This window comes from Bombus vancouverensis, chromosome 4 (genome assembly GCF_051014615.1).
Source record: "Bombus vancouverensis nearcticus chromosome 4, iyBomVanc1_principal, whole genome shotgun sequence".
NCBI lineage: Eukaryota > Metazoa > Arthropoda > Insecta > Hymenoptera > Apidae > Bombus > Bombus vancouverensis.
The window spans coordinates 15,651,934-15,940,291 of record NC_134914.1 but is presented as its reverse complement, the minus strand read 5'-3'; the positions used below and the strand labels follow the sequence as shown (position 1 = coordinate 15,940,291).

Genomic DNA, 288,358 nt, shown 5'->3' with positions numbered 1-288,358 from the left:
GCCGCTCTACCGTCTTTTTCGATTCTCTACATATAAAACTATAAACCTATGTCATATAAATGTCACGAAAGTGCATAACTGTCAACCATTTTTCTTTACCACAATGGACAATTATAACCAATCGAATCTATTTTTCCGATATTAATTTTCTTCCGATATTACGCCCTCGGTTAAAATTCCATTTAATTAAATTTTCAGGCCACCCTTCATTAGATTCACTTTTTCACAAATATATCAAAATCCTTCGCGATAAAAATAATTATCCTATCTTCGATTAGGTTTTCACTTTCCAATTTTTCCCTTAAAATGCCCCATGAAAACTGTACTACAATAAACCAATAAATTAGCGAGTGTCGCACGTTCTGTGCCGCATATTAATGCGCAAGAAACGCGTGCTCATACGCGAAAGCGCAATTAACGCGAATGAAAATAATGATTATAAAAGTCGACGCCATCAGCATTTAATTCATCGCCGATCTCATTCGACGCGGACTACTAACAAACGGCGTTTTAACCCGAAATCGCGAAACGCTTTCCAGCCGATACAACAGAAACGAATTAAAATGTTGCTTGGAGCACATTTTCAAACCGCGCGCGTCGAGTGCGAAACAATTACGTCCGGCTAAATTTATTTCGCGAAATGTCTGACGGTTACGGAACATCCCAAAACGATATCAAAAAGTAGGCGATTAAAAGGTAATGCGGCGTGTATGAAAAAGACGACGCGCGTTTAAATGATTAATTTTAATTGAGTAATCAGCCTCGACAACATGTCGCGCCCATCTTCCTCGTAACGACTCTCATTAGAGAAACGAACGCTACTAAACGCGAATATCGCTTGAGCTTCTAATCGACAAAGGGAATCGAAAGCAATTATATCGATTCATTATATTGGTTACTTCTATTCGATTTCCAAAATTTTCATGAAACGATTGTTATTACTTCGGTGGTTTTATGTTTGCAACATTGGTGTTGTATTATCGCTTTATTTTTCTGAGACTATTAATAACATTTCCTGAATAATTCCTTAGTAATTACTAGAACGTTAGTTTTTAACGGATTAACTGTGTTTAGAAACGAATTTGGATCATTGATTTATAGGAGTATAATTTATAATGTGAATTTATAAAATTCATAATCTGTTTGATTACAGCGAAATGCTTTCATTTTCAGACGTTTCGATTATAACATTGTACAAAATCGAATAGTGAATTTTGATAATTAGCGCTATGAATGAAAAGACTTTATATGCACGTGAATTCTCTCTTTTCTCACTACGGGTAATAAAAAGAAATTCGTTCTGCTGGCTATGGAACGATGAAGAAGGCGTGTACCTGCGCGGGAAAGGCTGCCTCTAAATGGCTAATTTCATATAACGAAGCAATCTCTAGGTCCCGACGCCTGTTCCACGGTTGTAACGACGCTCATTAAAGAAACGCAGATACGGAGAACAATCCGGAGAAAGAAAGAAATCGTAATGCTCGTAGGCTAAGAACGTAACATGCTAATATCTAGAATTAATCGATCTCTTTACCATTCACGATCGACTTCATCCAGGTGAATGATCGGCATACGCTATTAGTAATATGTTAATACGTCAAAATATATTCTATATTTATGATATGAGTCTTATATGAGCTTATTCATACAGCAGGAAACGTTCCACTTCTGTCAAATTAAATCTTCACTTGTGAAATCTGAAAACTACTCGAGCTACCTCTAATTTCAATTGATAACAATGGGTTGCTAATAGCCTATCACAATAGTTGGTACAATGAATAATTAATTAAGAGAAGGAATTGTAGAAAAATGACCATATAAAACAAAAACTTCCTTCTGAATTACTGAGATCGAACCAAATCATATACAGCTTTATTACATTAAATTTTCGAAATTTTGCACGACGTACCTATTCCATTTCCTTATGAGAATAATCTTCGTGATTTTCACGAGCAATACCAAAAGCCATCCAACTGGATCAGCAGATGACGCGGGGAAAAAAGCAGAATATCGCGAAAGCAAAGGATACTAGGAGATTTTTGGAAGGAAATCCTTACCAACACAGGCGCAAAGAAACGATGAAGAAGGAGGTCCAAGAATATGGGGCGGAACGAAGGGCGTCTCTGACCCCGTTAATTTCGCATAGAAGAAGCTCGTTTTTGGTTTCCTTGCGAAAGAACACCGTTGCTTCGAGTATCGTGTGCCTCTTCTTAAGGAAAAAGGGAGAAAGACGTGAAAGTAGTCGTCGGTCTACGCTTTTATCCCGCCGTACGTCCTCCCTGATGCTGATGGCGCATTTCACATTCTGGCTTATGCTCCGCCACACCATGCGCATCCACTCCGTCCTCGTTATACTCCCCCATCCCGTTGTTCATTCCCTTCTTCGTGGTTATATATCCTTACGATCCTAAAGAATAATACAGATACACCTTCGTGGCCGCGAACCAAGCCTGGCTACCCTTACGCGCAAGTCCTTCCAAGGAATCTAGAGATTTTTTCGCCAAAGATTCGCCACGAAGATCGCCCAGCTGATTTTAGACTTCGGGTATTAGGCTGACATCAGGGAAATGAGGAAACGAAAATAGAAAGTTTCAGCATAGATCGTATACTTACTTGTATTTCTTCTTTTTTGATATATTTTGTTTTTGTTTATTTTTTATTCCTATTTTTCTTTCTTTACATCTGCCAATTCAGAATTCGACATAATCGATATGTTTCCACTTAATTAGTTAGATAAATTAATGTTTTACCTGAACGCGTAGACGACACGGGACATGAAAACAATTTCATTAACAATTCATATATGATAATCAAAATTGTGTTTTGTCATCCAATTAAATCATTTCAGAAGAAGGAATAATACGCTTTTACTATTTAATCGAGTATCATTTCAATGTGAATAAAGTAAAGTTTTTGGTTGAAAGTATACAATTCAACGTCTATATCGTGTTCTTGTACCATAGAAAATTAACTTCGTTTTTGTAACTGCACATTTTACGGAACAATGTTACTGCTTTCATTGATGGAGAACTGCAAATTGCGCGGCACCACATTTTTTTGCAATTAGTGGCCTCTGAATAATTCATGCTGACACATTTACTAGCGGCAACACCATTTTAATACTATGCAATTAATTTCTTACAAACTTTTTCCATGATCACGTCCATCGTCCGTTACATGTCCACCTTTTCAAATAAAAATCTATAACTTTTCAGGGAACCGAATAACAAACATCGATAAAAATTGTTTCAAAGTAAATAAGGGCTGAAAATGTAATAGCGTAGTAAATTTTTATATTTCAATTAAAACGGAAATCGTTAAACGATATTTACTGGATTGTAACAATTCATATTAATATTTTTCGGAGTTAATATCTCAAACCTGCATTTTATCGTTAAACTAAAATCATAAACCTTTTTCACTGCAACGTAACAACGCATATCTAAAGCTTTAAATATTCACGTAAATAAATACCATTTTTTAATATCTGTTTTTCCAAATCTAAAGCTGCTGCAACTTTCGAATCTCTACATTATTAGTTTAATTTGATGAATCCCTTATAAATCATTTCAAACCAGAAGTAACCTATCGATCTTATAAAATGACGTTCATCTAATATTTATTCCAAGCTCAATATCTATATGTATATTACTAGAAAATATACAAACACTTATTTTTAGTAAAATGCTTTTGATAAAATTACAGATAAAAAGGTCAGAATAATAATTTTTTTTTTTATTATTATTACTGTCATATATATTCTGAAATAGAACGAAAATGTATGTAGAACAGTCGAAATCGAATCGCTTGATTTTGATTTTTATACGTAGATTATCTACGACCGAATAATATCAACTGAAAGTCAAACGCAATGTGACAGGGACTAATTTTGCAATACCCTGCGCTTATGAACAATGATGTGTATAATTTAAAGAAAATATGGCAATACAATATGCAGTTCGCCAGATAGTTATTTACACGTACATTCGAAACAACGACGTAATACCTCGCGAAGTATCAGGCTATGAGTTATTTTACATTTACCGCTTAAAAGAGTGGCATTAATAAGTAATGCAAAATACGGATTAGATTGTACGCATCCGGGAAGGCTGAATGCTACATTATCTTTGAAACACGATGAAACTTACACGAAGGTATTATAATGCCGCTGTAAACGTAACCGCACCGATGTAAAATGCGAGCAAAAGCGGTGTACCAGCCACGTTTTTACGTAACTTACGACCCTTTTATGTAGATTCGATCGTAAATTAAAGACCGTTGCAGCTTTCGCCGCGAAATAATTACACGCGATGCGTCCGCGGTCTCTTCTTTACGCTCGCTGATTTTTCCGGAAGCTTGATCCTGCAAGTCGCTGTCCAAATATAACACGGGATTCTATAAAGCGTTTTACATGCATATACACATTCAACGTTTACCAGGTCTTGAAAATAATCTGGATGGTTTTATAATTGAAAGTTTATTAATGCGGCGAATAAAGAGCATCGAACTGAAAGAGATTCTGATCCTAATCTAATTTTGTTGAATTATTTGGCAACTTTGAGAGATTTCTAATTTCGATACCTTCTCCCACTTTTGCTTGTAATAGGTGGATAGAAGTTGCTGGGACGTCGAAAATTCCGTAGAACTTGTTAGTGCTTCATAGTGCGAGTATGTAGCTAAGTACCATCAAAGAATAATACTTTTCTAGTTCGTAATAAAGTTCATTCGATACGTAAAACGAATGGAATTTTCTACTATATTTTTATAAATATTATACTATATTATACTATATAGATATTATCGTAAAATTTTTATTTTGCATTATCATATTTCTTCTGTCGATACTGAGACCCAAAATGGAACTATACATATATATATGCCTCTTAAAAAAATTACCTATTTATTCTCACTTTATCCTCTTGCCTAAATTTGAGTAAGTTTAAACAAAGTGCATCTCGGAATGATTAAAGCGTGCAGTGAAGCCACGGAACGTCACTGCAGAATTAGAAATATGTAGGCGAAGACGTGAGACATACCTAATTTCTTGAAAAGCAAAACGCTACACTCTTCTTTTGAGAACGTACAAATAAGAAGGAAGAAACTGGCATTCAAACTGAAGCAAAAGCGAAGAGTACTGGAGATCGATCGAATTCTGGAAAAAGGGAAATAGAAACGATAGGTATAATACGCTTACGAGGTTTCTGGGTTGGAGATGTATGAACAGTTAACAAACCCTTGGAACACTGTTTCTTGTATTTTTAGGTCAAAAAATAAGCGGCATGATATCGGAACGGCGCTACACGCGCTGAAAGCAAATTTAATTTTCTGGCAGAACGATTCGATCAAACGGTACATTAATTGATCGTGGGTTGCTTTGACCTCAAAGAACTACGTGACTCGAAATTGGGACGCAAAACAAAACTATTGTTTAAGGAGTTTCGGAAGGTTTGGAAAAGATTTTTTCCAGATGAAAGCAACAAAGTATAATTATTCCAGGTAATTTATTGTAAACTCTGTGGCAAAGTTATGAGGTCACTTTCTTCTTGAAAAGATTCAAGATAAGTCCATTCCCCTTCGAGAAACTTGCAATTTTCGACGCGAATATTAACTTTGTCGATAAATAGCTTTCAGAAAATGCAAAACCTATCCTCGATCTTCCAATAAAGTTCTACAAACTGTGAATTCACAATTGTTAATATTTTATATCAAAATTTTTATACATTTACAATTTATGTATATAACCTCACCTATACTTATACATATTTGTATATACTTACAATTTATATTTTCAGTTTATATTTCCAATATTGTTGAAACTTCGTTAATTCCAAGCAGATCATTCTCCTCGTCTTCTCCTTACTACATCTCCGAAACTAGAAGCGTTGAAAAGCTTTATAAAGTAGCTTCCGAACCGAATGGTTCACTTGACTTTGATTGATCGAGTTAAAACAAGCCAGCTGCATCCGATTCGTAGCCGAATCATTCCGATGAATTCATACTAGCTCCGGCAAACTTACTTCGTTTGAGACAACGAGAAGAGAAAGAAGATAGCAAAATATAAAAGAATTCAAGAGGCATTACTTCGGAAGAAAAGTAATCGCGCGAGACAGAAAGGCGAGAGAACGAGCACAGCTCGACGACACACGTAGATAAACGACGAATTGTTCACGGGTCAGATCTTCCACCTCGATTCACCTTCTTTTGTTGCGTCGAACTTTCCGCGTTCGATTTTTAAATCGTCCCACACCGTTCTTGTATCCCGACATGCGTTATTCGATAACGTATATCGTGTGTCTGAAGAAAGGATTATGTATATTCCTATCGAAAATCGAGAGATTCGACGAATGCCCCGTTTCTGTCACGCGACAGAGCATCGTCTTTCTTTATCGTTGCAAAGTTGAAAAATTACAGCTTTACCGAACAGACTATAAATGGACATTCTGTTCTTTTTAAACAGTTTCTTAGCACATTTGTGATCTGTCGACTGCTTTTCAACGAAATATCAGGTCATGCTGAAAGTTTCTGCGATTTTTAGAGTATTTCAGTTTAATTCCGTACACGCGTATGTAGAACTCGGACAAAATGAAATAGTCGTTGAAAGATACGAAGGAACATCATTCAACTCGATACTGTATACGACAAAGAAAGTTTCTAGGGGTATATTGTGCTAATGTATATACTATAGAATGCGTACGATTTTACGCTGATAACCTACGTTGGTAGACCAGTACTGACGCTTTATCAGAAACAAACCATATACCAAGATTTTTGACTGAGAATGTATATCTTCGAAGTATCATACAAATAAAAATAGAAACTAATTGCTTTTGTTGTATTCGTTTGTCAGCATACTTCAGAAACCAAACATGAGCGATGTAGTTCACAATTCTAGAATACGACTACTTTTCTCGCTGTTTTGTGATAAATTCTGGAAATAATAAATCTCACATCATACTTGTGTGTATCGTAAATATTACCGTAATTAACCGAAATATATTTCTTCGTAAATTGAATTCATATTAATTTCGAGATTTTCGGGAATTCGAGGGATCCCGATATCTTTATCAATCTTCGTCGTAATATTCACTTGGACAGAGATTTCATTAAACGTTGAAGGAAAACATTTCATGGAACTGGCTTAAGTCAAGCTACCGAACTCCGAGCCTAGTTCGATCATTTATTTCGGCAAACAAATTGAGAAAGCGTGGTTCGAAACTGCTGCGAGCGAATTCTGTACTATAAATAATTCCCAGTCAATTCATAATCAAACCAGAGTTTATGAAATTCTAATGTCGAAAGCATAGATTTACCCTGGTTCGTTGAAGTCTTTGCCCTGAGACACAGCGAAAGCCAAGCAATTTAACAGCATTTTCCACCCTTCGTCTCGATCTATTAAATTCGTCTCGATAAATCCACCGAACCTCGTATAAACGTTTTATCAACTAATAACCGAGTTTCCCTCATAAATTTTCGATATTCTCACATCGATGATAGGTATCTGCTTTTGAAAGTGCCGCCTTGTGAAGCATCCAGGCAATTTGCGAGGGATTAGCTTCGAGCGGACGAAACGTGAAAAAGAATACAATACGATACCTTACGGTAGAGGCAGAATGAAGAAGGAATTCAGAAAGAGAAAACTTCTTCAGGTATCGTTATTCTAGAAGAGTATGAGAAGGCCAGGTATAGGAAGCATGGTGAAAGGGGACTGTCAGATGGAAATAGCAGTGAACACTCGATAAGAACGTCCCTCAGGAACCACGCCATCCAACGAATGGAATCATTCGACGAGACGTAGATGTACGTGCATGTGGTTTTCTATGGAAAAAGCTTTTTGGAAAAAACGATTGCTTTTCGATAAATATGCCTATAGACCTATTGACCAATAAAATCACGACAGTCGATTCCCTTTACAATGGTAAGGAAATTTTATAATATTCATAATAGATTTTTACACGTGTCCTAACTTTTGTAATTCATTCTGTGAGTTATCATACGTATATGCCAGACTAAAGTGCCATTAACGCGAATTATTGCATTCTCAATGAGTTTCCGACAATGAAATAGGAACTTCATGAGATATTGAATTATTTTATAAGTCTCTAAAGAGTAATTAAACTTTTGGTGCTTTTGTCTATTCTATGAAAACGAAAATATCTTACTTTCTATGTCAAAACTGATATTAGATAAATTAGTGATCATATACATGTAATCATCATATAATTATAAATCAATGCGATATAATCATATGATCATACAATGCAATGTAAACTTCTGCGTGTAACGTCATGTAACTCTTTCTCATGAACGAGCTTAAATGACTCCGATCAACAGAAGAAGAAAATACGAAAGTAAAAATTTAATCGGTCACACCGAAGAATATGAAATGTCCTCAAACTCCAATTTTCTCCAATTGAACGATATAATTCCATTAATAAAAGATATTCCCGATTGCTCGGAAACGCTGTTCGGCTTTCTATGAAGTGGAATTCCATTTTTCTGTTCTCACCCTTTGAAACAATGCGGAATCAGCGGCTTGGAAAATAAATTGTCAATCAAATTCTGTCTAACTCAAGCAGGTCAGAATTCCGCATAAACCACAGCTATTGAATTAAATAGCCGATTTAATCGGTCCAAACGAGTGTCTTCGTTTTTTTTTTTTTTTTTCTGAATAAAGACTATTCACGCAAGCTGCGTGCTCGCAAAATAGAAACATTCGACGATTCAAAATTAATTTCGATTCGACGTTTTTCAATATTTGAAACGGGTGTATGATCGACGATGCGAAATAACATTTCGATTGCTAGAACATGTATCTGCAAATAACGAGAGGTCCTTTTTAACTGATCAAATATCGATAAAACAAATAATTCTGTCTTTTATTAGTTTTATTGGTATTTACTAATCAACAAGACAGATTTTATTTCTTGTTAATTGAAACAAGTGGAGCCAATGTGAAAACAAATTTTCATTTCGTTTATTGGTAAAATCATTAAATCATAAATCTGAGACGTTATTAAGATTGTAATAATATGTATATATGTATATGTACGTAATATGTATAAATATGTATGTATTTTAGATAGAAAATAAGCGAAGAATATGCTATATTTAAAGCTTACTGGGATTTCATAAATTCATATCATAAAATTGTTTTGAACCTAGCTTATCTCTGACTATTTTTCCGTAACTTTTTTTTGAAAGCAATTTATACGACTGCGCAAAAACAGTAATAAGTTATATTATGAAATTTTTAATATCTTCAAGAATCTGTAGTATGAAATTTTCAATAAACTTGAACTAATAAACAAGCCAGTTATTTGAAACATAATATTCGTCCGTCTAAACAGAAGCTTAATCACCTATAATTTACTTTTTTAGTTTTTAATATCTTCAAAAATCTGTAGTATGAAATTTTTAATAAGCTTGAACTAATAAGCAAGCCAGTTATTTAAAACATAATATTCGTCCGTCTAAACAGTAGCTATAATTTACTTTATCACCTATAATTTACTTTAAAAATAAAACAAATTTGTTTATATCCGACGCTTTATAAATAGAATCAAAATTATACCTACGTCTTCGTAATGCTGGCAGTGATTAAAAAGCAGTTCGAAAAAGCATGGAATGTAGAAGCACGGCGCGTTAAAAAAAACGTAAAAAACCAGGCAAGCAGATCGCGTTAATATTCGTTCGATAGCAATTACTATTCTTCCAGTTTAGCTGTCGCGTTGACCCGATTCCCTCGACAGTTTTATTTATTTATCGTCGCGCGACGAACCTCAGCTAGCGTCCATTCCGATTTCATTTAGATATTTAATGACGATTTTAACGGTGTCTCGTGCGCGCAACGTTTCTCTAAACACGAAACTCTATAACGATTTTTATTGGTCAAATATATATCATCCCACCATTAATCTTATTCGAGGTTTAGATATTTATCTAAAAACGACAACGTTCTATAATAATTTCATAACTTTTCGGATGAAATTGTAATTAAAGTCAATTTTCAATATTACGAACCACCATAGTAGCATGAACTATTCATTGAACATGACTAAATTTGAATATTTGATCAATACCATATTTGGAAACATAGTGAAATATGTAAAAACGTAAAATATATAAAGTGTTCATTCTTTCACTTGGATAATCAAATAATCTTTAATATTTTATCGATCAGTTTAGAAGAGACTGAAATATTTTATTCCATCAACCGGCTAAACTTAATCAAAGTGTATTCGATTTCACTAATTCAATCTGAGCTATTGCTGATCTACGTGGGTCGTTCAGAAAGTACAGAAGCCATATAAAACGATGGAATCTACTTACAAAAGGTCATCTAGCTTTATTCGTGTATTGGCGTAAGTTATGCAAAACTTTGTGTTTAAATATTTCAAATATTGTCTGTAAAAATTCTTCCAAAAGAAATTCACCACCGATTTACAGCAGTTAACGGTAATAGAGTTACGGATGAATTATTAGTAAGTCTGTGAATGCGGGATTTAATAAGAACAAAGAAACTGTACGTTATCGTAAGCATTCAGGCTGCTCGTCTCTCATTACAAAGGGGCTCAAGGACGTATTTGCGATTTCATTGCAAATGATATTCATTACCTTTTTTTTTTTTTTAAAAACTTAAAAAGTTTTTCAGTCGATAATGGTTCACAAGAAACGACGATTTAAAGAATTGAGTAAGACGATGGTTATGTGAACTGACGGCGGAAGCATATGACAAAGACGTACAAAAAGCTCGTATAACGTTACGATAAGTGTTCAAATAGGGCTGGTAGTTGTATTGAAATATAACTTAGTATATGTACTAAAATTACCAATAAAGAAAACTTTTCAAGATGCATTTGTATCGTTGTTATTTCAAAACGGATATTACTTTCTGAACGATTCTCGTATGTATAATACATTTTCAACAAAAACCGCTACTTCTAGCTTCGAAAATACCATGCTAGACAGCTGTTTGCTTTACGTATTGTGTAAAATTGACAGCATCGTAACAATGGAAATGTTATAGGTCTAATTAGTGAAGTCTCACGTCTAAAAACAAATTTTAAACAAAGCAAGCAGTCTCTATTTGAAATATACCATAGTTAGTTCAATAGATTTCGATTTTCTTATTACGATACCTATGTTACTTCTATTTATTTACTATTTATTATTTATTACAATTATATTTATTTCATTAATATCTACTCGTCGAAAACAGGATTAAAAACGATATAACAAGCAGATTTCACAAAGGTCGATAATTCCTTTTGTTCACTTTGTCCAGATTAATGCCGAAATACTGTTGACAACAGAAGAGCGCAACGATAATTGCGAGCAAATCGTGAGAAATATTTATCTGATACGAGAATATCGTTATTAACGATATTTTGGAATATTCACCGGTGATCTCGCTTTTGTTTCGCATTATTCTTTTCCCATCTCATTATTTCACTTTATACGCCGCATTTTTTCTCCCTTTACCACCGTAATAATTTTTATAGCCAGTTAATGGTATTTTCATCATACTTCACGGTGAAATGTCCAGAGTATTTTTATTCTTGCAATGAGAATACCGTAGATTAATCGCTTTTGGCTGATACTCGACCGTTCTACATACAGAGTGCTTCATAATTGAGGAAACCTGGATCAAAGCTAAATCGCCAATACCGAAAGACAATGAGAAAAAAATTTCTATAAATAAAACATCAATACGATGCGTCCGTAGTTTAGAATTATAATCGGTGTTCTCTGAAATCTTTTCTGAAATTTAATCTAATGCATTCTGTTTCACATTTTATACAACTTCATAAATTGTTACATTAAAAGGTATTCTTTCATTCGGCAATTTCAACTTTAAGTACGAAACAACGTATGATTCTATATATGTATGCATTTGAAAATGATAGTAGCTATTTGTGAATATTTATGCAAGTTTATTAATGTATTATTAATATGAATCACATATATATATACATACGTTTGTTCCGTCGTATATTTCCAGTTGAATCTCTTCGAAATAAAAATTATACAAAGATACTAGAAATGTTGATAAAAATGATTTAACACGAGAGAAACACCGTCGGTATAATATTTCATATTCAGCAGAATTGAAATTCGAAAAATAAAAAGAAAAATTATGAAAAATAGAAAAACGAACGGTAGTAATTTTGCCGATAAATCGGAGCGTATTAATCGTAACGGTATAATTTCCCTTCGCCGAGTAGTGCGTTGCTATATAATTATAACGAAATGTTGCAACGCGCCAGATTGCAACAATTATCGTCAGTGGCTAATTAACAAAGAACCAAAGTAAATCATTGTCTCTGCACGCTATCGTTATGGGGCGCGTACACGGCATACGGAAAATCGGAGTGCATCGGTATGGAAGCTAATTATCGTTAAGCGACGACTTGAAATGGCAACCAGAAAATCGATGTACCGAACGGTACGGTCTTAAAATTACAAATAACTATATCCGATTGCCAAGCGAAATTGTAATAAATGTGCTTAAGTTATTGTTCGTGGCGATAATCGCTGAATACTTCTATTGCGTGAAATTTTACCAGAGTAACTATAGTGATTATTCCACGCACTTAACATTTAATCGAGTCGTGTGATTATAATTTATTCTACGATTATCAGGAATAGTACAATCCGCTGAATTTCGAAAAGCTTACGGAAAGATTTTGCAACGTTCTATAATTTTCAAAGAGTTTTACGAAAAGTACCTTTAGTTAAGTAGTTTAAAGAACCAAGTCAATTCTAATATACCATGAAAGCTCTTTGAAAAAATAACGACTGTGGCGAATCCTTTAAAGAGATAGTATACAGGATTTCGATACTGCGTTTTCCAATTTCCACCTTTCCCTAAGTCTTTTTCTTTTCCACGACACGACATTATTTCAATAAGATTGTTTCCCTTTTTCTACTTCGTCGAACTTTTTGTTCGACTAACTTGATATTAAATTTTTACTCCGAAATATGACCCTAACTATGTACATAACTATATATCGAGAGATTTTCTACTCACGGTTCTGTGACCATTTCGTTTCGAGGTTAATCCGTAATCGTTGGCAACTCTGTTTGACTCGACGAGACCCGAGAGACAAGTTTTAATACTTACTTAAGAACGGAACGACTCTGAACGCTTCAACCGATCATTTTCGTCTTTTCACAAACTAAAAGGGGAAGCTACATGCTTCTTTGAACACGTTTCCTTTAATAAAGTTGCTATTTTCAGGAAATACCTCTCAAACGAACTATTTCGTAGTGAGACGTGATACGCAGGATAGTTGAAAAAGCAAAGTTGAATCTGTTTTCTCGATCGTAACGTTTCAATTTTAAGAAGATTGCTCGTGCATAACGATAAATAAATAAAAATAATCGACACGCTGATATTTATGAAATTTGTGTTTTAAAATTAATGTCTCTGAATCAAGGTATCACAGATTAATTTACAATTGAAAATTTTCTAAAAATATCCTACGATATTTTAATTTTGAAATTGTTATTTTTGAATATCGTTATGTAGGTTGTTAATGACATATGTCACTTTTTTACAATAGATATCACAATGAATCTCGAACTTGTTTAGTTTCTAGGAAAGTAAAATTTATAGTCGGTTTAATCGATGCCGGTCCAATTTACTCGATTCGGTCATAAACCAGTAACCAGAAATTACAGTTTCGTTATCGAAAATCAAAACAGATCCAACCTAGTTCAGCGCCGTTCCAATGACTACATCAATTTCAACAGCAATACTAGATGATAAAATCCTTTATGTACTTACATCGTATTTTTCCTGAATATGAGGCCCAGCTTGAGCGATATACAACGTGCTGGCTGTGTCGAACATCAACTCCAGAGGAATCCTCGTTACTCGTTGCTTGGCCATTTCGTGACAGTTTAGATATAAGGTGACATCAGTCGTCGATACTCTGATTACAATCTTCGACCATTTCTTTGTCAACTTCGGCACCGTGAATTTCGCCACCTCTTCCGAATGCGAATGCAAATCAGAATTGGTGTAGACCAGTGAGACATTCTGGTTTGTTCCTGGACCATCCTATAAAAGAGAGAATTTTATATTTAATATTAAAGATAATAAAATTTCCTTTAGATCGGTTTGAATCGGGAGAAAATGCCAAGAGATTCGAAAGTCGAAGCGTTTTCGCGCGGTCTCAACCCGTCGCTATCGATTCTCATGGGGATCGTACTCTCTTTCGAAACGTCGAAAGCAACGGAGAGCTGCTTTCGCTGCGGAACACGTAGAAGCGGTATTACCCGTGGAAACGGTGCCGCAGGAAACGTGAAAGATCTCAAAGAAACTTGAAGACCCGGCAAGCTACAACAACGGCCTCAAAGATATTGAGAAACATGAGGAAATGCCCTCCATACACCGACAAGGAGCGTCGACTTAAAAGTCTATCGCGCCACCGCAGTCGGTTCCTTCTAAATCGACCGATTGTACTTGGAAATTTTTGCCTATTTTCCGATTTCTTTCATATTCAGACCCGAATCGTTTGTGTTTCATTTTACAGTTTTATGAAACGTAATGCGATGAAAACAGACGAGTGAGACTGCGAACCCTGTCTTATCAGAAATCTTTTAAGTTTTGCGCTCGCCATCCACTGTTTGAAATATATTATTATTGTTATAGGAATGAAGATACGACAGTGTGATCGTTCATTAACATTTTTAACTAAAATAGAAAAATTTTTAATGGAAATATTTTTGAATTTGTGTATTATTTGGTTACAAAAACATTTTATGTTGGTTGTATGGTAAGAATGGAAGAAAACGTAAAGCGTCTAATGAAATAGAATAAAATCGCTTCGATACTATATTTCTATTGTTCCTTACAGGTTCCTTACACATCCCTTGTATGTATAAATTGATGTACTTACGGATATCCGGATGCCTAATTGCACAACAGTTTCGAAAGGATTTAGGACGGCGAAGAGATAACTGGTTCTAAATGACGTCGGCTTAAAAGTTGCCACCAAAGTGAACTCTGCTGGCAATTTTTCCGGCAAATATAATCGATACGGCTGTTTAACTTCGGAGCCAGGTCGGAAGCCAAAACTTGGAAATCCGTCGAGACCATCGTCGATGTACAAATTATTGTCGTCTGTTAATGCCACGGAAGCTTGAAGTAAATCATATTCCAGCTCTGAAACAAAAGGGTATGAAGAAAAACAGTTAGAAGGCTTTTTTCTTCAGAAAATATGGATTACAACTCTATGACAAAAATTGTATATAATATTTCATGGCCGCAAAGAGAAGTTTTAATCTCAATGAGACATAAACATTTAGATTTCGTACATATCAAACTAAAAACGTAAAGTTAAATTACATCCTTTAAAATAAATAAATTGATTTTCAATCATTTATAAGCCTCTATCTGTTAGCTAATATTTGATGAACATTTATTATGTAAAATCCGGACTTGAATTTAATATTATAAGTCCCGTTAATATTAAAAGTCATATTAAAGAGTAATAAATAGAATTATTCAGGAATTGTGATTATTAATACGTATACCTATAGCGTAACAAAATGCGAGAACAGAACCAGATATATGACTAGCACAGGTTGATCGATCAAGGACTCTACGGTTCTTTCATTTTTATTTAATCCAAGTCAGAGGCAAATAAGCTAACTCTCATACAAGCGTACCTGCGCATCTCGTTTTCCCTTATTTCTATTTGCCAACCTGTTCCACAAAATTGCAAACTCCCTTAAGTAAAAGAGAGCAAAAGATTCAGGACTTGGAGCTTCAAAGTGTATAAAACTCCTCCCGTTAAGACGATTTTAGATCAACATCATGAAAGTGGACAAGTACTTGAGAAGGGGAAAAAAGAACGACGAGGATCTCAAACATAATTAGAAATCCTTTCCTCGGAACTTTTTTAAGAATAATTCACAATCCATTATATCATTCTAGCAAATTTATGATTTTCGCTACTTTTTCAAATATCAGCGATCAACTAACATCGAACAATTCTCGATAAAAAGAAAATATCAAATATCATGAGATAAGGATAGATACTACCGTTGTATAAATATACAATCACTGAAATAAAAACTTTAACGATTCATGCGATTTCTGGTGCGAAAATCGACAGAAACGAAGTGTAATTATCGTGAAAATTGGAATTTTTACATAATTTCATTACGCTGATCCTTTCAGTGATCAAAATTTCACTGCAAATTCCTTTCGAATCCCTCGATGCTTCCAATAAAGCCCCAGAACTCTGGCAAAATTCACGAGCTCTATTTTCGGGGAATAACAGGGAAAATAAACGAAAATCCATTCAACATTCCTACGTCGAAAAAATAGCCGAATTTCCCGCCTCGAGATTAAATGATAATCCAGAGGGATTGTTATTTACACAGGGAAATACTTGACCGGCGTTGTTATAATGCATCCCCGGTATTATGTGGCAGGCGTCTAATTTGCACCTCTCGTTTCATGCAAATTGTTTAAACGCAGTTCGAACAACATATCGGGTTCTTGTAATATCACGGTGAACCACGGATATTATTTAAACGCGACTGTTACGCGAACTGCTCGATTCCCTACGAGACTATGGTTAATTAACGACACGCTGTTGAAAACGAGGCGAGTCGCGGCAGAGGGGGGCGAAAAATGCGAATCGACGAAAAGTAGTTCAAACTCGAAGCGAGAGAACTTTAATTAATTCGGTGCGTGGAGACTTGGGGCAGCCGCCTTCACGGGATTAGTGAACGAAATCTTGATAAAGCCACCAGGCGGATACGATTCGGGCTACGAGAAAGTCCTGAAAGGTTAACGCCCTTGAACATCTTGTTTGGTCGAACTGATTGGAATTATTAAGCAGTTTAAATTGGACAGGTCTCCAGACGTAGTTAAAGTTCGCGGCAGCGAGTTACCTTTTTTGAAATTGGAATTGGTTGTGAAGTTCCTCGATCCGTGGAAGAACGAGAAAAGTAAAAAAGCCCTTGAGGGTATTTGTTATGAATATCGTAATTCCTTTACATGGATATTATTTTAATTTACTTGATAAGTATTTTTTACATTGATAGGTAATGGTAAAAATGTGAAATCCATCAATAATAGTTTCAACCAATCAATTCTAGAAATAACTAAATATACAAATTTTACGAACAATTTGTTTTACAGTTTAACGGGCAGTTGTTTCAGCCATTCGTAGTTTTCGCTGATAATCCATTCCTATTTCTAGAATTGGCTAGTCGATACTACCGTTAACAATACAATTTCAATGAAACTAGTATCGACTTGAAAAATAAAACCGAAAATAAAACTGGAAATTTTGCCAAACATTAAATAAAAGATGAGTCGATCTTCGAACAAAATAAAAAGAGGGGAATATTTTTAATGTTATCAAGAACTCACGAGAAGCAGGAATCGATAAATTTGATTATACAGAATTTATGGTAATATTTAAATTACTACGTTACACGAATAAGTTTTAATGTATAAATGCAACTTGCGAATTCAAATGGTTTTATACTAAATTCAAATGGTATTACACATATCTATGCTTTCCAAACTCAATAAAATTATGCATATGAATGATATTGGCTAAATTCATATTATATTGGTTTTATACGCTTTAAACTAGACTTCCAAGTGATTATGATCATACTTTTTTAATACATTACAGCCCCATTTCGCGCGCCATGCGTCATATAGATTCGCCAGACTCGATATACTGCGGTTACCCCAGCTGAAAGCTTGCTTCGATAATCGATATTTATTGCCGAAATATAAGTCCGTAAATCGCATTAAAAATTGTATGCCTAGCATTGTTCCGCTTGGAAAACTAACACGACTTTTCTTCCCACGCGTGAACCTTTTTAAACATTATACGTTTAATGTAGATGTAGATATATATTTATATACCTGCTATTGTATCTTACGCTAAATAAATATAGCTATATTTCATGATTATTTTAAATTACATATCATCAAAGAATAAGTCAATAAATAGCTGTAGCACATTTTCTATTTTTTAATAAAATTCCTCTCAAAAATATTCCAAGACAGTTTTAAAACAAACCTCGTAACACAATATCGTATGAAAGAGGAATCGTTATGAAATCTTAAATAAATGCTCAATTTCTTGCCAGCTATTCTTACGCTGGTCTGTTAGCCTGATACAAGCGGAGCAATCTTTAGATGTGTTTTCCGATGCATCTTTCGCTTTATCTTCCCCAAACAGGAGGTCTAGAAGCTATTGAGAGGCAGCTAGCTGTACAATACTTCGAATTCTAAATGTTCGATTCTGCTTTCTTAAAGCTTTCCCGCCGATAGGAGCACGTTGCAAGATTCGAGGAAGTTCGAGGGCGAAGATTTCAATGCTTGACGGATTCGATCACAGAATATACGTCTATGGAGACTTCAATGAACGCATAAGACATGATCGGTGGAAACCTTCCAAACGCGTATATTCTCCTAATACGCAACTACGTTTTGCGCAGACATTACAACAAAATACACGTCGCGAAGAGAATTAATGACATCAATCACGTGATAAAATATTTAACACAAGCTCGTATGGATTAATAAAACACACTGTAGCGTTATTTTTAAATGATAATCTTGTAAGAATCTAACAGACTAAGGAATCTCTAAGTATGTATTCTTTACTTCAAGATCTTCCATGAATAATTATTTCTGTGAGAATAAAAAATACATGTAACAAAGAAATATTTCACTACGTGATTTCATATTAAATTTGTACGACGAGCAAAATAATTTGATATCTATGCAATTTTGTCATGATCTGTTTTCTTACGAAATTTTCCTCTTGCATCATCTGTAGAAACTAAGCGGTACAATAGATATGTATAAGAACATTGTCGGGGCGGTGCTGAGAGAATGTAAAGCAAGAAGTATTTCCTCGTTTAATGAAGATTGCAATCAACTTAATGTAATGGCAAGAACGAAGGCTACAAAAGTAACAATTCTCCAATTATAATTTTCTTATGCTGTAACTCTTAATTACGCATAAAAATTCTTATTCTTAAAATTCTGTAACTAATAACGATACGATCTAACAAGTTAAACAACTTTTATATTGTACCTTCCATAAAAGCTAACATCGTAGAAAAATACTAAATCAATGTCTATCATATGACATAAAAGTAGGACCAACTATAAAGTTGAGAATGAAACATGGAAACCGTTTTCATCGTGAAAAATGAAATGAAATAAGATTCCAGATACAGCTCACACGCGAGTAAATAACTCGATTGATGTGATTCCATCAAACTGTCAAAAGGCACCTCGAAAATACATTTTATGAAAGAATTACGTAAGGCGGCAGGAATGTATGAAAAACGTCATTGTTCCTATTCGAGTAAAAGAGAAGGATATTTCGCTCAAAACCAATCTTTCGCTTAAGATCTCTCCCGCGAGATGATACAGCCCTGAATTCATCGAAAACCTCTTCTGTATTTATAGGAATCCGCGAAGCGAATTCCATCGATCGTTACGAAGAAATTCGTTTGTTACGATCAGCAAATTGAACTGTCTTTCGGTCTTCATAGTTTCATAAATGCAAAATCAAGAGTAGATGATGCTGGCTGAACATATAGAATGTTCCTTCGGATAGAGTTCCGAGAAGAATAACAAAAATTGTGAATCTCAGATTAGAAATTGTGTATGTTAAAAAGATAATGTATATTTTTAATTGAATTACGATATTTGCAAGTTTTAGTATATAAGAAAAAGTAGAAAATAAAATTATAAACTTCTGGTTTAAAAATTTCTTTTATAGTGAAATTTTCCTTAATAAAGGAAGATAAACAAAGTAGTTTGACACTGTGCGATTTGATGGAAATGTGAGAAACTGTACAATCGTAAAGCCATAGCAATTACTAAAGTTGTAACAGTAGATGATAATAATATCGCAAGCTATTTCGAAATTTTATGGAACCATAAAAATAAAGTTTGTTTTAAAATTTTTAAAAGTTCGAAGATTACAACGAGTGGAATTAACGTAGATCACGTTAATTTGATTCACGAGCTAACACTATTTTATTTCAAAAATTCCAACATTGACAACAAGAATCTACTTAATCTAATCTAAACCTACTTCTTAAACAAATCTATTGCGCCAAACACTATTATTTAAACTAAACACATACGCTAAACATTTAGATAATTAACGTAACTTGTACAAGAAATTTTCACTAACCTCCTCTCGCCATTACACCTTTTAATTCATTAAAGGACTTACGGTAAGCTCTCACGATCTCCTAAAACACGAAGCACAAAAAAAACGCCAAAAGAAAACTACCAACAACTTCCCTAGACAAGAGTTTCCAACTAATAAAACAAGGAATAGAGGGGAAAAAAGAAGGAAGATGGTGTAATACAATAACGATCAGTGTCAGATAAGGTGATCTCGAGATGGACCGAAAGTTCAGCGTTATCCTGTCGCGAGAAGTTCTCAAAGCTTGCCCTCTCGCGGGACCAAGTTTCCTCGAGGAAAGTCGAGGCCACTTCGGAATTTTCACGAGGACCGATCTTCTACAAGCGTCTTCTTACGTATCCGTTTCACGCCCGTTTTAATTCGATTCTTGCTGCACCAGCGATCGACAGAGAAGTAAAACGACCACTTCGGTTAGAACCCAAGGCAAACGTTTACCTCCACTTTCGCGGCTATAGATTCGCATAGTTTCCATCGTCATTTTCGTTCTCTGCTCGTGCTACGTTCGATTAAAAACTGCCGGCCAATTCCATGGAGATGATCGGGGTCGAGTTCGATGCGTTCACGCGCGCGCCCCAATGGATTGACACGGATGATTCGCGAGAGGAATTCGCGTCCGAACGATCAATTTCTCCCGTGAGCAAACTGCCAATACGAATCGATAGTCGGGGAACAATGCATACGAAATCACCGATTGATCCTAAACCGTGCTTCGCGGCTAATGAAGATAAATGGAGCATCCGGTTTTAACGCGATCTCACCCTTCGCACGGTTTTGCAAATTTACATTCGACCAACTGGTAAATAGGAAAGACTGGATTGTTTTTAAAGAGGTGTCTCTCGCGTGTTTGAATATCATCATATTGAATACGATATTGTGAGAATTAATTACAAGCCGGAAGATAATAATAATGTTGAAATAAAATTTTGTTAGGACGTTGTTAGGTATTAAATATCGCGAGATAATATTTTGATGCGTTTATGTGAAGAGTGATTTTGGGGCTCTGGTGAATGTTACATGGCAACAATGGGTTCATTAAACCACCGGATATAGCTGTTCATATTCTGGAAAGCAGAATTTTTATTCAGAGTCGTGCGCCGTAAAGGCAGCCAAATTAGCAAGTTTTCCGTTCCTTTGTTTTTGGAATATGTACAAAGCCTTTGTGAAAAATACACAAAACTTCTGTGTGAATTAGTTGACGAATTACTTTCATACAGAGAGTAAATTCTACCACATACACTTTGAAGCCAATGATAGCCCTAAGTTAAATATTTCTAAAAAGATGTATTATTTCTATATTTTGCCTATGCTTATGAAACTCAAGCTTGCTTAATGTCAAATAGTATTCGCAGTAATTAAATACTTCAGTATAAAATATTATCAAACTAAAACCGGTAACAAAATCCCACAGAAATAATTTTTCAAAAAAACAAAAAAACATTACGTTCCAAATATAACGAAAAATGTATCGCGTGTGTAGTATTCAAATATGAAAGTCGTAAAAGTTTATAACTGAGGCGAAAAAACAAAAACAGGGAAAGGTAAAAAATTCAAGCCTGCCGTCGAACGTCAAGTGCTGGCTTGCGATTTTTTAATGCGCACACAAATATTGCGCTGTAAAGCATTATCGATCTGATAAACGTATCACGTCAATTGAAAGGACAATTTCTGCGCAAAACTAGTTACATAGTAAATCATAAAAAAGAGGAGAAAACAGAAAATGTAGATAAAATTTTATCGAACGAGCAACAGTATGACCGGAATCGAAAGTGTGACATAAAATCAAACATCAGCAACAAGGGTAAAAGAAACAGAGGAACTATGTTCCATAAATGATACCCGAGAAATTTTGCAATTATCTTTGACAAAGGATATCAGGTTCTCCTATCGGAAAAGCTATCACAGCGTGTAGAAATGCAATAAAATATCGATCTTCTGTTCCCACTTTTAACATGCTCTACCAGATAACCGTAAGATTCCTCGAGCTGTAGAAAATTTAGAAATCCTATCGTCGATGCTTTCAACATACGTAAAAGTATCCGGACATCTTTGCGAGCAGTTTCAACCAATTCGCTGTGGATACTTATGGTTAACGTAAGCGCTATACGTGGCTGAAAATATGGCTAGTGAAACTCGTGAACCGAAGCTGTATACTTCAAACTACAAGTTTCAAGATATCCGTTAATACTTAATGGAAATATGTCTTTCGTTGTTTTTAATACCTACTTGTAGTTTCTAATAATTATTAGCCAGTTTTATGAATTAGAATAAACACGTAAGATTAAAATAATATACACTTTATGTGTATGTAATGTACACTTTATGCCAATACTCCTCAAGAGGTTAATAATGAAAAATTGAAAAAAAATATCCTGTAAGGATTTCAAGGAACTTTTATAACTATATATGGTGAAAATATTTTCAAAAAAGGAAATAATGAAATTATCTGATAATTTTTAAAAAGACGTTTAAAGAAACAAATTTAATTATATATATTTATATATTATATATAATATAATATAATTATATATATATATATAATTTGATAAGATATTTTCTTAATTTTTCTTAAATTTTGCTATGAACACTTTGATCGAAGGAAAAACATTTTCCATTAAGATCTTGATATATTCCCACGCCATATCGTTGCAACTTGGTGTTCTATTAACTCAACAAGGAACGGTACAGTTAATTATTTTCACCGATAAAAAGCGTCGCCAACATATGCGACATCTTTTTGGTTTTGCACTCATTTCCGAGAGGATCGGTGCAACAGACGTGGCAACACGTGTACCGTCACGTTTTTACTCAGACCTCGCGACAACGTGTGTTTCAGAATGTCCCTAGCATTCGATAATTACGAGGTAAACTTCTTGTTACTCATTTAGCTGCGGCTTTACATGCGTTCCGTTCCATCGTGTTAACACGTCGACTAACGAGCGAAGAACTGCTTGTATTCCGCTCATGAAATCGCGATAAAACCAGCCATTGTCGAATAAGTGTTACATGTGCACTTTAATCCTCCATAGGGTGCTAAAATTTGTTAAACAGTGATTTTATGTAAACTTTGTCTCCTAAAAAAGTTTTTTTGAATATTTTTTTTAAATACTTACTGGATAATGATATATTTATTTGTCACATTTTGCTCATGACAATATCATACGAATGGAAAAATTTATTAAAACGGCAGCTGAAGAAATACTGAAACAAATATTTCAAAAACTAACTGAGAAAAATGTTACTTAAAGCAAAGAAATCTTAAATAAGGTAAGTAATTTATATTTTCTAAAAATAATTTAATAGATAACCTGATAATTCTGTTCCATAAAACAATAAATATACTGCATATACATATATGTGTATATACTTATATCTAATTTCTACATTACTTACTGATTGTGTATCATATTATGAAGAAAAGTTTTACATTACTTAAGAAATTTAAAACGTTTTAAGTAAAAATGAACCCTATAGCTGCAACAACTTAATTTCTCTTCGTATAATTAAACTAAAAATTATAAGAATAATTAACCTCAATAACAAAAACGCTAATGAAAGCACATTCTAAAAAGAAATGCCATAAGAACATTAACCTACTAAAATGGTAACGAAATTACCATTTAGAACGATTTTCCACTTCTTTTTCACATTTATCTCTTCCAAAATTAAGAAAATAAAAAAATTACGCAGTGATGCTTGAATAGAGTGCGACACAGTCTTGACAAGCATGCAAAAGACAACAATGAAATTAAATTGTAGGTTTATCCCATAAATTCGTTAGAGAACTACTTACTATTAAGTGACGCGAAACTTCGATGAGTCGAGATCGTAGAATGCTTTGATCTGCCGAAATTCTGTTGAAAATTCCTTTACTTTTCCTTGAAATTTCGCTTGTAAATAACGCGCGCGCTTTTATTCGACATCTTTTTTTACAAACTCTCGTGGTTCAACCTTTTCCCGTTAGATGGCGCCAGTCTGATCAACGATCAGTTGACTGACTCGTTACAGTCACTGCCTACTTTATTCCCTAGCACATAATTCTAAATTAACATTTCATTAAACTATTTTCTTTTTTCATTCAACTGTTTGAACAAACTTTTTAAATTAAAATTTAAATTAAATTAAAAAGCGTGATCAATCGTTTTAAAGACAAAAAATTACGTTGTTTATAAATTTACTTAATTTACATAGAACTTTGTGTAAAATTTTGGAACGTTCAAACGTACATTGGAAAAATGATTTTTTAACCAATTTTCTTCTTTGCTTACCGAGTTCTCTCTTATTTTTCCGTTGTATTCTTGTTAACAACTTGCGATCAATCAAACATTCTTTATGGTTCAGCGGTTTCCGATCTCCAACTGATTTGTAGAAATAAAAGAGGAAAGACAAGAGCATTCCGAATAGACAAAGAAAAGTTACGAAATGGATTTCCGAGGCAAGGTAATACGAATGACTGATGATCCTCATTCGCCTTCCTCGAGAGTTAAATCGTGGGGCATTTCGCTTTTCCAAATTCTCATCAGCAATATTGTGGAGAAGAAAATTTGATAAGACTGTTTGTAACGCCTCCTTATGTTCCAAATATTGAGAGTGGGATGAGAAAAAAATATTTGTAGCGAATATTTGAATATATCCTGAGAATATTTACATACAATTTGTCTGAAGTATTTAAAAAACATTGAAAAGTAGAATACTATCTTACAGAACATAATAATATATTATTTTGTTATTCAAACTTATCAGCAGAAAAAATGTCTAAACAAGATTAAGTGTAATTTTTGTCATTTTTTACTTTATAATCCTGAAGAACTCGCAGAAAGCTTTCTCGTAGAGGTAACTCAGGAAACTCTCTTTTCACAATTTTTCTCATCGTAATTGAAACCAAATGGTGAAATTTGAATAATTTTGAATTGTAATATTCGAACAATATCAAACATTTATTGTATGAATTTATTATTTGTATGAATTTATTATTTGTATGAATGATTCAATTAACTAGATTAGAATTAAAATAAAGTTGTTTACCTGCAACTCGATGAACTTTCGTCGCTTTGCAACGCGCGATAGCGACAAGACAAATCGAAGGAAACGACCCAGCAACTCTCTTGCTCTCTGTCTGTCTTGTGGAAACCAGCGCATCCAGACGTCGAACAAGTTTTATTTGTCGAGCAAGTTAGGCTAATTGTTCGCCAAGGCTGCGCGAAACGATGAGCCCGCGTTAATTGGCGAGTCAGCGGCGATTTAACGCGCCCTGAAATCAAAGCTCATGCGGGCTTACGGTGGATTCTACAAAGCGCTTTGTTTCACAACGAACATCGGCGACACCGGACCAAGTTAATGGTTCAAGTAAATTGGGAAGCGAAATTGCAGTCCGCAATGCTGGGCCATCCTTACTAACTTGATTATAAAGGAATGGAGATGTTTGTGCAAATCCAATAGCAATCGACAGCGATCACTTATCATAGACGATTTTTAAGAGTATATTGTAACTATTATACAAAACTTTTCGTGATTTGTCTCATCAATTACGAGAGCTTATTGATATAATGAATAATCGACTGTCTAAATATAACAATTTTGTATTCTTATGCGAAATGTATCTCTGCAATGAATATTTTGTATCTATTTGTACCAGTTCTATGTGCATTTTTGCATCAAGTTTTGAATATTAATTTATATTAATTTTGAAATAAAATAAGTTAAGAAAAACATGATGTAAGTGTGGCAGTAATTTACAGTTTTAAATCTATTGTAAAATAAATTGTATTTTTACGGAGGCTTTGCGGCAGTACAGTAATATTTTTAAATGTATCGTATTGCACGAGTTCATGTGAAATAGACCAAACTATTAAACACAAAGAGAATACAGAAAAAAAAGATGGAACGTGCTCGGAGGTAAATTTGTAGAACTTATTTTTGTAACGTGTCTTGCCTAGAATTTCGAGATATTGCCTGAAAATATATCGCAGAAATAAAAACAATGAACTGGCAATCGTTTTGGGATACTAAAAACGCAATCAGAGCTCCAGGAAAATCGGCTTCGAAGGAGAATTTATTGCACCCTTTAAATCATCGCTTCCCTTGGAAATGCATTTTTCAATATTCTCCTCGCGTAATGCATCAGGAGTACGTGTGTATTTTGAAATTATATTCGAAATAGGTCGGGATTATTAATACTTTATCTACCATATTTGTATTGAAAGATAACAATATCTTGTAAACACTTCATCATTGACTTTTCTCTCTCCCACGCGCATTTTTTTTTTTTATTGATTATTATTAGAAGAAATTATCATAAGTTAGAAATCATTTCTTTAAATTAGAAGTAACAAATTCAACTTTACCTTCGTAATAGACTAGACATTTTCATTTTGCTAAATTAGAGACAAATTTTTCAAATTCGTTCGCAGTTGCAATGTGACATTTTGCGTAATAGATTCATTTCGAGTAAAAAATTTCACGTTTTTAAAACAGCACTGCACATTTTTCCCGTAATGTTGGCATTTTAAGTAAAATGATTTCATATTTCATAAGGATTACACTGTTTCATCCCTGACATTCCCTCGTTGCATTTTTACCCTGTCAGTTGTCCTGCATCAATATCTGTCATAAATATTTGTTTTCTGATGTGTGTGCATTGTCACGATATATCGAGTCCATCTACGGAAAGCAGCTGCTCATGAATCATACGCCGAAAAAATGTGGAAAAATGTTACGTATATCGTATCGTACTTCGACTGCTTTAAATCACACAGATGTCTATTTAATACATGAAGATTATTAACGAAGGTGTCAAAATAACTAAAGAAGTATAAAAGCCTAATAACATTTCTCTCCTGTAAACATCCTGTCACATTTTAACTCACGATATTTATAATCTCTAAGCAGTAATCATTCCACTCTTAATTATTTTATTCCTCGATCATTCACCATGAGGGTGACCTTTATGCTTGCTTCGTCAGCGATATTCCTTACGGCGAATCGAATCTAATTCCCAGTAAAAAATTGTTTTTTGACATTAGGTATCGTCGAGGTGAAAGAAAGAATTTCGGAAATCTGATTAAATAGAGCGTGGCAAAATGTTATATGAAAGGGATCGACAGATTCTCGCAATTATTTGCCGCGAGATGTTCAGCCATTGTTCGAGGCCGGCTTCGACAACGAGCGATACAGGCCGTCTTTGGCTGGTGCGCGATGATAAATGGCTCTAGAGAAAAGAATGGTGTTCGTGGCAAGAGGAGATCTCCAAGCCACGAATCGGGTTCTCAGGGACTATCGAAAGACTAGGGGAAACCACGATAAAAGAAAAACGTCATCGAGTGTTGATATAATTCATTAATCAAATCCTGATTAATTTTCAATTTCGTGAAGGAAGCATTTCCTTTATGGACGTGGCAAAAATTACTCGACTTGAAACTATGATTGATTTCTGATCGAGCTTCGATTAAGTAATAAGATTAATGGATTAGATGAAACTGAAAATTGAATTCGCAATTTGTAGTTTCTAGAAATTCAAATTCTATGTATGAGTAAAATGGTATTCATCTAGCATCGTGTAATCTCGATCACTCCTCAACTATAGAAACTATGTGAGAATAGAAGTGGTTTCTTCTCCCCTTTAAGTACAAGGTATCGGAGAGTAAAACTACTTGCAGAGGATTTAAGCAAATAGTATCTTATTCTGCTTTATTTAAGAAAGAACAGAAACTTTATCCACACAAAATATTTCTTTGCGAAAAACTCAAGGTACGTATCTACATTTTGCGACATGTCTACCGATTACATTATACCTATTTTAATTTTAATAGTTACACTAATCTATACAAATATTTCACTTATAAGAAAGACCAACATCCCACTAATTTTAATAACTCTACAATTCGTTTTAATTATTCTACGGGTCGTTTACTAATTTTTATTTCATCACTTGTTAACCCTATCGAGTACCATTAATTCGACATACCAATTTTCCGGCCAACCTTTCAATAAAAGTATCCGCAAAAATTGAAGAACTTTCCTGGAACGTTAAGTGGAATTTCTCCTTGATCATCGAAGTGAGGACAGTTAGCGAGCGTAAAAGAGTCACAGTTTCCTCTTTCCGAGCTCTTTTTCCCACCTGGTGCTTCCGATGGCCCGATTCCGGGTCTAAACGAGAAGAAAACGTAGTTGATTCCATCCCTTTCTCTCCTTGCCTCTTGTTCGCCCTCCAACTTAGAAACCAAAGAACAGATTTAATCAGAAAACTTGAAACGAGAGGACAGTTTCTTCTCTGTTCGATCCACTGGTCGCTGCCCTTCCTTCTCTTTGTCCTCTACGCCTTTCCATTCTTAACTTTCCATTGTTTAACTTCCGTCAAAATGACTTGTCACGTTTTTCGTTCCTCGAAATTGTTCGAAATCGAAGAAAATTCGCGGCGAGATTACGTTATCGCGTTTGAAACGATTGTTCGGTTCTTATTCGTTCTACGCGTCGTTTCAACCTGAATACAATCGAGAAACTGTCGTGGACACGAAACGAATCGTTTATTGTTTCACTGACGTTTGTCCGTCTCTTCGATGCTCTATTCTGTCGCTCAGATTTTTATTTTTAGAATTAACAAAAAAATACGATAGGACTAGAATATTCCTGAATTTTTAGAAACTTTATAAGGAAATTAATTTCGCTACGTTCTTGGAATTTTGAAATCCTAATTTCGTTGCCGCGTCAACAAAGAGCCTTAAAACCTTAAAAAACCTTAAATCCTTTAATAAATATATTAGCATGAAGTTGCAAGAAGAAATTATGCATACCAGCATTCTTCTAAATTTCTTGAATCTAAGAAACTTTGCCAACGATTGAAGGACACGGTTAACTTCGAACGATCTAACAAATTTATTAGGACGATATAACGAATTTTTATTTCACAATAATTCAATAAAGAAAAATGAAATTAATAATTCCAAATGTAATTTATTTTCTAAATTTCGTAACATCCTGTAAGAATTTGGTCCAATCTGTTACAACACCGAATTCGTAGTTAAGAAACCGATACGTATTCTTCAATTAAATGGAAATGTCTTTAAATAAGCAACTATCAAAGAATAGCCACATAGAAATTAGTAGAAATCATAGCTATATCTCGAACATGGAATAACTTATACAAACGCGAAAGGAAGAGGAAGATTGGCAGACTTTCATCGGCCCATAAAATCCGTCGTCCTCGCGATTCGAATGAATACATCTCGTATCGTCTGAAAATTTGTTACACCCTCGAGAAACGTTATCTCGGTTATGCCTCCTCCCTACCATTCGTACTGCAATACGTTTCAGAAGCAAACCAAATATGACAGTCTGGCTCATCTCCAAGCTCCCTCGTAAATCAACCGTTCTCAAAGGAACGAGAGAGCATACAAGTTCTCTGAGGTAGAGGGAAGAACAGAAGGAAAGGAAGAGAAGCGAAAAGAAAGATACCCCAACGAGTCAAAGGTGAGATATCCCTCGTATATTTTTCGTTTCGAAACATTATTTACTCCGATGGAATATGAACGTATCGCGTGCCATATGTTGCGCATTGTTGAAATGCTTTCTGGAAGGTCACTTCATGAACGAGATGAAAAGCCGAGCCGCGGTGATCAAAAAAATGTTGGCACTGGAATTTTGTTTTATGCTTCTTCATTACCTTCGCGCAATTTTGTAAATAAAATTGAAAACATTTTTGTGTTGGTCACAGTCTCACGACATTCCTTCAAACTTCTAACAGAACCATTGAAGTTTATTCAACTCGTAGCATTAACTTTCACATACCTTCATACAGAAAATGTCGTATAACGTTTTTCAACAGAAAAATGCAATTTCGTGGAATTGAAAAAAATTATATTGTATATCAACGTGCAAGTATGAAACATAAAAGTTAAGTACTTCGATTCTTTCTTTTTTAAATACTCGTCTCTATGACACTTTCAAGAGACAAACGAGAAATATTTGACTCGTGCATATGTATCAAAAAAAAAAAAAAGAATGAACTTTTATAAAAGTAACTTTTAAATTATCTCGCCGAAACAATCCACATATTGTAGCACTATACGATACATTCAAATTCTTCCAAAATATAAAAATACCATATGAATGAAAATGAAAATGGTAATAACGAAATCTGACCCAAAATATACGAAGACAATAAATTAAAACTAAGACAACTACCCCTTTCCTCAAAAAAATAAATAGAATAAAATAACCAATGTATTTGTTTGGAACGTGAAACATTTTGGTTCTTTGTGATGTTGACGGTAATGATTCGTCGTCGTTAAAGAAAATGAAGCACTTAAGAGGTACATAAGAAGCGGTAAGGGTGCGAGTGCATGAAGGGCGTTAATTGGATTCAACTCCGCTCTCCTAATTTACCCTCTACCGGGGGCGAGTATTTTGAAACAAGAAGCAAACACTTGGAAACCACGGCGTGTTCGGACAATTCTGTTGGAATTGTTGAAAATTATAAGGAGTGTTCGCCTCGTGCGTCCGGGCGAAACTGTGAAACCAGAAAATTCTTCCCAGTCTTTTTCCTTCACCGACAATCTTGATTTAAGGAAAGAACATCTAATGTGAACTGTCTGTCCCGAGAACTGCAAACTTTTTGCGAGAAAACGAAATCACAGTAATTTCCAGCTGCAACCCCGATTACGCCGCTCGAATTCTCGCGTTCTATTAACAACTTTCTTAAGTCACTATTATGTGAAAATTGTTGCATTTGGAAGATTAATAGAGAATGATTATAAGAATTTAATAATAATGAATTATATAAATCCAAGACAAAAATGTGGCTGCAGAAATACTCATAAATGCAGCGTTATTAAACAGAAAAGAATTCTTTTAGCGTGACTTTCAGGACTACGAATAAATTGCAAAATGAAACAGTTAATGTTAGTTCTTAACTTCTTTTCCCAGCTAATGGCTAAATGCATTTATGGACAATTTAAATACGTAGAAATATACAGGTTAAAGGTAAAATATCTCTTATACCATTTAGATTTATTTAATAATAGCAGATATCATTATTTAGCTTTCGCTTTTCTAATTCCACACTTGTTTAACTCATGGCGAGGTTGTATGTTTATCAAATTCTAATAAAAGTTCTAATAAAAAAAAGAGTGTTTCATGAATGAAAAAATCACGAGTAATTTATACGAGATAATTATAGATGACAGTGAATTTTCAATACTTGTTAAGGAACGCTTTATCCCTCTTTTTTATTTTTTGGTTTTTATAAAATAGCAAGTGACAAGATGTGGTCAGTACTCCTTCTCTTTGTTTGCGAGGCTAATCGACTTGAGTGCACCAAGAGCTGTTTGAAGTTAGTTTAACGCAATTATTTGGTGACTTGGTGTACGCAGATTCTCGTGGAAGGTTGCGTTAATTCGGTAAAAGAAGTGATAAATTTTCAAGTTATGGTTCACTTTGGGAAATTAAATAAACTAGCAAGTTCATAATTTTATATGAAGATAAAACTTGGCGAGAAAAATTCGAATTAACGAGCAAGCAATGCAGCTCTATTTTCATGTTGCAGTCGCGAAAAGGAAATTAATAAATCGTACAAACATTTTTCTTGTTTTCACGTGAAATTAAATTCTTTAAATTGTGAAACATAGATCATACATCGCTTAAGACAATGTCTACATAAAACCTTGCATAAGCGTAATTGACGCGATTTACATAGAAATACATTATGTATACGTATGAGAGAAGTTATTTATTTATTTTCCAAAGAGTAAAAATGTTGCGATAAAAGGAAACTTTAATTAGGTCTAAAAACTTATATAAATACCATTTTAAGATATCGTTTGAATCGATTAACAGCTCGTTCATTAATGTATCAACGTTTACGGATAAGTAAAACGTGTATTTCTTCAGCGTTTGAAAACAACGAGGAAATTAGCTACAAGCCTATTAGGTAACGCTTGCCATCTCACTTTGTGAGAGAAGGAAAGAGAAAACAGAGTCCTCGTTAATTAACATCTTTCGTGAAGCTTGTTTGTTCATAATATTTTATGAACGCGTAAAAGCTTTCATAAGAAAATCAAAAGTACACAATGCTGTATTTAGCTTTATAGTGTGTCTTTACTTGTCTACAAACGCTATTAATGTACAACATTATTAATAGTATCTTCAAAGCGGTACGAGTCTGTATTACAAATATTATTTAATTTATAAATATTACTGTAAATATTACTTGACGTTACTTCGTTATCATTACTACGTTCATTATTACGTTAGATATTACAGCATAAAGATATACATAATTCATAAACTATCGGATTAACAAGCTGCAAATGGGCCTTAAAAACCAGTTAATAGAAAATGTCGAAGGCAACTCGAATCGCGAGACTCAGTTTCAGAGACGTCGCCCCTTGAAATCTCCCAACAAAGACGTGACTTTCGAGGCACACGACCATTTAAGTGTTAACATGAATTAAACAAAGTTCCACTCGTATATGAGAGAAAAGAAAACTCTCTCGAATCGTGTCGAGTCTAACTGAAGCAAAACTCTGATCAAACAGAACCGATTCTTAATTCATGCAAAAAGACAGGATGACCGTTCTGTAGAATTAAATTCCTGTCGGACTGTGTTTGCAGTGTGCGTGCCAGGGCAGGGCCGTAGGGCATCCTGCATGAACCCTCGGCCCTCTAGGACAGGAAGTACCGAGTGGCATACAAAAGGTGCAGGTAAGAGTCATATTGTTTATTACAGGTTGCCTGCAGGCAAGTCTGAGTGGTAGTCTCGACGTGTACTCCTCGTATTGTCTTGCAGGGCAGCCTCGAGACATCCGGGGTGCCCTCATATTTCAGACTCGTCATTCTCGAGCATCTCTCCCGAGAAAACGTACGCCTTCGTGATCATTTCTTTCCTTCCGTCTTTTTACCTTCTTCTTCTTCGTGTCGCATTTACTTTACGTTTCAAAGGGTATCGAAAATGTACATGGCGAACATAAAAGTCATACGTATCAAAAAATATTTGTCTCTCGACCTTTTCGTAAAATTTCGAACTTTCGGGATCATAATTGTTATTCGCGAAAAAAAGATTAGAAGCTTTATGCTACGAAATAGATGACAAATATCACAGTCTTTCGTCTGTCCTTTCGTAAAATTTCAATTTTCAATGGTTAGAAGTGAAATTATTACCCTTGAAATTAAGTTTCTCATTAAATGAACTTAAATAGGACTTGTAGATGCTTATCAAATTGGGTAATGACATCGATTAAAGGCTTAGATCGGTATGCTAAATGTCGAAACGATATCTTAATAGCTTTTTATTACAGTGTCTCTTTACAGAGATAATGGAACATGAAAATGCAGGAAAGAAATTTTCATGTAGAATTAATTAAGCGCGAAGATTTCCTATGCACATTGTTAGAAAATAATTTGACGCTGCGCATAGAAGAGAATACGCTTGTTATCGAATAAGTAAATCCATTGGAATAGATACTTAAACTCCTGTCACAGGACTCGATAATTACTCCGGCTAAACTGCGACGAACAGGTCAGGTCAGTGTGAGGTGATACGAAGTAATTTGTGAAACTTTAGTCGAGTTAGTAAGAGGTGAGGAAATAGGAAGGTAATGGAGAACATAGTACAGCCTTGCTCTAACTTCTCCGTGTAATTTCAAAGGCTTAACACCGAGTCGATGTCGTCGACTTCTATTCCGCTCGCTACCCACCCTCTATTGTGCTTCCTGTTCGAATTTTCGCCAATGTAACATGGCAAAATGATCCTGTCACTCGAGCTCAGAGTTTTTCGAAAATGTCACCCCACTTTTCTTAAATAATTTTTATCTTCTTGTCTTTCGACGTTCAACGTCGTCGAATTATCGACAGACAGAAGCGTCTTTGCTTTCTCGCCTCTTAGCATAATAAAAATGTATGTAACGACACGTGAAAAATTTTCATTGTCGATACTTCACGATAGTAGAGTTCAGCATTTGAAATTTAAAGCGAATTGAATAGCGTGAAAGTTAGGATAATATTGGATTTTAGAAATTTGTAATTTAAACAAAAAAGATTGGTGTTTAGGCTGTAAAATTTTATGCAGATTTATATTTTTATGGACGTAATTAAGGAAATAAGGAAACGCTTATGACGAGTATTCTACTATATATTTTAGATATTTTTGTGTACTATGTGGGTGTTTTATATATTACATGCATTCTCTGTATTTTTACATGTTTAAATTTCGCATAAATGTATAAGAATCCGCTGTCTTGTTATGTTAAACGATTAGTTAAATCTCGAATAATATATTACTTACGAAATTGATAAATGTTTTTTATTTTAAACATAACGACTTCCATATTAACAAATGTAATATCAAATTAATTGAATTATCATTCGAACGTGCGATTAACGTAATGTAGTGCATTACCATAATCAGTATGCCATTATTAAATTATTGTAATATCACTCTGATCATGCACATCATTAAAATTCATATTTTAACCTCATGTAAAACATTGATTTTCATATTGTTGTTTCATAAATATAGTATTAAAATTTGAACTAATGATATTTTCAGTTTATTAACTTCGAATGTATCATGCGAACAAAAATTTATTAAAATTTTCTTGCACATGTACGAACTTTGATGCTCTGCGATGTTGAAACTTGCATTTTAAACTCTGTTACTAGATTCCAATTTCATCAGGGGCCAAAAATATCATACGGCATATTTCTCTCGTTTATTAAATTTCTAAAAGTTTGATTTCTCTTTCACATAAACTCAACCGCGTTTTCTTGTATTCAATGATATCAATTCTAACAAATAATAATGATTATACTAAGGATTTTTGAGGGAAAATTATGGGAAGAATTATGGAAAATTTGGAGGCATAAAAATGCACAGAATCTACGTAATATCCACAAATATATAAAATATCCGACTTGTCACAATACTTAATAAGCAAACCAGTTCTTTATCCAGATGCAATGTTTTTAATTCACAATCTAGCAATGATGATAGTCTTGGACAAACTTTGGTTGAAACAAAGATAAAACATAAGAATGAAATAATTCTAAGGAAAATCATTTGCCTACTTAAATAATCTAACGCGACATTATCTCAAGACAACATCTGCATATACCATATAAATATTTATAAAATAAATTAAGTTATTAAATGAATCAAAATAAATTCAAATAAAAACAGACCATAGTTTTAGACACAATCGAAACCTTTTATTAAATTCATGAAAAAAGCGATGCAATTGCTTTCTAATCAAATTATAATGTATACCATGACAACGAGGAAATCATCCTCTTTAAAATATTTTTTGTTTCATATCGACTCGATTTTTCGTTCCGAAGATAGTGTTGTTTGAAGTACAACGTAATTTTCAACATTTTGCTACGACTTTCTCTCTCTAGAAATAGGATCTCTCACTCGTGCCGTTACACTGACCTGCCCCACGCTAGACACGCGTGTGTGGTCAGCGACGAACGCAGGAGTCATAGCCTTTTGTTTTTTACTGTTACTATTATTCGCGACGTGCATATTTTCCTGGAAAAAATTGTAGGTCACGGCGTTTCCTACAATTTTAGCCGTCATTCAGTATCCGTACCCTATGTTTCAATTGCGTATCCTTTCAATGATTTATCGTTGACGAATTATCGTATCGACATGAGACAGAGTGCGTTTTAAAGAGCACATTTCGCTCTATATACTGAGTGGTATTTTGTTTAAAATTTGACAATCCTTTCTTCTGCATTTCGTATTTAAAGTTGAAATTACTTGTACATACTACACATTTTGTGAATGACCCTTGACTGCAGGTCATCACTTTTGCCAAATTTTATATTTTGTATATATAAATTGTATATTTTATATTGTATATTTTATATTTTACAAGTTTATGAATATCGTAGCATGTTGATTAATTTATAATAGTTTAATGTGAAATTAAACAGTGTGAAACATAGTAATACAGAGACGAGTAGATAACACAAATTTTGTCATAAAATTCTCCGAACAAGTATTTGGAAATATATACGAACGGAAAATATTTTCACAAGTAAAAACACTTCAAGTCCTCCAATTCCTTCTTCGTCGTGTATTTAATTTTGTATCACGAACAGGATGGTTCGTGACGAAGGAGATATGAGAATTCGGTGTAACGACCATCCTGGAATGGGAACCGAAGTGACGAGAATTCTATTCGACGATAGTCGAGAAAGGGTTTGAAGGATTACGTCTTCTTCGAGGGGTCGCAACAATGCCGACTCCTCGATGCCAAATATTAACCGAGAACGGAGGGAGCGACACCAAAGGATTCACAGATCCGTAAAAATGATCCTTCTTCCTCTCTGTTGCGTGTCGGAAGAATTTTAATTTGACCCTTTTGAGACGTGTCAAGCTGGATCGAATAAAGGGAAAAGTATTTTCAAATAAATAAACAACGCTGTGATAGGAATTTTCTCCATCATTTTGTTATTATATGAAAATGATTTAATAACGATATATACAAGGAACATACTTACATATATATAAAAAAAAGACGAAACAAAGATGGTAAACAAATAAAGAAAGATTAAAATAAGTAACGATATTTAGATATATTGAAAATGAGAAAACGTAAATTTCGTTCCTTTCGACCAATAAACTGAGCTAGAATCCTACAGTTCCAGTAGACGAAAGACCATCCAGTGGTCCGTCAGAAAGTTGGTGGAGATTAAAATAGTTTTACCTTCATTCATCGAGATCGAAACCGTCATATGGTTCGGCAAATCGTATTTCCTGTGCGAGCTTCGCATAATTTACAAACCACCGATCGTCGGACGCCATCCAATATCGGAATTGGATTTAACTGCTTCTGAGTTTCAGGCAACCGCTCAGTGGAAGACTATTATGCACCCACATCGGCCATTGAATATCGACACGTTACATTTCACAATTTTCTAATAAATGCGACCCGAAAGATCTCTTAGTAAAACCACCAACAAATCATTGATATACATTCGATTTTCTAAAGAAATATTTCTATTAAAAAAAAAGTTTTTTCCTTTTTATCAAATGATATGTAAAAACATTCAAAGAATATAGCGCAATCGTATTTGGAAAACTTATAACTTATAAAAATTGTATTAAATTTATATACAAGAAACAAAACCTATACTGTAATCTGAATAATTAGTAATTTTAACAATCGATAAAAGTATATCAATCGAATGCGTCAAACTTTCTAGACTAAAATCAAACTTAGAATTTCGGAGATCGAAATAAAATTTGTTAAGTTTGTTTTCTTATAAATAGGCAAAAGCTTGTAATATTCAAAGTTGTTTGGATTTTTGTCTTCAGAATATTTCCAATATATCTTCAAGTGCAAGACATGTAATACTCGTCCTTTTCAACAAAATGAACATTTATAATAAAATTACAAGTATTACATGCACGATACGGAAGAAACATAATAATAGAATTAGTCAATAATCGATCAATTTCCAACTAGCATTTAGCAATACCGAAATTCAGTTAACAGGTGTTCATACGACAAGGTATTCGAATAATTGGATTTCTACTATACGCAGTGTGCAATGCAATAGAAATGGCGCAAAGTCCTCTACACCGTTATAAGGTAATAACGCCGATAAATTTTCAGCAACATGGTAATTCTGACTTTAATCAAACTGCACTTTACTCGGTAATCCTGATTAAACTCAATATTGCCGATATCTACCGTTACAGAAACAATAAATACACGTATAATATTGGACCCATCGAATTTGTGTTCACGCGATTTCCAGCCACGATTTTCAACAGTGATTTCGTCTCGATTGGTTGAATTAACCATGTTCCTCGCTATATTGTTTTCAATAAATATCCACCATTCAAGTTATTTCAATACATACGACGATTACATGATATCATCGAATTTTAAGTTTAATCGAGATAGAAAAAAAAATGTTTCAGATGGAAGAATTTACAAATATGTGAAAAAATTATTTGTCTAAATTACACTTACCGTATAATAAATTATTATTATTCCATGCTTAAGTTTAGAAATATCGATATTCAAATTCTAAAATTATCTATGTAAATTAGCCTATACGAATAAAAAATTTATACTTTAAATGTGCTAAATCGTCGACGCTGAGGATTTTACGTAATCAAAATAGAATTATTGTTATTAATTACGTAAATATTAATATAACAGTGGATTACTATATTAGCATTTACTGCACTACTTATATTCATTATATCTCTGCATTAATATATTGAGATTATTATATAAATGTAACAATAAAATTCCATAATATGTAGAATTAGTATAACTCAGGTAACAACAGTACAACGTCGAATATTGAAAAATTCAATTTACGATAAAACATAAGTAGAACAGATACCTACATACCCAAATCTAACTTCGTTAAACAAACAATCATCGACGAATCACAATGATTTATCCTTCGTTTTGCATAAGCCACTATTGAAGGAACAAAATGAATGACAACGAAAATATGATTTAACTTCTACCAGCAGTAAAATTAACTGTAAAAGTCCAGGAACCAGGACACAAGCGGACGCGATAGGAAAAGCGCAGGTGATAGTACGTGAGAAAATTTCACGAGCGTGCCAAGAGAATTGGACGATGTAAAGTAGCTAAATCTGGACAGCGTTAAAAAGCCGGGTACTAGCCACTGGGAACATTCGTCGACGATTTATTATGTTGCCGTGGCTGTGAGCTCACGGTCGTCGAGACTCGAGTAACGAGTTTATTAAATATTTCATTCGAGCACGAAACGAGGGGATTGAAGTGACGCGACTCGCTTAGAAAGGGCCGCACCAGAGAAAAGGAAAGGGTGCCAGCCGAGAGAAGGCGAATTGTGAGAGATACTCTTGGAAACCAGAACAAGAAACGAGCTTAGAATTCATTGGACGGAGATTAAACAAATATAAGGAGAACAAATAAAAACCAAGTAAACAATAAAATGAAACTTTTATAAAAGAGTGACTGACTGAAAGTAGAGTACTGTAGCCACTGAAAGCAGAAAAAAATGGAATTTTAGTTTGAAAAATATCTATACCATACTAGAACTTCGCAATACGTGTACATATATGTACCATTCTTTTGACAGATGTTTAATTTCAGGTTTCAAACTCTGTATTTACATCCTTTGATCCCCCTCCTTGCTATTTGTTATTCATTTCTGTTTATACATATTCATTGCCCTTTTTTTTACTTATAATAAAAATTCCAAACGATATAAAAATTTCATCTGAATAAAAATATACGTTACATAAGAAGAGTTACATATATGTGACATATATAATACTACATATGCAGGTAAATATTTCAGAAGGATTAATATAGGAAAAACTAAAAGAAAAAGGAAAGTAAATAAAACGCTATGAAATTATAACTAAACAATTGAATAAAATATGAAGAAAAAGCGTACGAGAATGAACAATCAAAAATAGAGAAATAAATTATTGCGATAAATTCAAGGAAAAGAATATAAATGAATAAATAGTATCTGAAGAGTAGGTTGCCGAAACGATAAGACAAATGGGGATCTTTAACGTGCGAAACGACACGTGACAGGCAAAATTGACTCGAAAAAGCTGGAAAAAGCTCGAAATAGAAAGGGGCGCGAAAAGAAGCAACCCTTTTATAATTTGATTCCCTGTGACAACCCTTGCTTGTTTTCTGCCTGCGTTTCGCTGTTGCTCTCTGGCTGTTTCAGCCACCGCAACACGATGTACGGCACACGTGCGACACGTCAGGCCTGTGATTGCTATTTCGTGCTCTTCCATGAGTTTATTAAATGGTTCGGTCGCTCGTGAATAATTCTGTGTAAAAGGAGGACCAGGAGTTGGTAATCCAGGGTCCACATGATCAATATCTCACTGGATACTGATACAAGATATTTTTTATTGACTTTCCTTTTCCCAATCTCTGTTTGTTTTCAATTGTCCAATGTTTGTAAGGGTAAGTTATTGTTGATAAAATATATTAAATAAATTCTTATAGCTTTCTTCTTTAATTGGCGATAAAATCACTTGTTTAACGAATTATTCAACGTTTGCAGAGAAAATTTAAGGTGTTATTATAATATTATAAGGAAAATACCTTATTAGTATTCAGGATACTTTGTTACGGAATTATGCTGTTTTTCTTTTAATTGAAAATTAGGCCGCTAGTCTTGACTAAGTAACAAAATTGTTCGAGAAGTCTCGTCTTACACTGTAGGAGGTTTTCGAGTATTAAACTTGGATAAATAATGAGATGTCATTGAAATGAAACCATGTTAAGAGTATCCCATTTATTTGATTATCTCAAGATCGTGTCATCATCCAGTACAAATACAGGTATGCGTATACTTCGTTAAGAAATTGTAAGCGATATATGAAATATTCGAATGATGGAGATTCTCTTCGTTATGTGAATTTTAATCGCTAGGAATAAATCTGTTAATTTAATAATGGTATTTCAATATTAATTTAGCTAATTAGCTTAATAACATTATTAAGACAAAAGGCAGCATTCAGTAACGCAAATTGACTGAAAAGGAATCGCAAATAAAACGTTACGTTAAAACAACTTGAAGCAAAGTTGAATCACCTCGACTCCATCCCATATCCATATCCAAACGGAAAATAAATACGAACGAAGAAATACAGAAGCAACGTTCGTCGAAATGAACAATGTCTGTCGAAAGAACGATTTCTACGGCGAAGCAGAGGAGCGACGAATTCGAGCATCGCGCTCGAATAATCTCGTAAATTTAGAAGTGGAGCGCGGACGAAAATTCAGCCTGGTTTTCTAGCAGCCTGCGTCCGCGTGGCGACGTGCATCCACCAATTAAATTCCAGACAGCGGTGTAGCAAGCGGCGAGCGGAAAAGAAGACAACGCCGCGTGCAGTTTATGTGTTGCAGAATCGTGCGATAAACGCGAAAGGGAGCGAGCGTTCGACTGCGCGCGCGGAACCGCTTCTAGCGTTTTCAGCATTTCCAGCATACACTTCCGTTCTGTTCGACCAGCAACGTTAATTCGCGTTAAACTTTTCAGTCATAAGTTTTTACCTCGAAAGAAGAAAGTTGAGATATAAGAGAAGTATTGTATAATACGATTAATTAATCGTTTAATGAGGGAAGAAAATTTTCTAAAAATCGAGTAGAATCATTCTATAACATTTACTTCGACATTGACTTATTTACTATGATTATTGCGGTTGAAACACTGGGAAATTATTGTACGATACGATTAATTAATCATTGAATGGGAAGAATATTTCATGAAAAGTGTATCAATTATTGAATTCGATGAAAATGTGTAACAAAATTACTTAAACGTTGATTTTGTTAATCTACGCGATATTATCATTTTTCATAGATACATTATAATTCATCACCTTCAACTTATTTTCTGAAACAAAATATTCGATAGAGAATTAATGAAGATCAATAGACGTGCATGAAGTAAATTACTTAACTAATCGCCTTGTTATTTCCAATATTATCGAAATGAAACTTTCTCGATTATCTTGTAGTTTATGAAGGACGCGTTGTGTTTGACAGTATGATAGATTGATGCATGTATCTATTAAGTCTAGTTACAACAAAGGAGAGTAATTATTGACGTATAACAAGATCCGTCACGGTATTGAACCTCAGCCGTTAATTATCGCTCCAGTTAATAACATAATCGTCGATGCGATTTGCTAATCCGGATATTATTAGAACATTAATTACTCGAATGTAAACTAATAGAAAAATAGATCAATCTAACTGTTAATAATATATAGTTCGTTTGACGTAACGACTCTGTGCATTGCTGCCTATTAACCGTGTAACGAAGTTATACTAAAATCGTGGAAATACTACTAGGTATTAGGTATCGCACAAATAAAATGAACGCAGAAACGTCGGAAATACAGTTTTGTCGTTTGTGTAGTTTAAGAAAAGATTAATGCGGTCTTTACAGTCTTTACAATAGCCTTCTACAATCTTTTGAAATAAAAATGGCGAAAAGAAATAATAAAGTCATTTGCTTTTAATTTCATATAATTTCTTATTGATACAATCACAGCATCGATTGAATATTTGTGAAAGGAGTGTAATACGAATTCACAAAGTATATTTCTACCCAACTTTCATTACAAAATTGCTTTTGCTTTGCTTATAAATGAATTTAAAATGAAAAGCACCTGAACGACACTTGGAAGAAGTAATTTAATACAGTCACCAAGAGAAAATTTTCTATTCCACAAATTTAATTTATGAAATGAGTCGTTTCAGTGTTGTGTCTTGCAAATCAAACATTCACATCAATCATGTCCGAACTTCATCAAGATATATACCAACTGCTAAATGAAACCCATCAAAACCTCGTCAAAACTACACCATCCCTATCCCAAACATCATCTCGCACACCTAACCAAATAAAACACTCAAATAAAACAATTAAGCAACCCTATATCATCGTCCATCCGTCCACGAAAACACAGGACAAACAATATCACAGGATAGATTGAAACTCTCGTTACCTAAATTATAAGAACGCGTGTTGTTACGATCGCCTATTATTCCTGCATATTACAGATATTCTCATTAATTTAAAGGAATATCCGAACGTAAAACGTCTCGATCGTATCATAAATATAATCTAACAGCAAAGTCTAACACGCGTCATCGAAACCCTGTCAACGTAGAATTGAGTTTTTCTCGCGGTGTACTTTCTGCCGCTGGCGTAATATAACGGGGGAGAAGAGCAAATTTTCATGGTGTTATCAATGCTCCCGCAGGGACGATCCGAGTGTCGGTTCGCACGAGTGCGTGTAATTTCGAGGGTTGTGTTTTTCTTACGATCCAACGGGAGCTGTCGGGAGATAACGTTTGTGTAAATATGAACGTCGCTTAGACAGAGGGATACGAAAAGAGAGAGAATTTACGAAAAGAGGGGGGAGGTACGAATGACCATGGCAAAGCGAAATCGAGCTGAGAAAACTGGCGAAAAAGCCTTCGCGCACGGAATAATACCGCTCAGTTTTCTAAGTACGCTTACAGCGTTCCATTATACCCCAGCCTGTGGCTCTACAAAACGCGCCATTAAATAGCTACAGCTGCGTATCCTCGAAAAACGGGCCGCATTTTCTCTCAACGTTCCCGGTCCGATCGAGTTTCGCGAAACGACGTCGATTTGGACATTTTACGGACCCGTTACAGTGGATTTTAAAACGAAATAAGAGAATAAAGTGTAAGTATAACCAGTTCAGTGGTGCGATAAAATTGGGGATATAACGATAGAATTGAGGATAGTGACATATAAATGAATACGTTACGTAGAAATCGTTGATGCGCGACAGGGAAAGAAAACGACGAAGAATGATTTTCAATTTAAATTTGACTTTTTTCAATTTGATTTGAATGCAGTTGCGTTATTACGTACTAGAATTATCGACTGAGGTATATAATCTCTTATCTAATGTAAGGATATAGTATGGAAAGAAGATAATTTTATCTACCTATCCATATATTTTATAAAAAGTTGTTCAAATTCTAAAAAGTCACAGGAATTAAAGAAAGCTATCGAATTAACTGTTTTCGTTCTTCAGGATTGTACTTGTATCGCACTGGTTATACTGGCGATAACTTAGCAGAATTTAACGTACCGTGAAAATTCAATGTTACGACACTGTAAGAATGTTACAGTTTTCCGTGATCATTAAGGGGACGAGACGCGGTTCCGTGGCTTCGCCATTTTGACGTTCAGAGTCTCGAAGGATGCCTGGTCGTGGAAAAATAAAGGGATGACGAATGGGAGAGCGATAACAAGAATCGTGGGATCTCATTTCGTCGCCTGCCGCCACAACGAATAGAGAAAAAATTTTTCGACGTCGCGAAAGCATAAATTCACCGAGACGAACGCATTTCTCCTGTTTGCCCTAGCATATATCGCAATTTTTCATTCCAAGCGAAATATTTTCAACGTCAAAATGGTAGGAGCGCAAGGTTCGCGTAATTTCACTGATTAATTAATTTCGTTTTATAGATTTTCGTCCTTTGAATTTTCATTAAAATTGAACTTAAAATTGATCGATGGTTGTATGTATAAATGAGATGATTCAGAACATTGTGCTTAATAATATATATTAAAAATCATTAAAATTGGTGAAGTGTGCTCTTCCATATATAATCATAAAAGAATTTTATCGATGTAAGATATTCAACTAAAATAAAATCATGATTAAACTATGGCCACTGCATATAAATGGCGTCTACAACTGTACAAGTACTTTTGTAAGCCTGTACATCTTGGGCATATTACACAAAGTATATTACACGAATACCAGAATCGCGAACAAGTGTTCGAGTCGTCGTTCCATGGTATTACGATTTCCATCCGGAAATATCGGATGCAGCATATGTTTTTACAACGGTACACAGTCGTCGCCGTGGGAATTTACGACGAAATTTGTAAAATAGAGGAACAAATTGATTCGCCGCGGAAAAGGAATCTTGTACAATTGAATATTCTCCCAGGAGCATCGAAGGTCCTGGAAATCTGTGCCGTAGCAGCCAGCCCACGTGTTCCTAGAATACTAAACCGGCTCGTCTGTTTCACGATTCCTTTGTCGGTGTGGAAATCGGTGGGCGCGTGGAAAAATCGCTGGTCCCAAGGAAAATCGAGGAACGAGCCACGTCGCCACCAGGTCATCGGGCTTCTATCCACGACGTGACTCGAGGACGCTTCCCATCGCGACGCTTGAAAAGGGGAAACGATCGCCCCGAGGGATATTTGCGTATCGGAGGAAAGAAAATTAAACTGGAAGCCCCGTGGACTAGGGAGACGCGTCGCGTGCCTCCCATGTCCACTGTACCGTGGAAAAATATCAACCAATATCTTTTGTTATTTCAATCTAGAGGCACTGTCGCGCGGAAAACTACGCGTTTTGAAAAAGCTTAGAAATTTCAATTGATATCTTTTTGGTTTCAAAGGTAGAGAGCTTCGGATGCAGATGAGAATATTAACAAATGGTCAGTTTTGGAAAAAAAATGCTTTAAAAGATGAAAAAATGGCCACACGATGGCCAGATGAAAATGGCAACGTGAGTTCGTGCTCGCCATCCATATGCAGATGCGTTAGTTATGAGAAATAGTAATTAAAAGATAATCCTAGTTACAATCAATAGATTAAGCTTAAGATGCTTTTTTGTTTTTATCCCTAGTTTTTGTAAGCACGTGCGATAAAGGTTTTTTTGGCTCACAACGGTGTGATAGATTTATCAATTCAGTAAGATAATAACTATTGTGATCCTACCTCTGAGTATAGAAATAACAACATAATTCTTCAGACATTCTGCAGCTAAATCACTCAAAGTTCAAAATCGAGCAAATCTACAGTATCACCAGATTGTTGCTACGTGAGCCAATAACGATCTCGTGGTATTTCGGATATGCTCGATTCCAAACTTCAATTGATTTACCAGCAGAATTTCTAAAGAATTATTTCATAGATGAGTCAGAATAAACACTAATAACGTTCTTTGTTCCTTGAGAGATGCTGTTAAACGCCCTGCAAGATTTTTTCGTTCGCAAGGAGGTCCAAAAGTGGTCATTTTTTAACATCCTCCTATGAAGTCGTTCGATATGAATTTTTATACGAGGCGATTGAGCCGAGAGCTTAGATTGTAAGAAATTAGATTAGAAAAGAAGAATTTATGGTGAGTGAATCTGACTAAATGTATTATGCAAATGGTATCGCACTGGTTAAAAATATTAGACTACGTCTAATATCTTTGTCATATTTTGTCATTTGTAATAATTTGTCATATGTAGAATGTCGATACGAATTTGTAAATTGTATGAAAGTTTCAAAAAATTGTTAATTAAATGATTGTTAGTATATCAGCATTTACTTTCATCATTTAAAGGCCAGAACTTTAATATTAGCAATCTGTTCCAGAACGTGCACGATTATTTAATTCAGAGAGCACAGTTGTACGTGCGGCACCACGTGCAGCATTTTGAACAATTTCAGCGTTATTAAAATGTATCTTAAAAATTACGTATCGTATTTTCATTTGTGAATCCTATTTTAAATTGATAGAGGTAGATATCAGTATATAAACGTATGAATTGATTACGTATGATACTAACTCTTTTTGAAACAATACGTTCTGTGTTAAAATTACAAACTTTTAGTTCTTTACAACCGACGGCGAGAAATAATTTTGTCGATTTTGCCTGAAAAATGAAAACGATGAAGTATGAAATCAGTGCCAATGATCGAACGCGATATAGCAGAATCACGAAGCCAACAAACGCTATTTAAACTCGATGAGTCAATCGTAGCTTGAAATCGTTCGGATTCTGTCTTGAAACGTCTCGAAATTCCCAGTATATATCCTGTGGGATGAGTTTTAAATTATTCAAAAGCGCGGCCGGTCACGATATCTACGATCTAAACGCGAGATGAGTGGCTCGATTATTCCTTCTGTCTCCTTTATTAAGAAGTTCTCTCGGTCGTTGCGTTCGCGCGATTATCATCTCACCGAGAATTCGGGCATTATTGCTTCCTAAGAGAAGTCGAATCCCGTTAATTTCGAGCCGCTTTTCATACGACCGACTCGAGCCGTTTTCCATTTCAACTCTGTGTACACGGCCGAAGCCGAACGTTGAATTCATTTTCGAACTTTCGATGGTGCTCGCGAGTTGATCGAGAATCGCGACGACAGTGCAAAGAGACGAAGAATTGAGGAATCTCTTGTCTCACGGTGCTACCAATCTTGCTTATTTTATGTTTGAAGATGAAGAAAAAATTAATCGAAGATGTTAAACCGGATCTTTGACATTTGATTTATTTAAAGGACTAGTTTGTCAATTGAAAAATCTAGAAAAATTTGAAATTTTTACGTTACTTGATAACAGTAACAGAATATTTGAATTGAATAGAATATTCTCAATATTCAGAGTTTCTTTTTAATTTGACATTTAACAGAAGGTAAACAACTAAAATAAAATGTTCGAAATATGTTACATAAAACATATAAGAAGCATATTCGATGTGCGAAGCGACTACGTTAATGAAGATGAACAGTATAGAAATAATGAATACGGTGTCCTTTCGAGTTTAAAAACAGACCGTCGTGGTCACGTCGAATAGAACACAGTAGAGAAGATACGAATAATCAGACGCGGTGGAATCAGAGATAATGGACAGACAGTGGAAACGGCGTGTATGGGTCAGCCGCGTTAAAAAGGGAAGATCGGCTGGTTAGTGGAGAAGCACAAAGTCGTACAGTCTGGCATAGAATGCTTTTCACAGAGGTTACGGCTGATATAATCGCTTTGTTTCCCCATTCTTGTTTCGTGGCTTTATTAAACGAATTTAATACAAAGTTTCGAATTATCTTTCGCTACAGATCTGCTGTATTTTGAATTTATACAAGGGTATTGTAATAAACCGTGGAATATGTAGATCTCTCTATGAACCATATCGTACAGAAGTTTCGAGAAGTGAGAATTATCTTCAGTTTGATTTGCATAACTATAAATATAATAACACTGCTTTCAATTAGTATGAGAAAGCGAATGACTTTAATTGTATACGTCATCAGTTGTATTACTTTGGTTGCAAATGAAATATCTTTTTTAATCCTGAATTATAAATACACATTAACCTTTTAGATGTTAGGAATCATTAATATCATAAGTTTATCGCAAAGAATTTCTTCTTGTAGCAAAATTTCTTAGAAATATTTACTTCGAGAATGTAGCAAACGAAACTTGTCCTATTTTCGAAGCTGCTTACTCAACAATTAATAGATTCTAAATGTACTTTAGACTTTTTCCTTATAACTATCTTAAGTGTAATCTTCTAAGTGAAATTTTTAGTATTTACGCTTTCAACTTGCACTGTTTTTATAAATTTTGCTTGTTTCTGCTTTAGCCTGTCGAATATAGTAAAAGACGATAATTCACAGCGACGATCTTCAGTGTAACAACTGTTAGTTCAAAGGAAAAATCAGTCATAATTAATTACTGGAACGATATTGAAGTTGGAAGGTTAATATTCCCATTAAGGATGCGATCTCTATCATAATTCCAAGAAGTTCGATAACTTTCTCTTATCGCGATCCCAACTACGGTGGTTCTTGCAAGACTGTCCTTTGACTTTCCGACATGATTTTGCAAGCAAAATCAGTTTTATCTACGGGAGAATAATTTTCCAACAGAAAGTTCCCGACCGAACATCGTTGTCCTAATAAAAATTTTCTCGCTAGGAAAGAAAACTTCGCCGTTTACCTTTGGCAATACATTAAAATTCTTCGTATTAAAAGAGATTCAGATAAGTGTTACGAAAGTTTTCATTTAACTTTTTTTAAGCAAAAAAAAAATCGTTTTGAACAACGCGATCATATGCCGAATTAATAAAATATTGTTTTTTAAAATCAGCCTAAGAAAACGACGGTAAGAGGAAGCACCAACTGAGATTTACAATGCACGTAAGCTTTGCATCAAAAATTTCTCGCAGTTTTTCAAATCAAGAATCCGTACACTGTCTAAAGTACATATTTCAACTTTTCCTTCTTCGTGCATTAAAGAAATTCACCTTGTGTGTAACCGGCTGTGCGGCGAATGATAAACGAACCCGCTAAAAGTTGTAGGAAAAGTAGATGCCGCGGGGAAAACTGTGTAACGGAAACGAAAGCTGGACGTGGATAGGGTCAACTGGTATATTTACATAGTAGGTATATACCTACAGGATACGCGGTAGAATGTTGGATACGAAGGCAAGTTCTATGATTAAATATTACCGAGGATACGCTGTCGTCTCCGGTGAGGCCTTCTGTATCTAGAAAAGAGCTTCAAAAATCTCTTGGCCGCGTCTCAGTACGCCGCTTCTAATCTGCACGCCAGCCATTCTTCCATCTCACTACCTGTGCCTATCTTCTTAATTCATCGGTTACATATTACAAATTCCGCTCTATATGCTTCTTTGTATCCTTGTTGTTACTATTATTTTTCAAAATAATATACCGTGTAAAAAATATACTATATGAAAATTCTTGCATCCTACATATTAATATACATAAAAAAAATTCTATCTTAATAACGATAAAACTAAAGCGCAATCGTTTCTCTAAACCATTTAAGAATCTTTCATATCAAATATTTCTCAATGCAAAATTCATTCGATCTTGAGTTTATGCTACCATTGAACTCCGAAAGACCCAGAATCCACAGGTTAAAGTTAATACCAACCAAGAAATCTCCGTGATACTAGATAAAAAATTCCATTCGAGCGTTGCATCCTACACATCATTCTCGAACGTCGTCCACATAAGACATTCATATAAAAACTCCAACCTCCTAGCGGTAAAAATTTCAACGGAAGGTCTTGGGAAAAGATGGAAGCGGAGGGCGCGAAAAAAGGAAGGTGAAGAAGGAACGAGCTCGTAATATCTCACGAATATTCTCAAACGGGCTGTAACCACGGGTAAAATCGCATTCAAACTTCTCGATTATCTTCCCCGGGAGTCGAAGAGCGTTACTACTACCCTCTGTGTTCCCTTCCCTCTATTTTTTTTTCCTTCTTCCCATTCTTCGTCGTTCAGCAGAGCCAGCCTTGACAAATGTGACCCGATAAACGGCCGTTCGCTTCCTGTGGTCGGTTTTGAACTCGAATAATCGATCGTTTCCCATCGATCGTGCTTTCGAACAATCGCCTCGTTTTAATGCGACTCGAGGAATGCAAACGGTTAGGGTAGATAAAAAGATTTGCTTGTTGTGAAGGATGATTGTTTCCGGGATTCTGATTGGGAATAATGATGAATAGATCGTGCGTTTATGCATTTACAGGATCTTCAAAAATCTTTTTGCAAAAGTACATACATCTCAACACATTAGAGAGAAGATAAAAACTCCATTTCAGCTTTAATTTAAAGAAATAAAATTGTAATAGAACACTTAAAAATTAAGGCGCTATTAAAGAAAAAGAAGAATAAATACAATACTATTTAAAATTAGTCATTTGATTTCATTGAGAAATCAAAGAGGAGAATAAGATCCCATTTCAACTACCCGTTATGTCATCAGTTCACAACAAGAGCCAAATCACGTAAATACAGGATACCCATTCAATTTAAAACAGAAAGAGATTCGAGGTAGCCTACTTATTCAGCGATCCCGAAGAAATCGGTGGTCCTGTCATTCAGCCTAAAATCAGGCCACCTATATCGCAATTTTAACGAAGTCGCGCATCTTCTGTTCCTTCTGATTCTACTGAAATTGATTTTATTATCTCCCAAAGGCTTATGTATACATCACGCGTTCCCATCAAGAGCACTATTCGGAAAGAACGGCTCGCCAAAATCGTCGCCCATTTTAATTTCACGAGTTCATAGTTATCCTTTGCACTATCTCTCGTATCTGGGGTAAAACCTCGGATTCGGAATTCGATTCTAGTCCCTTAGACGCTTCCATTACGGAACGGCACAAATTATACGCTACTTCTGTTCTTATAGTACTGGAAAAGGAAAAACTCGTGTAACGTTTGCGAGAAAAGACTTGTCGCAATGGGAAAAGGATTCGAATGGAAATACATAAGCGAAAAACGAATCGTATTTGGAACATTCGAAAAGAAGAAAATGCACGGTGAGAAGCATCGTTTTAAACTATTAGGTATAAAGCTCGCAATAGAATAATCGTATAGTAAAATAAAATTTTACAACAGCTTTATATATCAATTCTAAATAATAATTACATTACTGTTATATTACTGTCATATCGCTATTATATTACTTGTAATTAAGTTATAATTGGAAAATATTTCTTAAAGAATACCCTACTCTTATTATTAAATTATTTTTTTATTATTAATTTCTTCTTCCTTAAATCATTCTATTCTATTCTTAAAATATTTCCCTCTGCCCAAACTTTAAATTCCATCCTGCCGAATTAAAGGAAGAAATAACGAAACGAATGAACACACGTAACCATAAAGAACCTCTATTTCTCAAATAATTTTGCACCCCTCAAAACTGGTAAACTAGATTACCTTTTATCTTCATCGTCAAAAACTGAATTACTTCCTACATTCCTCGAAATAAAAAACTAGAGGATGGGATGAAACATTTTTACACGTTGCGCAAGCATGTCGAACATTGAATCAAAGGTGTCGCGTGCAACACGTTTTCCCTATCGCGACACGTGTATAAAGCACAGCTTTTGTCCGGCTCGTAATTTTTCGGTTTCATTTGGCCAGCCTCCAAACGGCTGCATATTGTGTCAGCTGAATTCTCTTCTCAGACACGCGGGAAATTGCTTGGCCGGAAACGACCACAGGGTAACACTCATTGTCCCCGCGGCATAGCAACCCGGAAAATCGTTTTAATTGGTTGCATGGACCAGCCAGAAAATTAGCCAGGGTAAGCACGCGAGGTAAACTCTTCACGGTTAATCCATGTCGCGATAACGATCATCGAATTTCTCCAACGGATAGGAGAAATAAAATATTTCCACGGTTCTGGTGAATGGGATCTAAAACAGTTCGAGTCTCTTCGAATTTATGTTGCGGTTCGCGAAAGTATTTATGGGAGATTATGTATTTATGGGAGGTTTGAAGATGCAAAAATACACAGAATATATAATATAAGAAAATATACAAAATATCCAACATATAATATTCTGTACAATATTTGATACATAAAACAATTTTCTACCTAAGTTCCGTTTTTCAAATTCTATTCATAAAAATATGAATTTCCACAAATATCCTCTTGAGCAAGATCTTCAAGAATTCTATGTTTCGCATTTATGTTCGACATGATTTGATTCTTCGTAGTGTTGAGGAATTTCGAATTTTCAAAGATTTAAAGATCGAGAATCTAACGACCATTATGAAATATGTAGTTCGTTGGAATCTGGCGAATTTATTAAAATCAAAAAACGATAGTCGATTTCGAGGATGTGGCGACGATTCCATTTCAGAACGATGCCACCCTGCAATTACTTAATTAGTTCCCGGGAAGCGATATTTAGGGAGAGCGTACTAATTCGCAAACTGGCGGCTGCGTGGGGAATTTGTGGAGTTTCATCGCGCAACCGTAAATCCCTTGTGTCGTAGAGATTCTAGAAATGCGCGAGTTAATTTTGGTCGCTGTCGTTGGGAGCGTTGAACGCGCTATGTGATAGAGGTAATGTTATTTCTCTAGGAATATTAGAATACTAAAGTAGTAGATATTGCCTTAATTAGTATGCATTGTATCTCGGTGGTAAGATTAGGTAGGTTTGAAAGATTTTCGCGCTTGTATTTTAACTAATTATCGCTTCATGAGATTATATCAAATTAAAGGACGTGTACTGTCATCTGATCAGGAGAATAGTTCAATTTAATTTGTGAGATTTTCGCATCTGGGACCTCTTGTGCGATAATTTACTTTGTCATAATATCGGTAAAGCGACAGTAGGTCATTTTACAATTCTATAATTTCGAATAGACATTTTGTATTAAATGAAAAATTAATTTCGTTTGAATTTTGTAAGAAGAAGGTACACTGATAAACGAACTAGATGTGAAAAACACCTTCGAACAAAACCTACATTAAAAATTAAAGTTCCGAATCTTTTTGATAAATCCAGGCGAATAAAGATTATCAATTTAACAAATTGCACGTATAAATATATGATAAATCTTCAAGATAGTAGTATTTTATAAACATTTTCCTGATCGTTATAACGTATTTTACACATTTCCATATCTAATATCCTTGAGTTCTTCGCACGAAATTATATTTCGCCTTCATTCGACATTAACTCGCGTTTCCATCGTACTCGATTCCATTTGACTGCGCGTATAGGATTTCGATCAAACGATTACCCTTTTTATTGCAGACAAGCGGACTATCGTTTCGTATTTCACCTTCCTTTCCCACGTTTATCCCCAATATACTCGCGTAAGTATCAACGCGGAATGTTCTAATATACGACGTTAGGATCGCGAGTATTCGCATTTACGAGGGTGAGTATGCGCACGCGGGACAATATTACATCGTACAGGTGCAACTGTGACATAAAGTCCCGGAGGATAAGTAGTTGCCGGAAGCCAAGCAGAAGGAAGCTGTCGGCGAAATGCAAAAAGGAAAGAGAACGACGATGGAATACATTTGCAAAAAGAGAACACCGTGGAAGAACGTAATTCGTACAGCGGAGGGGGGAAACGCCTTGGTACCAACAAGAGGTATTTTCAGAGGAAAAGCCTGGCTTTAACGTGCCGGAATTCTCCTTCAACATTTTACAAGGAGAATGGTATAACGTTGATGGATAAGAGGGTGAAAATGAGAAGGTCATGACGATCCTGTAGATACCGAAAAGCAAAGAATATCTTTTGTGAATTTTCTGAATAGGGCTAATCAACTTACGATAGAAGCGAAAAGAAATATGTTAAGCCGAAATTATAAATCGCAACTTTCTCTGACCATTTAGAATTTAAAACGAGCACAATTCAAATATAAAAATCTAATTTCTTTGAGCATAATTCCATTAAGTTGTGATATTCTACGTGAAAATAAAATATAATACTCATTGTGAGATGTCTATCAACCCGTAAACTAATTATATTGCTACTCAGACATCCAATAAAGTTAACGTTAATTTCCTTTCGTTCGACCATTTCAAATCGTTTAATTCGGAGAAAATGTACGACCACCGATGCTCAAAATTAACGACCAGTGGAGCGTATTCACACGAATGGAGAAGTGAGAAATGGACACGTTTTGAGTGTCACGTTATCCCTTTTAAACCAACGGTATCAAAGCACGAACGAAGATCCCCTTAACACCTAAAACTCCACGGTCAAAGCAGACAAGGTACATCTGTGCAACGCAAGTATCCTTCCGCCTGTGTTCTGATCTGCATACAACGAAGCGTTATTGCGCGGCCCGGCTGGAAAATCCGCCGTTAAATCTCAAAGGGTAGATGGCTCCTCGAAACTTGAAACCAAAAGGAAAGGTAAGAGCAAGAAGAACACGAAGCAGCAGCAGAAATTGGAAAGATGATGGGCAAAAAGCGAGAGCGGGGGCGAAACGCGGATAACAGAGCGCGCAAAAGTTGATCGAACGATCAACTGAGCTTGATAGAGCTCCAGAGAAATGGATGACGCGTGGATAAACAAAAATGGGATGTTGCGTGAAAGATTATCTCTCCCGAAGCAACTGCATTCGTGTACAAACGAAATAGAGTTGAAGAATTTACAGAAGATTATTAAATATGCGTGACGTATAAATCCAATTTGTGAATCAATAGCTGATTATCTGATAGATTAGCTGATAGACAGATCAGTAGCTGATGGCAGTGGTTGTAAATATTGGAGTTTTCAAAGCTATTTCTGTAATTTTAAGAACCTTAAAGGATTACTTTTACCTCTGTGAAACGTCTTACTTTCCATTTTATATTATATCAGAGTGAATATTAGACTATAAGTTATCAAAAAAAGACGATTAGAACGTGAAATTTGAAGATGGTCGCTTGTAAGAGAGAAGATTGTTACATGTTTGTTCGAAAGATTTTTTGCTCGTGTTTGAGATAACAAATGATTTGCACTTAAATCATCTGAACTTTGTATCCTACTTTAAGTTCTTTTTAAAACTAGTCATTCTTTCCTAGAGTGATTAAACTATCGTTTCAAAGAATTGAAACCTTTAACGTAGTAACTTATCCAATTTAGTAGGACTCGTTTCGAGTAACAAGTTCGAGAACATTGATAGAAATACGAAATCAATATTTCTTATTCGCTATTGTATACAAGCAAGCAGGTAGCCAATAGTCAGGCACAAAATAACAAAGGAACAATTTTATATCTCAACGCTCTATCAACCTAGAAATCTTCCGATCAGAGATATTTATCTACATCCATTTTTAACATTTCCCCATCGACTTACCCAAGGGAGACGTTTCCCGAAATAGAAGACGATAAGGTGGTTCGAAAACGTTCCTAAAGCGAATGAAATCCCTGTTCTAAAAACAAACAACCGTCTCCGATACATTTATAGAACATATTCGTTCGTCTGTAAGAATCGAAATCGGGAACAGGTTGAAGCGGTGAAACCGTTTTTCCGGCAAGGAAGCCTCAGGAAATCCACTTTTCGTGCTGCTAGCCAAGCAAACATCCTGCTCTTCTATCCTCGGAAGACGAAGATCACTTTGGATGTAGTGTCTGCCTCCACGACCAGCGGGATGGTGCCTATTTGCTTTGGGAATCGCACTATAGTGCTTGTGCACCTTCACCATAGAACCAGCGTTTTCCTTTTGCAACCCTTTCATCATGATTCGTACAGTGTCTTCTCCGAGTTTTTCGGTTTGTACGTATGTAAAGTTTTGTATGCTAATATTACGATATCGGTTGATAATAAAATTAATTTTAGCTTCTCCTGTTAATTTTGTTAACGATCGTTGTATATTGTAGAAATGAAGACAAAAAAATATCTTTCGATTAAGACGTGGCATCCTTTTTAATTATCCAATGAATTCCATTTTCTTTTATTCGAGAAATACGATGGTTTATGCTTTGCTTTCCCGTATTTGTAATAGTAAATTTTAAGAAATATCGTATCGTAATCTTTTTATTTGTAATCTTCAAAATTTGTTCAAGATTTATAACGAAATAACATTGATATCATCTGCAGAAAATCACGCTTACAATAATTTAACAGCAATAATCTAAATATTTCCTACAGAGTAATTAAATCTTACATTTATAGATGTATAAATATTAAAAAATTGTATAATCTCGACACACGAGCTAATTAAACAGGAAACATTTATGAGGGAACTATCATTGAAACATTCTCATATAGGAAGTAGCTCAAGTATAGACAAAGTGAAACGTACACGTAGGATAAGAAAAGCGAGGATGTAGGAAGATGAAGAGAAGCGAAAACTCAAACAGAACATTGGCTTTGCTTCCTTAGGGGACACGACTAATGGAATAAGCAGAATAGTAGAGGAAAGAACCATCAAGAGTGTTTTAGCAACACAGACGAAAATTGGACAGGTACTTTTCCTCCCAAGAGTACACATGGTACTGCGCAACCACATTTGTAAGAGAAAGTATACAGTGTATTTCATAAAATGTGCTCCTAAAATGTGTACATTCACAGTAGTAATCTGACGATTAAGAATAAAAAGAAAATTCATATTATATATTTTAAATCTCGTATAAGTTTGTTCAATTTTGATTCAAATAATTAAGTTTATTCATACATTTCCATTGAGTAAATGAACTCGACTTAATATTTTAATAAAATCATTAATATATTTATTAACATAGAAAATATTAGAATTTACAACGATCGAATTCGCAAAGCTCGTAGCAACTATTTTCTTACTGTCTTAATGGAATTTCGGGTATTAAATTATATTCTCACGTTATGAGTAAACCTGTATATCCACAGAGAGCACCAATAGATGAATTACATAATTCAACGCAAACAAGAAATGTCTAAAATTGAATGACTGAACAAATTCAGGAATATAACTATTAATTGCTTGGACATATTTTGCAAAACACATCAACACGTATTCCTAACAAAGAAATCAAATATCGTTTCGTAATTCCGTATTCCTTGTTCGTAATAAGGATCTATTATAATGGAATTTTTTTCAATAGAAAGGCAAACATTTCATCATGACGTATATGTAAATATATTTTCATTGATGAGGAGAAAATGTTGCAAACACGTTTCCAAACTTTATCCGAAAATATATGTGACACGGTACAAGATAGGTACATAAGGTCTCTCATAATGAAGACAACTCTTTACGACTCTGGAGACAAATAAGAAGTAATCAAAAGGAATGTTGCCGCGTTCCTCGTTTATCTCTATGTTTCCGTCGTGGCGAGCTAAGTGAAAACCCACTCAAATATCTAACAAACTTTAAGAAAATTAGCTCTGCTTTTCATTTAAAAAAAGAAAGTACTATTTCAAATAAAATAATTCGCCAAAATTATAAATGAACTTATCGTATGAATCTTAAATCAGTTATTACACTAAAATAAAACCATAGGTTTGTCCAATACAAATTTTCACTAAAGCTATTTTCTTGTATAAAAACTTGAAATTGGTAAAAAATAAAATAAACAACAGCGATGAAATTGTTACAGATTTATATGAAAATTAAAAATCTTGTAATTCATTATCGAACTCGAAAGTAATAACGTTTACAGAACTTCTATTCAACATATAATTTCATTTGATTGAAACGTTCTCCTTTTTCATCGTTCCCCTTTTCACGCTCTTTACCTGTATTCCTCGATTCGCGTTCGAGAAACCTGTTTCTGTGGCAGCCAACAAGAAACAAAAGATTGGAGAAATGTTCATCACGAGCGAAGAAAGACGTTTACATATTTTTGAGATAGGAACGACAAGCGTGCAATATGCAACAGCTAAAATAGAGTGGAAAGAACGAAAGCTGCTTTGGATGGCGCAGCGAAAAATAATAAATAACTATTCCACGTAACGTTACTAAATAAAACACTAATGAAATTGATAATAAATTATGGTATCTAATTTCATAGTCTTAAAGTAGCCTTCCCTTTTGAATATTTCTTCTGAAATTAAGTAATTACGCGCTATAAAGTTTGTAACTAAATGTTAATTTCATACTCGCTCCTTTCAAATTCCACGAGCCGATGTAGAAGGTAGGTGAAATTTATTATCTATTAATATAGGGAGTAAGAAATTGATACGTTATTTATCTCCAACAATTCCTATAAATATTTACGAAATATTTCGTACGACATATTTTACGCATCATGAATATAAAGGTAGATCTAAAGTTTATTAACCTTGTAATTAATTTCAATCTAGCTACACATTAATTCATATCAATATTAACATTTTCATGTCAAATTCCACTATTAATAATGCTTCCATCGCTACGTTTTAGAACAATCAATATGTCGATAAACTCGCGTTCGATCAGTTTAAATACGCATACGTAAAATTTCCCACAATAAAGGTACATATTTATCTCGTAAAAATGGAAGTTGGAAGATAAAAAAAATTTGTTGGAGAAGAAATCTTGTGTTACACCGTAGATACCCATCGATTTCTCCAAGACGGTTGTCGATCATCGTTATGTTCCGATCAAAATGTGGAGACATTCCGCGGAAAGAAGTGTCCATCTCGACATCTGTGGTCCGACCAATGAAACGAACGTCGAATAAAAGCGGACAGGTGGCCACCCTAGAGGCTCCAGATAAGCTGCGGATCAGGTTTATGGTGCTGACCAAGCAGATACATTTCAAGCAAAATGAACTTCTCGAAACTCGTCCCTTCCACGGCTGTCTGCCCCATGAACGGACCACACGTGTTCGGTTTCTGGACGCTATAGGGCAACGCGTGCCCTCCAATAATCGTATAACATGCGTCCACCTTGTTAAAAGTCGAAGTAGGGAGTAGACAATCGACGTTTGACCTTACTCAAACAATTCTCATTTTCTCGTATCTTTTAAAACGAATTCCTAAATATATAGATAACTCGTTATTTGTTTTATCTACGTGTTCTTAGTTACGGTTAAAACATCACCTTTCACGCATAACACACAGTTTTCTCTTTAAATACATACTTTCCTTAAGGTACATTCACGCGACTTATACTATACGTGAAAAAGTATTTGCACACCGTTGTATTTATTGTAGAATTTTGATATTGAATAATTAAGTTTAGGTATATTACATATTATATCATTTTTAGTAGTAATTATTTAGTAGTATTATAGATATTTGAGTAAGTTGATTAATTCGAACAAAGTTTAAAGGTGAACTTTCGTTTCTTACCTATTTTTCATTTATTTATTTCGGATAAAGAGTTGTAGTGTATGAAACTTAATCTTCGATAAATGTATTTAATAAATTGCGGTATTATTAGTAAACAATTTTTAAGCTTTAGATTTACTGGTAATAAATCATTTCAATTAAAAGTAATTCCCTGAATCCTTTATGAGCACTGAAATGAAAAAGTGCGAAGGTATCCAGGCGGAAGATAAAATTATACACCGGAAATTCGAATTAAAAGTAATCACTACGTAGCAATCCCCGTAAAAATAATCGAATTACTCGGATCGTGAAAGGTTTTATAATCTCAGACTTAAATCGGTATTATTTTCAACTCGCTAAATCCAAAGAACCATTGCGAATTAATCAGTGTTTAAATAAAAAAAGAACGTATTGCGTGGAAATCCGAAAAATTACATTTCCTCTAACTACGGCACCTTAATATACAATAAAGAAATTCACATGTTTCTCTACTTCTAGTTACAGAGAACAATAAAAAAAGTTATGGAATAATCAACGTGAAGCATAAAAGACGGAAAAAAGAATTTCACAAGAATCAGAAGAGGTTGCGTAAAGTATCTACATGAATAAATAACATTGTGGAGAGTTCCTTTGCAAACAATAAATCCAGAAAGAAATACTAGGCGTGATTCGAGACGTTCCTTTGTATCGTCTCTGCTGGCTGACAACAATTTGCATCAATAATATCGCTGGGAACGAGGGTTCAAAGTTTGTCCCGTGGGAGGCGTGGAGAGCTTAAAAGGTATTTCACCGCGAATATAAGCAATTACTAAAATGAATCGGGGGATAAAGGTGTACTTTTACGGCGATGGAAAAAACATTTTCGAATTTACTTTTTGTGAAATAAATGGAACGACACTGTGCGGTACAAGCCTTTCATATAGTTGCTCATATCGATATGAATTTTGATATGAATACTGATCGTGCATCTGTAATGAGAAATGATGTACATTTAAAGAGAAAAAAAATATTAAGAGAATAGAATATATTGTATAATAAATAAAAAAAAATACTAAAAGAAGATTTGTATCGTTAACTAAATTAGTTATAGTTTAACTCTGAATGTTTGCTTTACGAAACAAAACTAAACCTGTAAAATAAGATTAGACTAAACTACATTTTTATTGCGGGAACATGTTTGATAAATTCATATCGCTCTCCTGAGGAGAACGGTGCGACATTAAAATAAACGAACCAGTTTCGCTTGATTTTGAGAACAAAATCGAACAGAAGGAAAAAAGGATGAAATGGACGAACGAAGGAGGAAAGGCAAGAACGTATCAAAGCTACGGGCCTACCTTTGATTTCAACGAAAATTAATAAATAACGATGGTATCAGTTTCGTTTCTTTTACATGACAGAACAGGAAATACAAGCAATAAAGATGCGAATTTATGGTCTCACTTCTGGCCTGCATTCCAAAGTTACGATTGCATACGACTTGCACGGTGCCTCACACTTGACGAAATCTAAATATATCGAGTTTCAATGGAAACAAAAGTTCTTAAAGCGATCCTCAAAAAGTAAGCGGCCTACTAAATTCACGACTGTCACGGTGAAAAATAAATTATCAATTTCACTCGAGCAACCTGTATCTTCAATATCTTTGCTTTCAACTATTTTATCTTTCATTCGTCTTTACTTTTTCATACTGCGTACTTCAGTATTTCCTACAAATAAAACGGTATATATTTTATCTTATTTATTTTGTTATTTGATCAATAAAATGCATTACACCAACGAAACAGCACTTTTTTTAGTAAACATAAAATGCGTTTAACGGATTGTTCATTAGGTTAATTGTAATTACGTGACGGAACGAAGCAAGGTGTACAAAATTAAGAAGGACTACACAGAGAATGAAGGATGGAATGTTGAGAAGAGAAAGAAGCAGATGAAAGGTGAAAAAGAAAGGTAGAAAAGGATCCGGTGAGGCGAGAAGAAGGTCAGGCATGCAAATGCCGTGTTTTCCGGGACACCTGATGCAGAGTACGTGTACTCCCACGTAAAAACATCGACACTGCATCCTCGATTCTCCGACAAATCTCGTGAGAAACGCGCGTACAGCCTCTGCAAGAATTATCCTAATAGTTTCCACGACACTCTAATTCCTTGACTAAAGACGAGCGAGCTCGTACTACTAGCTACAATTACAGGGCTAAATTGTTCAACGTATAATCCTCGTTATTTAAGTTCTCTATGCATGTATTACAGAAATGCAACAGCTTGAAAAAGAAAACCTAAAAGTCAACAATGTAACTACAAAATCCTTCGAATAAAAAGTAACCCTCCTAAAATTACCATTATCCAAATTCCACTTCGAAGAAGGTGCCTCAAAAGATGAAACCACGAAATTGTCTGTAACGTAAAACATTCGGAGTTTATGAAACCCAGTGTACGTTGATCGAACGAAGAGCGTCGGTGGTTTCGAATGTGGAGCACGAGGGCGAGGGAAGGGCGAAAGTGTAGAGGAGACGCGTGGAACTAGCAAAGGTGCAGCCACGAGGTATGTAGTAGACCGGCGGTAGTGTTTTGTTTACGAGGCTTTTGTTCCGGCATGAGAGTAACGACCATTCGTTACCAGCCACTCGCCACTTCCGTTCCGCAGGTGAGAGAAAGCTCTCCTCTCGTCCCAGCCTTCGCGAATTTCCGCCTTCCTCTATTCGTTCGCTTCTTCTCATCCGCATCCGTTACTTCCGGGTGTGCCGACAAATTCTAATAAAGTCGACTTATTCCACGGCTACGCGCCTTTCGTCGCTTATTTCACGCATTCGACAGCTCAAAGAGCTTTTATGATCACTCCATGTCGTGATATTGTGCGTTTAGGGGATACGAGGCTGAGGGGCGCATAATATATGTGATACACGATTTATGACGCATGCTGCTCGTCATATCGAAGAAAAGAATGGGATTCTGAAAGATTAACTGCTTCTTTGTCGACTGAGTGTTACGTTGAATCGTTGATAGTGAGTTTGGGAAGTTTGTTTTTGAACTGAATTAAACATTGGAGTTTGGAGGTGACAGTAAGTTGAATTAGTTTGCTAAGTAGTTATAGTTTTCAATGTGTCATGTGATTAAGTTATTCGTTAAATCTTTTACATTTGTAGCGTATTTTAAATAGACACTCTAATGAGCTGTTAAGAGAAATATTATACATAGATAAATCTATATTGTCCATGAAATGAAATTAATTGTATTGATAAACTAATAAGGATCAGTAGGAAATAAGTTTCGATTTTCATTCAAGGGACTTGGTTATGCGACTCTGTCCTTTTATTAACCTTTTATATGTATATACCGCTCTTTGTACGAAACACATTATCGAACATAAACTTGAATTGAAGCTTACATCAAAATTAAATAAGTACACAGAAACTTGGAATGTTATGATTGCACACAACAAGTATATACATTGTGCTTTCAGACTTCATATTCACTTATAGTTGCAATATACACACAAATGTATTAAATTGCATATTTCAGTAACATCAATTTACCCAACTGGAAGTGTGGATGGAAATAAAGGAAACTTATATCACAGTTATAACTACATATATACTATCTAAATCTAATATCTGTTCAGAAATTAAGTTCTTAATCGAATGTACAAAATTAATAAAAATTTAATTAATGCCCACTATTATGATTTCATTAGTATTATAATTTATCATCGTTAATTTTTTCTAATTGTTACTTATCGTTAATTTATTATCATTCATTCATTATAATTTATTTTTAATAAAGATAATTAATTTTGAACAGACGGTTTTGTCATTCTCTTTCCCTCACTTTTCCCCTTGGCTTCCTTCCACCTTTTTCTTATGTATAAAATATATAAAAAATATATAAATATATATTATATATAATATATAAATAGTAATAATAATATATAAATATATTATGTATATAATATATAAAATAAATGTAAAAAATATGTTATTATCAGTCGAATAACGTTCCAAATTAAGAATAATAATAGCAGCCGAACAAAGTCCACCTGAATCTATGATTTTTCAATTTCCATCCTCTCTTATCGATCTCCTATAATACGACTCTTTTTCTCTGTTCATGGCACGCAAGAAACTCCCATAAAGTTAGCTCAGGCGGCAGCTTTTCAACGCGGAATGCTTTTAAATGCCGAAGCTCAAGCATAAAGTTGCTTTCCCCTGTTTCGCACACTTCTCTCTCTTCTTAATATCGCTTTGCTGCTTTGTTGCTTTCACACGACTTGGTCGAATTTTCGTTCTCGAGCCTTAATCCGATTTCACCGGCTGAGATTCCACTATTTATTAATTTTTCCTCGCGAGAAGCCAAGGCCAGTATATGTGGCCACAGGGGTTCGTGTGATATTACTTAAATGCGAATAATAACGAAGATTAAAGCGCACTTTATACGTGGGATATATTTACATGGCTATTTTCACGCCCGGTATTTTTTAAATCCTAAATTTAAAATATTGAATTATGCTCTGTGAAATTTCCAATTAGTTTGTTTGTTCTATTCTTTATTTGCAGTCGCATCGACTGTGAAGTCACTGGCGACTACTTTGCAGGTTCAACGACACATGTATTATCAATGTTTTACTCGCGTACAAGGATTCTAGTACTCTAATTCTAGTGCATATGGACCACTGTTTTCGGCACTAGTACATTAGTACTCTAACGCCTTAGTGCGTACTAGCGAAGTGAGCAACAATGATTTTGGGGGACATGTGGAGAACTTAGTTGGGTGGATCCCGAAACACCACGGACCGAGCTCAAATAACTACAATACAACTACGAATAAATCAAGTTGTAGAGATGCTCCAGTTGGTATTTTATTGAAAATCAATTAACTTAATTTATGGAAGAAGGAAAGTAAAAAGAAAGTTTAACTAATATTACTACAAAATTAATGTATCACTTCAAATTCCTTCCTCTTTATTTTGTAAAATTTTTCTTGCAAAATTGTTTGTAAAATATAAATTTTATCGGGATTTGTTTAATCAACGGTAGCAATTAAAGGCTGAAAATTTATCTATAAAAAATTTATTACAAATCTATATTTTTAAAATAAATTATAATAAATCCTTCGATTTCTTTCTTAAAGAACTTCGTATAGACAAAAAACAAACTCGAAGCTGAATTGTCTTGGACAAACCAACGCTCCTGTATCACGTACTTTTATCAAGCTGCTTTCGCCGACCACAAACTTTTAAATGCCAAATAAAACGAGAAATGGCCACGAAAATTCTTGAAACGGTAGAAAAGAAGAACTTGCGAGGGAAAATAACGGTTGGTCCGTGCTCGATTGACGGACATCGACGAAAATGGTTGTGGCAACGACAAAACGGGCCAGGAAATGGATATACGCGTGAAGAAAATGATAGGAGAAAAAAGAACGAACAATATATATTTACGTGTGTGTGTGTGTGTGTGTGTGTGTGTGTGTGTTTCATTTTGTGCAAGAAATATCGCGAGTATCCACGACTGTTTTACGAGCACGCTCACCTAAAAACGAAATCGCTTTTCTCCCGACAATCATCCCTTTCCACGCTATTTTTTCTTATTTGCAGCGATGGAATCCCTTGAACCGAGGTCCATAAAAATACGATCGAATAGAACTCGATTATTAGACAGCAGATATTTATGAAAATTTGTATCTTTATGGATAAAACTAAAGAGATGGAATCCGAGTACAGATTTGTTTCGTCCTTTGACCGGTACCTGTTCTCTATGATTTTATTCACATTGGAATTTATCTGAAATATGAGGAGATCACTGTTCGTAAAAAAACAATATATATAATTTGATTAGAAAATTATCGCTCTTGAATTTTTACCTGGTATTGTTTAATTTTCATTATCATCTAAAGATACTTTCGTTATACTTTATTTTCCTATTATTTATTTCAGTCTATTTCTAGTCTAATTCGAACTCCTTAAAATGCCTACATTTCCTGGACATCAAATTAACGAAATCAATGTTATTCTTATCATCGCACGAAATTTACTCGGAGCGCATCTGTTGCATAGATTGCAATAATCTGCATGTCATATGACAGATTAATCTTGTCTGACTAGTGTAGAAGATATGCAATTGGGCAGGGTTAATTACATTAAGGTGTTACACAGTGTAATTACTATCTGTCCAACTTGTTATAGTGGCTGCTGCGCGCTAATTGATTGACATTTTCGAACTGGTTCTGATACGATTGGCGTATACATATACATATGCATATATCTTCAAAGTGCAGAAGCAAAGGAATAATTACGTTCACAAATTCATATTACTCGCGATCAGTTACGAAAATTAACTTTTTAGTTGATCATTATTCTATCTGCTAAAATTTCTATAAGAATATATTGTTGCGTAGGATGATTAATTTGTTTTTTTTTTTCACAGATAAGAAAAGAATGTGAAAAATTATATAAAATCGTTTAAATGCTTGACTAGTTCTCTGCTTCAGCGGTGTATTTAAATTTTAATAAAAAGTCCCATCAACTTCTTATTTAAAAAAAAACTCAGAATAGTCAAAAATAATTTTTCTTACAAAATTACGAATATTGTAAAAATCGCACGAGGATATATCTTAGAAATTATTAATGGATTACGATGTCTAAAAAATGTAAACTATCATATAGTTTATACACGCGCAAGAAAATCTCTGTTTAGAAACAGAAGGAAATTATATGTAGAGAAATCATAGAAAATGATTACGGAAACGTGTTACAGACATGTCTGTGACCGAGGCGAGATATATTGGGCACGAAACGTGCCGGGAAAGTATAAAATGTCTGGAAGCTTGTTCTCACCCTTTCTCCTCTTCCCGACAATCCCCGCAACTTTCACTACGTATGGTTAACCCAGCTTGTAATATATCGCCTACTTGTTCCACGTACAACATCAACCCCCTTGTCTCTAACATGTGTATAATCCTGCGGTTTATCAGTCTGCTGCTCCCCGATTCATATCCCCGAGGCTATCTTGCGAACAAACTATGATATTTCACACAGCTTCTATCACTTGCTGACTACCTGTGATAGATTAGCTGTTGTCCTTTTTTGACATATTCTTTTTCTTCCTCAAATTTTGCATTTTTCTTGATTTTTCGAGTTCTCGTGATCGAAATATTTGGAATAACTCCACGAGAATTTTTATTTCCTTGTAAATGATGGAGTAGTTTATATTCGATAGGAAAAAGTATTTTCATACTTACACGCGGTTTTTATAATTTGTATAATTTTTATCTTTGTATATCGATCAGATATTATTGCGATAATAGTATGTCGTTAGAAATGTAAACTGTACTTAATGAAATAAGCCGATATATAATTATTCAAGTGATTCCATAAAACAGAATTAATCGGGTTATTGATTATGTCTTACGATTAGTAAATTCTGTAATTGCTGTTCAGAATATTAAATATATTTCATTTAATATTTCATTTTGAATGGAGTTGTGTCTATATGCATATCGTCCTTGTACTCATAATGATGGAGTCATCTAGATTAATTTATCCATTCTGCTGTCAATATACTTTTACACTTCAGATATAAGCTATTACAAGTAACAAATGGATATGGTAATCGTAACTGGAAAGAAGTTGTCATAATTCCATTTTATTCTCCCCAGTGACGAATTGCATTTACCTTGATTGAAGTATTTATGCCATGACTATGTTTTACGGATGACACGCGTGCTTCGTCATCATGATTCAGAATCGTAAAAATAATTCTATCAGGGGATGACAGAGATCGTCCGAGTTGTTCCAGTTACTTTAAAATCACGCCCAAATATGAAGTCATGCTTACAATCTGAACAATAAACCGAGAGTTATAATTAGAAATAGACCTTCGATACAAACATTGTAAGTCAATCATTTTCGTTGAATATAAAACATAAATTCTGTTCAACTTTATCAAAACACATTCATTTTTCAACACAAATCTGTTGTCCAAACTTGCTGAATAATTTAAATGAACTGCAAAGCCAAGTGCCAAGAAATACTTAATATTTATATATTTATGTACATTCGTATTCGACTTCGGCACTAAAATATTAAAAACTAATTTATTTAATCTACTACTAATTTATTTAAAGGAAGAAACGATTTCCATTAACATCAACATATTTTATTTATCTGGCCACAATAATTTTTATCAGAAAAGAATCATCATGACACTTCCGATACTCTGAAATGTTCACTTCTAAAAACTAAACGTTCCTTAAACTATCCTCTCTAACGTACGTCAAAACATGTTTGTCAAAAAACATCAATTTTTATAAATCACCCACTCAAACTTACCTATTCGATCGACCGAAAAAGTCGATGGAAACAATCACACTTACATTTCCAATTTCCGGGAATCGATTATCCAGCAAAAAGCAGGTCAATTCGACACGAAATTCTTAGTACGTCACCGCTCTCACGGCCATTAAAATGCAACAGGAATCCACGAGTGGAATCGATTAGCCGACACACGCCGCATGTAAATTCAGCTTAAGCCGTGACTGATCGATGAGTCATGCCGAATTATTGGACCCCATTGCGATTACGAAGTATGCGAGATTCGATCGACGCCCACATCCGGCACACACCAAAGAAAAAACAACGAAATTCGAGGCACATCGTGTCGTAAAACGTTTCATCGGGCCAATCCTTTGCGCAACCTCTTCCTTTCTGTTCCAGCCGACCCCTTTCATTTCGCGCTTCGCTCGCTAAAATTTGTTAGCGAACAGGCTTCAAATTAATGAACGCTCTACTTTTCAGTGACAGATACGAAAATACCAAAGTGATCGTGTAACGTGAACCTCGGAACGTTCTTATTTGTTAAAGTAGATTCATCATCTGTCGTGAATCCGGAAATAACGTGCTACGAGATTAAGTATTACTCAACGCGAAGGTAGCTGACCTGAAAAAGTCGCGCCGAATAAACTTCCGTAAGTTGTGGGACAGCTTTTAAAAAGATGCTTCAGTGGTCGCTCAAAGTAACGTAGGGTAATGGATATTTATAGTGATGCAATTTTCCAGAGGAATTTGGTTCGGAAAGCACTTTCGGATATTAATGTGCGTGAGACGTTACTGAACGTGAATCTACAATATTTCATAATAAAAGATAATAATGTTAAATGTAGTCACTGCGTGTGGTCTTAATATGCATATTGATCATATCGTCAGACGAAAATTATTAGAAGATTCGTTAAATGTAACCTTCTATGAGCATAACTGGAAAGAATATTAGTTGTAAGAACATTATTTTAGCGCATTCCCGCGTAATTTCCCCTCATCACTGGAAAGAAACTGTCACTGTTAGTTCGTCTCCGATTTTTAACTGACCTTGCTTCTGCTCATAAATTTTAATCCAACCGACCGCGACGTCTCATTTATTTCTAAAGAATTACGCTATCAATCGTAACCGCTACGGCATCTGGCGTGTTCCGCTATTCCCCATAATGTTCAGCTCGATATTTTTTCCCTATTTGCCTGTTGAATATCTAAGTTCTGTTTTACAAATTTGAAAACTTTTTAATTGAAGAGTCCTAGAGTTCAAATAACTTTTTTGATAAAAGTATAGCGATGTAAGATGGAATTCTTAAGCTCATCATTACTCTTATGTGATTACACTTCTATGAATTTGATATCCTAATAATTTATAATATTCAGAAATTCTTCTATAAAAAGATATGTAATATAACAAATTTACACGTTATTTCTGAAGGGAATTATAAACATTTCGTAATATTGATACTGAGCCTGAACATACATATAGTTTATTCGTCTCAAAAATACTAATAAATATTATCAGCTCTACTTTTTTAACAATACAATTGAAATGAGATATTTATGAACGATATTCGTCATTATCAAATCTTGTGGCAAAAAGAATGTTTTACATCCGAGACCAATTTAATAATTTAATGAAATGGCAGATATATCCTTTTCGATTAAGAGATATTTATACTTCGAGTCATCATTGTCTTTTTAATGCATTATTTCTCTTGAGTATGAAAATGTAATCGAGAAATCGAATCGAAAATGTAATGTGGAGAGCGTGCCGGAGAAGAAGAAGTAAGGATTTTCTTTACGATCGGAACAACTGTCGAGCTGGTCGTGTAAACTAAAACATTTTCGATGCAAATTTGTAATATTTCAGTTCCTTATTCGCGACATTCTCAGCAAGCAATTCTCCTCGCTGTTTCCTAAGGTAAACAGACCGACAATAAAACAGTTTTGAACGCTTTGTCTGCCAGACAACGGAGAACCATGTTTCATATTTTTTTACTACCGTGTCACTAAATTTCACACCATTTTTCGATAACAATTCGGTAAAATTTAAAATTTGAACATGTGTAAGAAAAAATATTATGTACAATTGCACCAAATAAAGTAGCATATATGTATTTTGTTTTATTCTTAGAAAAGATTAGACGTAATGGATAGAACAAATATTTTCAACGATTAACTTTAGTCTAACTTGTTGTCTATCATCAAAAGGAATATTGACTATCTTTGAGGATATAGAATGCCATTGAATTTAATTTCAATCGGTCAAACTCTCACAGCGATAAATCAACGTGGACGATGCTCCTCCAGTAATTTATCTATTTCGTGTCCATATTCTACTGTTTCGCTGAAATGTACGCTGGAAAGATAATTAAACCAATAGCAGTAAATTTCTATTTGCACGGTTCCTGAAACGCATCCAAGTATATTCATTATCTTGTTGCAAGAACAATTTCATGGAAAGATGAATGAACCACAATGAATTCTCGGATCGTTTCTTTCTTTTTGTTGCGACGACCAATGCAATTGCACGTGGAATTAGTTTCCAGCTTATCGAATAAATGTATTGAAAATAAAAACTAAACAATTATCTGTGTCCTCTCTAAAAGAAAAAAAAGAAAAGGGAATTATTCACGATCCTATTATGTACTATTAGTGAAACTATCTTTTATTATAAAAGAATATCTACATTTACGTTAATCAATATTTTAAAATATCAGCGCTATCATTAAAAAAAAGAATTTTTCAATATAATTGGCGTAATCTTTTAGGCTATTATCCCTTACGTTTCAATTTAGCTTAAAAGATAAACTAATATCATTCATTCTAATAATAGTATTTCTATTCTATTACTGTAATTTATGATATTTTTAATTAAGTCTATACTTCTTTGATAAATCCCTAAATTTTACCAGAAGTTCTGCAATAATTGTAAAAAATTAGTCGTTATAATTAAATATTCTCAATTATCGTTTTAAAACAGTAGGGAAGAAAAATGAAACTGAGTGGCAATTGGGTCTGACCAATGACGCGTCGTTAAATATTGACGAGACAGTGATGCAAAAAGCAACCGTTCACCATGGAAGGTGGAAGAAGAGAGGCGGATACAAATGAGGCTATGGGGATGAGAGTTATCTCGCATCCTGCGGGAGCTATTCGTCCCTTTTCACCCCGCTTCCTATACTATAACACCACCGACACAGCCGACCTACCCTCTTTGCATCCGCCCCTGATAAGAGAACCGGAAACTCACCGAGCGGCTGAGTCTTTCGAGCTTCCGGATAACGCGATGCTTCTTGCGTTCGTGGATTATCGACTTCGGATTGTCTTCGAGACAGCTCCTTAGAATCGTGTCTATGCATCGCCGCAAAATCGCTTGGGAAATTAAAGTATGAATGCGAATCGTTCATAATCTTAAATTATCGTTGAAATGATTTTGAGCACTGCGATTGTTTTCTTGATACAGACAACGTGTTACGTATTCAAATTTTATAATTAACTACTTGGAAATTTAATAAATGTTAACGACAAGTTAAAAAACTAAATCTATTTTGGTTAAGAAAAAATATGGTATTTCAATCATAAACTATTTTCAGAATATTTCATCAAACATTAATATAACATGTAGGTTTCTTTAATTATTTAAAAAACTTGTTAAAAATCTACTAAAAGTTCATATATATATATACATATATATATTATACTATACATATTTTTATTTATTTATTTATTGTTGAAGAAATACTCGTATAATAATCCGATACTTTCACTTTTAGTGAAAAGATATTTAAAACATGGAGTGATATCGATTTAAGTGGAAACATCACCGTGATACGTCCTTTTTTACAAACTTCCTTCAATATCTTGAAGAAAGGAATATTTGTTTCATTTTTAATATATTCGTCGATACAGTGACAGTATACGAAAAATGAAAGAATCGACAAATTATTTCTTAACGATTCAACTGTGATTCCTCGATTTTATAACGACTGATCAGAATAATATGGAATGCCGGAAACGAAATGAAGATCTGTATAAAAACGATTCGCCGGAATGAAATATCTGCTGAATCTGAGAAGCGACTCTTCGGGTTATGAAATTCTTAAAGGAGGAAATAAAGATATGCTGATGATCATAAAACCATTTCAAGATATTAGGGCTTTGTAATCACGATCCAAGCAAGATTTTTATTAAATCCTTCTTTGGGAATCTCCATTCTTCTTCGAAACTTGCTTCGCATTACTGCTAATATTTTACCTCACTTCATGAAAAATGGAAAATTGCTCGGAAATATGAAATAGTTTCGTGAAAATTTACAACACCATAAAATTGTTACAATCCTGTATTTATCATACTTTCCCTTAATAGAATTGCTATTGCAAATTGTTCTTAATTCACATTATACTGCTACGTTAAAAAGTGAGAATTATTTAAAGAAAACTCATGTACGATATAGGATAGAAGAATATTATTTTGTTATTATCATCTTATAGACGAAGAAATAATTTGAAATAATCGAATTTGTCGTTGTTACTCATGCAATAACAGGGTAACTTAAAAATCCAAAAATAAAGATCCTAACTTCATGTTACATCAACTTCAACGAGATGGTCCATTGAGAATGGCTGGACGATTCGTTTTTACGAGTGACCAACCTCACTTAAGTAAGAAAGAAGTCCGCGGGTTCGGAAAGAATCACTGCACTTTCCACATTCGACGGAAGAAATTCGAGCTATAACTGAATTCAAAGGAGCTATCAGTACGACAAACAAACTGTTCATACTTTACATACATTTGAAAAAGTTTTGGTATCAACATGAAATACATATAAATGTAATAAATAAAGTGTAAATAAAACGAACTACTTCAAGTTGATAGAACAATCCTTTTTAACTTTGCCCTTTCCATTAAAATTCCTCTTACTTCTCTATATTTATATTAACTGTCCCTTAAATATTTATTTCAAGAAACAACTTGACCCTAAAATTAAAGCGGCAATCGCTAACAATTCCTAATAAATATAATCTCCTAATAAGTATTAATAATCGATAAAAACAAGATGCTACTGCAGTAAAAATAAAGGATATGAATATTAAAACAACACAGACGAAAAGTGACTTACTGAAAAATGTAAAGCGATTGAAAGAGAAACCGACGAAATTTTGTTCAGCTTGTTGCGGACAGTTCGCAAATAGCTTTGTAACGAAGCATTGCTCACGTAAAACGAATAACGTTGGAAGTTCGCGAGAAAGATTGGTAAAAAACCGGCTGAATATTCTTGAGAAGTCCTCGACGAGTGAAGAGCCCTCCTGAGAATTTTGTACCACGGATCGTCATAGTAGACGACGTCTGGAAGGGCAGAGAGGGACAAATGGTCCTCGAATCTCTGAATCACCAACCCCCGAGTCGGCCCATTATCGTTGAATGAACTGACACTTACCTTTTTTCTCGTTGAAAAAGTCCGCGTTGACGCGCGTCACACAGAACAGGACGAATATCAACCACTGCAATCTGAAATTAAATGTTTCGATGTTACTTTATTTCGCATTTGAAATGATTAATTAAAAATGTAATCGATATCGATATAGTGTGATAATCAAATTTTCTTCCGATTTATATGTTTATTCTTTTCTTTCTTTAAATGCATGATACGAATGTTATAATAAAATCTGTATGTTTGATAATTTTTGTAAAACGCAGTAATGTTGATTCCAGGATAAAATAAAATTCCAGTGACATTTACGTGGGAAATGTACTAATGGGAACAATACTGATAAATGGAAAATAGGTAAACCTAATTGTTTTTTAGGCTGAAAAGTAACTAATGCGAAGTCCGTTTTAAACTCTTCTGATTACAATTAAAATTAAAGACGAGGATGTTAACGAAGGAATACTGATAGCAACTTGACCAATTCCATTTACTTACAGAGAAACTTAAATTAATATGCACGACATATACTAAGATTCGAAGAAATAAAGTTATACTTTCTTTCAATATAGAAACACAAACTAATTAAAAAGATCCAACTTTCCTAATAACCCTTTTCAACTACTCCTTCTTGTTAAAGTTCTTCTACGTTCTACGTATACATAACTCTCTTTGACATAAGAATAATATATTACTTTATTCCTAAGCTACTCTATATCTATACTATCTTTAAAAAATGGCAAACACAAAATTCCCTTTTCCTCTGAAATACCATTTCTAGATACGCGAAAAACTTCTTGATAGTCCTGTTACGATACTCTTCGTATCATTCCAATATTCCGAGTATCGATCATTACTCGGTTTTACTGTATTTAGATACAACAATTGCCGATATAGAGCTAAATGCACGGGTAAAAACAGATGCAGAGATATCGTGAAATGAAAAACCGAAACGATAGCGATTAAAACGGGGCTAAATGGGGGCTGTAACGATTGCATAGGAAGAGATACGCGATCTAGTGAAAGAAAGGCGCGAGATTAGCGCAAAAACGATTCGAAACGTTAGCGTTGTTCCAGAGTAAAACAATAAAGTCCGTCTCTTGAGACTGAAAGCGGGGGCGGATGATACGGACGCCGGAAAATTGGGTTCGCTGAAACGTGTTTCGTTAATGCGATCTCTTACGGAAAAAGCAAGTCTTCAAAAGGTGTTGAAAATCTGCTCCGTGAAAATGGCTACTGTATACAACGAACTTATTCAGCGTAAGTACCCCTTGTAAAAAGGAAATCCACCTTTTATGAAATGTTCTACATATCTTGACGGCTCTTTTAAGATAAATAAGTGTTGCGTTAAAATTGTGTACACGAGGGTTGTTCTTTCTTGCTACATATGTTACAACAGCGTTAAGGGCGTGGCGATATTTTACTGACACGTGGAAGTATAAAAGGTATAACTGTGAGTTAAAACGAGACAAAGATTATGCCAATCGCGTTAAGCTAAATAATGTAACAACAATTTACAAAATATAGTTCCGAATCTTCGATGCCAAAAGAGAAGAAAATCTCAGAGATAAGAAAGCAGAGTTTCAAAGGACATGAAAAAGGTCTCCGAAGCTTAGATCGAAAAATCAGCATCTCCCGAGATAGAAGATTCCACAGATAAAAGACTAGCAAAAGTAGAACAAAATCAAAGATGAAGGACACGAAACTGCTTAAAACCTTAGGTCTAATAATGACTGAGAAATAAAAATATTGAAATTTTTTATTATTAATTACTTGTTATTAAAATCTAACTATTGTTCTATTTTATACTGTAATAAACTTAGTACGAATCTAAGCTCTCCATGGAATGTATAACTCTTTTTTTAGCAAATCCCCCAGCAATCATTTCCTGAACCAAATGGACGTTGAAATTTATTACGAACTCTTTTATGGTACGAGAAAGCGAAGAGATTTTTCTTGTCGGCAGAAAAATCTACGCATATCCATAGAAATGCATAAAAGTGGCGGATAAAACGATCGTAACATCGAATGACGCGACGTCTATGTATGCTACTGTAGGTACAACTGTATGCGCGTCAACCTATAGACGATTTCTCACGTGTCGAGGTTAGTGTAACACGAGGAATTCGTTGCAAGAGTGTGGACACGCATTTGCATCAGTCGGCGAAAGGCGATTGCGGGCGTTTGGCAGCAACCGTCGATCATGAATCACGATCGAGAACTATGGCCTTGCGTAACGCTTGCAACCGTCCCACGTATACGGCCGTGCCCGCGGATTTCGATTTCCGTTTGTCAAGGTCGTTGCACTTTGATGCTATAACGGAATTCGATTGAGATAAACGTGTTTGAAAAAGCTTCGGTAAGTTATCAAACTCATTGGTTTATAACGACATTTAAACGGTCAACGAGGAACGATGAAAAATATAAAATATTCAAAGTTGTCGCATTCCGTTGTTATAGCTTTAAAATAGTATTCGGGTAAAATACAGTATAAAATATGAATAATATCTTACAGAAATAATTAAAAGAAATAAAGATGTTAAGTTTGTAACACGAATCTATGGAAAATTATTTTCAATATTGAAAATTATATTATGCTTCAACAGTTGTTTCAGATACTTTTTCTTTCCTTTCTAAACGATGTAGAAAATGTGTTTCGGAACATTTACCGAAATGCAGACGCATACACTTTAATAGGATAATGGGATAGCTCTTTTAAATTCACGCAATGGCCATTCGCAATGGGCGGAATGAAAATGAAAAAAGAATATTGCTAACATCGAGCAAATTCTTCGCGAAGGATAAGGGAAAACAGTTACACACTTCAAGGTAGAAAAAGGTAACATTCTAATTTAATAACGCAATAGAGTAATCTAAAAGTGATTGCAAATATTTCAAAAACTAATAATTAACATAGGAAGATCTCTAAGAGGTGTACTTTTATGTCGAATTGATAAGATATTTCGTACTTCTAAAATCTGTATGAAAAATTTGAACGAATAAGGAAAGTCTTATTCATATAATAAAATTTATTCAACGTATAATAGAATGTATGACTCGTAACGTTGCCATTCGATCGACAGTACCTACTTTGATAAAAGCGTATTGAGCACGAATGAAAGAATGAGCTTTTTATATCCAACATCTACTTTACATTGACCGTACAAATCAGGATTTCATTGGTAGAAATGATAGAATATGATATTTTGTAAACATATACGTGATTAATGATAAATGTGACTTGCTCGATAAGTGGAAAAAGTGTCTTGTTTCGCGTGTACAAAGTGAAAGAATAAATCAGAAAACAACATTTCTTCTTCAAAATGACTATAACGAATTGAAGCAGACGTTACAACAAGATGAAGAAAATTTCATTTTCGTTAAATCATAATTTACGTCCCGATATAATTAATAAAGAAATATTTAATTTCGATTTAATAAACAATATTATTCAAATAATGGAATAATGAACAGTGACTCAAAGTTGCTTATTAAAGTAATAAAAAGAAATCAAGACAATTTCGTCGCTGATGATGCAACATAAAACTCGTAATTAAGATAAAAGAAGAAAATTAATGAAACCAGTTAGAGAGAGATGAAGAATTTTTATCTTTAAAAGCTCATAAATTATCCGTATTAAAAGATAGTTGGTCGTCGTCGATTGAGATCTTCATTTTTATTTTTATTACAACAGACCGGCTGCTTTGAGAGATTCATCTTTTTAAACGGATGACATCATCAAGCAAGAAATTTCTTAGGGAAAAGGCAAATAAATCTCAATCCAACGGAAACGCACCATAAAGAAAGAAAAGGAAAAATGCCGCAACGATAACAGTTGTAATTTGTAATAACGAATAAGAAATAACGAAATCACAAAGCAGAAATATGTAAGTATATGTCTACGTAACTTCTGCAAGGAAAAAAGTTCAGTCCGTATTTTATTACTCAACTCTTATTTCAATTTGATGTCCTTTGGCGGTCTTTTTTAAATCGTAATAAATAACACTTGAAAATAAATGAACAAAACATTTTGTCTTTAATTAATGCAATGAAAAAAAGATAATTATCAGTTTCCCCATCGCAGTAGTATCCACCGTTTAATTAAACATATTTGATCCAACAAAAGGTTATAAAAATAGGAGACAATTCAATTATCTTTGAATCACCCTAAAGAAACACTCATTTAATAGCAACTTCACGAGCACATTAAATCAAGCAATTACTCAACATCTCGCAGAATGTTAGCAGAAAGATTGCAAAAATTCCATGAAGCGATTTAAATTTCTCAATTTGGTCGCGAGACGGTAAAGCTGTCTCACGGGGGCGAGGTTAACATCGAGAAATGAAAATATGGACGCTACCATCGTTCGCTGTAATGTCGAGGAATGACGACACTCCATTAACCTAGTGGCCCAAGGAACGATATAAAACGGAATTAAAAGAACGGGGAAAGCCTCAATGAGATCCGGAGACACGTGTAGCGGGTGGAATAATTAAGCGTGGAACTCGAGTGGCGACGTCGTCGACGACAACGACGACGCCCAAGTGGTGCTCGTTAATGAACCGATGCACCAGAGACGGTTGAAGAGCCGACAAAATTCTGGGGAAACTTCGGCAAACAAAGGATCCGTACCTTCCATTCTTTGGAGTGATGACGCCGGATAACCAATTTCACATTTACAATCTGATCTCACAGGAAGGAAACGTCGTTTGGCTTTAATTCAGATGTTTCAGGAAATTATGCGGTTAATTACTGCCTTCTCTCAAGGTCTTCTTTATCGCGCTAGTATAAATACTTTAATATCTTTAATGGGTTAAGATCAAATTTTTTATGCCTCTCTATACGACTTTCCTTATTTTTTGAAATTTAAAAGTAATATTCTTCGCAAATTAGTCATTTCTGCGAAATGTATATATACCAGTATTAAATACGTATCTCGTAGGTATTCTATGTATATCTGCAATTTTGTTGTAAAAGTTATCAATATCATTAACGATCGTCGCTGTAGTGCCAATAAAATTTCTCAAGACGATTCGTACAATACAAATAATATATTCATAGAAAGCTTTTATAAGTATTCGAATACTTTCGTGAGCTACTGCAATGTCTAAAACGACCTTCCATTGATAAGAACAATCTTATCTTATTTCTTATCACCTATGTAAAGCAAGAAATCAAGCACCCTTGAGAGATGAAATCCATCCTCTCGCATAGTCATTATAAAGTTATACCGCGAAAATTTATCCGTATCATAACATTCTAGAGATACTGTGCTATCTACAGAATGCTCGTATATTTTTTTCGACGTTCTCCCCATTAACTCCGCCTTGTACTCTGTCGAATTTCCCCCGACGCTTTAATTAACAGCGTCGTATATCATTGCGCGTACGCGGAAGGGAACGATGCTAGTTTGTATTTCATCGAGCTTTTGCGATCGATGACACATGGTCCGGCGAATCTCGAGGAGCCATGACTAGATGACGAATGGCGAAAAATAAAGAAGTTAATTTATTCCTGTCCCGAAAACCGAAAGTAAGATCGCAAATCTCTCGTGGTTATAGTGCCAAAGGGAAACCGAAGAAGAGATTTGTACACTTAATGAAAACATTTTTATTTTTGGCTTCCAACACGATCCAAGAATTCGCGCAGACTTTCGATATGTTTACGAGCCTTCCTGGAATGTTTGGCATATGCGTGAGAAACATATGAAGTAGTAAGGCGACAAAAGAAGAGCTTCTTGGATGTATGTACTACAGAGATTGTGAAATTGATTTTTTTTTCTCTTTGTAACAGTCAGATTAAGAAGAGGATTTAATCTGTTAACGTACGATTTCATTTGCAATTTTTTCTCACTCAATTTATCGAAATCCGGTTTTTAACAGTGTGGTTGTAAAATATAATTCCAAGTATTTGTTTAATAATCTTCTTGTCGCTATTTCTTCCTCCATCTAGATTTTACAATGTCATGAAGCTTCAAAAAATATTTATAGTAAACAAGTATTTCTTTAGAAGAGCAAAGGATTACGAAAATTTAGATTATTATTACAATGTAAATACGAAAGTGAAAAATTTAGGAGAAAGGACTCTCACAAGACACCTTCTAATGTATCAAAGAGACGAAGCAACAAAATTGAATAGCTTATAGCTCATAAATTCAAAATTATTAGCAGTATCTTGTCTCTTCCCTTTTATTGCATTCTTACGACTTAATCTTCCACTTCATGTAGTACATAGAAATGTAATCGATGTACCTACAACCTGTCTACCGCTGTAATATCGTACAAGCAATACCGACGTTATAGAGTCAACAAGCCGATAACGCTGCTTTATGGTGATGATATTACTATCGGATAGACCAACTGTCTATACAGAACGAATTTATTATAATTAGAGTCGACAGAGCTGCAGGTGTCCGATAAAACCATTCGGCGCTTCGCGAAACTGCGATTCTCCATTTGAATTGCGAATCATCTACAAAACTGTCAGCTACAGATTCGAACTGAGAGTTAGTAAAAATGAAAATGACAATATTTTCTATTTTGATTGTAAAATACAAGAAAAACATAAACACAAGTGGGAAATACAAAAGACACATTCACTAATATTTTACTTAAAAGACATTTTCCCAATGACATGAAACTTTTGTATAAAAATGAATGTGTGTGTTTTTCTGTATTAATACAGGAGCTTAAGCTCGTTATCATAGAAATTATATTTTACTTTCGATTACGACAAAAACCAACCTCTATCCAAGAAGGTATCGCAACAAAACTATACAAAACAAATTCTCAGTTGATATTTAATCTTGACCAAAATGTAAGAATTCTCATTCAATGGCAATTCCTGAGCAAAACCTAAAGGGTCTAATTCAATCTCAAACGTTAATCGAGCCTTAAAAATTCTCATTAAGACCCTGTTGCCGCCCAAACGTTAAAAATTTAACATAAAACGAAATGTGTTCAAAGCATTACGTGGACAAAGGGAAATCGCAATTTCGTTGAATTCAGCGCGTTAGGAAGCGGAACTTTAATCTCGGTCTCGTAAGAGGCGATAATTCAACCATGGTCGTGGCTGAACAACGTCCTCCAGTCCCTTAAGCCATCTCTGGCACGTCGCTATCTATAAACCGACGTTTAGGACCACGTGCCTCTGGCGATACGCGGTCAAGATGATCCTGACGCTTGCCTGAACGTCGCTCGTAAAGATTCACGACAGAAATGGTTCGTGTCCGTATTGACGAACGAACGAAGCGATGAGCAACGTGCAGATCCGCTCGTAAAGAACGTTCAACCGTGTCGACTAACGCGATATAAATCATAAAATCGCGTTAGGCGAAAATACATCGCGATAATGCTTCAAAAGGAATATGCGATGCGCCGTTTATAGTCGCTAAATAAACGGGAATTTATTTGACTTAAAATCTCAGCCCTCTTCACTCCGTGCGCAATAGCTTTATGCTACGGACAAAATGCTTTATGTCTGTTTAATTCCAAAGCTATTACGAACAAAGGGGACTGAGCTTAGGAACGGATAGTTTGATGAGGAGTAATTACAAATGGTTGTATAACTCGATTTTGTAGGTCTGTTCCAAATTTTGTGTATGTAACTGTTAGGTGAAATTGTACGAGTCATCTATGATTTTATTCGAAAGAGAATTATATCGAAATTAGAGGAACAAATTGTAGACAATAGGTGAACAGGGGTTCTTTATATATTTTATAATAATAATACATAGGTATACGATAAAAAAAATACGTGCTACAGTTAATTTACTTATAAAAGGTGATATAGAGAATATGGTACTTATGATGAAGAACGATATAAAGAATATTATATTTTTAAAAAATAATACGAAGAAGAGATTGTTTATAATCTCCAACATAAGAGGTGTTTTTCAATTCTTGTTTTCAGAACTTCGATACTCTGTATAATTAAATTTTTCATTAAGTTTTGCGTAAATATATTGGAAAAATGGATACAAAGTTTCTTCCATATCGATGTTAAATTGTAAAAGGAATACTTTATGCATCTTCTACGCTTTGACAATCTTATCTTTAAAGCACAAAATTTTATATGTTCCAAGGAAATGGTAATATATAGCAGAATATATAAAAGAGATGTAGCTTTAGCTAGAGATAGAGCCTTTAGCTAATTTCTTTCAAAATAAATCTGCTGGAAGTTCCATAGTATAGAAAATGCAATTATAGCAAGACGTGCAGTAACTTACGGTAACTTAATCTTCCGTGACTGATAGGAAATATGCATACCTGGTCAAACTTCAGCTGACAACGTTAAGTTGCTCAATTCAAATAGTGCAACTATCATCTATTTAACTTGTTAAAGTAACTTTCCTAAACTAACTTTCAGTCAGTGATAAGCGTTTATACAAGATTCTATAGAGAACACGTTATGTTTTTATAAGCAAAGAGACCCGATTCATAAAAACGTAAAAATTTATACTATTTTACACTCCGTTATAGAATCTTTCACCTCTAATTTTATAATTAAACCTCATTTCTTTGAAGGTAAACAGATATTCGAATATTTTCGTACACCTTCTAATATTTTCCTCTTTGCACGATGTTACAAAAGGTAAATTATCTCTGTTCTATTAAGTTCTTAAGTCCACACGAAACAAAGATTAAAATAACTCGGTATTTAAATGTAGGCTGAACCTTTCAGTATAAGTCTTCGCGAGACACGCGGCACAGACGCTTTTAATCGCCGTTGGTTTACACGCGCGTGTCTTTTCATGCATCTCCACTCATTAACCCTGTCCAGGAGCACATGGTATAATTCACACATAAGAAGGAAAAGGAACATCGACAGAGTTCATCGATCGGAGCTTGTTGCTCCGGCTTTAAACCCCAAACGACAACGTCCTACAACGTTCAAGGGAAAACTGCCAACTATTCCGCCCGAGAATTTTCATCTCGTTTTTCTTTCTTTAGATCGGACCGTGTCAGACAACCTGCCCGGTTACGCCAGTATTACATCCTAAGATTAGCCACGGTGCACACTTGGGAAATGCCATTCAGGATTTACGAGGAATTATGCAATGGCAATCCCTTTTCTTGTTTTTTGGAAGAATGGAATGAACAAATAGAAAAATAGATATCAAGGCATATCATCAGACTGCGGAAGCACTTGTGAGAAATTTAAAGATCCAAATATGCATAGAATGCATATATGTATATAAAAATATGTAAAATATTCAAAGTACGATACTCGTAATATTTTGCGGATGGAACATATTTCCGCTTGGATTCTACTTTTAGTGTAATTATTATTTTCGTGAACACAAAGACGTCTATCTTCTCTCTTTCTTTCTCTGTCTCTCTCTCTTTCTTTTTTAGTTTTAACTGAAATGAGTTTGGGAGGGTTTTATAAATATCGAAGGATTTTTTTTATAGAATCGGTAGAACGTTTAAGGGGTGAAATAGTTTTTGAATTGGAATAGTTCTCGCGTAATTACTATAGAAGCATTTGATATAAAATTATTCATTCACGTTCTTTGAATGAAAATTACACATCGAACGTGAAATTTTAGTAAAATGAAAGTTTCATTTCACATGGTTCTTCGTTAAGTCCTTTGCTTTACGTCAGGTCCTTTACATCGATAGGAAAGTAAAGGAAGTTCATATTTAATTGGAGAATTTTTAATCTGAATTTTTAAAGAATCCTCTTATATTTGATTCTCTTATATTGTTCATATCTACTTGTATAAAAAGGACTTTATCTTTGCGTACGATTTATCCACAAACTTAATGAAGTTGTAAAGGCAAAATTGAAATTTTTTCTTTATGTGAAATTTCCTTATTTTATTATATCTGTTTCTCATTTTAAGCAACCTAGATATTCGTAAAGATTTTCAAGAAACAGCAAGAACTAAACCACACCATTAGATTCGATTGCTTTAATTTATTACACTTCGTAAAATCCGTGTCCTAATATTATTATATCAGTTACAGTTCAGAAGCAGGTTCTATACTTTTAAAATAAAAACAGAGAAGTATTATTTTGTAATTTTTAAGCAACCAAGCGTGTCCACTACTGAAGACAAACTAAATTCATCTCATAAAGTTTCAAGAATCGTATCATTTTATGACTATGCGTAGCAAGAATGCAATTTATATTCGTGTCTTACGGCTTCTACTGTCTCATTTTAACAAATAATGCAAATTGCCCAAGATGCCAGTAACTTCTTACTGCAATCGACTTCTTTATTACTTTCCGGATACATATTCCTTTGATGTTTGTCTTTTTCAGTAAGCTGAATCTATCTCTAGAAATCGATGAACAAATTCAACTTAATATATTTTTTAATCGTTGTTTCAATGTAATAAAAGATGTATGACAATATGAAATATCTACTTAAAGACCAGAAGTTGCTGTAACGCCGGCTGAACTGTAACTAGAATGTCGTGAAACGATATTTTCTTATTAGATGGGTATACAGTCTTATTATAATGCTATAAAAGAAAATGGAACTCAGCAAGGTAACAAGAAAATGGAAGGAAAATCCTAATATGCCAAAGTACTTGAATCTCACGGTAATTACTTTCTTTAACCACTTAAAAATTTTATGAGATCCATGAAATCAGCTAGAAGAAGATTTTTCTATGTGGAAATAAAGGATCTAAAAATATGTTAGTTGTCATTTAAATTTAATAAAATAGCGATAAACTATAGAGAAAATAGTACAAAATAGGTATAGTATAATAAACTACACAAAGATCTGAAGATGAGACTCACTAAAATTATTGCATTTCTAATTAGTAAGAGCAGACACATTGATTTATAAAAGTATATTTTTCTTTGCATTTACTATTAGATTGATACTCATGACTATATTCATTAAATTAAAAATGGCATACCGGAGAAAGCATTTCTATTTGTTCAACGCCACAACTAATATTACATATTAAACGAAACAGCCGTTCCTTCTCACAGTCATTTCCATTTTAACGGAGTTTTAATTAAATTCCATATTAATTGAGCCGTTACAATGCATTATCGTTTTACCCACCAGAGAAACACCATGCGGAATGCCGTGATAAAAATTGCGAGAATATTTATTTACGAAATATAAAAGCATTGATACATGCAATCTAAACAAAATTCAACGCGACTTTTATTCTTAAAAAATGAATATCCTTCGATCCGAAAAATTTGTACTGCATGGTAAAACAGATGACAATTCCATGAGATAAAAAGAAACTTGATGTTAATCACCGGTTCACCTCGCCCGTACAATTCGAAATAAATGCCGCGTTAGCAGTTTCATTTGTGGCCACACCGGCATGCTTGTGCATTATTGCGACGCGAACTACATCGTATTCCACGATTGCATGCTTTGAACTTAATTTATCATGGCATGCGAGGCAGTTGCACGTTTCTCCGAGCTGACGACTAAGAGTTACTTTTATTTTGTTCGTTTGTACCATTGACATTTATAAGATAAGATAAAATCACACCTATCGATGGATTAACGACAATAGCGATTCAATTTTATGAAAGGCACAATTATTCTGGTTGGACGAAAAAGGGGACATTTTGTTTTATTCTTGAAATTTCATTAGAAAGTAGTAAATGGAAAGACGATTGATTATACGTATGTATACACTTCGAAGTAGATGTTCACAAAAAGGTAATTACAGAATCGAATAATTAAAAGTAGTATCATAAATATATTAGAATATTGTTTATCAAGAATTTTGGTTACTATTATTAACATATTTTTGTTTTAATTACGTTAGTCGTCAATTCTTTTTTTTAGAAACGAAATACGATAAAAGTGTAAAAAAGATGATGATCAGAGCAATCGACTAAATTTATGGCGTCGAAGGAAATGACGAAAAACTTATAGCCATTAAATGGCGGATCATAAATATGAAACGATGAAGATAGTATTCTTGACAGAAAGTTGTCCACTAGAAACTAGGTTAAAACTTTCGTGCACCATATTTGTGGACACTGAATTCTCCTTTTATATGGCAGTAAAACTTCTAAACATGAGATCTAGCACGCTTTTAACTTCCTGGTACCTTGAACCTCTGGTGAAATTGAAACTATAACGTGGAATTATGTATGGTATTATCACGATATGTTTCGCAACGAAGGAAATATGATAAATAAAAGGAACAAAACGGAAAGTCATTGAATTCGTGCGATGAGTTGAAATAGGTTGCTTTCTAAACATGTAAATAATTTATTTTATTTTATTTTTTCTTATTAGTATTTATTTAATCGTTATATTCAATCATTTAGAAATTAATTCATACTGTTGTTTTAATGAAAAGCGTATGTAAATGATTGTCTTCATTGAAACACAATTGAACAACACAACATTTTCCTAAATGATAGTAAAATTATGGGTTTAATTCTGAAGCTATTTCTATCTTTGATCATTGAAAATCCCATAGATTAGAGGTTTCATCAGTACGTCGGTTCAAACTTTCCTTTAATACTCATCGTTAGCATAAGCTCTTGTTTGATTCAATTACCTAAGCATTACGGCTTGAACGCAATTTAGTATAATTAGATATTAAATATATCGATCAAAATAAAATTAATTTCCCGATAACGTTCAGAAGAAATTTTACAAATATTTTTACTGTGTTTCTTATTACTCAATTTTTTTTATAATTTACTATTTTAATAGTATACAAATATACGTTGACATTATCATAGAATATTAATAAATCAGTGATTCATTTTGATCTATTGTAATTCGATATCTAAGGTAAAAGGGTAATGTCCGGAATTTAATTGGAATAAAAGTTTTAATTTCGACAGGAGGATGCTAGATAGGTTCAATTTTAACATGAAGACTGAGGAATTTGCAGGGCAGAGTAATTGGAAATTCGCGTAGGCAGATCTGAAAGTGCGTCCTACCGATGAATATTGGAAAGGCGGCGTCTATCCTCCTTAATTGATCGCGTAGATATAAAGACTTCGTAAAGAGAAAAATCAAAATTGTAAATTTTAGAAATTAGAGAAAAACCATTTAATGATTAAATAACGCGTGTAATCTTTCCCAAGCTAAAAATATATGTAATTCTAAAGTTTCTACATTTCCAAATATGAAACATTAACGATATTCGATATTATCGATTGCCAAAAATAAAAGACAATACACTAACATCAAAGAGTACAGCATACATTTGTAAACGAAACGTAAATATGTCGTGAAAAATAAATGTACCTACAAAAAAGACAATTTTTAACATATATTACTTACCTACATTATATTATACTATTTCATTTGAATAATTTCTCCATAAATCAATACCAATTATTTTACGATTGCTCTTTAACCATTAGCATTTAAAGTAACATTGAATCATTAGAAATTCATCGAGAGCAGGAAGCGTATCACGAATAAGGATTACACGTCGTCTGTGATAAATCCGACTCATTTGGAGCCGCGGTTAAAATCTGCACTATTTCCAGCTATCCCCTGAAAGGCCGTAAATTGGAGAGTTAACTTTCGTACGCCTTCGAAATGTATTCGCGAGAAAAATGTTGTTAGAGTGGCATAGAAGCGATTGGACGCTAGAAAAAGGCAATTCAACGTGGAACGCAGATATACACGCCCGTCTATTTTCCACAATTTACAGCGCCAGTGTCAACTTATATTTCCTCCGGCGAAACTCAAGAAATTACTTAATACAAGCACGAACAATCACGTATTTTTGCTGTAGTCTCAATTTCGTCGTCGATCAATTAGCCTCGTGAAGAAAAATTGTGTTTTTACATACGACTAATTAGACCGAGTAATTTCTATCCAAATAGTTTCTAAGCATTCAACGACGAATTACAAAACAATATCGAGGAATACTAAATTCGAAGATAGATTTAAAAAGACGTTTTAACACTTTTCAATTTATCGAGTTGCTCGATATATCTTATGAACGTCTCATATATCCTATCATAGAAGTCTCTAATTACGGAACGACTTGATTAACAAGTTAACTCTTCGAAAATATAACACAATAACGAAGAATTTAGAATACAGTTAATTCTTAAGAATTTTGCATTTCTCGTATCAAATACAAAAAATATATATCTAACTTTCCATAAACGATAAATATTAATAATTGTGTTACATATGATTCACCATGGTACGTCATTGTCAAGCGTTTAAATCAGCTATTAATGTCCCAAACCTTCAAATAACCAATCCGTCATCGCGTCTTACGAATTTCTCGATCCAAGTTCTATCCGCCTATTATGCATTCACGTTCTTTAATTTCTCCATTAATTTCATTCATAGTTGCCACGCCCCCGCGCCCGTAGCATTCATTATTCATGAAATTCTTCCGAATCCAATCGTAAAATTCTACTAACGGGTCTGTGCTCGCGTTGAAATTTCGTTTGTCAAAGCGAAGGAGACGTCCTTGCTCGTTCGTGTCCCACCTCCGCGTCACATTTATTCGCCGTTTTTGAATCTGACGTTTATTCGCCGCCCTTTCGTTCTTCTTTCCGCCAGTGAAACGCGTTACGAGTAATTCCCTCTCCTCTTCACGCGAATCGAATCGAACAAACGAACGTTCGCGGACGAGGAAAGGATTTCGCCGCGCAATCTTCCAGCGAGAATGAACGAACGTTTGAAATACGCGATGGTCGTGAAACGACCAACGACGAGGTAAAGAGCGAATGGTAAGTTTGAATACGACGATCGAACGTTTTCTCTAACAGAAGCGGACAGGCTCGATGATATTTCTGCGTGTTGCAATTTCAGTTGCGTCAGGGTGCGTTTAATTGCATGCTGAGTACCGCAGTGTATCTCTCATGTTAACGAGTTATTGTGAAAATACGAGGTGGATGCTATTCGATCGAAGATTAGAATAGAACGGTCGATTGTTGTAACACAGAATTTCACGGCGAGTTTCTTCTTGATGATAGATTTCAGTATGAATGAATGTAATTTACCTAATGATATAGTAGTTTGCTTGAGAACATGCAGTTAGTCAGAGAAACGTTCGTATTATCTCAATTATCGAATTCGATGATTTCTTTAAATCTCCATTTACGTTATAACGAATTGCTCTTTTTCAACAAACGAGATATCAATCGACAGCTTAGTTATTGCGCTATATATTGGTAAATGTTTCCGACTGTATACCGTTAAAGGATATTAATCATTTGAGTTCAACAATTGCAAGGATTTATGTTTCACTCCGCGAATCTCCCAGTGAGATTTCGCGTACACGCGGAGAGATAAAACATTTAAACGCACCGTGAATAAAGTCGCGTAAAAATCGGAGCAGTTAAAGTGAAACATCATTTTAAGGCTCAACACACGTAACTGTTTGGAATAGCGTTAACTGACGAACAAAGCCATTATCGCGTTCACCCGCTAGATCTAATATTAGTCCATCCATCGGCGGATCTCGATGAATCCAGAATTTGTCTGTTTTCATTTTCGAATTTAATACCGATATGCACAGACGCACGTGTATCGGGAATGGCAACGTTCACCGAATCGTTTTCAAAACTCTCTCCGCCCTTAACCCGTTGCGCAAAATAGACAGAGCCATGAATAAGTCGGTATTTTCAATTTTCTAGAAACCTTGGCCGGTATATTATGGGAGCAGACGACACCGGTTGAACTTTCGAATAGTTTTCGCTCGAGAAAACGCTACAAAAGTTCCTCGCGACTCGTCGTATGGAAATAAATTATTCTTTCCCTTTCAGAAACCTTTGCCAGCAGCAGCGCGAATACGCCGTTCTCTTTATCAATTTTACAGTGAATTACACCGACAGAATCGTTCTTTCGAACTGTAATTGCTGCCGCGAATACGAGGGAAACGAACGCTTTTTCGAATTCGCATTTCCAATGACTAACTTAACAACTCTGACTTTTTCCCCTGTATCATTCGATCTTTCGTGCGAGGAATTGTAACATCGGTGAAGTGGTTCTTTGGCAAATTAGATCGAAGTTACGTGATAATTTTATTGATACGTATTAAGAACTGGGATAATGACTTGCTTTCAGAAAAAGAAAATAAGCTGAATAAATTTCGCATAGCAGGAAATCAAATATGAACGTTGGTACGTGTATACGAACTTGTTACCGATAAATTTGTCATCGTGATTGACTATAACAGAAGATATGTCTCCTCTCGGACAAAAGTATTCAATGTTCGGTAATCACAAATTCATAAAATTGTTAGTAATGAGTTACGCGATATCGAGTCTGTTTAAACGAAACTGTCAAAGTTCCTCAAACTCTTCCACGCGTCAAATTCGTATTTTCGTTTGATGGCAAGAAAAGTATTAAAAACGTAGGAAAAGAATTACCCCACAATTACCGTGCCTTAGAAGAGTCTAACCCGCAAGCGCGAAATCAAAAAAAATTCAGGATTTATAGGAAAAAGATAAAAGTTTAAAACGCTACCCTCAAACTCTCCCCTAAACTCCTTCCAACAAGGATCGTTACAATCGCGATCCTGCAGCTGATCCGTTACAATTGGAACACAAATTCGCGATAATCTGCGCGCAAAAAAAGCATTAAAAAATAGTCGTTTCTATCCTGGGAAAGCGAGGGCACACCGGGTCCGGGACAAACGATGGGAACGATCCTACGAATTCACGACGAGAGAGGAATCCTCCGCGGGGGCTGAAAATGAATCAGCCATTTGCTGGCGCGCAAGAAAGAACAGTGGTCGCGACACGTTCGTAGATTTTATCTACGACTGGATGTAGAACAACGCGCAACACGGTAGTCCGCGTCGCGCTTACGAGCTCCCAGTTAAAGCTGCCGCGGCACACGTGCGCCGAATGCGAACGCACTCGTAAATACACTCCGCGTGGATTAACACGCGGCCATCACGTGCCACGTGTGTTTCACCCCTCTCTCATCCCCTCGCAATTTCATCTCTCTCTTCGTTATATTCACCCTTTTTCCATCTCACTTTTCCCACTTGCCTCTGTTTCACCTTCTATTCTTCTGTCTCTTCCTTCTGCCTCTCTTTCTCGTTTGCATTCGACGCGCTAGTAGGGTGGCCAGAGAGAGAATTCCAAAAAGAGCAACGACAGTGAGTTATGTCGTCGAACCGAAAAACACGGCAAGTGCGAATGCCACCTCGACCCTCTTCGGCCAGCGGGATTAATACCGTATCGCGTAATGCACCTACGAACCAAGGCTTGGCGCGTTATTTTTCGTTCATTGCACCTCCTTCTTTTCTTTCTCTCTCTCTTTATAATACTTTTTGTTGGCAAGATATACGCGTGAACGCATCGCGATATGCTCGTGACACTGCATAATGCAAATCCAACCGCTCGTACGATTCCTGATGCATGATCGTGTTCCTCGTAGTGTCTGAGTAGAGAATTCGGCAGGCTTCGATACGTCGATCGTGTTCACTTCCATTTGAAAGGTTTAATGAGAAAGTTTGTAGAGCTGAAGGTTTGTGTAAGCCCATTTAAGAGAAGTTGTATGAGTTGGTGTGAGTTCTCTTCCTTTTAAATCAGTGATCAATTTCGTAACAACGACAAAGATGCCAGCGATAAATCGTCAACAGCATTCTACTTGAAAAGATTACATTAAGAAATTCGCATCTCCTCGATTCTTCGATAAAAGCATCTCGTATTTTCTGGATATTATGAAATATATCTTGCTTTCGATATTTTATATATCATTGTATCTCTGCGTATATTTTGTCGTGTTCGAAGCATTGAAATTACCTACACATTACATGATTTCAATTTCTGTAAATATACTAATTGTTCGCAAAAACTACAACCACCTACCCATAGTATCTTTGAATATCTTTGTATCTTTGAATATATCTTACGAAGCGTCTTTTATAAAACTGCACAACACCGAGTACAAGCTGCTTATCATATCATGTTATACTATAGTCTGCGATAAAGTACATAGTTTCAAAATGTGACTGATATAATTCAAAGAATTCATACTACACCATTGAACTACTGCTGAAATAATGCAACATTTCGATGAACTTTTATCGTAATCTACATCTTCTTCGTGATATATTTTGCAACGAGGTCAGCCAGATTTAAACCGATACGAATAAATAATACACCGAACACTACTAAATACTATTCTTCCACGTTCCTATTAATAAGAGATCTCTCTTAAGAAGACGAAGAATACTAAATAAATGTCACGAATGGAGTACACAAATATCATGGTCTCGGAATAAAAATACGCCTTTGATTCATTTTTATTTTATCCATCCATTTATTTATTTATTAGATCCATTCACAGAAACCTATCGGATTAAGGCTCAACTTCTAAATAAATTAAGGTACAATAAATTATTCATATACACTACATGATTAATTATTCTCTTCATACCACTTCGCAGAATAACTTTCCTACGGCAATCTTCCCCGATGAAAATATTCCGGATAGGAGAAATTAATCGAATTCAATATTCATATATGGAAATATATATGAATAAACTTTGATTTCTGTGTCTAGATATTAAAGAAGATACGCATCACTACTTAATGCAAATATTTTGTAAATCGACCCTTATGGCATTACGATAACAGTTCTTTCTTCTATAAATTTCATAATATTTACGAATACCTATAAATAAATTAAAATTATATAAACGAGATGCTTGGCTAATAAATTATCGAAAAGAAACGTAAAATAAAAACCAAATGTCTCTTTTTCAATTTTACTTCAAATATAACAAAATAGACGCGTGGAAAATTTAATGGTTCTTTAAGGAAATATCTTTCCTCTTTTACAAATCGCGCACTCGCGTGTGACTGCGCTTAAATGACTGTTAAATGAATATAAAGGACTTAAGGAAACGCAAAGCGCAGGTACTTGATGGGATCGAGACTGGCTCGTTCCTGGAAACGTACCAGCCCGATTATTATAGACGACTGAATTTCCGTTGGGACGATACGTGAACGTATAGAGATTTTAGACGAAGAATGGGTGTTCCAGAAGCAGATCCGGTTATCCAGAAGTGCGACTGAATATGTAATACCTGGCATAGTCGACAAAAGAAAAATAGAAGAATATTTCTTCATTTCTATACTTGTAATACGTTCGTGAATTCAAACGAAGGAAATGAAATACGTGTTAACTTTCCTGCAGAAGATCAAATTCACATAAAACTAAATCCGACATCTAAACATTTTAAATACGTATTTTAATTATTAATCGGGAGACGACGAGTGGAATCATTATTATTGGATCTTCAAATTTGTTATTTAAATATTTAGATTTCGTTATGAATAAAATTGCAATGTGCCATGAAAATATCATTTTCATATTACTAGTTGGAGCGAAAAATTCACGATGTTTTAAATTTGCTTATTTATAGTACAATGAATATTTATCATGCTATTTATATAAATAATACTCGTGTACCTTAATTATACCTCGATGCAAATATTACTTAAAATTCTACCAACATTCAACCAAATTCTTAATCAGTATTTCTCAATTTTCTTGACTTATCGACCACCGCGATATTAATTTATTCCTCCAAACCGTACTCGAAACAACCTTATTCTACCTTCTCACAATTTAAACGCGAACGTACATATTCATGCTCGTACGAATTATAAATTGTACAGCGGTAACAGCCGCGTACACGTGAATCCAGTCACATAAACATCGATCAACTCCCGTTCATCGAGCAAAAACGAGCAAAAGAATAGTTTCGAGCGTACAGTGTTCCAAACATCCGCAAGACGACACGACTCGAGAATTACGAAGCGACAACGCAATCAATGACACGCGACAGCAAGAGCAAACACAACCGGTAGAACGTAAAGCGATTTCGAGGTCAACGACCAGAACGAAGAAAGCCTTTCCTTCGTTCCATTCATGGCGGCGCGTAAATAAAGGCCGAATTACGTTTGTGAACCCGATTTTCCAACGAACGAACGACTGTCGATTTATCACCGGCCAAGACCTCGTTACCATCGTGTTCCACGTCCCATGATTCCTTCGGTTGTTACGACTGAACCACGGGAAACTACCCTACGTTCACGGTTTCTCAGAGTTGTAACGACTATACAGGCAGAAACCACTCTGCGACGACAAGCGTCCTCGCGTTTACGAGGGTTGAAAACTTGTGGAAGTGAGAAACCGCGAAATCAGTCAAGTGGCATTCCTATCCTTCTTTCTAGCAAATCCTACCTGTGGCTCGTTCGTTCTCGTTCAAACCCCTAATCCGTCTCTTTAGAATGGAATCGTATTCCCTATTTACTTTTTATACCTATTTATTTCTTATTTCCTGCTTATTTTTATTTTCTATTTATTTATTGCGAGCAACTGTGAAGATTTCCAGAAGGCAGGACCGTAAGGCTATAAATCCTTGCATGAAAAATCCTTTTAAATTGTTTGTGATATGTATAACGACATTCCCTCAAAATTGAAAAAAATAGGAATACGGAACATGCTCTATTGTGTTAAACTACATTAATCAATTATATTTATGGAGCAATAAATAGATCGCGGATGTTTTTGGATTTATGGAAGAATTAATTATGGAAGAAAAAATATACAAAATGCGAAAAATAAAATATTCATTATACCAAATCCCTATTTAGATTTCACTAAACTGTAAAAGGACAAATTTAGATGAACATCCGCAGTCTGATGATAAATCTCCCAAGAATAACACGTAAACACTCACCTAGGCCGCATGTTGAGTCATTCCATCTGACTTGACAGGTGGTTAATCTTGCCCTTGATGAATCTCTCCCCCTAAACCGTTTCTACCCGTCTTCTATTTCACCCGCTAAACTTCCGACTGCTTGAAGGTGACTCTGCTACCACTCTTAAAAGTTCACTCCGCGACACTGAATCGTCTAAACTTTCTTCCTCTCTCTCTCTCTCTAGTACCAATCAAATCACCCGATCGAAGAAAGCAGAAGTTGAAGTTCAATGTAACGCGGTCGAGGTACACTCGATTTCAGCTCGATAGCCGCAACTGTAAGGGACCGACGGTGGCGCCAATTTCCAAGGTCGGGCCGAAGAGCAAGGTCAACGTACTTCCGGGTCGGATCGGCACCAAAGATCTCCCTCTGATCACTATAGTTACCGCACGCTGTCGTATCGAACGATTTTCCTCGCTTTCACTAACAATCTGTAAGAACGAGATCCTCGTAGGTACCAATCGCGTTCTACCACTCGCTATGTCGCAACCGCTGACAGCCCAATCGACTCCACGGTCCACCACTCACTGACAACAGTCCCTTCGTGACACTTGCCGCTTCCTTCTCGATTTTTCTCCCTCCTAACCTCCTCCTACTCCGCGGCTGCCGGCACAACGTCGTACTAGACGTCGTCACGCTGATCTAGTCTCTCTTCTGCTCTCTCTCCCTCTCCTCTTGCTCCATACACACTCTTACTCCTCTTTTTCCGCTCCTGTCTCAACAGATCACCAATAATAGTTTTAGCCTTAAGTGTAACAATTCTCCGGCATAGTTATTTTAAACCTACTAACCCTTCTTTCTTGGTTCGCGAACCAAATGTTGAGAAGAAAGAACTCGATGCGATCGTGCGATAGGGGTTGAAACGACGATCGGTCGTCAAGGTGTATGGGTCACGGTTCCAGGAGGCCCAGCGAGCTCCACGCTGTTCTGCGTGGCTTTAAGTCGACGACGAAGCTACCAACCGGTGGCGGCCGATTCAAATTCGCTCCCCACGTGGCGGCGACGGCGTCGTCCTTGCGACTGCCACCGGCACGACGCCCGGCGCCGGGCAATGCGTCGCCATCTTGCGGCCGCCGGCTAAATCCGTTTTAGTGAACCCGCCACCGCGACGAAATTGCACCAGACATTTTCATGCTTCCTTCTTTTTCTCCTTTTTTCTTCTTTTTTTTTCTTTGATCGTTTCTCTCGTCTCCTTTCCTCTTCGTGTTTCTGCTTCACCGGTTTTCCCGGCTACCGGGGACCTGCAAGGAATCTGGTGGTTTCAGAGCGATAGCGAATCGATGGTATCGATGCTGGGTCCTAGCGTTTATGTGTATGTATACTCGTTTCGTGAGTTTCACATGGGAACTGTGTATGTTAATTATAAGGAGAATTAATGCGATACCCAGGTTGATGATAATTTTTATTGTAATGAGTTTCGGTAAATTAGGTTTATTATCGTCTGGAATGTCTCGGTCAGAATTTTTTTCCTAATTGAATTGTTGTGGAAATTGTTTGCATAATCGGATTGATATTATTAGCAAATCTTGTAAATCTTATAAATCCTACAACGGTAAAAAGTTTGTTATATAAATCTCATAAATAATGCAAATTTCATAAGCTAATTGTTTGTACTACTTGGGATATTTGACAAAGTTTAGTACATATATTTATAAAACAGATATACAATAAATATTTCTTTCGCTTAAAAAAGTATAAAAACGATTTCTCTAACTGCGCAAAATCGAAGGGCAAAGATGTTTCTCATTAGAGTAATGGCACTGAATATGTATCAACGGCACTTAATGATCCATAATACGTGTACGAGCATCTTATAACGAATTAAGTACAATAGCTCTGACAATCGTAACGCGTGCATTAATAAAAGTTGAGTCATCTGATTCGTAACAAAGTAGGAATATTAAAGAGAAGATATGACACCGACAGCGATTCAAAAGACTTACGAGTAAAAATGAAATAAGAAAGAAGCGATATACAATACGGTAGATATGTTAGAAAATATTTTATCTTATCTTCTTTTCTTTTATATTTTTTCAATTTCTTCGCTTCAACTTCAATCGTATTTTTTTGAAAAATTAAAATACGTTCTTTCTTAATCTAAACGTTTAAATTATTGAATTAAGACGAAAAAGCATATTCGTAATGGTACAAAGTGCAGACTTGGGTCAGTATAGACAGAACAATCAAAGGAAGGAAAACAAGCGATAACAAACTAATTTCTATGTTGTTTCCATGTAAGAGCGGTAATCGAATCATAACAATAAAATCATTGGCGCCGTATAAATAACATTGGCCTGCTCTTTGCGCCACTTCAATCGCTTTGCCTCACATGTGAGTACGATCTGTCTGACATGTGTCAGAGTAGAAGCCAGTGATTACAATTCACAGAACCTGACGATTGAGAGAACATTGTTCTACATTTTTACGCATCGATAACGCCTTCATATACTCAGAAGTGCTTTAATCTTAATTATTCTAATACAATTTTACACTACGAAAATCTCAACCTTTTCGATATTAAGCAACACTGTACTTTAAAAATTATTAAACAACAAAACAATAAACGTATTTTTTTTTACCAAATTGGTAACAAAATTGGTAAGAAAAAATTCAAGAAGATCAGTTAATTAATGATAATAATAATAAATATATATACACATACAATTATTAAAAATATCGATTACAATTTATTTCGTAATATTTAGATATTTTATAAAAGCAACTTTTTATCAATATATGAAAAATGTTCGGTCTTCAAAGGGACAAATGTATTCAAACACTTTCCCTATACAATGTTTTGCGAATAAAATAAAAACGACTATCGTGACGAGTCAATTACCATCGAAACTATATTTGGATTCATTGATGAATCAAAGCGTAGCTTTCTATTCAACTTCGATGTTTTAATACACGATAACGATTTACTAAATATTAATGAAAACGCGATACGTATTATCGCTTCGTTGAAGAATTAGTCGTTCGTTGAATAATCTGAAAAGAAGAAACAGACGTCTAAAAACGGACGTGACGTACTCGAGTCGATAGAGAAACAAGTCTCTTCTCCTCCGGCGATCGTGCTGCTAACGCTACTGTAATCGGAATTCTATAACGGGAGTTCATCATTCGCCCTCCCAACTTGATCTTCTGCCTTTACGTCCACAAGACCATTCATTCTTGTAGCCGAAAGATAAACCTCAGTGATCGAGTTATATTAGCGTGACTCACGATGATTCCTTCCTGTGTAAACGTTGTTGATGTAACATGGCGATCGACAGCTGCACCATCCTTGTAATTATTTTTAAATATGTTGCTATAAACGTCGGGGATTATGGATAGACCTCGCGTCAGTTTCTAGAAGAATTGTAACAGGTTTTTAACAAATAACGACATCGCTTGGACTGGAATATTCTATGAAATATCGTTAAGGGATTTTTTAATCAAATTATGTCCACAATCTTTCGATGAATTTTCTATTCTTGTGAAAAATTGATTTATCCGATTCAAGTTACTGGACAAAAAGAGACTGGGTAATGAAGATAGTATATTCTGTATAAAATCAGCAATCTTTTCAGAGAAATAGCAACAGAAGCACATAGATTAAAAACAACATGAAGATAGAGTTCGATCTTCTTTAAAGGATAGCCATTTTTAAAAATTAAAGAAAGAATCCAACGTGATTCGATCAAACAGCGGCGAAAAACGATTAAAGCGTAGAACGATTAAACGAGACTTATAACGAAATAATAGAATTTTAACAGCGTTCCTTTTAGAAAATTTTCAAAATTGTTGATATAAGTATATCGCTATTAAACAAGAAATAACCGAAGTTAAGAAAAAGTCTTGAATAATTCTTTTGATACACGTCGAATTTGATATCTTCGAATCTACTGAGAAAGCAGTTTCATATATGCAGAATGCAACTCACATTTTTTACCGTGTTATTTATCGTTTACCGCTGTCGAGATTTCGAGAAGCGCATATAGGTCACAAAGTATTGTGAGTGAGAATTATGGCTTTCAACGGTTGACAGGAATGCAGAATCGACACGGCGATGATATTCGTCTTTTAACCGAAGAGAATGAACCAACCTGTCACCCAAATTATCAAAATTTTTCACAGGATAATTTATTTTCTCAAAAAGTTTCTACATTATTATATTCGTATTAACCCGTTGACCTACGACTTACGTTCGAGAATTTTGGTCCGAAAACGTAAACAAGCTATTGTATATTATATTATATATTATATTTGGCTCGATCATCGTACTACGGGCTATGCCCGTAATATTTACGTTTGGTCTGATCATCTACTATGGGCTATTCCCGAAGTTGTAAGTCAAAGGGTTAAAGGCAATCAAAAACACGAATAATATTAATTTCTTTTCATAAACCTATCGTCTTTCGTCTGAAAATGTGTCCGATTTGGAAACGATGCAATTAATGGAGTTTAAAAGTTTTAGTCAAGAGCTCTGTAATATTAAATATCATTTATATAGCAATGAATTTAATTATTAGAATAGATGCACATATGTGTTATAGAATTTTTCCATTCGTTGAATCAATCACACGAATCATTTGAATTGAAATCACAGAAATCAGTCCATTCGAACTGAATGACATAGTAAACATTAATACAAGTGTCTGAATTAAAATTAAAATTGTTTATACTCCATTTATGAATAGGAGATATAGAAAATTAATGAAACGATCAAAATGAGTTGTAATCGGTAATTTATTTTATTTACATTACCGACTCGTATTCGTTCTTCTATGTTTATAGAACGAAATAAGAAGAATAATTTGTGACGACTAAAGACTATTATTCATACGAAACGTAATACGAATTCATCGAAACGAAATAGAAGACACGTTTTACGATTGATTCGGCACCAGCTAAACCGTCAGTCGTGATTAAAATCTTTTATCGCTGAACGATTGTATCAACGGGACAATCACACTTGATGAAAAACCTTTGTTTCTTTATTTAGATGAACGACAGTGTCAATCCAGCTTCCGTGAAAACTTGGTAAAAATCCTACGGTAGACGATGTCTATTCGCAAACAATAAGTCTTTATTGCAGTCCAGTATTTTCAGATAAAGAAATCGCCGTGAACAACAATGAAAATTTATTTCGCGTAACGATCATTTCCTTATGAATTTAGAATTTTCTCAAATTTATTTTTTATTACGGAATACGAATCAACGATTCGTATATTTTTCTTCTTTATCGTATCGTCAAAATATAATTTCTATCTATTCGTTTGCTTTATTTTCCAGTATCAATGACAAGATAAACTTCCCTTTTACAATTTTACAATCTTGCACTAAATAATCTGAATAACTCGTGACTCGTGACATGTGCAATTCTTGTAATATGAATTTCATCGTGCGAGAGAACCCCAATTCTCCTATTCAATGAGAAATTATAAAATTGTAGAAATTATTTGGACAAAAATTTAAGGCTGGACCACGGATATTTCTACCAATTCACATTTTTACAAATATAATACGAAAAATGAAACCTACATAGGTGATTCTTTCACTCGCTGAAAATATTACAACATTACATACTAACGCTTTGAACATTTTATTTAAGTGCATAAAAATCCGCAGTCTGTTTATAACTCACGACTTCGACGATCAACCATTATTATTAGTCATTAAATAATCGCGCAATATCTTTCATTGCTTTACGAAATACAATCGTATATCGCGAACACGCGAATTTCGCGTGAAACTAATACGAGAACAAGCTGAGGCAAGAAAGAAAAAAAAGTCAACCCGTCCCCATGATTAATCAATTCGCCACAAAACCGTGCACGGGCTAATAAACAATATCATCGGTTTCGATTCTCTTTCGCACCGCGGCTGACTGGAATTCTTTATCGGTGGGCAAACGATGTCTGCCTACCAACAATCGATCGCACGCAACACCATCACAAGGTTTATTAATAACGCGCCTGGAACGGTGAGCCGACTGAATAATCGAGCATTATAGACGCGGTGATGCAGTTATGACCGGGACGGGGTTTATTGTTTTCTCGTGTCGCGATCGAAGGTCATAATGAACGTATCGGAACAGAGGCCGATCTGGGGTGGCCGGGAAACGCAGCAACATCTAATTACACGTCGCTCGCAACACCTCTAACCCGTTGCCCGTTTAAAACCTTTTGACGCGTCGCTTTATAGATCCATCGGGGACCGTTTTATCGCCGTTCAAGGTTTCGTCGATTCGACGATGTATAATTTATGCAGCGACACGTGATTTTATGCCACGGAATATCTCGTTTGTTCGTGTTGATAGGTTCGCGAGGATGAGTTAGAGTTGACGTAAATGGAGAAATTGAAATAGTAAATGATCGAAGCGTGGAGAATGAAAATTTCCAACAAGGAGCGTGTATTTCGATATTTACATAGAGAAAATCACGATGGTGTTCCAACGGTTTATTGAAATTTTCTAACGAACGTATTATTACGCGCGGTAGAAATAACTAAATAACGTAAGTGTAAAGACATAGATTGCCAACAAACAAGGCATATTTTGACACGTCGTGTTTCGAAACTTTCCTTGCCAATAATGAGACTCGGCTATCTCGTGCAAGATGGCAAATATAAATACAAGAACTTCGTGTATCGAAAGAAATATCCAATAAATATTGACCCTTGAAAGACGAAACACTTTATTTCGATCTACAGTGTCTGTACATAGCTTGTGATAAATTATCTTTTAACCGATAAAAATGTCGTACACGATCGCTGTAAGGAAAGTCCATTAAACTAAATTCTATCTTTTATTCAAACATCGTCCATCCGATTGCAAATACAAGTGCGATATGCCAGGAAATTTCGAACAGTGGAATATTGCGACATAAATAGGAACAGAAACGACGAATTAATATTCCGGCGGGAGCGAATGACTACCTTTTCGACTGAACATGAATCAGGATTCAACGTCGACGCCGCTAAGAATTTACGCCGTGTTAAGCGCAGATCGAGCGTCAAGGAAGTTAAACGAGTTGAATAAACGGCTCATTATAGAAACGAACGCGAATTGCCGCGATTCTTGCATTAACGTCGCATTCCTGTTTTCCCTCGAACGACACAGGCGTCCATCGTACTTAACAGATTACTGGCAAATGAGGAAAAACGAGGTAACCGGGTAGAAAGCAGCCGACGCGTTGTTCGTGCCTAACTTGACACGCGTTAATTAACAATTCTGTCTGATGCACGCTTGTGTACGTTGCTTCGACTGAAACGAATCGCCAGCAACACTCGACGAGTTCGATTACGAACGAACACGTGCAACTTTGACTTTTGACAATTTACATTAGAGAAATTTTGACTTTTGACAATTTACATTAGAGAAATTCGAAAATTGAAGCGAGTTGGAGGGTGAACGTAAAACTGTATGAAAATTTGTTCCTTGCTACGCTGCCATTCTTAGTTAAAATGTTCTATTCTATGAAGAAAACTTAAGTTTTACCATTTTCTTCGTGCAATTTTTATTCTTCTTTATTTCATTTAAGATATATTTAGTCGTTGTTTGTGTAATATAATATAACTTTACTCGAAAGTAAATAAAAACAGGCAACGCGATAAATACTTTAATTATCTCGAAAGATGAAAAAACGTTTGATAAGACATTTTAATTACGTAATTATTCTATGTACCGTTCTACCACATCTTGTATAAATCTTGCATCGTAAAAAGCAGCATTCTATTTCGATTAGAGATCTTTATGGCGAATTAAAAAGAAATGTATTTTTATGCAGAGAAAAGAAATTGTTCGCATTCCTTGTAACGTGCAAAGGTTCGGAATTAAGAGGTTTTCTAATTAGACTAACAACGTGCATTTCGATCACAGATAAAATTCCATATTCCTCGTTCGTTGCTCGTATCGTTGAACCGCGATATCTGTTGCTCCGTATAAACGAGTTGCTCGAAGTGGACTCGATACTTCAAAGACAAGTATCGACACGAATATGCATGTCACGATTACGGCATTCGCCGATGTATTTCCATATCCGACGGCTGTTCAAGGTTGCCGTTTGAATCGCCGTCCGATATCTGGTCGAGCTCAGTTAGAAAATACCTCGTGCATCGTCCTTCTCCTCTTTTCACTTGTCTTTCAGTTCAGCTAGATAGCCAAATGAACCGACGTAAATCACCGTCTAGCTAGTTAATTGAGCCTGTTCAAAACCAGTTTTACGGCCGAGTATACGTACTTCCGTTGTTAAACGTCTCATGCGCGAGCAAAATTATTCGCCAATCGAGTCACGATTTTCCACTCTACTCTTTTGTCTTTGCCTATTTTCACGTGGATGCCGCTGTTTTTAAGGATTTAATCGCACAATATGAAAGTTCTAGCGTATAAATTGCGGTATAGAGTATTATCGAGGGCGGTTTGACTCGAGCCTGTTGCGAATTTCGATCTTTTATATTTCGATCTTGTCCGCGTTTCTAGGAGGAAAAAAAGGAAAATAAGAGAAGACGGAATTTTTAACGTTTCTAACGTCTAAAGAATATTTAACGTAAAATCGAGACGAGAAATTACGCATAGCCGTGACAATTCGTTCATATTTTGCTCAAACTCGAGATATTGTGAAATATTCAAAAATTACATTTGAATTGAAAAAACGATAGACAGAACATAGTGGTGAGGTTTAACGTTATGTATCCGACGATATAGTTGGGATTTCTTAATCGCATATATTTTTCTTTCGTCCATTGCCGCACTTTTGTATCCCTTATTTTCGAATATATTTCTCTATCAAATACACTTAACTCTCTGTCACGTTTCGTATTTCACAGACAAAGTGTTTAACGCTAAAACGATTATTAAGACATTACTCCAGCGAGCAAATAAGTAGTAATTATTGTAAGTAGTTGCGGTTAAAGCGTAATTATAGTTGTTCGATTATTGCAGTCTAGAACACAACGATATAAAGGATGGTATTAAATTAGTGGTTAATAGTATATCTCGAAGCGAGTTTCAATTGCCCATTAAATTCTACTTCTTTAAAAGCAGAAGCACCGTAATTTTCTTCGTATAAAATATAATATTCCTTTGTTATAACAAAACGAGTTACGTCTTATTTATCTTAAATATGAAACGACATGATTACAGTTCAAGCAAATGAACAAGACGAGTAAACAAAAGTCAACTAAAAATCGATGAATATCGAGTCAATTTTTGATTTCTGTCGTAAGTTCATATTCAATTGATATTCTCAGCAATACATTTCTATACTCTGACATATGAAACCCATGTATACTTTTCTCTTTGCTTTTCTTCTTTTTTTTTTTTTTTTTTTTAATAAGTGGAAGCTATATTTTCGTAGAATATCACGCCACTAATAACGAGTTAAAATTTATTTACAAATCGTAGATCGCTTAGAACTAAATTTTAGGAACTACAAGACAAATTACTTAGCTTCGCCCAAATAATTTTACCTGCTACTCCTCACTAGACTGCGGATATTTATACAAATTTATATCTTTACGAATATAATTAAAAAGCTTGTTTCTGCATCTCCATATTTGCTGTAAACGCGCAACAACCGGCAATCTACTTATCAGCCTGGACTAAAACGTCTTGCAACCGGCAGAAAAAATTCCACGAGCCTCGAAACATTCCTGGAAATCGCGACATGGTTGATCGACGCTCGTTGGTCCCACATTCGCTGCCAGTTCGCTGTTCCACGCTCGTTTCAGTGAAGTCGAGGCACAGTCCCGCGTGCAACGCGAGACACGTGCGTTTGACAATGTTTCGCCAAACCACGAACATTCCCCAGGTGCATTGAAGGCCGCAAATGGTCGAAGGGCCGTCGACCATTCGGCCAAAGGAGCACAGCGTTCGGTCGCTAGGTACACGAGGGTGGCTCCGATGTTAATTGAAATCATTGAAATCGTAAAACAGGCCGGCTGAAAGGGTGCTTGCTCTTTCACCCCGTGGTAATTCCACGAGGCGTCAAGCGGACCGGCAAAACGTTTGTCGCATCTCGCCACGTTCGTCCGCTTTAATAAAGGCAAAACGTCGCGCGCAGACACGAGAATTTCCGCAAGGGAACGAACGAGGAGAAACGCGAATCCTCCGCGTGACGGGAGAACTCGCGTGAAAACGCTATTTCTGCCGGTGAATCGAACGGGTAATGGGAAATTTTGTTTCGTTCGGGTCGACCGTGAAGGAGGTATGAGGTTTGGGGTTGATGATTTGCGGCAGCTTGGGCAAATGCAGCTGGTATCGACACTGATTGAGTGTGATTCTTGAATGAAACGGATGGAGAAGAACGGCTGGAGTGCAACGTTTCTGAATCGGCGAGTAACCACGACTTTTTCAAAGAACGGAAAATTATTGCGGTATACGAAATACGATTGAGGAAAATAAAGTTGCGTACTGTTCGAAAGAGGGTGCTGTTAATGGAAAATAAATATGCGATGGGAAGACGAAGATGGAAAAGTGATTTAAACGTAATCAGATTGTTCTGTGTCGGTTTTAAATTTGCACTAAAAATGTAGATACCGCGCAATCTCGAAATGCCACGCGATCATGATAAAAATTGTATAATAAATTCGCTATGAATACATTTTGCGGTCTTGTGTAAGAGATGTTCTGATTCGGTCGAATATTACACAAACGGTAATGTTCTGCAATTTAGTTAAATGCGGCAAAAGAATAGGACAATGCAGTGTACAAAATAGGCGTTTCAAGAATTTTAAATATTGCCGAAATTATCCATATGATTAATAAAAGCATGTGTTGCCATCTATACAGATTTGCTTGAAACTATATAACGTACATATATCAATTCTAAAAAAATTAGGGTTCTTTCTTACCGATCGAAAGCCCCGGTAAGAAACTTCTCGAGAAAATAAATAAAATACGTAATTTTAAAAGCTAGTCGTGGTAAGTCATAAACAAATCCTAATATATATAATTGAAGCATTTAAACATTAATATTAATAAGAATTTTTTATAACATTTACCACCAGATGATATTACCGATTCACAACACAGTAGTTAACATCAGTCGATAACGGAAGACGAGGAAATCTTACTTATCGGAAGAAGATAACCAGTTCCCTACGTTACCTTATAAAATATTTGCTTACACGATGAAATCGTAGAAAGAAAAACCAATAACACGAATTAAATTATATTTCAAGCACTTTTATATACAATACAAAATATGCGCATGAAATATAGCTATTTTTTTGTCTGTCACATGTATGTCACAAAGTAGAATCATAGCACACGAAATGCTATATTAAACTTTATCATCCACTTTCTTCGATCATTTGTTCTATTAATCCTTCTTCTTTTTCCAATTTTTCGAACTTTTTTAGTTCCTCCAATTTCCTTTTCTTTTTCAAAGTTCTTTGGTGTTTTGTACTTCCCATATGAATGTTCCACTGATGATCTCCAATAAATATCCTGTCGCAGATCTGTCAAGAGGAAACGCAATCTTATAATTGTTTGCAATCCAACAATAACCATATATCGACGATCGATGATTAAAGATATAAGAAAAAATTTTACTCTGCAATAATGTCTTTCCTCGTTGCTGCTGTCGGTAAATTTTTCGTTTTCCACCGTCTCGTTCAGAGGTTTCTGTACAGGTTTCTCCCCTCTAAGCACAGCTTCGATTATTGCCACAGCTGGTTCGTACACACAACTGTTCCACTGATCCAGATTAGTGCAATCTAATGTATAAATTGGCGGTACCTGCAATCGTTTAATTAATCAGAATTCAAAAATTCCGTCAAACTTAATAAATATGTTACGATACATAAACACATAAAGAACGTTATATTGTCTTTATAATAAGATATTTATACAGTTGAATCATACCTGTCTATCACTGCGACGAAGTAAACGATTTCGGATCCATCTTTCTTGCCTCCTCGCGTACCTTTTCGTAACCATTTTTAGGTCATCGATACCCTTTTGTAGTAATTCCTGACCCTTTAAACAAAACATTCCTCTCTATACATCGATATAACATGACTCGTGGAAATATAATATAAATTTTATATCGGCTCTCTATTAATCTTTCCCATTCAAACAACCGATGCGTCAGATCCAAAAAGAAACCGTCATCGTCGTCGTACATCTTCCCAATTTCTTCGTCTTCCAAACGATATCGGTAATAATAACAAGAGAAAACAGTTTAAAAAAGCTCTTCAAACATCTCTCTACTGCTCTTCGATCATTCGTAACTGTTCTTCCACAACTCACGCCACTAATCTCGCAACTTCAAACGCATATGGTAAGGTAGGATTATTCGACTCCAGCTAAGTAATTTGTCTTGCAATTCGCCAATTCGTCATACTCCTACTGTCGTCCTCAATGGGACTGTTCTATCTAGTACTTTGTCATTTTTCAACATATGCAACGATCCTACCTTGCTACGTGTATACGTACATGAAAAGTCTGTCGAAAGACTCACGCGCAAAAACGCTCAAAGGAAGACGATGGAATGTAAAAAAGAAAGAGAGAATGGATGCTCCCTCTTGGAACCGCAACATCCAACAAGAACATCGAGCATCCCCTTGAAGGCCTCTCCCTTCGATTCCATTTCTCTCTTTCTTCCTTTCTCTAAAAGATATAAAACGTCTGGTTCGTGTAACAACGACGCGCAGCCACGACGAAGAAAACGTGACGACGTTGCAGTTCGCCGCTCCTGCTTACCTTTTTCTCTTGCTTCTCATCCTCGGGCAACACGAGGTAAGCGTGAAACTCCTTGAAGCCGATGCTCTGAAAGATGCCCTTCGTGTAATCGGCTGACCTGGAATGTAAACACTCGCCGAATCGTGTCTGCTCTCGCACAACCTCTCTCTCCGCCTCTTTCCATTCGCCGGGAGCTTCTCCGTGTCTCACCTGTGCGTTTATGCCTCATTTTCCCCTTACTTTTCTCTTTTATTGCTAATTAACACTTGGTGACCAGCGAGCTCGCAGATCGTTCGATAAGCATCGTTCTGGCTAAATTACGATCTTCGTCGGTCGCGCGTGCGCGAGTTAAGATACGCTTTTTACCGAACGTTTTTGCAGTTTCCATAATTTCAACGAATTTAAGCATACCTTACAAGATATAGATATACAATTTCAACTTCAAACGAAATCGCGTATCCTAATAAATCTCGGCACTGTTTAGCGTCTAACGTTGTCAGTGGATTCCGGGTATGAACCGTATCAAACAGGGAAGAAATTCCCAGACGTTTCGCCAACTTCGCAGTTAGAGTTTCATAGTAAGGTTCGAAGGACGCGCTGATACCGTTGCGCGTCTGGAAAAATACTTTTAGCCGTTTAATAGCGTTAGATCTAATAAACCAGGTTGCCAAAGCATCAAGAACTCTCATTAGCAGTATCTACGCAATTTTATCTACGTAATTTCTATACAATAAAATGATCGTCATTACCATTATCTCGATCGTTGATATATCGAGCGTCACCCGAGTTCTTTACACTTTGCCCTTGTTGGGAACTGCAACAGATTCAAACATACTACACGCCGTAACATTTAATTTTCCTAAAATATTATATTATATTTGCACGCTTGTTTCTCTGACAATATTATCTAAATTATTCACATCGTTGAAGATTTTCTAAGCCAAAAGATTTCCTTTTCCATGAAATTAATAAAAAAAATTAATAAAAAGTCTAACGAAACATAGATCACCGATGACCACCGTGGCAGTCAGCCACGCGTTAATTAGTAACATCATCGTTTCAAATTGTTAATATCGAATTGTTATTTTCAAAAGACATTTGCGGAGGCCTTGGTTCCATCGTCTTTAAATGTCGTCTGACAAGCACGTTCTCGGGTCAGGTTCTCGAGTGGCGATCGTGTCTCGGTTAGCGAAAGACTGCATTTTGCGGGCTAGCGGTCTTATCATGGGTGGATACTGTGGATAGCGATAGCGGGCGAGGCGAGGCCTAGCTTACGTGGCGGGAAAAGTCGAAGCCGTGGCCACGGTTCACTTGCTGGCACACGTGTCAATGCCAAATATGTGGCTGCGAGTAGTGCAAGTAGAAATCAGAATCTAACGGTGACGTGGGTGTGCATGTGCACGCGCACGTATCACGTGAATGGTGTTACGGGTATCAGCAGACAATTACGACAGAAACTTCATTTCGAACATCTTATTTCTGGTTAAGAACGATCGAGAATAGATTTAGCTACGATTTAGGCTTTACGTAACAGCAAATTTTCAACCTCAAGTGGATTATGTCGCTTATATGGCTGACTAGGATGATCTATATCACTTGGATCGCTTTCGATCGACCGCTTTGTAGTCGTAGTTTGTTGAGAAATTAACAATCGTTTTCCAATTGATCGACGACGTTTTTCAATTTTAGTTGAAATATATCGAACGTTAAGAACGTAGAGTTACCGATTTATATGGAGTAGCGTTTTATTTGCTACACGAGTCGCTCAGAAATCATAATGATTAATTCTATATATCGACAAATATATAGAGAGAAAAGCAACGATCTTTATAAACGTTATCTATTTTAAATCATCTTGGAAATTAGGATTGTTCGTGTCATTTCGTTTGAATATAACATTTAGGGAGTTAACGATGCAAGGATATATTGTTCTTTTCCATTTTTACTACATACGTTTCAGCATCGACTGCTAAAGTCACTTGCCGGGTATATCGCTGTTTCGTCATCAATATTTAACAGACAGTCCACGAAATTTGTATTTTTAGACGACCATCGGGAAGCACATTAACATCATTTTTTATTACGATAGCACACAATGTGTCGAAATACGTCGAAAATACGATACATCGGCACCTTCTTTGACACTAGAAATACGGAACCATTGTACATTACAAACGAAAATTAATGATTCCATTAGATAACTAAGATAAAAAGTTAATATTTTCTCAAAAGTCATTTTTCTTCGAAACTCTCGATGTCAGTTATATTTTTGCCCACTATATGGAAACATCTAACTACTCTTTCTAAAATTCTATAATAACCTTCCATTATACACACACTTTATACTTTTCGCTTCGCACTTCTATAACTTATTGTATAATTTATTTGCAAGAAAATATTAGTCAGATATATATATCTCCATTTGCAAAATAAATGAATGAAATGAACCATTTCCAACTGAATAAAGAGATAATACTTGGACATAGCAATTAGAAGTATCGTATATAGAAAATACCGATCTGATAAATAATCAAATTAAAATAATACAATGCTGATCAAATTTTGTTCACAGTGGTTAAAATGATCTAACGATATAATGATATTTGAGATAATTAAAACGAAACAGACGAAAGAATATACAACAAAGATTATAATTCACGAATAAAAAAGAACATGCATATATTTGTTGATTAGGAACTGGCTTTTTAATACACAATTCGAATTTATAGCGTGCTGATTCCATAAAATGACGATAAGTGCTATGTCTTGCCATTAAGATACCATTAATTTGTACGTCTTGATAAAATTCACATATCATTATTGAAAATGAATAAAGTATTCAGATACTTATGAGTAGTCATTGATAATTAAAAATTTGAGATCACATTTCCTGAATGTTCTTCTAATTTTGTTGTCAATACAAAATTAATGCCGTACCTATCGATAACAATTGTCGTTTCTTTGATAAAGCTTGCTAAAGCAGCAACTTTGAAAATAATAGAATCTTACTATCTTTGAAATTCCAGGCATCTATGAAACGCGAAGCGATACCAAACTTTTAGTCGGCGACGTGTATTTACACGCACAGACATACGATGAACTTTTTTCTCGTACAAACTTCCGTCTAACCTTTTTGAAGTATCCTGTATAAAAATGTTTCATACATAAGCTTTTTGCGAAATCCTTTCGAAACGCCCCATGTACAAACATTCCTCGTATAGAAAATTTTTGCCCATCTATCTTTTCGAAACATACCGTATCGTAAAACTACACGGTGGTCGGTATCTTTCGCCAGGCATCGTAAATCTGTTCAAATTAATGCAAATTGACTAACCCTACGACATTTCGATACTTAATACATCAACTTAACAGACCGTTTTAGATCCCTGTTAAATGTATTTGCAGAGAGCTCGTTAACGTCTTTTTTTCGTTTCTTGCCCCACCGTATCAAAGATCACGCTAATTTTCCACGATACCGAAATGCCACGATACCACGGTACCGATTGCCGTTCTTAACCAGCGCGACACCGTTTTATCTAAAAATTTCACATTTATCGTTTTCGAGAGAATCGTTATTAACGAACCGATAATATCGATAACATTGATATTCGCGTTAGATACACGACCCAAAATTAATCAGAGATGCGCCAACATTCTTGCATCGGTTCACGATAATTCCGGTGCCAATAGCAGGTGTGTAGCGATAATGACAACAGCCACGTACGGTGATAGTAGTGGCAAAAGTAATTAAGATAACGACGAGTGACAGTAATCATTATCGCGAATACATAAATGCTTTGAACTATTTTTGCTACTCGTTGCCAGGCAGACGTATCATTTACTTTTACACGCACCCGAGGTTATCAGGTTCGGAAGAGATACATAATATACGCTACCAGTTGATAAGTATTTAGACACCTGGTGTAATTTCGCCAATTTTATATTCCTCATACAATGACTATTAATATTCGGATACCACAAAGATGCCTCTATATATTTGTTGACGATAATGCTATTGAATTAACTGCTTCTTAATATATTTGAACGCTTTTTGTAGTTGGCAGAAAAATAGATGTTATTCGTTTAATTTACATGGCATAATAAGCGATGAATTCAATAATGGTCAAATTTACAATCGCAAGTGAATTTGGACAATGAGCAATTTACATTAATTTTATATACGAGATACGTGTATAATATAAATTTATATTAATAAGAATATTAATAGGAGTCACTAGATGGAAATGATCTTTAAATAGAAATTATGCTTTCATGAGCTCTTCATATTTTCGAGATTGCAATAAAGAAACGTTTCTAAATGTTCACTTTAGTATGCTATTAATATTGGATATTATCTCACAATGTGATTAGCGAAAGTTGATAAGCTGAGAATATTCAACATGTTGCGTATACGACAAGGTATATTTCTTTCTCTTGTCAAACTCTACCGACTGGATAGAAATTGTCAGTCGACTAATGGCTACAGATTTGGTCGGGAAATTTTTTACATCGATGCTAATGAACTTTATACGTGTCATTTCACACTATTTCGTAATGCATATCGTTTTGCAACTCTGTTACATTTTGTGTAACCGTATGACATCGATGTTATATCCTCTAATATCCCGCAGTTACAATATGCAAAGTATCTTCAAATTTTTATATTCGGATAATTGAAAATTTGTAATTTTGAATATTTCAGACCTCGGAAGTTCGGAAGTTAGAATATCTGAAAGCTTTAAAATCTTAAAGTTTGAAGTTTAAATATTTAAAGATTTGGAAGTTTGGAATATTAAAAATTTAGCAAACTTACACCCAAGTTATTTAACTTGTAAGAATAACTTAATAAATAAATCTCAATGTTCGTTAAACATTCTCCAACGCTTCCTAGAAGTATTAAAAACCGATAAAACAAGAGTTTATAAAAACCATGATAACATCAAGGAATTATAAGACAGTGATCGATTCATGGAACATGATAACAACACGTTTCAAGAAACACGTGAAAAGAAAGAAGGTCAAATGTTGCTCGGGAGCTGGTTATTTTCCGGTTTTTCCATGATTTGCAATGAATGGAATTTGCAAGAAACTGACTTGATTGATCATGAAAATTCCGAACTCATCGCGGGATCCTCCATTCTTCGCGTGTCATGCATTATCAATATCTTATCGCGATTAACAGAATCATAATTAACGAATCCATTCATAATGAGCGAAAGATTTTTAATTTGCATATAAATACGAGTTACGTGGCATTGAGGAATAATTGAACGATCGGATTCGCGAGAAATATTGTAACGCTATAGGTATTCTAGACTTATTTCCTCGTATATGGAAAACAGCGAATACAACGAAATAGGAGTTTTAAGAATGCATCGAGGAAAAGATATAGTATATAATTTTAAATACTCCAACACACGGTATAAATAGATATGTATTTCGTATCGTAATTTAATATTACCGATACAGATATAAACAATAATTTCTCTTAGTTAAATAAACGTTCTATGAAAAAGTTTCCTAAAAAAATCCAAAATTCTAAGCCGATTTTTTTTTTTTGTCAAACTTTTGAATTTTATGCGATGCGATAAGATCTGTCAATCTAATTCTAAAGAAAAAGGATCTATCAAAAAGAAAAAAGAAAGAAAAAATTCATGAAGCTATCTCTAAATTAAACGACCTTTTTATGCTATTTTTAACTGTGTCAAAAAACCATCTGTGCTTATACACATTTAAATGAAAGAACAAACTGTATAAACACCGGTGCAATTACCACAACATCCAAATGAAGCATTTATTCGAGTATCTGATATTGAGGATAGAACCAACAAAATTCGACAAAGATTAGCATATGAATAAAACAATGGACAGATCAGGGGATCGAAAATTTAATAACATACACGGTTTATTTAGCGTCATGAAAGTTTCGTGTAATTAACCGATCTCGTCGCTCCCGTATCGGTACACTGTATTAATCACACCTGCCTTCTGAAACTTTGATGTTTCAGGCAGTGACGTCACATCCGGCAGAAGCCGAGCAGGCAAAGCCGGTGAACAGGAGCATTTGCATAATACGAGACATGCTACTTGCAGAAATGTGCGAGTATCGAGCTATGTAAGTAGGAGCGAAACCGTGAAAGAAGGTTATAAGACGTGGAGAAAAAGAAGAGCCGATAATTGTACGAGATATAATCATCGTGAAAATATTTTGACGTGGGCTTGTTTCTTCGTTACACGTAGCGAAATATAATGAACTTGTTCCTTGTTACGCGCGTAAAATTATTGTCAAGCGCGTGGGCCATGAAGAAATTTATAGCACGTGACTTTTACACGATATCATTACTGTTTCCCCTCTCTTTTCTTCATTCTTATTTAAATATTATTTTCAATATATATTTAAATACATATGTAGGATAATGAAACATTTTTATCAACCTTCGGAATATTCTGCGCACGATTCTCTTCTCGTTTCTCTCTTTTATAAATCATATGAATTTTACATGATATTATTACAGTGTTCTCTCTTCTCCGCTATTTAAATGATAGCGATTCTGACTCGTCAGAATACTCTACAACTTGTCCTCTTTTTGTAGATGACTAGAATTTTTAATGTTAACAATGTCGTAACAGAAGACTGATCAATTGTATATTATACCAGGATAATCCGATATTTTTATTTGATAAATCTCCATTCATAATTGTCGGTCTTCGTCATAAACATCTGTTGGTCTCGTGCAGAGCCTTTAACCCCAGAACTCTTAATCTCGTCCAAAATTCGCGATGCTTGACCTAGGTTACTAGAAGAATAATCGTACACCACTGAAAATTTAAATCGAATATCAAATGTAAAAACTGTAATTTCTACTAAATCTTCTTTTATCTAGTCCTCCCCTGCGGACTACAACAGAAAAAAGAAAAAAGTTTCCATCCCTTGCATCGTACGTTAAACCAATTTGCGGCCTGGAAGACGCTAAATTTCTCGTAGACTGTTCTGACAGTCCAGTTAACAAATTAAAAAATATCGTTCCGTCTTACAAGATTATGGTGTTCATCTTTGAAAGCTTGTTTTACCTGCAAACGTACGTAGCTTTCCCTTATCAACTATCGAAAAACAATCATTATCATCCCTTGTATCATATATCTACGTATATACCGTACACCAAAGCTCATGCTACCTAGAAGATGCTAACCTTCTCGTAGACTGCTCTGGTAGTCCCGTTCCCATGAACTCCTTCCAGACGTCAATGTAATTCAGTCGGAACCCCCTGACTGGCTGCAGGTTGCGTACCGCGCATTGCACGTGCCGTAGCGAAGCCGACTGCAAATTGGCCTGACGGCGTAATTTGCATAGCTGCTGGTGCAGCGGCGCGATGCGCCGTTCACTCAGGCGATCCGCACGCATGTATACGATAGCGAGCGGCGATAATTAACGATAATTGTCAGCGAAAGGAATTAAAGCGTCGCGTCGAACGACCGGAAAGTCAGGGATTTTGTCGGTTGATGGGACGCGACGGGCAAACACGGATCAGAATGGGGGAAAGGGGGACGTGAAAGGGGTAAGCGTTCGCTGGGGAAATGGTGTACGTAATAAAGAGGGCGCTGAAACAGAAAGAGGAGGAGATAATTCAACAAGAAGGGTGTGTGCGTGGAAAAGTGGGTAATGAAAGGCTGGCAAAAGGGTGAGAATGAAAGAGGCGAGAGCAAAGGAAGAAGGTGTGTTAATGTGTCATAGAGGGAGAAAGAGAGAGAGAGATTAAATGAGGGTGAATTCGAACGAGAAGAAAGGATAGAGAAAAAAAGAAGAGTTGCGTGTGTATAAGGGTGGGAAGAAATTGTCCTCTTTGGAGCAGGAAGTGGAAAATCCATTAGCACCGGCAAATTAACTGGTGAATTTCCTCGGTTCTATAGAAACTGTGCCGCCAAAATGATACGAACGGAAAACATTAATTTTTGGACGAGAACTCGCGAGATCATTGAATCTCATTTGCACTGCGCTTGTACGTCACATCGTTGCGAATACGGAATTTCGCGTTGTTTATAAACGACAGTTACGCGTTTTGACGTTGTACACAGTCTCAACAAGGATTCAATTTACAACATTCTCAACAAGTCATCAAATTCCACGAGAATCAGGTAGCAGACATAAAACGCTTCGCTTATCGTCGCCTCTGTTTGCCTCTTTTACACGAATGCAAGGTCCAGTGGTGACGCTGTCAAGATTTATTTTTTTAATCATTTGCGATGTTTGGCACGCGTCGTTTCATGTACAATGAATTTACCCGCTAAGAGAACAGGGGAATATCCATAATTTTTTATATAAAATGGCATACGATCTTTTTTATGTTTTTTTTAATAAACTTAATATTTACCGGAAAGATTTTATTTTTCCATGATTAAAGAGTTATAAAAAATAGTACTTTTGTAAAGATAATGTTTAAAAAGATATATGACTTAAAAAGAGAAGTCGGAATTGATATTTAGAGTGATTTTGTAGGAAACGAAAATTTGCCGGCTACATTCATGAATATCGGTAGCAAAAGTCAAGGTGTTGAACTAGTATGTTTTACTAATAACATATAGAAACAATGGAATTATACTTTGACTTAGTACAAGCACACATATTAAATTTCAGAATAACGTAGCTTTCTTTCGATTTAGAATCGTATTCTTGAATCCAATAAACTCGTAGACGAATAATACCATTCTAAAATACTAGCAGATTCGAATTTAGCACGAAAACTATAACTACTTCCCAATCCTTGAACTCGTGCTCAGCTTATGTAATGCTTACAATTTTAATTCTAATCGTATAATAGTACTACGCTTTAAATAAACATTAGAGGAACGAAACCTTGTTTTCCTCCATATAGTGTTAAAATACAGCTGATATTTGTGACATTTTATCGAATTCTTTGCATTCCCTGTGTCAGTGTCACTCGATAACCAGAAGGTGGATAGTTCTGCATACGCAAATACTTTTCAGGTGAAACGTATTAAATTATGTTGTACCTTCTTAACCAGTATCTCTTCTCGACTTTTTTCTCTCGCTGAATATTATGATGAGTAGTACACTTTGAATATTTCGCATGCTTTAACGTATTGTGTGCGGTTTTGTATCTTTAAATTTCCCAAAAATGCATAAATTTTCGCAATCTGATCATAAGCGTTAGCGTACGCAAATAGAAGCTTGTGTCTCTTATGTTACAAGCTAGTATTACAAATACTCAATTCAATTTCGAATATACGTGTACACAATGTTACCCTGGAATCATGCAAGCGTGCGCAACGTTTCATTCCAACGAGGCAATTTTTCAGCGAGGCCGTAATTTAGAAGCGACTCAAGGTGATCCTGTTACGTTGCTGAACCCGTGCAATGCTCTATCCGCGGCGAACACAATCGGTCGCCGAGAAATTCATTTCACCTGGATAAGTAACGGTGGAAAAATGGCATCGACAGCGGGTATGAAGCATTTCCAATCTCTGGTTGTCCTCTCCGCCGGATCACAGGCAAAACGACCGCGGCCAGAGAACCGTTAGCAAGAGAGAAAACGCGAATCGCGATAAGCTAGCGTATCGATTCGATTTAAGCATTACGCCAGCAGCAGTACACTATGGAAAAAGTACATCGCCGATAAACGGTTCGAGAAACCAGGTTTATTGTTTTTATTCACCTCGCCTATACCGCTTATCCATTTTGCGCCCTTCGTCGTTACGAATGCCGATACGAAGTCGAGGAATACGATTATGCCTCCTAGAGGCTAGTTGCTGCAATGCTCATTATCTCTTTGAACTACATCCGTGGTGAATTTCTATTGGATTTTGAGAATTTTTAGATGTAATTGAAAACTCGTCTCAACGCTAGAAATACTAGAATTTTCTTTCCTTAGCGTTCAATTTTCTCAACTTTTAAATTTGAGAACACATTAATAAAGAATTTTTGTCGAATATTTGAAATCCCTTAATGCAATAGAATAATTGTCTTGACTCTATCGATATTAAAATTCGTTTCAGTATTCACTTTTTGACTCTATAGTTCGTCGAGGATTTCTACTAGATTTTCTGGAATTCTCAGATGCGATTGAAAATTGTTGATTTTAATTTTAGCGTTATAAATGCCAGATTCCTCTTTTAATTTACAATGCTACAGACATAATTCTTGATTTCCGATTCATTTTACCAAATTTTCTAGAAAAGCTAGATGACTCGTGCAGCTACATTAATTTTATCGCTACTATCTTTCCACAAAAGAAGAGTAAATATCAAAATATAAATTACATGTCTTGAATTTGCATCATATAATTCTAAATGCCAACTAGAAAGTCTACTATATGTTTTAAATGATGTAGAATGCTAAAAATGTGCATAGAGTTCAAATGATAAATAATATAAAAACAAGACTAACAGAAATGCATTTTTTGTTCATCGTCTGCTACTTTAGTTTCTCTAATTTTTTAATATTATCTTAGAAGCATTCAAAAAAGCTTCTGAATAATTAACGTATCAATTAACGTCGTTCAATGCTAGTTCTAATGAGCGAAATCCTCAAAAGAGGAACACGCTAACAGAACTATCAAATTAACGATGAACGAATAAAGATCTTAGCGTATTCTGAAAAGATAATGCAAACTTTAAACTCGATATTCCACTTGTCAAATACCGCGGATGCTTTTCGAATATCAATTCGTATTGTTGAATAATTAATACAATTTTTGCAAGGTCGTAAGTAATTAAGAGGAATACATTTAAACCTCATAATTTTTGCTAATACGTTATACCAGCTTTATTTATTCGACATGTAACAGCTTTTAAGTAACATCTCTTCACCTTCTGTTACCGTATGTAGAAAAAAATGTCATTTCTTATTTTTATGAGTATATATTAGCATATATTTCGAATTTTGAAACACATTCGCTCCTATTTTCGATTAATTTCACCGTGGTATTCGGCAAATCACAAAAACCATTCGCATAACAATATTGTATCGTCTTTCAAGCATACAGTGATGCGCAAAAGTTTCCGATCAGATAGATCTCTCGCTTTATATTCCGAAAGTGATATCTAAAATAATCCTAGCTACATAGAATGAAGCCAGTGAAAGAAAACAGTACAACAAAATAGACACTGTTATAAAATTACATAATCTTAATTATTTAAAATTCTTAAAAATATCATTTTTTGATCGTAAAGCGAAGAATCTTTCTTATCCAAAACTTTTACACTTCATTGTAGACAATAAGATACGTATATATTCGTACGAGAACAAGAAAATGAAATCTTCTGTATTATAACATTCGAATATCAGTTTAATTCGAATAAAAATGCGCTGTTGTAAAAAGATCTGTTCTTACGTTTGAAACTCAATTAAAACCTAGGGGATCTCTTTGAAAAAAGCCGTCGAACCGCGAAAGGCGTTTGAGAATCGCTGCGTCGAATCAGCTCGGAACTTCCCAGATATCAAGAGATAAGGCGATTATCATTCAGTCGAGCCAGTATAATTCTTTCTTTCTTTTTCTTTTTTCGTTGTTCTATCGCACGCGGTGCTCGTACACTGCCACGAAGGCCGGTATGTACTTACTTTTCCTCACGACTGGCTACTTCCTTTATTTTCTCTCGGGCATCCGGTCGACGCGCTCGCGATTTCCGGAAGCGAGTAAGGCGAGAGCCGTGCACCGCCAGACTTCATTCACAAAGGCTCTAGCGTGTCTCGTACGAATCACGTGCTCGCTATGCACACGTGATTCGTGAATTTCGAGCAGCGTGAAATACGCGTGCATCTCGAGACTACTCTCGATTCACAGACGATATTATTCTTTCCGTTACGATGGAGTTGAGCAAAGAAGATGGAAGACTCCATCATGATGGGACGATGAAAGCCACTATGGAGATGTTTCAAAGATGATATCGCTTAGAAAAATGGTGGTCTAAAATAGCTTTTCTTGCTTGGTTTTTTCTTTGATGAAGCGTAATTGACGAGTACGAGAGTTAATGAGTTGTTAAGGAGTGTATGCACGGGCAGATTGGGTTCTGGATGAAAAGTGTGGGGAACTAACAATAATTAATGGATCCTATGTGAATTTTTAAATTGCTTTGGGAACTTTCTGGCATCTGTATTTGATGAATAAAACCTTTGGAAATTTCCTAACGGGAAATGAAGCGTACAAAAATGTGCAAACTAGTAAGAAGTTAGTGCTTCAAAGAGCATTTGCTACCTTCTTATGTGTTTAGCAGACTATAACATTAAACTATCTATTAAACATCTTGACACGATAGTACATTTTGAAACGAAATACACAACTCGTTTGTGCATGGAACATTTAGTAATTTTACTTTTCTAAGTTGTTTAACAATTTGAGAACGTTCGAAAGTCGCTAAACCACACGCAACCCCTTCAACGGCCCATTAAACAAACAACCTAAATTTTTAAACAGAAGTAATATCATTTGAAAATTCGAAACTTTTAATTAATCTGCTGCTTTAACGAGGGAAGCAGGCTTCGGTTGGGGAGAAAATTTTCAAGCGAACGGACTCGTCGAACGGTCTGGCGAGCATGGATCGGGGACTCAACGAAAACAGGAGAAAAACGAAGAATAAATCCTTGAACCGGCAGACCGGGATCGCGTGATATAAAGCACTTACTGATATAACTCGTGCACTTACGTGTTGGATTTAATCCGTTGCTCGTTGTATCTCTGATGAAAGTCAAGCAGTTCCTGCACCAGACCGGTCTCAACCATGGCGTCGACCCTGCTGTCCAATCGTTCCTCGAGGACTTTCTGCAACAATTTCGGAGAAACGGTTCTCGAATTAATTGACCGCAATTCAACAGCGTGTCATCTATATTAAGAAATGGCCACATTTATCGGCTACTTTCCAATTATTTCCAACTTGTATATTTCTTTTATTCGTTTCTACGTTTTCTACTTAACGTATTTCATTAATTTATCCTCGATAAGATTTCCTATTTGATCGATGTTGACGATCGTTATTTGCTTCTAGGAAGACGACATCCTGAAGAACATCGTTATTTTGTAATATTTTAACGATCGATTGTACGACTATAGATGAGTAACCTGTTCAAAGAAAAGAGTTGGATACTTTTTTTATGAAAGGATATTAAAGAGTACTAAATGATTTTGTATTTTACGATATCGCTCTAAAAATGAAACGATAGCTCATTGTAGGACTCGTCAAGTGTACGTAAACTTCGATAATTCTCGACTGAATAGAAGTAGTAAAAGAATGTAGAATAAAATTTCTCCCTTTATATCACTCGTTCTAGGGGAAATAAGTTTAAACGTGCTTAGTTTACGAATTAGGTCGGTATAGATGGCGTGTACGCGATAAATTTTCCAATCCGATTTTTGCGAAAATGAAGCATGGTGCAAAAACGTTTCATTATATTTTCCATTTAAATTTTTTACGTGGAATGATTCCTCTTTGAGATATATCTTGCATAAACTCTTTGTCGTTCAGCATATTTAAAAATAAATGAAGTCGTATAAAATATACATTATACGTTTATTCATATTTCTAAAATAATTTTTAAAAACCGAATATATTCATTGTATATATTTCTACACTTATTGGTTTGATACTAAAAAGATCCGTACAAAGATAAAAACCTTGATTTCACAAAAATGAAACACCTTTCTCTTCCGACTTGACAGTTTAACAAGCAAGCACGATCACATTTTAAAACACCAACGTATCCAACGCTTTCGTATAAATGTCACATTTTACACCCACGAATGCATCGGTGGCAATCGAATCTGTCAGAAGAAGCATCGTAGGTGTTCAGTTCCTTTGGAAACGTTTTCTACTTAGTTTCACACTTTCCAAATAGCCTTATCACGTGATCTCTTTGTAAAACTCAGTTTTCCTCTTTTTATCGATCTCCTAAAGGACTATTTTTTTCTTTCAAAAGATGTACTTTTTTGATAAATATGCAAATATAATTCCGAATCATAATTGAAAATTTAAAAAATTTAGAATCATACAAATTCAGGATATAAGACATCCAAAGTGGAAAAAAATTCAAAATTATAACCCACACATACCTCCACGTCAAATTAAAATATCTTTGAAATTCAATTTAGATTCGCGTCATTTCCATTGAGGAAACCGTCACCGTGACTTGTTAAGGAGCAATTTGATATCAATGAAGCGCTTGGGTTAGTTCGAAGGCTAACTCGTGTTATTAGGAAAAGGAAAGGATAGACATCGTGGCCTTCGACAGGTTTTCAAATTGATCCTATCTCTTTCTCTCTTTCTCCTTCTCGTTCTTTCCTATTTGATATGTACTCGCTAACTGCTAAAACGCGTTAGATAAGGTGTGTGTCCTCGAAATCCTGTTCGTGCAAAATCTACGACTAGTAAGGTATGCCATATCGATGGCGATAAACCATTTCGACGTGACTCGTTTCTCGACGTGTATCGCGTTAAAAGCGCTACGAAAAAAAGGAAAGGCGTCATTCATAAAAATATTCGACGGAGCTAAAATACGTCACACACTGCAGAGGCATCGGTGAAATTAATCGTTAGATGGTTCGGGGACCACCAACAAATTTTTCCCTTCGTGTAACACTTTTATCAACATTTGACCTCAATTTGTTTAATAAAAATACTTTCGGTAATATTTTTGAATATTTTATATGGTGAAATTTACCAAATTCTTTTAAAATGATAAAAGGGAATATTTGCCGTAAAAATTTTCCACGATTACCTTCAGAATTCGGGAAGAGAAAAATTTTAGCTACTTTTGCGTATAATATTCTGAGTTTATAAAAATACTTGCTTGATTAAGCTTTTGCACAAAACATCCTAGATTATAAATCAATAATTTCCTAAATTGTATTCAACCGCTGAAATTATGCATTTTTTTGCATTAAGGAGGATATAATAATGAAAAATTTATAGCTCTAGTATACCTTTTCTCATTATCATATTAAATACTAATTGCTTTTTAGTAACAAAAACAACTATTTAAAAAAACTGTAAAAAGATATATATATACGTGTCTCAACTTTTATCTATGTATACTTAAATAGGTATATTTACACGACACAAGGTTTTAAAAATTTAAATGTCTACCAGAGAGAGTATACTCTTTTAACTTTACTTGTACCTTAATCTCGAGTATTAACTTCTTACAGTCGTAACCTGAGCGAGGAGCTGACGTCTACTTTCGGTAACGATCCTTTTCTCAAAAAATGCTTGATTTCGCTAATTAACAGATATTTCGCGAGCCTTTAATATTAAATGCCACTCCGCGTAGTCGATCGTTTCATCACGTTTCACGATCGTTCGGACAGCAATTAAAAATGTTTTATCGGAACGAAGATAAAGTTAATAAAAAAAAAAGGGGGCTAAAAAAGTATCGTATTTGCAAGTCGTAAATCGATATGACGGAATCGTCCTCGGACAGTTATAAATAATTTTATGACGTTATCTCAGTCTACCTTAAAACACGTCGAATATTTGATCAACCCGACCGGTCGCCGATTTCCCCTTTACTAAATATATATATAGTTTCGAAAGGCACACCGCTAAGGCGTCGATTAGAAATTCCGATAAAACAAGCAAAGCGAATTCGTACAAACGTTAGAAGGTATATAACAAGACGGACACGTTTTCACGAAACAGTTACACGAGACCGTGGAAAGTGTATGCCCCGAAAATTAGCACAGTCTTGTCGAAAGTAAACACATCTTTGGAAGCCATTTTTTCTCTGCGCGCCTTTCATTAGGCATAGAAAAAGATATTGTGTTTTCTGTACACTGTACGTCTATTCGAATATTTCTTTAATATTCGATTGAAATGTATCTAATTGAGAAACCTTCTGAAAAAGCATTTCGTACGAAATAACGGTGAAATCGGAGTCGATTCAGCAAATCTTCCCTCTTCGTCGTAAAAATCCATCCCTTCATCTTTTTCCTTTTATCCTTTCCTTCTTTTTTGTATTTCGTTTTTAATGGAAGACCACCTACATTGCGCGATGGTCATTAACATTTCGTTGAAACGACAAGGTTCGATAATCAGATAAATACAGTGAATGTCAAATCGAGGTGGCTATTAATATCTTACTAAGAGCAATGATAGGTCTAAGATCGATTTCATTTCTTTCGGCCATACCGCTCGCCATTCCAATATCGAATAGCGTGTAATAACGGTTTTTAGCCGTCGATGATAGCATAATACGCAATAGTATTGTAATTACAACAAACGCATTTCCACACGCGACATTTTACTGACACAAGGCGGAACGTTAAACACAGTTTAAATACGGTAAATAAATAAAACAGAATCGAGGATAGCATTTATTTCAGCAATTTCTTCCGATTTATGTTAAATATTAAACGAATAATGAATTATATTTAAATGAATTATTAATTAAATATATCCTCAGGTGATTTACAAATTTCGTACTAATTTGCAATTCTACACGACCGATATGATTTTGCTTAATTGACTGAATAAATTAACGGTTTAATTTATTGCACTAATGATATAAAACATTAAGACAATATGGTAATAAAATTGAAAAAAAATTGTTTAAAACGGATAATATACAAAAATATTTCTTTTTAAATTCTAAATTCTATATAAAACGATATAAATTTAATAACATCAGAAGAAGGTAGAAAGAAACGAAAGCATAAGAAAATACGCCTCTTTAATCTGCAACGAACTTAAAAATATCCCAAATTGCAAAATTCGAAACTAAATGAGGAGAAATAGTAGAAAGGTAAAGAAGGGGAAAGCAAGTTTCTGTCCTAAAATGGCGGCAGTCGACAAGGCGTGCACGGGAAACGGCTCCTTGGACAGCGGCGAATCGTTCTCACGCTCGTTCACGGTTAAAACGCGACCTCCGCAACCCGTTTCGGGCCGCGTTCGCTTTAAATCGTATTTAAATGCCGACAGAGCTCGCGAGCTACACACGTGCGCCTCCACGGTTTCATTCATGGGCGGCTGCCGCGTCAATGACGCAAGATTCTCGCCAACTCGGACGAGTCGCTATTTGATGACCACACGGTACACGTATACGTGGGGCCAGACGTGGCTCGAACACGTTTCACTTATCGTATGGAACCGAACCAGCCTGTTTTCGTGACACCACGCTCCATGAGAAAGATGAGAAAGGGAAAAAGGAGAAATACAGGGGACGGAGACGCAGGAAGAGGACCAACGAACATGTTACGTGTAAGGGAGAAAGGATAGAGTGAAAGAGATACCAGGAGGAGGATGATAAGATGCTGTGCTACGAGCAACGATCGCGAGAAATATTCGTTCGTGATATATAAAATGGTAATGGCTACTTGTACGTTAATTTAATAGTTAATTTACTGCGTAGTAATTTACTGTCTTGATAAGTAACGGTTGTATATTAGGAATTTTAAATAAATAGTTTGGATAATTTTAGAAGTCGTAAGTGTAAATATGAATGTATTAACGGTAGCAGTAACATAACAGTTGTTACAACTGTATAAGCTTACTGACCAACCTACACGCGAGAATTAAAAAAAAAAAAGAAAAAGAGCGTGTGCGAGGGGTAGAAGGTTACGCTTTCATGAAAATTTGTAGCTGCCCAAAAAATGTGACACTGATGTGTGTTAATAACGGTCAGCTTGATGGATTTGATTCTCCTTCCGATCCTGCTGACTGCAGGGATTGGTAAATTGCCCCTTAGTGGATGATGGCTTAATCTCGCTTTATCGAAGGAAGTGAAAGCCGATTGTGCGATCTTGCATCGAATTCTGTCTAACTGTGAATAACGTGCAGACTTTTCTACTTATGGGAATCGACAAATATCTATTAGTACTTCTAAAGCTGGAAGAATTGTTCAAGTTAATTAGCTAATTTTTGAACATACGTATTTTGGGTGGATTTGGATTAAAAGTAAAATACAAATAGTCTAAAAGTTTGTACGCTAAGGTACATTATTTAAAAAGATCATTTCTAAGTATCTACTTCCAATATGCATTCTCACTCATATATTCGGAAACATATTTTAATTTCAAGAAATGTTTATTTAATCCTTCAATTAAATAAGTATGTACATGATATTTCGAAATTGCCCGTTCACTCTTTTCCAACGAATCAAGTATATAGGGTATTTTATTTTCTACCTCTGAATGAATATTCAAATTCCAGCAACCTTGACTGTTACGTAAACGTGTAAATGCATGAAAAATTTCGTACGCTAATCGAATTAATATCCTTTTCTAACCTTCAGGATACGCTTTCTAACGTGAGATTATATAAATTAATACAAATGGTATAAATTTGAATATAACCTATCACATCGCTTTAAATAAGTAAACTTACACAAAATATAAAAAAGATACAATCGTCAAAACTAAATGATCTCAATAACAGACATTCGACAAAAAGAATTCTCACAACATCTCGGCCATTCTGTCGACACCTTCCAATACCGCAATTGAGGAAACGAAACCGCGAACCATCCACACGGTTTACTACACCGTGACCCTATAACACGGTTCTTAGTACCTCGTCCTTAAAATAATTCGAATAGGAAACGCCACGGTCGAAATACTATGTCGTACAGTGGACAAAATTAAACAATCCGAATAGACAAATTTATCGCGCTATATTTTCGTGGATTTTCATATACATATCGTTTTAATTTTCCTATATATTTACAATTTTAGTAACTGATACAATGGGAACACACAAATATCTTAATATTTCATCAGTATTTAACAACTAGATATTCAAATAATTTTTTTATAGCAAGCTAATTACGACAGTCGTGTCTCATTATAGCATTAATAAAGTTTCAAGATATTTTATATAACATATACAATATTGACGTACGAGTGGATCGAGCATAACATTTTCTATAATAATAAAATTTTTTCTATAAAATAATAAATATTCAAATACTTTCATGAGCCAACATATGTCAAGTGTATGTCATGCGTATGAGTGAATATATAATAGTATCGTTTATTTGAATGAGACCTTCAAACTTAGATATTTCCAGCATTCTATTCATTATTTATTATTGTTATTATTTTAAATTCATAAAATTGTCTACCGTGTTCCGGCGCTAAACGTTCAAATAAAACTTGCCACCGGACCACGTTGCTCACTATTCAATTATAGCTGCTGTCTACGCGAAGGTAGCCGTATCTCGTCCAGGAATAGTTTCTGAACGGTCTCTGTTAGGCAACGGAAACCAGCTACTAACTAGCAAGTAATGTAGCGCGTGATGAATGGAACGAGAAGGAATCGCTGAATTTTAGGATTGCAGCGATAACAACGGCGTGTTTAATTCTCGATCGTCTTCGGTTCGAGAGCACGAAGGAACGCGGTTTACGTAATGCAAAGAGACGACTGATTCCTCCGGTTTCACCACCGCGGCTGACTGAAAGCGAAGGAACGGAGAGCTGAAACTAGAAAGCCTCGTGTGCTCGTCTAGTTGTCAGCCAAATCGGGCCAAGGTTCTTCCAGAAGAAACAGAAGAAGAAGACGAGGAGGAATGTGAGTGCGTGCGAATTTTCACGACCCTGTTCTTCGATTCTGCTCGCCTATGCCTCGTTCTAACGTTAGCCTCGTCTCAGAATGTAGAACTATAGCGTGCCAGTAGAAAGGTAGAACTTTTGCAAGACTTTTTGGCGAAACAGAAAATTCAAGCTCTAAGGAGTGTATTTCAATTGGGAATATTTATCTACTAAAATTAAAACTAGCGATGATTAAGGTATAAAATTTGTGACAATGAAATATTATATATACATATATTAATATAGAAATCAATGACACAAATTGCGGGCACGAAAAGAATTTCTAAAATTTGAAGAAGAAAAAAAATAATTTGGATGCCATAATGCTCTAGAATCCATTAACATCAGCCACTCACGTTAGTCGTGGCTAGGCTAACGCTATGGACTTTCAACGTTTATCACCTTTACAGATTTAGAGGAAGAACAGGTAGTAGAAAATATATAGACCAGTTAAATTTAGCGATCTTTACTATTCTCATTTTTTTCAATCCTTTTCTTTCTTTAACCATCGTCTAGTTTATGATCGTAGTTTTATCTTGCAGTAACCCCGAAAGCTAAAATAAATTATTCTAGCACTTAGGATCTTCTTGCTAGAATCGTTCTTTCATTCTTTTTTTCATTTCCTTTGGCATTTATATCGTTTACCACTTTAACTCCATCACTATAATATACTAATATTTACTAATATTTAATAATTTAGTATATTATATAATATACTAATATTTGATTCTTCAAAAATTACATAATAAATAATTATTCTGACATTAAAATTAAGAGGGAATTTAGTTGATCAGCTTAACTTCAAAGTGATATTCTGGTATCAAAATCACGTTAACGAAACAGTTTTTCCTTTCTCCGCGAAAAGGTCCACTAAATCATTGGTCACGGTCATTTTTTCCTCATAGTTGCATTTTATTAGATGCAGGTTCGAGATACAAGAAGATTTATTGCATCGATGCTGATTCTTCTGCAAACGTACCGACCTTCTCTTGCTTTCGATGATCCCGTCTGAAGGTGAAAAAGTCAATGGCTCCAGCAGGCTCGATTTGGTAAACATGCACGTGCTTCACGTGTACGCGTGGGCGTGAACGTACGATTCGTCTTTCGACGGCGAGACAGGTCCGCATTTCGCAGAAATCACGCGCTCGATGCCCGACCACGATAACGATTCAACCTTGACATTAGGATTTTTGCACAGTTAAACGTCGGGCCCATACTATCGAACAGCTGAGTTTGGACAAAAAATCGGCTGAAATGACAGAAGAAAAAACCGATCCCAGACGACCGCATTACGCATAGGATGTGAGTAATCGACCAGTTGAAATTGTAAATGCAAGCATTACAAGTGAAGACTTTCAGTTGAAATGGTCTCTACGCTGCATGATAATAAAAAATTCTTCTCGTATATTAATAATTAGACGGTGGATATTTATACAAAATTTCTCTATATTTCTCTTACGTTCCAAATATTGTAAACAACCGAGTATTTTTACATCTTCAAATTTTTCACAAATTTATAAAAATCCATAGTTTTTAATTTATAATATTTCCTTTTCTTAAATGATGTACGATATGTAAAAATCTTATCTATTTTATCAGTCCTTTTCTATTTTACTGTGTTTGGTAATCTCAATTGCTAATGGTTTATTAATACAGCTAATCCAAACGTCAGACAAAATAAACCAAGCGACACGCTTCGTCTAGCCTGTACCGCCTGTACGTCATACGAACAAAACAGTTAGACCGCAGATCCTTTTTTCTCTCTTGTTCGTTTCTTTGATGTTTCGGGCAGCCGGTTAAAGATCATTTTGAGAACCTTGGAGAAGATAAATGCGATGAATGGTGCGTATTAATGCGTGGCTATGTGTAATTAGGAGATTGAGTATTTAGAGCCTGAAGAGCTTACTAGATATCTTTGTAAACCGATATTTTGAAATAGAGAGCATTAAACGACTCGTTGATTGTTAAGCGTCCTTAAACATTTAAATGTAATTCTTTTAATTCTCAACACTCTACGCCGAAGAACAATAATCACACGCAGCGATACACATGAAAGCGAAGAAAATGCTGGCATTCTAAACAAAAACGGCGCGGACGAAACGTTTCATACCACAAACCAAATATTCGAACTTTTCTATAGAGAAGAGACGTGTTGCGTTGCGGCGGCGTGTAATTTGCAGAAATGATTTTCGTGGAAAACCAGGGCATGCCCAGGGCGTTGGCGTGCGCTATTCGTGAGAACACCGGTCGATTCTCAGCTCGTCAAAAAACCGACGGCCGAAAAAAGCGTGGTAGAATGAGATACAAACGTATTCAGAAAAATTGCCAAGCCATCGAGAGCGCCTCCGGGCCCGTTGGTAAACACTCATGAGAGGTCGCGTACCGACTAAATTTGTACGCTAATGACACGCTTTCGGCTTGCGTTTCGTGCAGTAAATTCGATCGTCTTCACTTATTATCAAAATATCCGTTCGATAAATGCTAAACGTAGTAACCGATCGACGTGTCTTCGAGCACTTATTTGTCGGTACATCGCGTGAGATTCCAAATCGAACGGAATTATTGTCTGCTACGATGTTTACTTTCTGTATTCTTTGCCGCAACGAAATCGTCGAAATAATTTACGAATGAACATTGAGGATATTTTTATGTGTATGAACGTCGAATCGATTTCAGGTGTACCCAAATTTAATGGGCAATAAGTGGATAATGAAGTGTTATTTAAACTTTGCCTTGTAATAATGTATTTACGTGACTCGTAATATGGTATATGAATCATGCATGACAAATAAGAGCCGCGTTTATAGGATGAATTATAGGCAAGTTTGACAAACAAGAATATTCTCCAATAAAAACTTAATCACTACGAATTTTGTATGGTAATTGAAACAGGAGTACCTCGCATGACTCACATGTGTCCACAATTTTATTTTGTTGTAACGTTACAAGTAAATTCTTCAATTTGTAATATATAATTATCAAATAATCAGGAGTATATTCGTTTGGACTGTCCGGTTCTCGTTTCAAATTTCATACTAAACAAGTTTTCAATGAAAATGTTGACGATAATGAACTAAATTTATTCTAAACAAATTATGTTCTATTTAGAATATATTCTAAAGAATCCAAAAAAAGGAGGAAAAAATGTTAGAAATCGTACAAGTTTATGAGCACAAATTACACAAAACGCTGATTAAAAAACAAACGTCCATTCCAAGAAAAAAGCATCGCACCTCTCCGATCAAGGCTTTAATTCCATTACTTCTGCCAGAATTTCCCATCCTTCACGTGCAAACACTCGTATTTAACCGAGACCCGCTCGATTACCCAAAGATTAAATAAGCTCACACACTTTTTCCCAGCGAGCTCGATCCAATCAACGAGACGCTTTAGGCAAAGAGAATGGAAACTACATTAGCTCAACGATCCCCTTTTCTTCTCGCCCCTATTGAATCAATTTAAGCAGCGACCAAAGCGTGACGCTGACGAAAAAACAGAACTGAACCGCAAATAATTATCGACAGCTTAATTATAGGACACAATCATGATACTTTTGCATTGAACTTTATTAATAACTATTATATATATATTATATATTAATTTCTTATACCGACACGTATGTCTAAGAAAGTCGCTTGTTTAAAACTAAATTTAACCTTCCAACATTTTTGTTTTTGGTATTAATGCGTGTTTGGAATAAGATTTTACAAAGATTGCCAACATTGCAAACTTTAATCTGTTAATTAGGGAGGACAAGTTAACTCGCCACTCGAGTGTAACTGCTTCTTCACTTACAAATCTTCTGTTATAATTTTTACTAACATTTCATGACGGTTACAAATAAATTAGAAGAACTAAGCTCAACCTATCAATTTTCATTTATTAAATATTACTTCTACTCGCATATGATCTGTATATGATCCTGTTAACAAGTTGAAAAATGATTTCATTCGTTTGAGCAAAAGCCACGACAGGGGACTCCAACTTTCACAGACGAGCTGGTTAGCGAATCATCATCGGGAAACGAGAAAGCTCACGCAAAAACGAAAACAGGTGGTTTTCTATTCGAGTCGATAGGAATCTCTGTGAAATAAAGCGGACTAGGGGGAGATGGGTGATCTTAATGGCGTCCAGGCGAGACAGAATGAGAAGCACGCACCCGGGGACCTACCATGGGAATGCCTGGCCGCGTTCCCGGCGATGCACGTTGGCCAGGTTCTCTATTTTCGACGGCAGCTCGCTACGAAGCTGCCTAGCCACGCTGATTCCTCGATCAAAGAGGCGTTACAGAAAGGCCAGCATAAATTCGTGCGCGTGTATTCGTGGCAGAACTCACCTCGGTACCAGCCTTGGAATTATGCTCCTCTGCTCGAGCCGATTTTGTTTTAACGCTAGCACTGTCGACGACTAAAGCGTAAAAGACTTGCACCAAAGAAGTAGAGACGAAATTATTACGAAGAAAGCAACATTTTCTCTCAACATTTTGCAAAGAATCGCTCGAATCCCCAATTGTGAATTAGTGACATTTCGATGAAAAATTACGAACTATGGAGCTTTCTGGGAAAAGGGTCACAACATAAAACGATGAATTGGAGAGATCGCATTAAAAGCTTTAGTTTCAGTCTTTTAATACTAGCTACGTTCGAATTTTTAATTACAAGGACTCTTAAAGAACCGTGCTCTTTACAAAATAAAAACAAATTTCATAATAATTCAATTGATCGAATACAAAATAATTGTAAAAATATAGGATTTCACGTAATCCTAAATAGATGGATTTTTAGAAAATCTTAATTTTTGCTACTCTAATAACTCTAGTAGTAAAAACGTATAGAAGTGGAAGAATCATATGCTTCATTCTCCGCACTTATTATAGGGTTTGGATGGTAATGTTTGAAGAATTAAAAATTATAATTTTGCATGTACTATAGGAGAATACAGGGGTTAAAAGTGGATAGTTATTAGGAGAGGATTGAGAACCACTGTTTGAGTATGCCGAATACCGTTGGGGTCGTCTCATCGTTACTAAACTCGATTAGGCTGCCTCGAATTCCAAAACGATAATATTCGTGAACGATAATACACCATTGAAAGGGGTAAATATTTTGTGCTATGCACGGGATGAGATTAAAGAAGCGATCTTTGAAGTAACTGAAGCATGCTATTGAAATTATTGGGGAATGGAAATTAACTTCAACTCTCTGCATATAGAAATTTTAACATTGAAGGACCAGTTAGCATATAAATATTGAACAGTTCGTGTATCTTTTCTTTTTTTTTTTACTGTAAAAGGAATTGAAATAAAAATCTGAACAATTTTTGAATTGCTTTCAAATGTGAAAATAATAGATAGAATATTTGCAACTAGTAAAAAATGAAAAATTATATTTTTACAATAAAGAGGTTGAGTTGAGAGAAGCACTGACTTGAGTCGAAGGATTTCTCAATTCAAAGGATTATATTTAACATTTCTATTTTAGTATTCTTACGTTTCCTACGCTTTCCTGGAAAGATTTCTAAATATGTGCATGGTAATCTGCGGGAGAGTACTCTCGTGAATAAGGCAGACAAAGAAGAACTTCGGAACCCACTTGTTGCGATTTTTTTACAAGTCCACAACTATTGCCACATGTGTTCTTACGTTACCGCCAACAAAAAATTCATTCTCTCAGATTTCGTTTAACTTCATTAACATTTAAAACATTCCTCATCTCCATCTTTAATATTTAAGAGATAACAGTTTATCATAATTTCGCTAGTGCAAAATTAACGTAAACAAATCTTAATGTAAAAGAAATTTATAGAAATTATATTTCTTCTTTATCGGCATATTAATTAATTAATTATTAATCGCCAAAATAAAAATTCATATAATTCCAAGTACTGATTGTGGTCGTTTGCAGAAAGCTATCCACTAACTCAATACGATAAATCTTAGTCAGCGAGATCAACGCAAGATTCGCTTTCATCTAATAACATCATGATATATCGTATTAAAACAAGAAGAAAAATACTAAGCAAATTTTTATCGCGACAACGAATAGAAATATAAAGCAGAAAGGAAGTGAAAAGATTGCCGTCATACGTTTGATTATCGGTTGGCGTCTTTTTTTTCACAAACACCATCCAACCCGAAAGGGTTAAGAAAGAAGCCGCACCGAGGGTTCTTCAAATCAAAAGTACAGGATCAGTGAAATGAAGCGTTGGTGTCGTGAAGAATTTCTTAGGCTTCTCATAACCCTTTCTACGCTGGATTGCAAGGAAGAAAAACCGTAACTGTATACGTGATATTTTCGCTCACGAAGTATGTAATAAGCCCGTACACTTGTACGTTATACTTTGACTTAGCTTGAATGATAATACGAAGATAAGAAAATGGAAATTGATCGAATTTTTAATTCTATACGCTTCTACAGTTCAGTGTCAAACGCTATGAAAGTTTAGACTCATATCGTGGAGTCTATGATCTATCTTCGAGTAAAATATATTTTTATATATTATAAAAAATGAAATATACCATTCAACATGATCTGCATTTGACATCTCCAACAATCCTGTTTCTTCGCTTTCATTAAATCTATCGTCCATTTACGTAATACCGATTAAAGTTGTAATACGAAATATAATGAATACAAAAAGGATGTAAAATTCAGTCTATAAATAATGAAGATTTATATACGATACGCAGAGAAACAATTATTTCGCCATCTGTATTGCGACAGTATCAAATACAAAACATACTGCCAATAATTCTCGACAGACACGAAACACTTTACTCCTCGATTCGACTCGCACAAAATCCTATTACAAATTCCACATGCTCACAACGATCAACAACGATTCGGATTCAACGAGAACAGAGGCAATAAAATAGATTTCACAGCGGTCTAACACACTTGGTCTGAAATAAAGTGGAACTATTCGGTAATAGTCTGCTACACGGGTCGCAACAAATTGCACATGGGTTGAAACTACGTACGGATTGACCTTTTCCTAAGACGAACCCAGCGTACCGAAACCTCGTCGTTCTGTAGATCGCTTAAATATGAACGGAAGTAGAACGTCTACATTGGGAATAGGCGAAATAAAGGTCTGCATTCCAGACACGGTTATTTTCTCTACGTATAGAAGGTAGTTAAATGCCCAACCCCGTTTACAGCATCGAGGGCGACAGCCGATAAAATGGCGCAATTACCACAATCGCCGCAAGAACGACTATGTTAGTTATGCTCCACCCAACCTGTTGGAACGTAGTGAAATTAACCAGTGGTTCGTTTTCAACGATTCCATTCCAGCTGCACCTTTATTCCAATCTCGATGTAAATTGAGTTATCAAAATCGCGACGATGAATTATTGCGGTTATCTCGCATCGTGGTCCTTGCTGTAGGTCAAGTACAGTCTCGGCTGTTTCAGCCGTGAATTTAAAAGAGCGAAAAAACGACGTCGGTTAGTGAATGGTTAGAAAGAGAATAGGGATAACATGGTTTGAACGAACGAGAAAGTTTTAGATTTTATTTAAACTCGATTTTCTGGAGTGGGAAACGCGTCGATAGGAAAATTATATGATTCTCAAGTACAATCATCACGTACGATCACGTTTGTCAAACGAAGAACTTAAACATCGTGCAATGAAATTAAGAGCATAAAATCTTAACCAATTAATCAAGAAAAGAAATTATTTAGAAAAAAAACTAAATTTTTAATACATTTCAGGTTCTATAATAAATATAATATACAACAATTAATTGAAAATATTTTTCGTGTTTACGAAACTAACATTAGAATAACTATTAAGAATTAGAATAACTTTTAACTACAAACATACGAATATTGGGAGGGGGAGGGGGAGGGGGGATTGTAACTCGAAATTCCTGTTAGTTCGAAAACTTGCAATCGACAAGCGCGTCTCGAAATCCAATTCTAATCACCGTCAGCGATTCTATAATGGGCGTTCGATCGCGAGAAAGACGTTTTGCTACCGCGCGTAATCCTCCACCTTGCCGATATGATAATCGTGCGACGAGAATTAAACTCGCTGCTTCTGTTTCAACGTGACGAATTATCGTCGTGCTATGAAACAGCCGTAGATCAAGCGTACAATTTTTAACGTCAAAGAACTCGTCGATAGTATTCGCTTTTCGAAGAATTTTACCCGATACGGTAGAATTCATGAACTTCTGTCGCGGTAAAAGTGAAAGTTACTTGACCATATAGAAAATAAATTTCCTTACGCACTCTGGGCCAAATTTATGAGATCATTTCGAATTTAATCGCATGTTATTTAAGATAATATTGTGCAATTAATACGATACCGTTGCACTAATAAATAATTTAGTACTTCGTATTTAAGTGTTTTAATGGTGGAATTATTCTGCTGTACAATCATTTTGCGTTATTACACCACTTTATATGTACCGTATCTCAATAAAAATAACCTCTTTATAAAATATACGTTGACCTTTGTGATATATATGCTCGTTACATAATTTTCCTTGTCCGATTTGAAGAGAAAGCTACTAACATTTCATGGAATTTCTCCAAAAGCCAGAAACATAGACGATCATCAATCTCAGCATATTTATCGCGTACCAAAGCCAGAAATCACCCCGTCCACGTGACACGTGTTTCCATTCAGCGTCGCGACGTCGAATCAATTACAGAGCTCGCAAAATGGCGGCAGCTCCGCGTCAGATCGTTCGATTTCCTGTCAATTGACAGCGTATCCCGTCGAGTGACAGAAATATAGGTCATCGAGTAGAGTGTCTGGTATCGTAGCCAAGAGAAAATCGAAATCCAATCTGGACGAACGCATCGCGACCGGCGAAATCGATGCTCTTTTCCGCGGCTAGGTGTCACTTGTTCCATCTTCTTCTGGATTTTATTGCTCGTGTACCTCGTCAGTCAGTATCTAACAGCCATCGGTGGTTTTAGACGGCACGGCTTGTATGGTATTTCCGTCAAGTCGCGCTCGAAGGCCAGAGAAACGCAGGGGAGAAGGGAGCACACGACTCGAAGGCAAGGAGCTTTTTATTCAACAGTCGAATTCGCATCGCGAGAACTCATGAAAGTGAAAGCGAAACGCACCATGGGAACGGATGAGAGTTTCATCGGTCCCTTTTCTTCGTTGCTTTTCCTTCTGTTGTGTCCGCTCCCCCTTTTTCTCCTCTTTTCTGCTTTACTTTAAGATGGATGAGGAATCGATACTCGTATACAGTTGGCAGTTTTGTTATATCAAGGTAATATGGCCGCGTTTTGTTAGTGTAGTATTACTGGGATTGGCTGGATGATCAATGTAACTGATATTGGTACTGGTACAGAGTTGATATGTTGGCAAAGAATAAATTGCGAGACAGGGTGAAACGTAAAAAGAAAATATACGCGAACAAAATGAACTAATGTAAATGAAAAGGGTATTATAATTGTTTATTACCTACATATATTAAAATTTCAAAAATTAAATTTAAATTATATTATAAATTTATATTATTTATTTTATGTCGTCAATGATTACGTATGAGTTTCGAAACAAAACTTCATCGTAAAAGTTGCTGAAGGTACGAAATATTAAATACTTTGGTCAAGTTTATGTCGAATCTTAGCATAGTTGAACGTTGATTTGTAGACTTCATTAAAAATTAGTAATATTTTTTGAGGAATGAACCGTGAGAATTGCTAAAGACATAAAATTAATATTTTGAAGAAACTTGTAGGTAGAATGGTTGAATGTTAATTTGTAGAAATAAATACTAGCAATATTCCATTGCGAAATACAATATAAATCAAGGAGGAAGCCACAGAATGCAATATAATATTTATAATATTGTTTATAAAGGGATTATCGAAAATAATAGACAGCAAACTAAAACGTAATATTTCAAACACGACTGAGCCTAGCCTTAGGATTACTCATCATTTGGCACAACTAAGAGGGTAATGGACAAATAGATTTCGCATGAGTTAAACGACGCGTGCAGAAGTCTAGACGAGTGGAAGCTGATACTTCGTTATTTCAAACAACTAAATAGAACACTGATCAAGTTATTTCGCAAAATTCAAATATTTCGAGAAATCAGATACATAATGCAAGAACGATCGTGTATCAAATAATTTCTATGCTATTTATCCTGGACTATCGGTTACGCAATTTACGGCTACTTTCTCTGAGTTACGACGTCTAATTGAGTGGCAATTATTTACGGTTGGAAAGTTCAATAAGTGCAGTAAATACCGATGAAAGAAATAAGTAACAGCAAAGAGAAATGTTATATTTATATAAGGAGATCCCTACATACTCTGTAGTTGAACAATTTTCAAATTATATAAACTTCTTTAACATAAGCTGAAAGTCAACATTGGAATAAAAGCAGAATCTATATTGTGTTACACTACGTAATCATGAAACTATTTCAATAATTATAAACAAATAAATCATATAAAGCTATGACAAAAGCCAAATTATATTGTCATCATCTAATTACAGCCAAATCATAGACTTAATTCAAATTACAATTCACGCTATAAAATTAATTGGAATCAGATATCGAACAGAAGAATCTTCGTGTTAATTATATCTTCGTATCTGACATCTTCCTGCTAATTTTAAACTTTGGAGAGACGACACTTTAAGAGATTAACCAAATATGTCTTTCTTTATGGTCATATCATCACAGCAACCCCGACAATTCATTTCACTTAATTTACGCTCATTTTAATATCTAAAACCGTAACTACCCTGCTGTCCCATAATCTAAAACTACGTTTCCATCCAATTCGTAAAGGACTAGCGAATAAAAGGGGATCGCTAAACTAGCCATCTCCATTAGCAGACTAAAAGCTTTAATGGAGACGTCAGATCGAAAGTAACAGGTTCATGAGCGTCGAAGAAACGGCGCCGGTCGTAGCCCTTATAATTGCTTTATTAATAGTAACGTAGTCCGCTTTAAGAGCTCGTTCGCGCATTCGTTCCTCGTGGGAGGCTGATCTATATTTAAGAGGCGCCTTTCACGCCCGATTTTCAAAGCGAAACGCGAGCAAAATCTCTCTCGTTTCGTAGCGCGGACACACGTTGATTTCCCTATCGTCCGCTTCCCGGATTTTGAGGTATGGTTGTCGAGAACACTATTTCCGGGATGATTCTCCAAGAAACCGCGATAAAGTAGCGCGAACGATCACTCGGTCGTCCAAAGTTCTGTGTAGTTCGTCAGAAGACCCATGTGGTCGTTGGTCCAGTCGCTCGAACTAGAACTTTGAACAGCTCGGATGGTTTCTCGCTGAACGTTGCTCAGGCAAATTGCCATGACAAAAATTATGTGCTTGTTTCGTGGAATTTCCTCTATTTCAAAAAATATCGATATTGATAATGTAAGTAATTATTTTCAACATATAAAAAGAAACCTAATTCCTAATAAATAGAAGAAGAAACGCAATTCGAAGAAACTTGAAAATCAGGAAAATGATGGTATCGAAATTATAATTTCAAAAAATTCAGAAAAATTTCATCGTTAAAAAAACATTGTAGGAAACTACCATTCATATCATATTCGAAGATGTAGCAAAGACATCGAAATTACATATCGCTGATACAATCTAATCTAATACACGTATCAGATTCTAACAGCTATCATTCCAGAAATCACCGACAGCTTCTATCTGTTTAAAAATCAACTATTAGACACTGAGATCATGCAAATGAGATTAACATAACCTTCTACATATCATCCACAAACGCGTCGTTAAAGCTTCTTTGAAATCTTTCGTATCCGCTTCGTGTCTCTATCGTCGTAATTTCTTTGTCGCCGTCGTAACTTCACTGAGAAGTTGATTGCAAAAATAAGCGACGTTTCTCAGACTTTTTGACGACGACCGCGTAAAACGACATCGCCGAAGAAGCACATGACACGAGTTTAATATACGTCCTGACGTATATTTACGGCCCTGTATTTACGGATGTTAAGAGCGGTCCACGTCCAATGAAACGCTCATGCGACAGAGGAAACGAGCGGCCGAAACGTATTTTTTCTTTGCCTGTGAAAGAGCACAAGGAATTGAGCGAAAAGTTATGATCAAAGTGTGCGTAATGGAGTAGGGGGATGTCATAGACCAGTGTCTCTCAATATTTGTCGAGCTGCAACCCTCCTTTATTACACAATATTCAAATAACCTGCGATGCGTCTCTTTGGAGAATAATGTGTGAAAATACAGAAATACAGAAAATAAATACAAAAAATATATTAGTCCGATAAATGAATTTGTAATATATGATACATAATTTTTCGAAACTCATGACGTACAACTTGAAAGTGGCTAAACAACTTATCGAAATTCATATATGTATTTCGATGACGTTCGCAACGCAGAAAGAGTTGACCTCTAATTTAAACGATGCATTTTCTGAATGAATCAAGCGGTCATAGTGTCCATATTAGCAAGCATTTTGTACCACGGAGCGGTTACGTGCGCCGACACAGTGTGACAAATACCCAGTGTCGCTAAAATAAAACCGGTAGTTTGCGAGGGCGTGACGTCGCGTCGCCGGCAGGAAGTGACAACATATCCTCGTTGCGTATCGCCAGGAGCGAGCAAACGCGTATATACACGGAGCGACAGGTGGTATTCACGTGGTGTCACCGGAGATTTCATTTTATATCGAAACAACACTTCTAGTGCATGAATAATCGAAACTGTGGTAACCGACGTTAAAGAGGAAAATTCTTCCGATGAAATCGATCGGCTGCGTGTAATTTTAATTCTTTAACGCGGTAACAGATTGGCTGCCACGCGAATTTGTTGTTTCCTTGAGTCATAGTATTCAATGTTTGTAAAATATTATATTACAATAGAAGTTATTAATTGCTGAATTTTTCATTTGTGTTTTTGTAACACGTATGTTGTACCTGCCGTAAAAATAAATTACATTTCGCCACTGCGTTTGTACGTGTTTCATAAATAGTTGATTTCATGAATCAGAACTGTAATCGCAAAGAACATAAAAATTTACTGTGGATATAACTTGCCTTTATCGCACTTGGTTCATGGCCCGCGCCCTGAATGTGATTTGATAGCGTGAGGCACGGGGTTAAGCCAGGGAGGATTTTTACAAACGTAGATAATGTTCGTTACTGATACGTAGTTTTATGAAAAGATTACTCGGTTCCGGTGCCTCGATATTGGGGAGTGAGATATTTAAGTGAAACTATCGATGGTATTCTATATTTCACTAGCTAATGTCGTACATGTAATATGTACGTTGATAAATTGTATTTCTTGAAAGTAACTTAATCGAATCATAAATGAAAGCAAAATAAAATAGAACGCCAAATCCGTAGAAAAATATTTCACGCCTCTCTAAAGTATATCATAATTAACGTAAGCTAGACAAACAATTATTTTACTCCATTCGATAACTCAACAAATGATTAAACATAAATGACATTCACTAGCGAATATCTTCGTTAATATATCCATTCCAAATAACACGTATGACACTAAAATCCCATTTTCCCAAAATCTTATTCCAATTACAAAAGAGAAAGGAACCACAACACCAAAATACGTCTTCATGCTCCGTTAACCCTTAACCTACATACGAGCACCCATGTAAACGACGCCCCATCCAGGCGCTCCCTCATTTAAACACCGTGCAACAACCTGTTCAAAGCCGAACCACGAGCCCCAACAACCTGCTATACACTCCCTAGCCGTACATCAAAGGCAAAAATCTCGAACGACTGACATGGCTGGCGCGATCAATCTCCAAGCTAGGTCTTAATTATCATCGAATTAGTCAGCTTCCTCGAACGACTAACGGTCCAACGTTATCGTTGATTAGCGATCGAGACGCTGAGTTCGCGGGCAAAAATACGTGGAACCCCCCGGATTCGTGCAAGCTGTCGTTCGCAGGAAGTGACGACACATCCTCGGCATGTGTCTCAGGAACGCGTATACGTGTGCACGAAACGCGGCAGCTGTCGTCCAAGTGGCATTCCCCCGTTCAAAGCTTTAAAGTTGCGATTCTCTTCGCGTGCGATCGCACGCAATGAGCGAGCAAGAAGAGTCCTCGAGTCAGGAAGGAACGAGACGATGGTCGGTCGAACAAACATTCTACCACTGGCAGAGAAAGGGAAATGGCGGGAACGTTGGAACGAAAGGAAACACGATGGCGAAGAAGAAGAAGCATATAGAAGAAGAAGGGGAAAGAGGTGGTTGGCGGTCGAAGTCGGCGTGGCATCGCCAGATGCGCGGCACATTTTAATTAACGCCCAGACATCCTCCGAGACGGGTGACCCCGAGCTCAGGGCCATCCGATGACCCTTTTCCCAACTATCTCTCTCGCTCGAGTCCTGGGGAACGGATAACAGGAAGCGGCCTTCCCCCTTTTCGCCTCGAGGAATAAGATTCGCTGGGCTGGCTTCTCGCGATAATGCCTTCGTGATAACTATTAACGCGCCTCTTCCTCGATGCCAACCGAGAATATCAAAACGGCGTCCCTGCTTTTGACGAAACCACCAACTTTTTTTTGGTTATATGCGTTTTTTGTTTCTTTGGAGAACGCTTCGGCGGAATGATTAACAGCATTGGAAGATACAAAGAATGTTGGTGTATGAATGGTTCGCTTTGTGATACGGTAGAGTTGAGGATAAACTTTTTTTTTATTTAATACGCTAGCAAGTTTTGAGCGTTGACAGTGAACATACATTTTAACTATATGCGTCATGTTATTCGGATAAGGATGCTATAAGAATATTAAAATATAGTTTCGTTGCGTGATAATTGAAAATAGATACAATACCGATTTGAACGTTTAGGATTAAACTTAAAACTCATGATAGAACTTAATATGAATATGATCGAAGATTTGGGATAAGAAAGTTATGAATATTATATTAAAAAATTTCAGTAAATAATTTGAACGAATATTAAAACCGTCAACTGTATAATTTAGTCGATATTACATGCTGCAATAATTTTCTCCAGCGAAATATAATTCTATCCAGACAGAAATGAAATGGTTAATTTCGTGGCAACGCTAAGTTATGAATGACTTCATGGTATTAAACGTAATGAATAGCTATTATGAGAATACTTATTACGAGACTTCACACGTTATGCAGAAGATATTCATTAGTAACGATAAAATCTCAAAATTAGGAAGAACATTATGATTTTTCAAACGGAACATTTTCTACAGGGAACCGATGTAAAGTGCAATTTTTTTGGTTAAATATAAAAAAAACTTTTTTACGAACTTACTCATATACAGCCATAAACTTGTGAACCAAGTAATTTTAAGACTTCATTAATTGAACAGGAAAAAGTATCATTTTAATTAGTACCAGACGGAAACAGAGCGATTAATATTGTCATGGCATTTAAACTCTGAATGAGTTTGTAACCTTAAGCACAATGAACTTCCAACAAGATACAATATAATATTTTAACTGCTCTTTGTCACGAACTATTCTGTAAGATGCATAGATGTTAAGTAAGTCAACTGATAGGACGCACGAACCTTAATTAAATTAAAACGATTGTTCGCGTAATAATTTGATGTAAAATGCTTTAATTTCTAACATAATTTTATTTTATAACTAACTTACGAAAATACCATTTTGAGTAAAACTTATTAAAATTTCTAAAGATTCACAGTACGCAATCATATTTCAATAATAAAAAAAAAAAAATTGTCAATATTTACACAGATAAAAATCAATCAACGACGTTGCACGTACTATCGATATTGACATGAAAAATGCTTCATTGCTAGAAATCGATTTTGTTATCGTCATTTCTGCCTCCGTGAAGTTTATACCAACGCTTTACGATCTTGTTAACCTACATATCTACAGAATAATAAACATCTTATAAAACGAAAAAACAAATTTCATACTCACGAGAAATCAGTATTAACTCAAAGAAAAAGTGGAATCAATTAATTCGAGGACTTGTTTCAAGTTATATATCAAAAAAAGAGCACTTAATCTAGACTGTGTCGTCAACAGGTGATCTAGCGGAACGAAGATCTTAAGAAACGGAATTATCGGATATTTTTGCGATCGTCGATTTTACAAGGACTCGAACGACGATAAATGGCGGTGCCCGTGTAAACACTATGTTCTATCGTGATTCCTTACAATCTGTATGAGTAAACATGAAATACGCAGAAAGCTACCCCGGCTTGATAATGTACGAAAATTCCATTGTTAATTGCTTTTTAGATCGTTCAGTTCTGTTGAATCATCGTGGATACTCGATATTCGCGTTTCTGGAGTTATATGCCAGTCGACAGAGAAAAAAACCGTCGATCAGACTCGAAATTTGAAGCCTTGAATTTTTGCACGCCTTCTTATACACCAGATACGCTTCTATAAATATGTTTTAATGGATGGTGTAGGTTGTAACATGGAAACGAAACTCTGTTGGTATGTTTTATTGGACAGTGTTGGATCATTTCTTCCGTTTTTTTTTTTTTTTTTCTAATTTAACGTAACAGAAAAGTTTGTGACAAAATTTCCAATTTTCAATTTGAACTCTGTCGCGTTAACATTGTTGTCGTTATTGTAAGCCTCGTAATGCAAAGATATTTCTTTTTATAGCGTAAATTAAATTATTGATTCAATATGGTATTTGACGTGCGTCATGAGAACTGAAGAACGCATCCGATAAAAACTATAACTATAAACCTAAGCTAAAAAATAATAGACAATGCTCCAAAGAACAATACATATAAAAGTGTTAGCAAACGAGAAAGACGATAAGTTCATTTTCATTTCGGTAAAAGAAATGAAAGAAACGGCAGTATCTACAAAATGCAACGTGGCTAGATCCGTCCCTGTACGTCGTCGTAGTTGCACGTTGGATTACGTTGCCGGCAAGTCATTCATAAAAATAACGCGGCCGACGCACGCAGGCTACTACTACTACGAGGTGCATTCAGCCGGTCGCGTACTACGATGCAACCACGTCGCTCGTAAAGCCTCGTACACACGGACGCGTGCGCGCCTCCGCGACCGCCACGTAAAAACGCGGATACATTCACGTGCTCATTGTACGGCTAGGTAAGCGTAACCTGGCGAAAGAAGGAGGGAAGGCGAGAAAGTGAAGTTGGAACGATTCAAATCAGACCGAGCTCGCCATGGCGTACCGGGTATTGCGATAACAATCCGCGGTATTGCGGCGATACTAAGTACGAATAGAAGTATCGACCAAGGAAAAAATTCATGTTACGCGCACGAATATGATATAATTTGTTGTCGGAACAAACAAATTGTTTGTAGTTTTTCTTCTATTCGACAGGCGCTCGTGGAGATAAATGTGATGAATTATATGAGAAAAGAAAAAGTTATAAATGGAATTCTTTTTGTTTAGAGTATGTTCGAGTATCTTTCTCCTATTTTCCTTGATCACTTATGATAAAGAAAATATATAACAAGTACTTTAATCAGATGTAATGTTTTTTGATTGTGAAATTAAGTGCGAGAAACTTCTTAGAATATTTATTCGGATTTAACCACCATTAATTTTCTTCTTATTTTCTTCAAATAATATTCAAGAATCATTCTCAGAAAGTAATAATTTTCATGATAATTCTAACTATTCGTTAATCACGATACGGATCCGATAAAAAATGATTAACATGAAACTTCCATCTAATAGAGAGCACTTATATACACATTATGCAAAATAATTCGAAAACACATTATGAAATTGCATAAAAGTTTATATAATTCACTAGCGTCTATAGTATGAATATATTAAAGGATAGATTAATTAAAACAGAATTTTTAATCTGAAACGGTTATGGAATTGACCGTTTCTTTTCAAAAACCCATCATTTCACGTACGATTTTAATATGTTTTTTGATAACATCTATATTAATAATATAATAAAATTACGTATCGTTCGAAATGTTCAGGTGATGCCGTATTTTTTATCTAATAATGAATAAGACGTTCGATCAACACAAAACTATAGAAAAATGTTTATAAGGCTACTTTGCTAAACGAACAACCTTGTAAGTGCGTTTGTATCGTAATAAAGAAATATTAAAATGTTTACTGCGCTGCAACACGACCGTGAACTTCCACAGCTACAGGCAGAATTGCGGTGAAAAACCACAAACTCACAACGTTGCAACATACGTACGCGTGTAGGAAAATAAAATAAAAATAGAATGTAAATCGCCGATAATCCCGTAAATAAACAATTATCAATAACAGCATGGAAGTTATTGACAAACGGCAAATACTTCTGACAAATTTAATCGACGATCCCACTAAAAGGATAAGATAAAACTTTTACAGCGGAATCTCCAGAAAATACACGAGTTCTTTTTATCTCTTCATAAATAGAACACGCTACATTTTATCGAGTGCATAATTTACACGCGAGTGCGTAAATTCCACGAATCGATCCAACCAGATTCAAACATGGTCTCTTTCTTTTATTAAATTCCTGTTAAACGTAATACTCGTTCAATTTTAAACAGTTCGCTTGAAGGAAATGAAAACCATGTAAAAGTGATACAAGGCGTGCCAAACGTTTTAATATAAAAATGCAGCGTTATATTAAAATCGAAAATTCGTCTGGCTTAATGGACGATTGCATATTCCCTATTTCGTTTGCTATAAATTGTGAAGCTAACCTTAATCTGTCAATAAAAATCATTTTTGACAAAGGAAGTTCCACAAAATGAACGGAATAAATACATTGAGAATCGCAGAAGCTCGCGTTTACACACACTTAAACGCACTTATGCTTCCCGTAATAATTAGTATCTATTCCATGAATTAGCTACCGAGACTGGTTCACTTTTCTCATCCTCCGTTGTCGAGGGATTCGCGAAGGTGCAAAAACGTTCTCGCGGAGACGCGTGAGAGAGCGCGCTCTCTCGTCACTCTCTTTCCCCTTCGTCGGCGGAAGGAAACTCGTGGTTCGTAGCGGTACACCGAAGCGAATACATATCAAATCTTGGACAAAGCTATGCTGGAAAATGAACGTTTCTAGATGCATAAAAATTATTTGAAACGTTCAACGCGATTCTCGTAAAACATAAACGGAAAACAGTCTTCTATATAACAAAAATGTTATTTACTATCTTTTTTTAATTATTTAAGATTTATAAGAAATTTAAACAACAATATATTAAAGAAAATGTAATTTCATCATATTGTAGTACTGCAAGGAACTAATCGAAGTTGTAGAGCAATCAGATACGGTAGGAAATTACACGATTTCTTAATTAAAAACACAATTAAAAGATCAATGATAGAATAAACATAAATAAAGATAAAGCTTCTTTTTAATACAATTACATTGTCTGGTTAATAGATTAAAGTAAAGATAGCGTAAATGGATATCTTTTATTGTAAAACTAATACCGAAATTTTCCTATAATTCAAATAGTAATATATTTTACATTCTCTCTTTGTAATTGAATAAATTTTATGTTCTCGCGTTCCTCACGAATTCACTCGCAATTTGCGAATAATCGTGCTTTCCATCTGCGAATTTCGAGCAACATGTAACTGTCCGCTCTAATTCTCGAGAATCCCATACGATAGCTAGACCATCAGCGTGGGTGGACTTAGTCAGGCTTTTATTTTAATCCGACCCATTTCCCTCTTGTTCCTCAACGCAGACTCATCCACATCGACAAATTGCTTCCGTGACTGACTCTACGAGACAGCTGATCATATTATCGAAAACAGTATATTCGATATAAAATACAATATATTATTTCAGAGCTTAACATTTTTGAAAAGTAATATGTGTTTTATCTCTGCATAAATAACAGTGATACGTTATTTTGAGTTTTCGTAAAAATTTTTTCAACTAAATTTCATGTTAACTTCTAGAATATTAATAAATTCTCCTTTTTCGTTATGATAATATTAACTGCTATAATTATGTAAAACGTAGTTTCGCTTGAAATTAAATTATGCAGAATTTCATAAGAATTAGCGAGAGAAGCTCGCTCTATTTTTCGATACCCGTATCGCGATCAATCACAATTAGCCCAAGTCTCTTGTTCCCTGCTATATAAATTAAATCACGAACCATTCACAAATCGCAAAGGGCAAACATATCTTCCTTAAATCCCCTCTTAAATCCGAAAAAGTAATTTACCGGCGAGTCTCGATAATCAATTATACCAACCATTAACGTCCCACGAGCTGATATACGTTTCCCTTAACCCTTTCGAATCGGAACAGGCTATCAATCTCGACACGTAAAAGAAAAAAAATCTTCGAAGGAACTATGCTGAATTAACCGTTTCTTCGATTCGCGGTTTTTTTCTTTTTTTCTCTTTTCTTTTTTCCACGATAAATTCAGTTACGTGTTTTACGCGTTCTTCACGCATGTTCATATTATCCACGCTATAGGGAGCCGACAAGTTTCGTTGAGAAATCTTTAATTTCAACAGCAGACAGAGATGTCATAAATATGTCCCTCGTATATAAAACTTCCCTCCTTATTTTCAAACGACCCTTCTACAACGGACGAACGCGAAATGCTCTAAGATACCCTATGAAACCGATCCAGTGACGCACATTCGAGAACGAACGTAATTGATCGTCGTTGGTACGAAGTGAGCAAGCAACTATCACGAAACCAACACAAAATACACGGAACTTCGTCTGTACGAGTACTATTTCTATCGATGTTTCTGTACAGCTATATTTACACCAACGTGTAACATATCTGCCGTTATTTATATTTGTACTTGGCACAAAGCTCTAATGTCTTTGTCCTTTAATAAAAACAATTCACTTTTTAATATTCGAATATACTTTACTGTAGTTTCGAGCTGTCAGTTCAACTTCTCTTTTAAATTCTAGGTTAGGTAGCTGTGTGGCTTTTATAGTTGCTTGATATTCCGCAATCCCATTTTTCACAGGGGAAAGACTCGACTTATATCACTTTCCCTCTCTTTTATAGGAAAGCTAAAATATTATAAAATTCAATGCTAATGCAATTTCATATTTTCACGTATAAAATTGTAAAAAATGAGACCTAGACAGAAATTTCTTTTATCCTTAAAATGTTAGAACGAATAAGTATTACGCTTCTCATAAATACAACCGCGGTCTACCAACATTAAAACTGTGCCTAACTATCGCAGTACTCGAAAGACAAAAATAACCCAATCGCAAATAATCATTTTCTTTAACTATCCATCCTTTCACCAGGAAAAGAAAAATCATGGTTCGCAAAAATCTCGGCTAAATCTAATTTAATCCACAGAAAACGCGAAATTTCGGGATGACACGGTTTACGGTTGGATCAGCAATCCTATCGGACTCAACCGAGGTCAATAACGGGAAAAGCAAATCGATATCGCCTCTCACTCACCCAGCAACGAAGGTGTATGTGAATGGCGGATAGCTGATGGAAGGGAGAGAGGTCTTTCGATCGGGACAGAAAAATTCAGCATTCCAGCGCGGCTGGCTCGCTAAACGCAGCTCAGCGATCCGTGGACGAGCGGCGTTAGTCGAGCGCCGTTACTTAACGATCGTGTCTCTTTCAGGGAAAGTTTAGTCGGACGTTTTGCCCCAGAACGAATGAGAAGAGCCTCTCGTAGAACGCTTCTCCAAGAAGATGAACCGCGTAGAAAGGGGTGAAAGGAATCGGTATGACGTACTTCTCTAATGATACATCTCTCTGCTTTAAAACTTCACGATTTCTTCGTACCGGCTAGGCAGCGCTCGGAATTCCTATTCTGATTTCATGCGCGTCAATGTAGAGAAAACGGCCAGCTGCTGGTGTGAAAACAGAGATCTTAGAGGGACGTTTTCTCTCATTTGCTTTTAAAAATATTATTTTATAGATTGTATATGTTATCAAAAAGATTATTATTGTAATACGTTATTTTAGAAGAGGAAGTTATTGTTTGAAAAATGTTTAGCTAAACATTGATATTTGATCGGATCTGATTTTTGGATATTCACAGTTGCTTGTGTTCCTGCTACTTGATATTTGATAATCATTTGAAATTTTCTACTTGATGCTTAATATGTAATCAAATTCATTTTCGTCTCGTTTCTAACGCACATTTAAAATCTGCAAATAATAAAACCGGAATCTATCGCAGAACGAATAAAGTTTGGCGAACATAAAATCTCGAAGTACATGGACACGGGTAGGACTTTATAAAACTTCGTAACATAAAATCTACGACTACGAGCAATCCATAAAAATGAAAAAGAAAGAAAGAAGAAGAAGAAAAAATAGAGCAACGTTAAAACAAAACCAAGGTCTTTCTCATACCGAAACACGTTCCCTCGGCGTTTCCAAAGAATCAGAATGGCCGAATGGAAATGATCAGATTTGATGTATATTTAATAACGTGTGCAGTAGATTTAAAATAAAAACATGAGAATCCCATTGTAGATCTGTATAAAAGATCAGAATGTTTGTATAATTCTATTGAATGAAATTTAATTTGGGGAAAATACTGCCGAAGTTACTGGGAACATAAATTTAGATGGGGCAAACAAAGTATTTAAAAAAATACTATAAATAAAAAAGTTGTAACAGCTCCATTGCAAGAATTATTGAAATCTAGAACCAATAATTCTTACAAATCTGAAATAACGAAACCAACTAATCATTCACAAAGTGCACAGAATCACAAAGAAGTTATTTTAATTAAATATATGCTGCACTGAAAAAACTACGCGCTAGAGTTTTGTCTTTAAAAACGACATTCCACAGGTACTAACCCATTCGAGACTAGTAACGATAGCGCAAGTGAAACAGGAGTGCAACGATTATTACTCAATTTTTCACCTATTCGCACACGTCTATCTAGATGTGTTACTCAACGACCCCTTCAGGGAAAGTTCTGATTTGCTCCAATCTCTCTCCCTCTCCCTCTCTCTTTCTCTCTCCTCTCCTTCTCCTATCTCTTGCTCCCCGGTCAAAAGAAATTATTAAACGAACTGCTGTGTTACGACTGCAGTACGCAAGGCCGATGGATAGACTTCCGATTTAGAAATCACAGTACGGACACCGCAATGGTATCTGGAATACGCCAGTTTCTAACGCTCAGCTATTCGTGTCAATGAATTCTGCAAATTTTAACCCCGTGACAGTCGCCACCGCGAGCAGATAGTTATGTAACCGCAGACAGTTTCCGTGTAACGAGGCTGGATTGAGACCTCGAAAAGCTACTCCCCGACCGATTTATTGAAAAGTGAAATATCTATAGAAAAGAAATTTGAACTATCAGATGGAATTAAAGGTTAGCATCTATTATTATATATGTACATAGAAACTTTTGTACATGTACGTGATAAATCATCGTCTCGTTTTATGAATTTTGTGATAGTATTGGATCGTTTCATAGATTCTGCCGCTTTTTAATTAACGATTTCTAATAAGCAAGCATATTATTCTCTACCTGTCTTTTAAACAGAACACTACACCGTTTTTCAATTGTCTATTTTTTTAATTAATAATTTGATCTTCAACAGATATGAATTTTAAGAAGACTGATAAAATGATAGAAAAATGGTGATCGGAATATTTGTGACATTGCACACTTAGTGAATTTAAGAGTAAAAAGAAATTAATAAAAGAACGAATAAAAATCCGGCACTGTACATATATACGCTATAAGGCACATTGCTACGGGGAAAGTTTTATCAAAAAGTTTTGAGCATGTTTCAAGTCGCGAAGATTGATTTTATAGAGAAAATGTCGTTTCCCTCGTGTTTTGTAATTTTTCGGAATAAATTACGTGCTCAAGATAAGTCCTACGCTAGAAAGGCTATAACCGCGTACGCAAAAATTGATTCTAGGAAAAGTATTCACCAATCTGGCAATTTTTCTCCTAGGTATAATACAAATAGTTCCAAGGAAACGATGTAATAAACCCGACGCTCAGGATATCATTTCTAAACCCTGCTATTTTATGTAAAAAAAAAAGCTTGATTGCAAACGCCAGCCACATTGAAAACTTTACAAATCACTAAAGTTAAGCCGAAGACACACGCGATACTGTCTGAAATGTCAGCGCACGCAATAAATCTATTACGTTCATGGTCTTTCGCTATCTCAAACGAAAATACACTCAAATAAAAAAGAAAAAGAAAAAGAGAGAGATACAGAAACAAAAAATTTCGCACTGACGATTTAATAAAAATTATTAAATTCTCACGAGTGACGTTCCACGTTCTGCCTGAGATTTAAAAATTCTTCCTAATATCAAATTCAAAAATTCGAGCATTACTGAAATGAATTACAATTTAAATTACAATGAACAATTACGCGTTAAAAAATTAGGATTAAATCTTCGGCGAGAAAGATTTTTGAACAGTTAAAAATTAACACATCTAGCTATCGCATCAGTTACACAGGTTCAAAATTCTTCAATTACGATATTTGTATTTGAAAGACGGAATGAGTTATTAACGATAACGCAGCCGATGGTGCGTTTGATGTGCCTAACAAAACTGTTAACCAAATACTAAAGTACCGGGAAACCTGATAAAATTTATCGTTTATCAAGAAACATAAACGATGTTATAGGAACGTACTACAATTATTTTTAATTCAGACATGACCTCCAATACGTCACTTGAGGCTTAAGTTATCAGCTACCGCAGTTCCCATTCAATGATGATTAAATTTTCAGTACAACCGGATATCGCTTTATTTATATTATAATGATATAAATTCACAGTGCGACAATCTTGCAACAAAATATGTAGAACAAAATCTAACAACGAAATTCAAACAAAGTAAAATATATAAAAAAGTACATTTATATTTACAAGATAAAGAACCGATTATTGTACTATTTTTAATACTTACACGAATATCATTCTATGTTTTCTATATTATAATGATAGTAATTTATGCTACCATAATAATAATAAATAATAAAATACATACATAACATACTAATATTTAAAACCAACCACGTGATATTCAACCCAGTAGGGAATATACGAATTTACCTAATTTCCACGTAGACAAACTGTAAAGAATTTTGGAGTTAAAAGAAGATATAAAATCATCTTTTGTCTCCAGATATGATTTTTCTAAACTTCGATCGATCTTATTTTTTGATTTTCCTCCTGACGGTTTTCTGGCGTAAAATCCCACGGCTACTTAAATCACGCATTATTGTCTTTCGAGATAAAATTGATGAATTATCGAAGGCAAGAGAGCAAGCGCGCGATTGTAGTTCCAAGCGTCACGACAATTTAATCTCATAACGAACGAAAACTCAATGGACGAATTATCTATAGTTGGACCGCGCGCGTTAACGGCACGTCGAAGCTTAATGGTCAACCGATAAAATTTATCGTTTATCAAATAGCACAATGTTATGAAACTTGGTACGATCGCTCCGTGCAGCCTTGAAAACGGCCGGTTCACATCTTCCCTCTCTTCCCATGATTTTCAAAAGGGTAACGAATCGAAGGAAGCATAAAATTTTATTATTAAATCAGAGTTTAATGATAAAAAATGTGATTTCGACTAATGTTGATTTTTGACGAGATTAGATCTAAATCGTAGGATTTAAATTGACACAAAAAATAAACGTTAGGGTAATTTAACGTAATGAAACATAAACGATATCAAAATTTGATTTAGATAATTATAGATACACCCTTCTGCAACTGAATTTTTTCTTTAAAAAATAATTCAATCGTAAATCTTTTATGTATATGCATATAATAATCGAATAATCGTTTTAGAAATTCTATCTTAAACCTTAAATGCATGATTTTTCTAGATATAAGAAAACACTTTAAAATTACTTACATATCAAAAAATTGTACAAAAATAATTTATTTGTCTATTTATCCATTAAACTGCTACCTATTACAGAGAATAAAGAATGTATAGCTTTTGTATTCTTGTAAAAAAAAGTTATAAAATACGTAGAAAATATAATTTAAATTAAATTTTCAATTAAATTGTCCAGATGCAGGGTGAAACATAATTCCTATGAGTTATTAATTATTACGTAATGAAACACTTACCATATCACACTGGAGCCATAAGAGTATGGAGTTCTCATGTCTCAAAGGACCACCTAATCCAGAACCACCGGCTGTTCTTTGAGCTTTCAATAGCTCCGAATGTTTTACGCCATACTGCTCGAACACTTCCAAAGATCTGCAAAAAGAATAAAAAAGTAAACGTTATTTGGAACAAGATCTTTCCTTTTCTCTTTTCTTCGAACCTTCGATGTTTGTCTCCATTATAAAACTGTTGCTAAGAGTCTTTAATTTCAAGCAAACAAGCTTATCACTAATTGTTAAAGTTTGGTTCGCAAGGTCTAATCCGCGTTTTTATTGCAGAACAGTTATTTTAGAAAGTAATTTTAGTGATATGTGCGATTTGGATAAGAGGTGACGAAAAAATGTTAGATATCTTTGTCCGTTTTTTGTTTCATTATTCGAACATTTTATGGAATAATTTCCTCGGCGATATTACTGCAAATAATTCAGTGTTCGAGTTTGATCAAACATATTGTCTACAACAAATGAAAGTTACCTCAACTTCAAATTTCAGACTGTCAGATTTAAGGTAATTCCAAACTTCAACCTTAATCTTTAAAAATACAATTCGCACAGTTTCTTAACCCAAAAGCCGATTCAATTTCTGCTCGCTGACAAATTCGAGTTAAAAGACTACCGTAACAGAGTAGAAAGCTAATTGCTCGAGTGAAAATTACAACAGCTGTTTAAGTGGAGTAACGGTCGCTTAAAATCACGCTAGGGATACATAAAATTCACTCGATTTGTAAAATACCGGCACATTATCCATGACAATGAGCAAGAAATAGTCCTATTAGAAGGAAATAGCTTCGCTACGAACATCCCAACATCCTGTAATTATTTATTTAGCAATACCATGATTATTTTTACGTTGGTAATACAGGCAAAACGTATCATAGCATAATGTTACAGCAAGTCGCACTTAAAGTGGACGTGTATCTATCACAGCGTAACGCAACATGATGCAGAATACTAGGCCTAATAGCAATCACCATCGTGGAACAGCGCTGTAGAGATAATGGTGGAAGCAAGGGACATCAGCCCCCGTAGTTCCGGAGATCAATTCAGTTTTTCCCTTCTTTTCCCTTCTTCTTCTATCTTTTAATCAAACGAGACTAGTATCATGAAATTTTATGTATTTTAAAGATTTATTTGTTCACTGTATTTTTGCATGTGATACAATCTTATTTATTTGTAAATAAATTATTTCTCGATTCTATTCTATGATTATAATATACTGTAACAGATGTTTATCTTTTTATCTATTTTCATTTCAAAATATTTTTTTTTACTTGTTATAAAATTATGGAATTTTTTGCAATTCAGTAGAAACGATCTTTATACAGAGAATAAGTTATGAACTTTATACGTTATTTACGTGTCTTCAAAGTATCATATTTCCTCCTTTATAAAATCCATGAAACTGTAAGATTTTCTAAGGGGAACCCCAACCTAGTTTGCGACCAACACGTGTAATACAACTACATTTATCATACACGATGATGTACATATATATTGGAATAATCGTGATATTTGAATTTTCGTTGCCAGTTTCTATTTTTGCAAACGCCCCTCGAACAGCGATTGGTTGAATGAAATAATATATTAAATGAATGTAAGAATTAATCGTCCTACGGTCACATATGTTATTTATTTAATAATATTAAACTTGAAATGAAATTAAAATTCATAAAATTCGATTTGAAGTTCATTGTTGGAATGAAAGTCTGGCCCTGAATTTCAAAAATGTCTCATGACATAAAACTTTATGCCACTACCTTGAGACTGACATGATATTTTATAGTGTTTATTTTTGTTTTAAACTCTGAACACGTCGTAAAGCTTCGATCAAATTTCCTATACACGATAAAAGTGGTTTATAGTATCTATGATTTATTATAACGTTATAAAATATATAAGTATGTTTATATTACATTATATAATACGTGCACACATTTTGATGCTACAATTCCAGATTTTCTCATAAATAACGTATTTTAAAACCTCGACAAAAGGTAGAAGAGATTTAAAAAAGAAGAGGATCGAAATAGTAGAAAAGTGGACAATCATCGTGGAAAATGAAGAGTTATAAATAAATTCTGTTCCCCTTTATCTTTTCCAAAAATAAAAAACACAATCTTATGACGATGCTGTTACAATTTTATCCAACAAAATTCCAGAATTTGACGAAAGCATTATTACGATTCATGGGGCCGTTTCAACCCTTTTTTAATAGTAAGCCATAACCATGGAAGACGTTCTATTAAAAAATAAATCTAAGTAAATCCTAGTAAAAAAAAATAATTTGTTTCCATAACTAAATGGTTGAAGAATCAATAATTTTCTATGACAAAGTTTCTATTTCAAATTAATTTCCTCAATATCCTTTTCTTAATAATATCGCTCATTTCGGTAAACCAATAATACGAATTTAGTTCAGAGCTCGATTATGCGCACATTTATTATGCAACACGCCGTGCGTGATTCTCTCCCGATCGTTCCGCGTCGGTTTCGTTTCCACAAACAAACGAAATCCGATCGGCTGCAGGTATCCACCGTCGACGAAAAAACGGACACAATTTCCATTTTCAACATTATTCATTCATTTCATGGCGAAGCATTTTGAGCGTGGCGCCAAGAAACAAATTCGAGGAATTCGAAGATTCGAGCACCACTTATTTTCGGATGCTAGAGGGCGGTTGTGCACGTTCGTAATCGAAGTTTTTAACGTCTAAACAGTCGATATAGCATGCCGATAATTAATTTAATGTCATCGTCAAACTACGAAACGATAAGTGGGTCAAAGTCAAATAGCGTTCAACACCGAAGGCTTACCATATCACGTGAATCGATATGCATACGTTTGCAAAACGCACTTGCTCTTTTAATCCAAGGTAATATGTACCGACAGATCTTCGTCAAATAGAGAGCAAATATTTCCCAATACAAAGTTCAACTTCCACGAATCAAGTTGTCAAGCTTTGACAGTTGAAACAAAAATAATAATAGCCAGGCATCTTATCGAGCGGAAATTTTTCTCTTGACATATTGACACAAAGATGAATGCTCGTAAGTGGATGTTTGTGATGGATGAAAATGTTGAAATTAAATGTATTGCACTGTGTTTTTCTATAAATACATAAATATTAAATGTAAACACTCGATAATCTTAAACGTATAAACAATTAAAGTTGCTTACATACCTCGATCTGTTTATAAGAAAATGCGTGTGTAACTAGGGTTATCGAAGCAAAGGTTACACTCAGATAGATGATTGCGTAGGTGGTAGATACTGGGATCGACTTTCGTTTGCATTACTCGTTGTACCATTTGTGTTCTGATTGCATGTAAGAAAATTATCATCCGGTATCATGCACGAGGCAATAAAACTACAAATTACAAACAAATTCCAATAAACGATAATTGATTTCTCAAATAAATACCACCCACCTCCCATTGTGAGCACATTTCAGAATATTGATTTGGGGGATTTTCAATTATTCTATAAATCACTGTCATTTGTCACCATAAAAGATTTCCAATGGAACTTACGTTTCCAGAGTACTTAAAAATACTAATTTCGGAGATTTATAAACATATCAGAAACCGATATAATCTTTTACCATAAACGCTGCGGATAGGATCTGGGTTCACAGTGTATTTAAAAATGGTAACTTTGAAAATTTGTAGCTATTTCATAAATCGATCTTTATTTTCCAATCTTTCGTCGAGGAAGCTCAAGGGTTGTTGCCCATTTTTTCCAGAAACTATAGTTATTGTACATACGATGCACAGCAAAGTGGACAAAGAAAGAACGAATCGATAAGAAGAGTCAGGGATCCAAATATCGTCAAATCGGGGTCAAAACGGAACGATAATGTTGGTGGTGTCGCGAGATACATACCGATATGTATTATCAGTTTCATAAGAGCTTCGTTTAATTAGTCAGTTGGTGGCACGATTTAGTAACAACTTATGTATCTCTGTATTTTGACATATGGGCGGGCTGCTGGATGAACTCTGGTCCGGTCGATTAGCTCACGAATAGGCTTAATAATTCGGCCGATGAACCAGTGGGATGGGATCGTGGCACTTTGTTCCAGCACATCCGGAACACGCGTTCGATGAGAAGAGTTCGATGAGAAGCAGACGATTCGCGGCTATGCCGTCGTATTGTTACATGGGGAAAACCAAGGGAAGAAAGAAAAAGGAAAGTCTCCGTCCGTACGTATACGTTGGCTCACGAAAGTATTTGAACACTTGCCATAGAGAAGTTTCAGGTCCATATTGTATACGTTATACGTGTATAAAATATTTCATAGATATACGGAATTCCATTAGAAAATATTTGGTTAACGATCACATTTACTACTTAAAGATACGAAAGGAATATGACAAGTCCGTTTTTGTTAATTTTCTAATCTTTATACCACTTGGCGATTAAAACGAAGCTGAAGGGACTAATCTGATAGTTTGGAATATACAAACTGTTTGAAAATAACCAGAATTTTTTCTAAGAAACTAATATTAGTTTGAATTTTCATGTTAATTTAACTTAATTCAGCGTTTAGGAGAATGACAAAGATAAAAATGTAATCTCAAAATCAGACGAATAGATTATTTTCATGTGGAATAGGCTGAAAATATCTTCAACTTTCAAATTATTTCTCCAAAATACTTGAATTGTGATTTATCGTGTCTCTCTCCTCTAGTCTTTGTTCAGCATCTGTAATATAGCTCAGTAATCTATTTTCCCTTTTCTTTCGTTATGTTTTATAAGAATCAGACGCGAGTCGTGCAACGAATTATTGCAAAATTCCAAGACGGTGCAATCGAGAAGAATTGGAAAAGGTAAGAGCCAGGAGAACAGAGCGGAAAAGCGTACTTTCTCTTCGGAGAGACAAGTTAATCCAACAGCACCCGAGCATTATGTCACTCCCACGACTGGTGGATTTGCTGGCGGACAAATGGATCGAACAGAGCGGATTGTAACAGCCGGTTACTGTTGTTTCTTGGCGATTAGACTGGTTTCGTGCGAATGAAAGGATTCAATGGTTAGATGATAAGTTCGATTAGCCTGAGATCATTTATTACGAATGGAAATAATATGACATGATAGCAATGCTTATGGGTCTGTTGAAATTCAATCGATTATCAGCTTAGTTATGAATATTAAATATAGTTTGTTAAAAAAGAATAATTGGTAATGGAATGCTACAAAACGTTCCATTGTATCTGATGGTCCGTAGAATATTATTTTCTTGATATCGATCATCCTATGTGTAGCAATCATTAGTTTCTACGTTACAAATTGAAATTAAAAATGGCTATGCAAATCAGTAATCTTTTTGTCTATTTCTATTTTATATTAACCTAAATATCTCGTGTCTCGAAAATGATATGTACATACATAAAATTGTTAAACACAACATTTTACAGGAATGACTGAAGTTATCGCTTTTAGTATGATAACTAGAACTATATGAGATCGAAATACATGTTGGAACTACGAGTGTATTCAGGGTGTCAAAGGTGACGACTGTCATTATTTCTTTCAGTGAAAAACTTCTTACGACATAAACCCTTCTTACAGAATCTAATGATACAGAAAGAAGAGAAGATTAAGTTTAAAGGTCCCTTTGCAACGCAAACGATGATACAACAGATAATTCTTTTAAAAACTTACAGACATCCTTAGTATTTTAATGAAATTACTTTATCTTTTACGAGCAAAGACTAGTTCTAATTATAAAACAGATATCTAAAATCGGCAAAATAATAACAAGTCGCTATTCTATTATCTATAATTCGAATGTCCGTAATATCTACATAACATTCTAATTTAGAAAATATCTATATATTATAATTATGATATGAACAATTTAAAAGAAATGTATTTGTTTGATAAACAAAATTTTAAATAGATTGACTTCGATATCTTAGCTTCTGATATACAATTATTTAAAATCACAAGTAAGTAAATCATTACAGTAATTAAATATTTGAGTCACATGTGTCTAATAATTTATTTCAAACGTGTATAGGTATGCAATGAAAACATACATGAAAAAAAGAAAATAAATTTAAATGTTTAAAGCTTATCGCGTTACTTCACATTTCCTACTTTGTTACAATACTCGCAGATTAGGTACAAAGTTGGCTCATTACGAATTGTTACGAACAACAATTTTATCCTTCTTTTGTAAACGATAACAGATAAGAAAAAAAGAAGAGACACTTATTTCCTGTATATATTATACAATATGTTATAACAATTGGCAATGAAAGATAAGTGAGGAGTAGAATAATAAAACTGATATCATGTTGAGAAAGAACATGCCGCGATTTTATTGATATAAATAACTGCAAAATGCGATAAGATTGAAACACGTGAACACTTTGCGCACGAGGATAATATCGACGATAAATAAAAAAAATCTATCGAACCATATGGAAATGTGATTTCAGCTTCCATTTAAACAATTACATAACGAATCTGTACAAACACGATTATATATAATTAAAATTAAAATAAAATTATCACATTTATCCAATTCGCTTAATGTTATATTAAAATACGATCTGAAGAAATATTTTATTCTATTAGATATCGATTATGTTTACTGGCAGACAAACCCATTACATTTTTCATAATAATATGTTGTATACATTCAATTCACATCATCGTGATTCCAGATTTGTTCCAAATTCTACCTATATATAACATCATGATAGTCGAGTCTCGTTAAACTGTTGATAAAATTTCAAAATGTTTTGTACAACACACATAATATATTCATTAAATATTTCTCTAATTGTACAAATTATTGCGAACCACTGTACAATTTCACCGATCTTTCAAAACACTTGGAGACCATCCCCAGCGAGGCTCAGAAACGAGATACGTTCTCAACGTCGCTGTGGTGTAAATTTTCCACGTTCTATCTCCATTTACCCAAGTGTTTCAGCCATGTACGATAGAACGAAGCTTTTACAATTTCGTGCAAACAACAACGTAGAAAAGAAAGGAACGAAAACGACGAAAAAAAGAAAACGGGCATAGGTGAAGATAACGTCAGCGTAAATTCATCGACAGACAGGCGCGAGCGCTACGCTGAATTCGCCATGGTGATTCGTTACGTCGGACTTTCCCCAACGTTCTCGGGGAAGCATAAATGCGGCCACGGCGAAATATGCAAAGAGAACGTACGTAGCAGATAATGCGAGATTAGAATTTTACGAACAGCTCTCGTGGCACGACTAAAGGCCGCTTTCCACTCGCGTTTTCGTCGTGCTCGCTATAAATCCTTCCCGCGACATTCTCGACACACCGCGGAGACACTACGTGACAGGCGATTAATAATATCGCGGGAGTAAGTTCTATAAATTATCGCGGCAATTAGCGATCGAATCTGGTTACATTGTGGAATTGGAACCATGACTGTAATCTGTCTGGCTTGCTACAGATATTTATCGTTCGTCATCGAGTGAAATTTTCGAGTCGCTCACCGTGCAGATTCTAAATGTGAAATGGATGTTACAGCCGATCTTTGCTAACTCGAATTTCAAGGGAACAAGTCTTTGAATTATCGAGATTTTGTCTTACAGAGCAAGAGATACTCAACGAACAAAAGACCACTTAAAGAAACTCCGTATATTTGTTATAGCATATTAATTAATTACGGCCAGGTATATTAAATCGTTTAGTAACACTTTCATATGACTACAAACAGAAAAATGAAATGTAAAACTTGATTAGAAAAATGCTTCATTGGAAAATACAGGTATATGCCAATACTTTTTGTAGTTACTGTACATAGTTAAAATAACATAAATTTTCCCGCGTAGTGTAATCGAATATTCATCTCGCTATCATACATCTTGAATCTCCACATCCATCCAGAATGAGAATTCATTTCTCGGTACCTAGCGTATCTCTTATCAGAACTCGCGGATGAAGAAGAGCTGGAAGGAAGCAACGTTCTCGTAGAGAAGTTGTCTCTCCACGTGGCAATGACAGGAGTACCTGGCTTGGCCAAGGTTGTGCCAAGACAGAGGAGGACGAACCTCGAGTAAAATCTATCCGTTCCTCGGGGAAACGTTCTGGCTTTGTGCCAGGGTAACGGGCATAGACGTTAGTCATCCCGCGGGAGGCTCGAGCGGGAAGAAAGGGAACCGCAGCCAGCTAATAAAAGACAAGGGTAACGTAATTCCACCCGCACACCAGTAATAGCCGCGACGTTTAACCACGCTTCCGCCGTTGGCGCTCTTGTCTTTCACTCTAAGTATTTTCATCGGCGATGATTTATGGGGACACGCTGAAGAGAGAGAGAAAGAGAAGAAGAGAAAGAGAGAAAGACGAAGATCTCATTTCGGAACTGCTGCAGTCGTGTTGAAGTTGCTTCGAGACACGGTAACGAGCACGTTCTGCCTCGGATGAAACTATGTCTAGAATCGCGATACCGATAGGAATAGGAAGTGTTACACTTCTGCTCCGCGAGCTATTTATGGGCCGGTGAACCGACGCGACGTGGAGAGAATGTCCTTTTCCTCTGAATAACGAATCGCGAAAGCGGAGGACGTTTCTAACCGGCGCAGATTCGGAGCGGCGAGAGAGGCGCTGCTTCGAATTCCAGATATTAATTTGCGGCTTGCTCTAGTTTTGAAAGGTCAATAATTCGAAGTTGCTTAGGTATATTTTATCTTCGCTTTACGTTTTAAAAATAGAAAAACTGAAATTCTAGAATAATTTTTTGTAAGCGCACTTTGCTAAAGCGTTTTAAAAGCGTTGCCCAAGCGATTTCGAAATTCTCCGTGTCAGAATTTGTTACGCAATTTTTATAGTGGCAATGAATTTGTTGCTAATGTATCGAATTTTTTAATTGTACTACATTTTAAATACCAATGAACTAAATACTCAAAATGTACAATCTTAGACCACGAGTTGGACATTTATGATTTTTGGATACAGCTCCTATGAGTTTCCTAAGGTGGAAATACGATTCTCCTTGCATATAAACACATCAAATAAAAGAATTGTAGCATATTATCTTTTTTTTTCTAGAACGTCTAATTTTTAATTAACAACTCCTATATCATCGAAAACAACGAAAACAATTTTATAAATAATATAATTCACCGGGGAGGTCAGATTATTACTATATACTACGTAACTACGTTATTATTACTTCCTGCTTGCTACTTTGAAATTTTTCATTTATGTCTTTACCCCATAGCATAATTATGTACATCGCGTAACTATACTTGAATTACCTCATACTTAATTATCAAATGGAAGCCAGCAATCGCAAAGGATAATAACGTAGAATTAATAAACATTACCTTCGAATCTAGCAACAATTCAGCCTCGTAATCATAGTTTCATACAGTTTAAACACCGAAGGATACAGCTAAGGAATCCACATAAATTCAGATCAAAGGCACAGACAGAGATCTATGACACACCGAATATAGAACAAAAATCAAACACTATAAAAATTTATCCCAGTTTGCATTATCGTATACAGTATATAGTCTCATAAAAATGCCTGTTTTATAGATTGTTTTGTAACTTCTGTCTGAAGTTAACTGCTTTCGCGTCTGTTTCCTATTTGTAGCCCCGAAAAAATCATAGACTCTTTTTTTTATATCGGGATTTCGAACCGATATTCCAGTATCGGCTATATTTAAAATCCTATTCTCAAATTCCACGATTACTATTATGCGGTAAATATAGAATTATATCAAACGATAGGATCTTCCCTATTATCGAATCAAATAAAATTAGAACACTTTTGTATTCAACGTAGATTAATTAAGAAAATTAATGAACTGTACAATTATTGTGATTCCTTTTCTAAATCTCTGATACAGGAAACTACGAAGAAGAACTCGCACAATTACAGCCTGGATTTTCCACGCGAAACCTTGACAACGCATTACAATGTTAACATGTTCTTCCTCTCAAAGTGTTGTGAAACAGTCTCGCTTTTCTCGTGTCTCTTACATGGGTCATCTAAATACTTACATCCATCTAACCATTCTATACACTATGGTATACAGTAACGACATGGACACAGGAGCAAATCTGAGCATACAGGACAACACCTGTTCACATTTAGTCTTCGCTTCTAATAAATACCCAGTTTAGCGTTTCACCTGACACACTATCTCTCTGTTTCTCTATCGGTCGATACAGCTAATTGGAACAGACACCATGCAACTACTATAGTGAGCATAAATGTTTAGCGTACGGTCGAACGATCTGGCCAAGGTACGAGAGAAAAAGAGAAAAAAGTTGAAAGGCAACAGAAACAAGTTTTAGAAAACAGGACGGTTCACTGATAGGGGACGGTAAATAAAAAATCATCGTTCGAACTGATAAGAAAAGCGGCAATCCCCTTTTGCGATCGAAATTAATATTACGATCGCGCAATAGCTGGCCATGCGTGTAATCACCCTACGTTCTAACAAAGAAAGTAACACACAGCTTTGAGACACCCATTGGACGATCAAAATGGTCAAAATGATCAATTCTAAATTTTATAGATCTATATTAATTATTGAATTTATGATGTTTGGGGATTTAACATAATTTTTTGTAAAATGTATGGACAATTCTTATATATCTTTCATTTTTTTCTTTTTTGCCGTAAGTTTTTATATTTCAGTCGTTGGTAGTTCTAGAATTTATTGTAACTTCAAACATCGTTGGTGAATTTCGCCATTCTGTTCACAAAAAAATTCGATTTTCCCCTTTCGCTCGTTTTTATCGAAAATTCACAGTTGCACCAATCGCTATAAAAATTGATTACCAATTTTAATACGATCTACGTAGACATTCTACGAGTACAGAACATACAACTCTTTTGAGTTGCAATCTAATCTCATAAAACGAAGCTTTTATATTAAAATTTACTCAAAGAAAGATAAATCCCAGTGCATAAAATTGCTGTTATCCCTAGTAGAAACTCCAAGTTTTAATATCTCGAAAACTACCGAACACCAGTCTCTATAATATTCCATCTTTTTTTTTTTAAAGGATAACAAGATGTACTAATGATTACAATTTCAATTAAACAGCTGGCTTGCAAATATTGAACTTGCCTTGTTAGAATAACTTGAATGTTGAACCGCGCGCGTAGCTAACAATTTTATTGTGCAAATGTAGCACCGTTTAACGATACAAAACGATTATATATGGTAGATAGGCAAGGAATAAAGATAACAAAGGAGAACTAATCAATTACGTGTCGATATAAAATCGAACGAAATGCGAACAAAACAAAGCGGATAAAATCGACGGATCTAAGCCGTGCAAGGGTTTAATCATTTTCCTGCAGTTACACGTGTCATTCCAAACCGGCTGTGAAATTAATAAAGGTATTTTATGGGCAATTAATGCTTGCGAGAAAATTGATCGAACCATACATTGTGCACAGGTATTTACATGAAGCGTTCGCGTGCGACGATGGATTATTAGTTATTCATAACCTACGCGGACAAATTTTCTGCTTCGATGATTCAGAAAGTGATGAAGGAATTATAATCGCTTCTTTGTTTTTTCTCTTCTTTTTATAACTTTTTGCTTCGTTTGAAACTCTATGTTTTTATGCGCGTTGCGTCGCGTTTATTGATCGAAAGATAATGAAGAATCTAACGATGCTAACGATAAGAAAGAGAAAAAGATGTTATACGACTCTATTTCTTCAATTTAAGAAATTCTGGATCTGTATGAACGTTTGACACGTTGATTGGATTTAGGGCTTAGTTCGATCGAAATTCAATTTTATGTTCCCGAGTTAATTCTAGTTAATTGAACGTATAGATAAAGATAAAATCGTAACTTAATCTAATTTTCGAGTGTAATGGATCTCTTATTTCATTAATTTATACCCAATCGATATTTCGCTACCAAATCTAATGCAACACTTACACTTATTTATAAAATATAAAAGTTATTATACAATTATCGAATGGAATATTATACTGATTCAATTATTACGACTGCATCGAAAAAAATCAAGAATCAATGTTCTGTTGACTACAGCGGAAATATACATGAATTCTATATTCAATATGATTTTATGAAATTTATAGGTTAATCTTTTTTTAACTGATCATAAACTTCGAATACATATCTGTTATAACGAAATGAACGAATGTTTACTCCAATGAGCTCCAGTTAAGCATGAATTTCATTATTTTTAACATAATAACATATTTCATTCGTACAATATGTACTTCGATTATTTTGCGTGATAAAAAATTCGAGCGATACAATAAACTTCACAAAACCGATGTTTATAGTATCGACAGATCGTTTAATTGCAATAAAAGAATTTGCATAAGACGTTAAAAATCAATGGTATTTTCAGCAAGGGACATTTGGGTGCGCGAAACGAGCATTTCGCGTCACGAAAAGTTCTCTCCCACGTACTCGATTTAAAACTGGTTTATGGTCGATGAAACTGGAATTATATTGGAGGACACGTTCAATTGAGAAACCTGATTCCTTGTGGATCAACTAAAATGTATCTGCATGTGGAGCTTGAATTTCCCTCGATGTATACACTTTGTTTTCACATCGTTCTTTTTTATCAGAAATAAATTTAAAGATATTCATTATAAGTAAGAGAAATCAAACCAATGACAAGCAATAAGATTTAGATAATACAACGCTAAACATCGCGATAATATTCCCGCATCTCAAATGATTTGTAACAATAAAATAAAATATATATTACATTTAACACATAGTAAGCAATTATACAGCATTGTATCGGGATTCGCTCAGAAAATTCCATTTCAATATTACTTTCATAAGTTACAATACGATTTACACAGAAATTCCACGGAAAATATCACATTATACTTCATTCTGCAAACTCAACCGCAACCGCAACATGATATTTGTCAGATCGTAGTTACCAGACGTCAAATAACGTTAAGAAGCATGAGAACAGCATTTTTACGGGCTATCAATACCGATGGAAAACGTATTTTGCCATCGGCATCTACTTCCATCTTCGTATTTGCAAACTTTTAAATATATACATATAAAACCTGAATATATCGTAACCTAAATCATTTTTAAGCAATTTTTACCACCTCGTTTCAAATAATACAATTTTCAATGACTATTACAAATATAAAAAAATTGCTCCCATTTAAGGCAACTTAATTAAACTTTCAGTGAAACCTTATTATCCATACATGTATATATATATATATATATATATATATATATACACTCAGAAATATTTAGTGCGAAAAAATTTCCATACTAATGTGTTAATTCATTATCTTTTTGCAAACAACTTCTGCCAACTTTATTACATACTCTGCATGAAAAGAAAATTTTGATCGATTAATCATTTTCCTGGCAATCTCCATGCGACATTACATTTCTAACAAAACCAGCAGGAGCCCCAATACTCGAGGGTATACGTAATTTCTATTTATCCCTATCGATCCTTAAATCTTCATATAGTTCTTCTATTCGATCCATTACTCGATCGATCTCTTGATTCCAACCTACAATTATGGCGCGTTCCTATCGCTATGGAATTTATCAGGAGGAACACGCCCTGCCTAGTTACGTAAACGCCAGAGAAACTGTCGGTTCGACTACGTTTCGCTCGAAACACGCACGAGCGTAAACGTACGGAACTTGAACGCAGCACGCGTCACAGGCGTACGCACGTGTTATGTCGAGCCACCCACTCGAACATTTTCTTTCCCTAGCTGTCTTTCAGTCTTGTCGCGCGCGAATGTTTCCCGGCGTTTCGTCACAGGAAAAACAACACACGTAGCATCTCGAGGGACCGGCGTGAATCAAGACCGATGTCTGGATCGAATGGGGATTCAAAATTAGAAAGAGTAGCCATGCTGGGGGGCCTTTCCTCCCTTTTTTATTCTTCTTCTGTCAGGTTTTTTTTAATCGCTTTTTTATCGCTCGCTTCGGTTTGTTCGTTCCTCGTCGGTTTAGACCTTTTGTTGCTTGGATTCTCAACAAGAGCAAAATGTACCGTGATGTAGAAATGTGCCGATATTTTTTCTATGAAATTCCGTGATGAGCGATGATCGATTATAAAATGATATTAATTTTTAAAGCAGTTACGTAAGAATCTGTGTTAGGAGTAAATTGTTACGAAAAGCTGAAAATTAAACGAGTGTAATATTAAATCTATGGAACAAAAATTGAAACATGTGTCTCTACGCCCCACGCGTTGGTGGTTGACTAAAATACTCGACTAACGTTTTCGAACAGTTTAGCGGTTTGACATTTCCTCGGAGTACAACGACCCTCTGTCACTTAACCTAAACCGACTGCACTAAATCCTTATTAATCATTTCCTCTTCAATGTAATAATTAATAAAAGAAAAAAGGACTCACAAGTAGACATGTCATTTTTCTTTTGCTTAACAGAGTCTTGAAAATAAATTTCAACCATTTATCTTTACAAAATCTTCACATGAAAATTTTTCTTCTGAAGTCTCATACCGAGATACATGTTGGGTTATTAACTTTCTACTAATATTGACAATAACGATGATGCTATGATTTTTATATGTGATATGCGATTTTTTACCATTAAATCTCCAGTTCTTTTACTGATTCGTTAATTTTTTTGAAATTTACACCTATTATAACGAAATATAAATATAACAGACTAAATAATGCTTGATATAACTACATCCAAATAATAGTCGTATTGAAAGATGAAATAGGGAGAAATTATGGGACATTGTACTGTAACCGTGCGATACGCGAGTCAATAAAATTGATCCAATGGAAATTCGAGCCTGTTCCACTTGGACGACAGGAAATGCGAAAGAAATTGAAACGTTCGCGGTTAATGGTGGTCATCGAGTCGCAGCTAAGACCGAACCAGAGAAGCTGTAAACCGTTTGTTAACATTCCTTTTCCTGAATGTTCGTGGAGTCAAGGCCGGTACCTTAACTGTAAAACCGGCTCCGAAGAGATGCAACTCGACTCGACGAAGGAGGACCAGCATTTACTCGCCAAGTAAGTCATAAGTATCAATTTCGTGATCGAAAGAATCGCGTCTACCCTGATGAAAAATATTTCAACAAACTTCCAGAGCTAACGCAGTTTATCTTAATTTTTACTACGCTTTTCTATGTTTTATTTATTTTTGTTCTTCGATTTCTTCTAATAATTAATTCTTTTATTATTTTGGACAATGTTTCTAAAACTCCAAATAAAGAATATCCAATAAAATTTCATCTTCAATTCGTATAATATTTCCATTGCAAAGGACTATGTCAAATGTTTTCATACAGACGTATCCATGCACAAACACGTCATTTATCAAACTGCAAACACTCGAGTACCATCCACGTCTGCATCGCACAAAACATTGGAAGGCTCTATTTGCCAATTCATGAAACTAATCTTCTAATTAATCGAGTGAATAAGTCATTTTGTAATGAAACAGAAGAAATAAAAAATAACGATGCACAACCAATTTGCAACAAACGACGCATTGTTCGAGCGACACGTTTTTCCATGTGAATGCCAAATGAACAACCAAATTGTCAGTTTATTGTCGACAAACATACAGCTATTTCTGACTATCGACTCCCAGAACAGACGCAGTTGCAGTCGTAACACCTCGTCTCCCGTCCATGGACTGTGAACAGTGTGAACGCTAGAATGTCGTCGCGAGAATCGCCTTGAATCCCGCCCAAGCCTCAAAACATCATCTAACACGAGACTGTTTGCAACAAAATTTTACTACGAATTATATTATGACAATTAAATGTACTATGTATTTTTCTCTCTTCTTTTTTTAAGAAACCAAAAAAGATGGCGCTAACAATTATAAATACTTTTTATCCAATTTAAAACTACGTAAACCTCGATCTACTATAAACCGCATTAAATTTCGTCACTTTTATTTCACGATTCGTCCACTAGAGTTAAATCTAACCTCAACTCAAACCATACGTTAATGTTTTTTAATGCTACTTGTTATATGTTTCGTAATTTTTTTGTTATTTTACAATTTTATTAATAAACTTCTATTCGATCGAACTTCTTTAACCGTTTACGTTTACTTTCTGTCACTTAATTTGCGTTTATATAGTTAGTTTTAGGTTAGGTTCAGATGTAGTTCCAACGTAAGAATAAAGGTACTTAGAATCGTTTACGACACTTTTTTAAATCGAAAATAGCGACCAAATCGTAAAGTATTGTCGATTACATATTACACGAGTTAGAAGTTACGAATAGATCGCGGATTTGTATGCAAATATATATACATTTTCCTGGATACAACCAAAAGAATTTTTTGAATTAATTACTAGTTACAGAAATATATTAGCACGCGTTTCTGTTCTAATATATGCATTTATATGGGTTAGTATGTTATTCATTTATACTGCATTATCTTGCAAAATTAAGCGCAGTAGAATGATTCATCGTCGACTATCGTTAACGTTTGGTCATCGTCTAGTATAGCAATGAAAAGGAATTAAGACGTCTACAAAACAAGTACACTATAAGTACATTATATTATCTTTACAAAATCATAAAAAAGTAAAATATAACAAGTTATATAATGCAATAATAATTGAATATGGGAAAGTGAACATAAGTAATTCGTTTCTACGAAATTCATTCGTTCATAGATAATTTACCAGGCGATATATTTATTTTTCAATTTAAATGCGACGAGATGTCCAGCTATGATAAAAAATAAAGAATTTTAAAAGACCGATGACCTAGGCACGTATTATCTGATAATGATATAGTAACACAAACAAAGTACTACGATGATGTAGCGATGTTACTACAAAGTGGTTAAAATTGCACAACCATTATCGCGTCGCCGATTAAAAATATTTCAAAGTATTAGCGCGGTGTAGCTTGTTACGACGCTGACGAGGAAAAGCCAGATGAATCGATCGCCAAGTTGAATCATTTTTGCATAACACGCCGCAAGCGAAAAAAATAAATAGAAACATAAAGGAAACAATGATAAATCAAAGATAAACCGGGTTATATAAATCAACTTTACGCGGACAATTAAAACTTCTGAGGGCACAGTAAGTAATTTGTCGCACAATTATAAGACTGACTTAAAATTTTTTCGAGTTTCATCTATTAGTAAGTACTTGCTTTAAGTATAAGTATAATTTACCTTCTAATTATAATTTTACCTTTAAATAAAGGTATAATAGAATTTATTGAGAGTGATTTTTCCTCTCTAGCTAAAATATCTTGTCTACCATTTCGAAGCTTTCATTGTGCCACCTTTGTTTTTCTTGATTCAATTTCAAATATTTGGTCATTATCTCGCAACAACCTAGATAATCAAGCTATGTTAGATCACAATAAAGACTAATAGAAAATATGGAATTATTTTTAAAAAATTCGTTTCGTTTCAAAATCCAAACTATCAAAATCTATCTTGTGCACTTCGCCGGCAAATCAACCGGACATCGAACAACCGACACGTTTTCGAGGAACACTCGACTCGCCCTTATCGATCTTAAGGGAAACGTAAGATAGAGTTACCGCCTCGGTAACCCCTATTTTCGGCCTTATGATCGTTTCCACTTCGCAGCGATGGTTTAATGCCGTCTAGACCGGATGGGTCGCGAGTATATTCATCAAGTGAAATCGCCTATTACGTCCCTCGAAATCGGTATGCGTTTAGGAGAAAACTGGCTGCAGGACAACGTCTCAAACGCGAGAAGAAGAGGCGAAGAGCCGATAGGAAATAGAAAAAGAGACAGTGGAACAGGAGTAGATAAATAGGAGGAGACACGAAAGGTTCGGAGAAAGCTTGGCAAAGATTCAAACAGTGATTGCAAGGGCCTGCCTGTCTCAGCGAAGCGCGTCCGGAATATTTCCCCTTTTCTCTGTGTCTGGACCTTTGTTCATCTCGCCAACTTTCTCTCTTTCTCCCTTCTTCCCGATCTTATTTATCCCCTTCTTATTTCTCGTGGAGGCGCCCTTTTTTCCCGTCGCGTGCCCACGTCCAGTTCGTGCTCCTTTTTCACGATTCAGGTGGAGAAGGACTCGACCGTATTGACAGAAATGCGGCGAAATATTCGGTGACGACTTATATCGCGAAAAAAGCGCGAACGTGGCGATATCCTCGTATATTGGAATTTTGGGATCTTAGCCTCGTAATAAGAGAAGAAGGAAGCACCGGACGATTTTAAGCGAATCTATGGCTAGTGGTTGAGGAACTATGATGTTCGGGGGAGATATAAATCTCTTGAGGCCGGAGTAATATGTACCGTGATTCCAAATTGATGATATTTCTTCGATCTCGTTAAGGGAAAACGGTAAATGTGACGATATAAGAAGTGTTCGAATCTTTTAGTGGTGTTCGGAAGATATTAGGGAAAGCCTTGTTATTGATGAGTTTCCAGTACTTGTTGCGAATGCGAGTGAGCACATTTAAAAGTGTGACGATATTGTTGAATGATAAATACGGTAAGTAGTGGTAGGACGTCATTCTGCAAACATTAACTTGAACATGAATTCAATAAAATTGATTTTTTGATACCAGTTTGATATATAAACGAAGAGTGCAATTATTTGGAATAATTGCCGCCACTTTGGATTTCGATGATCTTTTAGTATATTGTCGGGAGTATGATTCTGAACAACTTTTATCCATACATGTAACCACCACTCGACCTTAGTTTCCAAGTATGTGCGAAAAACTATCGGTATCACTACACTGAATTCTTCCTATAATTGTGTTTCCGTGACAACGTATGCGTTAGTATTGGTTGTCAGCCGCCTCATGGCGGCGACCGGATAAGATAACGCCTAACCCAAACCTAATTCTTATCTTTTGTTTATAGTTTATATAGGTTTGGGTTAGGTGTCATTTATTCGACCGCCGTAGGACAACCAATACTAACGTATACGCTGTCACGGATGCGTGATATAAGCAGAATTCACTGCAATGGTACCGACAGTTTTTCTGGAAATATCTCCAAATCTAAAGGAAGGAAAGGAAGGAAAATAGTCGTTCAAAATATTGATTTCTACGATATGTTAAAGAAATCATCGAGATCCAAGATGGTACCGACTTTCTAAATAATTACCGTGCATTTTATTACTAGGTTTACGGATACGCGTCAATCGAACGTAATCGAAATGTCCATAAACCTAGGGTTAAAATAATACGTATTTTATTCCCTTTGTAACTTTTTCTGCTTACTTTTATAACTTTGTTGAAATACATTGCCGTTGAATATTTCTTCTTGTTTCACTTGGTTCTATACAATATCTTTCCATCAAATGACCCCAGCGGAGCCTTGCCTCACAGACAAGGCGTAGAAAAGGGATAGGGGGCACATACGTATGTGTACGTATATACTTTGGTTTCTGTCCACGAAGCCTCGTGTCACTTACAAAGATGTCGAGTAATGCAAAGGAAAATTCTATACAATCATATTGGACATGGAAGAAAAACGAGAGAATTTTTATACTTGCGAAAATATTGTTGAAATGTTTGTCTTTATTTCTATGGAACTTTTTAAAGTAAAATAAAGAAATGATGAAAAGTCTGAGTTCTATCGTAGGTCTACGAGCGTCACCGCATACGTTATGCTACTTATGCATACATTATGCATACGTTATTATACTGTTACGTTACATAACATTACAACACTTGTCGTAACGGCAGTTACTTCAACGCGCGTGTGATTGCACAATGCACAGAAATCAAAAACTTAATCGTGTGGTTATCTTACGTTCGTCACTGGAGATATGCATATGGAAGGCGCAATTATTTTAAAATATTTTCTCTACGAATACCCTTAAAATGTGGCATTCGCTATCTTGATACCTAAAGTTATCGCACAGACTCGCCAAAGTACTTATTCGAATACTTGTAAGTAAAAGCCTTTTATGAATACGTTACACGTGCTATACAACATTTTGCAATTTCGCTGGTATTATTGTGGTACTCGACTATCATGATCATAATGATACAGTAAAGTTTGAAACAAATCTGAAGATATTCGGTGGGACGCCTATCAAAGGAAAATCGTTCGGTATCGACCAAAGTTAGTTCTGGCTTTTTTCGCTAGATATTAATACTTTTGTTTAAATAAACAAAATTTTGATTTTTACCAACTCTAAACCAAGATATAACAAAAAGAACTTAGAGCGATCGGTACTGCACGATACTGCGGTATATTAATTTTTTATTAAATATATATTGCAATAAGTATATTGTAATTACTATTATATATACATTTCCACATTCGTATCACACTTGTCCAATATAATCATAACAGTCGTGGCTTTCTACAACGCTAATGAAATTTTTAAATATCGATCATTTGTAATATATTTGTGACATATTAAAATTTCGTTAATAATATTACTCTAATTATGCAAAAGGTTTTAAAGATAAGATTCTCAAAGCTTCCACACGAGATCCCACAGCAAACTGTTTGAAGTTCCCAACAGTCACGAAATCCCATAAATATCGCGTACAAAACAGAATAGAACAGAAGCTTTCCTGTTAGGAGGCCCTCCGACATAATTCAGTCGCTTTAGAATAAAGGATTTACCCTGCTCAGGAACTACATATATCACTAGTTCTCCGCATGATTTCGCGAAACGCACCCGTAAACTGTTCCCGTGAAATTGCACTGGTATCGAGAGGGGTGAACAACGTGGAATAAGAAAGCTGGCTGATAAATTCACCCAGCCAGATGCACGTGTATCCCAACGATGGCGGTTGGTTCCCCTCCGCCAACACTTTGCCACAGCATGGCCAGCAATTGCAAGAAGAATAGAATTTATAGCGCTAAGTCACTGTTATCAGTCCTGTAGAGTGCGAAATAATACGCAGTAAAGATATCTGCATTTGTCAGGCTCTGGCTACGGGCAGATGGGAAACTTCGAAATAAATACAACCGCGCGACAATGTTCAACGATAGCGAACCGAGAGACTTGCTAAATTCTCCTCGTATAGTAATACTTTCATGCTACCCGACGTTCCTCGCTATTTTTCCGTGCTTCTTCTAGCGCTTTCTTCCTTCTCACCGAGTGTCGAGAGAGTTTACAACGCGGCGCGTGCGACTCGGTACCTACTACCATCTTTTCACATGGAAATTCTCGCCAACGATTCCCATCGAAACGTCGAAACGCAGCTTAAGGGCGTATTCTATTTTAGACCCTTAGAAAGTCAGTTTCTTTTTTCTACTTCTGGATTTTTGAGAAAGATAATGCCTCAGAGATGTGACCCATGTTCATAAATACTAGAACACATATGAAAACTTATGTAAACTTAAAAACTATTTTAAGAGATTTATTATCTCATTAAGGAAGCATTTGTAAATATTCATAAACATAATTGATTTTGTCGAAGCAGATAAAGGAGCGAACAGGCGCGTTTGTATATTTACAGCATCGCCAATTTTCGTTGGTTCTCTTTCAGAAGATTTGTGAATATTACCGAAACGTAGATAAATATAAATTTGTTATATATTGAACAATGATAAAATAATTTGTACAAATTCCTTGCGAAAATATGTGAAAAAAAAAGCGAGCGCCTGCCACAGTATAATATCCCCATTGAAGTTTTATCCTGTCTTATTGAAAAATCTTATTCCACCTTCGCGGGAAATTACCGTGGAAAAACTCGGTATTTTTTGTCGACGTATCAGCGTTCGTCCGCATGTATTATCGATGAACACGTTACGTAATTGCAGATGGAAGATACTTTATGTACGAGCGTTGATGAATTTTGCTATTCATACAGCAAATTGAACGAAAAGATGAAAACGAAGAGGGAATACATGGCGAAGATAAAGTTTCCTTTCACGTTAATGAATTTGCGAGGCTGTATTTAACGAACGAGAAAAATGTTTGGATGAATGGATAATGAATGAGCTTCGCTTGTGTTGCAAGCGCGGTATGTGAAATAACGTTTATTGAAATTGTCCGAGACGGGCGAGGGAATTTTTATTAATATGAAAGAATTCCTCGGATACTTGTACATCGAGTGTAATTACTCAGAAGAATAAAGGATACTTGAGTATCGTGAAGAACTATTGTATTGCGCTCATTCAAACTTCTGTTTTCTAATCGATTGTCTTTATTGAATTCTTATTTGATAAGCAAACAAAAATAATCATCATTTTATTTGATTATCGCCGTATTATTGTACAATATCTTATTAATGTATTTTAATCTAACATATGAATTGCTTATCTGTTACATAAATATAATTAGTAATTGTAAAATTTCAGATTAAAGGACAGATTTTTAATGAATTACATTTTCTTTCCGTAAATAAATGAAATTTTAATGCTAAAGAGCTAAGATACGAAATGTAGAATGAAATCTGAACGATTAAAACTAGGTTTAATCGCGTAAATGTAAACGTCGTTTGAGGAATTCAAATATTTGAGATCTAAAATACATGCAATATTTTTTCACACATTTTTTCTTCCTCTCCCCTGTGTCAAAAATAGCATATTGAAATGCTGTCAATAAGGAAAAGAAGAGAAATCTCAACGATCGATGTACCTGGGGTTGCATATCAATTAACTATCACAAGTAGAAATATTGTCTGTGTATTAAAATATCAATTATCTTGTTTAACCATTACTCGACGCTGATTAATACATTATCTCCGATAAATACCTGATTCTTTTGTAAAACATAACACGATTCGTTTTCAAGGAAAAGCTTCATGAATATAACTTTGTTTTCCTTTATTTAATCGCTAACTTATATGCACGATCTCAATTTACATGTTCGGATAATCGGCGGATCAAGGAATCAATTTCCGTGTAATCGACACTCTGGATGATCTGTGTCCATGTAATCCGCGTCAGGATAATCAGCGTTTCACCGCATTATTATTTTAAACAGGATATAAAATGACTTCTAACTGTAACGTACAAGCTCCGAGCAAGTAGTTTTTATACGCTCTGTGAGTTTTTAATAAATCATAAGTGATTTCATAAGACCATCATTAAGAAACTAATCTAATTCCTAGCAGCTTCGACATCTTGATTTAAAAAACAACAAAGAAATTATCTTTTCGTTCACGTATCACGTCCATTATAAACGAAATTAAATTGATAAACTTCAACCTATAATTAATAAACACATTATATACTGAAATTAAACTACATTTTGTTGCTCTATTGGCAGACTAAAGTATCGAATATTGATCTTGATACTCGCAATAAAGTTATCCCGCAACATTCTCCTTTATTTTCCCCCTTTAATCGTGAATCTCATTAATAATTAGGAAACTCGCGTGGAAAAAGGAAACAGAAAAGGGTTAGAATGAGACATCTACGTTATAATTCTCGTAACGAATACAAACGTCGCGAATAAATCGGTCAGAAGTCACGACAAAGGAAGTGTTACACAGAGAGACTGGGTTGTTTTTTGGCCGTCGACGAAAACGTGCGCGAAACTTATTCGTCTTTGCCGCATATAAGAAGAGGTTAAGAATCACGAGACAGAGACATGCTGGTTAAGCGACGACGCGAAAGACGAGGAGAAAAAGAGAAAGGGACAGAGAGAGAACGATCGGGTAAGTTGGGAAAGAAGCGTGAAAGGATCACTGGGCGTGTCCAGACAGATCGAATCGAAAACCCGCTGCTTTATTAAGGCAGCGGGGTCAATGCTGAAACACCGGCTGCGATAAAGACAGGGCATTCCCTTTACTACTCGAACTTAAGCCCGTATTACGCGAGCGGAACTTTCACGCGTCGACCCGTCACACGTTTCTTCCATGCACACCATTACAATTCGCTCTTTACCTTCTATATTGACCTATATCACTTATATATATATATGTGTGTTATTCTCCTGTTTGTTCAAGGAACAGGACAAATAATTATTATTCCATTCTTTTTTACTCGATTAAAATCTATCTCTAAATATTTTGAACTTATTTGTATGTAGAAAATCGTGAAGATCGAGTTGAAGTCAAACGAGATGAGAATAAAGACTCGGGTGATTTGGTAGTGTCGCGAGGTAAAGACTTTATCTACTAACATTCGGTTTCACTGCGAGGTTTCGCGACTCCGTGTACCAACATCGGCCTCTGTGTGCTATCTGCTTGGCGCTAATCAAATACCGCGATCTACATAATTTGTTTAGGAGTGGCTATAAATCATTGAACCAGCTGGCAGCTTATCTCGAGTGCTGATTCAGTGAAATTAGTATTGCTTGGCCTCGGTTGCTCGTTCCTTCTCGTATCTGAATCAGGTCGATGCCCCAGCGATCTTGCGACGATACAAGAGAGATCCTAAAAAAGATTCTCGAGTCCTTGAGTTTCGTAACAATTCGATTCGAACTCGCGTCACTTCCGTTCGCAACCGATCTTCGACGGTATCATCGATGTTGGAGAAAGCATCGAGAAAACCAGCCACTATGAATCTTTCATTCTCCCGTTGTTGATATAGGTCAAAATATATTGTGTGTCGATACGACCAAAATGATGAAAATACTTAGCAATTTCAATTTTCAAATTTCAAATTTAAAACTATACGTAACGATTTACATAAAACATTATTCATATATATGTAAATATGAATGGAGAATAATTTCTCCGTAGAACAGGAATGGTTAAAAGATGCAGAAGCATGTAGCTAAAGAGACATTTCACGAAACAAGCATCGGTGTAAAAGATCAAAGATTCCGATAATATGTATCCGGTTTTCGTGCTTCGACCCATCCTATTATGTTAATTAGAATTCATCACGTCGTATAAACGCCGTTGTATCTGAATTCCGGCGTTTGCGCGATAATTAACGCCGACAAAATTAAAACGATATAGGAGGAAAGAAGAAAATGTGGGGAAAAGTGATATCCCTTTTATGTAATAACGTAAGTAAGTCACTTAATCTCCTTCGAATCGATATTAACGCGAAACTGGCTCTGGCTGGTCCTTAAAGTGTTCCAAATAAAGTTAAATGGGGTACAGTAACAATTAGCTCTGCCGAATTAGCAATGCCGAAACCGTGAATTGTGTCAGAAATTCCGTAACTCCGGAGGTCGTTTCGGATGGCATCACGGACGAACAAACCATACGGACCACCTGCTAACAAAAGTCTGATTTATAGCCTCCGTTTCAAGAAAATTCATCGTGCTCCCTTTCGGCTGATCTTTTGATCGTTTCAAGGCTGTCAACTTCTCGGTCGTGAAACGCCATCGTAGTCCACGGAGAAAACGCAAACGACCGCAAGGATTCGGAAGCGAAGAGGGTGAAAACAATGAAACGCTTCTACCATGTTGTGCCGGAAACTGGCACGGTAACATTTGGGAAAACTTTGAATTAACCCATTTGTTATATTTGTTATACATATATAACCGTTAATATTTTTATAAAATATATAGATAATAAATGAAATAAATAGATATACAATAAATCAGAGATTTAAGGTTTCCTCGGTCTGGAAGAGAATTGCAACAATATTGTAGTCAATTTGTTTCTCAATAAGATTATCGTGAAAAATCCGTGACTACGATAATTGGGTAAATTAAACAGAATCAAAGTGTATATACGTTATGTTTCTTAAATAGTTAATGGAACTGGAATTGGAATTTCCAATTGCAATTCTTTTTTCAGTCAATTTACATTATGGTGAATCCTAATTTATTAATATTATGACTATGAGCGGGAATTTCCAAGAGTCGTTTAATATCCGTGTCGGCGCTAATTTCTTCGTCTATATTTTCTTAACGTTCCACTCATTTTGATAAATTTTATACATACCAATAGCCTTCAATGTTTCTTTTAGTACATCGTAACTCCTACTTTTAAGACCAACGTCTTCTTCACCGTATCCCTATATCACTTTTCTGCCATTAAAAGTGTACGAAATAAGTTTGTATCACTTACAACAATCTTTACGCTTCTCGTAAACTTCATGCTGCTTTCATGTAATCAACTTGAAGCAATCATAAAAAAACGTAACGCACTTCGAGCACAAATACGATTGGTAAAAACAATAAACAACCTTGAAGGAACAATCACCGTATGCTTTAGCCTCGCGAAAACAGAGCCCGCGTTTCACGTAAAATTAATGGAACGTGTCGTTTCCGGAAGAAAGTACCCATCGGGCGCCAGGTAGTCGTAACACGGCCCTATCGCTCCACGTGGCTTATGTACAATCATACATACACGTGTAAGTACGTGAACGATATACAACGAGACCAAATACATTTTTAGACAATCGCTAGACTTATTGTTTCGGCAGTAAAACCGTCTAGAAGACGTAAGTATTGTGTTAGTATGCTCGAGTAAATTTCTATATGATTTCGATTATTTTGAAGACTTGTAAGTAAAATTAACGACAAAAAGGACTGACCGAAGTCGTAGAAAGTTTCCGATCGAAACAAGTGTCCCTTTTGCGAACCAAGACCGGAAAGGAAAAACCAGAAGCACCTTTTCCCATTGTTTCCGATGCGTACCCCACACAGGGACGAACTGACCATCGTGACTTTAAGAAAATTTCCGGTGGGCCGAAAGGGATTTGAGGGGGGAAGGGAGCGTAGAATTTAATTTTTATACAAAAAACGATATGTATAAAATTACAGTTGTAAATTCTTTTTAATTGTCGCAAAAATAATGAGAAAACATGTTTGCCGGACAATTTCATATTGGGATCGCTCGATGTAGAATTTAATTAATGAACTAAAAATGGAGAGTCAGTCATGTCGGTAATCTTCCGGTAAAAATTTCAGTCCCAATTCGTCCCTGACCGGACACAATATGTGTTTGGTACGACAAGAAAGACACGATTAAGTACATGATTGTTCGATCAATGCTCAGATGTCACGACTCAAACTACGCAGGTCGAAACACCCGATGACATATCTTTATCGATAGCACGAGTATGCGTGTAAATTGATAATCGTGCAGAGGAGAAGATACGTCGTCTCTTAACAATACCGATTTAAATAACCATTAAGTACCGATATACAGGGTGGTTGGTAACTGGCGGTACAAGCGGAAAGGGGGTGATTCTATGCGAAAAAAGAAGTCGAAAATATAGAATAAAAATTTTCTGTTTGAGGCTTTGTTTTCGAGAAAATCGACTTTAAATTTTCGCTCGGTACGCGTGCGGTACGTTATAACGGATCTCACTGTAGATCGCTATCTTGATGGAGAAATTTAAAAAAAAAAAATAAATTAAAAAAAAAATTTTTATTCTATATTTTCGACTTCTTTTTTCGCGTAGAATCACCCCCTTTCCGCTTGTACCACCAGTTACCAACCACCCTGTATATGATAAAGTAATTCAGACAGCGAATATGTGGGTAAAATGATTCGTTTGAAAACGAAAATAAAGATTGAAGTTCCAAAATTAAAATTGAAATTCAATTCAGAACCAGAGTCGATATAATAGAAGGTTATCAATTATTCCTACTATCTATTATTTTACGTTCGTATATATTGTAGCTGAGATTCGAATTAATGAATTTAGTAATAAATTAATGAAGTTCATATAAATAGAGTTCTATTGTACCAAGAATAAGAAATCTATAATAAAGTTCAAACATTGAAAATTAATTATCTCCATTCAAATACTATAAATACTTACATTTCTAGATCATATTTGCCGCCAGACATTAAAATAACAAAATAAAGAATTCACAACATAATCAAATATGTACATGTATATATCGAGCAGAAATTAAAATTTACGCTCATGCATTTTCTCTGTACTTTAGCGATTCGGTCTTGAGCACGCTTCTTAAGAATTCTACAATATTGCTAATGTTACCACTTGCTAAGAAGCAACCACCCGAGTCGGCTGGCGGATTAAAAAATGTATCAGCTTTCGCCGTGGAAAAAATAGCTCCATAACGGTCTACCTTCCTCGTTTTTTGCTCCCTTCGTTCAGTTCATAAAACAAAATGCACCGAAAGATGCCGTATGATTAAACAAGAAGCTAACGACTTTAAATCGTCTTGCAAGCTACCCAAACGCTCGCCGCATGATAATGATCGGACACGGAAAAAAGATCGGCGAGGATACGTTGTTTCGTGGAACAATAATGCTAACCTTCTGAAATAACGTCCTGTTACGTTCGAAAAATTTGATACAAAGAATAATTTCGTGAAACATCAACACTATGTTTCAACTTTCGTTGAGCTCGTTAGAAAAATGCGCGTCTTTCACGTAGATAGAATCATCTTGTTTGCATTTTAACGAGCAGAAAGACTTTTCAGATCTTACTGGATATCACAATGTATACAATTGTCGTCCTTTCATTCATATGAATCTTCTATTGTGAATATTAAAAGTACAGGAAGAGACCATGTACAAAGGCAGAGGAACTAAATTTTGATACGTTAAGTTCCTCAAAAGGGAGATAAAGAGTGACTTTCCCTCAAAGAGAGTTCTTGGACAAGACTTCTGTATATTTCAACAAAAAGTTCCGCCTTTTTTTCGTTAGATAGGCCATGCTTCACCGAAAATTTTTCAAAAACGACGATTAAAGAAACAATCCCGACCAGCTGTGGACAATCTACGACAGCATAATATATTTCTTGGTCGAACAGAAGCCGAGCACAAAGAAAAATTCGACACCTGGTCCTTGGCCTGACCTGAGCTCGAAGCGTTCTATGAAACGAGTCACATCTTTTCACCAAGGAAAACGAAACATTTCCATAGACCTTCCGGCAGAGAAGATCTAGCTGGCAGCTGCCAGTGACCATATTGTGAAAGTGTAGCAGTTGCCTAGAAATGTACTCGCCCTGCCCTAATTGGCCATTGCCGATCATTTCGTACAGTCGAGGTTCTCTTGCGTCGCGATAAAAATCGAACAGCCTCGGCCGTGCCACTACGTTGCCGTGATTTTTATTTTCCTTTCTCCAATTTGAATAATCTGACTGAGCTATCTATGCAGAAGAACAATTTTTGCAAACGACATGTTATTTGAAGTGAATGATTTATCACGCGAGATAAGACTCGTAAATGGACCTACCATATTTCAATCTTATTGCTTTTAGAGGGAAATAGATCTGATCTACATCTATTTGCTGAATTTTGATTTATTTTGTTGCAAACATTCGTTTCGAAGAATTTTTTTAATTAACTGATAGTCGCATAAGCTACTTTAATGAATTATTAGCGGCTCAGTTGAAATCATCGAGTGAGTTCCATAATGTTTGGATAATGTTTATAATCTGAATCAAAATTACTGGAAACTAAATAAGAACAACCGAGGAAAACCACAGATTTCAATCTACGAATTAAATTAGAATTTTGCAATCGAAATGAATGCTCGATATTTAACGATATTAATTAAATGTTATTTAATTACAATAATCAAGATCTGTTTATGCAGACCATCGCGTGGCAACCTCTAATAACGCCAGCACTTTCGCGTCATTCTTGGCCAGTGTCGAATTAAACAGTTTAAACAATTCAAAGGGACTTCTTCCTTTTCCGCAAGAGTTTCACGCAAATACGCGAGGGTATCTTCAGTTAAGATGCGATCTTCTTTGAGCCTACAAATTTATAACCTGGGAAAGTTATTACGCAGGCTGACAGCTGGCCATCGCGCGAATACGCTTCTACCGCTCTTAATATCTCAGATGATAGCAGAGGAAAGAAGAGCAGGTGGAATCAACTCGACTTTCCTTTCCTTTCCTTCTTACTTTCAGGGTGTGTCGGCCATGTTTCTATAAACTTGCATCTCTGAAATTGTGCGAGATAAAACCTAGCAATTTTTTAGTAGTTACTCGATATAAAGGGATCCCTTAACTTTCTGTAGGAGAGCTTTTTTTCAGAACATACCAGGACGATGGAACGAAAGTTAGTTTCGAAATTTAAAACCCTGGAGACCAATGATGCTACGTGTGCACACGTATCAAAGAGGAATTTTATGTCAATCGGTATTCAAAAAGACGTCAGAAGTAAAATAATGAAGAAAAGTGTGTAAAAATTGAAATTGATACTTATTTGCAGTCCAATATTCCACTCGACTGTTATGAAGTCTACACGATTCTGAATTTCTTACGAGTGATGAATTTTGAAAATATCGATAAATGAAAAATTTCAATATTTTTGTAATTACTCTCTTTCTCTTTCTATATATATTTTGTTTCAGCTTTGTTTCACACTTTTTCAATGTAACTGTAAAATGGAGCGAAAGGTCTCATTTCGATCAAGGGGCGTAACCAATCGTGTTCGCTCTCGCGATGTATGAGCGGAGAAGGTAAATTGATTACGGGTGATTGATTGTGATTTTTGAATGTATTTACGCACAAAACTGTTGGGCGTATGTGTATGTAATATGTGCAGAGATAACGACGTTGTCGTCACTACACTTACACGAAGCGATGTACAAAGATATAGAGATTTAGCTTGACTTTTTTGAAATATGATCGCAATTATTCCAAAAATACGCTGTTTAAACATTTTTAATAACTCGTATCCTCCCTTCCATTCCACGTTGTGTCTTTGAAAGCGGTACCTGGACTCTGTGCTATGTGGGAGTGTGCGTGGAGATGGTGAAATATGCATACCCCTGTGGAATTTTCGAGAGGCTACGAATCATGTCGCGAGAACCGTTAAGTCGGTCGTCGAATGATCGTTTGGTAACTCCATGGTTTATGGCAAGGTCTCGGCTATCGAGCTATTATGGCAAAGTGCCGCGAAAAAGTTAAAAATACATGGATTTTGCAAATCCGTAAAATTACTCACATGCCATCTGAGCGCTAGCAGACAAACGATCGTAGCGCTAAAATTCTAATCTTGAAAAGTAGCGACTGTTCTTGGTCGTGGCATGAACCTGACTTAACAAACACTCAACAATAACTAATAATAATGTTAGTAGAGCCTCGTAGCAATGCTAATAAAATTTGTGGAAATTTCGTATAACGCACGCAATATATTCATCAAAGGTGTTTACAAATGTTCGTATACTTGCGCGAGTCTATGTATATTGTTTGCCAAATCAATCTTTGAAAATAACATGTTTTTCGAATAATTTGACCGATTAAATTACTTTTTACATACGACGACCATACAAATCCCGTTTTAAAACAAGATCAACCACTTTCAAAAAAACTTTCCCGCTAAAAATAATATGCCTGATACTTGGTCCGGTTTTCTCGATTTGTGTCCATTTCTTTCCGATATTCGCGATTATTGTGTAACGCGTGCGAACGGTATCAAAAACCGCAACTCTCGAGCCAGGACGAATTCGAAAGTCAATTTTACGGGAGACAGAGCCCTTTTTGCATAATGCGTGCATACGATCTGTCTGCGGCTACGCCTGCGACCGCGAAACCGATGCTCATTCTGTTCGCTTATGAGCACGCTTAATTAAAACATAGTCTGACCAAAAGATAATGGAGGAGAGACAGATTATTATTATCGTTATTATTACAATTTTAAACGGGTCGCAGCTCGTTTGTAAGATAGCATCTGTATCGCGTATCGCCAAGGAAACCGTCCAACCACGAGAATAATTTCCATCGACATCGACCGAAGGAAACGCAATTACCATAATTAACCACGCAATTTGCGAAAGGGTGACTAGTGTGTCGAATGACAAATTAGCAACAAGAACCGTTTTTAATTCTGCACGACTGAGAAAACATTGCAGACGAAACGATAAGGGTAAGAATTTGCACCTTAATCTCCTTTTTACATTCAAAAAAGAGCAGGAGATTTCTTTAGGTATAAATTTACTTTTGAATGTTTGCAGTGTATTTATGGGGAAATTTAAAGGTAAAAAAATCTACAGAAAGCATAGAAAATATATAAAATATCGAAAGTAAAGTAATTATTAGTAATATTTAGTAAAGTAGCAGTAAAGAAATATTTAATAAATGAAACAAACTTTCAGTTAAGATTCTTCTTCTTTGCTCGTATTCATAAAACTAGAAATTTGCATAAACCGTCGCAGTCTGATTAGTTACACGGTGTATCGAAAATTTCCTCCAATATTCAACGATAAGCATTTCTCGATAAGGAAGATGTACCGGCGAATGTACAAATACATCGAATTAAGTAACGCGAAAAGTAGGACAGAAAATTATATAACGTCTGATCGAAAGGCCAGAATATGAAATACATGTGCTTCTTTCTTGTTCACTCGAACAGATATAATCTAGAAATCAAATTTTATTTATAATGCAATAAAAACACACACACACACACACACACACTACTATAGAGTGAAAACTATTTTACCGTTCTTTAAAAAGCAACATATAAAACAATTTCTAAAAATGAGAAAGAGAAATGTCTTACACCTACACAGGCTAGGATCTATTGCATAGGATATAGACACACAGAAATGAACAAAATTTCCCATAATTACATCGATAATATAACCTAAGTTACAGGAATCAGTGGATTACAATACGTTAGAATAAAATAATTGTTATATGGCAAAACTTAACATTAGTTACACACAACACGTGGTATATCAAACAAAACGAACACAATGGAAGATGCTGTAGGTCGTAGCTACTAAACGCAAGTAGCAGACTATTCAGAAATTCGCAAATCGAATTGCTTTGAACGGTTCGTTCTGGCGAGTTATGCGCGCTGGATTTATCGGCAACGGAACGTACAAACGAGACAAGCATCGAAAATCAATCGCTGAAAGCGTCGTTTTCAATAGAGCCGGTTCGAGAGACGCCGCAACCTTGGCAAGCAATTCGCGACTAAAGGTTTCACGCAATTACCCGGCCGGGCCGGCAGTCGCGCACAGGTAATTTGCATCTCTCCGAGACTAAGAAAACATAATTACCGTAATTTATCACGGGATTCGTCGCGTGATAAACAGAACGAGCGTCGTGGCCTGAATTACGATATCGTTCCGCGAGAGAGGAACAGCCAAACGAACCGGCCTGAAATTCCGTCTTTTCCCTCGAAATTCCCCGCCACGATTTATATACGACCGAACATCCTCGTAGCCGGCGATCGTTATCAGATGTCACGAATCGTTATCCGATCGCGTGAAGCCTTTAAGCTGCGTCCTCACTGAAACAACTGCCAGCAACTTTATGCTTCTTGTTCGATGCTGCATATTTCAAGCAGTACTCGACAAATATCAATTTTTAAAATGAATATTTTGTTCGTAGCGAAGCGACGTAATCAGAGTTATAGTATATTACAGTACAGAGCATATTGTATCGCGATAACTAACGATAGAAAGTTTCCCGCTGTTGTTTCAGTGAGGATGCAGCTTTAGATCCACGCTCGTTACCCACTGATTCTCTCGGCCTGGTTAAGTAGCGACTTTTATTTACGATTCCAGCATTTAGCGGGACATCGATTTATCGACCGACCGTTTGGATACCACACGTGGACTCGATAAGGTATAAAATCTGTTCGATCGAAATCGTAGCACCGTAAGACGATTTCGTGATACCGTTTATCGTGCAACTAGGTTATCTAACAGTGACACAAGTCGATTGCTTTGTTACCTTGTTGATCTATATTTTCTTCTGTTATTATTAATTAATTGTATATTTCTTCTGTTATTAATAGAAGTGCACGTGATAATATTATAAAAGTATTATAATCAGTACTTCGTTTCAGATATATTATTTTCATTTCTGCACTTTTAAATTTTCTGGAAATATACAAACACCCGTAGTTTATTTATTAGTTGATACGGTAGGTATATTTTTCTATTACGGTTATCTATCAACGAATTCTATATACAGATCTCTATTCCTTTTTACTTAAACATCTGTTATCTAAACGATGACAAATACCACTTATCGCCAAAAAAATATATCAAAGTGCCAACTCTATGAATTACATGGAAAAGTACATTTAATAAACTATTGATTCCGTAGTATGAGGGTTAACTAAGAGCACACGATGTTACATGGTCAGAACGATCGGTTATTCAATTGGAGGGATAATAGTGCTCGAAATTAATCCGTTCACAGACCTTGCTTATCTTTATCAAGGCTAGCGCAACCGGTTCATTCTGGAACAATCGACGAGTGAGTTAAAAATCGGGACTACATAAATGAGAATTCTATCGACCGTGTTTCGAAAAAACATTGTAGAGAAAATTCAATTCTAATCTGGCTAGATAACGTGTTTGCAATCAAGATTCCTGTATGATAAAACGCCAGCATTTAATAAAAGTTAAATTACGAGTGGGAGATCGGTAAAAAGATATAATTTTTGGAAAATAACAAGATTGGTTACATTCCACATTGAACGATTTGTACACTCTTTAAATGAAAATAATTTCCTTTAATTTCATGAAAATCTTGACACAGTTTAATACGATGATTAATTAATTATACGAAAATCAATATGATTCGATAAGCTAATTGATGTCAATAGGCCAAATATTTGGTTAAATTATTTGCGAGATATTTAAAGTCTTGTGGATTTCGAATGATTATCAGGCAGGAATTCAATCGATGAAATTAAAGTACTCTATTAGATATGGAATGTGACATGTATCAAGACCGACAAAGGCTATTTCAACACGAGAAAAAATAAATATCTCTTTAGCGAGAGATTATGCGGACGAGGACACGTTTCGTAAGGCTGTAACGTACTAAAGAACCGAACCGACGTGTTTCTTCTTTCTTTTTCGTTCTTTATAATTCTGTAAAGAGTACTGAAGCGAAGATGATTGAAATTTGAAGTTAATTCAGGTGTGAAGTAGAATTTAAAGACATTTATATTGAACTGAAATTTGTTCCATTAGATCGTGGTAACAAAATTCGGACACAAAATTACATGTAAAATAGTTAACAAAAAGTAAGTTGTTTTGGTCGAACGTAATATATTTGCAAGATGAAACAAATTTTGTGAATTAGTTTCTCTAGCAGATATCGAAAAGGGAGATTATTTTGATAAACGTTTAACCGATTACTCGATAAACGTGAAATTTTAACAGGTTCATAAAGTAGGACGATGAAGACGATTCGAACACACGACGCTAGTTTTCGACAGAAATATTTCTTAAATGTATGATAACGGCGAAAAGTTAATTACATAAATAAAAGTGAATGAAACGTGGTTAAATACTGAAAAATTGAAATTCCTAACACGATAATCTGTTGATTCTTACGATCAAACAGTTCATTTAGAAAACAGTTTTTATAACATCATCACTTTCCCCTACTTTTCAATTTATGAAATTGATCAACGTAGCTTCCGAACAGCTTACATTACGCTTTTATCTATTCGATCGATACAATAAATTAACACTTTAGTACTAACTAGATCTAATAATTTTACACACTGTAGTAAATGTATTAAACTACTCACCGAATGATCTTTCTCCTATTGTTCGAGTGAAATCGCTTGGCCATTTCCGGATCAACTTGGACCAGCTCCTCGTAGAGTTCCTCGTTGCTTTTCGTGGTCGACCGATCCAATTCTATCTTCATCTTCTTCGAACATGACACATTCTTTTCGCCCAATTGATCATCTTTCTCGATCTCTATCTTATCTATTAGAACTTCCCAAAGTATAGACTCTATGTAATAGTTGGTCCCACCGACGATGATCGGTAGCTTCTGTCTCGCGTGCAGATCGTTGATCTAGATCGGCCAAAGAAGAAGAGTAATGTTCGAAGAAGGCTAAAAGCTGGTGTGCAACATGGATCGAATATCGGTACCAGAGGGACCGTGGCATATTACAGCTATATCATGGCCCTCCTCGTGATATCGTTCGGCTTCGTCCAAATATTTCCATTTTTCGAAGCGTTCTCGTTTTGAAAAAAAAAACGTGATGCACGTTTCAACGTTGGACGGACTAGGTGTTGAAGAGGGTTGGAGACAAAGGGGGAGCGAACCGATTTCGCGAAACTACCAAGAGGCGTGTGAAAATGCTGGCGGGAATATTAATCCCGCGGAAAGTGTAAATGTAAATACAGGAACATAGTTCGAGAGATTCGTAACGCGGCGTCGACATTTTTAAGCGCTGCTTATTAATTATTACGCACGATCGCCAGACGACGATGGTATTCGAGCGATATCGCATTCCACAGACGGTTTTTTTTCCTCCTCTCGCTTTTTTTTTATTCTTAGTTTCTTGTTTTTGAGGAACGACGCGTATTTCGAAAGTTGCTAAGCTGTCGCAGTTCGGCAGATCGTTTGTGTTTTAGCGAATGTTGGAAACGTTAAATTTCCGTGCAACGAGTTTTCGTGGATATGCTATTTGATATATGGATCACTGACAACGCATGTAGTTTTGGGAAATTTTGAATAGGTATCGCGATTGATAGAGAAAAAACGAACACGATGGAAAAAAGGAAAAATTACAATGGTTATAGCCATGTCCCTGAATTGTACCACCGTGTAGTTATGTTTCAGGGGATCTAGAATATCCAGCATGTGATGCGGCACCATTTTCTTTTCCTCTTCTGTTACTTTCGCGGTGATAATGTTGAGACCTTTGTACACCTGTAAATTAATACAGAGACCTTGTATCAGTAGAAATTTCATGAAAATAATAGAGATCCTATACTTTGGATATTTCTCTGAAAGAATTCATTTATACTTACAAATTATCTTTCTTGAATATTTAGTAATAGCAAATTTAGTAATAATTTTCTCGAATAAGAAATATTATCAAAAACTAAATACCGATTAAAATAGTCGACAGTTAAGGAAGCAACGTGCATACGTAATTTCGGCAGCTAAAGGACGAAACGATAGAATACAACCTATCATAGTACTATCTTCGTTGGATTTAATTTTAGAATTTTAGAAATATTTAACTTGAACATGCCACAGTAAATTTCTTGTACAGAATCGAACCAATCTATTCATCAAATTCTCCGAAAATTGTTCGCATCGATGTTGAATAAAGATCCTTAAAATTCCTGGAACTCGTGGTTCGATCGTATTGAACGTGTCACGCGAATCGAAACGTCGAAACCGTGGAGATCGTATCTTGACGCTCGGTTTCATCAGCCGTGGAACGAAGTTGAAGATAAGTGAAATGTAGAAAGCCGAATCAGGAAATGTCAAAGCCCGTGTCATGCTAGTTATCAACGTTACCAAACCCGGCTGCTGTCAGGTTATTTCGTTCTTTCTTACGATACGTAAGTGTCACTGTTGGACAAGGAAGTTAAAATAAAAAGGAAATTGTGAGAAACGGATAACACACGGATTATTTCTTATCTTTCAGCGACTACAGACTTCACGTTTTCGAAAAAAAAAAAAAAAGAAAACGGTTCGACGTCACCGTGCAAGAAAAAGAAAATCGAAGCTGAAATGAGCACAGAATTTATAGCAATTAAAACAACATCTGTTTTTGTTTAAATGTTTTAAGCGTTCGGATGAGTTAATGACGGCGGTGACATTTTATGCTGCATGGATTTACACGTTTTGGATGGCTGCATGTTTACATAATTTATCTTGAATCGAAACAAAGATTAAGGAAGCTAGAAGAAACAAAGATTAAGGAAAGAATTACATTTGTACGATTAGAAGATTGAAATACAAGGCTTTCGGTTTTTGATAGATAGGATAGAAATTTATGATTTCGATAAAATCCCTTAGAACCGATATTACCGATTAAAAAAAAATTAATTTATCTTTAATAGCATTCAATTTCATGATTATAAAAGATTCTGGTTAAGGAATGACCCGGTTAATCGATTAAAGTTCCAACATTTTCATAGTTTTTCTCGTTTATTTAAATTGCCGGCAAGCGAAATCGACCCCTTACAATCGCATTCGTTTGTCAACTGGAAGGCCGATTATACGCGAGTTTCGCCTCGTTGTCCAACCAAAAAGCAATGAAGTATCAATTAAACGGAAAGCAACTAAAAACATAGGCTTCGGCGAAATCATTTTCCCCGTTAATTACGTCGAGCCTGCATCGGTGAACGCACAAAAAAAAATCTCACCGCTTTCATCGTACTCCATCGCGATTTTTTTTCGTACCGAAACAATCGTGCTGGTTCATTATCGATTTTTATCATACCGGACGTTTGTGATATTTTAATTCTGCGCGCGATCACGGCCGTGTAAAATACGATACAATACTCGCGTTCGCTGCTCGTTTCGACGCGTTCGTTAATTAACGAAACTGTTGAAATAAATTCCATCCGCGCCATTAAAGCGCGCAACCTTTCGTGCCGCTAAAAACACCTCTGCCATACCTGAAATTAGAGAGAACTCGAAGCATTTTCGTCGCGTTTCGATGATGATTGACCAACTCATTCGGCACACGAAACGACTCGCCCTGTTCCTTCCTTTTTACCTTTCCCCACCACGAAGTACGCGAAAGCAATGAGAATGAAAAGCAGGTTCGTCGCTCGAAGGAAGCACACAAACGGTATTTGTAGCCTTGGCACTACTACGTAGATAATTCTATTTCATTCAAAGTTAACTATTAAGAGCCAGCTCTAACGTGTACAAAGTTCACGGAGACTTGAGGCTACAATGATTACAGCATGATAGAATAAACGCGCATAATAGCGAGATTATCCTCTTCTTTAATGGTTCCGAAATTTTCTTGCATTCCTCGACCACAACAGAACAGTCTGCTATTCAAATAAAAATTCTTTCAATTCTACCGTGAATGAAGAGATTTGCTATAAATCATTTATATTGTGTTTAGTGATAAGAAGATTTACGATAAAGGTATATAACTTTGTAAAATGCTGCATGAAAGTTGGTGGAAACATGAATTTAGCATTTAGAGAATCTGAAAGACATCTTGTATCCTACCTAGATAATATCTCAAAAGTGAAGTTAAAAGGCAAGCTGTTTCAAAAAGAAGTGGAGACGACGAAACTGCGATAATTTCATTCCAAGTATTTTGGAATTGCGGAAGCGCTTCTTTTTAAAAGTCTCAATAAATATACGAAAATATATAAAAACGTATATATGAATTTATGTTTGGATAAAACATACGTGTGATTAAAGTTTTCTTGGAAAAAATATGTCGCATGCACCACGACCTGATAGTAAAAAAACTTAAAGAAATTTTTCTATGCGATTTCACAAAGGACATCTTCGATACTGTTGGATGGTCTGAATATTTTTGCAACGCAAAAATTTTATACTTTATGTCCACGATGTTCCGTTAAGTTACGCTATCACTGACCGAACAAACAGGTTTTCGACGTTACGGTTTGTGCCTGGGTAACTTGAGTAACCATGTCTTCAACCTTCATTAACCTTTTTCATCAACGTCTTATTGGACCGAATCTTGCTGCAGAATTCTTCAAAGCAAGTAACGCAAACGGAAGTTCCATTTGAAGATCACGCCGCGTTGCCAAGAAGAAAAACGACAATTTCCGTAACTATATGCGACGACAACTACACGCATAAATCAAATTTATTGCAGGCGTAAACGCAAGTAACGATGACATGTAATCATTTCAAATATTTATCCAACATGTAAATGTCTTGGAGAGAGCTATTTTCCATCGTCATCGAGAATCAGCGATCACGAGATAAGCGTGTTGCGTGGATCATTACGAGTAATAAAACTTCGTGATTGAAGGAAAAAACGTATTTCGTGGGACAGGATACGAATGAAAAATGAAGTTCGAGGAAACTGTTACTTTCTGAAAACGAAATGTTGTATTACTGTAAAAATTCCACACGGTTTCTCGAAATTTTATAGCGAACGTGATAGATACATTAATCGATCGACATTTCTCTGATTCTACAATTTTTAATACGCTTTTTTACACCAAATATTACATTGAATTTTTCTATACTGAATGGGAATAACAGAAAAACAATTCTTTAGAGCGGTAAACTAGAAAATATTATGAAAGACGAAAGAAGCTTTGTCGAAGGCAAAGAAAAATGAAGCATACGGAACGAGATTCTTAGCGATAATAGGAACGGTTTGATATTCAAAAAAAGAACCGATTGATGCGTAGACAAGCAAATGTTCCTGTCGGAAGTTTGTTTATACTTACGTGCTGCTTCGTCGGAAGGCGTAATGATAAAACAAACGGAAAAAAAAGTAGAGGATGCGGAGTAACACGTGGACGAGATACCGGCACGGTTCAAGGAGAGAAATCGAGCAACGACCGCTCCCTTTTATTAACGGAATTAGTATCTGTTTCATACTAATCAATATTGTAGTATCTCGACGTTTTAAATGATTCTTTACTCTTTGTTTCTTCGAATCTTATTGGTTATTCAGCTATACTTAATAAAATATATGTCGTTGGTAATGGTAATGTGGTGTACTCGTCGATAATTCTTAATATCGTTTAATAAATTATTAAAAATAATCGATAACTTTGGAGTGTAAAATAAAATATTTGTATTGAGATTTACAGAAATTTAATAAAAAATGGTAATGAAATAAAAGATTTCTTTTGCACATAGAAATATATAATAATATAATAAACGAATTTATGTCACGAATTACTCAACAACATTCAATAATCCATGAACTCGTTATTGCCTTTTCATTTAGACCATCGATGTATAATGCTAGATTTGAACAAACAACAACATCGGTAACAGTATTTCTAAATTAGCAATTCACTTCTTAACGAGAAAGAATATTTCCTCAAACAAATTATCCACAGTATACTAATATAAACGCAAACACGAATAAAAACCCTGCAAAGTAGTTGCATTGCAAAATTAATAAATATAAATATTTAACGTACACGAAAGAACATTGGCCTCTTACGTAATCCTCAACTTCTCGAACAAACTAAATTAATAATCTTCAATATATAACCACCTCGTTTAATTCTCATTACCTTAAAACCAAATTATTCACTCCTCAGTTTCGACGGGAAATCAATCAGAAAACAATCACTAACAGTTAACAACAACATATACATATACGTAAATACGTGAATTACAATCGATCTGTCTACAATGTAATAACATATTAATATATATTACGTATACGCGTCAATTCATCCTACCCCTAACTAGAATACCAACCATGTTAACCGTATTTAATAAAATCAAATACTTTCCCGACCAATAAATAAGCAATGCAAAAGATGAGAAACTTTAAGCGGCTGCTCAACTGGTCTTCGTCGACGAGGAGAGGTTACCGGCAACCTAATTCCAGCCAGTCAAGCCGATCTGCGTACGTATTTGCTAGACTCGCGTGTCTTGCCGGTCTGGTCGTGTTACATAACGCGAAAAACCATCGAAGCTGCATGATTAATTAACCGTACGCCCAGTGTCGAAATCCGTCTCGACTCGAAACGTCATTCAGCCCTCGGTCATTCATCATTCCCGATCGGTCCCACCGAGGAATCCTAGAAGGTGAAGAGAGGAAATTCCCTTCTCGGGAAGAGTTCACGACGCATCCAGACGGTCGGCTGCAGACGAGCTCGACTCGAGCCACCGCAAATAGACGTTGACCGGGAACGCTTTGATTGTTTCCCAGACTCAAGGTCGCGAGCCTAACGCCGGAAAGAGACAGCTTCGAATATAGAGGTGGAGGAAAGAAGTGGAACAGATGCAGAAGGAGGGAAAAGAAGCGGAGGAAAGGAGCAGGAGGAATACAGAAGCGGGGGAAAGGAACGATAGAAACGCAAAAACAGAGGAAAGAAAACGAACGCAGGAGCGAAGGAAACGATCGACAAATTAGGAGCGAAACAGTGAAATCCAACGTGACGATGTAACTCGGCGGTCGATGGAGGAAATTCGCGCCGTTGCGTGATTTACCGGTATCGCTATGCAGACCTCCGAGAGTTACCGAGGCCGCAATTATCCGAGTAGCCAGCGAATCGCGGGTCAATTACACCCGATGCGTAATCGATCGGAATCCTATCGCGCGCGTGCGAATAGATCGAGGTGCCTTCAAGCACCGTCTGGTAATGGTGATCGTAATTCAGCTAGGCTCTCGACTCTTTGAGTGAAATTAGAATGAATTACGAGTGGATCCGAGGGTGAAATGCTTTGGAGTCTGTCTAACGGTTTGATGATAAAGCTTGGTCGATTAACGATAGGACATGAAGAACTTTGTTTTAAATACAGCCTAGTTAGCTTAATTCTTTTATCGAACATTTATAGGAAAAATGTTCAGAATATATTCTTTTACGATATTTCAAAGACACGTAAAGTGTTTCGAAAGTATCTTTCTGTAAGCGGGTGTTAATATTTTCATCAGTCACGGGCCGAATAAATTACGAAAGAAAGCTCGGTGAACGCAAATTTCGCTTTCACTCGTGGGACCACGAACGAGATAAGCGCACACTGGTGCTACACCTTTTTCTGCTTTAGCACTTTGGAATGAATTGTATCTGACAGCGAACACTTTGATTTTTATTGGATCCGATTCGTAAGAAAAATATTACCTCCTCTTAAGGTAAGTTATATTCGGAGAAAGGGATCAATATCTCGTGTATAGTAAAAATAACTACGGATTCGATACCTTTTCCTTATACTCTGTACTCGATTTCGACTATCCATTTTTATGTCATAAAGTTCCTTATTACTATTTGCTTTTATATTTGCATTCTCATTTTTCGCTTTATCGCACTTATCGAAGATTCTAAAATATAGTTTTTAGTTTGTTAACGCGTTGTATATAAAAATAATTTGTGTCGATATCTCCAAATTTATAGTAGAGAAAAATGAAACTGAGTTCGCGATAAAAAATTTCCATACGTCGAAACTAAAAATACAAGATGTGATTTAAAATTAGATAGAAGTTTTCTATTCGCGATTAAAAGTAATCACGAGCCTTCACGACATCAAACGAAGGTTAACGATAAAATAGATCTAATCTCTGACTCTTAAGTTTCATTTAACCGTGCCTTTAATTAATTTTAATTGGCCCACTTAATGACCAAATGAAAGATAGATTTAGAAACCATGGACGAGAATATCATATATGCAAGTGTTACATTTCGTTGATGAAACGAATCGAAATACACGGTTCTGGAAGTTTGTAATACAGGGTAGATTATTATTCATGAGTACTACATCCGGATCGTGCACATTGTATTCACTAATTTGCATTATCTCTCGAAGACACTCGTGTCAATAGAAGCTCTTAATGTAAATCGTCGATTCGAAGGGAAAAACTTGTTTGCTTAAAATTTCAATACCTCGCAACATAAATAGCGACCTCGTTTTAATAGCACTTTCAGCTTACAAGTAGAACCTTTCAAAAGTTTCGTCCCTTATGGAAATTAAATAAAGAAGGGTTTTTAATAATACTCGAATAAACGAGAATTTAAGAGAAAGTAATGAATATATTTTTCAAAAATTCTTACGTTCATTGAATCTATCTTGGACATTCTGCGATATTGCAAAATAAATTATTATCAATGTAGATCTATAATTTTAATTTCATTTCATTGGAAATATTTTAATGGAATTTACGCATACCCCGACTTCTATCAACATTAAACTTCGCGAGTTGCAAATTTTGAATTCCAAACTTTCCAAATACACAGATTTCAAATTTTTTTATTTTTTAATCTTTGAATCTTTTAATTTCAATTTCAGATTAAAAACTCTAAATTTGAAATCGCAGATTCTCAGTTTCAAATTCAAACCTTCACATTTTTTATGCCTTCATTAACATCGAAATTGACGAGCAATTAGAGTCTTTTGCGACCTGTTCAAACCCTTCCGGGCATTCGATGCTCGAGTATATAATTATTGGCGAAATATGCATAAAACAAAGCAAGTTCCCGGTGCGGATCGTTGTGAAAGAGGCGGGGAATCCTTTATAAAGGTGGCGTGCCACTTGCCAAAGTTCGATCGTGAAGGGTCAATAAATCAGCAAAGGAAAGGGTCCACGTGGAATACTTAATCAGTAGAAAACGCAGGCCGCATAGCGGCACGTCGATTGACTTCAATTGCGGCGACGTTAGAATTATTTAGGCGTACTCAGAGAGTCGGTGGAATATGCTTGATCATGTAGATCACGAAATATTCAGGACATCCGAAAGGATGTGCCTCGTAGAGTAAAAGGATGTTGCGATATAATTCGCAACTTCCTAGAATGACTAGGTCAAACGCTATACCGTTAAGATATACCCCTTTGGAAATTTTAATATTCATCCAACACAACTAGCCTGACTTCAAAGACGCCGTACCGATCGGTTAGATACTATTTCTAGGCACCAACGAATTCTGAAAGTTCGTTTCCAATTGGATGGAACTTTTATGAGACCCTCTTTGTCTCTTGCCTCTAACGGATTCCTTTATTTAGCAACTCGATCCTGTTTCTATCGGAAGCGAACGGTCAAGCTTTACCCAATTTTGTCTCTTACCGTAGATACATTTTCGTTTCTTCTTTTCTCATCATTACAGCAATTTGATTTAACGAAACGTTATTTGCAGAAATCCAATTGTTAAAAATACGCTGGTACGTTACAATTTATTATTTTGTTCAGTAATCGATTCCTATTTCACTGGATCTCTAAAATACATTTTGAACGATCGTACGATGTAATCAATGCGATAATAGATAGTCCGAAATATTTTCTAAATTTTCTGAAGGCCTGTAACCGTAAACAAATTGGATTTGAACGTGAATGATACGTAGTTTGCCTGTGTGAAGGATGTTTGTTTACAAAAAATTAATATTTCCATGAACGAATATGAGTAATAATTTTACCAAGATAAATAGATGTTTCACGCGTACCTCTCACGATATAACGAGGGTATGAAACATTTATTTCGCATGAAACCGAGGGTAAATGTTGCCCGCGTGCACACACAGACTTTTAAGCGACGTTCATAGCGATCAAACAAGCAGAGTGCACTCGAGTATTCGTCCAGGTCCTTTCGAAATGCCGTAAAAACTTTCCAAGATGCGGTGTCTCTTTGTCGGCTTACATTTTTTTCTCTGTATTTAAAACGTTTCACCTGCCAACGAACCGATCTCGACCACGAGTCATTCTCCTGTTAGAAAGGGGCGAATAACGACAATACTGAATCACAAAAGTGAATGTACCAACGTTTATCTTTGCGAGTTAAGCTACCACACACGCGGCTACGTATCAGCGGAATAATTGACAATAAATTTCAAGAAATATCTGTTACGAGGGTGCGCCAGTATAGAGGCACGTTCTAAGATAGTTGCATTTAACGCGATATTCTTTCCAGGGAGCGCAAAAATATTTAAATTATGGCCAATGTTCGTTACTTAACCCAATGTGTACGCGTATACTACCAGCCAAAGCATTAGGACACCTATTCGTTATATTTATTGGAAAATTCTAAAAACTTTTACTTTATTTAACGTTTTACATTATAAGACACGCATAATGGTTGCAAAAGGATTTGTACACCATTGTATTTATTATAGCACTTATATGCTAATTAATTGACTGCAAGTAAGTATTAGATTGTCCGAAAAGTTTCTTTCGTTTTATGAGGAAATAACAGACGCACAACGTTTTTTGTTTTATATTATTTTGTCGAATTACGTACGATCCATTTTGTTCTGTTGAGATAAACACTGCGACATTTCACAGACTTGGTTTCACGTTTGTACGAAGGTGCACCGTTGTAAAAAACACGTTTACGAAAGAAAGATACTTTTCGGACAACCTAATATGTTAAACTTCGTATCAGCTAGTACTGCGATCATGCGACTAGAAGAAAGTTCGGTAAGTATTATGTAAACGAAATAGAAGCTGATAAATAGCGCTTTGTTAAAAAATGAATATTTCTGTAGTCACTGTATGATGCGAGCCAAGTAACAGGCAAGACTTTCAATTTTTCAAGAAAAGACTTGTGAAGTTGTAGATTACGTAAAGTTTAACTCCAGTTAAATTCCGCTACGAATTTTTCGAATAGACCTGATATTATATCATGGTCAGTTATAACCCCAATTATATAATCGATAATACATATTATAATCAATATTTTCTTCGATCGTTCCTACATATGTTACAAATTAACGAGGATAAGGAATTTTGTTTTTGAAACAAAGAGTATTCGAAGGAACGAAACTTTAACGAAACTAAAAATTCATCGAAGCACCTCTATCTCGCGAGAAAGAACGCGGCAGATTAATCTGCGGCTACGGTATGACAACGAAGAACAAGTCCGATCTTGTAGGAAGCAGATCCAAACCCTTGAAGTATTCCGCCAGGGTCGTATAGCTTTAGGGTACCTGCACGAAAACTGGTCCAGGGAAGAGGAATGGCGCATACAAACGATCTCGTCTCCGCTCTATCCTCGAGGCGGTCCGCACAATCGGCTGGCCTTCTCTCTTGTTCCATCCTGGCCCCGACCATTATCCTACCTCTTCCTTTCGCCAATCACCTGTCTTCCTTTGCCTGGCCCGAACGAAATCGTACGGCCGCATATCGGGCATTAGAGTTTCTCACGTCATCCTCTTATCAAGTTTGAAAAAAACCGGTCCTCCCTGAATCCATGTACAGCTCGCTGATCATCCGTGAATACATATCCCGTGCGGAGAGAAATGCGCATCAGGGTCAAAGAAATCGCGAAATTTCACTAAGGCAATGAAATAAATTTCATAAAACGCTTTATATTACCTGTTACACATGATTTACTAAAACTGTAGAATGACGATCTTATAGACAAACGCCAATTTGTTGATCGCTAATATGTTAATTCGAGACAGAAAGAGGTCGTTAGTTGGAGAAAGTAACGATAAATCTTGGCGGAATAAACGGAATTTTGAGGATAACGTGAAAACCATTATATTCACGCAGCTGGCTAGGGAACGAATGATTGTAACATGTAACGCGACATGAAACTGCGGTCTGATCCGAGGTTTGCTTCTCGAGTTGCTCCGCGAGTTCAAGGTGGTTTTACGCTGTTTGATGGTGGATGGTAATTTATGAAACGTTTCTTTGAAAGTTTTCTAATGGAGAAGAATAATCTCTTCGAATAGTAATTCTTCGAATATATATACCTCATCTAAGACAATTTATTGGAAAAATTCATCGTATATCCTTCAGATTCGTTTTAAATATGTGCGTAACGTGTGTTGCTTTATAAAATATGTTAGTGACAAACAAATATATTTTGAAGATTCTATGGCTGTGATACTTGCAGATGATTTTAGAAGATACGTAATTAAACCCCGAAGGAATCATTAACATTCCGTAACGTCAATCTTCCCAGAGGATATATTTGTATTGATTTCCACTAATTCCCTTTATGACAAGAGGAATTAAGCGATACTCATTTAGTACAGGGCCGAAGTAAACAGAATTCTTTCGACGTTAGAAATGTATTCTAACGAAGAAACCTGTTCCTGATTATAGTGGCAGTAAATCAAATTTTGTGAAAAATATTATACGATCGGAGGAAAGTTTTGTCCATCAAATTCAATAACGTACAATCCTACCAATTTTCAACTATTAACGTACTATACAATTCCTTACTGTACATCCGATCATTTCTAAATTAGACTATCACTGGAAAACGAGATGCAAAGTAAATGTTCCTTAAAAACAAACTTCCGGTCATTTTCTCTTCTCTCTGGTAATATGTAATTCCATTTAAAATGTACTAAATACCTAAACCAGCTAGATACCACATGGGTAACCAGCAACACAAGTTGTAGACAAAATTGAACATCCTTCAAACCCATTCGAGAGCAATTCCAAGTAAGAACCTCTTCCATCATAGCCAAAACCGGTCTAGACCGATGCAAGCGTATCTAACAACGAACGTTAACGAATACTAATCACTTCCTGCAAGTGCGCAAGAAAGACTTAACGCAACAGATGCGTCGGCTCTGACGCCAATTCAAATTTCCAGAAACGATCTGCACCTTTAAAACCGATTTAAAGATGACTAAGAACTTATCCGAAACTTATCTAAAAGGCGCGTACAGCTTCATATTTCGACTTAAACGATAAGAAACGTAGAAAACTTCGAATATTTTGATATATCTTGTAAACTAAAAACAACGTTAAATGGGACATTTTAATTGAGAAAAGCAGTACGATTAGGAACGGATCGCAAAGATAAAAAAGATCACGCACCCACTGTTAATATCCGCTTAATAATCGGGCAACAGAAGAGCAGGCAGCTTCTATGCTTCATTTTGTGCACTGTACAACGAGTCATGTAGTAGTAGGTACACGCCGACCGATCATTAGGCATCGCGGATTCCTACTAATCATCGTTGAACGTTCACTGAATCTTAGACGTGGTCAGACGAACTGTCATATCGTTCCACGAGCTTCTCAAACGAGCTTCAATAGGAAAACGCGTGTTTTTCCTTCGTTTCGATGATTAATTTCTGGATATAATAGAACGTCATGGTTGTAAAGGTGAATGTTCACTCGGTATCGTCGAGTCCAAGTCGTAAATATTTGGGAACATCATGTCGGTGCTAATAGTTTTCGATGTCGGTGACACGGAAGCATCTAAATAGAGAAATGGATACTGTCACAAAGCGATAATGTTGTTCGTGTATTTTCCTGGATGAGCATCGTTAGATTTTGATGTACAATTCGTTACCACAACTCTTCGATACGTATAATAGGCTACTGAAGTGATAATACTTGAGGATTTATAAGGTGCGTGTTGTAGTTCGAAGGATTTTCTTACCGAAACAATTTTTATGGTTCTAGAAATTATAAATTAACATTTTGGTGTAAAATGAATGAATTAGAGTACAGATTTCTGTTTCTCCTACTTTATTGATCGTATTGTATATTTATGCGAAAGTACATTAAATTACAATTATTTATTTATTCAATTGCACGGAACGAACAAAGAATTAAATATCAGTGATATATTTATGTTTACACCTTCATGAATTTAATACATTTTAACGCAAAACGTAACTCTCACGAGAATCTCCTTTTAACAAAATTTCAGTTTGCATAGAAATAATTCAAGTATAAAGAGTAGTAATTAACGCAGTCGTACGTAAATTACTGCAAAAAAAATTGAAATACAACGTAATATCGAAAGAATGGAAGCGTCCATTAAAGGAAAAAAAAAGAGAACGTTTTATAAACTGTAAAGCTGGCAGAATGTTAATAAGAAGGGTAAGCTGGCGAGTGGTTCGAAGTTTCGAAGCGTCAAAGGCTGAAGATCCTGAGACAGCCAAGTTTAAAGGCCTTAAATTATTGGAACCTCGAAGTGTCAAAACTTCGGGGCTTGCTAATTTCGTGCCTCCTAAACCTTGTATCTTACGATGCTCCTTTATACGAAGCCAGCCAACAACTTCTGCCGTTGCTGGAATCCCATACTTTCCGAAAGATAAGAAATTCGAATACAGAGGAAAGCCGCGACACGAATTTCGTTAAACGAAAATGATAGCGAAGATGAGAATCAAATATTGCGAAACTATCGAAGAATTTTTATCTGGCAAGGCATCTAGGTCATAAATAATTAATTGTTTATGCGACGAATCTACGCTGAATTGAGATTTTAATACACGTATTACCTCCTGTTTGAGGAATAATAATAAAAGCAACGTAATAAATAAATTTACCTTGAGAGATCGTCGCGAAGCAATTTGAAATCCATTCTCACGTACACTGAAATTTACTTTTACTCAATGTGGGCAAACATTGCGACACTGGCACAACGAAAGTCGAAAGATCACACGATACATGTGCATACGTGAACAAAAAAAAAAAGAAAAAAAAAAGAAGAAGAAAATAACGCGATTAATGGTACTAAGTGATTCGCTGTCAAGAGCCGACTAACCAAAGAGCATCCAATTTGCAAAGGTTAAAGGTATCTGCGCAAGAATTCACAGGGGTAGGGGACGTTTCAATGAAATCCTGATAACAACAAGCCGAAAGCCACGTACTGTTGGTGTTTCTGCTTTTTCTAAACGTTATGTATCTAACTGTAACGTTCGACTACGCGACAGGATGACGTTTCAAATCTTTGTTGCTTTGTCTCTTACTACGAATAAGTACGCAGACGTCGCGTAGAGGAGATATTTTTCAATGAAGTTGGTTTTCAGTGGAGTTTTAGTTTTTGCGAATTTTCGGTATTTTTTATGACTAAGTTCGTATCGTTAGTGGATTTTCTTGTAGTTATTTTGAAAACAGAATATGTTTGTTATAGATTAACTCTTTACTCTTAACAATTAATAGAAAATAATTTTCTCAAAGGCCAAAAAAAAAGTTAAAATTAAAAAGGTTTGATAGAATTAAATAGATTTCGAATGAACGTAAGATTTCTATATTTGTAACTTTCGCTTGAGCGCTTCGATCTGTCTTTTATTCAAATATTACGAATATTTACTTCGTAATGTTTATTAAAACAGATCTCCCTGATAACTGAAAAGTGCCAAACACGCGATTACTTTCAATTTGTATTAAATTGGAATGAATTTTTTAACAGTTCGCATAAGCATTTGCATAATGAGGTAACTCTATCCCGTGTTATTGAATACTCTTGAATATTTCTTCGCATTCCTGGAAAGGTAAATGCATATATACATTACCGGGTCCATTCAATGTCTTGTAAAGTGCTTTAACTGAAAGGCTCAATGATTATATCTTGCAATTATCGGCTAGAATAGTAGGTAATTTGTATGAAAAAAAAACTGTACATTGTAATGTAACGACAATAATCGGAAATAATAAGATAAATGGCTCGTTAGCGCATCATTCAATTCGTTACAAACGATGTCGTATTATCAATCAAAATGTGTGTCTACCTTAATAAATGAACTTGATTTTCTTTCTTTATACTACATTATATCCTCCGTCAAAAATCTTTTATAAGAATACTTTATTGACATTCTTTGTAATTGCAATAAATACAGATACTCTGTAGAAAAAGGTTATTTTCATGAAAATCAAATGTTGGAAAATTTTCCCGCAAAATTACTGCGTCTTGTACCGAAAACATTAACGATAAAAGCTCTATTACGATAGTTTTATATTAAACAAATATATAAACAAACTGATAAACAAATATATTATTAAACGATATTACACGAAGCACATAAAACCAAAGGAATGCAAGTGACATTTGTGAAATTTTTGAATCAACAACAGAAATGGTTAATTTAATCGTTAAGCGTCATGTTGTAAATAATTCAAGCAATCCAACGTTGCGTAAAAGTACCGTTTAAAGGCTAAAAAAATTGACTGCCAAGTCCTTACTATAGTCAAGCACCGAGTATATAACTTAATTTTCGCAGAGACTCTACCCTTTGGGATTGTTTTAACGTCTGAATTTCAAGATCAATTTGCTCGATATCAGAAAAATGTCACAGCATCCCTTTGGTTCCAGGTGTCTCATATATCATTTACTTAAATAAAAATAATTCTTAAAATAGACGTACAAAGACTCCCCCATATGTGACGGTAAATCCAACCACAACCACAAACAAAAAAGCTGTAGAAATCAGAATCGTAGCTCTCCTTTTCATTCAGGCGATCAACGAGGCCAATCCCTCGAAGCCCTCGTTCCTCTACATCCGACAACCTTCGGAGATAGCATCGAACAGGGTGTCCGAAAGAAAGTCAATTAATAATCTCATTCAGAGGTAACGCGGAGGAGGAAGCTAAAGGAAGATGAAGCAAAATAGCACGAGGGTGAAAGAGGGACAAACCGATGCGACCGGCGAAAAACGAAACCCTTGCATACCACGCCAGCTCACGGAAGATTAAGATAATTCCTGGCGAACGATGGCACGCTGGACGAGTAACACCAAGTTGTTTCCAGGCAGCCAGTGTGAACCGAACGTAAAACGAAAGAGATACAAAGTGAACTTGTCCAGTTCCCCCTTACGTTAGCCGTTCCACCAACACGCGTACACGCACGTAGACGACCGTCTTACGAGACGACCGGCCATTAGCATCGTGGAATCCTACTAATTATCGTAAATGTTAAGTGGATCTTAGGCGTTTGATACGGCCGAATGCGGACCGCGTGGAAATCTACGACACACATTCGGAACTCTAATGGGACCAGTTTCACGATTTCTTTCGTGATACGTCTATCCCGCGACGAGATACGCTCTCGTCTCGTAACTCTGTCTGCGATTAACACTATCCCCGCGAAATTTTGCGTTCGCTAGCCAGCGCGTGCTCTTCTCGGCCGCTTATTAGCATCTCCGCGCCTTCCAACTAGCGATGGGATCAAATTCAACGTGTGATAAATCCGAATCAAATCCGATACCCAAGGTTCACTTCATACGGTTCGTACACTTACTCGTAACACATAATAGTTTGTTCTTTGTACCTGAATGTTTCGAAAATCTATCTACGTCTATTTATTTATTTCGATATTAGAATGAATCGATATTCTTACAAGTCCTAGTCGAATCACGAGAGTCAAAGAAGTATTATATATACCTCTGCAAGGCGAATATGATCAATTATTAACCAAGTATAGTATAACTAGATTGTACAGGAAATTACTATAGTGGAATAGAGAATTTCTGTCGAGATGCTCGTGAAGTTTTCAATCTATTCGACCAATGGTTGATTATATTTAAGAGTACCAGAGTACCTTCCTTTTTTTTCTCGAAATATTTATACAGGATTCGTATTTAGTTTGCCAATATGCTTGCGACATACTTGAATCCATCGCTACTTCCAATACTAACGAGATTACACGTTCAACGATTCTGTTTTTGCACAACCGGAGTTGGGTTCTTGCCCGATGGTTTTATTTGTATTTTACCTTTTATGCTCGACTTTTGTAATACATTTGGGTAATTCAATCGTACAGCAATGGATTTATTATTTTTAGCGTTATATGTAACAAATATTTGAGATAACTAAAATTCGTAATTAATGTATCGCGAAAGAAATCGCAGCTTCTATAACAGCGGAAACTACTAAGTGTAATTAATTTCTCGTTTAATTAAACAAGTCGTTATGTATCGCGTTGAAACACCGAGAAAACGATCGATCATTAGCAACTTTTTTAGTTTAATATCCATGCGACATGACGCATATAATCAATTTTCCACCTTATGGCCTATTAAAAAACCACGCATAATTTAAAAATGCCAAGTATCATCGCAGCTAAGGAACCTTAAATGCGATCTAATCATGAAAATAGGAGATTATCTTTTGAAACACAATAGTGTGAAAAGGTCTTATACGATCTACCAAACGGAAATGTTTTGTTCTTATGAATGAATCTTAGGATACATTGTATTATTCTCATTACCGTTATATCTTACCAATTAATTTAGAACCCTAACATAATTAACATTCGGTGACCCTCTTTTGATTACTCAACAGCTACATTTCTTTTCGAATAATCTCTTACCTTGTCGAATAATTTCTTAAAAAATTCATATATCCAAATAATTTTTCTTGCTTTCAATCATAATTTTCCTGACACTTTAAAGAACTGGCTTCCTTTGTTCTTTTATTTTTAAACTTTCAAAACAATAATTCTTGGTCTATTTTCTGATACAAATCTACAAATTTTATAAATTCGACGAAACAAAATCGAGCTCTTCCAGCATCTATAAAATTTCCTCCAAATGTTATATTTTTCTCTGCAATTTTTATGAATAATTATACTTATATCCGGAAATCTTTCGTAAACTTTCATGAACTTCGCAGATGAACTTGTGCGTTCGAAAAATTGTAGTCGGAAGGAATTTCTATATACTGTGATTAAACCGAGATGCAATTTAAAGAAACACGCCTGAAATTTTAGTCGCAGAACGCATATTAACGAAGTAGGACGTCGTTGAATGGCGAAGACGAGGAAGAATTCAGAACGCTAATGACCTCTGGGTAATATCACCTCTGTAGATCTCAATGTTTTACGGTAATTGACTCATTGACTCACTGGGCGAGATAAAACGGGGAATGCCGTAATATTTGCGGATCGCGCAGGAAAAATGACGCGTTACATATCGTCGTCAGCGAATTAACATTCATCGATATTTCGCGGAATAAGAATTGACATGAAAGCAAGCGGCTAAGCAACTTACGAAACGGAAAACCCGCTTGTTATTACGATGCACAGCGATATATATATCGCATAAAATGAATTTCTCCGAGCTTATCGTAAGACATATCAAAACATTAAGGACCAAGACCTATCAGGACTCGAGATTCAAGTTTTATCGAGACTTTTAAAAGTTTTTAATATCCGATCGTGCTCGAACTGGAATATGCAAAAATATATAAAGTAACCAAAGTAATAGTACACATTATACAATTTATTCGGATGAAACAAATTTCTGTTAACGTTCTATCTTTTTATTTGTGTTCATAAGAATATGAATTTGCATAAACATCCGTAGTTTACAAAATGACCGATACTCTACGTATTCGATGAGATTCGAACTTTTTCACAGCACATCGCTACCAGTAACCAGTAACAAAGTGACAAAAATAATTCGCATCGACAGATCGAAATAAGACGATCGGTCATGGAAGAGGTACGTACGCGTAGACAGGAATAGCAAAGATCGAAGAGAAACGATTCGAATGGTTCACCGTTCCAACCTTGGAGAACTGGAAGCACGACCTTGATGTAGCAATTGCGCAACCATTCCTCGAAGAGGTCATCGGCTACGTACGATCGTCGATCACGAGGCATTCTAAATCCCATTCACGTGCGATCGACGAGACTCCGTCGTGTCGCTAGATCTTTCGCGGCCGTTCGTGATCGTGGAATTCTCGAGGCGACGTCCTGGCCTACCTCGCCGTGAGATCTGGTTTCTGGTTTAGCACCTGGTTACCGCATTTAATTAACCTGGACATTATCGGGCGTGCGCGCAAACCGACATCCCATTGCATCGTACGACGCGAGTTCATCGTGTTACTCTGTTTATCTTGGTCAGCTATTTTTGTGCTATCGAGAAAGCTCTAATTAACGATAACGTGATTTTTTTAGGATCTCGTGGTTCGCAAGGTCCACTTTTGATCACGTTATGGTGTCTTCGTACGGATGTTTTCAGTTGATGGGGGAACAGAGTTCACAAGTTTTTGATTAGTCAAGAGTTATGTAAATCATTTCAAATTACACGTGCAAAACACGTAGCTACATAATTAGATAGATTTAAATTTTACTGCTTATTCCACATCCTTATAAAATTATTTATGCGAAAAATATGTAGAATGTTCCTTATAGGCTACTAGTAATGAAACTGTAAAAACTTTCGAAAGGTATGCATGATTAAATTTGTATGGACAGCTGTATAACATTTGAATACTATGTCTAGCTTCTATCGAAATTCCTATAAAGAGTATATAACATTTTTCTAAAAATTATATAAATCCATTTCTAGCCTGAAGTCTTAAGAGAAATCTAAATATTTGGTTTTACACAAACTTCAACGATTTTCCTTTTCTGATTACATATTCTGTATTTAAATTTCTCCTGTGGAAAAATGATATTTATGAAAAATCAATAAATCATAAAATCATGGAGATATTACAAGCGCTGAATTTGTTGGAATTTATTACAAGGTAAAAAGCAAAAAGTTCGTAGAAACGAAGACACTTGAACATTGTTTCAAGAATCCTCGATGGTCGATTCAATTAAACGTTCTAATCTCGTTACGGAACTCACGGTTCTGGTATTATGATATCAGCGGTTGTTACAGATAAGATAGACATTGTTGAACGATGTCGATGGATTATGTTTATAAGCGATACATATTGTGAAAGAGCATGAAATAGATTAATGATGATTTGTATCGAACATTATCTTAATCTTATTTCTTATTTTTTGTTCGTTTAAATGTCACGTCTAGCATTTCAGATTAAAGTTGCAGTTTCAGTTTCATTTTTTATCTAATATCTCCAAGCACATCCTTTTACGCATTTTTTTTCATACTTGGCGCTTAGTAGATAAAGTAAAACAAGTGATTTGATAACTTTAAACGTCTAAATCATTGCGGAACCGAGGCTCTGAATTGAGAATTTTTTCTATAAGATCGCAAGATTATTTTTTTATCACTTACGATATCCAAATTTTATAACGTTTCTCACCGATATATTCGTAAATCATGAAAATACTCTTCTAGATCATTTTCTAACGTTCATAAAGACTACAAGGAAAAATAATACGAAAGAATGCACCCTAAATAGGAGAAGGCGTATCAACAATTGATCTCACGTTTTAATCGCGAAATAAGACATTGAAATATCAATTATCGAATCAAAGATGTTGCAATTTTCCTGTAAGCATACCTTCGCGCTAAAATAAGACGAGAAAATATAAAAGGTCAAAGTAATGTACATTAATTCGCTGGTATTATTGCAAATTCCATCGAGTGTCTCTCCAGATGCGTTAGTCACGAATTTAAGTATATTAAGGCGAAAAACCTGTGGTGCTTTAAGGTCGACGACCTGCGAAACCGGTGCGTATTTCTGTTATTACTCTGTCAAACCACGCTCGCCCACGTAGTTGGACCAGAAAAACTTTCATTAAATACCGCTCGTCTCGTTCTACGAACTATCTTCCCTTAAGTTCTTTTTCTTTCCTGCTTGTTTTATCGACTTTCGTGACATTTACATCGTTTGATTTGTAGCCACACATTAGTCGAACTGTAGTAAATTTTTTGGTAACAATATCAGATTTCATATCGTTAAAATGCATGTTCCTCTTCTTACGCGATACGAATTTCATTTAAAAAGCAATTGTACAAATAAAACGATCGCTTTAAGAAATAATTATTAAACGTAAAAAGATTCAAATACTTAAAAGGAAGGAACAAAAAGGTTCAAATACTCTTTTACCTACGATTTGTCAATCCAAATAATTAGAAAAGTCCATAACGAATTGATACCTTCGCTAGTTATTTCACGACCATGACCACGATTTAACGATGACACGGCAATCGTGAAGAAAATGACGAAGAATGGCGGCGAACTGTTCATAAATCGCTTTATTATTTTCTAACGGCAATGGAATGGAATAAAAGAGTATTGTTTTTCTGATTGCTTATGAATAATTGTAACATTATGTAACGACATAATCAGCCGCTGATTATACAACAGCACCACACGACCACGATGAAGTACTACTTATACGATTCTTAGTAATAAGTACAGAGTCGAGTGCATTAATCATAAGGATATAATAAACTCGTTCTGAGGACCATAATCAAGAAATGTATGACACATCCGTTTCTTCTGATCTAAACCGTCATTGAATGGGCTGTGTTATCGGCGAATCTGATTAACGATTGATAGAAAAAACTTCTGAGAAAGTCATTCGTTTTTGTCAGTAAAACTTTTGTCTAACAACTAATTTCCAACGACATTGTTACCATTTCCATGACGAATCCTAAATGAATGCCTTTGCGTCTACCTTTTCATTTAGATTATAAAAGCTTGAAATATATGGTAATTTGATGCCTCTATCTAGAACCGCATGTATAATTTGGCAGTAATTTATTACTTATTTTTTTTAAATTACTCTTTAATTTATTTATATATATATATAAATATATGCGCACGCGTGTGTGTGTGTGTTTATTTTATAGCAGATTATTTTCCCCTCCTCGCGAAAAAAAGGTAGTAATTTTATGAAAATTCTAAAATCATCTTCCAGGATAAATTTCTATAATTAAAAAGCAACGGTAATCATGCTTCATATATTATCTATTATAACTGACACAAATAAATTTGAAGAATTCTCCTTTCTTCAAAGTTACTGATAATTAGCCTTTGTAATTGTACTCGATGTATTAAATTAATTACAGGAGGCTATGGAAAAATGTTAACTAGATTTCTAAGGGCAATTTTATATATCGTCAGAAAAAATGATAAATCGCAGAAACTAGCGGTAAATCTACGTTTCCTGAGATATTACTTAAACAGAACGACTTACGTTTATCGTTGGCACAATATAATGGCCAGTTGTCTGGTTAAAGATCCAGAAAAATAAACTTTTTTACATAGAGACGCGAACGACGATGATCTATTGGTATCTCAGAAACCAGAAAGATCAACGAAATATCGAGGTCAACGTGTACGAAAGAAAGTATTACAAAATTCATTGAATCAGCTGTACAAACGGTACGACGCTTTTACGCTGAAATTAAGACATGCAGACACAACAAAGAATAAACAATACTTCGTTAAATCAACGTATACTGCAAACAGGCAATAATAATGTCAGACCGAGCTTACGCAATATCTTGATTCAACAAACCCAAAGAAAATTAAGTTAAATATTCCGATCCGTGTCTCTCGATATTTTTGGACGATCGCAAAATTTCCATTCGCCTTACGAACACTTGATAATCTTATAATTCTTTTATAATTATTTCGTGGACATTCCTAATCGATTTACACTCTTCCTTAAAAATTAATTCGAAAATTAAATTATAATCATTTTCTGAATTATTTCGTCAAAAAATTTGTCCTTCAAAAATATAGAACAAAGCACTGGTATTAATTGAACTGTTCGATAATTTACAAGATTTATTTACAACCCGCGTTACTTTAATCTACGTTAACCTTTAATTTTCGAATTATTAATTTTATAAAAATATTCGTTACAAGAACGCATTAAATTGGCAGAGATGAAGAATGACTAGTAAAAAGTGTTCGACGACGAAAGAAAAATAGCAAATGAAAAAGAATGGATCGCAATGGGGAGGAAAATTACTAACCACTAGCAAGAAGAAAACTGCAGGGTTGGAAATTAGAAGGGAGCCATGGGCCGCAAAGTTATGGGGTCTGTAAGCCCCCTTTTCTGACTCAGCCCTTCAATTGACGAGCTGCGGGTCATTTTGAATCGGCTAGACTATTCTTAGATTAAATTTAACACAAGCCTCAAAATGCAGCTTCTATTGTTCCCAGCAGAATCGTTGTTTTCGACGAGAAATATTTCAAAGAGTGAAACAGAATTTGTTAGTTTATTTGTAAATTATGAGATAAATTTGAACATAAGGCGGAAGTAATATAGTTAATATTCGAGGAGCAAGATGAATAATTTATTTAGTAATTCTTCGTCTCTGTCCCCCTCGATAATAAAACTTTGAAACTCTTAGTCCCACTTTAATCAAAAAATTAAATGCCGTAGTAGCGTTTCCTTTCAGACACTCAAACACATCGATATTTTCGCCACAGAAATAGTGATCAGAAATTACAATTTCTATATATTATATGCAAATATGATAGAAATTTGATTGTTCGCAAAGCTTCCTTTCTCAGAATCAACAAAAAATTTATTCAACGATTTCGATTCGTTTCATAAAGACGATACATCGCAATAATATTAATTCGCAATAAAATAGTGGAAACTAAATCTTATTTCATATATTTTATATACTTTTTATTACTTTATTAAATCAGATCCTTCCAGAAATAAATAAATTGATATAAAGAAGATCTCGTTTCACAATTTTAATACAGGATAACGTTTTATGTCGTAAAATTGTAATTCTGGTTGCGAAAAGACCTGAATATAAAAGAACGATTGGAAAATTTATATCCAATCGATTTCTGTCAATAACGATAGAGATACAGAAACGAAAAAATATAATTTTCTCGAGGATAACAGCGAATATAGCGCGGCAATCTAATGAAACATCGGTCGTGAGCCTGCTCAAGGGCTACGTCGACAAAAGGAGCCCCGTAAATTTCGCGTCATCACCTCGTGGATTTAAAACCGGTTGTTCAAGTGCCTTGTACGTACGTGACCAGCTGTAACTCACGATTTTTACCGCAATTTTCGTATCGTTCATAATAAACCAGACGCGATTATCGCTATAAGCCGTGAACACGATGAATCCCCCCTTAAGCGTAAATTATTTATTAAATACCGTATCGAATGCAACTCGAGCATCGATATAAAACATTATACATGAAGGAAGACATCAAATATCATCGTATTTGTACAGTTTCAACTTAGAGAATCTACTATCGCGCTTACTATTGAAACATTATGTGCTAAATCACTTTTATCGATTTCGTATATTTTATGTAGGTAAAGTAGCACGCTGCATAGCACTAATGTGGCACGATTAATGAGATTTCGATGTAAATAGGAAGAATTAGTACGAGTTAGTAGTAGTTAGGAACATTTTCATAATTTTAGAAAAGGTCGAGTGAAAATGCGTCATTCTGCTCTTCTAAAGAGTCGAGAGTCTGACTCGTAACGATCGTTCACCTCGAATCTATACTTATCATTACTATAATTCTAGCGAAATAATTATATCTTCAGGATCTTCATACACGATTAAACCAACGCTGTTATCGCAAATTTTACAAGTCATAAATTACCAATTATGTAGCAGTCTTAAGAAATTGATTTTGAAAGAAACAAACACAGATCTATAATAATATTGTCATTAAGACCTAGATACTAACTTACGTGTCACGAAACTACAAAAAGATAGTCGAATAATCCATGCTATTTTTTCTGTATTGCTATTGCCAAGTTAATGACGATATTATACATCTAAGGATAAATTTTCCTAAAATTTCACCAGGAAATCTTGAAATAATCTGATACAACAACGTTGGTGGCTATGTTTCGACTTTTCATCACGTTTCAGTGCACGAAAATTCAACGAATATCGAGTGAAACAAAAATCGAGTTGAAAAGCATGTAGAATCGATTGTAACGAAAAGTTCCCGAGCCCTTGAACTAAAGATAGAAAATTCGATTAACGCTTTCATGTTCGACAAATTCTGCTTTCCGTAATTTGAGGCGCCATTCTCACGGACAAGAACGGAAGTTTTTCATGCTCAGCACGCAGCCGTTTCTCCAGCCGAAACGACGAAAACTATTTTGAATTCAAGGACCGCGGTCCGTTGCCTTCCACGGGTCACTGTCGTGATAAACTATCAACAAACGTCGTAGAGCATCGGTGGTCTAAAAAAAAAGAGGAAGTAGGAAAAGAGAGAACAGAGAACCAGTTTGAAATTCCTTGACCATCGACACGATCTTTTTGGAGTAGAGATTCTATCCGGTTCTAATTAATGAAATTTCTCCGGGCGAGACGCAACAGTGGCAGCCTGTGATTGTTGATTATTATTTAGAACAAAATAATTATACAGACTCAGCTGTTTGAATCATTTTTAGATCATATGCTTAAGAATGATTCTTTTGATCACGTATTCCACGAAAATTTGAAGCTATGCAATTCTTTCAACGGATAAACTGTCACACAGATAAGCCAGATATCTTGAATTTTTAATTAGGCAATGGCAAATGAAGTGCGATTGTACGTTAATTACGTCAGTAACTTTGTAAAAAAAACCTGTAGATATAGTTAAACAATTTATAATATTATGTATGTACATAGAAATATAGTATTGATACATTAGTATAAATCATAATAAAATTTGACCATGAAAATTTGTCTGTTTTAATATAATTTAAGACAACTACCTCGCGCAATTCAAACAAGCCATTGACTTCATTTACCACCGTGTCGTCAAACACTTCATTAGCACAATAACAGAAACACTCCATTACAACCAAATGCACATTAATCCCAATTAAACCCTTCAAAACGATCAACGGCGACCCCTTGTCCATTAATAAACACATCTGACAAAGACGAGAGAAAGAACACAAAGTACAACGAGCGTAAATACCTGAAAATTATAATTGGTAAATACTTTTTTTCCAAATGATGAAACAAACGCAAAATGTACGAGAGATGTTAAAAGTGCAAGTGGTTAGCATTGAACGCTAACTGCAATCGCAGACGCGACCTCTATCGATATCGATCGGACGACAGATTGCACAAACCAATTTCTCAACCGAGAGACAAGAAATCCGGGCGAACGCGCGGCAATCGTTAAATGTCCCCATGGTTTGTAAGAGAAAAAAGAAAAGAAAGGGAACCCGTGGCAATGCAACGTTTCGCAATTTGTAACTGAGGTACTATTAAATTCCTAAACGAATGCTATAACCGTTGACAATTAAATAACCGGCCGTTTACGCTATTACAGAAATTGCAAACCACTCGTTGCGTGCATATCGCTTTGCTTGAACAACGAAAAAGATTGTTGCAGCGTGCGCCGGTAAGAAAAGAGAGTTCCGTGGAAACGTTCACTTTCTTCACAGTGAAAAGACCTAAATGGGACTAGGTCAAGATAGGTCACTAATTTCGACATTCACGGCAGTTCATTATTTGCAATGGAAAATGTGAGAGTTGAATATTTTCGAGTATCGTTTCTATTAATTTTATTATTGCTATTTTCTATCTTCTGAATGATCAAAGGTAAAATCTAAATTTCCTTTTAGCGTGACAGAATTTTTGAAGTTTGCTAAAAATATAAAATAAGTTGTTAACAACGCACAGAGTTTCACACAGTTTGAGTGTACGGAAAATGGCGATGGCTAATACGTAATAACAGTTTGATTTCGTTAAGATAAAACGCTTTTTTCTCTGCCATTCCTTCTTTTTTTTCTTTTTTGTACATACATACAAGAGGCAGAAAAATTATTTGTTTCACATCGACATCTTACATGAATCCATTGAACTTCGAATAGAGTGATTCGAGCCCGCATTGTTCATGATTCGCTGGCTTAATCTATCCCACGAGTCTAATAGATCGCAAATTACATCGTGGCCTTTGTTGAATAACGAACTAAAGTTCTGAAGTCTTGAGGAAAGAATGGAAACACTCTTATTTCCATGGGGCAAATAGTGCACCGATTTTTCGTAACGATCGATGTAAGGGAGAGTGAGCTATCGATCTAATTAATCAAATGAATTTGTTTGTAAAAGCATGCTCCTTTAAGCAACTTTTATTCCCAAAATGATAGAGTTGAATGCTCGCTCGGTACATGTGCACTCGCGTTAATGTAGGAAGCAAAGTTTGAATCACAGATTTAACTCAAGTACGCCTGCCCTAGAATATGTAAAATAATGTATTAAATCCGTGAGGTTGGAGTCGTTACGCGGAATTTCGTAAGAGAAGCGTATTTCATTACACTTGCATTACGTCATTCCTTAGTTACGATGGGTAGCACTGTAGAAATGCGAAACGATTTTTCTGTAAATATCCAATTTACATTTCTTCACGAAGCTATGTTAATTTAATAACAATGATATACATAGCAATAAATAATTAAAACGTATATGAGTTAATGAAAAATTAATAAGAATATTCATGTAATCAAAAATTAGTGAAACGATGTTACGTATAAATGTTGGAATATTACGTGAACAGCATTGTACGAATAATGTCCTACTTTGTGCCACCATTATTTCCTTCATTTCCTTCCTATGAGCGCTTTAAATCAATGGAACGTCAGACTCTCTATCAACGAGAAAATCTCAATGAAGCAGCTCGCGTGTGAAAGTTTTAACGAAGTCACGGTGAGAAGCAGTATACACCGGCGGACACAGTAGGAAATGGAATACAAGGTTTCCAGTGTAACAATAACTACTCTGACAAACGCGACGTGTAGATACGTATACTAATTTATCATTCCTTTTAACATTTTGCTCCTGAGACGTAATTAACCAGCTGATCCTTTAAACAATAAAATCAACTGCTCTTCGTGCATTCGTATATTTCAATCATTATAACGATCGCCATATAATGCACTTACCGCCACGTTTTTAACACTCTGTGCATTCTATGCACTTCTGCACAAAATTTCTAAAAAATGCATAAAAATCTGCAAGTCTAAATAAATATTAGCAATTCCTAAACAGTTCGCAAACTTCCACGTAAATCTAAACTTTCCAAAATTCCACACCTATAATCCGATCGTGTCGCCTAAAACGAATAATTTCAAAGAACTCGTGCGCTCATTCGAATTCCTACGTGACCTGACACGACGCGATATTAAGATTCAATGGGCCAAATGCTCGGCCAAAGACACGCCGGTGGGACTTTGGAGCAGAACTCGTACAGCACTCGGTTCATCGACTTCTCCGCATCGCGTAACGTCCCATCGATTCGTCCCTGAGAACCAGCCAACCAGAAGGTTCCTCTGTTCATCGGCAGCTCGAAAATCACTCCGCTTTAGAGCATCGACGAGGAACGACTGTCGTGTCACTGTCCCTGGAGTATTCGTCACCAAAACCAGTGGAAAAACAATTCCCTCGACGAACGCGATCTATAATTCCACGGAGAGGACCACCACTTGGTCCTCGATCCTCGATCGTGCAGAGTTGTAGAGTGTAGGAAGAATCTCAGAGGCGGTTCCCGTCGCCACAAAATTTGCAGATATCTTTTTTCGTCTTGCGTGTGGGCAGACACGTGTCCGATTCTGTCCGGGTTTCCCCGGCACATACGGTCAAGCCACCGTAATTTATGCACACAACCAAATGTCGTTTTGACGTTTCGGTCACCACGTTTTATGACCATTCGTATTGTTACACGCGTGTGACTCGACTAAATAATACTTTCAATCGTTTGGAAGATTTTTGAATTCTAAAACGAACCTTTAATCAGTTAGATATCAACTACATAGTAATTTCAGTTGTTTGAGAAATTTCTGAATTGCATAAATGAACCTTTAACCGTTTCATCGTCAACTGGATGGTATTCTCAATCGTTTGCGATATTCTTACAGTTGTAAAATGAACATTTAATCGGTTAAACAATCGACTACGTGTTACTTTCGCTTATTTGACAGATTTTTGAATCCCACAGTTGAACCTCCAATCGCTTAGTTGCCAACTGGTTGGTGTTTTCAATCGTATGGGAAATTTGTTTAATTCTAAATGAACCTTTAATCGCCTAATTAAATAGTTCACGTTCGAAATTCAAGTCGCTGTTGTATAGTAAACTATATAACCTAAAGGCGTTGTATGCAATGATATGCTAATCTTTTAACCCCTTTCAATAGCATGACCGTATGAACATCTATTTCTATTGAATCATTTTTTATAAGAATAATATTAACCTACTTATGTGTAAAAAGCTTAGGAGATATGTTAATTTGAAAACGTTAGCAGACATTTTTATTTCTATACTGCGAATTTGTACTTCATTGCTAATTCACTTCACCACACCATGCAAATATATTCATCTACGTGCATACAATATACTTCGCTGCACATTAGCAGATTATAGTTCTATTACTAACCTTTGAAATGAGAAAGGAAATTAGTATTGATTAGTTTTTTATTCTCATGAGGAAAAATAGAAACTAGCGACAGATATATGTAAGTAGATTTCTCGGTAAGCATGTGGTAATAGAGATAGGCAACGTATGTAATTTTCGAGTGTTGATGCGTACATGTAGCTTTATAACGCTCACACGCATCTTCCTATTCTTTGCATCATATCAAAGGATGAGAGAGAAAATACCAATACTAAGGACAATTTCTTCGAAACTACACCATTTTTTTAAAGAGATAACGTAATCGCTTTGGCAAAGAACCAAAAGTCATAGAAAAATGTAATATTTTACGATTGTTTTAAATAATGACTTTTAGCCTTAAATGGATTAATGGTTCTTCTTCACAATGGATCAATAAATCAATAAAGGATAATATATAATGATGTATCTAAATTAGTAACCGACATGGATATCAAATTAAAAATCCGCGTAAGATTTCAACAATTATTCAGATTCTGACTAAACAAAAAACGCAATAGAACAAAATTCCGTTGAATAATCGCAGACATTAGCAACGAACATGCGAGACGATTAAGAAATATGATGCAGCTCTAACGATCAGAATCTCAAGCTTATTTTGATTGCGCAAATTAGAAGGGAAATCCTCCGTCAATTACGGGCGATGATACAGAGACAAAGGAACGTGGGAGAAGATAAAATGTCGAGGGAACTCCGTGTGGAAAGACGAATAACATGATTTTGAAAACGTGTAGGCAGCGAGTAGGAAAAAGAGATCAGTGCTCGGGGTGATTAATCGTAGTTACGCGTAACAAATGAGAGTAATGGAAATCGTCTGAGGACAGATTCGAAAATATCTCAATGACGAAGAACACGTGATTTATAAGTGAGTGAAGAGTTGTCACGTGCGAAAGCGGCCTCTTAAAAACGAAATTGACGAGTGACGAGTTAAAACGAGTCAATGCGAAAGTAGACGACGATATAGAAAAACTGTGAAGTTGTAAAGTAGTGATTTATGTCCGACATTCTTCGTGCACTGAAAAATTTACGTTCCTCGGAAATATGTGTGGAATATGTGTGGAAAAATTGTACGAAAGGAAAAGCTACGCTACTCGATGATTTTATCTTTATTTTTCTTACTTTCTTTCTATTTACTCCGTTGATATACATTTGCTTTCTTTAACTAAACATGATTTTAAGGACATATATTTTACAACAATTTCATTAACATTAATTAATGTAATTCGATATACAACAGTTAAAATAAATACAGAATAGTTCATTCAAATGAGTTCTTCTTGAATGAAATATTTAATATTAAAAAGTTAGTATTAAATCTCTAGTGCACACAATATTTAATATTACCTTGAACAAAAATTCTATATAGATATCTAATTTACTAACTTGTTATTTCTTCCTACAAAAAATCTAACAACTTCCTATTTTTTCTACAAAAAAAACTAATAACCCGATTTTTCCTTACATGTATTTAACATGTCTGATTTAATTATCACAAAAACAACAACTTAGTAATCCATTTTTTCTATACAGTCTAATAAAGAACAAACATGAAAATACGAAGATAACATTTGAAATTCTAAACAAAAAAGAAGGTGAACTGAAAACGTTAGAAAAGAAATAAGAATATATTCACGGAATCAATATAATAATATGTTTGGTCAAAGAACGGTTATTCAAGGAAGAAAAGGTCCGAGAGGAAAAGAATTCTCAGAAAACTTTTTAACGAAGGATGTTCGTGTAGCTTTCACTTTCTTCGAGTAGCGGAGTGAAGGAAACAGTGGCTATACTAATTCAACGGCCAAAAAAGGGCCGGAAGTCCCACGATCCTCCAGGGTAATGCACACATCAAGAGGACAAAGTTTAATTCGATCCACTTACTTTATAACGACTATCATGCGAGCTTTACTACTTTGCATTTATACAGTTTGCTTTGCGGGCCACGAGATAATAAAACACACTCGGATATATTAATAAAGCGCGATATAAAGACCATCCATTAATGCGGAAGATACATATATGCAAAGTGAAAAAATAACGCGTCAATTGGAGAAACACTTTACGTAACTACATTTATCTGTTTGATAAGTTCTTTGTACAAAGGGATTCTGAGAATCGTTTAAGCAATTCTTTGAAAACGATACTCTGATTTAAGAAGGATGGGGCGAACAAACAAATTCCTTTTATTCTAATATTCTTTAAGGGACGGTCAATCATTGTTAAATAGATATTTGAGATCCAATTTGAATGTTTATATTACTGTAATAGTTTTATGAATCATAGACATATTTTCAATTGTTTCGTAGATCTTGTTTATTAAAACGAACGTAATGGTATTAGCAATATTAAATATCTCCAAAATTATGTAAAAATAGAAATGATACAGTAACACTTTTGAAATCATGGTATGGCAAATAGAGAACTAAAATATTCAAACTTCCGGTGTTGCAATACTCTTAATGCAATAAAATCAAATCGCAAAACTTCTGAATGCTGACGAAACTAATGCGAAAGTAGGGGTTTTAAAAACATCTTCATTATCAAATGATATGCTCTTTAGACGAGGACTCTTTTTCTCGATTTCTTTGAAATTGATAAGAGTTTTACTACCCGATAAATCACGCATAGATTCATTCAGCAATCTAGTATTCAGGGTTAAGAAACAGCAATCATTCATGAATCTTTTGGCATACAAAAAACATTTGATATTCCAAAACATTAAACTGAACATTTATATTCAAGAACCCAAAGAGTTCATATTTTTTCATAAACACAATTTACAAAACAATTAAGACACACAACTATGATTCATTGAATTATAATAATACATGTAAAAATTATTTCCCTATTCAACTACCTCAAAAAGAAAACCTTGTCTGTAATAATATAAAACAATTAATTAAAATAACACATTAATCCTGTTTTTCTTCTCGTTTTTTCTTCATTTCTATATCCCTTTAGATATATTCTCTTCATATTTACGAAACTTTATTAACAAGAAGTATGAAATATACAGAAAGTATAAAAAATGTAAATATAAATATATTAAATACTAAAATCAAATATTTAACCACTACCTATACTATGGTAATATCTATTTATCTCATTGTGCTATTTAATAGTGTCCCGAGGAGAACAGCAGGATTAAATTTGAAAAGTTGTCTCCTTTCGTGAAACAATAAAGACAAGTATACAAAGACTCCATCGTGGGATTTAAATGTTCGTGCACGGAACGCGTAACGCTAACTTGATACGTGTCTGAAGACCAACGACAAAACAGTCAAAAGATAATTACGAACGCGACATTTTCGACGAAAGGGCCATCCCTATGTCACAGACGTTGTAATTAAACGCTCGTCGTGGTTACCTTACACATGTGAAAGTGTAGGATAATTAGAACGATTAACTCCGAATCCTCTCCGAAAGTTACCAAGCTGAAATCTATGACCGCAGCTGTCGAGAAAACTAGCTCTTGTAACGCAGCTGAATCTAGACTATGCGAAAGATAATAGGAAACGGGTCGCAGAGAAAGAGCAAGATGGATTAGTTCCGCAAGTACGCTCTCATTTAACGCTGTACATAATCTGTTCTCTCATGTGATTCGATAATTTTCATTCAACGCTGGAAACGTGATTATAGTGATAGTCTTCGAATACAAATGTGTTTCGGAATAACGCAATACTGTTATGTAGAGTATTGTACTACATTATAACATATGCAATATTTATTATCATAGATACGTCAATTGAAAATATTTTTTTTCGTTAAAAATTAGTTATTATATGTTATTTACGTTGAATATAATATTTATATTGAACAAAAGTGATAGCAATAACAAAAAATTAAATAATACAGATTCGTATTTTAATTTCTATAAATAATTAATTTTAAGTTCTGGGTCAACAATACGTTAATCATTTTCTCTTGTTCCTACACAATAAATTGGTATAATAATTGTAATTACTAATGACGATCTACGATGTACTGTCGTATACACATACGCTTGTGGAAAAAGCATGCACTATATCATACACGTAAATGAGACAAAAAGAAATTTACTGTTAATAATATATAATTAAAATGCAAGTGAGCATAAAAGTTGGCAGGCAATTGTAAGAGAGCGTAATAACACGTATACAACAACATTCCTATACATTAATGCTTTTCAAAACGCCATTCAGTATGTTCTGTCCTTATAAAATATGACGTATTAGAATAACCGTTTCTATGTTTCCATATTAAAACGTAAACAGACTCGGACGCGAAAGAGCAAGTCAAATAGCACGATGCATATACAGTATAGGTTTCAACCTATTCGATCGCTTCAATAAACAAACTATTTCCCACGATTAATATATCGTCTCTCGATTGGCTAATAAAGTAGTATGTTTAGGATTTTTGTAGGAATTGGAATTAAAGTATTCTATTTCGAAAGTTCACTGGTAATAAACAACTTTTAAATAAGCACCTAACCTACAAGGACCACGATGGAAAGAACAAGGCAATAAGCGATTGTTTTTTCACTTACTTGCATGCTGTCGGCCGAAATAATTTCTCCAGAAAATCTGCGAGCCAATTCGATACCCAAACGTGATTTTCCGCATCCTGTAGATCCCAAAATTGTTAAAACTGGCACACGCGACATGTCGAGCTCTCTACGATCACTTATAGTTACTTGAAACTGCGCATGCGCAGCCACGGTCTGCGTGTGCTTCTTGTTCCGCTCACCCAGCCATGAAAGCCAAAGGCGGTAGATTTTGAACGGACACTTACGACGAGTTACACTTTCTTACTCATTTCGTGTCAGTTATGATTACTGTATTTACTGCACAGATATAATTCGTTATTATTAATAAGAAAATATTTCGTAATATCATTGTATCCTTGGAAACTACGTTACGATTGAGGTCTCATTCATTTTTTATTGAAAGTTATATCAGAGCGTTATCTGATATTTTAAATATAGCACCATTTAAATATTTGGCTAATGTTATTCTACTTATAACCATTACACTTATTAATAATGTATTTATATTATATTTATATCTATAATACTATTTTCAGAGTTGTATTATAATATTAATACTACTATTCTGGTCCCTTAGATGATTTGATACAACAATAATCAACTAATTATGTAATTGTTTTATATTATTGTACGTGTATTTTGGAGTTGTTATTTTCTGATATGATGTTACTCTTCAAAAAAGATAATTTCCATATGTATAGTAAATTGTTGTATAATATTACAAAGCATATTACAATGGAAATAGTATAACTTTTACAATTTTAGACGCAATCAAATACGCAATTGACGACTATCCATGTATAAAATCACACTCGGCTCTTTCATATATATTTAGCTGATTACGCATACGATATAGATGAACCGAAGCATAGATCTGTTTGTTGTCACCACATTGCAAAGCATCATTAATCATGTCTTTGTATAAACAAACATTTTCAGTGAATCCTTTGCCACTTTACATTATAAACTTACCACACTGCATGGTAACTTATATAATGTACTAACCGTTATGTAGCAATAATTGAACTTCGACGACATTGTAAATGATTTCATTAGCAGTTTAATCTCCAACACGCGCTCTCGTACTTCGTATAATTTTATTCGCTGATAAGATGTCTAAAAAAACGCGTGTTACATGCAACCTATACTTACCAGTGATATTCTGTTATCATTAATTCGATCAGACGGCAGCAACGTATTACATATGTGGCGTCATATGTATCATAGCTAATTCTAATCCATATTTCGAACGATCCAATTAAACACATCCCAAAAATCATTCGTTATTTCAATCCACAAGAGATAGCGTTTGGGCACTTGTTATATCACAGGTTATACTTTCGAGATAAGGAGTGTAAGATGTACATATTATAGTTTATACAGCTGACTGGAAGGCTCATCGACTGGCTAGATCCACCTATCGACGATTGATAACTGCTGATTAAGTTATTATATTTATATATATCCCAAAGATTTCTAAATTCAATAGTTCGGAGACCTTCACTATTTCTGTTTCTAGAGAATAGATAAGAAATAAAGATTCGTCACATAAACATCGCACCGATATTTACCATTGATACGATAATATATAAAAAGATCGCAATATACAATTATGCCTATGATATTCGTTCAGTGCATACTGTGTATCACGTGAAAGACAAACTTAGCGATTAAGCATCACTGCCAAAATTTACTGTACGTGTAATAATGTATTATCTAACTATATTCTTCTGGATATATGTGTACATATTATTTTAAGTGTATATTAATAAAGTGCATGCAAAAATGGAAGAAAATAAAATTATTTAATTAAATTGCAGACCATTTGAATTAGTTATCGTCCACTAAAATATTTAAATATTTGTTTCCTTTTATTTAAAGTCAATTTCTACTCGCTCGAAATAGACACTGTTTACAAATTATTATCTGGTAGGTTACATCGTTCTTTACGTTTCTATTGCATAATATTCTCTATTAGCATTTATAGACACTATTTACCAACCTACCGTCTATGTAGTACGGTTAATTACGTGTCGCCATTTATTTATGAGAAAAGAAAAAGTAGTTTCTGATTTTGCTCTGCCTTCAAGAGCGTTGATAAGATAACACGGTATTGTAAAAAAAAAGTAACCTTACCTGGTCGTGGGAGATCTCAGATAATTTCTATCTACATGAACTCAGATAATTCGGCCATTAAGATATGTTGGATTTTATCCTATAATAGGAAGGGACCAGCCACTGATACCACCAAGATACGCTTATTTCGTGGTTAAACGTTGCTTCTGCTACTAATTATCGTAGTCTCATCAATATCTGCATCCTTGTTGATAATGTAGAACATCATTTTAAAGAGAGGTTCAAAATATTATCTTCCTGGATATGTGTTGAGAGAATTAATACTGCTACACGCATCTGGAATCTTTTTCTTTTTTTGTTTAGGATTTAATCTAGTTTTATATCTTTTCTGTTTAACTTAGGAAAGAAACTGAGATTGTTGCAATTGATTTTTCCCATATGTCTCTTTCGAAAGAGTGAAATATTCATTGCTGTTACCACGTGATCATAGTTAAAGAATAATTCATATAAAAAGAAGCATTAACTACGTATTATGCTAATCTTATTTCAGTTTCAAGGAAAACTTTAGCAAATTACAATTAAAATATACCATCAATTAATGCGATAAAAGTATTGAACGGAAGTTGTCGTAATCCGCAAAACTCATGTGTTAACATTAGCACACGTGTTCTCATAAATATGCATAAAAAATTATTATGATATGCAAAAAATAGCTATAAATAAGCAATGGAAAATTTTATATTCAAAAGTGGCCCTGCTGACTGGCGATTTCTTCACAGTTTTGTCAATCTAGACGGACGTTTAGTAGACCAACTTGGAGAGGCTCGATAGCCTTTAATCTATCGGCCGTAGACTTAACATCTTTCGAGATTACGTAATCTCTTGTTCCGTTCTGTTCTTTTACCAAATATCATCGAATGCTTATATTTTGAAAAAGATACGCTTTTAGAATGACGTTCTTGTATCTACACAGACACTCTTTGTGATTTGCATGAACTAAGTGGAGGCTTGTGTATCTTAACAACGTATAAATTCTATAGAATCCACTGTTTGAAATACATACCTCAAATTATGATCTTTCTTGGCTCTAAATTTAGATGTGAAGTTAAATTTTGCTTTAGAGAATTCAAATGAACGAGATAGAAAGCAAAATGATGATACTTATTATTATCAGGATTATTAGAAAATCCTTCCAAGTCGAATCAAGATTGTAGAAATTTCGAGGACGGTTCGTATTTGAATGCTGTTCTTATACGAAAGCGAAAAATTGGATAACTGGAAAATTTGAATACTTGAAACTTCGATAATTAAGTAATTCATTTATAAGCTATAATAAATCACGCTAAACTATGATTATATAGCGCAAAGATACGTGATACTGACTTACGATTTTGTTTATTTGTTGAAAATGACGTGAGTTCGTGCTCGTCATCCATATGCAGATGCGTTAGTTACAAGAAATAGTAACTAGAGGATGATCCTAGTTGCAATCGATAGATTTAATCGATAGGCTTAAGATGCTTTTTTGCTTTTATCCTTAGTTTTTTGTAAGCGCGTGCAATAAAGGTTTTTTGGCACAGAACGGTGCGATAGATTTTACCATTAAATAAAATAATAACTATTCTGATCTTACCTCCGAGTATAGAAATAACAACATTATTATTATGCAGATTCTATTATCCGCTATTCACACTAGCTTTAACTATCTGATATCCTCTTATTATATAAAACACAGGTACATTAAATACGAGTTAATTGCACGAAGTATACGTATGTATGTAAGACGAAAGGCAATAGATTCAAATTCCTCGGAAGCTGGAATCTAAAATTTTAAGAATCAGGGGGAAATGATGGAACAAAGTTTCCTCGTAGCGGAATCACGAATCGTCGAGGCGGGCAATTTGATTTATAATGAATTTTACACCCGATAAAGGTTTCCCGACGATTTCGCGTTCAGTCGTCTTTTGTGGAATCCTGGATTACGCGTGGTATTTCGGAGACCCGTTATATATCATTCGCTTTATTAGCCCCGCGGATGCGTGCACGTTGCCTCTGCTTTCCATAATTCTCGCATTTAGCCGCCTAATCGCGGCTGGCCTGTTCGAAATATTCTATTGACGCAACTGCACGGGAACTTTCCACAGGAAGCGCGAACGTTGTGAAGGTAGAAAGAAAGAATGCTAATCGAAATCAACGATCGAGGGCACGAGACACACGACGTAAAGGAAATAAGACAGGAAGAAGGAAGACTTACGGAAAAGAGAACGATCGGCAGGGAATAACTGAAAGGATAACGAGAAAAAAACGGATTAAAAGGGGAGAGAAAGAGCTGAAGGAAAGCGAGCGAGGCGGGGAGCACGCGTTATAAAGGAAAAGAAACAGGAGGAATAGGAAAATTGGAGAAGAAAAATAGACAGACAGGAAATACGCGAAATTATGAGAGAAATAAAAAGAGATAAAGCTATCCAGCGATAAAAAGATTAAATGGGAACAAGGGGTTGCGAAATACGCGGATGGAACAGAAAGAAGCACGGGGAAAAAATTGAAAGAAGAAAACAAGGGAAAGAGGAACAAAGTGAAAGGGAGTAGACGCGGTGAAACAAAAAGCAAAGTAGAAAGAAAATGGCAGAAGAGGAGAAAATAAAGAGGCGGGAGTTGGATATAAGGGAAGGAACATTGCAAAAAGGCTAAGAAAAAAAGAGAAAACGCGTATCTGATCGGTAGAATGGTTAGTTTTGGTTCGTCCGGGGCGTATAACGCCGCGACTACGGTGGCTTTCTCGTTAAATTTCTGCTCTGGCTTACCTTCTCCCCGGCTCGCTGTTTCGGATGCATCCCAGCCGGCCATTATCTTGCTCTTTATGACGTCGAATTAATTCAACGAGCGAAATAAAGGCTCGTAAAACCGGTGCCGGTCGTCGATCGTACCGTTAATCGCCATAACGTGATATACGGTATGAGTGAAATGAACCGGATGACTGGAATTCGATTATATTCTCCTTTTTTCCCTTTTCTTTTGCCATTCTTTTTTTCCTTCTCCGATTTTTGGTTTCGTGCCTCTTTCGACCCCTTCAGCTACCCTCGTTGATAGCATGCCAACGCATGTATCTTGACAGACACGTTACTATTACTCGATCTTACGAAAGGAAAATGTCCCCTTGAAGACATAGCTTTATCTGGTTCATTATTTCGTACGATAAGGATGCTTTCGAACATTCTTCTATTGCTTGCGATAAGTCACTGGTTATGAAAGCTAGTGATTAGCGAACTATCAGAAACATATGAAACAAACTTTTTTTTCACCCCGCAGCAACTTGTAATCTTTAAGCCCTTGTCTTATTATTTGCTCAATCCGAGTTTTCAGAGCGACTAACGTAAAGATGATCAAAATATTGTACGTAACTCGATACTAACGATCTTCGATCTTACGAACTAAAGATAGGAATTTGGATATAGGATCGAAGGGTATAAGAAAAAAGTAGCAGTTTCGAATAAATGATAATATTTTTATTGATATAATAAGATAGTTCGAAATATAAATGTTGAGGAACTGTTTCATTCTTTTTTCTGAAAAAAAGAAACATCGAAGACTTTCTTTTTGCCTAATTTATCGCAGTTGACCACTAATGTAACAAAAAACCAAAAATTCCTAATATGCACATCACTCAAACTTATATTGCCGTCGTACAACTTGATTACTAAACGATAACCATCGAGCACGATCTTTATCATTTTGTTGTCCATTTCGACTTAACCAAAAACGATCGTCGACCACCAACAACGCCTGGAAAACGGACGCAATGCCGCTGAGAAAGGAACAATTTCGCTCGCGTACGATAATATATTTCTATGTGGACGAAAACGGAACCAAAATAAGAAACGAAAACGAAGCGTGTTAGGTACGCGAATGACCTTTTTTATCTCCTTTTCTTTTAAATTTAAGTACAAAACCTATTCTTTCCGTCCATTCTTAGTTTTTTCTTTCGCTATCACATTCTCTCTGTAACACTTTTTCCATCACTCACACTCTACTATTTCTTAGTACAAATAAGCATATTTTTCTTGTTTCCCTTTTTCAATCTTGTTTCCTACTCTCTCTCTGTCTCTCTCTCTCTCTCTCTCTCTCACTCTGTCTGTCTGTCTATCTTTCTCTCTCTTTTGCTTTTCTTTCTGTTTCTTTCTTCTTTTTTTTTTGTTTTTTTTTGTTTCTTTTGTTTTGTATCATTCTTGCTGTACAAAATCCACCCGTCCATCCTACCGAAATGGTGAGGGTTACGTCGTTATATAATATGCAAATAGTAAATAAAGAGATATAAATATTACTTCTAATATTACTATTTAACTTGTGGAATAAATATTCTTTTTTCATTTATTATCTTCTATCTAGTAATGTAGCATATACCGTATACACGTACACGTGCATCGAGCACACGGAATATCAAATATGCGGGATGCGTATACACATGTACGTGTACACCACTAATCTTGTCATAGTGCTGTCGTATAAACATGTCTTAATTCTTCGCGATGCGCTTCGCTTATCGTTAATAGTTCCATCTTCATTTTCTTTTTCCTTTTCTCCCAGTCAACATGCGTATGTGTATGTGTATGTATGCGTATATATATCTATGTATTATATAAGGTCAATGTTACGTAATTGTACGGGGGTGACTTTTACGTTTCGACGATTCCCCGACAACTTCCGATCTCACAGTACACAACCGGAGGAAGAAAAAAGTGAAAAAAAGAAAAGAGACCGGGGCGGTAATGGGAATACGAATGTTGTCGGGGAACGACAATCACGATCGTTCTCGGTAAAATCGTAAAAATCGTGACGTTCCCTTCCGCTTACTACTTACATTCAACAAATCGCTCGAGGTATAGGTACAAGTGAACTCTTTTTTTTTTAATTTATTTATTTATTCATTTTTAATAAACGAGGTGGGTCCGGTTAACTTCGTCTATTATCCGCGAGATCGGCCGATCACGAATCCTTAAAACGTACGTATGATAAACGTAAAAAGAAATCCAGGAAAGCGTCTCGGTGGAAACGAAACTCGAGAAGCATCCATTACACGCAGATACCTTATCGAATATTATTATCGTTAATAATTAATATTAATATTATCGATAATATATTATATTATTAGATAAAAGGTTATACAGTATATGCTGTTCTATATGCGTATATGATTATTATATAAAATGTATAATATAATATATTATATAATATTATATATTAAATATTATTATCATATAATACAATTACAAGAGAGTAGTATAATCGTTATTTACCGTTAATAGTTTTTAAATAATTATTAACAGTATTGCTCGATAATCGATAATAGTGTAGTTAGATAGTTAGTAAGCGAAAATCCTATACGATTATATCTACCTACTGTCTGTCACGAACTTTCCACCTGTCCTCTAGCAGGACCAAATCTTCTGTAATATAAAACTCGCGCTCTTCCACCCTCTCAAAGGGAGAACAAAATTTCCACGTTCTTTTTATTCATAAGCGTTTCCTTTAAAAAGCGAGATCTTTATCTCATACGGTCGGAACGTAGGGTCCCTCGATTTACACATTACGCTGTTTCTTATCATCATCATTGTCGTCATCATTTTTTTTTGTCGTTTTGTCCCTTTTTTTTTGTTTCTTTAAAATATCATGATTACGTAGAAAGCTTGTGTCGTCGAATGTCGCGAGAATCGAGACGAAATTCCAACGTACGCCACCCCCGGTTTAAAGCGGCTAAGTCTCTGTGGTGCGCGTCCGTCGAATTAAACGCGACCAAACAAGACGAAGGACGCGCCCTTTTCGGTTTCCATAGAATACGGAACAGATTCGTCGAGTAAAAACAACGAATAAAATAACGTTGAAATTTATTGCCTCAGTACCGAAGAAAGAAAAGGTGTAATAAAATAAAATAAAATAGAATAGAAAAGATACAAGGCGTCAAAAGACTGAAATATGAAAAGAAAATTTGTCTATATTAAGGGAAAAATGATTTCGAGAAACGTCCTTCGTCTTCTTCGTCGCGCAACGACGAACGTAGTTTTCAGTATTTTTTTTTCGCTTTTACTTTTTTTTTCTATTTTTCGGGAATCTGGTTTTCTTGCAAAAATAAGAGATTCTATCGGTCTATATCTGTATATAATATATATATATATATATTATATATATAATATAATATAATATAACATGAATATCGCAGTTCAAAAATCTGTATATGGGGGTTCCCAATTTATTTTCCTTTATGTTTCCTTTACTCCTATTTCATCCCGGATTATATATACGATCCCCTCTCGTTTCCCCACCCTATACAAGGGGTCATTTCGTTGTCTAGCTCTGGTTACCATCCGCTCGTCGACATAATTAAACGTTTCTGTCTCATTCGCTCCATCTTCTCGTTCGATTTCTGTCATTCTTTCCCATTCACCCCTTCTTTTCGCTCGTGAGACGGTTTCCAGTAGCAACGTCATATAAAAATAAAGGGATAAATAAAAAATATTGTTTTGCTTTGAATAAAAAACCTAATGTTACATTTTAAGTATTCTCGTCGAGAACCCATCCCCTCCCCCTCCCCTGAAAAAATGGATTCGTCACGCGCAACCAGAATTTTCTCTTCATCCCTCTCTTTCGTTCTCTCTGATACACGTTCTTACCTTTAAAAATATTAAAGGTCCGATACAACGTGATACACGGTTTCTTAATAGCAAACTATATGTACTTTACTAATACACATACATAAAATGCTCCATCTCAGAATCGTTCAGTCTCACTCTCGTATTTTACCATTCGTCCTCTTTCACACATACACATACACAGACACACTCATTCGATCACTCATTCACTCACTCATTCACTCATTTGCTTTTACTATTCAATTTTTTCTAATTGTTTTTTTCTTGTTTTCTACACATTCGTATCGACATACTTGCGCACAGCGGTAAAGTCGTTCTTGTGGCATTGTTTATGCGTGCATTGCAAAAAGAATGAGCGAACGTCACGTTTACCGCACGTCATAAATCAAACGAAACAAAAAATGATATAAAACGAGGGAAAAACTAAACAAAGAGAACACGGGAGAAAAGATATAATGCGTAATCGTTTAAGCACGATATTGTTGCATTTGGAGGAGGGGACGTTCTCTGCATGTATGCACGTATTTTATAATTAACGACTGCACTGCACGCGTGTATATGTAAAAAAATTTACAAAAAGGAAACACCGTGGACGCAAGATTCGCTGGATCCGAGGGAACGCGCAAATTCAATTGTTCTAATTATTCTCATGAGTGTGTATCTCGAATTGTTAAAACAAAATGAAAGAATAAAAGGAGAAAAACGAAAAAAGAAAATACAACATATTTGTGTTCCTGGTGCAGAACGCAGAACTCTATGTCGGAGGCGAATCTCATGCGCCACGTCGAGTCGTTATTATACAATGATAACAGTATTATAATAGTATATAATTGCCTTATCCTTTCTTAAGCTACAGCTACGTCGATGCGCGTCGCTTACAAACGCATAATGTTTCGTACACGACACCTTTCCTTTACACAATTAACTATTATTATTATTTTTAGTGTCTATGTGGCTAGCAGGTACGTTTGCACTCTTCAAAATCGCCGTAAAAGATCGGGGGAACGTGTTCTTTTCTCGCAACATTATTCCTTCTCTTATATTATATTAGTTCATAATCTTTAAAAATGCTAAATAAATTCTATTACTAGTTCTCGGCCCCTCTCCCGATACGTTTGTTTCAAATTCACCGAAAATATCGTTCTCGCGACATCTGTCATTTCACTCTCAGGCTTCCGCTGACTGTTAACAGACACGATTTGCGATATGTCGCGGGGGATTGCATAAAATTTTTCGAAAATTTCGAACAACGTGCCTTGATCTCTAAAGTTTTCAACCCCGGCTCGTCCCGGGACGCATGATCGATAAACGCGCGTAAAAATTCACACCGACATTCGAAACGATGGAACCTGAACCCCGCGGATAAACGCGCAAATATCTTTATGTAAAATCACGAAGACGTATATAATATTAATATTTCCTTTTAATATACATACATATTTATATCTTATATATAAGAAAAGAAACGGAGGAAAATAGCTCTCCGTTCCTCGAAGCCTCAATCAACGCGTGTACCCGGTCGGCTATCGTCCCGAACGACAATTCGTAGGATAAAAAGCGTCGCATGGACTAACCAGGGGGGAAAATCGTGAAGCAGGGAAAAAGAGAGATCGAAAACGAGAAAAAAAGCACGTTTCCACGATCCAACAGCAAGGGTCACTCTCTGAGCAATTTTCGAAGAAATGTCTTTGTCGAGAGAAGGCCTAGAGATATTTTCTAGTCGATCGAAGGGAGAAACGAAAAAAATATACATATATGTATATATATATATATATATGTATATCTATGGTGAAAAACGAAAAAGATACGGGAAAATAAAACTAAATAAAAGAACAGGAAAAAGGGAAAGGAAGGAAAAAGCGTGTAGTACAAGGAGAACCAACCCTAGTAAAAGGCGTCCCTTGTATTTTGAGCTACATGTTCGGATAAATATTAAGAAAGAAAGAAAAAACAGGAAAGTTAGTCGTTCTTTTCTAACTAATGGACAGTCTAAACGCATCGGACTAAATTCGGCTAAAATAACGCTCGGTTAAATCTGCAACTATGATTCCTCTTTCTTCCTTTTCCTTTCTCTCGATCCACCTTCCCTTCTCTCATAATTTGGCACAATATAAAGAACTCACAGGTCGGACACACGAGCAAAAGTCGAGAAAAAAGAAAGCAGAGAGCTGCTATAAAACGGGGATTCGCTATTTTATTATTTAGCGTGACGAGAAGGCTACCGTCTTGTGAAGGCGAAATCTATTGCGAGGTATGTATATTATACATAATGCTATATATATATATATATGTATAGATAGATATATATATATATAGTTGAGTTTCATTTCGTCGCATCAAACTAATGAATTTCTCATCTTCGTTAAAAGCGGAAGAACTTCAAAATCGTGGCCGATATAATGCTACACTATTCTTTTTCTCTTTTTTGTCTGTCGTCCTATTTCGTTATTCGATCAGTGGCAATTCGCGCATACGCAATGCTTACGCGTGTCCAATTCAAAACGCGCGCCCAATTTAAAACGCGCGCTCAATTCAAAACGCGAGCCCAATTCAAAACGCGAGCCCAATTCAAAACGCGAGCTCAATTCAAAACGCGAGCCCCCTTCGACGAAATTTTGACGCGCAGAGGAAGAGGAACGTTATATTTTCTTCTTTACTCCATTCCCTGATTCTCTCTTATGTACACGTAAAATACATGTTGTCGTGCGAAAAGATTCCCAGAGACCAAATTTGCTTTTTACTTTTCTTAATACGGTTAAAAATTAAGGCGCCTCTTATTATTATCCTGAGTATGCGAACAACGTTGTTTTCGTTAATTAATCCACTTCGTTCGTTTATAAAAAACATTTCCTCCATGTTTTATTTTCTTCTTCTCCCTCGATTCTAATGTTTGTTAGTCTTTTTGTTTTGTTATTGTGTTTCTACCCGGTAATAATATAATATAATAATAGTTCCTGTAATCGCGTAAATCTTTTCTTTTTAATAATTATCGTCATTGCGATCGCAGGGTTAAACGTATAAAAAATCTGTCAAAAATAGAACGGGAGCTACGCCTAGAAAATGTCGCGGGTGTAAGAAGGTCAAAACTGTGATTCGATTTGTAAGGCCTTTGTGCATATTTCGTTCGGTATTCAAATATTATCTCGTTTTCCTACGATGAGTCGCTAGTCATATTTCCCTACATAAAAACTTTCTTTTCTTTTTCTTTTATCTTTTATTTTTCGACGAGTGAAGCCACGTCGTCGGTCATTATGTATGTAAAGCGTACAGGTAAAAATGTTTTCTTCAACTATCTTTACAGATAGATTTTCATAAAACTAGACTTCAACGTTTATCGTACTCGTTCCGATACTCATTTCGAGAAATCTCTTCTGAAAGACACGCGAATGATCTCGTATGTCTTTCATACTCGGAGCAACAATTAAAAAGAACACGATTGAACCGCTCGAGAACGAAAGAAACAAGGGATTTCCAGTCAAGTCCCTTCGACTACCCTTTGAAACGAACTCCTCAACGTTATTGAATCCACACCACCCTCCTCTACTTTAATATACGCCAGCCGAAAAAAATGCGTTACACCCGTGGTTCCGAACTGCATTATTACTGCGATTAATATGTACCTATATAAATTTGAAGCACTTGGGTTGCGATTCAGGTTTCAGGTCGTATCGTCGATTAGTCTTTAATTAACCTGTATTCGTATGCGTGTATAGATGATTGCCGCGTGTCTCGTATGCGATCTGTCCGTACATGTATATGCGCTATTTGCACGGTATTATTAGGTGTGGTGTATAAAATGTATATGTGTATATGCGTGCGTATACACGCGTTTTAGCGATCGTATATTACAACGCCGAGTGAGGAATGACGAATACGTCGAAATATTATTTCCGGATGCACGTGCACACGCTTTCGGACGTAGATTCCCAGAGAGGCCGATCTCTTTACGTCTTTGCATTTCGTACGCGTCCGTCCTGTATCGGTCAATCAGTTGTAACCGCTCGAGTCCCTCCCGACCACGCTGTCATCGCGACTTTTTAATCCCTCTTTAATTTTCGTCCGACATTGTAGAGAGAGCGTGCGTTCTTCTCACTGGTAGCCCTCTCTCCTCTCCGAGTATATCCGTTCACGATATTAACTCGTTCGTAGTCGCGCGTGTATACACACGCGTAATGCATAATACGTACGCGAAGGTGTGGTCATTAGAATATTTGCGTGTAATACAAATTGTGTATGTTTGTAATATGTATGGGAGAGGGAGTATATGTATATATGGTACGCGTGTGTATATCGTGTGTACATAAAGGTACGTATGCATGTACGTATATGTGAAAAAAGCTTATCTATCGAAAGATTGTTTCTTCCGGTCGTTGCTATAACTTCTCCGTTTACCGTTTCTTATTTCTTTATATTTTTTTCTTTTTTTTATCATTTTCTATTTCTTTCAATATAGCCCGTAAAAAGTATGTATATAAACGAATACTGTTACCTACAATTGTAATGAACACATTATTTTGCCTTTTCTATATTTTCTTTTATCTCCCCTCGCGAGGGCACTGCACTCGCTCCTCTCTCTATAAACACGTCTTCCGGTATATTTCCGCGATCGGCCGCGACAACGACGTATTTTTTTCTTTCTCTCATGCGCGTCCATATATTACTAATATTTTAATCCTCCTGATTTCTTTCGATTTTCTTTTCTTCTCTGTTAATTACAGTATACATAGACATATATTTATATATATTTTTTCATCGTAATATATAATATAATATAATCCCTACCATAATATATTTTTTTCTCATCTCTGTTGCCGATCATCTAAATCTAAATCGTCACCAAACAACGTAATCTAATTATATAGATCGCGCGTCCGCAATCAATTGAACATTACACGAACGATCCAGTTTCTCATCGTCCGTGTGATAAAATATCCATCTTTCCTTTTTCTTCCTCTCTAAAACTCCGTCGTTATTATTATCATCATCATCTGATATATTATATATATTTATATATCGTAGCAGTGAATTACCAGGAAAAACTTGTTAACTAAAACTCGTAACAATTATAATTATAATAGTTATAATGGTGATAATGAAACATATTAATAATAATAATAATAATAATAATAATAATAGTAATAGTAGTAATAGTAGTAGTAGTAGTAGTAGTAGTAGTAGTAGTAGTAGTAGTAGTAGTAGTAGTAGTAGTAGTAGTAGTAGTGGTAGTAGTGGTAGTAGTGGTAGTAGTAGTAGTAGTAGTAGTAGTAGTAGTAGTAGTAGTAGCAGTAGTAGTAGTAGTAGTAGTAGTAGTAGTAGTAGTAGTAGTAGCGTAGTAGTAGTAGTAGTAGTAGTAGTAGTAGTAGTAGTAGTAGTAGTAGCAATAGTATTAGTTTTGTGGTAGCAGTAGTAGTAGTAGTAGTAGTAGTAGTAGTAGTAATAATAATAATGGTAATAATAATAATAATAATAATAATAATAATTGGTAGTAGTATTATTCTTCTCCCACCCAAGTTTGTCCCTCCCTCTCGATCTATTTTTCTTTCTCTCTACCCTTACGTACTTACACGCTTCAGCGTCTATAATTTGCAATGTACATGCATACATGGCTATGTATTATTTATGCATGTTTATATATTGTCCTATATATGTATGTACATTATTTACACGCGTTTAAAAAGCGTATTCCGCACGGATCTTAATCAGATAAAAAAGATTTCCTTCTTGTTATAAAACCGTGTGTTGCCGTTCAGCATCCACCTTAACGAACGTGTACCGTGTACGAAGGAAAACAAAAAGTCCTAAATACAAAAAAAAATGAAAACATGCTAATCGAGGTTAGTTTTCTCTTCAACCTTTACAATCTCTTGGTAGCGCGAGATCCGACGTCTCTTCCTTTCCAACTCGACGTTTCTCAGCCGTAGAAAAGCCTCGAAACCGAGCACAGATATCGGATCGATCGTTTGTATTATAAAAACGAGAAATGATAGAAAATAAGAAAGTGAACAATTCGATCCTTAGTGTCGAGTTTTCAGCGCCCTGTCTACTTCTTTCTCGGATAAGCTAGATACCGATGATCGTTTAACAACAAAATAACGATCTACCACGAAGGTAATATTCTTTCGTGTCTCTTATTGCACCAGTTTAAAGAGTTCTACACACTCGCATATAAAAACTGAACACACGTGAATAGGCGCTCATCCACGAAGATCGGTGTGCTTCGTCGATCTTCGTGGCGTATTTATCTGCGCGAAATATCGGCGGAAAGAAGGAAACAGAGGCGCGAAGAAAAGGATGAAAACTACCATTTACGAGATTTTTGTCGCGTTTGTATCCGTTTTGCGCCATAACCGGATTAGAAGAACGAGGAAGAAGGTAGACAAAAGACAGACAGGACTTCGACTCCAAACCCGAATTTCGCTAATATCGTTACGCGTACCGAAATGATCCGAAATGAAGATGCATCTGATGTATTCGTAACAAAAACGGAATATATGTGTGTGTGTAAGGTACCCGGACTAAATTTCTAATATTATCTCTTTGTAGTATGCGTGTATGTCTATGACTTTCTCTCTGTGCCCTACGGTACATACATAACGCGTATGTACTAGGTGCAAACTGTCTCTACCTACACGTTTTGTGACTCATACGATCTTTCACCTACTTGCAAGATTACCAGAATACAATCACTCTACTATAGAACGCGTTTAGATTCATGCTAGCGAAGGCGTGAAACGTCGAAAAACGTAAAGATCGCACAGCGATCATCAATCGATCGGTAAGTAACTACGATTAGCGACGCTGTTAAAAAAAAAACAACGCGAGATTGCAATGGAGAAAACAATGGAATTCGATAAGGAAGATATTTGTGAATAGGTATTGTTAACAGACCAGTCATCTATGGTTTTTCTTTTTCCATGTTGAATGGCATTGTCGAACACGCGCGTTTCCTACCCGTAACGCGAAACACGCCTCTCTTTGGAACACGTTCATCGGGATTTCGGGATCTCGACGGTTTTGCTCGATCATATGAGATAATATTAATGAGACTTGCTATAATTTCTACCTTGAAATCTTTCAAATTACGTGAAATTGCGAGGATTGCGAGGAATATAACAGTTCTGAAGTCACACGCGTAATTCGTGCCTTGCACTCGTTCGATTACCAAAACTCGTTCGATAATGCGTGAATCTGTACGAATTTCGTTTCGATCGAATGACAATACCAGTACCGTAATTATAAGGCGAATATCTTGTACAAGTTTAAATGGCAACCTGTCAAACTACAGGTTTATCTCGACTATTTCATACAAAATCGCTGATGTAAAAAGCAAGCAGCATCACGAGCAGCTATTTCTTTCGTATCTTTATTGCGATTTATCGATACGAGTTTTGGAAAAAGAATCTGCGTGTGCTTCCCACTCTTCTTTCTTTTCTATATTGTTTTTTTCTCATTCATTTCCTAAAAATGAAAGATATACCTAGAAACCGGTTCAGCTTTGAAATGCGTCCTAAGACCAGTTAGTTCGGAACCGGTGCAACTAACGTCGGATAACGTTCGATAATAAGCCTCGTTTTCCTCCGTCGTACATGGATTTCGCATCGCAGAACGAAATTCCAAACAACGACGAGATATCGAACGATTCGAGGCCGATTCCAAATCCAATACAGTCGAGACTATTATTAATAACAATCGTAGTCTTGTTCATTTTTGGCTTTCTCTCGTCGGATTTGTCTCGACTCGCCTAAATGCATGTTTTACGTGAAAAAGAAAAGCTCGTGTGTATACGAGCGTATTATACAAAACGTGCAGAAACGCGTAAAAAATGCGTGATAAATAGCGGACTGCGGTGTCGTTCGATCTCGTCGAACGTTTCGAATATCTTCATGAACTTAAAACATTTTCTCTAAAATATATATAACATTCCCCAGCTCGGAAACCGGTCTTAGTCTATAACGCGTTAAGATGACACTGATCGAGAATTCGAAGGATTAAAAATGGAATTGACGCTATTCGCGACGATTCAGCCTCGTAAATCGTGAATTTTTCTTAATGTAACATGTATGTGTATTAACAAAAAAAGAGAGAGAAAAAAACAAAAAACTGAAGATCTATTGTCGATAACGTTTTCTCTCTAAACTAGCTAAACTCAATTTTGCGTTCTCATAGATAACTTCGTGAATTTGGCCAAAGCAATCTACGATCAATTCTCCGCCTCTCTTTAGTAACTTGCCATTCGAAGTATCTTTTCTATAAATATACCTATACGTATAAATATTCTTTTCGAAGCTGTTTGCGTCGGTTCTTTCGATTTCTTCCAGCACTTGATGCCGATTCGACGCGAACGGTATTCCTTCTTCGTTCTCGATACGCATTCACCCTTCATCCACCCTTCGATTCTCCCTTCGGCCTAACTTTCTCTTTGTTCTTACGCAAGTGTCTATACACAAATATACTTGTTTCTTCTATGGTAAAACAGATTTTAAAAGATTCGGTTTTCCCATATCCGCCCAAGTGAATCACAGAACCACAACACAGTATTTTTTCTCTTGTCGATGACCAGGACCAGGCTCTTCTATGTCTCTTCAAACAGCGCACTTCTGACTCTCCGAAACACGTTGTTTGAAGTGCCTTCTTCCCCCTCGTCCGTCGCGCGACCGAAAGTGGATACCCAGATCAAAACAGACAAGGCGGGCGGTCTTTGTCATTCGCGTAAAGGCATTTATTTTCGATAATAGCGTCTGATCTCGAAACGCCGAGTGAAGATTTGTCACTGATCCACCAGGGTAACAAGTTCGACTCTACAACGTTCCGAGCAAGGTATTATCTTTGTCGTGTTGGAGTAAATCCGACACGGTCAGAGTCTCTCCCTTAGCGCGTCATGGCGAGACTCCTCCTTAGATAACTGAGCGACGCACGAAGTTTCTCCTGTTGCCGCCTCAAATCCGCCACCTTGGCTGCATTGCCCATTTCCTTCGAGGTCAACGAAGCAAGATATGCAGACGCTTGCCTGAGAATCGCGACTTTCGGTGCCTTCTCCTTTTTCTCAACAGCTGGCACGAGAATGCGTAGCTCCTCGAACGCATTTCGTAACTCTATCCGCCTTTGACGTTCCATGTTGTTATGCTCTCTCCTCTTCTCAGTGTCTAATTCATCGTCGGAGGAACTTCTTGATGTGGTTGATCTCATCGAAGGTGAAGATGATACGGACGAAGACGATACGGACGTAGACGACATGGTGCGTCCTACCTTGTTTCTCCTCTGACAGGTCCTGTGACGAGCTCGTTTCGCTGGCTTTTGCTCGACCTGGGCAGCTCTTTTCCGTGCTGGATTCGAGGGAGGTCGACCACGAGGTCTCGAACCTGGTGGTTTCTCTTTGAACGCGGTGTTAACTGTTAATTGAAAGTGTTGCTGGTCGGCCAAACTTGGATTCGTTGGTAAAACCGCTGGTCTGCACGGTTTGTCGAAGCTTACCACATCGATCTCTTCCTCCTCTGTAACAGGCAGAAGAAAAAGAAATTTTATGGTTATTCAGACGAACGTAACTTGTCCAAATAATCGAAACGAGATATTTAGATTAAGTATATCAGATACGTTGAAACTGACGATTCAAACTGTTGGGACGAACGAATATTTCTCATCTAAAATCTATTCGTATTCTAGTCTATTGTAGTCATATTGTAGCTTCATACGATAAACTATTTAGATGTAGACACTAAAACATAAATTGTTACAATTGGTCTTTTCCATCATTTCCTCATAAAATCAAAGTCCACATAGCTACTATTGACTGCTTCGACGTTCTAACTGCGAAGTCTGTTATTATTAGGTTCTTTCGTTTCATAAAGTGATAATAGATGAACAATAATTTGTTTTATATTATTTTATTGAATTACATATGATCGATTTCGTTCTATTTCTATTATTATTATTTCTATTGATTCAATAAACTAATATAAAACAGAAAACATTGTGCTTGTATTAATTCCTTATAAAACGAAAGAAACATTTCAGACAACCTAATACCTAATACGATAATAGATTAGTAGACTTATGTTAACAATTAATAGGTTACTAGTCAAATACATATACCACAAAGGATATAACCTAACAAACACGAAGATGGTACCCCGCTGGAGGTAGCCACCCACATGTTATATTATTATACCACTAAGCTATATTTTACCAAATGTCCTACTGGACAAATTGTAAAATTTAAATAAATAAATAAATAAATACATACATACACTATTCGCAAGAAATCTTCTACTTATAATGCAGTATAAAAAGAGACAATCCCATTTCTCCCTATTCGAATTAAGCCTGAGTGCAATCAGGGATCAAGGCGATTTACCGAAGGACAGTGTCACCCGTACGAGTTGCAAAGATGCTGCGAGATACGCCGATAGTATTTTTTCTTTAGAGAAGCAGTTAGCGTTCGCGGACAGCCGTGAAACGTCGCTAATTAGTCGGGACGGAACAAGCTCGGCTCTGTTTTCACCTCGGCAATCCTATATTCAGGGTGAAGGCTGACTGCGGACAACGGAAAGAGATCGTGTCACGTGAGAGTGAGCTAACTTCGAATCGACCCTGAACCCAAACCGGATGCCATCGATATCGTTTATCTCGAGAGATTCCCTGCCGGTTACGAGCCAGACTAAATAGACTATGGTCTATCTTTGCCACGATAGAACACGTTGCGTACGAGCCGTCAGAGAACCGAGTAAAATAGGATTATGTGGGTCAGAAAAATATTCGAGCCGAGCTATGTAATTTATTTTGTTATTTGCCAAATTTTGTTAGGAACAGTTTTTAAGCAATCTGCGTATAAAGATATTTACATCGTCATTAGTGGCGCGACAAACAGCTCGACGACCATTCTACGAAGATATAACTTCCCATTAAAAGAAAAATTCCATTGATGTTAATATCCTCAGTTGTAATTATCATAAATCAGTAGCGTGATAGCGATTCGAATTATCTTCTCGTTTAGATATCTTTTCTTGCTATGTCTCAAGTACACGATATTCTCTCGTTTTTTCGTTGTCTAACTAACGGAGTCTCGTAATGTACGTATAAGTTTCATTATTCTGTGCAAAGTACAAGAAGGAATCTTAAGATATCGAAGCTTTGGTGAGGGTTCTAACGATCCTACCCTACTAGAGGAGAAAAAAAGGAAGATCAATATGGTAACGGTTATCCTTTGAAAGCACGTGGCCACAGTTGCGGAGGCGTTCGAAGGGACATACGACACCGTGGGCGTTTCTGCAAACTGTGTCATCCATAGCGTCTGGCACAATCGGTGGAAATCCGGTTGGTCCAGATTCCTCTCTACCGCGGATACGGATCGTAACTCTTTCCTCAAGGACAACGTTCGGGATACAATCGCTCAATGTCGACGCGCGTTTCACGACAGGAAGCCTTTCTCTTCGTATATCGGTCTCTCTCTATCTGTCTGTCTGTATAGCGGTTCGATTACGTGCGGTCGATTTACGGATAAATTTCGTTCCGCAACAGCTCGTTCATAAAACGAACCATTAACCGGGCAATGCTCGTAAATACATTTATAATTGAATTCCGGACAACATCGGCGTGGTAAACCGTATTTTGCGACATTTGATAAATTCCCGGTGTGTATCGTTCGATGCCGAATAAACATGTATTAGTGGCGAGGTTAGTGTAACAAATGGCGGGGAAAGGATGGTTTGATAAAGGAATCTAACGATGAAAAGTACATCGTCGATTCGAAGCGTAAAGTCGATTCACGGTGAGGAAGTACGTTTCTCTTACCTGAATCCGATCCGCTCACTTTACGATCGCTGCACTTTCATACATCATTCTGTTAATGTGAACCAACTTATATGTAGTTACACATAGTAGTTATTTTACGATTTCGGTATTTTATCTGCAACGAGAGAAACGAAGATGCGAAATATATAGATGTCCCGAGATCGGACGTGAAACGTACTTGGCCTGAAATATAAAATCCCAAGTTCCTCTCCGATGTGACAGAGGAAGAGCTCGTTAATTCTACTATTTTTCTGTTTATTTTTCTTCTTTTCTTCTATTTTCTTCTCTTGTTTCGTTTCGTTGAGTTCAATCACCCGCACTGGATTCACTAAACCTTGTCGATTTTTACCACCCGCTTCCATGAGACTGTGTCTCGTTACACAAAACACAGACGGTCAGTTATCGATTTAAATTACAAAAATTCCTAGCTATATGTAGAATATCTTGGAACATGTTACGCTCGGCCTGCAAAACATCCAGCCGCGTCTTCCGGTTTCACTTTACCTGGCCGCTGCAATCGCAGCGTGAACTTTTAATTAATGCCCGGCAAACCGAGAAAAAAAGCACCTTCTACTTTTCTCCTTTAGATCACACGCCTATCAACCGTTCCAATACTATCTATCATCCAGGGTCGATTGATTCTAACAAATGCAAATAAATAACGAATCTATCGATTTTATTTGAACGTCAATTCTACTAAGAACTCGAATAACTGACCCAAATTGAAAATCATCGCTGGATGAAATATTAATCGGAGGCTGGAGTTGAATCCATTTAAAGTCTCGAACGGGGCCAAGAGGAAAGAGTCTCTCGAAGAACGAGGAAGAAGCCAAAGGAGAGGAGAGACGCCGCATACGTGGCGCGTATGTCCGTGTGCAAGGCAACGAACGCAGCAATCCTCCGCCTTCGTTTCACAGACATACACGCCGCTTGCACGTGTATCATCGTGCCGGTTAGGCCAGACGCACGAATCTTCCCGAAACTGGCGTGCCGCCAGGTCGACGGTGAGCAACTGTGAAAAGGCGCGAAATTTCTAAAAATAACCAGGAGGAGCCACCTAAACTCTAAACTAACTATAGAAGGAACACCGAGGGTCGCGAGTCGAGAGAACCACTTCCCCTTTGGTCTCGTCTCTTTTCCACTGGAATAGCACCCGACATCATACTCGTCGACCCACGTGCCACCTATTTCTGTTTCACTTTGATTTACATTCCTTTTACCCGCTCTTCTCTATTTTCTCCATTCTTATCGAAGAACATTTATAGTTTGCATCTAATAATAGCGACGATAATTACATAAATTTATTAATAATTTGCATGTAACTTGAAAATGGTAAAGTCACTATTATGAAAGACTATAATTAAAAAATTTTTTAGAAAGTGAGATCGATTAGTTTTATTTCTGCGAGTGACTCATACGTTGCAATATATCGCGCCGAAATAAACGCCACTTCCATTGTACAGATAATTTATACGAAATTCGTGCGCAAATCAAGGCGTTAATGTTTCTCAGCGAGGAAGGAAGTGCCTCGTATTTCGTTCTTCTGTCGCATGACCCAGCAGTCGAAAAGTCGAGACCATCGAATCGCTAATTGAACAAGGTTGATCGATATATTTTACGAAAAAGACCGTGAATCGTAGCCAGAATACAGGAATTATGTTAATATTGCATTAATACGAGTCTTTAATGGAGAACGAGAATTTTAACGTTCGCTCGAATTGTGTTTGGTTACGTTTTCTTTATCGAACTGGTCATTTTCATTCGACAGTTCATGAATAGTTAATTGCTGTGACAAAATAAATGGTTAAATGCATTATAAGAGTTGCGTCTTGCTAGATCAATTTCTGTGATTGACTTTAATTTAATATAGAAAAGAATTAAATATAGATCATAGAGCTATCCAGTTACCACACGTTACATGTCTGATGCGCCAATTTTGCATCACACATTAACATGAAATATGTACATGTGACGCACTATGAAAGACTCCCAGCTTGACTATTTAGCATATTTGAATAGCAAGTGAAACTACGATCAAGCTTCAAAAATAATGACATTTATCAGTAAAAAATATATTCTTAAAACAGAACCGACTATTTAAAGATTTATGAAATATCGTCTATCAATGAACCCTTAGAGTGTTGAACATTCGCGGCCTATGCGGTCCGCACGGACGGCGCGCGGCCAGCGCTGACGGTCACCGTGGACTTTTTCGCTAGACTGAACTCTGTCGATTGACTATTCAAAGTGCAAATCGTAATAAGTTATAGTAATTCTTTTGCACGAGGGAGTTAATAATTCAGTTGCGTGCGAAAAATTTCAAAACAATTATCGATACATAATCCGATATCGCATTTTCTGCATTCGTATCGCGTGTCGCTCCTTCTCTTATTTTTCACACAAACAACACATTTTCTTCTTGATAATTGTGTTGTGCCGGCACGATTAGGGCATTTTGATGAAAAAAGCCTATCGATTAAACAAAGTGGTAAATCCTCAGACTTTCTTTTTCCTCCTTCTAACATGCTTCTACGTTGGAAATATTTTCGTAAAATGTCTCGTATCAACGCTAAATGAAATTCATTAAATTTTTGTTTCAAAGCAGTAGATTTTTGATATAAAATATATGCATCATATATAAGGAATGCATTTATATTTATCTCACACAAACGTAACAGTACTACTTCTGCGTAGGTGTTCGGAAAAATTGACAAACGCATATATGCGTCTTTAGTCCATGCCGGACACTTACAGAAAACGCATACATGTGTCCTTAGTCCACACCGATAGCTTTCGCCAGACGCATATATGCGTCCATAGCACTCTAAGGGTTAAGAAAATTAACAAATTAACATTGAAAATTCATCACACATCATCGTCTATTCAACCCAAACCAAATTAACCAAATTATCTACAAAAATCTTCGAGATTCTTGCAAACATCCACACACCCAATACACCTACCAAACATAACTACAAACGGAATCACGAACGTCAAAGAGAACGTCGTCATCCTCTCCCAACCTATCCCACTCGGCTTGGACTGAAACTCGTCCAAAATTAGCAGAAGCAGAAACCGAGTCAGGAAGAGGCGCAAATCGCGCGCAAAAGAGACGAGGACAAGAATGGAAGAAACACGACATGGCGAGGAACGTACGTACTACGTGTACAGTGTACACGTATGTGACAACGCATGGCCGCGTCTGCAAAAGAGGGCGCGCGCGAGGAGGCTGCGGAAGAGGTCGGCGGCCCAGAAAGAGGCGCGACGCGACGTGACGTTGCGACGAGAGGAAACTTTGAGGAGCAATTTTGCTTGGCGAAAAAGAGGGGAGGGGTAGCGATGACGGTGTACGGTGTGAACCGCGAGTCGACCACGTTGCGATGTTCGCCGGGGGAAGGGGGAGATTGGCGGGAGACGGAAGAGGAAAGGGTGGTAACGTCAATTCGCGGCAGCACGTGCAGCCGTGTAAGAGCGACCTTGGGGGTCAGTGCTCTCCGTGTAAGCAGGCCATAGTAGTACGTCGACGCGAATCGATCGGCTCTCCTCTCTCGTTGGGATAGGCGACCGCGAGACAAGAGAGACACGAAGAGAGGGGAGAGGTTTTCGTGATATCGAACGGTCGCTTCGGCTGTCTGCCTGCGGAGCGAGCTTCAAAAAACCAGGAGAAGGGATGAATTTCCTTTCTCTTCTTTCTCTTCTTTAGGCTGAACTGTATAAAGCTGTCTCTCTCGTCTCTTTATTTTCCTATCTCTCTGCTCCGCACACCCTCGAACGTCGGGTATCCGGATGAAAGTCCCGCAATTTTTCCCCGACAAATCCCTTTTGGCTGATTACGCGTTTTGATTTGTATGTTTCGCACAGGGCGCGGCACACCCGTCTGGCTGGCCGAATATTTTCCGAGGGGAGGCAGCGAGAGGTACACCTCTCGCCCGGGAGAAAACACAATGCGCAGAACGCGGTAACCCTGCGTGTAACACGCGTGCGGCACGCTCGCTTTGGAAGTGAACGTAGCGTATATAAATTTCTTTGATCCCGTTCGCAGATAACTGAGACAAGTGTCCGGGAGGCTCGCGAACTGGACTCGCGAGAAGTCTGTATATAAATTATGGAATTTAGCCAGGCTCGGCGTTAGGTGGTTCCGTTACGCGAGGCAACGATCGCTATCGCCGACGAGCTAGAATTGAAAAAATTATAGCACAATGCGGAGGAGAGCATGCGCTCTTTCGAGATACACGTGCATAAACGCGCTTGCTAATCTGTCCGTATGCAGCGAGAAGGGCGTGAAAATTCCATTACAACCTATAGTCCAAGGGGAAAGTAAGCAGATAACGTACCATCGGTACTGTAGCTAGAGAATCAACTCAGCGTATATTACGTGGCACGTGATTCAGTCTGTACAGCAGTCAAATACCGATTCGCTACTCCCATTGACACTAACTCGTATAGAAAAAGATCGCAGCGTTTCGCGCTCGAGTTTCGCAGACCCGTCACACGATATGTAGGTCTGCCAATGTCCGATGATCCGTTACTTCGCACAACAGATAGCCGTCAGATAAGAGAAATCTATGTGAACTCCGCTAGAAATCTGTACGAGCGCTCTGCATCCATAGTGACCCGCGCGAACTCTGAGCAGAGTGTTGCGCTAATTCGTCATTTATGGATCATTAACTTTCTCGAAATCGCGTAACATTTCCAACGAGAGCTTCGACGGACAAGATGATAACAGCAAAGACCATTTAAAACGTGCACAGATTACACCCGAACGTTGTGTCGACATTTAAATATGTAAAACAAATTCGACAAGCGACTTCTTCTATCATTTTCTTTTCCTGTGCCAGTTGGACGATTTGCTCGATCGTTCTCTAACCTTGGGCAGACTGAATTCCAGCGATATCAAAGCAAAAAGCATTCGGTGACGAGCACGGCATGAAATTACTTTTCGTGGAATTCTGTCCCCAAAAACGAATCCCACGATTCGAACTATCCCGAGATGACAATCCCTTTAAGCGGAGCCACATATGCGAACGTGACGGCACGTTTCTCTTCCTGGTCACTGGATGTACACATCCGTATACGAGGCGAAGCCATAAATCTCGTCGTGCCCAAGTCTCTGGCGCGCTCGCGGCTAATGCCTCGTACTACCAGGCGACTCATCCACTCCAGTTACGAAAGTGAGCGCGCGCGCGCGCACGACGTGCAAAATGCTTTCTTTCTCTCTCGCCAGGTACCGGTCGACGGCTCGAAAGTCACGGAACACCGCGGCGGCATCGCGTTCCACGCGAGAAACGGTTCGCGGGGGACACAGAAATCGGCGCGTTGCGTGCAAGAAGCCGAACGATCCATGGATTTTCTCCTTGTGCACGATGATACACACGATGTTCGCCAGCCAACGGCGCCGAGACATACCTCCGAGACGAATTTTCTAATTGCCTCGCGAGCGAGCTCGTTAAATTCTTCCGACTAACAACTCTCTACTCTAAATACCAACTTAGACAACCCCTTTGATTTAAAGGTAACATTAACGACCCAACACGACGAGCCACCACCCACACACATCTGCCAATTTACTTCGCTATCGGCAAATTCATAAAGACCCGCTGGCGTTTTCTGTTCTACTTTGTTCGAATCGGAGCAAGAGTAACCGGAGGAAGGTAGCGAAGTACGTAGCGAACAGGTAAAGCTCGTTCAAAAAAATCACAGACCATAACGCGTTACTATCCGACGGCCAAGTCCAATTACGAGGAGTCTCCGGGCTCCACTGTGTATCCGCCCCGTGTATTCGCGTGAGTACACGGATGCACTTGGAAAGCATGCCGCGAGATACTACCATGGATAACAACCTACGCGAGATACGAAATACGGCAGACGTATCTGGGGGATAGTAGCCAGGAAACGACCCGGTGACCAGACACCATTAAGCTCTGCCCACGAGACGAGATCCGCCCACGAAACGGGATGCACATCGCGTCATCGACGTTCGCGTGAACCGTCACATATATCGCGCTAGACGAACGTTGACGACGACTTCCGCGCTACTGACGCATCGTCATCGATACCACTTTTGTATCTATGGAATACAGACGTGGGGAAAGACATCTCTCCTCCATCGTCTTTTTCCTTGCTCGATTGACTCACAGAAATTGCCAGTTACTCGCCGTTCTTACGTCTGTCTCCTTCTTTCCACCTTTTCTTTCCTTTCTCTTCCCTCCCTTTTCTCCCCTCTTCAATTCCACTCCTCCTCTCTTTCCATCCTCTGTTCGCTCTAGAAGACTGTCTTTGGCTATACATATTCTTCTCTGTTTCTCATTCGATCGAGTCGAGAGAACAGGAGAGAAAGAGAGGCAGAGAGGAGCGAGTCTGGCATGCCGCCTCGGAAGAACGAGAAATGCAATAAGAAGAGGACAACCGCCGTGCTGCCGCCATGCCATGCCGTTGCGATCGAGTAAAGAGGAAGGAGTGCCATATCGGGGAGTAGGTGCGCGGGAGGAACGTGCGAGAGAACTTGCGAACCGCCAACATTCTCTCTCTCCTTTCGTTACGTCCTCTCTTACTTACGATCTAATCAATTTCGAATTTTTAATTGGCCAACGCGGTATTTACTCCTACGAGGTTTTTCTTTCTCCTGTCTTTTTATTTTGCTTGCAGTATCGGGTAAAAACTTCGATCATTTTCTATGCAGGTTCTTATCCATGAAAAAATTGAATGGTTCGTTATCAGAATGTACGTTTGATAAAACTCGCGACGGAAATTAAAATTGATAATTTGCTATTTTTGTATTGTAGAGAGGGGAATTGTGGTATGGAGTGTATTACGGAGAAGGAGGGAGAAAAAAATGGCAAAAAGAAAAAGGTTCTCTGGCCGCCGCTGATGCCGGTCGGCATTCCCGAATCAAGTTTTACTTGTCTGACATTTCGGCGATCAACCTCCTAATTCTTGTTACAGAGGTGGTGCAGGCATCCTGGTTCGTCGACCAGACATTTGATACAGAAGAAAAATGATCGGTTATTAATGTGTACTTCTTTCTCTTGTATCGGAAACGGCATAAAATGACCAGTAATTAATATCAATTACAAAAATTCAGTACAACGAAATTCTTCTATGAAATTAAAATTCGAAGAGGAATAAATGTTTCGACTCCAAATATATACAGTCTAACCAATAAATTGCATTAGTAACAAAAATTCTATGTGTAAACTTATATATTCAACTTCAATTCTTCTACAAATTTGGCAAATAAAGAGGAGTAAAATTCAAGTTTTATATCAAGCAAGAAACGGAATATCGATTTTAAGAACGCGGAATGAAAATTAGAAGCGATAAAACTAAAAGTCCTAAGAGTGACCTAACGTTTTTACTACGATACTTATCAGAGCAGCAGCCTCTCCCACGCGGCCGAACTTAATGAATGAATGAATGAATGAATTACGTCAGAGCCGGAGATGCACTTATACGTACAACGTCGGAGGAGTTCCTGCACAAAAATAGGCACCCACTTGCTCTCCCGAGGGAAAGGCATAATTATAGATATCTTGGTGAAAGAACCGAGAGTAACCAACCACCACCGCGAATATTCGTGGTGGGAGTAACACGATGTAACGTCTTAACGAGGAAAAAGAGAAAGAGAGCGGGAAAATAATTGCTTACAGCTTATACTTATGTAGAATATTAACTAATACCTTCGAGAGATGCCAAACCCACCTGCGTATAAAACCGATACCGCCAGGCTGAATTGTTTTGCAATAACCGCAAGGACCGTTACGCGCTCTCGGTAAAACCACATTTCAGTATTATCAGAATGCAGTACCCACGTCAGTCAGGAGGAATGTATGTGTGTGTGTGTGTGTATGTCAGAGAGAGAGAGAGAGAGAGAGAGAGAGAGAACCCGAGATAGAGACTTATTTTAATAATAGTAAATCAGGGCGGTCGGGCGCCGTATTTCCACTTTCGTTTCGTTACGCGGCTAAAATCGGCGCGAGGTAGATAAAACGTGTTGAACAGCTCTCGATATCAAATCAATGCTCTTACTATATCGAACACGACGTTTATTTCCTTTTGTAGCGGACCAGCCGTTCGTAACTGGCACAAACCGATTCAGACCGTGAAGGAAAATGATCAAAGTGAAAATGATACCGCGAATTTCGTGGTGGCTGCGCGCCATCGACTTTCTTCGAACGTTGCTTTCGCCGATTCGCTGAAATCGAAACTTAGGCTATGGCTTATCGCGTATATATGTGCGTCTATCTAAAGTGCATGCACGCTGCACCCACTGAATTCCAGAATCGGGCGAGCACATTGGAGGTGACGATACAGACGACAACGCGTACATTTTTATGAGCGCGACCCGTTCTCCGCTCGCGTTCCAGCGTGCCGCGCGATTTTCCAGGAACCTTCAACTGGAGAATTTGCATGAGCAACGGAATGAAGTCCTGGTCGATGGTAAAGGAGAGGCTAGGCGGGGTTGCGTGCGAATACCACGAAAAAGGAAGGTCCAGACGTAAGACGAACCGGCGTCTTCGTTGAATGTGTCCCGGGGATCGCAGGATCGTACCAATATACCCTGACACCTCGTTACAATGAAGAAACTCGAGAGGATCGGTACTGACAACCCGGTAACCCATTCTACAAAGAGGAAAGTCACACCAGGTTGACGATACTCGATGCATCTCGCGCCTCGAATTAGAAAACCTTCGTCATACACGGAATATCCAGATCTTTCAAAACTCTCCTTCTATATTCAAACGGAATAAAAACTTTTTCATTTTTATATTTGAAATATAGTACAGAAACTTAACCCGTAATCAGCATGATGATCATTTTGTCGCACAGGCAATATGTTCAGAAGTATACAGATCATTAAAAAAAATGTATTTATCGTATTACCATTAAGTTATAATATATAGATTAGCAGATACTGATTTTCATAATACTTAACGACGAATATGTGGTATCGTGTTTGCACAAAAAATTTCTTAGCATCTGATATTCCGTTGAATATTAACGATCATAGAAAAATTCCTATGGCTCGAGTTAATTACGAATTCAACTTGTCATCGACGGACGGAAAGAGAAATATTGCAACCGCGTATTTTACTTTCCAACGTTTGCGGCGCATAAAAGTAGGACTTGGCACGACCTTCGTGCGCCGTGATATTACAGAGTCGATGAAGATTCTTAATAGGCCTGACAGACCAGTCTAACGATTTCTAAGCACGACGCGTTTCCGCGCTAAAATACATGCCTCGACGTTGAGGCGGCACTCGTTTCCAAGAATCAGTTGACCGTGTGTTCCGTTGAGAAAATTGATTTTTCACCGGGATGATTAATCTGTTAAACCATAAACCACCGAGATTCAGAAAATAGAAATAACTTCGTAGAATTCAATGATCATTCTTTCCGTAACGAGAATCCCTTTCCTCCTATCCTCCGCGACGTCCAAGTTTACGCGGTACTTACCGGAGTTTACGTAATTAATGGCGCTAGGCAGCTGCAATTGGCGCTACACGTAACACACGTATACACACACGAATGCAGATAAACGTCGTTCGATCAAAGAGTGAAACGTGTTACCGGGCAAAAATAGAGTACAATGTATAAGTTCCTTATTGCTGTCACGTGGATGACACACGTGCATAGAAATCGTCGGTCTTTCTTCGACTTTGACGAGGAAATTACAACTAGACTAAACTATCCTACGTATGTATTATGCAAATATTGATATTTTCAATGCGATACTTTATGATGCGAAATTCCCGCTAACGGCGGGGCAAGTGGAAGATAATTCCTCGGTATGGATTTCTCGATTAGCGCTATTTCTTGGTAGTACCTACTAAAACCAAATCTTCTAATCGGAATATAGATTAGATTTAAAGCATACGAATAGCGAAAATCTTTCAATCGTTTCTGATTATTCATGTAAGAGATAACGAAACTGAATTTTGAATACATAGCAGATAAGTAACTTTGATAATAGATAATAAAAAAGATTCTCACATTAGTGTTTCTGACAGGACCTTCGACAACAAGATCTAACTTGAAACATTCTAAAAAATGCGATAATCATCGTTCTATTCGACCTTCCATTCGAAATGGCTATTTTTTGCATCACGAGCCTAACCTATCACCGTTAGCATTACAGCTTAAAAATAACAGAGCTTATCTGTATCCTTGTATTCCTATGATACGATAACACACGTATTACGTATCGTTATCATCGTTATCATTATATGAAATGTAATTGTACAAAGTTGAAAATATTTCAAAGATATTGAAGTGAAAACAGAGATGCCAAGGGGGCACGGTGCCCGCGTAACACGCCACTGTAGTATCCCTCGCCGCGGCGAACGCGACTACGGCGCGAATGGCAAAAAGGCTTAACCGCATTCCGGCGACCATTTAAACCGCCGCGGCGGGGTCCCACGCTTGACCGCAAGCAGCGACCGACCGGCCGGCCGGCTATCGATTGACGTCACTTGGTACCGCGTGACCTTCGAGTTCCCGCGCGATTAACTGCGCATGCTCCGACGATCCTGCTTCAACCGAGTGTGCACCTGCACACATGCTCGCGCATCCGTGAACGCAGCAGGTAAAATGCAACGCGATAACGCTTGAAAATTACGTTCTTTTCCTTATCAAGCGTGCTCGTTAAAATTTTCTTTATCACTGTGGATTATTTTTGAAATTTATGTTTTAACAAAATAAACGGAAAAAGTAGAAGTTTGAGGTGATTGGATGACTTTGGTATATTGAGCAGAGAAGGTAATACTTGACGTAAGCTGGTCGGCAGTAAATGACCGGTCAGGTACCGCAGACGTCACGCAGCGTGGCGCAGCCCCCTAGTTCGCGGTGCATTGCTCGCATGAAAAAGATGCGCATGCGTTCGCCGTCATGCCTCTCCGGTGCAGCAACCCTGACTTTACCTTATCTCTTGCAGGGAATTGTTCAATTTAAAGCTCCGTGTTCCACGATCGAATAGAATCGTATGTAACAGTGTTTATTTTTTCCGAGGTGGAATTTTCTCCTCGATTGTCGAGAGGATTGAATTATCGACTGAACAGGATGATAAAACCTTCGTACTATCTAGAGTCTGTAAGTAGAAGCAATGGAAAGAGGAAGAGAAAAAAGTTTGGTTCGTTATCGGGACATTGCCTCATATCAACGCAAACGGGTAAAATGGAGGGTAAAAAAATCATCCCGTGGACTCTCGAACAAATCAGATTACACGAGAGGGCAACGGTACAGAGGTCTTGCCAGATATCAAGAACGGGTGCTTTCTCACCAGAAACGAGGCCAGATCTCATAATCACAAATTACGTAAGAGTGAGAGCTGATTGTGCGTGTATATATATATATATATATATATATATATATATATATATATGCTCTTCGAATTGAAATGTCTCATCGATATTGAAACTTTTCGTGGATCGACTAATGTTATCCATACATTAATTTCTCTATTCCTGCTATCTTATCTTTTTCCATCTTCTTTCCATCTTTTTCTTTCTTAATCCATCGATCAAACAAAAACTGATGCTCGTTAACGGCTTCCGAATGAAACAACATTATGTAATCATTAATACATTTAACGAGGTTACGCCGTTGTTCGTCCCTGTGCACCGGTTTCTCGTTGTTTCACTGACCTGTCTGACCGCGGTCAAAAGTAGCCATTTGCAAGTCGTGGCCCTGGCAATTACCAATTACGAACGGTGACACGATAGCACGAAGGCCGAAACTGCGATGGTGTCCGGTCACACGGTGCCGTCTTCTTGATCCATTAAGAGACCGATCAGGAAACGGCGGATAGCTTTTATAAGAGGTCGGCTGCGCGGTCGACGTACTACGCTCAAGAATTCTCTCACCGTTTTACAGCCAGCGCGTTCTCCCATTCCTCACCCACTCAGAAAATTCAACTACGCCGATCAAACGTTACAGACAATTACCCGGTCTCCGGGTTCTATCGATTTTTCGTTGAATCATGTATACAATCGCTAATGTGTCACGAGTAAACGCAACACGTATCGCACCAAATCGATTAGCTTGCTGCTTTCTACGATAAAACGTAAAAAATATTTACTGGATACGTATTTTGAATAATAGACGCGCATAGCTTGAAGTAAATATTGAATAAAAATCTAAAAAGAAAAGAATAAGATAGATTGCCTGAGCTTTGATCTCAATCGTGTTCCCCTTTTTTTACAGAGCTTTTTGCCTGTGTTAAGTATGTATCTTGTAAGAAGGTTTTTATGCAAGTATATGAGAAACTGTTTATACAAAGAATATAAGTACTTCGTTATATGAAATATGCGCAAGGATATGTTACAAGTTTCGTTGCTCGATCACATGCGACAACATTCAATAATCAGCCAAAACGAAGACCGCGAGATGCTGGCAGGAACACGAAGGTTAAGACAGCTATTCGTAAGCGTGCTCGAAATGTCACATTGTACCGAGCGCGTCGCAAGCATGACGCAGAAGAATTAGAGGGCAACGACGTAACTACACGGCCCAGTGCACCGAGGTTCGATTTGACGAGTAATCGGAAGGAAAGGCCGTGCGCACCGGCTAAGCGTCGGGTCACGTGCGCGCGCGTTAAGTGACGCCGCACACGTGCACGCAACTGCAACCGGTATACACGCGTGTGCAGGCAGAGCGACGCGGTCATTGCGCGACTCTTTCCTCGTCATGTTCTCCTATCATACGAACCCCGCACACATGCGCAACTGCAGCATCTGAATAACATCGGCTATCTTCGTGTGCGTGCATTCTCGGTATCTATAAAACGACGTTAAGATGTCACCATGTGGTGCAACATATTTTCAGGTGGCAAACAACACCATTCCCCTAGGTCGAAGAGACGGCACTGTGCACAGTCCGAGCGAATTATGTGAGTCGCGCCAAACTGTGCACAGCTCCCCTCTCTGTTTCTCTTCCGAGGGCTGTCTCTCTTACTCTCTCCCGGAATCGTTATAGCTATAGTTAGATCAAGCAGACATGGAACGACGTCTCCACTGGGCTACGAGGAAGCTAGCTATACATGACGAGCCCTGAAAACCGACCGCTGGTTAACCTAATCGCGAGCTGCCAGACCGAACAACCCAAATGACCACTGGAGAAATTCGTGCGACGCGCCTGCATATTTCTGCGCGCGCACACCGGTATCGTCGTTGCGGACCCGTCTGCGCAGTGCTGACTCCAAGCGCGTCTTAAGACTGAAAGAGTTATACTGTCGTAGAATTTAAAAAAAAACCGAGAGAAGTATGTTTCCTCTAAATATCTGGAGGTTTAAAAATGAAGTGGACATAATTCGAGATGCAAATATAAACGAATTTCCATGTTACAGAGTCTGAAACGAACTCTGTGTATGAAATGTTTGTTAGAAGAAAGAGTTGAAAAAGCTATTGACAATTAACTAAAAATACCACTCTGTTCCGAGAACTTTTCAAATGACTTACGTACTTGTATATATTACATATAGATAGGAGGTCAGGCCTGCAATCGTAATAAATAACAACCTAATATACATCGTTCCATATTGAATGAATCAGTTTAAGAAACTCGAGCTCCACCCTGAATTTTTCTATAGTAACTTTGTCCTCTTGTAACATAATTGTATTCTTTTTAGCAGTTTATTGCAATTCAATAAGCCTGCTTTTCTGTAAAATGTAATACACATTGGCCTAAACTATACTATTCATCGTACATAATCAGACGTCTGCTTCTCCGATGTTCCTGACTTAGATATTCTAATTTTCTACGTTATATGTGGCACGAGACAAGCAAGTGTGCTCGTGCGCTTCAATATGCGTGAAGTTACCGACACGGATAAAAATAATGTTCACTGTTTGGAACGAGTATTAAATGTCTACTAGTATCTACGAATGTTGTAAACGTACAAGTGTATTTTAATGCGAATATTGAATGTCGTATGCAAACATCACATGCACGAAGTTGGCATAATGTGTCCAGGTAAATCAGCAAAAGTAATTAATGTTGGACAACCTAGAGAATTACGTTTCTTTGTGAAATTATGTAGGTCCAAAAATGAGCTATATGTGTATTTAATATGTTAATATTTCAGCCAAGTACATATTTAACCAACAGCCGAATACGATCTTTAGATTACGTATGTAGTGAACTATTATCAGCTAATGCGATTACTTTAATACACTGTATAATGGACAGACCCCTCGTTAATATTTCATTTGTCAAATATCGAACACATTAAAATATTTTTCGCCCTTTTCTTACTCTACCTATTTATTGCTACTTAAAAGAAAAAATCATCCTTATCATATATTTACTGTAAAAGATTTTCCAATGATACTGACGCAACGAGATAAACATCGACTCCCTTCTTCACCGATAGCAATCATCCTCGTCATTGAAAGCAAATGAACGTTGCGTATACAGCAATTAAATTATACTTATGTTCCGTGGCGAGTGTATACCCAATGCATAACCTTCGCCGCTATTAAACTAAAACGAGCGGAATATCTCGTCCTGAAGGCAGACGGTGCTAGACCATCTAAGATACCGTTGTAAAATATACAAGAGGGTCGGTAACGTATATAGGAACGTATATGCCGACAACGAGATCGCGGGCACGTGAAAGGAGGGCCTTCTCGACTCTGTATATCTCTATCGACTGTTGAACCACTTCATACGTTGTATGAAACGGTGACACCCGTGGATGGCTGAAAAATCACACCCTTACGGAACAAAAACGTCTCTGTTCGGCAAGATTACCTGCGAGATGTGAAAATTGTTCACGCCGCGGTAACGACAAAAGGCGCGCGCCTTTTCTTTGTCCTTGGAACCTGCACGGTAAATGAAAATGAAAAGAGAAATAAAACAAGAAATGGCGAAAAATTCGTCCTTCATCCTGCACACTAACGCGGATCAAATTGTTTGCACAAACACGAAACAGGACGTCGTGCGACCCACGTGCGTTCAGGTTTTCGAAAGGCAAGCGTGTGTAGCAAACACAAAATTCTCACGGGTTTCTTTCTCTATCTCTTTCCGTCCTTTTTTCGCTTTTTCCGTTCCCTACCAAAGAATAGAGCCACGAAGAAAGAACGCCGTTTTGTCGAGCCGAGGACGTTAGCGTAACGACCTCCGAACTCGCCCGAAACGAGTTTCTTTTCTCGATTGTGTCGCATTCACGGTACTGCCGCGACGAATGACGAATAACCAAACGCGTGATTAGCATACTCATGCGGGTACCCGAATTCGGCGAACTGCACTCTCTCCCGGGTGCGGAGCGCCGTGTCTTCAATTGCACTCGATTAAGAGGATTCTTAGTCCGACCTTGCTGCCTCCGTTTAGGAGGGTACAAAAGAACCAGATGAATAAACTGGTTGATCCTTTGGCGGATGCATCAGATAAAACGTATCCCGACCCAGAACAAGAGGTATATTTCTGCTACTTAAATTTCACGGCAAACCGCATACATATTGACATATGAAAATGAAACGATGTTAATATTTCCTGTGAATTATAGTCTGGTTAACCTTCACGCTAATTAACCATGCTATTTTGTTAGCAATTACGAAACTAGATAACATGTTCACTTATTAACCAAAGATAAAATATACAACATTCTATAAGAAAAATGAAAAATCTGGAATATTTATATTAGAGGAATATGAAAATTTAATGAACGTATTCTTTTTAAGTGTAATTATTTCATTTCAACTGGACTTGGAAAAATAGTGATTAAAAAGAGACGAAGAAGTATAAACGACACGTGGAGTGAAGTCAATGTCGCAACGCATAGGTTAAACTATTCAACGAGCAAAAAATGAAATGAAAATTGGTCAACTTCTTCCTTACTCATTTCCTATAATTATGAAAACGTACATATATATAGTATTTCACTTATTTCTTTTATTATATGTATAGTATCTATACATATCTATATACTTATATATAATATATTATATACAATAGTATGATATAATAATATAATATATATAGTCAGAGATATGAGTATGATGACGCGACGGACAACGGAAATATAAAACAACATCTTAAAGAACAACGTGAAGAAGGAAAACAGAATCGTGACTCACCGGAATCGGAAGGTGTCTGCACTCCAAGGTGTTCTAAATTCTTGCTGAACGACTGATTCAAGTGATAGCAATGGTCGCTGAGAGTATTTCTGATATTCGTCTCTCTATGCACTTGACACTGATCCTGCTCTTTCCTTCTGCCACGTCGACCGGTCTTTCGCTTATTCTGGCTTACTCGTGCAGTTTTGGTAGTTGGTGCTGATATACACTCGGATAATTTCTCGTGTATGTTGATCTGGTCGTGTCTAAAGAACGGACCTTCGTCCTCTGTTTCTGTATCGGAACTGGAGCTTTGTGGTGTATCCGGCCTAGTGGATTCGCCGTCGCTCTCCAGATTTCTTGCACGGCACAGTTGCTGAGCCTGTTGCTGATTGACTGCCAACGAAGTCCCTATAAAAGCGGTATTTGCTCGTGATATCAAAAGGCTTCGACCAGCCGGCACCTTCTTCTGTATTAGCGACTCCTTCTTCGCAGGCAACGTTCTGTTGTGTTCTTTACTGATGCATAACCCTGCCCACATACAGTCGTGATGACGTATCTCTCGAGACAGGCAGGTCTTGTCGTACTGTGGATCCGACAATATGCCATCGTCCAAGGTGCGATCGCAATACATTTCCGTGTTGACGTCCGCTCTGTGATCTATAGAGAGGAAGTCCGGAAGATCGAACTTCTTCCATATGTCGTCGGACACCACTGTCGCAGTGTCCAGGGGCTCGCCTAACAGGCCCAGGTCAGAGGAGTCCCAAACCGGCACCGGCATTTTGCCTAGAGGAATCAACCATACCATTCATCAACAATCATTTCGGTTAAATCCTCGTAGGAAATTAAGTCGTTTTATGTTCAAGCCTTTGATAAAATTGCTAAAAACTTTGTCATTGAGTATTACACCACTATTTGAATAACATGCATAATGCGAAACGCTGAAAGTTAAAAAAAAAAGAAGTTTTTGCCTTTAACCCTTAGAGTGCTGAATATTCGCGGCCTATGCGGTCCGTGCGGACCAGCGCTGACGATCGCTGTGGACGGAGTACTTTTTCGCTAGACTGAACTCTGTTGATTGACTATTCAAAGCGCAAACCGTAATAAGTTATAGTAATTCTTTTGAACGAGATTAAAAGATTCAAGAGCGTTATTTTTTTAGTATTAATTATTTATTATTCATTATTTATCTCCCACAAACGTAATGGTATTACATCTGCGTAGGTGTTCGGAAAAATTGACAAACGCATATATGCGTCCTTAGTCCACACCGAAAGCTTTCGCCAGACGCATATATGCATAGCACTGTAAGGGTTAAATATTTTCCTTCCGAATTTTAACTTTCAACGTTTTTCGCACTATGCATGTTATACAGATAGTGTAATACCCAATGACAAAGTACATACGACAAAAGAAGACCTAACCCCAATCACTGTTAATTTTAAGAGGGAAAATAAGGAAGGCATTCTAAGAGAGAAAATCAAAAGTTCTTTTATGTGTTATCACTATCTGTATAAAATTCAATTGGAAATGAAACTCGTCGATTATCTAATCGATCATCCATAGAAAGCAGCCCGGTTCCTTTACAGTTACAGCATGTTGCATTACCGTACAGCACTGTTCGGTACTGCGCCGCGTGTCGTAACATCAACGCATTATCACAGAAATCAGCGAAACGAATATGTACAGTTAATGCTATGAAAATACGAACAGAGGTCGGAACTGGCTCGCGTGTACGCAATAAAAATAGACGTCCTTCGTTGCCGACATATCCACTTTGCACGCTTTTTTGCTGCGTCTTGGTAAAAAGCGCCAGTTAAACATGGGATAAAATATCGACGATTAACGAAACAGAAAATGCAGAATGTCTATAACTACAACTTTGTTTGTTTATTAGAGAAAAGATTTCTTGTAATCAAAGGCTCAAAACGACAAAAATTTCTAACGAAATTAAAAATTCATGCATTTTTGCCATCACCATAGACATGTTGTCTCTTACATTGACTCAGGTCTATTGTTCGCTTCAAGTATTTTCTATACTATGTATTCTTATATGAATCTTTACAAGTTAACAAAAGACTATCTTCAACTATACTAGGGAAAAAATACATGCATTTATACACATATTTATGTCTCCTACATTCACAGATGTGTTATTTACGCTATTTATCGATAAGTAACTAAGGTCATAAATCAGTGACACGTGACACATTCTTTACGATTTTCTGCTTGCAAGCCTATTGAAAATTATAATACCAAATGAGAAATGCTATTCTGCTTCCTCCGATAAACGATACGGCTGATGTGATGATCGTAATTTGTAACTTATAAATTGTTCGTTGCAATAATAAAATCAACTTAGATAAATTTACTGGGAAGAAACATCTTCACACTTCATACTTGGGTTCTTGGTGCAAAACACTTACAGCGGTCGATAATCCTCTGCACATGGGAACAGAAAATAAAAAGGAACCGGTACGAATCGAATTCGCTCGGACGAGGTGCCTTCGAATAAATCACGGCCCGCCTCACGAAACATCCCTAGAGAACGCAACATTTCCCTCCTTGCGTGAGAGAACCGTTACGCATCTTTCTCTGCACCGAACGGCAAACCGACAACGGTTCACAGTACGTTTTGTCCACTAGGTGTTGCAGTAAGATCCTTAGAATCTCGCGTAATCTCACATAAGCAAAGAACAGATTGTCTAAGTCTACGGTTCAACTATGTATTCCGAAATAACCATCTGAATGCAAAGAGGACAGTAGTGGACATCAGTGATATATACTTAGGAATAACCGTGCCGCATCTACGATACGAAGAGAAACTAATTCTTTAGCGGGATGACGCATCGCTTTGCATACGTTAACACGTTGCACATTGACACACTGGCAACGAGATTCGATCTTGGCGATCACTCGTAGCCAATGTGATCGTTGGGAACGTTCATCGAGAAAGAAGAACACACAAGATAGAGGTGGAGGGAGCTCGGATGGAGATGCATCGAAAAGTCAAATGGAATGACTCGATATGGGCGGCTCGAGTGACTCATGAGACTTACAACGAAATTCGTCGGCTGTATCGGTTTCGCGGATCTACAACACCAGAAGAGAAGCTCTGCTTTTTATTGTCGGCGGCCTAACTCAAACATTACATTCGCTCGATTAGGCCCACCTCGACGGTGACAATCGAAAGCGCGCGTGCGGTCGCCGGTTATCTTTTTCGTTCCCGCGCCGACCACCCTCCGCGAGCCAATTAATCGTTGCATAACGCCGATTATTGCGGAAACTGTCACTTTCGCGATAAACATGCGCATACGCCGTTGCATGTATCATTGAAAAAAACAAAATTATTGAGACAAAGTGCGCTTAAAGAAAACAAGAGTGAGAAAAATATAAATAGATATCGTTGGGAAATAATTAAAAATTCCGCACATTAGGAAATATAGATTCTATTTAACATCTTCAAGTGCTGTGGGTGTTTTCAAGCATTTAGCATTTTTTTGGACAATTTTGGAATTATGAAAAAAATAAAAATGAACAGATTTTTATCATTTTTTGTACGAAAAAAAACACATGACCTACAGGATACATTCGCAGTCAAAGTGTTAAGCAATTAAAGAGTTAAACGATAGAATTATTTATTACCACACAGTTATTTGTCATTGGGAATATATTTAAGCAATTAAATTTTGTCTTTACTCAAAATTTTACAACCCGACTACGTATCTCTTTACAATCTCGTACCATGTGACCAAACATTGTAACGATAGTAAAGCAGTGGAATTAAAACGCAAAAAAATATACGCGCGCCAAAACTGGTATACACATCTGTTTCTTTTCGATCGACAAGAAAGACAATCCCGCGCGGTATTTACGAGAAGAACAAACAAGGTTCGAGAACGATTTCGCCGAAAAACTAAACTACATATCGGTGTTAATATTTTGACAAGCATTCCCCGACAAAGACGTTTGATGGTAAATGAGTCTGTTTCACGTTTTACGTGAGATTCTTATCGAAAACTGGCATGAGGGCCAGAAAAATAAGCAACAAGAATGAAAAAAAGTGAAAGGGACAGAAAGGCGACAGAGGTGAAAGAAGGAGAGAGACAGAAAGAAAAACCATGGCCTTTATGACTCGGTCACCCGTGAAAAACGCACACCGTTGAAAAACAAAGACACATTATCCGTTCCTACTTGCCCCTGCTTTACCTCTGAATCGAACAAAAGACGGTCGATAGGGGAAATCACCTTCCTAGAACGGCCTTGGAAGCGAAAGAAAGCATCAGTGTATACCTCGCGTTTACTCTCGTCGTGAGAGAGAAAAACGGAGGAGAAAAAGGAGAGTAGAAAAGAAACGAGATAAACTTTCGTGAAACCGTTCTCGAAGCGTCGACCAAACACGCGGGAAAAAAGTGTTTCTCGTCGAATAATAAACAGACAGGGGCAACAGAGCTCGCGCTAAGTGTTTTGGGAAGAAACGTCGGTAATAATATCTGGTGCGAATTTCACCGAACGCTCGTCGTGTTTCTACCGAACCTTGTTACCAATCGATAAGTCTTCTTTCTCCCCGGTTACGTAACAGACACAATCACGTGTATCGCGATCTCGTTGGTAATGGATAACACTTTCACGAAAATTGCGTGGCGACACTTCATCGGCTTTAAAAACTCAATTTCACGATACACGACAGGCTAATGTCACACTATATGCATATGCTCGTAAAAGAGAGACACGATTTCGAAGTTTACTACAGTCGTGTGCATGATGGTAAATTGAATATCGACAAAGGCGGGAGCGAGGGTAAGAGGAAAAAAGAGAAAGAAATTATTTACCGACCCGATAAAGACACCGGCTGACCGCTTTCGTTTAGACAGGACTTTCGAAAATCTATATATACATGTACCACACGTACGATCATACTTGTAAGTGTATTAAAGCACATTCCATGGCCACGAGAGCGTCGATCGATGGATCGAACTTTTCTGCCTACACGCGCTGAGAGAAACAGACAAACCGGTCCACGGGCAACAGCTTTAGATATAGGTAGCGCCGTGTGCATGTGTTGCGTGTGTCTCGCTAACTTCCGTCGAACATTATCGTTCGAGCGTGTAACGAGCTGACAGCTTTCCTACCGCACTCTAATTAACGGTGGCTTTCTTCGTGAGACGAAAGGACGCAGGACACACCGGCAAAAGCGAAATGAAAAAAGACGCTCTCCTCCCATTCGTTGTCTTACTAAAGTTCCTATACAGAGGCGTAGTTACACCAATTTGTGAAACCGTAAGAGACGCGCGAAAGCGCGGGCTAGATCGACATACTGCATAATGTTGCAACAGAAAGTGCAACATATCGGTTAGCGTGCCTATCTCCACTTGACATATTTTCACGTATATCGATCTCGATGAGACGCGACGCGTGTTATTTGGTCACATGAACGACAACCCGTGTATGGCTATGGCCGATGGTAAAACGATTTCCGAAATGTCAAACATATAACAAAATTCCAACAAGAATAATATACACGCAAAGAAAGTCATAGTTAAATCTTGAAATTATTTTGAATAACACAGGAAACTTGAATTTGGAAGTAAAACAGTTATCGAAATATCACACATCAAAAATCAATTCGTCTATCGTTTGAAAAACGTATCGAAGAATGAAAAATAAAATATCGACAAATATTTAAAAAAGTTATCGAACAATAAAAATAGTAATTCCGTGCAATAAAGATGATGCGTTAAAATATACATTCCAAAACCGAATTTCAATAGATCAGAACGATATATACGAAAAAAAATCGAAAATACCAAATTTTAAGATTATTCTTGTATTTATAGATCAAAATTCGTCGGTTATTTAAAATTAATTACCGAAATCGGAAATTACGCGCGAAAAATCAAACACCACAAATTTTGGCGGTAAACTTACTAATAACCAAAAATCATACCGAATAGACGTGGTGAATCGAATATATTTAATTCTATTTATAAGAGACAGTATAAATTCGAATAGACCGGCCAGTTGCCAAAGAAGAAATTCCTAACTTACTACAAAGTGTTCGAGGAATTTCACTTTTCGCGAAATAAGCTCTCATCGATATTTATACGCGAAACCATGGATTCGAGTCAAAAGGCTATAGATGAATCTTCGAAAGTACGCCGGACTATTTGGCAGAATTTTAATACGTTCTAAGTATCACTTGACGAGATGGATCTGTCTATAAAGTTTACTAGTATATTAACGTTAATATGTCTCGGGAACGATTGAGACGCGAACGATCCCGTTTCTCATTGAAATTCCAGCTCGAACCGGTCGCGAGTGGCGGCGTTCGCGTGGAACTGTCAAAATGGGAAAAGAAATGCACACAAGCGTGAGGTCTATTGTCGATACATGCTTTAACCGCGATTACGAACGTCATTCATTTCGAATTCACCATCAAAATCGAGCGAATGAAAAAAGAAAAGGATAGACGAAAATGGAAAAAAATGTATAAGTTGCACTGTACTAACCTGTCGGCCACCTATCGTTGTAACCCAAAAGAGAGATAGTATCCTCCACTGTGGAACACACTTTGGCGCGAGTTCGAGTCTCGCGCTAGAAACTAAACCAATAAAACAAACTTAGGCGCGTCCCGCCTCTTTTTCTTCTATATGGCGTTGTCTATAGATTCTGTTTGGCCCGGTCTCGAATGATGGATGAGCCTCGCGAAACCGAACTATTACGCGGCACTGAGCAACAAACTATACGTAAACAAAAAGGACGAAAAAGAATGAAAGAAAAAACGGCGTCGATTTCCTTCGTTATGCCCGTAGCAGACGGAACGCGTGAAAAATGGTAGTGTTGTGTTTATCGACGAGAAAAATTCGTTCAGGCGATGCAGCCACTGGTACTACTGTCGTTTGGCCGTAAACGTTCCACTCGTTTTCTTGTATTATCGAGACTGTTGTACAACGAAAGACTGCTGCTACTACAACTGCTGCTGCTGTATTTTACCAAGCAAAGAAAGAATTTCATTCTCGGCGCGATCCGTACGGTAAGCCGGTGGCTCTAACTCTCTCTTTCTTGTGCACGCGCACGGTAATCGGCGGCGATCCGATCTTCACTTTAAGGCCGGTTAAAGGCGACTAAACTACTCGGCTCGTGCGCCTTCCATCTTCCGCAGGCATGCCCACCGCTACGGGACCCGGCGTCAGGGCTGTGCCACCAATCGTCGCGCCCCATTCTACCACCACCCTACGCATACTATACTTCTGGTTCGAGTATTTCGCCCCCTAGTGTCGTATCGCTCGATAATCGCGTTGCTACTTAAGGACACAGTCTAGTCAAAGCGCTCCCATTCTATCATATACGACCAATCGTATACAAGTATCTGTCTACATACTACTAACTGCTATTCGTAAATAATTACCTTATCATCGAGTACGTACGGCTATAATTGATGTTTCATGATACGATAAGTGATGAAGTTGAACAAAAAAAAAAGAACTTTTTGTTTTTTTACCAGTTTTCCAGTATCAAACCAGCAATTAACGATAAATTGTTTATGCGTTTATGACTCAGAGAATTTTCCGCGTTTGCTTGTTTTTGCAACGTTTTCCTTTTAGCTCTAATCATTGTTTCTAATCATGGATTAATGATTAGAACTGAAGATCGGATCTTACAGAAATACGTGATTTATTATTTGGAAGATGTTTAACGAGCCTCGAATAAAAATTATTATAAGAAGGAATACAAAATTGCAACGAAATACCTCACTTTTTATAAATAAGATGTATTGTACATAATATCCGTAAGATCAGACATAACTTTACCGTATATTTTCGTTCTATGAAAATATACAACCGAGAGATATATTTATTAATTGGTATTGTTCGTCCTGACTTGCAATCGCGATATATCATCTATTTTTGACTTGTTGAATACAAAGCATTTACAATCCTTCCAGCGCTAACTAACTTGCATATGCATAATCAACAATATCTTCGTAACTTGCTAACTAAAATTTATAGCCCGTATACACGCAAGTTCATTGACACATTGTACAAACGAAGCCATCTGCAGTCGATTCCAAGATAGAGCGATCATTGTTTCTGACGACTCGAATACCGATCACAGTTTACCCCACGCTCACGTTAGACAGGTAGTATAGCGTTCTTTTGTATCACGTCGCAGCTGCTCGACCTGTGTAGTTGAGAGAATATGTTATGGTTTGATGTACGCCATCTCGCATGAATTTGTCATGGGAGAAATGTGGAGGCCACATGTGGAGTAAGCTTGTGGTTGGCAACCTGTCGGAACCTGTGCGGATTTAATACTACAACCAGTCGTGTAGTATAAAAGATATTATATTGGCGACTCTCCCACAGTTATTATTCTTCGTAACAACCGCTCTGCTCTAGGCGAATCCAACGTCGAACGCTCCTTTCGTTCAAGAACCGATCTTTCTCCTTTTCTTGCTTGTCGTTTCTGCAATTTAATCGGGGTTTCCTTATCGCCAAACATCAAACGGCAAATTCGTAAATAAATCTGAGAGATTCACGCTTCCTGGTTTTTATACGTAATCCCGTAACAACTTCCTTTCGGCACGTTCGTTTCCAAGGCAACTGAAACAATCATATTCCTGTTATTACGCGTTACGATGCGATTGCCTCGTTTTTAAATCGGGCTTACATAATAGCGAGGAACTGATTGAAAAAATAACGGAGAAAAACTGACTCGATAATATTTCAAGTCAACATTGTCGCTTAGAGATTCGTTCGTGTTAGTCAAGTTACTTCAAATCAAGCAACTAGAATGGCTAAAATCGCGAATACCTGAAATCGATGTAGGCGATATTCGCAAACTTTAAACTATAAATAATATTATGTTATCTAGCAATTATTGTTCCTTTCAACTCAACGAGTAGTTGAAAGAATATCTAAAATAAAGTATACCTGGAATAGATTCGTTTATGGAGCCAGTATCGGTAAGAGTAAACATAATTGAAAGAGTGGCAATTTTTCTTGAAACTTGAAAGGATATGCATAGAGTTATTTCAGTACAAAAACTTGAGAATAAATTCGAACATCTTTCGTCTCAAAGAATTCAATTCTTTTGCATTTATTATTGATTTCACGGAACCCGCTTTCTCTTTCAGTTCTGTCCTAAGGAACAATGTAATTAGCGAGCATGTGGCAACGTATCTTCTTCTCGAGGTACTTATTAACTTAAGACTTAAGAGAAGTTTCACGTTGGCCATGCCCGAGAAGGCTGCTTCTAACGTTTGTAGCCCTTGACACACAATGTTGTGCAATTCGAAGCAGCACGGAAACCGGCGGTTGATAGCGTCTTAACGTTACATCACCTTCAGCAGTAAAGGGTTAAATTTATGACAGGTTTCAACGAACCGAGATTATTGATTATAGATAGATCTCCCTTTCTATCAAAGTTTTCATTATCGTCTGCAAGTGAGTCGAGCAAAGGATAACGAAAGGATAACAATCTCCATTCGTAAACGTGTTAAAACTTTAATTTGTTCGCATCCGCGCACCCTTTATCGTAATTATTCATAGAGTTCATGAAAACAACTTGTTGAACCTTATTTAACCCTGAACTCGACTATCAATATAGGTAAACTCTGTGTATTCTTTGAAAACGATTCACTAAAAGACTGTATACGGGAATAATATACCGTAAACATTTTTCTCAACTCGCGGCTTCTAATTCGATCTAATCTCTTGAGAGTCGGGCTCAAAATATACGTTATACGAGCTTGATAAATATCTGTTTGTATGCAATATCGGACTGTAATAAAATTCACGTCGATTTTTATACATTTAAAGTAGCAATTAAATACATATGTATTACGTATACTGTGCCATCTGATACGTGAAATTATTTATTACGAAAATGAACAAATACTATATCCATACATGTTACGATATTCATACTATCGCATAGACTACGTTATTCATTTTTATACTATTTTGATAAATTTTGATTGAAAATTTTCAAATTCGAGTCACTCTATTCAAATCTATCGATTGGGTGCTAGAATCGCGCGCGACGCTACTGGACGAGTCCGTATAGGGGGCCGCGCCCGCCCGATTCTCGTTGCCATAATGTTGCATATATTACAGAAATTACGTCGTTTTGTTTGCAGAAAGCTCGATCGTAGTTGTCCACGACGTTAATCGAAGCTACTCAACAAGTTTGAGTGTCTGTCGTGATGTACTTCGAGAGATTTTTGGCGTGGAATAGCGGCTTTGCGGACTACTTCTCGTCGCGTAGTATTGAGCGCTGCGGCATAGACGCCTTAGTAACAGATTCGAGCAGCTCGCGAGTAAACATTATCAAATATGTACAAACTCTTATACGAGTAAGTTGCAGTAGGTTGTGAAAATTCTTTCTATTTATTTTAAGAATAACGTTCTAGTAACACCATTTTGATTCCATTCCTTTTTATTTTGAGTGTTAATGCTAGAACCTCGTGTGTTATGTTCTATCTAGAATTTCGCTTGCTATCTATATATGTATATATATAGCTAGCTATATATTATGTGTGCTTTTAACAAACTTTACCTAAGCATCGTGTTGTTAAGTATTACCTTATTATTCTGTGTAGAATTCAATAACCTTTTTCAGTTCTTTTTCAGTCTTATAATTGATCAACTTTCTTTCTATCGAAGCGTCGTTGGGTTAGGTTTACTTAGATATTGTAATTTTCAACAGCTAAACTGATTAATATTTTTTATCAAAAACAAGAATACCAAAATAACGAGGCAAAAAAAGCAATACCATATCTCGGATTTTGCTACTAAATTTTATAAGCATCGAAGGGAACTCAGTAGGTCGAAAAATTTTTTCTTTATTGATGTTTAACATACTCGTATTTCACGCGAGTTATTTATGCATATAGTTATTGCCGGGCAAAAAAGCGTACTATCTGTGTTTCGTTACGAGATCTTGGGTAAGAAAAAAATGGAACCAAAGCAAAGACCGATAAGCAGTTGGAAGTTAGATAACAAATTTAGAGATTTCTACCTCGATTCGTTCGCCAGGTCGCATTCTCGGGTCTTTTTTCTCGTCGTATAACACCGCAAAAGCTCACTTTTGTTCGGATGATATTCGTAGATGTTTTGAAAAAACAAAGGAAGCGGTTCGAAATACGATGTCGCGATAGCGATGATGAAAATTTGTAAATATTGACGCGTAGCCGAAGTGGTCAAACGTTGGTTCGTATTTCGAATTCCGTGGTCGAGACGTAGTTCTTAAAGCAGCACTTTGTTTAGACTGGAACCGTCAATAAGGACGCGGCAGAGAGTCAGATCATCCTTGACAGTTCACACTCGACTGGTTCGTACGGAAGCAACGTAGTATTCGGCCTCTAAAGTCGCTGTGAAATTCGATAACTTTGAAAATCGATCCAGTTTCGGAGGTTGCGAAATCATCCGCCCTCCAGAACCAATGAACAGCTAATCTCGCAGAAATCTGACTTCTGCGTCAAATCGACTTACGAATTCGTTTGCGCGAACAAATTCGTGTCGAGAACACTCGTTGGTTCGATTTTATTTCTTTGTCAATACAGTTTGATGACTGAAATTTGTTTAGGATTTATTGTTCGATCGGTTATCTATTGTCTTAATAGAAATTTCTCTACGATAATTTAGTACCTTTGATAATCTTTTCAAATTTTTAGTACGTCTGATGATTCATATATAATTCTTAAATATTTACAAACGTGAAATATCCTGGAGAAATTGAAAAATAAAAAGTGAATAAAAAGTGTGTATTGAATGATTAATATTGTTATAACCTTATACGGTGAACTGAATAGAATGCTTTCAGCAAATTGCTAGGGAATGACAACCAAAGATAGACCCTAATTATCATAAAAGAATGACATGAACCGTTATGTCGTTTTCCAAACGTCCTTGGGTTTTGAAAACTATCAATGTGGAATTGAGGAATAGTGAATGCTCTCCACGATAGCTTCAAATATTTTAAGAAAAACTATGGGTAACAGGAATTGTCGTCGTGATATTTGTCATTCGACCATGTTTTTCATTCATCCCCAGTGTAAACAGCCGAAACGTTTTTTTCCATTTCTTGCCGAGAAGTATACACAAAACGTACATACTTACTTTCTTCATCTTCGTAAATCTTTGTTTCCATATAACTGTTTAATAATAACATTTCTAGGAATCTGGTCAACTTTGTCAACAATATGTTTAAATTTTTTTTGCGCTACCATAAAGCTATCACAATACGATAACTAAAAAGGATAAAAAAATCTGTAGAAACACTACTCTCGTTTAACCGAGCAGCAAAAACGAAAAAGGAAAAAAAAGATTCCCTTTATATCTGGCATCCTTTCAACTTTTCAATTACTCTCAAAAAACAAATTCGTCCTATCGCTTTTGGCTGTTCCATTGGTACGATTTCGCGTCGGAGAGAGACCTGAAAACACAATCAAAGATCTCCAACTCCGGTATGACGGTGTCGCTGATCGATCAATGATTCTGCCACTCGACTGATAACCGTGAACGGTCAATAGAGGATCGATCTTTTGACTGTTCGAAAGGATATTGAAAGAGCTTGACCATGCCGACAAATCTCTCGGGGTCGTCTCCCTCTTTCCAGGTAACTGTCTATCTATGAATCTCAAAATGGCGTAGGCAAAGAGAGAGGCTTCGAGAGGGCAAACTGATGGATTATTGGGAACGCGTGTTTGACAGTACCGTAACGACATTCCACAAGTTTTTCCTTCCTTTTGCCCTATGCGGAGCATACACCAGCAGGAAAGTTCGATGTTTCCCGATTCCAATTTACGAGACGAATCGTTTTAACTGGGTTAATTGGGGTTAATCGACGGATACATCTCGCGCTAGGTGATATTTCGCAAACACGACGAATCTCCGCTTTTTCCAAGATTATAAGCGTTTAGCTTCTGAAAGTATCATAGAATTTGATTTTCTTTTGCACGGTCGATCGTGATGAACGGATTTGCGCGATTTCACTTGTGTCTATTTGTGACGTTGTTTGAGAAAGGCGTGGGTCGAAGAGAGATCTGATAGTTGGATGCAGTTTTGTGTGAAAATGTATGTGGGTGTTAAAATACTTGTGACTACGATATTGGAACGAATTGTTAGGCGATATGACGCCAAAGAGAACTTATTGATTAATAAATGTCGAGCGATAGTAGGAGTGAAACGCTGGAGGAAAAATTATCTTATGTCTCGTTAAATCGTTATACGCGTTGATAGGTTTTTTGCATACCTTCTTGTACGATTCTAGAATCAATTCGCAGCTTTGTGGTGATCCATCAATTATGAAACTAGTATAGTCTCATACTGAGTGAATCATCGTACAAAGAATTCTCCTTAACACGAAGATTTAAATGCTGTCTTCTTAATATCCACATTTTTATTGTGAATTTAGTATATTCATTCTTCGAGGAACTTTGCGGAAAACATTTGCATATATGTAGAATCCTGGGATTCAAAATTAAAATGCTCCATGGTCAATCGAAAGGCGTCCATTACCGAAACTCAGTCAACCCTATCCAGAACCGTTTCTTGTCTGTCTATTTCTATCGTTGTTAACTCGTCTGCTCGTCGATCAATAGTATCAATTGCACGAGCTCGAAATCGAAGTACCATCCGTGTAGGGAACGTTTCCGATTCCTTTCATTCATTAAACCACGCTACGAGTGCACTGACTGACAGCAATAAGTAGTATCGTAGTATCCTCGGCCACGGCGGACGGAAGATAGTGAAAGGTTGAGGTGGATGAGAAGGAGGTATTGCGAGTATAGTGGGAGGCTGAGCTGGTTGACCGCATGCGCGTCTCCACACCCTCCTCTGTCTCTCTTTTTCACTATACCTATCTCGGTGTTTCTTCGCCGATACCACCTTCTCTCTTCGCTTTTTCCACTGGCGGCCTCCTTCTCCTCTCCTTCCTTCGCACCTCTTCTCCTTTCCGCCATCTCGTGTGAATAACCGACTGGCAGATGACCGCGCGCAAGCAAGGTCAACCGGCGTCTGCCTCCACCCAGAAGGTGAGATTTGCCAGCAGTGACGTCATCGGATACGTCGATCCTTCGAGCGTGGATCTTATGCGAATTTGTGCAATCGCGTAACCTTTGATTCACCGTCTGGCCCCTCCACGATCGACGGAAGCCGCCGTGACCGCGGAATGCATGCGAACTAACGCTCACCCTTCGTTCCGGCTGACTTGCAACGCGCGTAGGCGATCGTCCTGAGATTTCTTTTATTTTTCCTTCGATCGTGTAACGTTCTGTATTTTGAAGTTTTTCTGATCGATAGACCACCGAAGGTTATGCAATTTTCGATCGTCGTCGATGCAAGTAAAGAAATGGAACATAAACAGAGAACACGCTAATTGTCGTAATTACCGATTTACTGTGCATATTTTCTACAATTTTGCATATATTTATAAAAGATGTGTACGCGTGTTTGAATTTTTCTTGAGCCTACATGATGTATCGTAGACATTTATTCTATTTCTTTTAGGTAGTAGTAGTCTTTTTACTATTTTGCATGGTTTAAGATTCGTATATCGAAAAAAAGCGTTTTATATTTATCAGGGATATCCTGTAATGTTATATAAGTGGTATCACGATTACGAATTCACGATGAAAATGTTAAGTGAAAGAAAGTTTAACTTCAAGAGCCGATTGAAATTTCAAGGCAGGTTCTAAGGGAAAATTAACGCCATACCACTTGGTCACGACGAAACTCCGTTGGTATACCTATAGTATATACATATATACTTTCCTTGGGTCGCATGTTAATTGTTAGCGCCGAGCAGGAGGAATACGCTTCCTTCCCGTTCGAGTGGCTTTTCAATTGTTCCGCTAACGAGCAGCCAAAATACGTCGGGACCACCCTTAACTCGTGTAAATGCTCTGCTTGTGAGAAATGAATTCCACGTCTCTTGACGAAGCCTTTAACTAATCTTTTCTATAGATGCTTCTTTACTTATTGCGAAAATTATACCCGAATTTAATTTCATCCCGTGAATAATATCGTAAAATTATATCGTACATCTATTTAATTAAATGTTTAATTTCGGAATTTCCATGAATTCCTGGCTTTGAACGATAGAACATTTAGAAGAATAAATTGATAGTACGATTTTTTTTTATTTGTTTATTTACATTTTACAATTTGTTCAGTAGGACATTTGGTAAAATATAGCTTAGTGGTATAATAATACCCCCAGTGGGATACCATCTTCGAATTTGATTGATTTATTTCTTTAGTGTGGCGAGTGTTTGTTTGTTAGGTTATGTCCTTTGTGAGATCTGTTGGGTGTTTCCTTGTTTAAACATAAACGTAGAGTATCTGCAAAGAGAAGGCTAATACGAAAGTCGAACTTGTTAGATTATTAATTATTTTTGTTAACAGTAAGTGTCGATCTGTTTCTGCAAAAGAATGGGTCAAAAATTCATGTAGTATCAATATCTCTTTAATAAAAATTTTTCGTACTACATGTATCGATACCTTCTTTTGAAAACTTTCTTTTTTCATTTCACTATCATAGGATAATATAAAATAAAGATTGGGTCAACTAACCGTCAATAAAAAGCAATTATACACCTACATCGTACAAAATAAGTCGAAGAACGCCATCCTAAGCTAATTACGATTATGAATTTTATACGTTTCACCCTATAAAAGCATAGTACGTAGTAGTCTACCCCCAACGTTAATAACAGTTTTGAAAATACTTAATTAAATCGTAGTAACATTACGGCTTTGTCAGCGGAGTGCTTTAGTCGCGTCAGACGAAGTACAAAAATCCGTACCTAAGGGATCGAGAATATTTTTCGGTAACTTAGTGGCCGTTGGAGGTATTTTCCTTCGACCTAACGGTACTAGGTACTAAGAAGTATACGCAATAAATCCTTTTACTGCTTGGGGATTAAGTAGTGGTAGGTGTTGGTATTGTCGGCAGAGAGGCACTAATATAACGTCCCATGTACAATTTTCTATTACATTATTGTCTATTACTCATAGAAATAATTTACTGAAAATGAGAGATCAGGTATTTGTGTTTCGAATCGAGGCTTGTCTTTCAATTTCCACATTTTGAATTTTATGGAATAGGCGACGAGGCAATAAAACATTTTAAAGGGTATATTTCAGTATTATTGGATTATCTGACGAACATATATTTCATTTCTTGAATGTTATGGGCAATTTATTTATGTTTTGTAAACGAGAAATTTTGTAGGAAATGTCTTTATCTTATATATTAAAAAAAATAATAAAAAGAATAATCTCATATATCTTTGTTTTCTGGAAGATATATCGTAGTGTTTTGTAATTTACTTGTTTCTTAATTTGGCGAAGTTAAAGTTAAAAAGGACGAAAAAATTGTAAAGTTTTTTTGAAGGATCATAGATATACAAAATCTTATGGAAAAATATGTAAAAGCAATATCAATTGAAAATTGATATTTTCGAAGGTATATACGAAGAAACATCGAACTCTATTAAAGTCTATTAAAATAATCAATTTAAAATTAATGAATTAGCAAAAGTTAATGAGATTAAGCTAACTGAAGACATTTTTTGCATAATTGAGTAACAAACCAATAGCTTTCTTGCATGGATAATACGAAATTGGCAGAAATGGTAAACACGAAATCAAGGCGGGCTACAAGACACTAAAATCTTTTTTTTACGAAATCGAATTTTTTGCTCGTCCTCAGATGTCGAATATAATGCGGATGATTGATCTTGGTGATTTGCAATATTGCGAGGGATCGAGATGGGTATCAGCAACAAAGTATTTTGCCATTAAGAGCATCAAAAAGAAAAACAGTTAAAGGCGGGGCGTAACGAAGGAAAAGGATCGACACGTTCAGTATGAAATCCTTTATGAAAAGAATAAAGCCGTGTCATGGGGAATAATTTTTTCCTCAACAGGTGATTGATGTTACAATAACCTGATTTTCGAACTACGTATTAACACGTGTTATATATATATACAATATTGTATATATATGGTTCCAATGTTCAGCCATTTTTTTTTTTATACATAATCCGTACGATTCCTGGAGGTCTCATACTTTCACTTCTTTCTGTTTATGAAATATTTTGTATCCAGTGCGTTACATTTCGATTGCATTGCATAACGATATAAAAATTGTTTTCCTATGTGAATAAATCCCCTATATCGGCCTACTAATGGAGGAAAAAAAAGGAGTTTATATATTAAAATTCTCATTTTTAAATATAAATTATATAAAGTATTTTTAAATACGTTACTTATTTTCCTCTGAGCTTCTGTTGCTTGCTGGCAGAAAGAAGTTTGCCGAACAAACGTATGTTTACATTTTTCATTTACTTTCAGGAATTTGTATGCCAAATAATCGTAGAAAAGATGCTCAAGAATGTAAGAATACAAACAAACTTTTTGTGCACTATTTGTTTGATCTCGTAGACACGCCCATAGCAGTTTAAAAAATTCACGTGCCGTGGAATTCCTCGTAAGAAAGAAATCACTGTCGATCATGACGCTTATCTTCGCGATACGACAACTGCTTATCCAAAAACAAAGTTTCAAGGTAATTTTAATTTAATTTCGTTAAGCAAACTTCTTTTGTATCTATAATATCATAAATATGAGAGAAATATTTTAATCCAGGGTTAAACTGAATTTCGATTGGAGATAGGTTACCTTACCTTACCTTACTCAAGATATAACGTTTACTTAGTGTGAAATAGTATTTGTGGAAACTGTTTACGCGAATCGATGCAAGCAGTATCAGAAAAAGGGACTCGAGTGATAAAGTAACGGTCAAGCGTTAATCTCGATAGGAGAGTATTAGTATTGGACTTTAATGGTTAGCGCGATAACAACGCTAACGTCTTCTATTTAAACTTTAAAATGAAGCAAGGACTGTTCGGCGTATATCTTAACTGGGAATCTATCATTCGTATCTTTCGGTAACTGTCGATTTATTTAATAAGTTATACAAGTATTTATGTTTGATCTAGATGCAGACGAACATTTGTCTCGTTTGGCGCCACTGATAGATTTATGTGTTTTTATTTCGAATCTAATCGTATTAAAAACGGCAACACACTACCGGTTCACTTGAACCCTATCTTTCCGCGAAATTATATCACCGCGACAATCTTTTAAAATTGAAATCCTCTGTCACTATGCGAATCGAAAAATCAGATTATCTAATATCTGCGATTACCTCAATACGAATAAATAACACATAGAGTACTTTAAGTGCGAAACGCGATTACTTTAAAAGTTGAGAACCATATATACATGGGAATAATTAAAATGCTGCACAGTACAAATGAAACGGAAAAAATACCTTAAAAATTGATAAAAACGCAGATGTAGCGTTAAAAAGTCTTTCATAGCTTTCTCCAATTACTGAAAATTTTCAACGCGAGAATTGATTGTAATTTTAACAAATAAATAAAAAAAAAAAGCTTTCTCCAAAAGATCTTAGTATACAAACAAGACCATCCATCCTATGTATAATTTCACGAGATAAGCTGTGGATAACAACCACCTCAAGAAGCAAAGGGGCGTAGCCAACGAGAAACAGTTCTTAAGCGGAACACTTCGCTTCGAAAGATATTTACTTCGCGATATTCAAACGCCACGGGATCGAGAGAGCGTTATCGAAGCGAAGGCTTCGAGACAAGCTGGCGCAGAAAAGTTTTTTCCGAAACTCGTCCCTGGACTTGCTCTGGGAAGAGAACTGGACACACTGAAGCATTCGCGCGCTTAAATCAAGCTCAGAAGACGCGAGCAAAACGCCATGTCGCGCTTCTACGCGAGAGGTGGCTTCATCGTCGACACCATGTAGATTCTACAAGTGTTCTCACTTAAGAGCTCAGCCCTGAAAAAATAAAAGAAAAGGGAAAAAAAAAACGAAATAAAGGCAAGCACGTCGGCATGGGCCACCTTAAAAGTATCGAGCTACGCCCTGAGGTGTCACTTTAGAACACGCCAACCATTTGAGCTTAACGGGAAGGTCAAAACGGACAGGGGCAACCGAAGCATAAAAGACAACACAGTTGAAAGTGATTTTTCTTCCTTTCCTTTTTCTTTTTTTCCCCGAAACTTTTCACGTGCAGAGTCGTAAATTGTGAAATAAGCGTTCCTGGGTCCATTGAGAATCGGCAACGCTCCACTCTTCTTCTGTGTCTTTCCTAGAGTATCTTGGAATCAGATGGTTGTTGGCCCTGGCCGCAAGGCTGCCGTCCAAGGTAATACCCAGGGAATACCGAGAAAAAGGGTTCCCGAATTTCACAACGATCTGGCCCCGGAAAAGAGGTTCACGGGGGAACCGAAAAGTAATGGTCCCTCTATGGCGAATAAGTGCCGCTTTTGGACCGAACCCAGTGTGACAGGATTGTACGTAAAAGTCTGGAATCAGGTATTCGTGGCGCCTTTTCGTTTTCGTAACGATAGTCGATAATTAACCTTTCTCGTGATATCGGTTGATTCATTGGGTCGATGTAATACGATCGATTTTTTGGGTGTTATCGATGAACTTGGGACGGTATGGGTTCGATGGAATTTTGCATTTCGTAGAGATTTGGGTGATTAGTTAACAGGTATGAGTGGAAACTTTTTTTTTTTTTATTTATTTGTTGAAATTACAATCAATTCTCGCGTTGAGAATTTTCAGTAATTTTTCTGGCGTGGCGCAGTGACATGGCTGTTTATTTATAATAAGTTAATACTTGTTATAGATAAGTATAATTTATAAGTAAGTAAATATTACTTAATTTAAATAACTAATTGAATCTAGCGATAAGTCGGAGATGAGAGATTGTTTTTATTTTTTTTAACTATTTATTAATATTTAATTTGTATTTCTTTAGACTCTTATTTTCAACTTATCTATAAATCATTGTAATATCATTGCTATTTAATTCTGATTAACGTAGAATTATCTATTGACGCATCGTATTGACTCTATACTGATATACCATCATAAGTATAGTAATTTCGAAATTGCTATGATGCATTAATAAAACTTTCAAGATAAAGTGAAACGATTTATATGTGATCGTGTATGTATCTTAAAGAAACAGATCCCACTTTCTAACCTTTCTTACTAAACTATAGCTCTTCTTCTCTTTTTTTGTTTTTTATTTGGGAGTATGCTACAATCAATTCTCGTTGAGAATCTTTTCTTCTCTGAATATCTTATTTCTCATAAACCTATTCATATCACGGACATACACGATATTTGATTGATCGATACACAACAATCGTATGATAACTAATCACTTATCAATTACTTAATTGATAATAGACAGTACGAATTACGTGAGACGAAGTAGATATTAATAAAACGATTAGGATTACATCTGTTTTGTTGGCGCGAGATAACATTGTATGGAATTACGTCTCGTTCGTTGTGTCGAATGGCATGTTCCAAGAAACAGGGTTGCAAAATTCCATGTTGAATCGGCCGGGTGAAAAGGGATCTCGTAGCCGTGATCCCAGAGATACCTTTCTCCGTTTTCCTCCACTATTTATTTTGGCCGCTTTCTATCGGTAGACGCCAGGTAATACGCGATACGTGGTAGGCCAAGCAGTCGACGATAAGGTAATTAAACATTCCGAAAGAATTTCGTGAGTGCTCGACACTCATCCGAGCTCGCTAGTCGAGGCTCCCAGTGAACATTGTAGATTACTTTACTAGAGATTCGTCCATGCTCGTAGAACAATAAATCCGTGAAGTCTGCAAACGGTTGATAACGTTATATATAGAACAATGGCTACCTCGAGTTCAATTTTCAGATCTTGTTAACTTTCTCGTTACCATTTTTTTTTTATCGTTATTTTATCTTTTTCTCTTGTTTATTAAGAATACTAATTTATTATTTCCGAGTACAAATGGATACAAATGAATTTTAAATAGAATTACAAATGGAATAATTAATGGAACAATGTAGAATTGGCGACTTTAATTACTGGAGATGATTATCTTGGTATAATAAATAATCAAAGAAATTCGAATACACAGATACAAAGAGAATATTTAGGTAATCACGAAGCAAGATGATAGAAGTTAATCGATTGATATAAAATACTTTCTGCGTAGTCAACAATTTTAGATTACAATTTTAACTTACTTTGAGGGATGTTCCAGAATGTGAACTCGTAATACATATACCTAATCAAACAGCATATGATGTGATTTTTTTTTTATTTAGTTGTTTACATTCACAATTTGTCCGATTTGGACATTTGGTAGAATTTTTTGGCTGTTAGATGTGATGTTTGACACGAATTTCGTTAAATGTCATTTGAATAGTCTAATCGATCAGTAATATCGGTACGTCGTGCAAGGCATACGATCAGATATAAACTAATTCAAGGACGACAATTCATTCAATTAAGTTCAATATTAATCTTTACTTCTTTCAGTATCGTCGATTGTATTCGTGATAATTTCAGATGAAATTCCTTAACAAGAGAGTCTTCAAAGTTAATCCCTAAATCTTCTTATCGCTACGAATACATATGATTCACAAATCATACGTTCCGCGTTGACGAGTTTCTTCGTTACTTTGTCGCATAATGGAAATTTTTCCTTACGCAATTAGACAATAAATCCGCGAAGAATATCACATAAAAATGAATTATTTCAAGTACATGCGATCTTCCATCAATTATTATTTTCGCAATAATGTAGAAACGAAGGCTGGCTTCGATAAATCTACTAACTTCTATGAAGAAACAATCAGAAATGACATTTTATTCCAACTAAGACGCTTACTTTGAATAATACTGTAAAATAAAACACCCTATATAACAGCAATTGGCCCGATAATGACCGACACTAATAAAGCATCATTCACGCCGAATCAGATCAAAGGAACATCTCGTTCCTTCCGCTGCACTTGTGATATCGATTATGATCATCTCCATTTTATTTCCCTCTCTTTCTCTTCCTTCTCCACCCTTGCAACTAATAAGGATCTCTGGGAACCACTTATTTTATTACAGAATACGCTCAAACATGCTCACACACATCGTACACGTGCACACTAAGAAACGAGATGGTACCACTTTATTCTTCGATCTGACCTTCGTTCTATTAAAGACTAAATTGCTTTAAAGTCCAGCGTGGGTAAGGTTTCCTGGCATTTCGTCCACCGGCAATGCAACCTATCCTTTTTCTCCGGTTGTATAGGCTACTTTTTGGAGAAAGCAGATACATGACACCGCAAGAAAAAACCTAGTGTACCAGAATAGGGATGGTTGAGAGCGCAGCATCCTAAACTCGACGAGAAATTGTCGTTTTACTATGTTCCCATAAATATCGCAGAGAACCGCGGAGAATAAACATACCCAGTCTTGACATCATTTATTACCCTCGAGCTGAGTGGTGGTAAAGTCTAAACGACTTTCATCCCGCTTTCCAGCTTTCTCGGAAGCACCCTGGTGTGACGGCTAGTCGAGAAAGTGCCTCCGCTGGTTTTTTGGCATTGAACCAGGTCCGATTTTACGTAACCGGCGCCATTCTGTCAATGCTCAATGTCTTGGACCTTTGACGATGCTTGTTGCACGATCGCCGAACGAAGTGCAACTTAAGAGCTTGTTGCGTTTTTTTCTTCCTTTTTCTTCTCCTTTTCGAACGAGAAGATCGCCAATTGTAAGAAAGCCATTTTACATTCAATATCGAGAATGATAATTTCATGCTTCTCGCGTTGATCCATTCATTTCTTTCGTGGAAAACAATTTCTATCGATTAAGGGTGAGTCGATTAATTGGAGTCAGATTTTTTAATAAATTTATTAAAAATGTAGAAATATAAATGCGAACGAAAACCTTCGCGGTTTATCTATCAACAAAAATCGAAAGATGGATAGAGTATAGAACGTTCTGTGACGAATTCATCGCGCGGGATCAACGTCGTTGAATGAGACCAAAAGAGAGAAAAGAAGCGGCGGATCGTGGAAAAGTTCAGAAATTGCCAAGAGATAACGACCCATCGGCCACTATCTCGACCTGTTTTCTGATTCTTCCAATTAAGTAGTCACAGGCTTTATTATCTTGCAGATGCATAATCTCGTGCCGCGGTGTCGCTCGCGCCTGTCTCGGCCAATCGTAAAGTCAGAATTGATTCGTATGATCCTGGATCGACGACGAGCCACGACACCACGAGTCGTTGCACAAGAGGCAACATATAGTACGATCACGGGATCGGTCGTCGTCACGATAGGGTAGATGTGTAACCTCGACTGTTTGAAGATTTCGAATATAAAAGTTAGAAAACGAAGGCAAAAAAGCAGGAGGTGGATGTGATGGATCGTCGAAACGAAAGTGGCGTTCGTTCGGTGTGATAATCGACGACCTTCTTGATTCGCGTAATCTTCAAAAAGCAATAATTTAAGCTACGAGTGTCTGGTGTACACTGAGATACATCGAATAACGATAACATAGTGGGTAACCTAGTTTCGCGGACTAACTTCTAGCAGGTTCGAGTATTTCCATTTTGTTGTAGTAGTGGGGATGCGAGAGGTACATATCGTGCATTCGATGAAGTATTTTGGATTCTTAATCGCCGCTTTATCTAAAGTGTGCGATCTTACACTGAGTTGGATGATAGTGAAGTGATAGTGTATAACGTAATGAAATGAAAGCTCGGGTGAGTTGAGACGATGTATGGTGCAACTGATGAGACATCCTGCTACGATAGTGACGTGTGTAAGGAATATTTTATTCGTATCTCGATTATTCTACGATTGAAACGTTTATTTTATTGTACAGAGAGAATCGAAGAAATATTTAATTTAATAATAATTTATGATTTTTAAATTTACGTGTTACGACTTGTTCAAAGATTGATACAAGACTCGATAAAAGGATACGTACGAATTCAGAATGTGGTAAAATATTTGGGAAAGAGGAATAACGAGATCTCATATTGTTTTATTTAATGTTTCCTACAAATAAGGAACTTGCTACATGATTTTATGATATATGATATGTACCCTTTTTTACAGCCACGTGTGCAGCATCTGCTCACCGAGATAAAATTTTTCTGTGTGTTCGTGAGTTCAGGATTAAAAATGATGGTAACGAATGTCATATTTTCCCGGCTCAAAGAGACGAATATTTTTCGAGAGACGAACATTCTACAAATGCGAAACATATAAAATATCGTTACAAGTATCATCTCGTACCTCTCTGCAATTTATCTTGTAATATGTAACAGTTAATTCGTCTCTAGAACGAAGCGACTATCTGAAAAGATACTAATTTTCATCATCTGAAAATATTACTTAGATTTTATGTATATTTACTATAGAATTAACTAAATTAAATCAATGTAGTGTAGTATACAAAAGTGACTAAATATTATTTTTACGTTGTAATTCATTTTTGAAATGATGACGTATCTTCTGCTCGATCAACCATGTAAAAGAGTCGTTTTTTAAAACTCTTCATAGCGTACCTATTTCAATATGTTAATACATGTCTCGATATCAAGTATAATTTTATCTGGCTGCGTAAAAGTCGAAATTATCAATTATCTGTTTCGATTATATGGCATCTCGAGGTTATCGATAAACTCGAGACCTTGACTTCAAGCGCAATCGGTAAGTTGCTAAAAAATTGACTCCGGATTTCTGAAGAGTACGATAATTGATTGTTTTGTCGCAATGTCAAATAATAATTATCTACGATTAACAGTAGATGAAATTCGATAATAACCTTTTCCAATTTCTTTTTAAATTCTTCTACAAATAAGATTGCTGATTTCTTCAACGAATGAGAAACTAAATAGAAGTATGAATTTTTTTATTATTTAATTTGTGCTTTACAATTTGGCTAGCTGGACATTTGGTAGATTTCTCTAACTTAATTGCTAAATAACATGTGAATGGCTACCTCCGGCGGAATACCATCAGAAGTATGAATTGAAAACAATTCTTGAAGACTTCAATTTCATAATTCGTAAAACAAGTTTACGGTATATATCTTTATATCGAAGTAATAGGAATATTTTTTAAAAGTACTTTTACGCGATGATAAGATGCACGCGCTCAGATAACCACTCCAGTAGACTAGCTACAGAAGGCTTAATTTCGATAAGTGTATCAAAAATCTTCAAGTTTCCTTCTTCTGTGAGCTGATAATTTTCAGCGAATTAGGTCGAACATCAATTTTAATAAATATTAAAAAAAGAAAATCTATTTGGACATTTTTCAGCCGAAGTAAAGATTCGGAGAGAAGAAATTTAGGAAAGGAATATACTTTAGACTGTTGATGACACTACTACTACTGGCCTACTGCAGGTAGTTAAAGTTTGTATAAAACAACGAAGTGACCACCATCGACACGAATGGAAATCTTTTTTTTTTTTTTTTTTTATTTATTAAAATTACAATCAATTCTCGCGTTGAGAAGAATGGAAATCTTGAGAAGTTACTTAAAGGCACGGCCCTCGGAAGGATCGGTGGACAGAGAGAGGACTCGCCTATTTCTCAATTATCGAATCTGTCAAGTCTTCCGTTCTCTTTTATTGTTCGTCCAGTCAGGCAGTCCCCGATCGAAAGTCTAATTAGTTGCCAGGTCGCCTTGTTAAAATTTATACCTTAATTACCCGTTCGAACCGCGTCCTAGCCGCGAGTGAAAATAAATGAACCCAACAGCGAGCACGATTCCAGTTGGTTTCGCTACTCCGAATAAGGACGCCGCGTCGGGAATTTCGTGTACAAAGGAATCCTTGCCTCTTTATTTCTCCGCTATTTTCCCTTTCTCTCTTCTCTGCTTCTACCTACCTGTGGCGGAATTTCAGCACAGAACAGAAAATCGGGGGATTACCTGGTTTAGAAGGTAGAGAAGAACAGCGTTAAACGGCCTCGTACTACTTTGATCAACGAATAAAGATGATAGACGCGAATAACATCGTAGAAGGGGCTATTTATTAACCCTTTCACGTTCTGAACGTTCTTTAGCTGCCAGACTGGCATTCCTCGGGCAGATTTTTTTCTTCTTATGAGAAATTTCTTACTTTCTCTTAAGAGATAGGAGGGCGGCATTAGCTCTGGAATTTTGATATTTAATTACAATTTCGCAATGTCTGCTTGATGAAATTGACAGTTAGTTTAGACTAGCTTAGTTTTTACTATAGTAGAAGTTGTCGAATATTAGGGAAATTGAGAATGTGTCCCGTTGCCTTGTGGTAATTTTTTCAATTGACAAGAAACGCGTTATCGATTTAAGACAAGTACCTTTTATCTAATAAAATATCGTATTTAGTTTGCGTTATCATATCTTGAAACAGCGCATTTTACAAAGATAAACCTAAGGACTTTTTCTTCAAATTAAGGACTTCAAATTTAGCGTAGAATTTGAAAGCAATGTAATCTTAACTCGTTCGAATTGATCTTCAGTCTAATTGAATTTGGATTCTAAATATGAGTAAATTCTATTTATCAAATAGATTCGTACTATCCTTAGAAAATAGAAGTTTGAAAATAAGAAATCCAAGGAAATTTATAACTAAAAAGAGGATCTGTAATTACGTCTAAGTGTACAACATGTTTTTTATGGTCTTTAAATGCGATCGTTAGTTGTAATTATAGTATTTAGTGTAGAATAATAAACTAAATTGTAAATGAAATCGCAAGCTATGAATGGTAATTGTTCATACACACAATTATACAATTCACACAATTATATAATTCATACAATTATTTCGATGTAATGAAAACGTATAATATGTCGCATTTCAATGTTTGCCATAAAAAAAGGAACGTGTACAAACCAGAAGGAAATTAAAAGTTAGGATATAAGAGTTATCACGATGGAAGAATGCGGTGTACTGGAGAATTTAATGCATCAAATCGTACATTTACTCGCCATAAGCGAGAGTCAAGCGGTAAAAACTGTAAAAATTACAGGATACGTTAATTAGGTCGGAAGTAAATTAATAATAATGTCGGTTCCACCATGGTTTCACCATGTATTAAGGTTAATAGCGTGCTGACGCTTTTAATTTGATGCATGAACATTGTTGAATATAACTTGCGCAAAAATATCTTCTTGCCATAAGAAAAAACAAAAAGATTATTGTACCTATATAGAGAAAGATTATATCTTAATTTCATTTTAAATACTATGTGACTTATGTCTAATGTTGATTTAAAAGAATTTCAAACAGTTCACAAGTTGATACATAACATGTTCAGGTATGAACAAAATGTAGCTACCGTGAAATTGCAAATTATCTTGTTCGTTTCATTCAATTTTATCACCACCATTGTGTTATGGCAATTTTCTTGACAGTTTAAATTAGACATAAGAAAACAAAAATATAATGACGATGGCGGGTTTGGCCTGTTTTAATTTTAATTTAATTCTTTCTCAGATGAATTCATATTTGGTACACTATGTCTATGGAAACAAAGCAAGAACCTATAATCGTTAAATCGCAAATTAATCTCATTGAAACTATTGGATGATTTTACACGCGTCTTTTAATCGGCGTCGATTATATTTGTTTATTAATGGCTTGAAATTTCAAGTTGTAACGAGAAAAAAATAGGGAGCACTTGTACTACGAAATTGTAAAAACAACACGATCTATGCTACCGTCAAGTGTAACTACGAGCGTAATACGCATCATCCGAGATTATAGTAGACAGAAGTGAAACGAAACTTGATCGAAAGTGAGATTTATCAGTCAATCGAAGAGAACGCAACGAACATTCGGTTAGATTCTCTCTTTGTCCAGGAACAGGGGAAAGCTTAAAAAGGCTTTGGCTACGCGGTAATTAGGCGTCTTTATTAATTAGCCAATTAAGTTGCTAGCAATCTTGATCCCCGACGCATCCTGCCGCGCTTCGTTAAAGGTCGTGATGCGCGCCAGCGAAACCGAACGTAAGGACACGGTGGCTGGAAAAAACGAGGGTGAAGCTATACGAGCTGGAACTCGCGGAGAAGTTAATGTATAACGTTTACTATCAGCACCGGAACTCGCGGCGGTGCACACCCGCCGGAAGTGGCAGGTTTACAGAGAATCGGCGACGCATCGATTGAATATTAAAACTCGATCTACCGTTCACCTTCTTTTCTTTTTTTCTCTCATCTGTTCTACCATCGTTCGTCCTTCTTCGTTCCTCTTGTCACGTGCGCTGGCATCGCGATCGACGTTTGGGCCACGCGAAACATTTTTATTTATTTCCAACCATTAATTAACGGTCCAACCATCGGTCCAGGGTGGATCCGAGGGTCGATAAATTCACGTCAATGCGTTCTCGCGAATGCAATTTCGTCGGTAATAAGAATCGATACCGGGCTTGCCTCTCTTCTCTCTGCACAGTCGGTTGCGTGCCTTTATCGCGCTCGAATTTAATTACGTGCCACATTCGACGGGCATCGAAGAAAAAATTACACGTTCTCCCGTGCTGCTTCCTGCCCCTTTTTCTTATTCACGGATGGATTTAAATCGGGCCATTTATATCTGGCCTCGTCGGCCGCTTCTTCCTTCGTAGTTCGTTCTCACCTTCTCTTTACTTTTCCTTTTTTTTTCTTGCCGTTTTAGTTTGCTCGTCTTTTCGATTCCTCGCGGGACATCCCGTGAAGGAGAATGATTACGCGTTTAAGAGGCATCACGTTCGTTTCAGAGCGAAACGATGCACACTGAAAAAAAATGTTCGCGCATCGATCGAATGTCAACCCGAATCGGTACGGCGTGTCTCTCGCTATCTCTCTTCCTGTCCGATAACCGTCAATTTGGGTGCACGCGCGTGAAACTTAAATTATGATGAATCATTTCGGGCGGAATTACCGGGCTATGAAACTTGTTTTCTGTTACTGTTCGGACAGGCGCGGGCGCACGCCGATTCACAGTTAGTCGTTGGAAAACGTGTACGGTCCCGTACTGCGGATCGAGAACTCTTATCATCGAATAACGTTAAGAGGAAATAAAGAAAATCTTTAACCGCAAAAAGATAGTTTGAGTTAACATCGATAATTGTAATACTAATTTTTAAAATATTGGGATAGACATAATTCGTTAAAGTCGTACTTTAACGAATTGCTAATAAACAATAAATATGTTTGTTTTTGGTAAAACTGGTCCTAATTTTGGTACACGACGTATTCTCTACAGAAACATCGGAAAAAATGTATTTCCATTACTAATAATCGATAAAACAATTGTTCTACAATCGAGAAAACATTCGAGGCTAAAATGCTTAAAGAACAAGAACGAACCATAGAAAACGGATTCTCAATTATCATAGTGATTCAATCGTTCATTCGTGTATTAATCGGCAATAATGCGTGCCCCGTAGCCTCCGCTACCCTATCGTTGACCATCCTCTTCAGGGCCTTCGCTTTCCTCTCGTTCCATTCGCCCCGGCCCCATTTAATGTCGGATACGCGGTCAGCGTGAAAACGTTCTTCGAAAAAAGGTCGACGGACATCCCCAACGTATCGTTCCCTCCCTGCGCGTGTATCTTCCTCCCCTATGCAAAATGCAGTTCCGGGGTGAGGCGCGGCAGGGAAAATTGTATAAACGGGATGCAACAAGGGTGACTCGGCTATGGGGTGGCGAAAAAAGGACGCGCACGAGAGAAATATGAAAACGAGCGAGAAAGAGAGAAAAAAAAAGAGAGAAAGGGGTGGAGAGGAGAGGAGAGGCAGTTGTCCGGGGGTACACAGGTGTCGGTCTAGACTCTTTATACTCCCTGTTGCGTTAACAATGAGCAAGAAAGAGAAGCGAAGAAATAGAGAAAGAAGGGGGAGGGGTTAGGGGGAGGATGGAAAACAAGAATGGAGGAACGAAAAAAGGTAGAAGAAAGGAGTAGCAGGAGAAGAAGGAGGAGGGAAAGAGTAGCGTACGATTCAGGCCAATGGGAAAAATGAGACGCGCTACGTTCGCCAGAATAAAACCAGTTCGAAATGCATTATGCTATTCGGGGGCTGCGCGCGAGCGCGCATACTCTTCTGCTGTCTATGCCACGTTTGCAACCGGGCCATCGAGAATAAAGCGTCAGGGATAAAGAGTGAAAAGAAGAGGGCAGTCCTCGGCCAAGATAGAGGAAGGTTAGAGGGCCAGAGGAAGCCGCGTAACGAGGTTATCCTTTGCGATCCTACGCCGAATGTATGGAATCGTCTTGCGAACTTAGCGTTGTTCGAGAGTTCGAATATTATGACGCCGCGAATCGGTGTTGCACGATGATGGATGACGCGTTTGACGATTCAGTTTGTCCTGTTTCATAGTTCGATGATGAACGGAGTTGTTCGTTTCGACTTGTTGGCTGTTTCTTTCTGATCAGATACTATTTTTTAATGCCGATACATCTTTGTTTGATGTTATTCTTGTCCATCTTACCTTTACAACTTTTTCATTACTCGTGAATGCACGATTCCTTTTACGATATTGTACGTTATTAAAGTATGCTGTTATTCTATATGCTGCATTTGAAAAAGTAACGTTAAAAGCTTCTTTGAAATACAAGGAAGCCGAAACTCGAAACATATCTACCACGATTTAAAGCAGGGCCTTTAAAACGAACGTCAACAAACGTCACTATTTTAAAGGAGGCGCATGCGCCTAGAATCCCGCCCTTAACCCCTCAAAAAAGAAACACTTCACCATTATCGTATAATCTTTTTCCAAACAGCTCTAACATATATGGGAGAACGATTGTTCCGACAATGTTACTCCCAGTCTCATTTTCGAGCGATCTGTCGACGGCTTCGTTTACTGTACCGTGTCCGAAAGAAAAACCAGTTTCACATGCATATTACGAGCGAAATAATACGCGGG

The 288,358-nt window shown here is 36.3% G+C and overlaps 3 protein-coding genes across 10 annotated transcripts in view; all 3 read right to left on the bottom strand.

Annotated features, from left to right (window-relative positions):
* The window catches only part of Mp (collagen XV/XVIII-type protein multiplexin), a 344,778-nt gene extending 250,379 nt beyond the window's left edge, over positions 1-94,399 (bottom strand). For 3 of the 7 annotated variants that reach the window (XM_033350748.2, XM_033350752.2, XM_076617749.1), the window contains exons 1-5: positions 94,194-94,396; positions 93,381-94,114; positions 72,747-72,817; positions 14,907-15,172; positions 13,790-14,065 (exon numbers count right to left, since the gene is read on the bottom strand). In XM_033350748.2, coding sequence (XP_033206639.1) covers positions 13,790-14,065; positions 14,907-15,172; positions 72,747-72,817; positions 93,381-93,391 — 624 coding nt within the window. In that variant the 5' untranslated portion in view covers positions 93,392-94,114; positions 94,194-94,396. Of the gene's footprint in view, positions 1-13,789; positions 14,066-14,906; positions 15,173-72,746; positions 72,818-93,380; positions 94,115-94,193 lie in introns of all 7 variants that reach the window. The other 4 variants (XM_076617747.1, XM_076617748.1, XM_033350745.2 and 1 more) reach the window with 3 other exon arrangements.
* Positions 94,400-104,542: 10,143 nt separating this feature from the next.
* Positions 104,543-221,162, bottom strand: LOC117166659 (tRNA dimethylallyltransferase). 2 transcript variants are annotated; one of them, XM_076618319.1, is made up of 9 exons: positions 221,002-221,162; positions 187,884-188,024; positions 186,886-187,160; positions 151,598-151,733; positions 118,730-118,845; positions 106,094-106,190; positions 105,254-105,367; positions 104,942-105,127; positions 104,543-104,867 (listed from the first exon to the last, which is right to left on the bottom strand). In XM_076618319.1, exons 1-9 carry the CDS (start codon positions 221,116-221,118, stop codon positions 104,772-104,774), a joined length of 1,278 nt encoding a protein of 425 aa, XP_076474434.1. In that variant the 5' UTR covers positions 221,119-221,162; the 3' UTR covers positions 104,543-104,771. The 2 variants fall into 2 exon arrangements, with proteins under 2 accessions (XP_076474434.1, XP_033206717.2); XM_033350826.2 differs by having other exon boundaries at positions 104,543-104,847.
* A 5,399-nt stretch (positions 221,163-226,561) lies between these two features.
* On the bottom strand, positions 226,562-264,666 carry Myc (bHLH transcription factor Myc). Its single transcript, XM_033350925.2, has 3 exons — positions 264,067-264,666; positions 257,579-258,343; positions 226,562-239,212 (listed from the first exon to the last, which is right to left on the bottom strand). Exons 2-3 carry the CDS (start codon positions 258,336-258,338, stop codon positions 238,590-238,592), a joined length of 1,383 nt encoding a protein of 460 aa, XP_033206816.1. The 5' UTR covers positions 258,339-258,343; positions 264,067-264,666; the 3' UTR covers positions 226,562-238,589.
* Between the last annotated feature and the right edge of the window lie 23,692 nt (positions 264,667-288,358).

Coding starts and splice junctions, on each gene's coding strand:
- LOC117166659 (XM_033350826.2), bottom strand. CDS start 221,118: ATGTCGCGTGTGCCAGTTTTAACAATTTTGGGATCTACAGGATGCGGA. Junction 151,734..186,885: donor AATAGGAGAAAGATCATTCG/GTGAGTAGTTTA, acceptor TTCTTTTTGCAG/ATCTTTGGAAGTGTTCGAGC. Junction 118,846..151,597: donor TATGGCTCCAGTGTGATATG/GTAAGTGTTTCA, acceptor AAATTGTTGCAG/AAAGTCCTCGAGGAACGATT.
- Myc (XM_033350925.2), bottom strand. CDS start 258,338: ATGCCGGTGCCGGTTTGGGACTCCTCTGACCTGGGCCTGTTAGGCGAG. Junction 239,213..257,578: donor GCAGACACCTTCCGATTCCG/GTGAGTCACGAT, acceptor TGCCTGTTACAG/AGGAGGAAGAGATCGATGTG.